This window comes from Ranitomeya imitator, chromosome 2 (assembly GCF_032444005.1).
Source record: "Ranitomeya imitator isolate aRanImi1 chromosome 2, aRanImi1.pri, whole genome shotgun sequence".
In the NCBI taxonomy this organism is placed as follows: Eukaryota; Metazoa; Chordata; class Amphibia; order Anura; family Dendrobatidae; genus Ranitomeya; species Ranitomeya imitator.
The window spans coordinates 787,583,806-787,872,163 of record NC_091283.1 but is presented as its reverse complement, the minus strand read 5'-3'; the positions used below and the strand labels follow the sequence as shown (position 1 = coordinate 787,872,163).

At 42.7% G+C, this 288,358-nt stretch overlaps 1 protein-coding gene across 1 annotated transcript; it reads right to left on the bottom strand.

The window, feature by feature from the left end:
* Positions 1 to 67,483: 67,483 nt before the first annotated feature.
* Positions 67,484 to 261,493, bottom strand: CABCOCO1 (ciliary associated calcium binding coiled-coil 1). Its single transcript, XM_069753618.1, has 7 exons — positions 261,438 to 261,493; positions 254,114 to 254,220; positions 216,162 to 216,331; positions 211,588 to 211,732; positions 192,914 to 192,986; positions 90,091 to 90,216; positions 67,484 to 69,318 (listed from the first exon to the last, which is right to left on the bottom strand). The coding sequence occupies exons 1-7, from the start codon at positions 261,471 to 261,473 to the stop codon at positions 69,244 to 69,246; spliced, it is 732 nt and encodes a 243-aa protein (XP_069609719.1). The 5' UTR covers positions 261,474 to 261,493; the 3' UTR covers positions 67,484 to 69,243.
* Between the last annotated feature and the right edge of the window lie 26,865 nt (positions 261,494 to 288,358).

The window sequence follows — 288,358 nt, the reverse complement described above, 5'->3', positions numbered from 1 at the left end:
TTTCTCTTTTCCTTTTTTTTATAGTTTATCCTTTTTTATTCCATGCATATTTCTCTCATCATTTTTTTCTCTCATCATTTTGGTTATTATTATTATTTTTTTCATAATTTTTTTCATTATTTTTATTATTTTATTACTTTCTTTTCATTTGTTCTCATTTTTTCATTTTATCATACAATTTTTTTCATTTTTTTCATTTTTTTCATTTTTTTCATTTTTTTCACTTTTTTAATTTTTTTAATTTTGTAATTTTATATTTTTTTATTTTTTTCATTTTTTTCATTTATTTATCTCTTTATTTTTTTTCTTCCTTATTTTTTTCTTATTTTTCTTATTTTTCCTTACTTTTTTCTTATTTTTCTTTCTTGTTTATATTTTTTTATTTTTCTTAATATTTTCCCAGTGTTTCCTATTGTCCCCTCTTTCCCCCTTTTTTTTCCATTTTTCCCTTTATACCCATTCTTAGAAATTATGTATTTATGTTGTATTTATATTTACCTATTCAACTCAAGGTTCCTCCTTTATGAATAATCAATTCTTGGTTTGGACTCCTACTATATATTCATCATGCCGCGTTATATTTCTTTTACTGTGTATTCCATGTACATGTTTATCTATCCAACGATCGTAGGGATATTACACTGGACTCTGTAGCAATATTTTATTATATTTGGGATACCATGACAATTTTGAGTACTCTACAACATGGCCCACAGAGTGGTTGGGACAACTCCGCACTTGTCTCCCCACACTGTGGCTCTGACGGTTCTTCTATTACTTGTTTGGCCAGCCCTGCCCGCTCCGGACCCGTACCGCGCATGCGCGTACTTTTCCTCCTAGTGCGCAGGCGTTAGGCATAGTCACCGGTGCCGGAGTTGTGCGCAGGCGCCGGCGTTTTGCTCAGCTTCCGGTCATATGACCGGATCTGACCGCATATAATGCGGCACCGCTGGGACAGGGTTTCACCGCCTCTCCTCGCCTAGACACTGTGTGTGTCGGCTCGCTCCACTGCACCACCAATGCGGACTCCATGATCCCTGACTGCGCCCCCACTGCGCCACCAATTGATGTATGACTACGGCCTGTATGATTACGGCCTGGACCATCAGATAAGTGTTTCTACCTTACTATTCTGACTCCATGCAATATAATATTCGTTGCCATAAAACCTTACCTAGTATATGTATCCTACCTTTAAGGTGTACAGCCATTGTCCGAAGGAAACGGAATCTTTTTTTCTGTCCCCATTACCCTCCCCCTGTGGGGCATATAGGATCATATAGCAGCTTAACAAGGTATTAACCCAGAGTGGGCTGTTTGCCTCATCTCATTTCTATATATCTATATTACATCTGCGTTTCAGTCTAGATTACCCACGACGGTTTCTATTTACAGTATAGCAAAACTTGCTTCCTTTGCTGATGACTCAATATCTCTCCTTGACTGTCTGTAACAGTCTACGCTGAAAGTTGAAAGTTGAAAACTAAGACACTGTATCCACTAGTTGGGTAAATACGGTTTTTTTTATATATGCCGTCATTCCACACTGTATTTGCATTTCTTTTTATGACTGCCCATTCAGTTACATTGTTATATATTTTCATATGCATTCCATACAGGTCACTTTCGGGTCATCTCCATCTGTGTATATATTTATATCCCTACCTTCATATGATGCGTCACTAACAGACATTAAGGGTATGTCTCTCCGTCCTTTTTTTCATTTATGTCATCTCCCTTCTAGGGATTATAGCCTCTGGACACCCGTCCTTCTGCTTCATGTCCGATAGCTTGTACAGGACCTTATTTACCATTTCCGTCTTTTTTTTGTGCTACATGACATGTGTTCCAATCTTGTATATAGCCTTGTACATAGTTTTCACGTTGTATCTATATTTTGTTCATACACTGTTTTGTATTTTTTATGTTACAGCACCGTTTGTGATCAAGGCCACTGTGTGGCCGAAACGTTAACTGATTGCCTTACTACTGTTTCATCTTGAATCCACATCTTCAAATAAAAACATTCACTTAAGCAGAACTTAACCGGATGAGTGCAGTGTTCTTCTTTTTTTCTGGTATACGGGGGTCTTTGGATCCCGTGCACTTGCACCACCATAACTCCATCTAGTCGAGTGCTAGCTCTTATATTTTTTCTGGTTTACGTTTTTTTGGAGCTTTAGCACCGACAAGACTCATGTCAGCCGAGACTTATGTCTATGACGATGCCACTGGTTCTACGATCCTGTCAAAAATAAGATCTAATACGGACTTTCTACACATTCCCAGCAAGGACATTAAGACGAGGGACTGGGAGAAAGAGAGAAAGAGACTCATCTCATTTGACCTACATTGTGCTACATTAGGTGAATATTACCGTCAGGGAAAGATACCTCGTGGCCTACGCTGCAACCTGAGACCCACCCTGTTTGCCGACAACGAAAAATATTGTACAACGTTTCAAAAAATCCTCAACAAATGTTCCTTCGATATCATTTTACTTACTATTGAGTACCTTCAGGAGGCCATTAAAACCACAGAAGAAAAAATCACATCTATTGAGACTCAACTAACTACAACTCTGAACAGCACAGAATTTGCAACTTTGAAGAGTAAGGTGGACTCTATACTATCTACACACCAGAGAAATCTAGAAGAGAGAAAGAGATCTAAGTTCCAACGTGATACAGAAGATTACCTCACAAACAAAGTGTATAGATGGGAGGACCCATTTCCCCGCCAGTCACGTCAACGATATCGCCAGACACAAAGAGGGAACTATCGCTCAGGGGGCTCCTCACCGGCGGAGGGGTCCTCAGCAGGATCAGGCGGCGAAATGACTTCTCCAGGCCCTCGTTTTTTAGGACCAAACGGACACCTACCAGGCGGTCGAGGAGGAAGAGCACCAGACCGACACATGACCCTGAGGTCCCAGGTAGGAGTCCAAACTCGGTAATCAATATATCTGATTATTCTCTGTCTCCCCTTGAGTTGAAGGTACTTAATATGGGTTTGTCCTTTTGTCCCACACCTAGGTGGGACTCTTTCCAACTGGAAAGAGACTTACAACGTTTCTATAGAAGCATAAGGTTGAAAGTACATTTTGATGCTAATTCTACAATCAGTGACAACACCAGAGGCACTGTATCTAGTCATAATATACCTAAAATTACTATTGACTCCTTGGGACTCAGGAACCCTAGTACATTTATGCCTCCTAAATCTTATCATGCCGTAGAAACATTCATTAGCCTATTAGACAGGGATATCAAAAGCACGGTTCATGACCAACACCTAGGGCTCCTCCCGGTCCAACACAATCTTAATCCCTCTGAAAAACAGGCCTTGGACTCACTGAGTAGGAACAAGAACATCATCATCAAGCCGGCCGATAAAGGTGGGGCCACAGTTGTCATGAATAGAAATCAATACACGGCGGAGGTTAGACGCCAACTCTCAGACCCCACCACCTACAGGAAACTACACAACGATCCTACTTACAACATACGCCAGAAAATCACCACTATTCTGAACAAACACCACCAACTTAAAACTATAGACACTAAAACTAAGACATACCTCATAAATCACCATCCCGTTACCCCAGTACTCTATATTCTGCCAAAAATACACAAAGACCTCCATAACCCCCCCGGTCGCCCGATAGTGGCATCTACTAATTCAATCCTAAATCCATTATCTATCTTTCTAGAAAAGATCCTCACTCCTCATGCTCGCTCTACTAAATCTTTCATCTTAGACACTGGTGATTTTCTAGACAAAATCCATAACCTTAGGAAGATTCCTCCTGAAAGTATTCTGTGTACGTTGGATGTCAATAGTCTCTACACGTCCATTGAACATGATAAGGGTATCGAAGCGGTTACACTTACCCTACGTGAGGCTAACATGGAGTCCAACTCTTTGGACCTATGTATTGACTTACTCAATCTCGTCCTTAGGGAAAACTTTTTCATGTTTGAAGACGATTTCTTCTTGCAGATATGCGGTACAGCTATGGGGTCCAATGTGGCCCCGGCTTACGCCAACCTGTATATGGATCATTTTGAACGGACATATGTATACCCAAACTCCACTTTCCAACAGAATGCACTAACATGGTACAGATATATCGACGACATTTTTTGCATATGGAAAGGTAACCAGACTAGTTTACTGGATTTTTTTAACACCATTAATATAGCTAGACCAGGTTTGTCATTCACACTGATACAACACCACGAAGAAATTGCATTCCTTGATACCAAAATCTTGAAGGACACATTTGGGAACTTGAGTACAGATTTATATATAAAACCTACTGACTGTAACAGTCTGCTTCTATACAACAGTTGCCATCCTAGACCTACCCGTGATAGTCTTCCTAGATCCCAGTTCAAAAGGGTAGCTAGAATCGTCTCCAATTCCGCCACCAGGTATACCAGGGTCCAAGAAATGCCCGACAAATTTAAAGCCCGAAATTATCCTACCAAACTCCTTGAATTGGAATCCTCTAAAGTCACTAACAACACTGACAACACTACCTTGACCACCATTAAGAACCCTAGACTCCCTTTTGTTCATAGCCATCACCCTACCATGCATAGAGTACACAACCTCATCCGAGGTCATTGGCCACTATTGACTAAAGCATACCCACAGATTCCCATCTTCAAAGAGCCTCCCCTCATGAGCATGAGACGACCCCAAAACGTAAGAGACAAGGTTGTACGGGCAGATCTGGGCACTTCTAGAATACCATCATATGGGACATTAACAGGCCAGAAAAGAACTGGCACATTTCCCTGCCTAAACTGTATGTGCTGTTCAAATATCATAAAAGGCAACGAAGTTCTACACCCTCGCACTGGTAAGGCTTTTCCTATCAAAGAATACCACACATGTAATTCCAACTTTGTGGTATACATTATCAAGTGCCCGTGTGGATTACTTTACGTTGGTGAGACCACCCAGGCCATCAGAAATAGGATTTCTAGCCACAAATCCACCATTAGGTGTGGTAAGACTTGGTTGCCCTTACCTCTGCATTTCAAAGAAGCACAACATACAATAGCTCAATTACGTTTTCAAATCATCGAGAAGGTTCATCGCCCTAGAAGAGGAGGTAATCATATCCAGCTGCTTAAACAGAGGGAAACCTTCTGGATCTATACGTTAGATACACTTCATCCTAAAGGTCTCAATAGAGAATTGGATTGGCTAACCTAACTGGTTTCTTTTCCCTCAGGCAAACTAACCCACTGCATATGTAGAACCCGTTATCGCACCTCTACTAGGATGGTAAGACACATACCCTATAGGAGTCCCCCAAGTTTCATTTTTCCAATTTTTTTTCCCCTTTTTCTTTTTTTTCCCCTTTTTCTTTTTTTCTTAATTTTTGTTTTTCTTTTTCTTTTTCTTTTTTTCTCTTTTCCTTTTTTTTATAGTTTATCCTTTTTTATTCCATGCATATTTCTCTCATCATTTTTTTCTCTCATCATTTTGGTTATTATTATTATTTTTTTCATAATTTTTTTCATTATTTTTATTATTTTATTACTTTCTTTTCATTTGTTCTCATTTTTTCATTTTATCATACAATTTTTTTCATTTTTTTCATTTTTTTCATTTTTTTCATTTTTTTCACTTTTTTAATTTTTTTAATTTTGTAATTTTATATTTTTTTATTTTTTTCATTTTTTTCATTTATTTATCTCTTTATTTTTTTTCTTCCTTATTTTTTTCTTATTTTTCTTATTTTTCCTTACTTTTTTCTTATTTTTCTTTCTTGTTTATATTTTTTTATTTTTCTTAATATTTTCCCAGTGTTTCCTATTGTCCCCTCTTTCCCCCTTTTTTTTCCATTTTTCCCTTTATACCCATTCTTAGAAATTATGTATTTATGTTGTATTTATATTTACCTATTCAACTCAAGGTTCCTCCTTTATGAATAATCAATTCTTGGTTTGGACTCCTACTATATATTCATCATGCCGCGTTATATTTCTTTTACTGTGTATTCCATGTACATGTTTATCTATCCAACGATCGTAGGGATATTACACTGGACTCTGTAGCAATATTTTATTATATTTGGGATACCATGACAATTTTGAGTACTCTACAACATGGCCCACAGAGTGGTTGGGACAACTCCGCACTTGTCTCCCCACACTGTGGCTCTGACGGTTCTTCTATTACTTGTTTGGCCAGCCCTGCCCGCTCCGGACCCGTACCGCGCATGCGCGTACTTTTCCTCCTAGTGCGCAGGCGTTAGGCATAGTCACCGGTGCCGGAGTTGTGCGCAGGCGCCGGCGTTTTGCTCAGCTTCCGGTCATATGACCGGATCTGACCGCATATAATGCGGCACCGCTGGGACAGGGTTTCACCGCCTCTCCTCGCCTAGACACTGTGTGTGTCGGCTCGCTCCACTGCACCACCAATGCGGACTCCATGATCCCTGACTGCGCCCCCACTGCGCCACCAATTGATGTATGACTACGGCCTGTATGATTACGGCCTGGACCATCAGATAAGTGTTTCTACCTTACTATTCTGACTCCATGCAATATAATATTCGTTGCCATAAAACCTTACCTAGTATATGTATCCTACCTTTAAGGTGTACAGCCATTGTCCGAAGGAAACGGAATCTTTTTTTCTGTCCCCATTACCCTCCCCCTGTGGGGCATATAGGATCATATAGCAGCTTAACAAGGTATTAACCCAGAGTGGGCTGTTTGCCTCATCTCATTTCTATATATCTATATTACATCTGCGTTTCAGTCTAGATTACCCACGACGGTTTCTATTTACAGTATAGCAAAACTTGCTTCCTTTGCTGATGACTCAATATCTCTCCTTGACTGTCTGTAACAGTCTACGCTGAAAGTTGAAAGTTGAAAACTAAGACACTGTATCCACTAGTTGGGTAAATACGGTTTTTTTTATATATGCCGTCATTCCACACTGTATTTGCATTTCTTTTTATGACTGCCCATTCAGTTACATTGTTATATATTTTCATATGCATTCCATACAGGTCACTTTCGGGTCATCTCCATCTGTGTATATATTTATATCCCTACCTTCATATGATGCGTCACTAACAGACATTAAGGGTATGTCTCTCCGTCCTTTTTTTCATTTATGTCATCTCCCTTCTAGGGATTATAGCCTCTGGACACCCGTCCTTCTGCTTCATGTCCGATAGCTTGTACAGGACCTTATTTACCATTTCCGTCTTTTTTTTGTGCTACATGACATGTGTTCCAATCTTGTATATAGCCTTGTACATAGTTTTCACGTTGTATCTATATTTTGTTCATACACTGTTTTGTATTTTTTATGTTACAGCACCGTTTGTGATCAAGGCCACTGTGTGGCCGAAACGTTAACTGATTGCCTTACTACTGTTTCATCTTGAATCCACATCTTCAAATAAAAACATTCACTTAAGCAGAACTTAACCGGATGAGTGCAGTGTTCTTCTTTTTTTCTGGTATACGGGGGTCTTTGGATCCCGTGCACTTGCACCACCATAACTCCATCTAGTCGAGTGCTAGCTCTTATATTTTTTCTGATCAAATGGAATAGACAGCAGATGGAAATTATAGGCAATTATCAAGACACACTCAATAAAGGAGTGGTTCTGCAGGTGGGGACCGCAGACTACATCTCAGTACCAATGCTTTCTGGCTGATGTTTTGGTCACTTTTGAATGTTGGTTGTGCTTTTACACTCGTGGTAGCAGGAGACGGACTCTAAAACCCACACAAGTGGCTCAGGTAGTGCAGCTCTTCCAGGATGGCACATCAATGCGAGCTGTGTCAAGAAGGTTTGCTGTGTCTGTCAGCATATTTTCCAGAGGTTGGAGGCCCTACCTGGAGACAGTCCAGTACACCAGGAGACGTGGAGGGGGCCGAAGGAGGGCAACAACCCAGCAGCAGGACCGCTACCTCAGCCTTTGTGCAAGGAGAAACAAGAGGAGCACTGCCAGAGCCCTGATAAATGACCTCCAGCAGGCCACAAATGTGCATGTGTCTGCACAAACGGTTAGAAATTGACTCCATTAGGATGTCTAAGTGCCCGACGTCTACAGATGGGGGTTGTACTCACAGCCCAACACCATGTAGGATACTTGGCATTTGCCACAGAACACCAGGATTGGCAAATTTGCCAGTGGCACCTTGTGCTCTTCACAGATGAAAGCAGGTTCACACTGAGCACATGTGACAGACGTGACAGAGTCTGGAGACGCCATGGAGAGCGATCTGCTGCCAACATCTTTCAGCATGACCGGATTGGCAGTGGGTCAGTAATGGTGCAGGGTGGCATTTCTTTGGAGGGCCACACAGCCCTCCATGTGCTCACCAGGGGTAGCCTGACTGCCATCAGGTACCGAGATGAGATCCTCTGATCTCTTGTGAGACCATATGCTGGTGCAGTTGGCCTTGGGTTCCTCCTAATGCAGGACAATGCCAGACCTCATGTGACTGGAGTGGGTCAGCAGTTCCTGCAAGATGAAGGCATTGAAGCTATGGACTGGTCCGCCTGTTCTCCTGACCTGAATTCAATTGAATACATCTGGGACATCATGTGTCACACCATCCACCAACGTCACGTTGCACCACAGACTGTCCAGGAGTTGGCGGATGCTTTAGTCCAGGTCTGGGAGGAGTTTTCCAGGAGACCGTCCGCCACCTCATCAGGAGCATGGCCAGGTGTTATAGGGCAGTCATACAGGCACGTGGAGGCCACACACACTCCTGAGCATCATTTCCTTGTCTTGAGGCATTTGAACTGAAGTTGGATCAGTCTGTAACTTCACTTTCCACTTTCATTTTAAGCATCATTCCAACTCCAGACCTCCATGGGATATTAGTTGTGATTTACGTTGATAATTTTTAGGTTTTATTGTTCTCAACACATTCCACTATGTAATGAATAAAGATTTACAACTGGGATATTTCATTCAGTGATATCTAGGATGTGGGATTTTAGTGTTCCCTTTATTTTTTTGAGCAGTGTATATTACATCTATCTACAAAAATCCAGCAATTCAGCAGTCATGTACTGTAAAATCACAGCAGGAGCAGACAGCATAGAATAGATGGATTACACACAGTACTGTACATACACATAGAATAGATAGATATACAGATGTCAGTGACACATACAATTAGTACAGTGTGTGCAGCTTACTGTACATGTATCTGACTATTAAAAGATTATTTTTCAGAAAAATTGGTGTGGGCTCCTGCGTAATTTTCTTAACCGGCAAAAGGGAAAGATGTGGGGACAAATATTTATAGCCTGGGAGGAGGGTAATAACCATGGATCTTCCCAGGCTATTAATAACAGCTCAAAGTTGTATACTTAGCCTTTACTGGCTCTTAAAATAGGGGGACCCCCCAAAAAAATGATGTAGGGTCCCCTTATAATTAATAACCAGCAAAGGCTATGCAGACAGCTGTGGGCTGATATTAATAGCCTAGGAAGGGGGCATGGATAAAAGATCAGCTCTCAGTCACCCCAGAAAAGGCGCATCTATAAGATGGGCCAATTCTAGCACTTAGCCTCGCTCTTCCAAATTGCCCTGCATCGGTGGCAAGTGGGGTGATACTTGGGGGGGTTGATGTCACCTTTGTATTTTCAAGTAACTTCAAGCCCAGAGGTTAGTAATGAGAGTCATCTATAAGATGCCCCATTACTAACCCGATAGTCATGTTGTATAAAAACACACACACACAGACACACACACACACGCACACACACACACACAGAAAAAAAGCCCTTTAATTGAAGGAATGACACAGACTCCTTGAATAAATTTTAATTAAACCATATTTACGACATCGTCCATTCCACCAACGCCATTGTCTACTGCAAAAGAGTTAAAATAAAAAAACAATATTCCTCACCTTTCCACAGAGATGATAATCCATTTGTCCCACAACAGGTCTAGCTCTGCTATATCTAGATGGCAGGCTGCATGGCTGCATGATGTGACCAAACAGCCTGCCATCCAGCTGAGATACTGAGCAGTGTGTGCTACCACTGCTCAGTGTCTCATGGTGAACTCGTAGGACCTGTCTGACATCAAAAGAGTCCTGGGAGTTCACAGCCAATTAACTCACTTCACCTATCTGACGTCAGCGCGACTGCCGAAATTTTAACATGGCACTCGCGCTAACATCAAATCGGTACCGGAGATGTCATCTGTCCATGTGTGTAATACGTGTGGCACATGTGGAGCTATGGATCATTGCTTATTGGTATTTATAATCCCTTTTGTATACTTTTTATGCACTTTATTTCAGGCTTTGTATTCAGTCTGTTTATCTACTTCCTGCACTTTATGATGATTATTCAGGGATTGGATATTATTATACTCTGTGGTCTGTGCTCCCAATTATGCATTTAACTTATTATCTCCCTGTACTATGGTATTTGTTATGTAATTTCTTGCCAGTTTCTCCTTGTTTTTAATATTGTAAAAAATAAAATCAAGTTTCCAAATGTTGGATGCTTTTTATATTCACTTTGTGAGTAAGTTTTGTATGCATGACTATTTGATTCCATAAAAAAAAGTTGAACTTTTTTTGTAGTTTTATATACCACCTTAATGTAACAATAACCACATTAAACTGCATGGATGAATAATTGAATACATAAACATTTTTTTAAAGTTTTTTTTTGTTTTATATACCACCGTAATGTAACAAAATCCATGTTAAACTATATAGATGAATCCATAAAACATTTTGGAACTTTTTTTGGAGTTTTATATACCACCGTAATGTAACAAGAACTGAGTTAAACTGTAGGGATGACAAACTGAATCCATAAAAACTATTTGGAATTTTTTTTGGAGTGTTATAAACCACCGAAATGTAACAGAAAGCACCTTATATTCTATTTATGACTAATTGAATCCAGACAAATTTTTCAACACTTTCTGGAGAGTTACCGTATTTTTCGGACTATAAGACGCACTGGACTATAAGACGCACCCAGGTTTTAGAGGTGGAAAAAAGGGGAAAAAATATTTGACGCAAAAAAGGTGGTAAAATATTTAATAACATAAACATACTATTATATGTGTTGTTATTATATATAATAGTATGTTATTATGTTGGAAGCTGCAGGTAGAAGATGGTAAAAAGGGAAAGTAGTGACAGATGGATGACGATGATAATACATGGTCACAGTATATATAGATAAATAAATCTAAATATAGAAATAAACATAAACAGGACCAAGTCTGCCATGGATATTTAAGAATCGACCGATTGTTGATACATATATATACAAAGGGGGGAGGAAAAGAACTTCCACTCAACAATGCAGGTCTAAAGGATGCAAAAAAGTAAATGCTTTATTAGGAACACATAGAAGTGGTGGCAGCCACGGGAAACCACCAGTACAATGAAAAAACAGGCGCTGAGACCCCACATTGGCCACATATATCATCTAGCCCAACATCCTAAATACATATAGAGGATGTCCGGACATAGTACTTATATCAAGGACAAAGGTATAACCCCTCTGCTACAACCGGCTCACAGTGGAGCTATGTACATAATTAAATAGTACTACAAAGCAAAGGAGATTGAAAAATCAAGAGGTCAAAATACATCACCGTATGATAGGCAAGTGCTGGCCAGTGGAGGTCCCAGCGTCCGCCCCAACGCGCGTTTCGGAACACCTTCGTCAGGGGGCACCAGTATTTTGACCTCTTGATTTTTCAATTTGGAGGAAAAAAAGAGCATCTTATGGTCTGAAAAATACGGTATATACCACCCTAATGTCACAGAAAGCACCTAATATTCTATGGATGACTAATTGAATCCAGACAAATTTTTCAATGCTTTTCTGGTGTTTTATATACCACCAAAATTTACCAGAAAGCTTCTAATACTTTATGGATGACTACTTGAATCCAGAAATTTTTTTTAAATGTAAATATTTTTAAAGTTTAGTTGATGTACTCGTACACTCATAAAGGCTTTGCAGAAAGTGCAAAGGCAGAAAAAAATTGACCCCTGAAAAGCAAAAACTGGTGGGCCTCATTAAAATATTTTTAAAGTGTAGGTGCTTTACTCCTACATGCATTAAGGCTTTTCAAAGTGCAAAGCCAGGAAAATAATATAAGGAGGGTCATCTACTCATCCATGTAGAAAAGGGTGACACCCCCCTATGTCATCTCCCACATAGAAGGCAAATCCCAAGGATAGTCCAATCTCTCGGGGGCAGTAGTAGCACCATCTCGAGCCGCCTTGATGAGCTCACCCAGGTCCGATCATTCCTCAAGAAGAGTTCATCCTGATCCCTTCCTTCTTGATCACACCCACGTGTTGCAGACTTCGAAGCAAGTGTTCCGTATTTACTGGCTGCTGGTTGAATGAGATGTGATGACGGGTTCCAAATTTTTCGATGGCCCCCATCTCCGCAGCAGGTTGTATGTAATGACCTCCTCTCCAGGTTGCCAACTGTTGGTACCTTGTGGCTAGAGGGCCCGCAAGCATTTCTCCAGCACTGGTCCTGGTTCACCTCTTTGCCTCTTCTGACCAAACTAGGCACCACAGTTGGCTCACCAGTTCCTAGATCCTGATTCTTCCATCTACAGTCCACAAGAACCCCAGCGGTGAAGACTGCGGCCTGAGTTCAGTCCTTGGTGGTTCTGGAAAAGTGGCCCAGAGTGTGTTCCAGACCACAGGTTCATGCCACCTCCGTAGCTGCGCCACCTTGGTCTGATCCCAATATTCCTTCGGTCACTCCTTCGAGAGTCTCATGTGATTCTGCCATCTTTGTCACCCACTAAGCATGTTACACTGTATGGATGACTTATTGAAATGTATCACAAAGCATATATTGCTGTATGGATAAGTAATTGAATCCAGAAAAATAATCAACGCTTTTTTTGAGTGTTATATGACACAAAAATGTATCACCCAGCACATATTACTCTATGGATGAGTAATTGAATCTAAAAAATATTTACAATGCGTTTTGTATTGTTATGTACCACTGAAATGTACCCACAGAACACAAAATAATGTATGGATGAGTAATTGAATCCAGAAAAAAATGTCATTGCTTTTTTGTAGTGTTATATGACATAAATGTACCACAAAGCACATAATACTGTATGGATGAGTAATTTGATTCAGAAAAAATTTTTAACACTTTTTTTGAGAGTCATACACCACAAAAATGTGCCGAAAGCGCGTAATACTCTATGGCTGAAAATATACTGTAGTTAATTTTTTCACCCCCCAAAAAAATGTTTTGAAGTGCAGCAGATATATATTTAGTAACGGACAGCAAACCCTAAGACCTGCCTAGAGACTGTATTCTGCCACTCTCCCTTCTTCTGCAACTGTCCCTCTGTAGGCTAAATGCAGAATGTATCTGATACAAACAGCAAAACACAGATTTAACCCTTACAAGGGTTGTTAGTATGGTGGTTCAGAATCAGCACCAATATCAACACAAGAGGACTCTGATTTGTTTAACTGTGCTAGACAAGCACTCTCTCTCCAATAAGAATTGTTCCTTAGCTGTTCAACAGTGTCAGTGATCCGAGCGTGACAGCGCCTGTCCTTTCATAATCCCTTATGATGTCATACGGCCAGTCAATCACAGTAATGCTACTACCAATACGGTTATGGCATTACAGTGACTCACAGGCAATCCCAGCATGCCTTTTGGTTGTGTAGCAGGAGCTAAACATGTGGGACGAGGGATTGGAGATTCAATTAAGAGCAAGCACCCAGATACTTGAGGGATATCCAAGTATCACCAAGCACATTCGCTCGTCCCTAATTGTAAGGCTTAAAAAATAATATATGATGTAGTAGGAAATTATGTTACAGATTGATGTCAGAGACTGGTACAGTTGTTATATATAACTTCTGTGGGTTGTTTCTGTCAAAGGACCACAAACAGGTATTAAAGCCACTGAAGGAAATGGCGAATGGTAGATTTTGCTTAAATGACTGCAATGTTCTTTTGTTATAAGTTTTTATATTTAGTCTTTATTTTTATATACTGTTTTAGTGAAAATCAAATATTAATTCATTCTTTCGCATCAGAGCCTGTTTTCACCTTCCTGACCAGGCCAATGCTTTCAATTCTGACCAGTGTCACTTTATGAGGTAATAACTCTGGAAAGCTTCAATGTATGCCAGTGATTCTTCATGTTAGTAATAAATTTAGGTCAATACTTGCATTTACACTCATGGGCGAAAGTGTTGGCACCCTTGAAATTGTTCTAGAAAATGAAGTATTTCTAGCAGGAAATTATTGCAATCAAACATAATTTGTCTAACATATAATTTGCTATACACTTTCCTTTGTGTTTATTGGAACAACACAAAAAAAGAGAAAAAAAAGGCAAATTGGACATAATTTCACATAAAACCTCCAAAATGGGGCCAGACAAAATTGTTCGCACCTTTCCAAAATTATAAGTAAACAAATTTGTTTCAAGCATGTGATGCTTGTTCAAACTCCCCTGTGGCAAGTAACAGGTGTGGGCAATATGAAAATCAGATAAAAAGAGAAGTTGGCTCAATCTTTGCAGTGTATTTCTGTGTGTGCCACACTAAGCATGGAGAACAGAAAGATGAGAAAATAAATGTCTGTGGACTTTAGAACCAAAATTGATGAATAATTTTCATAGAATAGTTTGTGGACTCCATATACAGAGCCGCTAAGTGCCAAAAGAGCAGAATTCCCCCTCAAGTAACCCCAGTTTAGAAATTACACCTCTCTGGGAATTTATTTGCAGATGTAGTGCTGATTATTACATCATGGAGGTTTTCCATAAACAAGCAACAATGGATGTTGCTAAGTAAAAATTGCAAGTACATTGTACTGCCTGTATATTACAGTGCCTAGTACCTTGTGCCCATCTCTTGCTTCTGGAGACAAGCATCCTGTAAATGAAGCAGGCTCTCATTGCTACAGAAATGTCAAGCATGTGGATGCTAAATGTGGTTTAGGCAAAATTTGCTGGATAATATATAATTTTTTTGGGGGGAGCCATAGCGCTTTTCTAGATCTTTTGAGTTAATAGTAACATGAAAGCCCTCCTACATTTTTATTAACAGATGATGGACCTAAGTGGGGACTTATTTTTTGTGGATTGAATTAAAGCTTTTATTGGGAACATTTAACATAAAATTTTGGATCACAATAATCCTGTACCTCTGTTCAACGGTGGCCTTCTTTTCAGAACTCCAGAGAACTGTGGTCGACTGCGATTTTATGCACACTGACACCAATAGGCCAGACAACATCCATATTGTCTCCATCTGCCTCATTATAGGGAATCTTCCACCGAAGGTTCTGTCTGAATCACGTATTTCCGAGATTTACAGGGAAACTCTGGGGTAAGCGCTCAGCGCAGAGCGCCGAGCCTTACTGTGATCTTTGGGAGGCAGAATGAACAAATCAACAGCAGGTATTGGTTTTATACTTTTTATGCCACTTCTCATGTGTAACAAATGATTAGATGACGAGTTGGTGCAAATATAGTAAAACCAGATATATACAGGTTTTTTTTATGTCTGGCTGCTATCACATGCTAGGATAGGCTTTTGATACAAAAAAAGTTTTTGCATAACCATATTATGAGAACTATAATTTTTCTATATTTCTTCCACCAAAGTCATGTAAGTGCTTGTTTTCTGCAGGATCAGTTGACTTTTTATTTTTATTTTATTTAGATTTTTGGGAGACAGAATTAACCAAAACTAGCCATTCAGGAATTGTGTATTGTTTTTTTTTCTTTCTTCAATGTGTGGTAAAAGTGAAAAGACATGTTTATTCTTCAGGTCAGTACAATTACAATGAACTTTTTTATTTCTTCGCTGATGGAGTATGGCGGCTTGTTTTTGCGGGATAAGATGACATTTTCAGCTATATCTTTTTTATTTACATTAAACTTTTTGATTGCATTTTATTCCACTTTTTGGGGGGCAGAATAATGAAACAGCATAGTTTTTTTTCACACCCCACTGAAGGGGTAATTAATGTAACAGTTTTATAGATCAGATTGTTCTGCACATGGCGATACTAAATATGTGTACTTTTTTGTTTATTTTTGCTTTTACATAAACATACCTATTGGTAAAATTTGTTTTTCATTTATTTAGTGTTTTTTTTTGTTTTATATCTTTTAAAAAAATTCTAACTTTTTTTTACTTTTTTATTTTGTCCACCTTCAGCTTTTATTTCTCTGAACACTGGTTTCTTGCATTGCAATACACATGTACTGCAATGCATAAGACTTCTCAGATTTACACTGGCAGATCGCCTGTTAGACCCTGCTGCTGGCTGTTTCTGGCTGTGTCTGATAGGCCAGGGGTCCCCAACTCCAGTCCTCAAGGCCCACCAACATGTCATGTTTTCAGGATTTCCTTAGTCTTGCCCAGGTAATAATTGCATCACCTGTGCAATGCAAAGGAAATCCTGAAAACATGACCTGTTGGTGGGCCTTGAGGACTGGAGTTGGGGACCCCTGTGATAGGCCACTGTAGCTAGCAGACCCAGAGGTCATCATTAGGGTTGAGCGAAACGGATCGTTCATTTTCAAAAGTCGCCAACTTTTGGCAAAGTCGGGTTTCATGAAACCCGACCCGATCCCTGTGTGGGGTTGGCCATGCGGTACGTGACTTTCGCGCCAAAGTCGCGTTTCGTATGATGCGCTTGGTGCCATTTTTTCAGCCAATGAAGGAGCGTGGGCAGAGTGATGACATAGGTCTTAGGGGCGTGGACGCCTATCGTCATCTTGTCGATTGTGCGCTGTAGCGATTTGCAATGTGTAACACCAGCTTTTCTGTTCAGGGACGGAGGAGAGAGAGAGAGAGAGAGAGAGGGGGAAAGGGAGAGGGAGAGAGAGAGGGGGAGGGGTAGGGGGAGGGAGGGAGAGAGAGAGAGAGAGAGAGAGAGGAACAATAAATAAATAAATAAAACAAAAATAAAAAAAAAATTAAAAATTCCCATTGACTTTGCATTGGGTTCCGTGTTTCGGTCGATCCCCGACTTTTCGCCATAATCGGCCGATTTCACTCGACTCGACTTTAGAGATAGTCGGGTTTCGTGAAACCCAACTTGACCCTAGAAAAGTAAAAGTCGCTCAACCCTAGTCATCATCTGTTCTCCATCTGCCATGACAACCCTCAGCTCCCCTGTAATCATGTTGCGGGGGTGTGAATGGGTGAGAGAAGTAGCCTACTTCCTCTAACAATCTTCTAAATGCCAAGATCACTATTGATTGCGGCATCTAGAAGATAACACAGGCTTAAAGGGAACCTGTCGCCCCCAAAATCTAAGGTGAGCTAAGCCCACCAGCATCAGGGGCTTATCTACAGCATTCTATAATGCAGTAGATAAGCCCACAATGTATCCTGAAAGATGAGAAAAAGAGGTTAGATTATACTCACCCAGGAGCGGTCCTGCTGCGGTCCGGGCTGATGGGCATCGCGGTCCGGTCACGTCCTCTTCTTGTCTTCATGCTGCGGCTCCGGCGCAGGCGTACTTTGTCTGCCCTGTTGAGGGCAAGTGCCGACGTTTACTTACCATCGATGGTCAGGAAGAGTTACATAAATTGAATGGTGGAGTTACTGCTTTTCCATGTGACTGTATCAGGGTTACCAACTATTAGAATATTCCTGGGGTGTCAGTATAAAAATATGTCTTTCTAAATCAGGAGGAGCTTGATTAGAAATTGTGATTGCAATTCTAACCATTTTTTTTTGCAGTGAATGCAATGTTATCTGTCTATCAGTTTTTTAGTCTAAAACAAACTCTATCACTTATTACTTATTTCGTTTTAGCAGTTGGTCTGCAAAGAAAATATTACCTGACAGTAATTTTTTGAAAAGTTCTCTAGAAAAAAAAAAATTAAGTTGCCAACCTTGTATTGTATGTGTGACTATTAGCAAATCTTTGAGCTAATTAGTGTTCTAACTCTTATCTTCAAATATAGTTTTGCCGCTTTATTGCTCATTATCTATGTATAACAATTACCAATAAAAAATGTTCCTACATTTTATCTAACAATTTCTGTAATGTTCTTGATTGCTAAGAGTTACAAAATATAGTATATATTACATGTAAGGCTTCAATGGCTGAAATAACCTTAAGTTCTTTCAGGATAAAAAATAATGCTTTCCCTTTTCCTTTTTTTTGATGCTTTTAAAGCCGTGTAGATATTACATTGCCTGAGGACATTTCGTGATTTAGTAAATTAATTATATCTATCATTTCATTTAATAATGATACATTTTCATCTAAAATAGATCTTAGAAAAAAATCTGGTGTAAAGCCAACAGAACAACAGATAAAACAGATCTGGACCAATAGTTTCTGATATTCAGCCAAGTCTTTGAAGTTCTCCCATAAACAGGCAGTATAGTGTTTTTCACATATTAACATTAAAAGCTGGATAAAAGAGTAATAATCTCTTAATGTGTCCATAATTATTCAGCGCGACTAATGAAAAGCCTGTGATTAATTATATGCCATTCTATTAACATTACAGTATATACATTTTTATCTTGCGTTACTTGTGCGCTTGAATTGACATCCATTAACCAACCAGTTTAATGTTAGTATGGACCTACATAAATTAAACCCTTCCAGCCCTGCTACATAATAGTGCTTTGTGGAAACTACTGTATACAGTTTCTTAGAGAAGATGTACTGTTATGATGGACTTATGATGAGGTCATTGGATTAGTGCCTGCGCCATCACTTGTGGGTGCAGCTCTTTTATACAGCCAATCCCTGCTCTAATAACTGTGAGAAAGAGAGATACCTTAGACCTCAGCCACTTAAAGGCGTTGTACAGGACTTTAACATTGATGGCCTATCCTTAGGATAGATCATCAATGTCTGATTGATGAGAGTGCGACACCCGGCCCCCAAGACACTCAACTATTACCGGTGATTGCAATGGTACAAACTGCTGCGGCTGGGTTCTGCCCATCCACCCCTTTTTTGAATAGGGGGTGGAAGAACAGTACCCAGCCAACAGCCACTATACAGTTGACCAAGCTGTGCAAGTCCGTAACTTAGCAGTTCTGGGAGCATTTGATTGGCGGGGGTGTTGTATGTCGCACTCCCACCGATCAGACATTAATGGCCTATTCTTAGGATAGGCCATGAATGTTCAATTACAGGATAGCCCCTTTAATCCTATTAGATGCTGCTGTGAATGTTGAACATGGCATGTATGTGGCTAGATAAAAGATGGATACTCCATTTGCTCCCCATTACTCCTGTGGGGGGCTAAACGGTTGCTATTGAAGCCAAGGGCTTAATAATTTCTTTTATATCTGCTATGTAAGGGAAATTATATCACCCTGCCAGAAGTAGTGTAGTCTTTATATGTGAACAATTAGGGGATCACATATTCAAAGTGCAAAAAAGGACTAAAAAAGGGTAAAAACGTATTCAGACCAGGCTTGATAAAGATAGTGGTACTGATCTGTAGTTAATGTTAAGTGAATCGATGTCACCTTTTACTTGATAAAGTTGGTGAGATTTTTTATGCACTGTATAAGGCTAAATCAGACTCGTATATTTTATTCTACGGCTGTTCTTTGCAAACATTTTGATAAAACACTGTTTAGCTTGGCAAGTGTTTAAACGTATTCTTATAGTTAAGGCATCACACTGCATCTGTATATATGCCATTCGATTTTCACAGTTTGAAAGCACTTTCTACATGGGGGTGATTGGCAAGCTGATGTTTTTATTCTGAGAAATATAAATACAAGAGTCTACAGAGTAATTTTGCATCAGTTGTTTCAGTAATTTAAGGAACCTTTTCCACTGCCATTTATAACGAGTTGTTTCTCCAAGATAAAAAAAAACGCACTGAAATAAAAAACAATACTGCTATGAAGAATAGTAGAAATAACTCATTGTTAATTTTTCTTAACATCTAATTTACATTAATTATATAACATTGCTTATAATAATATGAATGCATTGAATGCCATTGCAATTCATTTGTTCTTTTGTGAATCTATTCATTTTTTGTCCATTAACCCCTTTACCCCCAAGGGTGGTTTGCACATTATGGACCGGGTGTCACCTCCGCCGCACATACTTACCCGGCTTCTTCCATCCCTCGGCGCACTCTCGATCCTGTCCCTCGCCGCTCTGCCTCCTCCTTCGCCGGCTCACGGCGTCCGGTCTCTCTGCGCATGCGCGGTCACGTCTCCTCCGTCGCTGAGCCCTCTGGGAGGTCGCGACCCGATGGCTCCGCCCCAACATGGCGGCACCCATCGGGTATTTCTTCCCGGCGTCTTTCCAGGCAAGACGCCTTTGCTTTGTAGGTACACTGTCTGCCGTCAGTGTCCCTATGCCCTAGGCTCCCCAGTATCTGTATCTTTTCCCTGCTTAGTTCTCTCTTTGTCTCAGTGTTGTGTCCTGCCTAGTCCCGTGTTCCTGCTGTGTCCTGCCAAGTCCCGTGTTCCTGCTGTGTCCTGCCAAGTTCCGTGTTCCTGCTGTGTCCTGCCAAGTTCCGTGTTCCTGCTGTGTCCTGCCAAGTTCCGTGTTCCTGCTGTGTCCTGCCAAGTTCCGTGTTCCTGCTGTGTCCTGCCAAGTTCCGTGTTCCTGCTGTGTCCTGCCTAGTTCCGTGTACCTGCCATCTCCTGCCAAGTCCTGTGTTCCTGTCATTATCAGTTAAGTCCTGTTTTCCTATTATTCCCCGCCATTCCAATAGCTCTGTGGTCTCCTTCTTTCTCTTGGGTCGTCCCTTTGGCTCTAGCTGTTGTGTCTCCATTCCCCCGAGGTCCTGCTCCTAACACTCCCTGTATAGGGGGTGATTCCATCTGGTCCGCTCGACCCCGGGGGCTCTAGAGTCACGACCCAGAGGGTCCACTCTCGGATTTCTTTCCGAATACCTACAGTAAGCAAAGGCCATGGACCCCGCTGGGGCCTGTGCTGCGCAAAAAGAGCAACTCTTTTTGCGGGAGAATCAGTCCCGTATTATGTCCTTTATGAAGGCTATGGATTCTCGCCTTTCTACGCTCCTGCCCTCTGATCCTGGCAACGCCGCTCTACTCATTGGCTTACAGCAAGAGTTAGCTCAGCAGCGTGACACCCAGGCTCATATCCTCAGTTATATGTCTTCGATAGACGATCGGCTGCTTTCTATCCAGACAACCGCTTCTACCTCTGCTTCTGCTTCCCACCCTCCACCCCGCTTGGCTAAACCACCTCAGTACAATGGGGATCCTAAATTCTGCCGAGGATTTTTAAACCAATGCCGTCTTCACTTTGAGCTTCTGCCCCAGCATTACCCAACGGATCGGTCCAAGGTTGCTTTTTTGATTTCCCATCTGGAGGGTGACACCTTGGCATGGGTAAATCCCCTCTGGGAGCGAGATGATCCCCTAGTCTCCCGGTTGTCTGAATTTTTGGAGACCTTCCGTCTTGTTTTTGACGAACCTGGTCGTCTGGCCTCTACTACTGAGGCTCTATTGTCTCTCCATCAGGGATCTTTATCCGTGGGCCAGTATGCTATTCAGTTCCGCACCCTCTCCTCCGACCTAGGCTGGAACAACGAGGCGTTAGTGGGTGCTTTCTGGTGGGGCCTCTCTGGGCGCATAAAAGATGAGTTAGCTGGTGGGGACACCCCTACGGTTTTGGAGGATTTAATTTCCTTAGCTACCCGTATTGACCTTCGGTTCCAAGAACGCGCCCGGGAGCGGAGATCTCTTCGTCCTTCTCCTGCCACCCGTAAGCCATTCAGCCCACAGCCTAGAACTTCCTCTCTGGCGTCCGCACCTGAGCCTATGCAAGTGGACCGTCTAAAGATGTCCGAACAGCGACGTAAAGAGAGGCGTACTCAGGGTTTATGTTTTTACTGCGGGAGTGCTGCTCATCTATTGCGGTCTTGCCCTGAACGTCCGAAAAACTTCTCCGCCTAGGTCAGGTAAGAGAGGCCTCCCTAGGTGTGTGTGATTCCTCTCAACCCCTCACTTTGTCTGTCCTTTTGCATATTTCTGGCAAGGGCATTTCTTTGGATGCTTATGTGGATTCTGGCGCAGCTTGGAATTTTATCAGGTTGGAAGAGGTTTTGAAATTCTCCGTTCCAGTCAAAACCTTAGAGGCTCCTGTGATTCTTGCATCTATGGATGGTAGACCGTTACAGGAGACCATTACTCAAGTAACACTTGAGGTGGAACTTCAAGTTGGGGCTCTGCATAGGGAGAAAATTGCATTTTATGTTTTAGCGCTTTTGTCTCATCCTATGCTTTTAGGTCTTCCTTGGTTACGGAATCACGAGCCCACTTTAGATTGGCGCAATGGCAATATCTTGCGCTGGGGAGAGCTTTGTCGGGAACGTTGTCTGCTGCCGATGTGTCCTGTGGGTTCTTCCTCTTTTTCTTCTCCTTCCTCTTCTTTTCCCGCCTTACCCTGTGTCTACAGCTCTTTCTCTGATGTCTTCAACAAAAAGGAGGCTGAGGGTCTTCCGCCTCACCGTCTCTATGATTGTCCCATAGATCTCGTGCCTGGAACTACCCCGCCCAGGGGAAGAATCTACCCTCTCTTTCCTGCTGAGACACAAGCTATGTCTGAGTATATTCAAGAAAATCTAGCTAAAGGATTCATTCGCAAGTCTTCTTCTCCTGCCGGAGCAGGCTTTTTTTTCGTGAAGAAGAAAGATGGTTGACTTCGTCCCTGCATTGATTATCAAGGCCTAAACAACATCACAGTGAAGAACAAATATCCTCTGCCACTCATTCCGGAACACTTCGATCGTCTTCGAGGAGCGCAAATTTTTACCAAATTGGATTTACGTGGCGCATACAATCTGGTTCGAATTCGTGCAGGCGATGAGTGGAAGACCGCCTTCAATACTCGTGACGGTCACTATGAATACTTGGTTATGCCGTTTGGTCTCTGCAACGCTCCTGCGGTTTTCCAGGAATTTGTGAACGATGTATTTCGGGATCTTCTCTACTCCTCTGTCGTAGTTTACCTTGACAACATTCTCATCTTTTCTCCGGATCTTACCACTCATAGACGAGATGTCCGCCGTATTCTGCAACGGCTAAGGGAGAATCATCTGTTCGCTAAGATTGAGAAGTGTGTCTTTGAGCAATCCTCACTTCCCTTCCTTGGATATATTGTCTCAAGATCTCGCCTAGAGATGGATCCAGAGAAGGTTTCTGCTGTCCTGAATTGGCCTCGTCCTCTTGGAATAAAAGCAATCCAACGTTTTCTTGGCTTTTCCAACTACTATAGACAATTTATTCCTCATTTTTCTTCCATTACCAAGCCTATCTCTGCCCTAGTTCACAAGGGAGTCAACTCCAGTCTTTGGACCCCTGAGGCTGAAGAGGCCTTTCAATCCCTTAAACAAAGTTTCGCTACAGCCCCTGTGCTTCATCGTCCTGATTCTAATAGACCGTTTGTCCTTGAAGTCGATGCATCCTCTGTTGGAGCCGGAGCAGTACTTTTGCAAAGATCTTCGTCCGGACATTTGGTGACCTGTGGTTTTTTTTCTAAAGCCTTTTCTGCTCCTGAGCGAAACTACTCCATTGGGGATAAAGAACTATTGGCTATCAAGCTAGCCTTAGAAGAGTGGCGTTATCTCCTTGAGGGGTCTCTTCATCCATTCACCATTTACACAGACCACAAGAATCTGGCCTATGTTCAGTCTGCCCAAAGACTAAATCCACGACAAGCCAGATGGTCTTTATTCTTTGGACGATTTGAATTTGAACTTCATTTCCGACCCGGAAATAAGAATGTCAAAGCGGATGCTCTTTCAAGATCCTTTCAGCCTCAGGACATTGAGGACTCTCCGGCTCACATCATTGATCCTGCGAAGATCGTCACTCTTGCTCCTCTAAGAGTGATTTCAACTCCTCCTGGCAAGACTCTTGTGTCTAATCAAGACAAGGAGAGAGTTTTACGTTGGGGTCATTCCTCCAAGATTGCAGGACATGTAGGAGTCAAGAAGACACTTTCCCTTATCTCTCGGCACTACTGGTGGCCATCTCTCCGACAAGACGTCACCGAATTTATTGCTTCTTGTTCTTCTTGTGCCAAAAATAAGGTCCCTAGGCAGCTTCCATCCAGTCTCCTGCATCCTCTGCCTGTGCCTTCCGTCCCTTGGAGTCATATCGCTATGGACTTCATCACTGATCTACCTTGTTCCTCGAATTGCTCTGTCATCCTAGTTGTTGTGGATCGCTTCTCTAAGATGGCTCACTTCATCGCGTTGCCTAGTCTGCCTTCTGCTCCGGAGTTGGCAAAAATCTTTTTACACCAAGTCTTCCGTCTTCATGGTTTTCCACATCATATTGTCTCAGACCGCGGAGTACAATTTACCTCACGTTTTTGGAGAGCTCTCTGCAGTCTATTGAAAATTAACCTGGACTTCTCTTCCGCTTATCACCCTCAGTCCAACGGTCAAGTGGAGCGAGTTAATCAAGTCCTGACTACATACTTGCGACATTTTTCCAATGCACATCAAGATGACTGGGTCTCCCTTCTCCCCTGGGCTGAGTTCTCATATAACAATCTTCCCAGTGTGTCTTCCTCCAAATTTCCCTTTTTTGTAGTCTATGGTCAACATCCGAGCATTCCTCTTCCTGTTTCTCTCTCCTCGGGGGTACCGGCAGCGGATTTCTTATCCCGGGAATTCTCTAAGATTTGGAGTGAGACCAAAGAGGCTCTTGAGAGAGCTAGCCATAATATGAAAAGATTTGCTGATAAGAGGCGTTTGGATGCTCCTCCATATTCTCCGGGTGATAGAGTTTGGCTCTCCTCTCGCTATATCAAGCTTAAAATCCCCTCTTACAAACTAGGCCCTCGCTATATTGGTCCTTTTCCTATCTTGAGTCGTATTAATGATGTTTCCTACAAATTGAAACTACCTGCCTCTTTACGCATTCCCAATGCCTTCCATGTATCTCTTCTCAAACCCGCAGTGTTTAATCGTTTTCACTCCGCTACCTCTCTTTCTCCTCAGCTCTGTACCTCTGATGGTATCTTTAATGTTAAATATATTCTTGCCAAAAAGGTAGTTAGGGGTAAGACCTATTTTTTGAATGATTGGGAGGGATTTGGCCCTGAGGAGAGGTCCTGGGAGCCTCGAGAGAACATCAATGCTCCTCTTATCATGAAAAGATTTCTTTCTAGCCTTAAAAAGAGGGGGACTAAGGAGGGGGGTACTGTCACGTCCGCCGCACATACTTACCCGGCTTCTTCCATCCCTCGGCGCACTCTCGATCCTGTCCCTCGCCGCTCTGCCTCCTCCTTCGCCGGCTCACGGCGTCCGGTCTCTCTGCGCATGCGCGGTCGCGTTTCCTCCGTCGCTGAGCCCTCTGGGAGGTCACGAACCGATGGCTCCACCCCAACATGGCGGCGTCCATCGGGTATTTCTTCCCGGCGTCTTTCCAGGCAAGACGCCTTTGCTTTGTAGGTACACTGTCTGCCGTCAGTGTCCCTATGCCCTAGGCTCCCCAGTATCTGTATCTTTTCCCTGCTTAGTTCTCTCTTTGTCTCAGTGTTGTGTCCTGCCTAGTCCCGTGTTCCTGCTGTGTCCTGCCAAGTCCCGTGTTCCTGCTGTGTCCTGCCAAGTTCCGTGTTCCTGCTGTGTCCTGCCAAGTTCCGTGTTCCTGCTGTGTCCTGCCAAGTCCTGTGTTCCTGTCATTATCAGTTTAGTCCTGTTTTCCTATTATTCCCTGCCATTCCAATAGCTTTGTGGTCTCCTTCTTTCTCTTGGGTCGTCCCTTTGGCTCTAGCTGTTGTGTCTCCATTCCCCCGAGGTCCTGCTCCTAACACTCCCTGTATAGGGGGTGATTCCATCTGGTCCGCTCGACCCCGGGGGCTCTAGAGTCACGACCCAGAGGGTCCACTCTCGGATTTCTTTCCGAATCCCTACACCGGGCCAATTTTTACAATTCTGACCACTGTCCCTTTATGAGGTTATAACTCTGGAACGCTTTAAACGGATCCTGGTGATTCTGACAATGTTTTCTCGTGACATATTGTACTTCATTATAGTGGTAAAAATGCTTTGATATTACCTGCATTTATTTGTGAAAAAAATGGAAATTTGGCGAAAATTTTGAAAATTTCGCAATTTTCCATCTTTGAATTTTTATGCAATTAAATCACAGAGATATGTCACACAAAATACTTAATAAGTAACATTTCCCACATGTCTACTTTACATCAGCACAATTTTGGAACCAAAATTTTTTTTTGTTAGGGAGTTATAAGGGTTAAAATTTGACCAGCAATTTCTCATTTTTCCAACACCATATTATTTTAGGGACCACATCTCATTTGAAGTCATTTTGAGGGGTCTATATGATAGAAAATACCCAAGTGTGACCATTCTAAAACCTGCACCCCTCAAGGTGCTCAAAACCACATTCAAGAAGTTTATTAACCCTTCAGGTGTTTCACAGGAATTTTTGGAATGTTTAAATAAAAATGAACATTTAACTTTTTTTCACAAAAAATTTACTTCAGTTCCAATTTATTTTATTTTACCAAGGGTAACAGGAGAAAATGGACCCCAAACCTTGTTGTACAATTTGTCCTGAGTACGCCGATACCCCATATGTGGAGGTAAACCACTGTTTAGGTGCATGGGAGAGCTCGGAAGGGAAGGAGCGCCATTTGACTTTTCAATGCAAAATTGACTGGAATTGAGATGGGACGCCATGTTGCATTTGGAGAGCCACTGATGTGCCTAAACATTGAAATCCCCCACAAGTGACACCATTTTGGAAAGTAGACCCCATAAGGAACTTATCTAGAGGTGTGGTGAGCACTTTGACCCACCAAGTGCTTTACAGTAGTTTACAATGCAGAACCGTAAAAATAAAAAAAAAAATTTTTTCACAAAAATTATTTTTCGCCCCAATTTTTTATTTTCCCAAGGGTAAGAGAAGAAATTGGACCCCAAAAGTTGTTGTACAATTTGGCCTGAGTACGCTGATACCCTATATGTGGGGGGAACCACCGTTTGGGCGTATGGGAGGGCTCGGAAGGGAAGGAGCGCCATTTGGAATGCAGACTTAGATGGAATGGTCTGCAGGTGTCACATTGCGTTTGCAGAGCCCCTAATGTACCTAAACAGTAGAAACCCCCCACAAGTGACCCCATATTGGAAACTAGACCCCCCAAGGAACTTATCTAGATGTGTTGTGAGAACTTTGAGCCCCCAAGTGTTTCACTACAGTTTATAACGCAGAGCCGTGAAAATAAAAAAATAAAAAATTCCTCCAAAAATTACTTTTTAGCCCCCAGTTTTGTATTTTTCCGAGGGTAACAGGAGAAATTGGACCCTAAAAGTTGTTGTCCAATTTGTTGCGAGTGCCCTGATACCCCATATGTTGGGGGGAACCACCGTTTGGGCGCATGGGAGGGCTCGGAAGGGATGGAGTGCCATTTGGAATGCAGACTTAGATGGAATGGTCTGCAGGCGTCACATTGCGTTTGCAGAGCCCCTAATGTACCTAAACAGTAGAAACCCCCCACAAGTGACCCCATATTGGAAACTAGACCCCTCAAGGAACTCATCTAGATGTGTTGTGAAAACTTTGAGCCCCCAAGTGTTTCACTACAGTTTATAATGCAGAGACTTGAAAATAAAAAAAACTTTTTTTTTCCCACAAAAATTATTTTTTAGCCCCCAGTTTTGTATTTTCCCAAGGGTAACAGGAGAAATTGGACCCCAAAAGTTGGTGTCCAATTTGTCCTGAGTACGCTGATACCCAATATGTTGGGGTAAACCCCTGTTTGGGTGCATGGGAGAGCTCGGAAGGGAAGGAGCACTGTTTTACTTTTTCAACGCAGAATTGGCTGGAATTGAGATCGGACGCCATGTCGCGTTTGGAGAGCCCCTGATGTGCCTAAACAGTGGAAACCCCCCAATTATAACTGAAACCCTAATCCAAACACACCCCTAACCCTAATCCCAATGGTAACCCTAACCACACCTCTAACCCAGACACACCCCTAACCCTAATCCCAACCCTATTCCCAACCGTAAATGTAATCCAAACCCTAACTGTAACTTTAGCCCCAACCCTAACCCTAACTTTAGCCCCAACCCTAACCCTAACTTTAGCCCCAACCCTAACTGTAGCCTTAACCCTAGCCCCAACCCTAACCCTAGCCCTAACCCTAGCCATAACCATAACCCTAGCCCTAGCCCTAACCCTAGCCCTAACCCTAGCCCTAACCCTAGCTCTAACCCTAACCCTAGCCCTAACCCTAACCCTAGCCCTAACCCTAACCCTAGCCCTAGCCCTGACCCTAATGGGAAAATGGAAATAAATACATTTTTTTAATTTTTTAATTTTTCCCTAACTAAGGGGGGTTTGATTTACTTTTATAGCGGGTTTTTTAGCGGATTTTTATGATTGGCAGCCGTCACACACTGAAAGACGCTTTTTATTGCAAAAAATATTTTTTGCGTTACCACATTTTGAGAGCTATAATTTTTCCATATTTGAGTCCACAGAGTCATGTGAGGTCTTGTTTTTTGCGGGACGAGTTGATGTTTTTATTGGTAACTTTTTCGGGCACGTGACATTTTTTGATCGCTTTTTATTCCGATTTTTGTGAGGCAGAATGACCAAAAACCAGCTATTCATGAATTTCTTTTGGGGGAGGCGTTTATACCGTTCCGCGTTTGGTAAAATTGATAAAGCAGTTTTATTCTCCGGGTCAGTATGATTACAGCGATACCTCATTTATATCATTTTTTTAATGTTTTGGTGCTTTTATACGATAAAATCTATTTTATAGAAAAAATTATTATTTTTGCATCGCTTTATTCTGAGGACTATAACTTTTTTATTTTTTTGCTGATGATGCTGTATGGTGGTTCGTTTTTTGTGTGACAAGATTCATGGTTTTTTATATCTGTCTTTTTGATCGCGTGTTATTCCACTTTTTGTTCGGCGGTATGATAATAAAGCGTTGTTTTTTGCCTCGTTTTTTTTTTCTTACGATGTTTACTGAAGTGGTTAACTAGTGGGACAGTTTTATAGATTGGACGTGGTGATACTAAATATGTGTACTTTTATTGTTTGTTTTTTTTTATTTAGATAAAGAAATGTATTTATGGGAATAATATATATTTTTTTTCATTATTTAGGAATTTTTTTTTTAAATTTTTTTTTTTACACATGTGGAAATTTTTTTTTTTACTTTGCCCCAGGGGGAGACATCACAGTTCGTTGATCTGACAGTTTGCACAGCACTCTGTCAGATCACCGATCTGTCTGAGAGCTATGCAGGCTTACCAAGCACCTGCTCTGAGCAGGCACTTGGTAAGCCACCTCCCACCCTGCAGGACCCGGATGTCGGGGCCATCTTGGATCCAGAACTGCTACAGGGAGGGAGGTAAGGGGACCCTCACAGCAATGCGATCACATCGCGTTGCTGCGGGGGTCTCAGGGAAGCCCGCAGGGAGCCCCCTCCCTGCGCGACGCTTCCCTATACCGCTGGCACACCGCGATCATGTTTGATCGCGGTGTGCCGGGGTTAATGTGCTGGGGGCGCTCCGTGATCGCTCCTGGCACATAGCGCCGGATGTCAGCTGCGATAGGCAGCTGACACCCGGCCGTGATCGGCCGCGCTCCCCCCGTGAGCGTGGCCGATTGCCCTGGACGTACTATTCCGCCCATGGGAATTAAGGCCCACCCCACATGGACGGAATAATACGTCTGATGGCAGAAAGGGGTTTGTTAGGGGTCGAGTTCCCGCCTCTGCACAGGGGGAATCTCGGGCCATCTCCGCTGCGGTCTCCCATTCCTCTCCTGCCGCAGTTGTGCCTGCTCAGCGGAGACGTCAGTCCAAGCGTCTTGCTCAGTCCCACTCTGTACAAAGAGTTACTGCTGCCTTTCCTGCTTCTGCCATTTAAGTCAGTGCTGGGCAGCGGCGAGCAGACGCTTCTGCGACTAAGTCCTGCTTTTCTCATTCTGAGCATGCCCTGAGTAGGATCTCTCAGTGGAGATCTAGGGTCACATGCTCAGTTATGGCAGTCTCTCATTGGTCCTTCTAGGAAGGTCTTTTTCTTGCTGCAGCTATATAAGGCTCATGCGCTAGTATCAATGCATGACATGAGTTTTGCGCCACTGTGGTCACGCTTGTGTGTATTCAGGGACCCGGCTGAAATAAGCCACTAGAATACCGGCACCTCCGGTGAGGAGATTGTGTGTTTGCCTCCTGGACTGCGTGACCACAAGCTGCTATCTGCTCAGCAGTTACTGTGTATTCCTGTGGAGTTTAACAGGACACAGTCCTTTCCTTATAGCGACTCTGTGAAGCAACAGAGTTCGCTTCTACCGCCATATCGTGCCGCTGTTTGCCAGCAGCAGGTTCTATTCCTGCACGGTGGACCCCGGGCTGCGAACGCACCAAATAACATCTCTATATTTACTCGGTGCGTTCCGCCAGCCCTAACAGTATACTAGCGCCCGGGTCTGGCTGGTAAATGGCGGACGATCAGCGTTTACAGCGGTACATCCAGCAACTGGAGGGTAGGTTGACGGCTCTTGTGCGCACAACCTCAGCTGTGGATGTTACCGCAGTCGCTGTTCAGGCTGCAAGTGTAGCTGCAGCCAGTTTGTCCTCTGCCACCCCTGCTCCGACTTTATCCCGTCTCCCGCTTCCAGACAAGTTTGCTGGTGACAGTAAGCTATGTCCGGGATTCGTGAGTCAGTGCTCCATACATCTTGAGCTTCTGGCTAAACGTTTTCCTATGGAACGGGCGAAAGTGGGATTTGTTTTATCCCTTTTGTCGGGCAGGGCGTTGGAATGGGCAACGCCGCTATGGGAGCGCAATGATCGTGTGGCGCAGAGTGCTCCTCTCTTCCTGGACGCTCTTAAACAGGTCTTTTTGGGACCTCGTGTTACCCATGATACCGCGCTCCAATTGTTGGCAACAACACAGGGTTCGTCCATGGTCAGCCAGTTCGCCGTCCAATTCCGGACTCTGGTCTCTGAGCTGGAATGGCCGGATAAAGTCCTTATTCCGGTGTTCTGGAGAGGACTGGCAGACCATGTGAAGGACGCCTTGGCCACCAGGGAGATTCCCGCCACACTGGAGGAGCTTATTTCTATATCTACCCGCATCGACCTCCGTTTTAACGAGCGGAAGTTGGAGCGGGCCCAGTGTAGGCAGAGGTTTCGGCTGGCTCCCACCTTCGCCAGACCTCTGGAATCTTCCGTTCAGGCGTCCGACTCCCATGAGGCCATGGAGGTTTCTCGAGCGGGACCTAAGTCTCGGACCGCTCGAGTACCCGTGGTTTGCAGAAATTGCCAACAAGAAGGACATTATGCCAATAAATGTCCACAGCGGTCGAGTAAACGATCGCGTCTAGTAACCCTTGGAGGAGGTTCACTAGACACAGCGGCATTTTCCTCCAAGCTGTCCTTCAAAGGGACAATCATATTAGGCTCTTACTCGCTAACAGTCGAGCTTTCTGTGGATTCTGGAGCTGAGGGGAATTTCATCTCCTCAGCTTTTGCTCTGCGCCATGCAATACCTCTGGTGATGCTCGCCAAACCGGTGACTGTTAGAGTAGTGAATGGGTCAACACTTCCATCTCAGATAACACACCAGACTGTCCCTTTCACGTTAGCTATGTCCCCATCCCACCAGGAGATAATTTCCCTTCTTGTCCTTCCCGAGGGAATGGATGAGATTCTGCTGGGAATACCCTGGCTCCGTTTCCACTTCCCACATATTGAGTGGTCCTCTGGGAGGATATTGGGTTGGAGCGATTCATGTAAGGGCAGATGTTTGAGAGAGTGCGTTCAGGTTTCTACCACCGAGATACCTGCAGATCTTTCTTCCCTTCCCAAATGCTATTGGTCCTATGCAGACGTCTTCTCCAAAAAGGCTGCGGAGACCCTTCCACCTCACCGCCCCTATGACTGTCCTATTGATTTCTTGCCTGGAGCAGAACCTCCTCGGGGACGGGTCTATCCCCTCTCCCTCCCGGAGACAGAGGCTATGTCCCAATACATCCAGGAAAATTTGGCAAGAGGGTTCATTAGGAAGTCAGTGTCACCTGCAGGGGCAGGGTTCTTCTTCGTGCAGAAGAAGAACGGAGAATTACGTCCTTGCATAGATTACAGGGGTCTTAACGCCATCACCGTTAAGAATAAGTACCCATTGCCCCTGATTTCTGAGCTCTTTGATAGGCTACGGGGAGCAAGGGTATTTACCAAATTAGATTTGCGGGGTGCTTATAACCTGATTCGCATCTGTGAGGGGGATGAATGGAAGACGGCGTTCAATACCAGGGATGGGCACTATGAGTATCTGGTGATGCCCTTCGGGCTCTGTAATGCCCCAGCCGTCTTCCAAGACTTTGTCAATGACATCTTCCGGGATATGCTCTCCACCTCGGTCGTAGTCTATCTGGATGATATTCTCATCTTCTCTCCAGATATTGACTCCCACCGGAGAGATGTTGGCAGAGTCTTCGACCTCTTACGGTCAAATTCCCTCTATGCAAAGTTGGAGAAGTGTATGTTTGAGCAGGAGTCTTTACCTTTCCTGGGCTATATCATTTCCGCCCAGGGATTGGCTATGGATCCTGCCAAACTACAGGCTGTGATGGACTGGCAAGAACCCCATTCTCTTAAAGTGGTGCAGCGCTTTATGGGGTTCATTAATTTTTACCGCCAGTTCATTCCACACTTCTCAACTTTGGTAGCTCCCTTGGTAGCCCTCACCAAGAAGGGAGCAAATCCCAAATTGTGGTCTGAAGAGGTCTCCAAGGCCTTCTCTTCTATTAAGTCTCATTTTGCTAGCGCTCCCATCCTACATCGTCCCGATGTGGATAAGCCGTTTATAATGGAGGTGGATGCCTCATCCGTTGGTGCAGGAGCAGTCCTCTTCCAAAAGGATGCTCAAGGTCGGAAGCATCCTTGCTTCTTCTACTCCAAGACCTTCACACCAGCGGAGAGGAATTATTCCATCGGGGACAGGGAGTTGCTAGCGATGAAGTTGGCTTTCTCAGAGTGGAGACATCTCTTGGAGGGGGCTCGCTTTCCCTTTCAAGTCTTCACGGACCACAAAAATTTGTTATGTTTGTAAACAGCCCAGCGGCTAAATTCTCACCAGGCCAGATGGTCCTTGTTCTTCTCCCGGTTCCACTTCACCCTCCATTATCTCGCTGGGGAGAAGAACATTCGTGCTGACGCTCTCTCTCGCTCTGTTGTGTCATCTGAGGAGGAGGAAGGGGAGCCTCGGTTTATTGTCCCTTCTAAGAGCCTGAGAACCGTAGCTCCGGTTTTGCTAGAGTCTGTGCCTCCGGGCAAGACTTTTGTACCCATTAATTTGCAACCGGAGGTTCTCTCTTGGGCTCATTCGTCCAGGGTGGGTGGACACTTTGGGACTAAAAGGACATCTGAGCTGCTGGCGAGGTCGTTCTGGTGGCCACATATGGTTCGTGATGTCAGAGATTACATTCAGGCATGTGTCTCCTGTGCCAAAAATAAATCTCCTCGACAACGGCCAGCAGGGTTACTCTATCCCTTGCCGGTGGCAGACAGGCCCTGGGAGATGGTCGGGATGGACTTTGTGGTGGGTTTGCCCAAGTCTCGTGGCTGTACCATCATTTGGGTTGTCACCGATCATTTTTCTAAAATGGTGCATTTGGTCATGCTTCCACGGTTACCTTCTGCACGGGCCCTGGCAGCGTTGTTCATAAAACACATCTTCCGCCTACACGGTATGCCGAACAAAATTGTCAGTGACCGGGGTCCCCAGTTTGTGTCTCGGTTCTGGAGAGAGCGTTGTCGTCTTCTCAGCATTGAGTTAAATCTCTCTTCCGCATATCATCCCGAGACGAACGGGTTGGTAGAGAGGGCCAACCAGACCTTGGTCACATATCTGCGACATTGTCTCAGCCAGGCAGGATGACTGGGCATCCTTGCTATCATGGGCAGAGTTTGCGCTGAACAACGCCGTGGCCGACTCCACTGGACAAACCCCATTTCTCCTTGACTATGGTCAGCATCCGCGGGTACCTGTGCCTATGCCCGTGTCTTCCGCCGACTCCAGGGTGGCAGACTGGGCTGTGGAAGCACGGGATATTTGGGACCGCACTCAGGATGCCATTCGGGCCTCCAAGGAGAGAATGAGGTCCTCCGCCGATGCACATCGGCGCCCCGCTCCGACCTTTGCTCCTGGCGACTTGGTGTGGCTCTCCGCCCGTAACATCAGGCTGCGAGTGGAGTCCACTAAGTTTGCACCTCGCTACTTGGGTCCTTTTAAGGTCCTCGAACAGGTTAATCCTGTGGTCTATCGTTTAGCCCTTCCGCCACGCCTGGGTATCACCGACACCTCTCATGGGTCCCTCTTGAAACCCGTATACATGTCCCGGTTTTCTGAGTCATCTGCTGGGACATCGGGTTCATCTCCGGACGATTACGAGGTGAATGCTATTTTGGGGTGCAAGGTGGTACGTGGTAAAAAGTTTTATTTGGTGGACTGGAAGGGTTATGGTCCTGAGGACAGGTCCTGGGAGCCTGCTGAGCACATTCAGGCTCCGCAGCTCATTGCTGCCTTTGAGCGTAGCGAGGTCCAAGGATGAAGGGGCCCTAGGAGGGGGGGTAATGTTAGGGGTCGAGTTCCCGCCTCTGCACAGGGGGAATCTCAGGCCATCTCCGCTGCGGTCTCCCATTCCTCTCCTGCCACAGTTGTGCCTGCTCAGCGGAGACGCCAGTCCAAGCGTCTTGCTCAGTCCCACTCTGTACAAAGAGTTACTGCTGCCTTTCCTGCTTCTGCCATTGAAGTCAGTGCTGGGCAGCGGCGAGCAGACGCTTCTGCGACTAAGTCCTGCTTTTCTCATTCTGAGCATGCCCTGAGTAAGATCTCTCAGTAGAGATCGAGGGTCACATGGTAGGAAGGTCCTATTGCTGCTAGGACTAACTCCTGCTTTTCACACACTGAGCATGCCCAGGGTAAGATCTCTCAGTGGAGATCTAGGGTCACATGCTCAGTTATGGCAGTCTCTCATTGGTCCTTCTAGGAAGGTCTTTTTCTTGCTGCAGCTATATAAGGCTCGCATGGCCGCACGGCCATGCGCTAGTATCAATGCATGACATGAGTTTTGCGCCACTGTGGTCACGCTTGTGTGTATTCAGGGACCCGGCTGAAATAAGCCACTAGAATACCGGCACCTCCGGTGAGGAGATTGTGTGTTTGGTTACAGGGCCCCGGCTGAAATAAGCCACTAGAATACCGGCTCCACCGGTGAGGAGATTGTATGTTTGCCTCCTGGACTGCGTGACCACAAGCTGCTATCTGCTCAGCAGTTACTGTGTATTCCTGTGTAGTTTAACAGGACACAGTCCTTTCCTTATAGCGACTCTGTGAAGCAACAGAGTTCGCTTCTACCACCATATCGTGCCGCTGTTTGCCAGCAGCAGGTTCTATTCCTGCACGGTGGACCCCGGGCTGCGAACGCACCAAATAACATCTCTATATTTACTCGGTGCGTTCCGCCAGCCCTAACAGGGTTAAAGAATAACTAAACTTGAACAATTTTATTTTCTATTTTTCAGGTATTTGAACTGTTAACAGATCAGTGGATTCCAGGTCTTGAAACAACCAACAATGGCTCAAAATACCAATGAGAGGTACACAGCTTGTACTCCTGAGTGGAGTAGATAGTCAATAGAAAGTAATAGCCTGCACTGCCACTGCACAGACACACAAGCCACACATTTCCTAGCTGCAGAGTGTGTTTTGTAGCAATAGACTGCAGTGCTGATGAAAAATATACTCTGCTGAGTGCACATAAACATCAAAGAGCTCCCAAACAAGGGCTACATTTTGAAAGGGCTTGCAGCAAGCATTTGCTTCTTCACTGTGAAAACATCTAGCCTGTTTCTGTTCACTAAAAAAGGGATACTTTTTGGATGGGATGATATATAGCCTTTGTAATTGCTTAGTCATTTTGCAAATTGCAAACCCGTTATGGATCCCAAAAAGGAGATATTTTTTTAACTCACAGTTGAGAAGTTACTTGATCATGTTCAAGACAGAGAATCTGTTTTATCTCTCCAAATGAAGGGATCATTTTTTAACGACTTTTGAAAAAGCTCTTGATATTTATCATGCAAAGAAAATGTTTTCCATTCCCTATATGAAAAAGCCAAGGCCTATTTCATTGGCACTACATGGACATAAACACCAGTAGGACATGCATCTCCTCCCATAAAGGGATAGTTTTTGGTCATCTTATACAATTTTAGCAGCCTAGCTTGAAACTTCAGTGTATATTTAAATAGGCTTCTAGTTACCACCAATTATCATCTGTTTTCCACAAGCCAGCTAGATTGAAGTCACTTGGACATTAATAAGGCTGTGTTTCCATTACAGACTCAAAATAGGTTCAACACACCTAGGATACCTCAAAGTATTATACAGGTACTTTCCGAACAATAACGGGCTTTTTATTAATACAATAAATTGAATCACTCTTTTGGGGAGATTTCGATGAAGTCAGCAAATTCGAATGTCAAACGATCTGCTCATTTCTACATTTGAAGATTAATTTAGCTTAACTCCTTTGCCCCGAAGCCTGTTTTCACCTTCCTGACCAGGCCAATTTTTACAATTCTGACGACTTTCACTTTATGAGGTCATGGAACGCTTCAACGGATCCCAGTGATTCTGAGATATTGTACTTTGTGATAGTGGTAACATTTCTTTGATATGACTTGCGTTTATTTGTGAAAAAAACGGAAATTTGGCAAAAATTTTGCAATTTCAAACTTTTAATTTTTACGCACAAAATAGTTAATAAATAAAATTTTCCACATGTCTACTTTACAACAGCACAAGTTTGTAAACATAATTTTTTTTGTTAGGGAGTTATAAGGGTTAAAAGTTGACCAGCAATTTCTAATATTTATAACAAAATTTGCAAAACCATTTTTTCAGGGACCACCTCACATTTGAAGTGACTTTGAGGGGCCTATATGACATAAAATACCCGAAAATGACACCATTCTAAAAACAGTACCCCTCAAGGTATTCAAAATCACATTCAAGAAGTTTATTAACTTTCAGGTGCTTCATAGGAATTTTTGGAATGTGGAAGAAAAAATAAACATTTACTTTTCTTTCACAAAAATGTTCATTTAGAATTATTTTTTATTACTTTTGCAAGGGCAGCAGGAGAAAATGAATCATACATGTTGTGCAATTTCTCCTAAGCACGCTGATACAACATATGTGGGGGAAACTCTACTGTTTGGGCACATGGCAGGGCTCAGAAGGAAAGGAGCGCCATTTCACTTTTGAATGTAAAATTTGCTGGCATAATTAGCGGACACCATGTCATGTTTGGAGAGGCTCTGATGTGCCTAAACAAGGGTAACCCCCAACAAGTGACATCATTTTGGAAACTAGACCCCTTATGGAACTTATCTAGATGTGTATTGAGCACCTTGAACCCAAAGATGCTTCACAGAAGTTTATAACGTTAAGCTGTGAAAATAAAAAAATAAAAATCACATTTTTTCAAGATAAATTCTTTTTAGCTTCAAATTTTGCATTTTCATAAGGGTGACAAGAGAAATTGCTCCACACAATTTGTTGTGTCATTTCTCCTGAGTGTGCAGATACCCAATATGTGGAGGACTCTCTCTACTGTTTGGGTGCACAGCAGGGCTTGGAAGGAAAGAAGTACCATTTGACCTTTTGAATGTAAAATATGCTGGAAAATTAGCGGTTGCCATGTCGCGTTTGAAGAGCCCCTGATGTGCATAAACAGTGGAAACCCTCACAAGTGACACTATTTTGGAAACTAGACCACTTAAGGAACTTATCTAGATGTATATTGAGCACCTTGGACCCACAGGTGCTTCACAGAAGTTTATAATGCTAAGCCATGAAAATAATAAAATCACATTTTTCCCCAAAAAATCTTTCTTAGCTACAAATTTTGTATTTTCACAAGGGCAAAAGGAGAAAATGTGATCCCAAAGTTTGCTGTGCAATTTTTTCTGAGTTCACCGATACCCCATATGTGGTCGAAAATTACTTTTGAGGCACAATGCAAAGCTCAGAAGGGAAGTAGCACGAATTACAGTGCAGATTTTGCTGCACTTGTTTAAGGGTGCCATATTACATTGGCAGAGCCCCTGAGGTGCCAGACCAGCAGAAGCCCCCATAAGTGACCCCATTTTACCAATTAAACCTCTCAATGAATTCATCTAGGGGTGCAGTGATTAAATTGACACCACAGGTGTGTCACAGACTTTTATACCATTGGGCAGTGAAGAAAAAATAATTTACATTTTTACCACCAAGATTGTGTGTTAAACCCAAGTTTTACATTTTCACACTGGGAATGGGTAACAATGACACCAGAATTTGTCCCATGTGGCTGTACAGTAGTACTTTGTCATACGGAGTGACTTGGGAGAGACAAAGCGCTATTTTACTAGTTTGTGGATTCCATATAAAGAGCCCCTAAGTGCTAGAAAAGCAGAATCCCCCCTCAAGTGACCACATTTTGGAAATTATAACCCTTTGGGAACTTATCTACTGATGTAATGACAATTTTGACTCTGAGTGTTTTCCAGAATCAGGAAGCAGTGGATGTTGTTGTATGAAAATTGCAAACTGCCGTTGTAGTGACCAATACGCTATAGTGACCAGAACATTGCAGTCACCAGTACATTATGTCCATCTCATGCTTCCGGAGACACGCACCTCCAAATTAGGCGGGCTCTCATCACTACAGAAATGGCAAACATGTGGGCGCTAAATGTGATTAAGGCACACTGGGGCTCAGAAGGGAGGGGGGGATTTGGATTTGAGAGCACAGAATTTGCTGAATTTCTTTAGGTCCGTGAGGAGCCATTTAGCTTTTCCAGAGCTACTAGTGCTACCAGTAATATGCAATCCTAAAAGATGGAGATTTACATGGAAACCCCACTGTAAGCACTCAGCATAGAGCACAGGATAAATGTGTGCCAAGCCTTACTGCGATCTTTGGAAGGCAGAATGAAAAAATGAACAGTAGGTGAAGAATTGTTTTTATTTATTTTTATGCCGTTTCTCGTGCAGTATAAGTAATTAGGCGACTTTATTCTTTGGGTCGGTGAGATTACAGCGATTCCAGATTTATATCGGGTTTTTATGTTTGGCTGCTGTCAGACACTAAAAGACACTTTTCATTGCGAAAACTAGTTTTTGAATCACCACATTTTGAGAGCTATAATTTTTCCATATTTTAGCCCACATAGTCATTTGAGGGCTTGTTTTTTGCGGGACAAGCTGGTGAACTCACAGCCAGTGAACTCACTTCACCTTTCTGACGTCAATGCAAGCGCCGTAGGAAAATTTCCCTCTGCTGGTTATGAAAATTGCGAGGGAGCCAACGCCATTTTTTCAGAAAAATAATCTTTTATTAATTAAATACATGTACAGTAAGCTGCACATACACTGTACTATTTGTAATTGGCACAGACATCTGTATATCTACCTATTCTATTGGTATTTGCTGTATATAATCCATCTCTTCTATCCTGTTGGCTCCTGCAGTGATTTTACAGTACACGGCAGATGAATTGCAGGCTTTTCTTCTATCTATCTATGTAATATATATATATATATATATATATATATATATACAGTATGTGTGTGTGTGTCACTGACATCTATATCGCTATGTATTCTATGTGTACATTGCTATTCTATCTATTTTATCCTAACCTGTCAGTGTGATGTTACAGTATGCGGCACATGAATTGCCGGCTTTTCAAAGGACACCGGTGCATACAAATCGGACAGCACTCGCATGGTCTGAGTGCTGTGCGTTTCTTTTCTCACACCCATAGGCTTGTATTGGTGAGTCTCGGACAATTTATGCGTACAATCGCAGCATGATGCGATTTTATATGTGCGTCGAATACGCCTGAGAAAATAAAAGCTGATGTGAGCTGCCCCATAGATTAACACTGGTCGAGTGCTATGCGATGTTTTCTCGAATAGCACTCGCTCATGTTCTACGGTAGTGTGATGCCGGCCTAAGGATATAATACAGGTTCACTTTAGTAGTTTTATTTGTAAATGAAAATGAATAAAATGAAAATGAATAAAAGTTAGTTTTAAAGAATCGCTCATATCGCGTCTATTTACCCTTTGGGTAACATGTTGTTTTGAATTTTTCATACCAGAAGGGTTGCTCACGCTTTGGTTTATCAATAACTTAATGGTCTTTTTTGGGCCATTTTTGCTTTATGAGCTTCAAGACTTTGAACATCAAAGGTGTTGCAACCTTGAAAGGCATGTCTAGAAAGTATAAAATCTGCTAAACATTAATATTTTGCTTTACTTCTACATATTTAAAATTTACTTGAATGGAGCAATTTTAAACAATCTGTGAACAAAAGTGGCAATATTTTTGGCTACATACATACACAAGTTGCAAAATGCACAGTCACATTGGCACACATCATTGTCCAGATGTTTTTTTTTCAGACTTTTGTTTGGTGCGTCTGAGATTTCTACCTACCAGTCCATTTGTGCTCTTTCAAAATTGTGAATGTATGATATACAACAACACTAAGCAAGGGGCAAAAATCAATATCACCTAATGATACATAGTGCTTCCAAAGTCATCACACAATGACATTCTGTGAAATCAGCAGATATAAAAATGTTCGTCTTATAAATAGTGTTGAGCATTCCGATACCGCAAGTATTGGGTATCGGCCGATACTTGCGGTATCGGAATTCCGATACCGAGATCCGATACTTTTATGGTATCGGGTATCGGTATTGGATCAATAGGGATGTGTAAAATAAAGAATTAAAATAAAAAATATTGATATGCTCACCTCTCCGGCGGCCCCTGGACATCACGCTGGTAACCGGCCGGCTTCTTTGTTTAAAATGAGCGCCTTCAGGTCCTGCGAATGATGTCGCGGCTTCTGATTGGTCGCGTGCCGCCCATGTGACCGGCACGCGACCAATCAAAAGCCGCGACGTCATTCTCATTCACAAAACTCCTAATTCTAGGAATTAAGGACCTGCGAATGACGTCGCGGCTTCTGATTGGTCGCGTGCCGGTCACATGGGCGGCACGCGACCAATCAGAAGCCGTGACGTCATTCGCAGGTCCTGAAGGTGCTCATTATAAACAAAGAAGCCGGCCGGTTACCAGCGTGATGTCCAGGGGCCGCCGGAGAGGTGAGCATATCAATATTTTTTATTTTAATTCTTTATTTTACACATCCCTATGGATCCCAGGGCCTGAAGGAGAGTTTCCTCTCCTTCAGACCCTGGGAACCATGAGCATACCTTCCGATTCTTGATGTCCCATTGACTTGTATTGGTATCGGATATCGGTATCGGCGATATCCGATATTTTTCGGGTATCGGCCGATACTATCCGATACCGATACTTTCAAGTATCGGACGGTATCGCTCAACACTACTTATAAATACTGAAAGCCTATAAAATTGAAAACCGTGCTACAGTTGTGCTTGACAGTTTGTGAACCCATCTGGATTAGTTATATTACTCAATAAATTTGACCTAAAACTACATCCGATTTTCACACAAGCCCTCAAAGAAAATAGAGGGTGTTAGGGCTGGCGGAACGCACTGAGTAAATAGTGAGATGTTATTTGATGCGTTCGCAACCCGGGGTCCACCGTGCAGGAGAGAACCTGCTGCTGGCAAATAGTGGCCCTATATGGCGGTAGAAGCGAACTCTGTTACTTCACAGAGTCGCCTAAAGAAAGCACTGGTATTCTAGGGGCTTATTTCAGCCGGGTCCCTGAACACATATACCCGTAACCACACTGGCGCAAAGCACATAACTTAGATTTGATACTAGCGCATGGTCGTGCGGTCATGCTAACCTTTTATAGCTGCAGCAAGTACAGGACCTTCCCAGAAGGACCAACAGGAGACTGCCACAGAAGTTGAGCACCTTCAGGACCTTCCTGGAGGACCAATGGGATTTGCTGCAGTGTCTAAGCATGTGACCCTTGATCTCCAACGAGAGATCTTACCCTGGGCATGCTCAGAAGGGGAAAAGTAGGACTTAGTCCCAAAAACGTCTGCTCGCCGCTGCCCAGTACTGGCCACAATGGCAGAAGCTGGAAAGGCAGCATCAACCCTTTCCACAAAGTCAGACTGAGCGAGATGCTAGGCCTGACATCTCCGCTGAGCATGTTCCACTGTGGCAGGAGAAGAATGGGAGACTGCAGCAGAGATGGCCCGAGTTTCCCCCTGTTCAGAGGCGGAAACTCAACCCCTAACAGAGGGAAGCATGTAAAAGAAATGCGTCAAAAATATGAGAGTTTGTAATTTTTACATGAAGAAAATTATCCAATATCACATATCTATGAGTGGAAAAAGTAGGTATAATAGGATTAGCAGATCATCTGAAGTTGAAATTTGAGTCTGGTATCTTTAATCAATAGAATGACAATAAAGTTTACATGGGTACTCAGTTTGGTTTCCAAAACAGAGATTTTCACAACACATGTGCAGTGTATCATGACTTAAACAACAGAGATTCTGAGTACTACAAAAAAAAAGTTGATGCTCATCAGTCTGGAAAAGGTTACAAACCATCTAAAAAATACAAGCAGATTGTATACAAATGGATGAAATTCAAAACCATTAATACCCTCCACTGGATCACTCCAAGAGCAAGGCATAAAATAGTTTCCGAGGTCACAAAGGAACCTAAGGTAACCTCAAAGCAACTAAAGGCTATTCTCACATTAGGTAATGCTAATGAGTCCACCGTCACTGTAATTCAGAATTTATTGTTATATAAATGTTGGTAAGCCGTGCTGGCTAAAATGCAGCAAAACATCCCCAAACACTGATGTTACAAACGTGTTTCAAAAATGGAATGAGTAATTTATGCTGTAATAAATTGTTTTTCTTTCTACAAAAACAACATTTTTAATTTAAACCAAAAAGCAATATTTTTATTTCATCAGCACACTAAACAGAGTTACAATAGCTTTTCTGCTTGTTCGGGTGATCTTAAGCAACCTACAAATGGGTACCAATGTTCTTTTTGTAAAGCAAATCTTTCTCCTTGAAATCATGTCATGAACACTGTTGTTCTCCAAAAAGAACATTGGGGCCAATGTGCAGGTTGCTAAAGATCACCTGGACAGCACCATTTGCAGTACAAGCGTGGCACTGCTCAATGACAAAGGTAGAGTTCATAGAAGAGGGTCCAGATACAGAACTCACAAAAAAAGCTGTTTTTTATTTGGAGGGGCTGATGGAAATGTCTGGTCACATGATTCTAAATAATAATAATAATCTTTATTTTTATATAGCGCTAACATATTCCGCAGCGCTTTACAGTTTTGCACACATTATCATTACTGTCCCCGATGGGGGCTCATAGGGAATCCCTATCTTTGGAATGTGGGAGGAAACCGGAGTGCCCGGAGGAAACCCACGCAAACACGGAGAGAACATACAAACTCTTTGCAGATGTTGTCCTGGGTGGGATTAGAACCCAGGACCCCAGCGCTGCAAGGCTGCAATGCTAACCACTGCGCCACCGTGCTGGCATTTTAAGATCAGGAACTTTGTACAGTCTGTGATGAAAGATGTACAAATAAACTTTACAATGGAGGAGATCAGAGTAGACCTTTTATACTTAACAATGAAATTGAAAAACAATTACTGGAACACTTTAAAGAAATTACTGGTTCCACAACCAAATCAATGTAATGCTGATCTGTTAATGTATATGGAATGAAGACTAGATGGGTCCAACTGCAGTAAATTAAGACACCCCACACCATAAACCTGGGGGTAGAGTAGGACCAGTGTAATGTTCCCTTATGAAGGCCTATTTATGGTGTTGCCCAGGTGGCCTTTGTCTAAGACAACATAGCAATGTAGACTGTAATGGAGGGCCTCTTCAACAATGAGTCAAGATTTTTTTTGGGACACAATGGTAGCCAGAAATTCATGAACCTAACACATTTGGTAAAGTAGTGATAAGTAGTGATGAGTGAGTGTGCTAATTACTCGAGTTTTCCGAGCATGCTCGGGTGTTCTCTGAGTGTCTTGGGCGTGCCCGTAGATTATGTTTGAGTCCTTGAAGACAGCCTGAATACATGTGGGGATTCCTTAACAAACAGGCAATCCCTGCATGTGTTCAGGTTGTCTAACAGCCTTAAATCATGCAGCTGCCGGGACACAGACATAATCTACGAGCACGCCCAAGATACATGGAGAACACCCGAGCATGCTCGGAAAACTCGAGTATCGAGCACACTCGCTCATCACTAATCATAACATTATGATATTATTGCAATTTTTGTCAGGTCACTGCCTCAACAGTCATGATAAGTGATAACCATTTTTAATGATCCAGAAAGATGCATAAAGTTGTCATTTCCCTTCCCCTATTCTCCTAACAGAGTTTATCAAGTGCATTAAGCAGGTACCATAAACAGGACTGGTACAGATCATTATAAATTAGTAGTACATCTACTATGCAAATAAAATCCAGGATAACATAATGATACTTTTTATTTACTCCCTCTCCATGTAACTTTGGAATGTTTACTGGAACAATTGATGTTAATATCAATTGTAGATGTAATTGCTCTTCAAATTAGTTTCTTTGAAATTGGAAATTGTGGCAGTTTTGTTTTCTGAATGCCAAGTTCTTAATCTTGGCATTTAAACCAGAATTAATGTCTGTAAACACTTTAAATGTACTTGAAAAATATGTTTTTGTTGATCAATTACAATATAACAGCTTTGTGCTTGACAAATATAGACTTTTTGTTAAGTAGAACAATTTCATGTCTGCACATTTAGCCCCTGAGTATAGACAGCTTACAATTAGGACTGATATCTACATTTGGTATTAAAGTTGATATGATCTTTTGCTACATATGCTTCATTATGAATACGGTTTCATTTCTTTAAAGCTAGAAATCTTTATTCAGCAAAGCAATTAAATGTTTTATTCACTCTGGCAATTTAACCTTCCAACATTGCTTTGCAAAATTGAATATGTTCTCCAATTAAGGCATGCTAAAAATATATAGCTCATTACATGAAGCGTACTGAAATAGGTCACAAAATCTATGGTATTCATATATTACAAGTATAAAATGTGTATATGTAATACAGATATTGTTGTACAGCATCTATGGGTTTGGAAGAAATGCATCTACCTTATTGCATGGCTTTTAAGATATGGTGAATAGAACAGTAAAACTAAATAAATAATTTGAATAATCAATGTCTACATGTGATTCTGTGCTTGTAGTGTGGTGTGGTATCTTCTATGTTTATTTGCTTTTGTATTTCAGGCATGACAGCCCAGAATCTGCACATTTACTTCTTTTGTTTCGAAGAGCTGGCCTACACTGCTTTTTTTTATAATGGCTGTAAAACACTTTTTGAAAGATGGAGTACTGGAAGGGAAAGAAAGAACTAATGACTCCAAGTATATCTATGAGCTGAACTCAATCTCCGTGACCTGGCCTAACAAACTCCTCAGTGTATCACCTCCCTGCTGTTGCTGAAATGTCATATCATTATTATTTATTTATATAGCACCATTGATTCCATGGTGCTGTATATGAGAAGGGGTTACATACAAATTACAGATATCACAGTAAACAAACTAACAATCACAGACTGATACAGAGGTGCGAGGATCCTACCCTTGCGGTCTTATATTCTACAGGATGGTGGGGAAGGAGATAGTAGGCTGGGGGGGTTGCGGCAGCTTCGATGTTGGTGAGGCAGTAGCTCCGGTAGTGGTGAGGAGGCAGCGGGGTCATTGCAGGCTGTAAGCTTTGTTAATGAGGTGGGTTTTCAGGTTCTGTCTGAAGGATCCGAATGTGGTTGATAGACGGACTTGTTGGGGCATAGAATTCCAGAGGATTAGGGAAAATTGGGAGAAGTCTTGGAGGCGGTTGGGTGAAGAGCAAATAAGTGTGGAGGAGAGAAGGAGGTCTTAGGAGGACTGGAGATTATGCGAGGGAAGATATCGGGAGATTAGTTCAGAGATATATGGAGACAGGTTATGGATGGCTTTGTAGGTCAGTATTAGTAATTTGAACTGGATATGCTGAGGGAATGGGAGTCAGTGAAGAGAGTTGCAGAGGGGAGAAGAGGAGGAGTAGCGAGGAGAGAGATGAATTAGTCGGGCAGCAGAGTTAAGGATGGACTGGAGAGGTGGAAGGGTGTTAGCAGGGAGGCCACAGAAAAGGATGTTGCAGTAGTCGAGGTGGGAGATGATGAGGGCATGCACAAGCATTTTAGTAGACTGAGGGTTGAGGAAGGGACGGATTCTGGAGATATTTTTGAGCAGGAGGCGACAGGAGGTGGAAAGAGCTTGCATGTGTGGTTTGAAGGACAGGGCAGAGTCAAGGGTTAATCCGAGGCAGCGGACTTCCGATATGGGGAAAGCGTGATGTCGTTAATTGTGATAGATAGGTCAGGTAAGGAAGATCTGTGAGATGGAGAAAAGATGATGAGTTCAGATTTGTCCACATTGAGTCATATTGCTCTGTGTGCGATGCAGTTGTCAGTTTGGCTGGGTGGGAGGAGATTAAGTTAAGCTCATGTATGCACTTGGTGTCACGACTCTGTTGTCGGGTGTCCCAGGACAGGGGCTTCTTTCCTGTCCCTAACACTAGGGGGTGCCCTAGCTCGCCCTTTTCCTCGGGTTACTTCTGAAGGTGAAGATGCTGAGGCCACCTAACTTGTCTTAGCTCCTGAATCTGCTCTCAGCATGTACCCTTCCCCCACCCAGGGAAGAAGGGAGTAGTAGTGCATCGTAGTACACCAACAAGACTAGCAAGGTAATACAGAGGTAACGGAAAATACCAAACATACAAATATACACTCACATATACAGAGGTATGTACTGGGAAGTGGAGGATGGGGTTTAAACCAAAATAGGAGAAGAAAGTGAATTATCACACTCACAAAACCAAGCAACAGTCACAGATAAATCCACTAACCACCTATTCAAATAACCACCCACTATCCTCCAAGCCATGCAGCAAAACTAGCTCTGACAATGTGTGTTAGTCAAGACTCAGATTATATAGGGGATGGGAGTGGCTAACAGTGCACAGCAGTAGTGTAGCATCGGGTGGTTTCGTCAAACTCAGGCTGACAGGTGCCCCGCCCCTATCAAAGTGTATCAAAGTGTGTAACTCCTCCCCTCCTCCTGTCAGCCAGCTGTCCCTCCTTGTTTGATTTCCCCTTTTGATATCGTTTGATATACTTTAATTTGTTGCAGTTTGATATTATTCACGTATTTGTTTTATACGTAGCTCGAGTTTGATTCTGTTAGCTGTGTTTTATTCACAGTGTACACATTGATATACTTTAATTTGCTGCAGTTCGATATTATTCTCGTATTTTGTATTATATTAGATTTTATACGTAGCTCGAGTTTGATTCTGTAAGCTGTGTTTTATTCACAGTGTCCAGATATAGTGCAGAACTTTGTTTTATAACACAACCAGCTGTTTATTTGTGTTTCTACTGACCATTAACTAAATGTTTATTTTCACAAACAGAAGAGACAGATTTTCTGTTTGTACATGTATTGTACCTGTAGGGTTATGTAGGGTTATCTGCGGGTCAGAGGTTTATAACACCTAGGTCAATTGTTGTTGTATTCGCTTTCCCAATAAATGTTTATTTTCACAAACAGAAGAGACAGATTTTCTGTTTGTACATGTATTGTACCTGTAGGGTTATGTAGGGTTATCATTTGCCCAGGCAGTGTGTATTATTTATGTTTTTATAACGCACCATGTTTGATATTTGCTTTCTCTTTTTTGTGTCTGTAGATGTCATCTGAGAAGTTATTTGTGTTTCTACTGCGGGTCAGTGGTTTATAACACCTAGGTCATTTGTTTTTGTTCTGTAAGCTGTGTTTATTCACAGTGTACCAGATTTTCTCTTTTGTGCCTATATATATATATATAATATGTGGCCATATTACAACACACGCAAGTATATACGAATATAAAACCAAAGACACGATATTGTAAAAATGTAAAAAAAATTTATTTCTCACAATAAAACAACATCTCAAAGACATTTCAATACTATAAAAATTCTTACAGAATATAAAAAGTAAAAAATTCTTACAGAATATAAAAAGTAAAAACATTAATACATCTCAAAGACATTTCAATACTATAAAAATTCTTACAGAATATAAAAAGTAAAAACATTAAATAGTACAATGAACATACATCATTACACTTCTTCAAAATAATTAATATAGCGTTACAAGGCGAGTACAGCATTTTAGCCAGTACATTCTTTACATCGTGAGCCACATGGTTTGTAGCATCGGTAGAGACCTTTTTTTAGGTAGCAGAGTTCCACGTGTGGTACCTAATGACGGGGAATGTAAAGATTGAATTGTACGGGGAGCCGCCGCTAACTTCAGCGGTGTAGATACAGAGCGTGTCTCACTGTTGGTAATTTTTAATTAATCTAAAAGCTTCCTAGTAGCGGGGTTACCCACAACTGTAGACGGGATATTTAGCTCGGCCATAGCCTGCATAAATGAATCCCAACCCGGCGGTAAATTTCTACTGTTCAGAGCATGGCTCTGCGTTGTACTACGTACCAAATCCAGTGAGTTAGACCCTGGTATTACGGAGCCTTTGAAAATAAATTCAGCATTATTATTCCATGCTGTGACATTTTTATTCTGCAGCAGCCTGTTTAGTAAAAATTCAGCATTCTTTTTATATCTCTGGTTTATATGACCGACAATTTCAGCGATCTCATGATTTTTATCAGAGTCGGTATTTGGCAATTGTTGCTGTCCAGGATCAGGAGTGCTAATGAGATTTAAAGCCGTTACTTCTTTTGAGCTGTGTCACGTATGTACCAAGTAGCGTTGTAGCACAGAGCTATACATTTTAATTTTCACATCATCGGGAATGTCACGACGCTGTAAAATGTCGCTAATTTCACCATCAAGGCGTCGAATAACACTGTCGCGTATGTTATCTGTAGTACCGGGTCTTAGTTTGTCTAGCTCCTGTTTGGGGACTAGATACATTTTCGCTGCATGCTCCATTATCTTCCAGCGATCAGGCTTGTTATTATTGGAATTGCAAAAGCTAAAAGAGGTCCGATAAACCCGCCGGCCTGTTTTAGTAGTCGCTTCTTTTTCTTTATGGGCTGAGATCTGTCGCTCAGGGTTCTTATAGCTTTACGCCACTTCTTTAATATACCTTTTTGGCGCTCTTTCAGCGGAATCCTGCCTTTTAAGATATTTAAAGCAATCTCGCCTATGGCTGTAATTAAATCATTGCTTGCATCGCGCAAAATAGACTTTCTGACAGCGGGGGTTGCTTTCACTAGGGTTTTTAAGAGAGCCCAGTTACGCCGGAGCCTCTCAGACATCTTTACATCACAACGTACACAGCGTAGAATGTCTGATACCGGGTAAAATTCACTTTTTAGAAGTGTTTTTCTTTTGAACATAGGCAGCGGGCAACGCGGGTGGAAACAACCCAGTCCTTAAACGCAGATCCTCAGGCGTATTAGCTCTCAAATCTACAAGCAAATACCCGTAAGGCTCCCGCGTGGCATCCTCAAAAGCTTCTAGGAAAAAACGTGTTTTTCCGGGATACATCTGACGAGCTAGAGTTAAAATTTGTAATTTATCTCGGGGGTTATTAAAAAGCACCATGTACTTTGTGTTTAAATTTATCGTACGGCTTTTCTTACCCTGACAAAATATCTTTTGCACCAGGTAGAAAATGCTGAGATTTCTGTGGTGCACATACTTGGTAAAGGCTTTTTCTATCTCACAATTCTCACTAGCACTAGCGGATACAAATTCTGTGATGTGTGTACCATCGGGTATTTCACTGGTCAGCTCCCCCAGGTAATCGCCTAAAGGCGGTTGCCACTCACCATCTCTCTGTACAAAAATAACTGAATCTGTGTCGTGATAAAGACACCTCTCCTGCAGCCGGTCCAGCAGCGAATAGAGCTCTAACCGAGCATACGCTGTTGTAAAACACGCTATAAAAATGTTTGTGTTTTTGTTGAGTGTGTGGTGGCCTTTTGCATATTTCCAGTTAATGGTTGCGGTGTCATCATCAAGGAAATGTAACATCGAAATGTCATAGTAAGGCAGGAACAAATACTTAAAAAGTTCATCTGGATCCCTAACAATGCTGGTACATGATAGATTAGATCTCTGAGCAAACTTTCCCCATAAAGAATTTAAGAAAAGCTTGGAGATCTGTCGCTTAGCAGGATTGACAGCTATATTTTCAGGCCGTAATTGGACACCTTCTTTTTCAAGAAAAGAGTCAATGTACTGCCGTTTCTTGGCGTCATCAGTGCACCAGCTAGGATAACCAGAGGTTTCCTGCTTATCCCTAAGATGTAATTTAATGTAAGGCGCAAACAGATCATCAGTGGTTTTAGGAAAATGCCATATTTCATAGATGTGGGCGACTCGATATCCTTTTTCTATAGCCATCTCGAGCTCTATAGTGCACCAGGTGCCTGTCAGCGCCCGTTCTTCATCACTGTGGGCACAAATATCTGCCTGGGAATTTGCAGCGCATGTGTAGCAAAGGGGAAACATTAATTTTTTGTTGAGTTTTACCAGTAGAACTGGAAAAAATAAATCTCTCGGCGGGTAGACCTTGACTCTAGCAATGCCAAAGTATTTTTTAATGAATCCAAAATTGTCGTAGATGATGTCTGGATGGCCTACAGGGTATGTTTTAGTTTTGTTTACAAAAGGGTACAGACTGGTGAAATTGTAGTAGTGTAAAGTCTCCCCTTCTCCCAGATGGTGATAGAGCTTAATGGCGTTAGTTCGCCCGCCATAAAGTGCATCACGGGGGTCTAAAGGAACGGGGAATTCCATCTGGCGAAGAAATGTTTGAAGGTTAGAATCATTTTCAACCATTTCATTCCACTCATGTTCCCACATCAGTCTTACTGTGTACCCGCAACACTGTAAGTAACGCTTTTTAGCTAAAAAGGTGTAATATAACTGGCCGTAGGACGTACTTGTGACCTTATTCGTGTCATTTTCATTATAGCACACGGGACATCCGTGGTAAAAACAGCCCTGAAATTCAAAGGCTATGTGCTGGCCGTTAACATAGGCATAACCATCTAGAAAATACTTTCCGACCTGTTTTTCACCGCCTCTCAAAGCGTGCTGTATGTCGATGTTCTCGGAGTGGGCTACATACATGAGCCACTGTATAGCGGGTGTCGAGTAGCGCTTTTTTGCCTTGTGATAATTATCACCAGGTAAAATGGCGATTGTCTTTTTTGGAAGAAATTTAAACCGGTACATTGTCATACACACCGAGGCCAGGGTGATGAGCTGAAAAGGATCAACACATCTGCTCACTACAATCCTTTGCTTTTGACGCTTACAGTATTTTTTAACATTTTTCTGCGACATCTGCATAATACGCTCTCTATAGATCTCGCAGGCGTGTCTCAAAATTTCAACATCTTGTTTGCAATAAGATTTTAGCTCGGCCTTGAAGTCAAAAGTTGTATTTACCTGTGTCTCATACCACTCCAGGAACTCTATCTTCTCACCAGGTGACATGTACTCCACCCCATAATATTTTACATCCGGTATGGGACCTACATAATTTTGGTTTTCTCGGGTATTGAAAAAGTGTGGAAAATGTCCTTTACCGCCTGAAAAGCCCATGGCCTGTGGTAATTTACTGAGTTTCATGGGGATAAAATTTAGAGAGTCTATGAACCTTATAGACAAATCGGGTAGCGACACACACAAGAGACGGCCACCTTGGGTTATCAACTGTACTTGTAGTTTTTCAGAAATCAGTTCCTTAACAATAAAGTATGCGTCGTATCTTCCACCATTGTGGGCAATAAATGTATGATCTGAAAATTTGCCGCTTGTAAAGAACTGTACAAAGTCATGTGTACAGGTATCACCCTCAAACTCCCAGGAGGGGTGGCCATACAGCGTTGTAGCATAAATGTAATTCGGGACGTGCGTGCCTGTCTCCTGCATACATTCCAAATCATAAAAGATATAACAATCTGACTCATCCTGTGCTACATACTTCCGCATGTAACAAAGATGGGCATCAAATTTATTTACACGACTGCGACATACAGGACAGCGCAAACCATTACATTTATGCTCTGTTTCGCTATTTCTGGGGACAAAACGGTTGCATTTATCACAAAATATTTTAACCCCTTTACCCCCAAGGGTGGTTTGCACGTTAATGACCAGGCCAATTTTTACAATTCTGACCACTGTCCCTTTATGAGGTTATAACTCCGAAACGCTTCAACGGATCCTGGTGATTCTGACATTGTTTTCTCGTGACATATTGTACTTCATGATAGTGGTAAAATTTCTTTGATAGTACCTGCGTTTATTTGTGAAAAAAACGGAAATTTGGCGAAAATTTTGAAAATTTCGCAATTTTCAAACTTTGAATTTTTATGCAATTAAATCACAGAGATATGTCACACAAAATACTTAATAAGTAACATTTCCCACATGTCTCCTTTACATCAGCATAATTTTGGAACCAATTTTTTTTTTATTAGGGAGTTATAAGGGTTAAAAGTTGACCAGCAATTTCTCATTTTTACAACACCATTTTTTTTTAGGGACCACGTCTCATTTGAAGTCATTTTGAGGGGTCTATATGATAGAAAATGCCCAAGTGTGACACCATTCTAAAAACTGCACCCCTCAAGGTGCTCAAAACCACATTCAAGAAGTTTATTAACCCTTCAGGTGTTTAATAGGAATTTTTGGAATGTTTAAATAAAAATGAACATTTAACTTTTTTACACAAAAAATTTACTTCAGCTCCAATTTGTTTTATTTTACCAAGGGTAACAGGAGAAATTGGACCCAAAAAGTTGTTGTCCAATTTGTACTGAGTACGCTGATACCCCATATGTGGCAGTAAACCACTGTTTGGGCGCATGGGAGAGCTCGGAAGGGAAGGAGCGCTATTTGACTTTTCAATGCAAAATTGACAGGAATTGAGATGGGACGCCATGTTGCGTTTGGAGAGCCACTGATGTGCCTAAACATTGAAACCCCCCACAAGTGACACCATTTTGGAAAGTAGACCCCCTAAGGAACTTATCTGGATGTGTGGTGAGCACTTTGACCCACCAAGTGCTTCACAGAAGTTTATAATGCAGAACCGTAAAAATAAAAAATCATATTTTTTCACAAAAATTATATTTTTGCCCCCAATTTTTTATTTTTCCAAGGGTAAGAGAAGAAATTGGACCTCAAAAGTTCTTGTCCAATTTGTCCTGAGTACGCTGATACCCCATATGTGGCAGTAAACCACTGTTTGGGCGCATGGGAGAGCTCGGAAGGGAAGGAGCGCCGTTTGACTTTTCAATGCAAAATTGACAGAAATTGAGATGGGACGCCATGTTGCGTTTGGAGAGCCACTGATGTGCCTAAACATTGAAACCCCCCACAAGTGACACCATTTTGGAAAGTAGACCCCCTAAGGAACTTATCTAGAGGTGTGGTGAGCACTTTGACCCACCAAGTGCTTCACAGAAGTTTATAATGCAGAACCGTAAAAATAAAAAATCATATTTTTTCACAAAAATTATATTTTTGCCCCCAATTTTTTATTTTTCCAAGGGTAAGAGAAGAAATTGGACCTCAAAAGTTGTTGTCCAATTTGTCCCGAGTACGCTGATACCCCATATGTGGCAGTAAACCACTGTTTGGGCGCATGGGAGAGCTCGTAAGGGAAGGAGCGCCGTTTGACTTTTCAATGCAAAATTGACAGGAATTGAGATGGGACGCCATGTTGCGTTTGGAGAGCCACTGATGTGCCTAAACATTGAAACCCCCCACAAGTGACACCATTTTGGAAAGTAGACCCCCTAAGGAACTTATCTGGATGTGTGGTGAGCACTTTGACCCACCAAGGGCTTCACAGAAGTTTATAATGCAGAGCCATAAAAATAAAACAAAATTTTTTTCCCACAAAAATTATTTTTTAGCCCCCAGTTTTGTATTTTCCCTAGGGTAACAGGAGAAATTGGACCCCAAAAGTTGTTGTCCAATTTGTCCTGAGTACGCTGATACCCCATATGTGGGGGGGAACCATTGTTTGGGCGCATGGGAGGGTTCGGAAGGGAAGGAGCGCCATTTGGAATGCAGACTTAGATGGAATGGTCTGCAGGCGTCACATTGCGTTTGCAGAGCCCCTAATGTACCTAAACAGTAGAAACCCCCCACAAGTGACACCATTTTGGAAAGTAGACCCCCTAAGGAACTCATCTTGATGTGTTGTGAGAGCTTTGAACCCCCAAGTATTTCACTACAGTTTATAACGCAGAGCCATGCAAATAAAAAATATTTTTTTTTCCACAAAAATTATATTTTAGCCCCCAGTTTTGTATTTTTCCAAGGTTAGCAGGAGAAATTGGACCCTAAATGTTGTTGTCCAATTTGTCCTGAGTACGCTGATACCCGATATGTGGGGGGGAACCACCGTTTGGGCGCATGGGAGGGCTCGGAAGGGAAGGAGCATCATTTGGAATGCAGACTTAGATGGATTGGTCTGCAGGCGTCACATTGCGTTTGCAGAGCCCCTAATGTACCTAAACAGTAGAAACCCCCCACAAGTGACCCCATATTGGAAACTAGACCCCTCAATGAACTTATCTAGATGTGTTGTGAGAACTTTGAACCCCCAAGTGTTTCACTACAGTTTATAACGCAGAGCCGTGAAAATAAAAAATCTTTTTGTTTTCCCACAAAAATTATTTTTTAGCCCCCAGTTTTGTATTTTCCCAAGGGTAACAGGAGAAATTGGTCCACAAAAGTTGTTGTCCAATTTGTCCTGAGTACGCTGATACCCCATATGTGAGGGTAAACCCCTGTTTGGGCACACAGGAGAGCTCGGAAGGGAAGGAGCACTGTTTTACTTTTTCAACGCAGAATTGGCTGGAATTGAGATCGGACGCCATGTCGTGTTTGGAGAGCCCCTGATGTGCCAAAACAGTGGAAACCCCCCAATTATAACTGAAACCCTAATCTAAACACACCCCTAACCCTAATTCCAACGGTAACCCTAACCACACCTCTAACCCTGACACACCCCTAACCCTAATCCCAACCCTATTCCCAACTGTAAATGTAATCTAAACCCTAACCCTAACTTTAGCCCCAACCCTAACTGTAGCCCCAACCCTAATCCTAACCCTAGCCCTAACCCTAGCCCTAACCCTAACCCTAACCCTAGCCCTAACCCTAACCCTAGCCCTAACCCTAGCCCTAACCCTAGCCCTAGCCCTAACCCTAACCTTAACCCTAGCCCTAACCCTAACCCTAGCCCTAACCCTAGCCCTAGCCCTAACCCTAGCCCTAGCCCTAACCCTAGCCCTAACCCTAGCCCTAACCCTAACCCTAACCCTAATCCTAGCCCTAACCCTAGCCCTAATGGGAAAATGGAAATAAATACATTTTTTTTTATTTTTCCCTAACTAAGGGGGTGATGAAGGGGGGTTTGATTTACTTTTATAGCGCGTTTTTTAGCGGATTTTTATGATTGGCAGCCGTCACACACTGAAAGACCCTTTTTATTGCAAAAAATATTTTTTGCAATACCACATTTTGAGAGCTATAATTTTTCCATATTTTGGTCCACAGAGTCATGTGAGGTCTTGTTTTTTGCGGGACGAGTTGACGTTTTTATTGAAAACATTTTTGGGCACGTGACATTTTTTTATCGCTTTTTATTCCGATTTTTGTGAGGAAGAATGACCAAAAGCCAGCTATTCATGAATTTCTATTGGGGGAGGCGTTTATACCGTTCCGCGTTTGGTAAAATTGATAAATCAGTTTTATTCTTCGGGTCAGTACGATTACAGCGATACCTCATTTATATCATTTTTTTATGGTTTGGTGCTTTTATACGATAAAAACTATTTTACAGAAAAAATAATTATTTTTGCATCGCTTTATTCTCAGGACTATAACTTTTTTATTTTTTTGCTGATGATGCTGTATGGCGGCTCTTTTTTTGCGGGACAATATGACGCTTTCAGCGGTACCATGGTTATTTATATCTGTCCTTTTGATCGCGTGTTATTCCACTTTTTGTTCGGCGGTATGATAATAAAGCGTTTTTTGCCTCGTTTTTTTTTTTTTTTTCTTACGGTGTTTACTGAAGGGGTTAACTAGTGGGACAGTTTTATAGGTCGGGTCGTTACGGACGCGGCGATACTAAATATGTGTACTTTTATTGGTTTTTTTTTTTATTTAGATGAAGAAATGTATTTATGGGAATAATATTTTTTTTTTTTTTTCATTATTTTGGAATATTTTTTTTATTTTTTTTACACATTTGGAAAATTTTTTTTTTACTTTTTTACTTTGTCCCAGGGGGGGACATCACAGATCAGTGATCTGACAGTTTGCACAGCACTCTGTCAGATCACTGATCTGACATGCAGCGCTGCAGCCTTCACAGTGCCTGCTCTAAGCAGGCTCTGTGAAGCCACCTCCCTCCCTGCAGGACCCGGATCCGCGGCCATCTTGGATCCGGGGCTCGAGCAGGGAGGGAGGTGAGGAGACCCTCGCAGCAACGCGATCACATCGCGTTGCTGCGGGGGGCTCAGGGAAGCCCGCAGGGAGGCCCCTCCCTGCGCGGTGCTTCCCTGCACCGCCGGCACATCGCGATCATTTTTGATCGCGGTGTGCCAGGGGTTAATGTGCCGGGGGCGGTCCGTGACCGCTCCTGGCACATAGTGCCGGATGTCAGCTGTGATAAGCAGCTGACACCCGGCCGCGATCGGCCGCGCTCCCCCCGTGAGCGCGGCCGATCGGCTATGACGTACTATCCCGTCCAGGGTCAGATAAGCCCAGGGCACCTCGACGGGATAGTACGTCTAAGGTCACAGAGGGGTTAAATCTGCAGAATGCCGGGTCGCCTAATCCCAATTGTTTGTGATAATCTAAGCACACGCTCGAGCGGCAATAAACTCTGCAAACAGGACATCTGGGTTGCTGGTCGGGACTGCTTTCTTCACAATTCTCTCTCTGACAGGTTTTACAAAAATACTGGCAGGAGTGTTTGTTTTTGTGGTGAAACACTGAATTGCAGAGCTCACAAAAGTAATCAGCGCCGATAAAACCCTTCATATTTTTGATCCCGTAGTAGTGATTATCATGGAACAATATGAATACTGTTTTGCCATTAGCTGTATTACCGCTCTGAAAGTAACGCCAATCGCCCTGACTATAGTACAGTACTTTAATGGTGACCCCCAAATATTTTTCAAATGCAGGGATGTCGCTAAAACTTACTAATTGATCATCAGGGATGCCCAGTGCTGCATGTATGTTTTTAGAGCGGCTCAGTAAAACACCATCAGTGACATCCGTGTCGTCCATCAGGGCGCACACACTAGCAGCCAAACACAGATTTGTCGTGTAATTGTTAAAATCATACAGCCATTGTCTCTTTTGTTTAATGATCTGACTGCTCGCTATAGATTTCAAGCGCCTTTTTTGTTTTACACCACCGCGTCGGTTTTTAATGATGGTGACGACTAGCTTTAGCGAATTGGATGCTATGCATTCACTGTTACTTTGAAGTGCGCGGGCAACAGCATTTAAAAAAAATTCGGAATTAAAATCTTCACGGGTTTGTTTTGTAGTGAAAATAGGGTCTAAAGTATCGACGGCATCAAACCTTAACTGTACAAAGTCGCCAGGTTCAATGTCCCTGATGATTCTATCCAGTAATGCCTGAATGCCTTCATGAACAATATTCAAGCCCTGTTCAAATGATCGTACACGCTCCAAATTTACAAATCTAAAATGATCTGTATGTATATGTCCGTTGAAATTGCGGAGGGCCCTTTCATGATGATGGATGTGTTGCAAAAATACTGTATGATCGGGGCGCCGCACATTACCAGCAGCGGCAGCGTCTGAGGCTTGTGAATTTTGTGTAGATGCATGTGCGGCATCTGCAGAGCTGTCTGGGCTATGTGAGTGCTGTTCTGGCTCTTGTGACGACGGCAGGGGTGTCTGTAGAGGCCCTGCAGGACACATGCCACCACGACGCCTCCTAGAGCATAGCGCCCGTCTAGCGCTGACCAACAATTTTAGAGCCCTCTTTATAACTCTAGCCCTATTATACCTGGCTAGTGTTAGTTTAGGTGATTTATGCATGCCGTAGCCGACCATATTTAGTCATAATGGGGTCGCTGTAGTTGTTATCTCGCCATCCAGTAGCAGGCTCCGGAGTGCGTATAGTTCGGCCTTATTAGCCTGTGTTGGGCTTTGTGTTGATAATAATTTTTCAAAAGTATCACAAAAAAACATTATTTTGGGGGCCCATAGTTTGTAGCGTAAGTAGCGGACGAAGTGTTCCTGAAACACAAGCATTTCAGCGGGGCCCCAGCTGCGGGATTCATGCGGCAGATCTGTAGCTGGCGCATGAATCCTTGGCTTTTTACACACCTTAAGCTCTTTACACACCTTAACATCCGCCAGTAGCGCCCTCTTTGGCCGTTTCTTAACATTAACAGAGTTAGATACACAGACATGAGATGGGCCGCCTAAATTAGAGGCTCCTGAGGGACCGGGCCCAGAGGCATTAGTAGGTACAGTTAGACATGTCGCTTTCGGTTGCATAGTGTGGGGCATACGTATAATGAGCGGTTCTACGGATGGTTGCTTACCATCAGCGAGCTGATCAATCTCGCGATCATACTCTTCACGAGTCATCGTGGCTATGGCACCCACGGCGCAGGATGTGGTTGGTGGCTCTGTAATATGCTTTGTTTTCCGCTTATGTTTTCGGGGTGCCTCGATCACTTCTGGATATAGTAGCGCTGGGCCATTCACACGGTTGGTCGATGACTGTTCGGTACTTGAATGGAGTATTTCACGATGGTACGCCGGTACAGTGTTTCCTGCGTCCTGCACCACGCAGATCGGTGATAGCGGAGATGTTCTAACAGCGCCATTAGCCGTCTGTATTGCCGTCCACACTGGTGCAGCGCCATTATCGGTGATCTGTAGCGGCTGTAGAGGTACTGGAGGTGTTTTTCTCATGACTTTGTGTTTAGCTGCAGGAAAGATTATACATGTGTCAGATATGTGCGAGACCGCCGCAGGTCGCTGCGCGTAGCTGCAGGAAAGATTATACATGTGCCAGATATGTGTGAGACCGCCGCAGGTCGCTGCGCTTAGCTGCAGGAGAGATTATACATGTGTCAGATATGTGTGGGCCCTGGATCTCAATGGTGAAGCACATGTATCATTGACTGTACAGAGACTGTGCATGTATACCAAAATATACACTTACGGGCTAGCGGCGTGTGCTGAATGATTGCCGTGGCGTCTTCTGTAGCTTCTGCGAGGCTCTCCATTAGCTCCGGTATATTCTCTTTTGTGAAAATTCTTCTAGGCTTCAGTTTCCAAGCTATAAATAAAGATATAGGCCTTAGTAGAGGCGTGGTGGATTTTCTCAGAGCTGTTGTGCAAAAACACGTTTTCATATGATTCTTACCTTTTCCTTTCCGGCGCCCCGGTCCGAGCTGTTTTTTAGGGGCTCTAGAATCAGGGCTGTTTCTCGGTGTGGGGGTCTGGTACATCAGTTCCTCAACAGGCAGCTGATTGTGTTCCGAGATGGTTGGTTCTGGAAACATGTCGACATCTGTAAAGAATTAATATATATATATTTACACGTCTAAATACTTAAAAGCTATATACACACACACACACACACATACACGCAGACACACAACGCACCTATGATGTCCTGAGTCAAATCCCACACAGCAGCGGCACCTGCATTAGTGTTACTATACTCAGCTCCAGGTGTATCACACTCCAGAGTAGGCACGCTGAAGCTGTTTAAAAAATCATCGCTGAAGTTTCTGATAAAGTCATCTACAGCATCGGAGGTGTTCCTGCTAAATTCATCTACATTATCGGGGTTGTCCCTGATAAATTCATCTTAAACAAGAAAGAATAAACAATATAAAGATAATATAAAATAAACAGCCCTTACTTAGAATGGGACACTAACAGATACATGTATATAAATCTTGAAACATACCTATTACCAAATCCTCAGCTTGGCTGGAAAAAGCCGAAAAATTTTGGGATTCCATCTAAAATAAATTATCTGTGTAAATTTTTTGTGCAATCTATATTAACCACACGCCACCACTCGTCAAACTCATTTATATACCCCAACAAATAAAACTGCGCCCCGTGTATAAATATGCTTATACTAAGCAAATCATGGGTAATACGGCTAAGTCTTTCTATATTAATTATGCGCCACAAATATGGTTTATGCGGTAAAACTATATTATACAGCGCCACTAAATATGCCGCTACTGTATAAATATGACTATAAATATGTCTATGTTAAACAAAACACAGGTAGTAAGTAAGCGCTGCATACGCTAGTTAGGGCGTATTAACAGTTATTAACTACTGTATTACATAAATTATGTTATAATAGCTGCCCGCGGATAAGTCTTTCTATATTAATTATGTACCACAGAATATGGTTTATGCAGTAAAACTAAATATGCAGCTATCCACCAGTATAACACTAACTTATTAAACAAATAACATCCTTAATTATGGTTTTGGAGATGCATAGTTAAATATAATTAAGCATTTGTGAATAATAAGACAACTGTCTTATATACTTACATTTAGAATAGCACGGCTTTTAGTCTAGACTGGCTTCTGGTGGATGTCTGCTGTACTTAGTGGTACATCCAGCTGTATTTATCCTGAGTGTCAGAAAACAGCTCACCTGTTAACACCCAGAAACACACCCAGTTACGCCCCATCACACGCCTTCTGTTAACACACAGAGCACAACCATACATGCAATTAATGCATGCATTAACTCACGCATGATATAGCCGGATTAAAACAGGAATTTTTATACAGCTGAATTTCTGAAAGAAGCAGGCTGTTGATTAATGAGCCACAATAATTTTAATCAATCATGACGTCTAAATCGTATGATGCCATATTAGAAAAACAATATTTTACAAGCGAGGCACCCGGATCGTTCTCGGGTATTGACAAATTATTTAGAGCTGCAAGAGCGCGCGGAATAAAGAAATCTGATGTGATTGCTTGGTTGAATAAGCAAGACACCTACACGCTACACAAGCCTGCTAGAAAACGCTTTTTGACAAATAAAATTTACATCTCGGCCATTGATGCGCAGTGGCAGGCGGATCTCGTAAGTTTAATTGACTATTCAAGGGAAAATGATAATGTCAAATACATCCTGACGGTGATTGATGTTCTATCGAGATACGCATGGTGCGTGGCCTTGACAAACAAGACAGGCGCTAGTGTCGCCAGATCGTTCGAATTAATATTTCAAAATGATAAGCGCATACCGAAGAAACTGCAGACGGATCGCGGCAAAGAATTTATAAATTCAGCACTCAAGCAACTATGTAATACGCACAATATTCATCACTTTTTTACAAACAATGATGTAAAAGCCGCTATGGTCGAGCGTTTTAATCGCACATTAAAAACCCGTATGTGGCGCTATCTTACGCATCATAATACCTTTAGGTATATTGATATTTTACCGGATTTGCTACATAGCTACAACCATACGTACCACTCAACGATCCGCTGTAGTCCCGCGTCTGTGTCAGAGAGAAACGTGATGCAAATCTGGCGCAATATTTACAGTTCTACTATTACTAATAAACCGATTAAACCGTCTTTAAAGGTTGGATCTCATGTCAGAATATCGCGCTATAAGTCGCCCTTCTGTAAGGGCTATGAGAAGACGTACAGCGAAGAGATTTTTTTAATTACCGCCGTCTCCAATAAATTTCATAAACCCCTTTATAAAATCAGTGATTTAGCCGGGGAGGCTGTAGAGGGGTCATTTTATAAGGAAGAGCTGCAAAAAATACCTATGGATGAGGATCGTGTCTATAGAGTAGAAAAGATTTTGAGAAAAAAACGTGTCAGGGGTGTGAGTCACTGCTTTGTCAAATGGCTGGGCTACCCCGAAAAATTCAATAGTTGGATCCCGGCCTCGGAGTTGACAGATATATAACAATGGAAGCGGGCTCGTTTTTCGTGACATTACCCAGTAATTCGTCAATTAAAATGTACCCCGAAAACACAATATCGGAGTACAATACCAAGTTAGCGCGGGCCGTTCATCTTTCAGCAGATTATGAGGTGGCGTTAACGGAAATACAGTACCCCCATACGTGGAACACGTTTGAAGCTTTTGAAGGGAGCTTCTACACGGCTAAACACGGCGAACCGTTAGTACAGTATCACATAAAATCAGGATTTTACTCGTCCATTCCTAAGCTAGTTGGCGCGGTCAATGCCCGAATAGAAGCGCTGTATTTATCTACGCCGGCCTACAGAATACGATATGATGAGCTACGCCGCGATGTTATCCTGCCCCACCCATCCCCTATACAGTTTGCTCTGGGTACTAAGCTAAAATTTATTTTCGGACTGCAGACTGTCGATGACTCCCCCGTTGCTTTAATGCCGTGGAATCGCCGCTTTTACCCCGATTCAAAGGCTGGTTTTTATTCACTTTTTGTATACACTGATATAATTCAACATCAACTTGTAGGTGACAGTTACGTTCAACTGCTACGAACCGTAGAAGTTAGCGGCGATGATAATGATATTGTCACGGTGCGCTACTCACGGCCCGATTACATACCGCTGTGCAAGCAACACTTTGACTCCATAAACATTACAGTCATGTCGGAGCAGGGCACGCCGGTTAAATTCAGATACGGCAAGTGTATAGTGCGATTACATTTTAGACCTCGCCAGCATTGACACGATAAAATGCTGTCTCAAAGGGTGTATGGAGATCCTGCTGTTTATGCCCGCTACTATACTGCCCAGTCGGGGCACGGGCTAGAGGGGTTCCGCGGGAGCGAGTACATGTATGGCTCTGGCCTGGCAGGGCTATTTAAAGGCTTATTTCGTCGCGCCGTGCCGCTTTTCAGAAAAGGCTTAGAATTAGTAAAACCACACGTTCAGACGGCTGCCCGGAACATCGCTGCAGATGCCGTGACATCAGCATCGACTGCCCTTATGAAAAGGATAAATACACCAACCCAGCAAGACGGCTCTGGGATAATCTATGTCGCTAAAAAAGCCCAAAAAAGAAAGCGGCGCGTTTGCCCTCCTTTACCGCCGATGCTCATGAATAAAACTACATCCAAGAGACGCCCTCTTCAGAAACGAGTAAGACGCTCTGCGGACGACATCTTCTAATCAGTTATCATGGCTTTCCTGCATGACGCTTCTGTAGAGTGCGCAAAATCTGAACTGGATATTTTTGCCGTACCACCGACTCAAACAAGCATCGAGAAATCTCTATTTGTAGACGTATAGCCGGTTGCTGCTCTGTCAGACAATGGACCGTTGGAGTTTTACATATCTGGTAGCGGTGATTATTATTATGATCTGAACAACACGCTGCTGTACATAAGCTGTCGCATCGTGAAGCAGGATAATACGGCCATCGCCGATGGTGCGCGTGTGGCGCTCATAAACTACCCTCTAGCCACTCTTTTTAACCAGGTCGATATTACTCTGGGAGACCGACTTATCTCACAATCGGACAATCTCTACAGCTATAGAGCGTACATAGAGACCCTTTTAAATTACAGTTCACAGACGCTGGCATCACAATTTACAGCCGGTTTGTTCTATAAAGACACTGCGGGACATCATAATGACAGGCGCCTGGATGGCGCAAATGCAGGATTTATCAAAACAGCCAGTGCCGCTTCTCGCTCAAAACCCATCGATCTTTTGGGGCCCATTTTTGGGGATATATTTAACCAGCCAAAGTTAATATTGAACGGCCTTGACCTTAAGGTTAAGCTGTCAAGAAATAAGGATACTTTCTGCCTCATGTCCGCAGAGGCCGAGCCGCTGAAGGTACAAATCTCGCAGGCGGCTCTCTATGTGAAAAGAGTGCAGGTATCTCCGGCTGTCCGAATCGGCCACAGCCAGGCCCTCCTAGCCGCAACAGCCAAGTACGCTGTTGACCGAACATGCCTGAAAGTGTACAGCATCGCCGCAGGGACACGGATCACGAACCACGAGAACCTCTTCCTAGGACAGATACCAAAAACTGTTATATTGGGGTTTGTAGATAATGAGGGCTTCAGCGGTTCTTATACAAAAAACCCACTGGACTTTCACCACTACCACGTCAACCACGCGGCATTATATCTGGATGGTCAGCAGATACCCGCGAGGCCTTATAATCCTAATTTTAATGCTGATTTAGCCATCAGAGAATATATGGCGCTTGCCCATATATCGGGCAAGCAAAAGGCTGATTGTGCCATGGCGATAGATCGTGAAGAATTTATGGCTGGCTTCACGCTATTTGCTTTTGATTTATCGCCTGATCAAGAGCCTGGAGGCCATTTTTCGCTCATTAAAACAGGTAATCTGCGTGCTGAAGTCCGCTTTGCGATAGCGACACCCCACACGATAAATATGATTGTCTTTGCAGTCAACCACACCATTCTGGAAATTAATAACAGGCGAGAAATCTTGTACGATTTTAATTAAGCAACGATGGACAGTCTGCAGCTTACAGTTGTAGCGCGGTCTGATAATTATACAGACCGCATATTCGCTGGTGTGTTTCCGTGTGATTTGCTTCCGGAAGAAAGAGTGACTCAGAGACCCGCGGCATATATTGTGAATACAGACCCGGCGAATCAAGCTGGCCGCCACTGGATATTAATCGTACTCTGCGACGATAAGACGGGCATATTTTTTGACAGTTACGGCTTCCGTGCGGATAATATTATCTTTCCACGCGCTTTTGTGACATTCCTGAACAAGAATTGTTATTCTTATTGTTATCAGAGCGCACAAATTCAAGATTTGTATAGCCGTGTATGCGGTCATTATTGCATATATGTATTATACCATTTAGCGCGAGGCTTTCCATTTAAGAAGGTTTTACAGCATTTCACGTCTGACTTGCAGAATAATGATTGAATCGTATCAGATTTTGTGACATCAAGATTTTCAGGCTCGGCCCTTTGTTCATCGCGTTATCAGATTCCGCAAAGATGCATTTGTCAGCATCATGCTGTTAGCTAACTTAAAATTTGAGATGCTGTTTTATTGTGAGAAATAAAATTTATATTCGTATAAAACACACCGCTTCTTACTTGCTTGTGTTGTAACATTGGGGCATATTATATATATATATATATATATATATATATATTTACACTCAGTCATGCCGTCTGTTACTGTATACCGGCTGTAATCCACATATAGTCTGTAAAAGTTCGAATTACAGTGCCATGTAAATACACGCCTAAGGTATAAGCATAATTATAGATAGCACAGTCAGCTGGGAAATTAATTGAGAAACGAGTCCGGTGGTAACGCTCAGCGATCTGCAGTAATTCAATATAAAATGGCTATTTTCATCATGTGATAAAATAATGCAGAATTAAAGAAATCTGGAATAATATATGTGGATGTGGCAGCGCCACAAAATGTTAAAAATGTTAGTAATTCAATATAAAATGGCTATTTTCAGAATTTGTCATTACCACTTGCCATGACCCGCAGATAACCCTACATAACCATAGTTAATGCTCAGTAGAAACACAAATAACTTCTCAGATGCCAAGGTGTTATAAACCACTGACCCGCAGTAGAAACACAAATAACTTCTCAGATGACATCTACAGACACAAAAAAGAGAAAGCAAATATCAAACATGGTGCGTTATAAAAACATAAATAATACACACTGCCTGGGCAAATGACCCGCAGATAACCCTACATAACCCTACAGGTACAATACATGTACAAACAGAAAATCTGTCTCTTCTGTTTGTGAAAATAAACATTTATTGGGAAAGCGAATACAACAACAATTGACCTAGGTATTATAAACCTCTGACCCGCAGATAACCCTACATAACCCTACAGGTACAATACAGTTACATACAGAAAATCTGGCCCTTCTGTTTGTGAAAATAAACATTTAGTTAATGTTCAGTAGAGACACAAATAAACAGCTTGGTGTGTTATAAGTTCTGAACTATATGGATACACTGTGAATAAAACACAGCTAACAGAATCAAACTCGAGCTACGTATAAAACAAATACGTGAATAATATCAAACTGCAACAAATTAAAGTATATCAAACAATATCAAAAGGGGAAATCAAACAAGGAGGGACAGCTGGCTGACAGGAGGAGGGGAGGGGTTACACACTTTGATACACTTTGATAGGGGCGGGGCACCTGTCAGATTGAGTTTGACGAAACCACCCGATGCTACACTACTCACAGCTGAGAGCCTTAGCTAGAGGAGCTCTCAACTGGGCAATTTTACCAATGCACTGCCAAAAGGAATTTATACTGTTAATAAGCAGGTGAAATGCTTCTATTTAGCACAGGATTAGGAGAATTCAGATGCTGCGGTCTTTTGGCTTCCCTGTCACGTTAAACCAGTGACACTTGGACTTGTGACCACTTTTACTCTAATGTCGGAATCAAACTTTCCAACATGATTCCCTTGCACTGTATTTTAACTTCATTGTTGTCTAAAAACCTATCTCTAGGAACAAATATGAAATAAAGTAATATTCAATACTTTTTGATCTACAAAATGTTTAAGGAGTTTTCTGACCACTTGGATCTACACCCATCAGCAAAATGGGTCATTTTTATCCTAAGAACAGAGCAGTAGTGTGCATGCCTGATCACTGCTTTATTCATTCACTATATGGCTACCAGAAAAAGCATAGAGAGAAGCTCTAAACAACCCCACTGGGAATAAATGGCATTTGAACTGCTGCTCCATTCTAAATGGGGATAAAAATGTCCCAGTGTGCAGTCGGACCTGCACCAATCTATAAGGTATCACATATCCTGTGGATAGACGATAACTTAGATATAAGGAGGAATAAACTGACATACTAAATATTAAAATGGCACTTAGAATAGCTGAATTAGCAGTGTGAAAAGATCGGTGCACATGAATTGGCATATTTAAAGGCAGTGGCCAAGCACACAATCTAGGAATAGAAGGTCTGGAACACAGATAAGTTTGCAATGAAGGAATCTTGTACACAGGAGACCAACTACTAGTATAAGAATCAGCTGCATTTGGTTTGAAAAATAGATTCAGTGCAGACTTTTGATGTTTCTTCAAACGTACATGTTAGATGCAACTCCTGCTGTTAAAAGAAAGTACACACTCTATTTGCATAAGTTGAATAGCCTAAAGGAGAATACGGTAGGGCGATGTGTGCTGACTATATAAAGTTTATTGCCAGATTTGAGACAGGGAGTCAACACCGTTTTTATTTTTCAAGTATTTATTTGATAGTGAAAATTACATACTGTATATCACAATACTAAGAAAACATGTTTGACACACAGGTCATCACACTACTGTTATTGTGAATTTTATCACTTTAGTGTATGCACTGCTGTATCAAAAGAGACAGAGGGTATTGAGTTCAGTCATAAAAACAAGAACGCTAATCATTATAATGGGAATGTGTCACCTGAAAATGACCTATTGGTTCAATCAGGTTTTATGTCAAACTTATTTTTAAATTTAAAAAAAAAAAAATTTGATAATTTTCTTAATATTTAGAATGGTGACTAGGTCTTATACTAGACTGAAGACTGACATACACATTAGATAGCTGCAGGAAGCCATCTTGGCCCGTCTCTCGTGCTTCAGGTGGAGCGCTCCTGTGTTTTCTATGAGAAAGCTGCCTACAGACATCTCTGCCAAGGCTTATCACCGAGAGAACAAAGTGATCAGCAGTCCAAACTCAGATATGCCAGATTGACATAATGCCCAACGATCAGTTGGCTGATGCCCCCATACACATTGGAGCTGCGGCCGAACGACATTAGTCTAATATGTGTGGGAATATTCACGCTTCTAGTTCTGTACAGATGACTTTTCGGCAGCCTTATCATCACAGATATATTTACCATATATAGTACATAACACAAGTTCCACAGTTCACATTAAGGGATATCACAGCTCCCCTCCTCCCCCTCTCATCACAATTAAATTTGCCCAGATTAGAGCATGCACAGATTATACCTCTATAAAACAAATAGAGTCTACATCAATCGGAAGAAGGCACTACACAGAAACGCGCGTTGGGATGGGTGGCACTACGGTCTTTCAGGTAATTCCTCAGGCACATACAGTATGCACTTTATTTTTATGGTCATTGGTCTTGACTTCTTTTTCTATTGTGGCAGTTAGCTTCTATGGATTTTTCTTATGTTCCTAGTATGCCTTTACTTTTCGATATACTTCCTATCTACATTACTCATATTGACACACTCTGTGGCACAATGCACATGCACTTTTGAGCTGACCGATATGTTCATAAATGTTTACTTTGCCTGTGGCTTTTTGTTGCCTGTTTACAACCGTGGTCTCATCATTTTGGCTTACCATTGTCATTTCCTCGCCATCTTTCTCATGTTTATACATTATGTGTTTTTATTGTTATGTCAATAAAGTTTTTTTTACTTTTGGTACCTTGGTTCTTAGTAGTGCTTTTCTCCTGATTTTCATCAATCAATTGTTGTTTATGGCCATGTGAACAACAGGAAGAGTCTAATTTTAGGCCACGAGAACAGTGTGAACGTTGCACAATTTTTGATTTGTTTTGTTGAAAAAAACACAATAAAAATATTTAAAATGTACATTTAATATAAAAACCTAATTGAAATAATGTGTAATTTTATGATGACACATTCCCTTTATGATAATAATCACCTAAACACGACATGGTATTACAATGTGTCCATTCAATTTAAGTTTTTAACATTTAAGAGACTGTATAATTGTAGATGTGATCTTTGGTGTGGCAAACGTTGAGAAAGCCTCGTAATTACTTAATGATATGTGTGAAAATAAATGTTCCTCCAATATGATTGTATTACTAGACATGTACAAACATATCTTACCAAATAATAATGTAGATGAAAACATCGACACGTGCTTGAGAGGGGTGTGAACGTAAAACAATTAACTTTTTTTCCATTTGTGATACTGTGATTTTTGAAGTTCCAGCCAGCTTGCTGAGAATGTCACGGCTTTTGCAGGTTTTCTATTTTTGAAGTGAAGGCCTCTTCCTGAACCCTTAACTTTTCATTTATCTCAGCCTGCAGAGAGAATGAAAAAAGGATTTAGGGAAAAGCTGCCCTCTCCACTGTACTTTGTCTTTGTAGGTTTGACATATCCATCTAGCCTTTACATTGCGATTACACTTCACATGCCTTCCTGTTTTACAGACATTACAAAACACCATCCTGCTTTTAAGTGATAAGTGTTATCATATTACTGGACATAATAGGGATAACGTGTAGTTGAGGCATACGGTCTACTATATAATATCCAACAGGTAAAACTAGATTTTAAGAAAATTAATTGCCAATTATAAAAATATTGACACCCTACTACTGATTGACATCCTACTACTTTGCTTTGTAACCCATTAAATTATTTATTGACCCTGCACTGTTTAACCTCTCTATTGCCAACTGATTTTGTTATTGGTTTCATTCCTCTGGTTTTGATCCCACCTATCTTCCTGACCTCGCCCTTGTTTGCTGACTCTGTCAGTGGTTAGACTTTTCTGGTTTTGACCTGGCTTGGTAACTATCCTTCTCACAACTCGCTCCACTGATCAGCCGCTGCTACATGGATGTAACACAGAGGCCTTTGCCAGATCGCTGCCCTGACATGTAAAGCAGAAATGCTAGTGCAAAACATTAAAGCACCCCATCCAGCGTTTATTTCTTCATTTAATTTCATTGTTAGATTGGTATCAACTAATGCATGTTCCCTGCTTCTAATAATATACTTATCAGCCGCTATCTTTGTCTTTTCCCAGCCCCGCTCCGGTCAGAATTTGCCATATTGTGACTGTAGCTTCTGACTCAGAGGAAGTAGGAGGTAACAGTCACAAGTTCTCAATGTAAGTCTATATGAGCCTCATTCTGGCACTCATAAACTTACATTGGGAAGTAACCTACGGTTCGTCCAGCAAACTTTAGAGTGATCTGGCAGGTCACAAACAGCAGAAGATGGTCGGAGTGGCGCCGAGAACAAAAGAAGATTGCGGCTGGAAAACATATTACTAGAGATACGGAGCTTAAATTTGTAATACCACTCTGCGGTGAAATAAAAAAAACAAAACGCTAGAGTGGTGCTCTAAACATTTCCATGGAAAATTTAATAATGGAGGGCTCCCTTGCCCCAGTTTTACACTTTGTTTATACTGTAGAGAACACAAGGAATTCAAATCTACATATGAGAAGGATGCAGCGCTGACCCTTTATATTATTGTAATACATATATAATATTAAAATGGTTTATATTACATTTTGTAACAAATTTTGGAAACCTTTTTACATTTACATTTTATTTCATGTTATCATTAACTTCAAAATTTGACATAATCAATACATGTTGAAACAGATTCTCAACTTTTCAACTGTATTCTTTCCATAAAGGCAAGCTTATAACTTTAGCTTGCTTTCACATGACCAATGACCAACATGACCAACATGTTAGGGCATGTTAGGTTAGGCTATGGGTTGAACTAGATGGACTTATAGTCTTCCTTCAACCTTAATAACTATGTAACTATGTAATGTACAATATATAGTTCCCTAGGGGAACTAGTAAAATGTAAAAAGTATTGAAAAAAACAAAAAAACTTAAATTACCCCATATTTCCCAATACAAAAAAAGTTAATTTGTTATCGGCGTGTCTGTAAAAAGCCATCAAAATCTAAAATTAATTAACACATATCATAAGCAGTGCAAAAAAGAAAAAAAAAACAAAGTTAAAGGAATACTGTTGTTTGGTCACCACATAAGCTAAAATATACAATAAAAAGCGACCAAAACATATGTATAGGACCCAAAAAACTAATAATAATAATAACTAGAGAGTAGAGATGGGTGAACTCGAACAGTAAAGTTCGGCATCCGTACCAAACACCTACTGATCAGGCATGGACACCCAACACAGACTTCCCCAGGAAGTGAGAGCTATTGTTCGTGTTCTGTCCCCTGAACACCCGGTGTTTGTCATGCTGTCATGTGCATGACAGCATGGCAACACTGCTTCTGATGGGTGGTAAAATGATTATCACTGGTCAGACAGCCACGGTTCCCACGCTGTCAAATGACAGCATGAGCCTGCAGCTTTGATCGGAGGTAAAAAGTTTACCTCTGGTCACTGGTGTCAGCTGATGGGACTACTGCTCCCATCATCCTACGCCTGCTGCTGCCAATATCAGCGAGAGCAGGCGGTAGCTGATGGGTGTATTCATCAGCTGGCGGCTGTGCTCTAAATAAATAATTTTAAAAAAATTCATAGTGACTCACGCTGTAATCCATCTGTGCGACATGTGCTCTTCAGCATGAATGGTGGCATTATGCGACCGTTCATGCTGAGAAGCAAGAAAGAATAAGCTGCAGCGATCGCAATTCACTGTGAGAAATTTATCCTAGTGAACTGCACAGAACTCACAGCCGCACCATAAGACTTTTTCTCACTGTGCCAGCAGTGATCTTACTGAGGTCACCGCAGTTCATTGGCCTGGCAGGGAACACAGCCTCAGTGACCTGCGGTAACCTTGATGACGTCACCGCTCCTCACTGATGCTGCGCTTTCGGCAGCTCATTCCTCAATTGTTTTCAGCCTGGATGGTTACATCTTGGCACTGTCCAGGTTGAAAACTGTTTATCCCCAGACATGGATTACAGCGTGGAACAGAAAGTCAGACAGGTGAGGGGTATGGTTGTTTTTTATTTTTGTTCTTTTACAGGAGACATTGGCTTCAATGAAACTGGGCATTAGGTGGGTATTTTCGTTGTTTATTATTTTATGTTTTTTCCAGGAAACGATGACTTCAATGGAATGGGCATTAGGTGAGTATAACTGTGTATGTTGTTTTTAAATAAAAAAGTAAAAGTCTGCTTTTTATTTAAAATAAAGGACTATATACTTGCTTTATTTTTATTTAGAATACAACCACAGGATTAGTAATGGATAGGGGTCTTATAGACAGTTCTCCAATACTAAGTCGTGGGCATGATGTTACTAGACAATACCATCAACCCCACAAATATGAACCCCACTTGCCACCACCACAGCAAAGTGGGAAGACTCAAACAAAGTGCCAGAATTGACACATCTAATTGATGTGCCTTTTTGGAGAGACTGCGGGCTCCTATTTTTAGGCTGGGGGGGCAATTTCCATGGCTCCTTGCCATCCTGAGAATACCAGCCCCCAGCTGTCTGCTTTAGCATGGCTGGTTGTCAAAAATGGGGGGACCCCAAGATGTTTAAGTTATTGTTTAAATTAAAAAATACGGCATGGGGACCCCACTATTTTTGATAACCAGCCTTGCTAATGCTGACAGCTGAGGGTTGCAGCCCCCAGCTGTCAGTTTTGCCTACCTGGTTATCAAAAATACAGGGGAACACACGTGTTTTTTTAAAATTATTTATTTAGAGCACAGGCACAAGCTGATCAATACTCCCATCAGCCTCCGCCTGTTTTAGTTGTTATTAGTGGCAGAAGGCATAGGCTGATAGGAGCAGTAGTCCCATCAGCCGACGCCAGTGACCGGAGGTAAACTTTTTATCTCTGATTACAGTTGTGGGCTCACATTGTCATTTAACATAGTGGGAACCACAGCTGTCTGACCATCGGTAATCATTTTACCGCTGATCTTCAGCATTGTTTGCCGCGCTGTCATGAATATGACAGCGTAGAAAACACTGGATGTTTGGACCCCCAACCAAGTGAATGGAGTCTGGGTTCAGGTTCTGGTACTAGTCTGGTACCCAAACCCAAAGTTTTTTTCAACTGTTTAGCCTAACCCGCTGGACATCCAGGGGTCCATCCATCTCTAACAGTGAGCAACATTTTAAAAAAATAGCCTTCACAGCAAGAAAATTATGAGTCTCAGAAAATGTTAACACAAACCAACTTAAAAAAAACTATATTTTTGGTATTGCTGTAATAATACTGACCTGCTGAATCATGATGCCAGGTCAATTTTTACAGTTCACTTAATGCAGTAAAAACAAACCCCACAAAACCTAAAAAACAATGGTATAACTGTGGAGGTTTTTTTTCCTCATTTCAACCCACTTGGATTTTTTATCCTATCTCTCAGTATATTTGATAACAAAGTAGTGTCATTCAAAACTTACAATTCATCATGTAAAAAAATAAAAGCCATAGACAAAAAAAATTAAAACGGTATTAGTGTTTGAATAAAAAGGGGTGGTGAGGCGAAGGGGACCGAAAATGGCAACGGCAAAAGTCCTATAATACTATATGATGGAATTTTTTATTTCATGTTTATAATCATGTTTGTGGGTGGGAATATTTGGAGCAAGACATTTTTTCTATTTGTTCTAAAGTTACAATTACTTTTTGGCAAGCAAAGATGTCTGTTCTAAAGAAAACAGAACTAGACCCCTTACTTTTCTATATCTAGCGCAAACATTAACTAATCTATGCTTCAGCTTTCCAAAATGTCAAAGTCGACTTTGCACACTTCCTTACAATAACTGTAGCAAGCTCACTTATATATCAAAGTCAATGTTCAGACAAGCTAAGAAGTAATTCATGAGATAACTCGGCTTCCTGTAGTGTGAGTACAATACATGTGTGTGTAATGTAAAACCATTGTTTATCTTGTGATCCATTTTTATGTGACCTGCAATGTTCTTTTCATATTATATTCAGCAGAGATGAGAGGATCTTTTGAAGGATGAATTTGCCGACATTGCCGAATTTTCCCCCAAAAATTGATAAGCATAAATCAATAAAATTAGCAAATAAATTTGCGAAAACCTCAATATTGGAAAGCTTTTAACTGTGTGGAAAATAAATGTGGGGAAGAGAAGAGAGAGAAAGAATCCTGCTGACCATAAGAGATTACACTCTACAGAAGAGAGAAACTTAAGCCCCCGTCACACACAGCGAGATCGCTAGCGAGATCGCTGAGTTTTGTGACGCAACAGCGATCTCAGTAGCGATCTCGCTATGTGTGACACGTACCAGCGATCAGGCCCCTGCTGTGAGATCGCTGGTCGTGTCGGAATGGCCTGGGCCATTTTTTGATCGTTGAGGTCCCGCTGACATCGCTGAATCGGCGTGTGTGACGCCGATTCAGCGATGTCTTCGCTGGTAACCAGGGTAAACATCGGGTAACTAAGCGCAGGGCCGCGCTTAGTAACCCGATGTTTACCCTGGTTACCAGCGTAAAAAAACAAACAGTACATACTTACATTCAGCTGTCTGTCCCTTGCCGTCTGGTTCCTGCACTGACTGCTGGCCGTAAAGTGAAAGTGAAAGCACAGCACAGCGGTGAGTCACACAGCGGTGAGTCACCGCTGTGGCTGTGCTCTGCTTTCACTTTACGGCCAGCAGTCAGTGCAGGAGCAGACGGCAAGGGACAGACAGCTGAATGTAAGTATGTACTGTTTGTTTTTTTACGCTGGTAACCAGGGTAAACATCGGGTTACTAAGCGCGGCCCTGCGCTTAGTTACCCGATGTTTACCCTGGTTACCGGGGACCTCGGGATCGTTGGTCGCTGGAGAGCTGTCTGTGTGACAGCTCCCCAGCGACCAAACAGCGACGCTGCAGCGATCAACATCGTTGTCGGTATCGCTGCAGCGTCGCTAAAGTGTGACGGTACACTAACTCAGTGACTCAGGTGATAGAAAATGACTCTGCCGTACAAACTGTTTTCCAATGGGATCCACTGATTAGTGATGGCCTAGGCACTAACCACCACTGTGCAAGGTATGATAGATATCCATAAGATGTCATAAATGCAGGGCACTATGGGAAAGCCCATGCGGCAATGCAAACTGATGTTAACCTGCTTTACGATGCTTCATGTGTCCATTCATTGGACATAGTTTTTGCTGGTTGTGCTAAAAGCTGTAAGAAAATTGGTTCAGGAGGCTGCCAAGAACTCTACAGCAACATTAAGGGAGCTGCATCAATTTCTGGCAAATACAAGTTGTGTTCTTCATGTGCCAACAATCTCCCATATTCTTAATATGTATCACCTATGGGGTAGAGTGTTAAAGGGAACCTGTCACCTGAATTTGGCGGGACCGGTTTTCGGTCATATGGGCGGAGTTTTTGGGTGTTTGATTCACCCTTTCCTTACCCGCTGGCTGCATGCTGGCCGCAATATTGGATTGAAGTTCATTCTCTGTCCTCCGTAGTACACACCTGCACAACGCAATCTTGCCTTGTGCACGCGCAGTATGCTTTGCCCAACTGCGGGCAAAGCCGAAAAGCATTAGTGCGCATGCACCGGCGCACTATGTCCCGGAACTATTTTGCTGTGTTCCGGAACATAGTGCGCCGGCGCATGCGCACTAATGCTTTTCGGCTTTGCCCGCAGTTGGGCAAATCATACTGCGCTTGCTCAAGGCAAGATTGCCTTGCGCAGGTGTGTACTATGGAAGACAGAATGAACTTCAATCCAATATTGCGGCCAGCATGCAGCCAGCGGGTAAGGAAAGGGTGAATCAAACACCTGAAAACTCCGCCCATATGACCGAAAACCGGTCCCGCCAAATTCAGGTGAAAGGTTCCCTTTAAGACGGAAGCCTTTTCTTACAAATAAGAACATCCAAGCCCAGCTATGTTTTGCTAAAATCTACATCAAGTCAGCCAACAGCATGTGGGAAAAGGTGTTCAGGTCTGATGAGACCAAAGTTCTTGAACTTTTGTTGAAGTTTGTTTGAAATTCATGGACCTGCTGCCATTTAACCCACTACCTGGTGTGAGCATCCTGAACTGTTATTGAACTGTTATTGGAGTCTGTTCACATTACCTACACCTCTTTGCTTCAGACCTGGAATAGCAGAAAGGGTACAGTGATAATAAAATATAACTTTTAAACTATTTGTTAAACATACCTCATAAATGGACAACACTTAAACATAAAACACATATACATGTGGGGTGGTGCCCCAGTATCTTACAATTTGTTTAATTAGATATAGATATAGTTAGTGTACCGTTAACCACATTGAGGCCTGTAGAGCTCTGGGCCTAGCGTGAGTTATATTAAGGCGCTGGTCAGTCAGAAAACTGCTTCAAGAAAAGTAAAAAAAGGACACTAGAAAAGGAGAGTGGAGCACCTCTAGAATAGTCATGACGAAGGTACTGGAGGGTATGTACTTGTATATAGGTATTGTGCACTGTTAGTTCAATGGTGCACCAAGATAGCAAAAATAATACATAGTGCAAACAATACCAACCTAATGGTGCATCAGAAGAATATTTTAAGTTAAAGGGTGGTGTACGTCTAAGACAAACATAAGAGTTGTGCTAAAGAGTGTGCACTTATATGTATACAGTATATAGCGCACCGCTGTTCTGAGGTGCATCGAGTATCAAACAGTGCAAAAAAAAACAACCCCAATTGAAAAAGAAATGCTTAAAGATGGAACATCATCGCCGACCACAGCGGTTGATTGGATAAAAAGAAACAATTAGTGGAAGGAAAGGGAACGCTCTCACCCATTCATAGATTTACAGATTCCCTGTTACTGTCCAGGGAATGGCATCCAGTTCTGCTTCTGTTTTTCCCTACGGAGACTGCACTAACCTAGCTCCCCTTTACTCTTACCTTAACAAAGGCAGTCCACACCTAAATACTACAACAATTAGTCCTGCACTTTCCCTTTATGCCACTGTTGTCTTCACTACCCTTCAGCAGAGCTGGGTGTGGGGCCAATTATGGTAATATTTAGCTGTGCACTGCCCTTGTTAGGGCAGGAGCAAAGGGGAACAAGGTTAGTGCAGTCCCCATAGGAAAAACAGGCTAACCAGATGAGCCTAACAATTGGATGGTTATAAATAATCTAGTAATAGATCATGTATAACTGGTTGAGAATGGTTGAACTTAATGGACTGGTCTTTTTACAACCTTCTTAACTATGTAACCATAGTTATGTAGAATAGTGTGCACTCTGTGTGGAGAGTTCCAAGATGCCGGTGAAGTAGAATCCCCATGGATGAGTAGTTTATATAATCAACACACACTCTAGATGAATTTGTAGCAGCAAATAGAAGGTAGCAATATATGGTAAAGGTACAGGAAATATTTACAGGTGGCAAGCGGAAAGATAACGTTTGAACCCTGCCAGGGTCTTATTCATATAGTCGCTGCAGGAGGGTGATTAGGAGTTTGACAGGTGTGCCGTAGAAATGAGGTACATAGGGAATCTTAAGATGCGTCTGTATATCGGCACTCCCGCACCTTCACTGTGTGCTACGGCGTGACAATGACCCAAAACACACAGCCAGGGCAACTAAGGTGTGGCTCCATAAGAAGCATTTCATTACCCTGAAGAGGCCTTCCCAGTCTCCAGACCTGAACCCAATAGGAAATCTTTGGAGGGAGCTGAAACTCAATGTTGCCAGGAACAGCCCCGAAACATGAAAGATCTGGAGAAGATCTCTATGGAGGAGTGGGCGAAAATCACAGCTGAAGTGTGTGCAAACTTGGTCAAGAAACCGGAACGTCTGACCTCTGTAATTTCAAACAAAGGTTTCTGTACCAAATTTTAAATTCTGTTTTTCTATTGTATCAAACAGCTATTTCATGCAATAAAATGCAAATAAATTAATTATGTAAAAATCATACAATGTGATTTTCTGAATTTCTGAAGTGAATTGAGGCAAAACCTGAAACCCGCTATCAAAACTTCTTGCCAAATAAATAAAAAGAATAAAATTATTGAAAATGTACTGTTCTGTATGTATCAGAAATGTTACATCACAGAGAACTCTGCTATAGCTATGACTGTAATTTCGATAGAAAACTATATACAGTAACAAGTATTCGGTTATGACTTAGGTGTTCCCTTGAGGTATAGCTTTCAAATGCATTTTCCAAGGCTAGTGTGCATTTTACAACCATATAAACAGATCCAGATCTAATTTATTTTCCAGACCAAATTGATGGAAGTACTTGTATTTTTAGACTATATAACCTGCATCTGCTTTGAATTGTAAAAACATTAATACAATAATTTTTCTAAGAAATCCAAACATGGACTTTTTTTTAGGAAGGGGTAACTAAAATGCTCTATAACTTCTAGAAAAAATGTACGTTATGCTGAGTATTCAAGGAAAATAAACCTAAAATCTACTTAAAGGAAAATTCAATTTATCAGAACCAATGCAGGGTTGACTGCTGGGATCCCCACCATTTACCAGAACAAAGGTCTTGTGTCCTCCACTTTGAATAGAATCCTCGTTGTGCATGGGCGATGTGATTGGAGCCGTTATTAACTATTTTCTGAGGATAAGTGACTTAGTATAGGTCTTTAGAAGTCTTATCTCCGCATGACTTCAACTAATCACAATATTGGAAATAAATAATATTACACAAAAATGTCATCGTCCGGTGCCCAATGGTGTAGAATACCCACCAGTCTGGCATTCCACAAAAATTGTCCATACATTCACAGGAATCTAACTTAGTCTGCAGCTGGATTTATACTTTTTCCTGCTCAGAATCAGCAAGGTTGGCAGAAGCTTTAGTAGTATCAGTTTGTTAGAGTTGGTATTATTGTGTCATTGTACATTTTTACAAGGGGATTTCTGAGACTATCCTGAGGATAGTTGGGAGACTAGCTCCTATCATCCCCATGGATCAGTTGACAGAAAGGACAGTGACACTTATCCCTTTCATTATTTACCAGTCACATGTTTAATTATTTGGATGCGGCTGTGCCCTGTATTACACCTCAATTGCATTCACTTTAATAGCACAATTCCAATAACATTTAGGGAGCTGTGTAGGGTAACTAAACAGTTATGAATGCAGTTGCCCTTAAGTCAGCTGATTGTGAGGGATGCCAAGAGGGGAACTCTTACTAAGTTACAAAAAATAAAAAAGTAGGTATAAGAAAATGTGCCAAGATTTGATTTCTGTAGAACACTCAAATTTTGATGGAAAGTGTTGATTTGCAAAAAAGTTATTGGATGGGAATTGAATGTTCCTTATTATACACTAGTGTGTCTCCAGATCCCATAGCATGATAAATATAGTGTTAAAAAGAAAATGAAATTAGTACTCACATCCCCGCTCATCTGCCTCGCCATCAAAGCCAGTCGTTCCTCCTCATTTTTCTGCCTTCTCTCATTAAACTACACCCTCTTTGGCTCTCTGCACTCTGCATCAGGGCTTGCAGTGCTAAGAAAGTCTGTGTTGTCAAGTCATAACTGTGCATGTTGCGATGTCTCAACATGCGTCGCCCAATGTGTTGACTGGAACTTGGTCAATACATATCATAATTAGTGATGAGCGAGTGTACTCATTGCTCACGTTTTCCCGAGCACGCTCGAGTGATCTCCGAGTATTTGTTAGTGCTCGGAGATTTAGTTTTCCTGGCATCAGCTGCATGATTTACAGCTACTGGACAGCCTGAACACTTGTGGGAATTCCCTAACAAACAGGCATTCCTTACATGTATTCAGCCTGTCTAGCAGCCATAAATCATGCAGCTGTGGCAATGAAAATGAAATCTCTGAGCACTAACAAATACTCGGAGACCACCCGAGCGTGCTCGGGAAAACCCGAGCAATGAGTATACTCACTCATCACTAATCATAATGTCACGCTGTGAGCCATGACATGAGAAGTCTACTTAGGGCAGGAAGCACTAATGCAAAGTCAAGAAGGCTGAAGATGTCACACAAGTGAAAAATGCAGAAAAAAGTCCGCACAGCGTGAAGGACCAAGCGGCAGGCTGCCATAGCGGAGAGAATGGGAAGTGGTGAGATGAAAGAAGCAGCAAAATCATTACTTTTTCATCTTAAAAGGGGTGGTCCACTGCTAGGACAACTTGGACAACTCCTTCTGATCTGAATGTTTGCATTGTTAAAATAAAAACACTTATACTCACCTCCTGTGCCTGGCCGCTACTAATTGAATCTCTGTATTACTTGCAGATTAATACAATCACAGTGGTGCAGTTGTACAACATATCTGTCTTGATTATCTGTCCAATGTTTTTGGTCTTTCTCGTCTTACTCATCCTTTATCTAAAATATAAAGTGCTGCGAAATATGTTGGCGCTATAGAAATAAAATTACTATTGCTATTATTATTACTTTGAATGCTGAACTATCCAGAACTACCCCAAAATGGCTGATGCATTTACTGCCTCAGCTTTTATACAGACTCTGACAGTCCCTCCTTACTGGTTGCACTGTGACGTGATAGCTGCAAGGCATTATGGATAATCTGTTCCCACAGCAAGCACATCACTCTTTTAGCCCATTTTGTTTGCTCAGTGGGGAGACAATTTACTCAATGGGAACATCTTTGCGTCTTATCCCCCTTAATACTACGCGTTTGATAAGAATATGTATCTATTGGACTAACTATAGATTTTATTTATAACCAGTTGGTCTAGCATTTTATGAACTTTGCTGCAGTTATACATTCTGTGGTGATTATGCAAGAGGGTGACCGGGACAGGCATGTGCTTCTCCCTTGATTAGAACAATGGTTATAACCTGTGTATACTATAAAGTGTTTTAAATTGCATAAAACCTTATAGGCACCACGGTGCATGGTTAATGTATTGCTATAATATGTGGATGACTCAATGTGTTCTGATAAATGTATTAGACATAGGGAAAGGATAACATTAGAACATAGGACAAAGGTTAAGATTTAGCTATAAGATAGGATTGGGTGTAGTACAGTGATGAGCACAATAAGTTCTGGAAGTAAGCAGGTTTAGAATAGAAGCAGTTAATATGTTCAGGAACAGCTCCAGTATGGGAGGGGCAGGGCCAGTTAACAAGAGGAACACTTCATGGTTAGTGCAGGGAGAGTAAGAGATTAAATGAAGAGATATCAGCAGTAGTTGGTGGTCTGAGGGCATGAGGAACATGGGCTGCTCAGCAGCAAGAGAACATCAGCCATAAACTCAGAGCAGACATTCATGCAACATGCAGGGCCTATGGTCCAGCCGAGGCACTGATAAGCATGCCTCAATATCTTCCTAGGTGAGGAAGTTGGACAGGGCATCGCATAATGGAGTTGACACGTGACTCATGAATGCTGCAGAGCCAGTAGTCAGAGATTCCAGAAAGGAAAGGGATAGCTCAGGGCAAGTGAACAGCGGACATCAGAACGCACTGTGCTATGGACTCTAAAAACAGAAAAGTTTGTGCCCAATACGGCGTGTTTCAATATGATGAAAATGGACAGTTAAGCAAACGTCTTTAGTATAAAATGAATTTGATGTCATCACAGAGGCCTGTGACCAACGCTTGAGTGTTACGCATCACACGCATAGCACAGGAACATTAGGACACCATTTGTGGGGTGCCAGGGGGTGGAAACACAGCAGCTCCTCACCTGTGACTATCACCATGTTCACCTTACAACTCTTCATAACTCTTCACACCAATTTTATGTCTGTCTTTGTGTTTTCTTTTCAATAGCTGAAATTTGCATTGTTTATCAATAAAGGATATATATTTTGGTTTTGTTCCTTTTTGTTCTGCTTGTTCTTTTTGTAGTTGTACTGACTTTCGGTACATTTGGCCAAACTCATTATCCTGATATACTTGTAGGGCTTGATTGCCATTTAATAAAATAAGAAAGCACATTTACGAAACATTAAGCAATGACTAACAGAAAATATACACCGAGAATATCATCTTGTATAATGCAAGAATGACTTTTCCATGAGTAAATGCAGACCTATATTTTTACCATTTCTGTAAAGGCCAAGGCATCAAGGAATGACATATGATATTTTATGAGAATGTGTAATAAAGCTATGTTTAGATTCTGCCATCTGTTTTATGTAGAATTTAAATATTTTAAAATCGAGTTGGGGAACAGTTATTTTTATTGTAGAAGAATACAGCATCTAAATGATCCCGAGAAAAACACAGCCGAGTTAAAGAAAGGGTTATTGAAAATAACAGTCATATTTAATGTCATATTGCATTTCTACACTTGTATTTCTTTTTCAGGAAATTATTATAATAATGTATTCCATCCCCTCACCACCTCCATTGCTACAATAAACTAAGAACAGCTTGGAAGAAATAACTCTAAGTGCAATTGACTAATCCAAAAAAATTATTTTTCGTAAAGTAAAAGAAAAAAGAATTGGGAAATCTTATGATAACTCTATTGTTTCAAAGCAATTTCTTAAAATATACAAATCTTAAAATTCAAGTGCTGACATCTTTCTAATAATATATACTAAAGAACTAGCAAAACACATGATGGCAGATTTTTTTTACGTTAAATGCGCTAGAATTCTGGTCTAACTTACCCATTGGCTTACACCAAATATATTGTGTTTTTGGACAATTTTTTCTGTTTACACGACAATGAGGTTTGTCCTTAGTGGAAAAGGAAAATGGCTTGTCTGGAAAAGTGCAAATGGCCCAAATTCTTAAATTGAAACACTGTGGATTAAAATGTCACCAGATAACCCCTTAACGACCAGATGTATTTTTGTTTTTGCATAATTATTTTTTGCCCTTGTTCCCACAGAACCATGGACGAAGCAATTCATTGTGAAACGCGCGTCGGGTGTGGTGGACGCCTAGACCCCTTTCATTCGAACTGGTAATGAATGTTTAAAAAACGTTCTATCTCTAACATGCATGTTATATGGACTTGATTGACCACGTAGGACCCCTGTCGGCCTCTATACGTATTTGTATGCCTTAATTGTCTCTGCATACACAAGCTTATTGGATCAGTGTGTTCCTGCTGTATTGAATTTATTTTCCTGTATTATATACAGCATTATGCTGATTTATACTATGTCCGTATGGGAGTAGTTGACTTAAAAATCATTATCTGGCATAGTCTATTCTGTGCTTGATTGGCAATGTATTATTGTTTACAGGCGTTTCCATCTTTTTTTTCCTGTTCATTTGGTCCTCACCTGTATTTCCCATTGTTGTCTTATTACCAATTTTTTGGTCTTGTTTTTACTTGTTAAAATAAAATATTGGTTTTATTATGGTTATTCTTGTGTAGCCTTTTTCTATAGGTGTTTATATCGATTTAATGGCTCTTATCTAGGATATATATACATAGGTGTTTTTTTTTTTTCTTGTTCCCACAGAGCCATAACTTTTTTATTTTTTGGTCAAAATGGGCATGTGAGAGCTTGTTTTTTGCAGGACAAGTTGTACTTTTGAATGACACCATTGGTACTGGAAACCGGGAAAAAATTTCAAGTGCAGTGAAATTGCAAAAAAAAGTGCAATCCACAGTTGTTGTTTTTTTTTTTTTTTACCATGTTCACTAAATGCTAAAACTGACCGGCCTTTATGGTTCTCCAGGTCATTATGAGTTCATAGACAGCAAACATGTACAGGGTCTTTTTTATTTAAGTGGTGAAAAAAAATGTCAAAGTTTGTAAAAAAAAAAAAAATTGCGCTATTTTCCGATACCCATAGCTTAACCATTTTTCGTGATCTTGGGTTGGCTAAGGGCTTATTTTTTGTGTGCTGAGCTGTTGTTTTTAATTGTACCATTTTGGTGCAGATATGATCTTTTGATCACCCATTATTGCATTTTAATGCAATGTTGCGGCAACCGAAAAAACCCTAATTCTGTCATTTTTACTTTTTTTCTCGTTACACTGTTTAATGACCGGGTTAATGATTGGCAATTATGAACGCGGTGATACCAAATATGTATATATTTGATTTTGTTTTTTATTGTTTTATTTTGAATGGGGCAAAGTGGGGTGATTTGAACTTTTATTTTTTAAAATGTTTATGTATTTTTAAAAACATTTTTCTTTACTTGTATGCTTCAATAGTTTCTATGGGACACTAGAAGCTTCAGTTGTCTGATGTATGGCTGTATGGCTCTGCTACATACAGGCAATGATCAGAGCCTGTATGTAGCAGAAATGCTCACGTGCTATGTGGTCGGCACTCATAGCAATCTGGCTATGACAAACAGAGAGGTTCATGCCATATATTAACCCCTAATAGTATGCCAATCAGAAGAGGATACTAGGATGTCAGCAGAAAGAAGGAAGTTCATATTGATCTGGGATGGCTGGCATAGAGTGGCAATGAATTGTTTTGCTCAACTCAGACAGTCTAAAGATACAACAAATTCAGCATCAAGCATAAACCACTGTGATAGCATGCGTAGCAACATCATGACTTCGCTAGGCCTACACGAAAGAAGCGGCACCTAGGCTCCTAACAGGTAGTATACAGTTTACAGTGCTCTGGTCTAGCTGCCACATGGTACCGACAAATCGTTTTACTCAACTCTACTAGACAGTCTAAAAAAACAAATTCATCATCAATCTTAGACACCTGTGATAAAGTAGAAGTGTTTTAAGACTATCCCGTCTACTGCAACTTTATATTGTCTAAAAATTGGACAGTTTTAGTAAATATGACTTACTGTTGTGTAGAGTTGCAGACTTACAGTGCTCCTTCTCCTACTATGTTGTGTGTTGGTACTCACTCTATTTAAAATCCTATTTATCAACCAGGAGTATTAGGACGAACAGGAACTAAATTTTGTGAAGCTACAGCAATGGACATTGGAATCTTCTGAAAACTTCTATGAAACATATTTTTTCACCTCCCTGCTTGCATTTACACTCCCCAACATTGAAACAGCAACACCAAGAAAAAAAGTTGTGGAGTTTTGTAAATCATAGGATCAATAGAAATGTTAATAAAATGCAAATAAGCTATTTATTTAGCATTGAGTATGAATGCTACATACAGATATACAGGCCCTTCCACACCTTGTCATGTTATCTTTGATGTTCTAAATGGTTGTCTGAGAAATGTTCTGCCACGCTGAATACACTTGGACAAACCAACAAGATCCCATTGCGATTGCCGACGAATGACATTCCAGATGTGGTTGATGGGAGAGAAGTCTAGAGACATCAGAGGCCAAGGAAGCATGTTTAGGCCATGCAGTCTGCTCACAATAGCACAAGCAACATGGTGACTGGCGTTGTATTGAAAAATGGCACTTTGGAGAAATGATTATCACTGGTTTTATGATGAAATCAATGTAATGCCTAGCTGTTAGTGCACTTAGAATAAAGATTAGAGGGGTCTTTCTACTGTACTTTATGAAATAATCCCAGGAGTATGACTTGTTTGACATTAGCTTATGATGATCTTTTCATGGCGCTGCCCAAGTCGTCTCACATCAAGACAGGAGGCTACAATGGAACAATGGAGGTTGGAATGGAGGTCTATGAATTCTTTGATTTCCATACTTCAACAACTTTTGCATATTGACGCAGCTATTTCAACCTTGAGGACTATATATACACATTATTATTCATCTATTTTTTATTAAATAAGTCATATTCCTGTAAATGTATTCTATTTTTAAAATGCAGAACTAACATGTGTAATTTTCCTTTGAATTTATGAGATGTTCTCCCGGTGTTAACCTTTATTATATGAAAGTCCGTTCATGAAATATAAAGAAAAGACATCTAAATTGGGGGTAATAAAGGTCCCTAGAATAATTGCATCATTTGACACACTGGAAAATTCTATCTGCTGCACTGCTGTGCTGTAACTCTTAGAATAATTAGAATTTAATCTGTACATTATGGAAGATTTGATTCACTTTTTTCATTTCTTTTATTTAATTTAGATCAAACATATGAAATTCCCAATGATTACATTAGGTCTCAGTGATTGAAATGCACACACATAAATTAATATTTAACTTACATAAAATGTACATTTCAGCAAATTATTCTTGGATGTTTATTTCCATTATTATTATTATAATAATGGAGAACATTATTGCAATTCGTGACTCATTATAGAAAAGAAATGAGAGTAATACAGGTTACATTGCAAATCAGTGAGTAGTCAACTCAGATAACAAGTTGAAAAATTATTACATTATTGCGGTCTGGTTTAACCCCTTCCCGACATGGCCAATTTCCATTTTAGTGTTATCATTTTTTCCTACACTTCTTCCAAAAGCCATAACTTTTTTTTCTTCCTTCCACATAGACTTACAGTCATGGCCAAAAGTATTGACACCCCTGCAATTCTGTCAGATAATATTCATTTTATTCCTGAAAATGATTGCAAATACAAATTATTTGTTATTATTATCTTCATTTAATTTGTCTTAAATGAAAAAACACAAAAAGAATTGTCCTAAAGCCAAATTGGATATAATTCCACACCAAACATAAAAAAGGGGGTGGACAAAAGTATTGGCACTGTTCGAAAAATCATGTGATGCTTCTCTAATTTGTGTAATTAACAGCACCTGTAACTTACCTGTGGCACCTAACAGGTGTTGCCAATAACTAAATCACACTTGCAGCCAGCTGACATGGATTAAAGTTGACCCAACCTCTGTCCTGTGTCCTTGTGTGTACCACATTGAGCATGGAGAAAAGAAAGAAGACCGAAGAACTGTCTGAGGACTTGAGAAACCAAATTGTGAGGAAGCATGAGCAATCTCAAGGCTACAAGTCCATCTCCAAAGACCTGAATGTTCCTGTGTCTACCATACGCACTGTCATCAAGAAGTTTAAAGCTCATGGCACTGTGGCTAACCTCCCTAGATGTGGACAGAAAAGAAAAATTGACAAGAGATTTCAATGCAAGATTGTGCGGATGTTGGATAAAGAACCTCAACTAACATCCAAACAAGTTCAAGCTGCCCTGCAGTCTGAGGGTACAACAGTATCAATCCGTACTATCCGTCGGCGTCTGAATGAAAAGAGACTGTATGGTAGGAGACCCAGGAAGACCCCATTTCTTACCCCGAGACATAAAAAAGCCAGGTTGGAGTTTGCCAAAACTTACCTGAAAAAGCCTAAAACGTTTTGGAAGAATGTTCTCTGGTCAGATGAGACAAAAGTAGAGCTTTTTGGGCAAATGCATCAACATAGAGTTTACAGGAGAAAAAGGAGGCATTCAAAGAAAAGAACATGGTCCCTACAGTCAAACATGGTGGAGGTTCCCTGATGTTTTGGGGTTGCTTTGCTGCCTCTGGCACTAGACTGCTTGACCGTGTGCATGGCTTTATGAAGTCTGAAGACTACCAACAAATTTTGCAGCATAATGTAGGGCCCAGTGTGAGAAAGCTGGGTCTCCCTCAGAGGTCATGGGTCTTCCAGCAGGACAATGACCCACAACACACTTCAAAAAGCACTAGAAAATGGTTTTAGAGAAAGCACTGGATACTTCTAATGTGGCCAGCAATGAGTCCAGACCTGAATCCCATAGAACACCTGTGGAGAGATCTAAAAATGGCAGTTTGGAGAAGGCACCCTTCAAATATCAGGGACCTGGAGCAGTTTGCCAAAGAAGAATGGTCTAAAATTCCAGCAGAGCATTGTAAGAAACTCATTGATGGTTACCGGAAGCGGTTGGTTGCAGTTATTTTGGCTAAAGGTTGTGCAACCAATTATTAGGCTGAGGTGCCAATACTTTTGTCTGGCCCATTTTGGGAGTTTTGTGTGAAATGATCAATGTTTTGCTTTTTGCTTCATTCTCTTTTGTGTTTTTTCATTTAAGACAAATTAAATGAAGATAATAATACCAAAGAATTTGTGATTGCAATAATTTTCAGGAAGAAACTGAGTATTATCTGACAGAATTGCAGGGGTGTCAATACTTTTGGCCATGACTGTATAAGGGCTTGTGTTTTTGAGATACAAGTCTTACTTTTGAATGACAGCATTCATTTTACCATACATTATACTGGAAAATAGGGAAAAACTTCCAAGTGCAAATAATTGTCAAATTCACAAATTCGTAATTCTGATACAGTTTTTGAGAATTGTCTTTACGGCTTGCATTGTGTGGTAAAAATGACCTGACATCATGATTGTATACGTCGATCAGTACGATTACCAAACTTGTCCAGTATAATGTTCTGAGTATGTGGAAAGGAGCAGTGCAAATTTCCTGACCTTCTGTAATCCCTCTCCTAGTGTATCCTCACCCACCCCCTGCAGACTGTGAGCCCTCGCGGGCAGGGTCCTCCCTCCTTATGTACTCGTGTGCCTTGTTATCTGCTCATGTTTAATGTATTTGTCTATATTTGCCCCGTATTCACATGTAAAGCGCCATGGAATAAATGGCGCTATAAAAATGTATAATAATAATAATAATAATCCCAGGCTTTTATTATGAATTGCTGTGCTGGCAGACTGAGGAACCTGGAAGGTCAGGAAATTCACGCAGCTCCTGTCAATGGCCAAAGTACTGACCTGGACGGTGGACCAGGGTTGCGCAAATTGGTCGGCTTATCTCTATTGTCCAGGTATTTTTATTATTTTAGAGGTGAAAAAAATTGGAAACTTCTAATAAAAGGTTTTTTGATTGTATCACCATTTTTTGAGATCTAGATAGTTTTCATTTTTTGATAGACGGAGCCGTTTCAGGACTTATTTTCTGTAGAGTGAGTTGTCATTTTTATTGATACCATTTTGGTATAGGTATGACTTTTTGATTTCTTGATGTTTCATTTTTTCTTCAACAGACCTCCAACTGACACACAGCCCATTAGCGCTCTGTCATCATGTCCGGTGGTGGCTGATCGGCACATGGAATGACATGCTTCCATACCGGCAGGCTGTTAATGCTGCTATCAGAGACTGACAGTGTCATTTAACAGGTTATCAGTTTCGGGTGGCGCTTAGCTGGAACACACAGCCATTATCTGCCAGGTATGAGGTAGGCTCAACCTGTGAGCCCGTTTCATACATCCGCTCTCGCCCTGCGTCGTACATGTACGTCGGATGTCAGGAAGATGTGAAAACACCACCATAACATAAAAGGCAAAAATATGGTACAAATTTGTATAGCATACCTGAAAATTAGGTTCTCCTAGACCTGTGCTTTTATTTGAATCTTGGAACCTAAGGGGCCCTCAAGGTATTCGATGTAAAAGAGAAGCCTAAAAATAACACATGATAATCGGGGTTGCTGATACAGATGTGCATTGGGCTTCCTGACCTTCCAGATACACCTGTGCTTGAAAATATTAATATAGGTCTCTATATTCTTTGGAGTTAAATATAAATTCCCAAATTAATACAACACATTATGAAAATTGTCTAAGACAAAAACAATCAATCAATGACAAAACAGATTTTATAGTTTCAGAGTTCTCTAAGAAATGATATTTAAAGTAGTGGTCCCATAAACATTTAACACCTATCTACAGCATAGATGATAAATGTATGATTTCTGGAAGTTCGGCTGCTAACAGCGCCACCGATCCCAAGAATGGGGGTCTCCTGAGTCAGAAAACATGGTGAATGAGACCCAAAAAGGTGAAAATTCCAGAGGTGAAACCCTGCATTTATCTACAAGGTATTTATGACTTGTTTGGGGATAAGAAATAAATGGTAACAACGGGAAAATCCCCTCAATAAGCACATATAAAGGCCAATAGATCCTTTAGTGGCCCAGGCTGCAACAAATGAATATCCAGTAGAATACAACCCCCATAAGTGCTGGAATTTGAACAAATCACTTTCCACTATGAAAAACAATGTAAAAGAGCTGAAGTGCCCTACCCAAAGACTAGAGAGGTTGTGGCAGTGATAATTTAAAGGGTATGGCATAATTTATTGGCATGACATCCATTACTATGACGTGTAAATTTGTAAGCATTCTCCATTGATGAAGGGTGGGCTGAAAAATCCCTAGTCTGATGTTACTCCAATATTCTAAAAGCATGTGGAAAGTGATGGCAAAGCTTGAACTAGAACATGAGGATTTAAGAGAGAACTGTCCTCTATAGGTTTTATAAACATTTTGCTTGACATCTTCAAAACAGATAGAACATAAACTCCATAAATGAAACATACCTCAACTGTTGTCATATCTTCTGCAATTGGTGGTGCTAGGAATTTTCCATACACTTCATAGGGTATTCCTTCTTCAAGTGGTACTGGAAAAGGTGTTTCTGCTGGTTTTGCAACCTCCACTATTTGCTGTGGAAGAAGAGAACACATTGAACAGTCAATAATCTGCTTTAAAGGTAAGGTACCGCGTTTGTAGGTAATTAATAAATCACTGTAATGTAGCATAACATGCTGCTATTATCAAGTTTGAAATGCATGTGAAACTGATTTCATGTGTTATATGAGTTTAAAGAATGCACTGGGGGCTGACATCTTGGTTTTGCAGCAGTAGCAGGGCACTATCAGTGTCAGATTACGGCACCCCATGGACATAGGAGATAATAGACCGGCGCTGATCCTATCTCTAACATTGTAGCAGCATTAGCAGTGAGCTGGGCACGCCTCTGTGGGCTGCACAACTCACTGCTGTAGGTGTGACTAGCTGCCATTTTATTATAGCCCTATGCTATCTGCCGAGCTCCACTTACTCTCTACCGCAGGACAGAAGAAGCGCTCACTGGAGCTGGAGGATGGAGAGTGGGGAGTGCAGGTGATTTACCTCCCTGCTCCTCTGTACTCCAGGCAGGCACGTCCTGGGCAGACATCCTCTGCTCCTCACACGCTTCTCCTGCTGTGTCTCCGCCTCCCCCTCACACACAGTCCCTGTGATCTCTGGTAAGCTGCACTCACAGCCTGCAGAGAGGGAGGTGACACCTGGAGAGAGAGCAGGGCAGCTGACAGGACAGGGATTAAGGTGGGGGAAGGGGGATGGCAAGAATGTTATTCACAAAAAATGCTGCTGAGCCCACTGTGTTCTGCTCCTCTGTGAACAAGCTGTGCCTCTGATGCAGTAACTGCTGGTGATAGCAGGTCAAAGGGCAGTCACACATAAAATGGTGCTGCCCTGTGATGCTGCTCTTCATTCTGCCCCAGGGATATTAGACCACCCAAAAGGGGAGGGAAATGGTGATGTCAGCAGTTACTGCCCCAAATTTTGCTGCTAACAGTAAAGCTGCTAAATCTTACTATAGCTGCTTGAGGTCTAAAATGGGAAATGCTCCCCCTAGTGGTAAATATGTATATTTGTAGAAAAATATATAATATTTTTCACATAGAAATGTTTGCAAACAGTGCAAACATTGCATTAATACATTTTAATTACTATTTTAAGTTTAATTTCACAAAAAAACAAAATACAAGAAAACTGGTGGTCCCTTTAAGAGTGAAATATTTATTATATATTTATATTATTTTTGGTCTCCCTCTTGACTTTTAACTGCTCCAGCCTGAGAAAGCACAACTCCCGCTAGTATAATTGTCTTCTCCTTGTGTCAGTGATGGATCAGGACAAGCAATAGCGATTGATAATAGTAAGAATAAAGCAGTGAAGAGCACTATTCTTACCGTCAAACTGATGGAAACGTAAACAGAACCTGCAGGACCTCCTTATTAGTCAATAGGATCCATCAGTAACTGCTTGGATTCATTGCATCACGGATCCATCACAGTGTCATGACTTTTATAAGCAAAGCCTTTGGGTGTGTTAACGCTGCGTCTTTATTCAGTGATCAAAGAAGTTTGTTTTTCAAGAAGATGCTTCAGGAAACTCCCTTTTGCCTTGGAGTTTAGTAAATTTAAAGAGTATTTTGCTAGCATTTCCTCTGGTCACCTCCTTAGATTTTTTCCCAGGTTTTTTGCTTGTTTTTTCAGACATTTTTTTTTAACTTTATTAAGCGATAAAGAAAATGCTAGAATATTTTATTGCGGCAGAACCACTAAAAATACACAAAAAATAGGAATGGGAGTTTTCTGGGCGTTATTTTAGCGTTTCCATTGACTTGTATTGCAGGCATGGTCTTTTAAGTAAAAAACACCTGAAGAACGTATATGTTACTCCTTGGCGTCTTTTGAACGCCTGAAGCAATTAAAAGATGTGCAGTAGCCTGATCATAAAAACAAGTTATATTTTTAACCTAGAAATGCATGTTTATTCTTTTGGATGCATTTTCGAGGTGCTTTCTGCACACAAAAAAATGGGAAAAAAAGACGCAGTCTGAACTTGCCCTTTGGCATGAGGAGAGAGCAGTACAAAGGACTAATGCATATAAGGCTCTAATCTGCGTTGCGATGTCCATTAAATTGAACTGGATGGACAAATGTCTTTTTTCGGCCTTACTAACTATGTTACTATTTAGGTTCTGTAGAAGGACGTAGATCTGGGTATTTATTATGATGCAATATAGGCTGAACTGGATGGACAAATGTCTTTTTTCGGCCTTACTAACTATGTTACTATGTTACTATTTAAATTAAACACCATCAGGCAGTATCAGGTCTGTCATGTGATGGATTCTAATTGCACCTGATACACCCCATTGACTTTTAAGGGTGACTATTGGGATCTACTGAGGTGTCAAATGTTTTGACATGACATATCCTATTATATATGCACTACTGCCGGTAGGAATATGGACCACCAGGCAGTGTTAGATGGCATATAGTGTATGACATTTAGTATACAGTTGGTGTTGTCTACTGAATATAGGCTATGGATGTATAGTGCTATATACTGTATGATGTGAACTTAAATTTCTATATATAGAACCAGAAACACATGGGCTACTTTTACATGGAACAAGTCTGTAGGAACATGTTCACTCTCTGAACCCTGCTTATCCAGGTACTATACAGACGATCAGGTTTTTAAATACATCAGATAAGGATTATATACATTAGTTAAGACTGCTCTATATGGGTATACCTTGACGATTGGTGGAGCAGCTTAGTATACATTTTTTTGCAAAAAAACGTATCAACTAAATACCCTGTTTTTTTCCATCTTTTGACTAGCATTTGCTTATTACTGTGATTTTTTTTTAAAACAGAGTATTTTTGGCCTCATTGTGCTCTTTTGTGTCTTCAAGTTTCTTGGTGGTATGTGAACATGTTCCTACAGACTTGTTCACTGTGCAAGTAGCCCATGTGTTTCTGGTTCTATAATTGTTCTCTTGTTTCTACAAGACTGGGGAGTCCACCACTCCTTATGGGTCATTTGCACTAAAGCTGTTCCATCCAGCATGTCCACATGGATATTTCCTCTCTGAACCCTGCTTATACAGGTACTATACAGATGATCAGGTTTTTAAATACATCAGATAGGGATTAATACATTAGTTAGGACTGCTCTATATGGGTATACCTTGACGATTGGTGGAGCAGCTTAGTATACATTTTTTGCAAAAAAAATATCAACTAAATACCCTCTTTTTTTTCCATCTTTTGACTAGCATTTGCTTATTACTGTGATTTTTTTTAAAACAGAGTATTTTTGGCCTCATTGTGCTCTTTTGTGTCTTTATATTTCTATATATGCATTCTAGCAGTTATTTTACATAGTTACTATATTCATTATTATTATAGGGAAACTGGGATATTGTTTTTACTATTTTATTCTGACCGAATTGTTGCAGTAAGTTAAATACATTTGAGAATGGAGTGGTGGACATTGGACATACAGTGCAAATGACTGTGCGAATGAAAAATGTACAATGCATAAAGATAAGTTGATGGCACAATATTGATAAAAAAGTATTAAAGAAGGGTTTTCAGAGTATAATTAAAGAAGTTTTCCCAAAATTTATAGTAACCCCTTATCCATAGTATAGGACATTAAATAATGGTTGCTGAATTCTGTACACTGGGATCCTCAGTGATCCCAAGAATTGGGCTCTACAGACTAAAGTAGAGGGCATGCAAGAGCACCTTTTCTGCATTTCATTGTCTATGGGACTACTGGGAAATAGCAGAGCACTGTATTCGGATCTTTCTAGCAGTCTCATAGACAATAAATAGAGTAGAGGTGCACATGTTAAACATCTGCTTTATTCAGGTGGCGCTGTGCAAACTCCATTCTCTGAATCACAGGGAATCCCAATGGATAGATTTCCTGTGATAAGTTATTTATCCCCTGTCCTACGGTTAGAGGAAAACTTTCAATCTTGGGAAAACCCCTTTAAAGGGAATTTGTCACATACAAAAACGCTGTTTAATTTCCCTATACAGTGATTATGGCTGTAATAACTACCCTGCACATTGATTGACATCCTGCTCTGCACACACACACTGCAAAGCAGGCTACAATTAAAGCGTGGGGGAGTCATTACAGCCACAATCACTGTATAGCAAGCAAAGAGTGCAACCACTCCCCATCCTGGCCAGATGACTGAAAATGAACAGCTGCAGGGAGAATATACCTGTTTTTTTCCCTGTAGCTGCTGCTGCAGTGAGCTGGCTAAATAAGATAAGTGTTATTTACTTGCAACTTCCTCCTATATCTGAAGGAAAATAGTGTTTTCTGGATGTTACCAATGAGATTGCAGGATAAGCAAGAAAAAACTCAATAGTTTTTGCTCTCCTATGTTTTTAAACACAAAAATATTGATTTTCTACAATATGGATTTTCTTAAAGGTTTAGCTGTAAGGAAAAGTATTATATCTAAATCTGTTTTTTTTTCAAACACAAACAACACAAGCAACTATTTTTTAGTGAAAGGAAATTCGTTCTCAATCAGGTTAAATTGAAAGTATGATAATGCTTGCATTCACACAGGAACATAATGTACTACATCAGTTGCATTAATTGCATTTTACTGTGGAAATAATTGCTGCCTTGAGAATATGTGAACATCTTAATTTTCTTTTAGAGAAGCACTGGTATCTAAGAGAATAAAAAGAACATTTTGTCTTATAAGGCATAAAAACACACAGTATGAAGGAAACAAAGATTCAACTTGATTCTGTGATTTATTGTGCCTCTGCAGAGTTCTTTTGATCCTTGACTATGCCCTTTGTCCTCGTCTACAATACAATATGTACTTTAATAGCTACAGCATCAGTCTAAAGAAAAACACTGAAAAGCTGCTATTTCACTTACACCTCTCTCTACTAGCAGCCTGGTTACTTTGCCTTAAAGCGTAACCATCGTTTTAATCTTTATTTCATAAATCAATAGTAGACGTGAAAATAAGCAACTTTGTATTATATCTGATCAGAGAAATCTGCTTCTTTCTCTGCAAAAATCAGTCATTATCAAAATTCTCAATTCTGAGATAAATTCTGTATTCAGCGAAGACAGGCTTTCTCATTACTGAGATAGGAGATGGCAGATGCTACAAAGGGTGTAACGACTGCAGTCACAAAGGTTGCGACCGAGTCCGTGCGAATGAGCAGCCCGTCGATGCCAGCCAAAACTTCAACTGGATGTGCGTCTGAGTAGTGGATGGTGAAATATGGAGCCTGAAAGTCAACAGTTCAAAACATTGTTACCCTTTTGCTCATCACTGTACGTATATCCATTTTTCTTGTTCCTGTTTTGTCTCCTGATTTATCCTATTTTTTGACCATTTGATTGGCTTCTGATTTTGTCTCTGACATGACTTCTTGGTATAGACACCACGTGACAACCCTTCTTACCACCAGCTTATTCCACCATGCAACAACTGACTCTGTGGCCCCAGCCTAAGGTTCCTGGGGTAAGTCGAGATCCCTGTATAAGGGCTAAAGTGTGAAGGCCAGGGCAACCCGCGGGATCCGGTAAACATAGTGACTTGCATTAAGCCTTTACGTGAAATCCTTAGTAACAGCTGACAAGCTTCCATGTACAGTACAACCATGACATTGTCTCTGCATCAACTACCAGAGTGGTAATGTTGGATCCATGGGGGTTAGGATAGGTAGTATCTACTATATAATCGTCTACTTCTGTCTGTTTGTCTGTAACGGAAATCTCGCGTCGCTGATTGGTTGCCACATTTACTGAACAAGTTCTGTCAGTCACAGTGCCACGCAGTTCAGTCACGCTTACTGAACAAGTTCTGTCAGTCACAGTGCCATGTAGTTCAGTCACGTTTACTGAACAAGTTCTGTCAGTCACAGTGCCATGCAGTTCAGTCACGTTTACTGAACAAGTTCTGTCAGTCACAGTGCCATGTAGTTCAGTCACATTTAGTTAGCAAGTTCTGTCAGTCAGAGTGTGATGTAGTTCAGTCACGCTTACTGAACAAGTTCTGTCAGTCACAGTGCCATGCAGTTCAGTCACGTTTACTGAACAAGTTCTGTCAGTCACAGTGCCATGTAGTTCAGTCACATTTAGTTAGCAAGTTCTGTCAGTCACAGTGTGATGTAGTTCAGTCACGTTTACTGGACAAGTTCTGTCAGTCACAGTGCCACGTAGTTCAGTTAAGTTTACTGAACAAGTTCTGTAAGTCACAGTGCGACATAGTTCACTCACGTTTACTGAATAAGTTCTGTCAGTCACAGCGTGACATAGTCCACTCATGTTTACTGAACAAGTTCTGTCAGTCACAGTGCCACGTAGTTCAGTCACGTTTACTGAACACGTTCTGTCAGTCACAGTGCGACATACACGTTCAGTCAGTCAATGTGGTGTACAAAAATATTTTGGGTTGATATTGTTAACAAATATATTATAGTGTCGATGTACTTTTTTTGTCCTGTGATTTATTTAAATACAGATAGATATTCATCTAATGGTTTATATATTTTTATGATCTGTTTAATAATTTCGTCCCGTTGTATTAAGTTCTATGAGCAATAAAATGTAATCATAATGTATATTTTACCCGGGAAATCCTGTGTATTCATTGCATTATTCTTAAATCTTCATAAATAAACTACATATATATTCTAGAATACCCGATGTGTTAGAATCGGGCCACCATCTAGTAGTTTTATAATGATCAATGTTTTTTAGAAATCCAACAACTCCTTTAAGGCTTTATGTAATTACATTTTGCAAATTACCTTTAAAAACTCTAAAATAATTATCCTTTGCAGCCTACTGACAATTTGAAGAGTAATGAATAATTTTAAATATTGCTGATTTCATGAAGATACTTATTTCAATATAAAAAAATCTGACCTGTGTTTAGACTCTTCAGTCTACCGAGCACATCTACATGATTTATAAAAGATTACATTGTAAATAGAGACTTAGACAATGTGGAAGTTTTGTTCCTCCAGTCATTTGCTTTTCCACTGTATTATAAAACATCTGAAATGGCAATGGGAATTTCATCACTAAAATCCTCATATTTACCACATAGGCTGCAAAGGTCAAACATTAACGTTATCCATCACTTCATCTGAAGGTTTTACAATCTGAGTCTGCTATGAGACAATTGGTCTGTTTCAAGGCAGCATTTCACTCTACCTCTGTAATCCATGCATTTGTCCTTTGTCACCCCAACATAAATCTGTAGCATTAAGCCCTGTAAATGTGAAAAATCTTGAGGCAAACAAGTTTTCGCATTAACCTAAAGATAACATTATCCCCCACCCGCACATTTTTCTATTATTAAAAGTAATACAAACTATCATTAAAAATCCCCTATCCTAATACAAACACTTTATGGTGTTGGAAAAATCAGGAATATATATTTTTTATGAAATGACTGTAAAGATGAATAAAAAAATAATACAAAAAGTGTTTACGTAAAAAATAAAAAAAAATCAGAATTCAAATCTACATAGTCTCACTATGCAAAGATCAGTAGCCTTCCCATATCTGACTTTGTATTGAAGTGCTCAGACATCTCTGGCAAAAATTAAGAGACCACCACATCAAAACCCTGTCATGGGCAGCCCAATCTCCAGACCTGATCCCCATTGAAAACCTCTAGAATGTAATCAAGTGGATGATGCATAGTCACAAGCCATGAAACAAAGAAGAACTGCTTACATTTTTGTGCCAGAAGCAGTGTGATAAACTGGTGGAAAGCATGCCAAGAAGCATGAATGCTGTGGTTAAAAATCATGGTTATTCCACAAACTATTGATTTCTGAACTCTTCCTGAATTAAAACATTAGTATTGTTGTTTCTAAATGATTTTGAACTTGCTTTCTTTGCATTATTTGAGGTCTGAAAGCACTGTTTGTTTGTTTTTAAATTTTGACCATTTCTCCTTTTCAGAAAGAAAATACAAAATGTATTGCTCGGAAATTCGGAGACATGTTGTCAGAAGTTTATAGAATAAAGAAACAATTAACATTTTACTAAAAAAATATACCTACAAAAGTAATAACAATAGGAAAAGTAATACTAAACAAATATAATAAATTCCATTTATTACTTTCCCTGTTCTCCTAGGTGCTCAAATGTTAGCATTATTTCTCTTGTATTGGTAATCTTTAAGCCAACAACTATCAGCTCTGATTCAACTGGAAATAGGTATACAGTAATTATTTATGGTTATGTTTGTAAGTACAACACTCATACGTCTGTATATTATAAACTGCTCAGTTGTAGTGTCTACAGAAGGGGAATCTGCCACCATGAATTTGATATCTGATCTGACAGTACAAAGATGTAGAGGCCGAGACTCTGATTCCAACGATGTGTCATTTACTGGGGCTTTATCTGCTGTAAATCTCCTAGTTGTCTGAATGCTGAGCTCTGTATTAACCCGCCAACACCACTGATTGTCGGCTTTCTGTGTGCGCTGTGCAAATGATGCTATGGAGTTTGGGCATTGACAGGTAGAGGTGTGTACAAAGGGTACCCTTTCTGCTTTTGTGCAATGTGGTGTAGGTGATGTAGACAGGGCCCTATGTTACTCTTGCCTAAGGTGTGTAGGAGAGTCCCTTGCCTTGAATTTGAGTGACAAATCGTTGACTCTGGTGGGTAGAGTGGTTTTGTCTTACATGATCAGGGAGATTCTTTGATATTAGGATCTGGGGAGACTATTCTTGGTGGATCTGGGGGGAAGCTAGATTATTGTAGTAGGATGTTGCAGTCTGTGTGTTTTGTGTATGAGTCTGTGGAGAGATTCTCATCCACGTCTTTACAAGTGTGTCCAGGAAGGATATTTATATGATGCTGTGGTTGAAGGTGAATTTGAGTTCTGGTCTGATGTAGTTCAGGGTCAAGAATGACTGGAGTGAGTTGAGTGTGCTGTGCCAAATGCAAAAGATGTCATCAATGTATCTGCACCAGCAGACCGAATGTTGTAGAAAAAGTTTGTTGGTGTGGATATAGGACGTGTCATTCACATGAAACAGGGAAGGAGGCCGATGATTGCAACAAGACAGGTTGGGATGGATCAAGACCAGAGGTGGTCATGGGACAAGACCACGTAATCTGTGAGTGTAATAAAAGGTCTTTTTTGTGCTTTTCATAGGGGATATACAGTATGCTAGAATGTTCTATTAGAGGGCTGAAACATGCTGGTCGTACTTCATATGAAAAAATCTGGTGGCAGGTTTCCTTTAAGCATTACCTGCTCTTTACTTTTTGACTCTAGATTAACCCTCTAAACTAATGTGGCTTTGCTATGTCCATGTGGCCCTGCACCATAAATTAAGTTGTTATATGGCCCTCTGCAAAATGTAATTACTATAATTAATTACTAAAAGTATTCTTTTGTTAAAGAGTAATCATAGTTTTAGTTTTTATTGCATAAATCAATAGCAGACAGTAAATTAAGTATGTCTGTAATATATCTTATCAGAGAAATCTGCTTTTTTCTCCACCAGGGCTGATCTTTCATTCTCAAAAATTTGCAATTCACAAGTGAAATCTGTCTTCAGTGTAGACAGGTTGTTTCCATTACTGAGATGGCAGGTGCTATTGATAAGATTCTATGTAGAAGGGAGAAGGAGGCGGTGGGAAAGGCCATGCCTCTAGTTCCTCCCTCCTCCTCTTCCACCCACCTACATAGAATCCTATCAGTACCACCTGCCATCTCAGTAATAGAAACAACCTGTCTACACTGAACACAGATTTCACTTGTGAATTGCAAATTTTTGAGAATGAAAGATCAGCCCTGGTGGAGAAAGCAGATTTCTCTGATAAAAGATCTCCTAGTGCAGATCAGCTGGTGCAGTGCTCATCTGATATTGTTGTGCAGGATTCAGGTACAACTCTGAATGTAGCATTAGTTAAATCCATCGGCTGCAGCAACGCCAGTTATTCCCTGAACTGAAGAAGTCTGAAGAAACAATGATAAAGAATCTACGGATCGAATCTGCGCTGCCAAGGAGTAGGTAATCCAGGTGCGTAATAAATAACATTTATTCATATAACTACATGTTAAGGAGTTCATCAGACACCTTGATCAGGTCTATGCTCACAGGATATCGTTCATGCTTTTTTATAGAGCTCCCACAATAACATTTTGATCTCACATTTGCCACTCCCAGATGGAAGCAATTAACATACAAAACAAAATCACATGTTGAATAACAGCAAAAGATAACAAAAAACAATTAATATATAAGTACTGTAACATTCTTTCATAAATGTATCTTTTTACCCCCCAGTATATCCAAAACACTAGTTTTCTTATAGGAAAGTCAAACAAAAGGTTGCCGCAAGGCGTAAAGTACTGCAGTGTGCAGGCGCTGGGCTTATCGGCCCTTTTCCGGCACACTGCAGTACTTTGCTCTGCCCTCAACAGGGCAGATAAAGTACGCCTGCACCGGAGCCGTGACAGAAGCAAAGAAGAGGACGTCATCGTATGAAGATGGGAGGCCCCGGACCTGGACCTGCGACGCCCATCGGACCAGACCGTACCGGACCGCCCCTGGGTGAGTATAATAAAACTTGTTTTTCTTATCTTTCAGGTTACATCGGGGGATTATCTACAGCATTACAGAATGCTATAGATAAGCCCCTGATGGCAGTGGCCGAAGCTTATATGCGAAAAATGAGGTGACAGATTCCCTTTAATCCATTAGATGACAGGGTTGATAATTTATAAATCTGATAGGATTCCCTAATAATCAGCCTTTGATAGTGATTTGGGATATCCTCTGGTATATGTTCTATTAATGTTCTATTAATATTAATCTCAAATTTCTGGAGTCTTTTTGCGATCAGTTACAAAATGTTTTGATATAGTATGATTGATTAGCCTGCTGCGTATGTTACATCTATGTTTATTCATCCTATTACATACAAACTGGATGGTTCTTCAGATTGTAATTTACATTCACATTGCAATAAATAAATTACATAATTAGTGTGACAGTTTAAGAATTCCGATCTGAGGTTACTAATGTTTTTGTCTCACACAATTCTTAAACTGTAGCACTAACATGTAGTTTTATGAATACATTTTATTTATTACCCTCCTGGATTACCTACTCCTAGGCAGCGCACATTAAGTCTGTTTTTATTGTGATTTCTCTGATAAGATATATTAAAAAGATATTTATTTTCATGTGTAAAATTGATTTATGCAATAAAAATCAAAACGACGGTTAATCTTTAAGCTAGCTAACTAAATTGCTACCAATGAGGACTAAAATAACAGACTATCAGGTATAGACAGAATCCCGCACCACATGACTTCTATCAATTTATCTCTGACAGTTTCACTCAACTAATGGAGTCCAGAGGAAAAGGATTCAGCCTGACAAATGGAATGTTAAAACCACTCTACTAGTCTGAGTAACTACATATAGCATTTACCTCTTGGACCTGATTAACCCTGTGATTAGCTATTATTATTTTTTTATGGGTCCCATTTGGAATTTTGTTTCTTAAAAGTATGTGCCTCTGACATTCCCAGTAACTATTTCTCCAGACTGAATCTACAAGGATAAACCATTGAAATCGGAAATGTAAGTATGACACTAATGAAATAAAAACAGTTTATTCCGAATGATGTAAAAGTATATTGAAAGCATTACAGGAATAACGTAAAAACAGAATTAATACTCTTTAATTTTTCACTGTAGTTTTGCACCATTCCAATTCTAGATCGGAAATGTATTGTTAATACTACTACTAATTGTAATAATACAATTACAATAGCCAAGCTATACGGGGTAGTGTCACTACTAAGGATAGATTTGGATCTATAAATCTATGATTGGACTCAGAAATTGGGCAAGAAGGTGCTGCAATTCACTGCTAGTACAGCTGATTGAAAGTCACCCTTAAATATGTATTTATATTATACTAGATGGTGGCCCAATTCTAACGCATTGGGTATTCTAGAATATGCATGTCCACGTAGTATATTGCACAGCCAACGTAGTATATTGCCCAGTCACGTAGTATATTGCCCAGCCACATAGTATATTGCCCAGCCACGTAGTATATTGCCCAGCCACGTAGTATATTGCCCAGCCACGTAGTATATTGCCCAGCCACGTAGTATATTGCCCAGCCACGTAGTATATTGCCCAGCCACATAGTATATTGCACAGCCCACGTAGTATATTGCCCAGTCATGTAGTATATTGCCCAGTCACGTAGTATATTGCCCAGCCACGTAGTATATTGCCCAGCCACTAAGTATATTGCCCAGCAACATAGTATATTGCCCAGGCACGTAGTATATTGCCCAGGCATGTAGTATATTGCCCAGGCATGTAGTATATTGCCCAGTGACGTAGTATATTGCCCAGTGACGTAGTATACAGCACAGAGCCACGTAGTATATTGCACAGCGATGTAGTATACAGCACAGAGCCACATAGTATATTGGCCAGTCATGTAGTATATTGCACAGCTACGTAGTATATTGCCCAGCCATGTATGTCACAGGTTAAAATATAAACATATACTCACCTTCCGTGGGCCCCTTGTAGTTTGGTCACATGACCGTGATGTTATGGCAGGTTCTTCTCGCGCAGGCACGCAGTTCCTGTGATGACGTCGCGGTCATGTGACCATGACGTCATCACAGGCCCTGCGCGCTTGCGTGAGAAGGACCTGTGATGACGTCGAGGTCACATGACTGTGACGTCATGGCAGGTCCTTCTCATGCAGGCACGCAGGGCCTGTGATGACGTCGTGGTCACATGACCGTGACGTCATGGCAGGTCCTTCTCCCATACACGGCAGCGAAACCTTCCGCTTGCATGGAGCGGTCACTGGAGCTTCGCAAAAGGTGAGTATATAATGATTTTTTATGTTTTTAAATTATTTTTAACATTAGATGTTTTTACTATTGACGCTGCATAGGCAGCATCAATAGTAAAAACTTGGTCACACAGGGTTAATAGCAGTGGTAACGGAGTGAGTTACCCATGGCATAACACAGTCCGTTACCGCTGGCATTAACCCTGTGTGAGCGATGACTGCGGGGAGTATGGAGCGGGCCCCGGGCGCTGACTGCAGGGGAGGGACTAATCGGACTAATAACCGTAGGCACAACTATTGGTTGTGGTGCTCAAGTAGGTGCCCAAACCTTATAATTTTTAAAGATAACTTGGCTCACACGTGGTTAGATGCAGTAAAAGATTTTAATCAGTGAAGGAGAGTACATACATTAGACGTTTGAAGGGTTTGATGGACCGCGTCCATCAAACCCTTCACTTGCTCCAGATGCGTCCGGTTTCCCATTTGTCTTTCTACTAGAAGTGGGGCTTAACCCTTTGTGACCCATAAGCTTGAAATGCTTTAAGTGAGGTACATTGATGAAGGTCTAATTCTGACCGAAACGTCTAATGTATGTACTCTCCTTCACTGATTAAAATCTTTTACTGCATCTAACCACGTGTGTGCCAAGTTATCTTTAAAAAAAAAAAAGCCATGACAGGCAGCTGGCGAGACCAATCAGCGACTTGGATTCCATGACAGACAGAGGCCGCGACCGATGAATATCCGTGACAGACAGAAGGACAGACAGACAGACGGAAGTGACCCTTAGACAAATATATAGTAGATTTGATTATATTTTCAAAAAGGCCATAGTCATGGGTGGTGCTGTTTCCTAAAGAAAGCAAGCAGCCATGTTTTTCTATTTCTAGACAACACCTTTAAGGCTGCACACTATAAGAGGATGTCCAAAAGGCTTCTGTTACAGTATGCTCCAAAAATACTGTGATGCCTGTTAAAGGCTCAGCTCCCATATGTGTTCATAGTCATCGTAAATAATTCAGAAATGGCAGAGCAGAGTTTACTCTTTGTTTCTACTACTACTACTAATAATAATAATTTTATTTATATAGCGGCAACATATTCCGCAGCGCTTTACAATCTTATCATCTGTGAATTCTATTTAATTACGGAGCTCGGGTGGCATAGCAATCACTTGATGTCCTTTATGAATGACCATCATTTTTCTACATTTAGCTATGTACAAGGCAGTGGTCACATGGCTGTTTCCCCCACAAAAGTTGCACAAGTTTGCATTATATCAAAACCATTCTATCAAAAGTATGTGGAAAGAGTTGTGCAAAAAATGATAATCCTTCTAGAAACATTCAAGAAAATATTTAGGAACAAAACGATTTTAAAGGAGTTGTCCAGTCTTAGCCCACAGGTCTGCAGTTACTCTGTGACTGCAGACTTGTGAATCCTCACAGCACATGCACTGCTCACTGTGAGGATCCTCCAGTGCCTGCATCAGGCACGGCGGGCACGTGTCTGCAAGTTTGCGATATTCATGAGAAAAAAGAAAAGTTCCTCAGCTCACCGGTGTAGATGATGTTTTGAAGCAGGGTGCAGTGCAGGCTGGCTCCTGAGCTGAGACCATGGAAGAAATAGTGGAAAAATCCAGCAACCGCAAAAAAATATTATTTACATATAAAGTATCACATTTAAATGGATATGGCTAAAAACAAAGATAATATAAAATAACATGGTGGACACTGGGTCTATGCCTTTTACAGGCTCTTAGTTTAGTATGCGATATGCATACATTCAATATCATGCAAACTAGATGTGCACGGCCTCATTCAATGCAATTGTATTGAGCAAAGCCAGACATGTCTAGTTGAAATGTAGCTGAAGTATGCAAATGGCATACTTGGTGTCACATGGTTGGCTGCTCTCATCAACAGAGAAAAAGCTGTAAAGGTACCTTCACACTAAGCGAGGTCGCTAGCGAGATCACTGCTGAGTCACAAGTTTTGTGACGCAACAGCGACCTCAGTAGCGATCTCGCTATGTTTGACACATAGCAGCGACCAGGCCCCTGCTGTGAGATCGCTGGTCGTGTCGGAATGGCTTGGACCTTTTTTTGATCATTGAGGTCCCGCTGGGTAGCACACATCGCTGTGTTTGACACCTTACCAACGACCTCATTGACGACTCAGACACCGACACATAGGCGTGCATTTGCGTTGCCTTTTCCGCACCCCTCCGCTCCGATTGGTGGTCGCTACTGCATTCTGATTGGCAGTCATGCCTTCAACAGAAGGCAACATAGTAGCGCTTCCATCCTAGGTGTCAGAAGAACCGTTGAAGAATAGATAAATCGAAGAGGAGTCACAGGCCGGAGAACTCTACAACGATCTGCAAACCACCACGCGGTCAGGAACAAAGGACGGAAGGGCTATTGTGTCGCCTCATAAGGCAAGGCTGCCACCAATCAGAACGCAGTAGCGACCACCAATTGGAACTGAATGGGCGCGGAAAAGGCAATGCAAATGCACGCCTGTGTGACTACAACGTCACACAGGACGTCCCTCATCGAGGTCTGAATCGTCATAATAGCTGCCATGTGACAGGGTCACAACGACCAACGACATCGTTGTACAGGTCGCTACAGGTCGCCGCATCGCTGCTGCGTGGTTGGGAAGATCTCACTGTTTGACATCTCACTAGCGACCACATAGCGACGCAGCAACGATCCCTGACAGGTCATATAGTTGTCGGGATCGCTTTAGCGTCGCTAAGTGTGACGGGGCCTTAAGGATTGTGAGGCAGTGAAGAGGTCATTATGTGTCACCCAGGCAGTGTATAGAAATATGCTGAATCCTCTGGTGAGCGTTGTAATTACAGCCACAGCTGTGGTTACAAAGCAAAATAAATGTGAGTGTGGACTGGATCAAGCTATTTGACCAATTCAGATATAGAAAAATCTGACATGTGCATTTATTTTTGGAGAGATTTGTAGCAAGGCAGTGGGACAGATCCCTCAAGTCTCGGTCTTGGAAGTAGCCCACGTCCACGATTCCCATTTAACCCTTTTCCAACCGATGCAGTATATATACATTGTGTAAATCATGTGACCACCATGACTAAGCACATGGTGATCGCATGATTGTCCCTGCTGTTTCTCACAGCAGGGAACATGGCATCATCATAGTCCATTCCATCAAAGTCTGCATTCCAAAACTTCACTACTTCCCTTCCGAGCCCTGCCATGCACCCAAACAGTGGTTTTCCTCCACATCTTGGGTATCAGTATACTCAGGGGAAATTGCACAACAGATTTGGGGGTCCTTTTTATCCACTTACCCATGTGAAAATAAAAAAATTGGGACTAAAAGATTTTTTTTAACGAAAAAATTTATTTTTTTTATTTTCACAACTCAACATTATAATTTTCTGTGAAGCACCTGGGGGTTAAAAGTGCTCACTACACACATAGATAAATTTCCTGGGGACTTAGTTTTCAAAATGGGGTCACTTGTGGGGGATTTCCACTATTCAGGCACAACAGGGGCGCTCTAAACGTGACATGGTGTCTGCTATCAATTCCAGACAATTTTGCATTGAAAATGTCAAACGGTGCTCCTTCCCTTCCGAGCCCTGCTGTGTGCCCAAACAGTGGTTTTCCTCCACATATGGGGTATTAGCATACAACATTTGTGGTCCAATTTCTTCTGCTACCCTTGTGAAAATAAAAAATTGGGTGAAAAGATAATTTTTGGGGAAAAAAGTAGATATTAGATTTTTTATTTTCACGGCTCTAAGTTATAAACTTCTGTGAAGCACCTGGGGGAGTCCAAAGTGCTCACCACAATCTAGATAGGTTCCTTGGGAGTCTCCTTTCCAAAATGGGGTCATTTGTGGAGCATTTTCACTGTTTAGGCACATTGAAGTATCGGCATGCTCTTAAATTGCACAACAACTTTCCTATTACCCTTGTGAAAATAAAAAATTGAGGTAAAGTAAAATTTAGTGACAAAAAGTTAAATGTTAATTTTTGCTTCCACGTTCCAATAATTCCTGTGAAGCACCTGAAGGGTTAATAAACTTCTCAGATGTGACTTTGAGCACCTTGAGGGGTATAGTTATTAGAATGTTGTCACTTTTGGGTATTTTCTGTCACATAGAACCCTCAAAGTCACTTAAAATGTGATGTGGTCCCCAAAAAATGGTTCTGTAAATTTTGTTGGAAAAATGAAAAATTGCTGGTCAACTTCCCTTCTAACTTCCTAACAAAAAAAGTTGTTTCAAAAATTGTGTTGATGTAAATTAGACATGTGGGAAATATTATTTATTAACTATTTTGCGTGACATATCTCTCATATCTTTGATTTAAAGGCATAAGAATTCAAAATTTGAAAATTACAAAATGTTTCAAATTTTTGCCAAATTTCCATTATTTTCACAAATAAATGCAAGTCATATCGAATAAATTTTACCACTATCATGAAGTACAATATGTCACAAAAAACAGACTCAGAATCAGTGGGATCCATTGAAGAGTTCCAGAGTTATGACTTCATAAGGTATTAACGAACAAGACGTGCACTCTCGCTAATGATGGTGCAGACTGAACATGGAGGGATACTCCAAACTATAGTCATACAACAACAGTCGCACTCAAGGAAAAGTTTTCAGAGTTTCGGTTTTTGCTGAAAAACGTGTTTTCTCTTTATTGTAAACACCAACATAAAGGTAAAGAAATCACCGCAGTGTTTCAAGGTAGGTAACGTTTCGACCCACAGGGTCTTTCTCAAACCTTACTTATAATTGTAGGAGCCACACCACCACTGCAGTCACCACAACCTACGCTGCTATAGCCCCGAACTGGGACTCGTACACCCTTCCAGGGATCTATGCCCTCCGCTCTACTCCTACAATTATAAGTAAGGTTTGAGAAAGACCCTGTGGGTCGAAACGTTACCTACCTTGAAACACTGCGGTGATTTCTTTACCTTTATGTTGGTGTTTACAATAAAGAGAAAACACGTTTTTCAGCAAAAACCGAAACTCTGAAAACTTTTCCTTGAGTGCGACTGTTGTTGTATGACTATGACTTTATAAGGTGACAGTGGTCAGAATTGTAAAATTTGGCTTGATCATAAAGGTGAAAACAGGATCTGGGTGAAAAGGTTAAACTTTCAGGTAAGGGTTGGATGTGTCAGTGTTGGTTTGCAAGCAACAGAGCCTGAGGTTCTGTGTAAGTCTGCTTGTGTGAGAGTGAACACAGACCAGAGCCAGAGACTAAAGCAAAGCCATTGCTGCACCCACGCACTATATGGTAGTGCAGTCGCCAATGGCAATGGACTGATACGGATGCTCCTGCTGCGAAACAGATAATAAAGTTTGCATCATTGCATTATTAATCATATTGGCCTTGCATATTTAACTTAAAGGAGTTGTATTTTCTTTTTACTTAAATGTACATATTCAAGGCTAAAAATCATTTTTGCATTTGGGTTTGCACGGTTTGGCTTTTACATGGTCTTTGCTTTCCTGCAAATTCAACTGTGTGGTTTGTGGTCATTATCAGTACAGGGGAGCTCAGAAAAAGACATAGAAAAAGTTATAAATTCTTCCATCAGAACAAGGTCACTATTGAAGCCTCAGTTAAAGAAGGGCTTCACCATCAATTTGTTATCCTCTTAATATATTGCAGCCATCATTTTATATAGCACAGTGTATTTACAATTGCTCATTTTGCCCTTCTACCCGGCTAATTCTTCTGTTTTAGGTTTATTACATCATGTGATTAAAAACTGACTAGCTGAATCCTTATAAGTTCTATGTAAAAACAGGAGGTCAATTTTCCCTGTATCAGACACAGCAAAAGTTAATGGCAGGAGGAAGAGGAAGAAGAGGGAGAAGCTGCAATATACAACCTCTGGCAAAAATTATGGAACCATCGGTCATGGAGGACCATGGTCATGGAGGGTCATGGTGTTTAATTTTGTAGAAAAAAAGCAGCTCATAGACATGGCACAAAACTAAAGTAATTTCAAATGGCAAATGTCTGGCTTTAAGAAACACTAAAAGAAAGTGGTAGTCAGTAATGGGTACTTTTTTAACCAAGCATAGGAGACAAATTATAGAATCACTCAATTCTGAGGAAAAAATTATGGAATCACCCTGTAAATTCTTTCCCAAAACTAACACCTGCATCAAATTAGATCTGCTCGTTAATCTGCATCTAAAAAGGAGTGATCATACCTTAGAGAGTTGTTGCACCAATTGGACTGACATGAATCATGGCTTCAACACCCAAGATGTCAATTGAAACAAAGGGGAGGATTATCAAACTTTTAAAAGGCAGTAAATCATCATTGTTCACAGTCAGCTGTGTCTAAAAGCTGGACCAAATACAAACAACATGGAAAGGTTGTTAAAGGCAAACATACTGGTAGACCAAGGAAGACATCAAAGCGTCAAGACCGGAAACTTAAAGCAATATGTCTCCAAAACAGGAAATGCACAACAAAACAAATGAGGAACTAATGGGTGGAAACTGGAGTCAACATCCGTGACCGAATTGTAAGAAACCGCCTAAAGGAAATGGGATTTACATACAGAAAAGCTAAACGAAAGCCATCATTAACACCTAAACAGAAAAAAACAAGGTTACAATGGGCTAAGGAAAAGCAATCGTGGACTGTGGATGACTGGATGAAAGTCATATTCAGTGATGAATCGCAAATCTGCATTGGGCAAGGTGATGATGCTGGAACTTTTGCTTGGGGCCGTTCCAATGAGATTTATAAAGATGACTGCCTGAGGAGAACATGCAAATTTCCACAGTCATTGATGATATAGGCACTGGGGAGATGGCTGTCATTACATCTTCAATAAATACACAAGTTTATGTTGATATTTTGGACACTTTTCTTATCCCATCAATTGAAAGGATGTTTGGGGATGATGAAATCATTTTTCAAGATGATAATGCATCCTGCCATAGAGCAAAAACTGTGAAAACATTCCTTGAAAAAAGACACAGGTCAGTGTTATGGCCTGCAAATAGCCCGGATTTCAATCCAATTGAAAATCTTTGGTGGAAGTTGAAGAAAATGGTCCATGACAAGGCTCCAACCTGCAAAGCTGGCAACAGCAATCAGAGAAAGTTGGAGCCAGATTGATGAAGAGTGATATGAACTGGTGGTTTAGGAGCAACATGGGACGAGCTCTGAAGGAGGTGGTACCTGTACTGACCGCAGTCCCTAAGCTCAACACAACACTAGAAGTAGCCGTGGGATGCTCCTGTCACTCCCTAGGCACCTCGTCACAGCCTGAGAACTAACTACCCCTAAAGATAGAAACAGGAAAACTATCTTGCCTCAGAGAAAATCCCCAAAGGATAGATAGCCCCCCACAAGTAATGACTGTGAGTGGAGAGGGAAAAGACATACACAGAATGAAACCAGGATGTAGCACAGGAGGCCAGTCTAGCTAGATAGATAAGACAGGATAGAATACTGTGCGGTCAGTATTAAAAACTACAAAAATCCACACAGAGTTTACAAAAATCTCCACACCTGACTAAAGGTGTGGAGGGTAAATCTGCTTCCCAGAGCTTCCAGCTTAACTGAATTAATTCATACTAACAAGCTGGACAAAACATAGAATGCACAGAACGAGTAAGTCCACAACATGTGGACAGAAAAGAGCAAAGCAAGGACTTAACTTTGCAGGACTGGTCAGGATATCAGGGAAATCCAAGAGAGATGTGAATCCAACCAGGAACCATTGACAAGTGGCACTGGCTGAAGGGAAGAGCCAGGCATAAATAGCCGAGCAGAAAGACAATCAGTGGAAGCAGCTGCAGACTGCTAAATCCAAGGAGCAGCCATACCACTTAAAACCACCGGAGGGAGCCCAAGAGCAGAACTCACAAAAGTGCCATTTACAACCACCGGAGGGAGCCCAAGAGCGGAATTCACAACAGTACCCCCCCCTTGAGGAGGGGTCACCGAACCCTCACCAGAGCCCCCAGGCCGATCAGGACGAGCCAAGGGAAAAGCACGAACCAAATCGGCAGCATGGACTGTCATGACCTGGTGGTTAGAACAATAATGGACCTGGTGGTTAAGAGCACACAAAATGACCTGATAGTTACTAATAACATAGGAAGAGCTCTGAGACGTGGGAACTCTTCTGACCGCAATCCCTAATCCTATCACACACACTAGAAGCAGCCGTGGATTGCTCCTAACGCTCCCTATGCAACTCGACACAGCCTGAGAAACTAGCTAGCCCTAAAAAAAGAAATATAAAGCCTACCTTGCCTCAGAGAAATTCCCCAAATGAAAAGGCAGCCCCCCACATATAATTACTGTGAGTAAAGATGAAATCACAAACTCAGAGATGAAATAGATTTAGCAAAGTGAGGCCCGACTTACCGAACAGACTGAGGATAGGAAAGGTAACTTTGCGGTCAGCACAAAATACTACAAAAAGACCACGCCGAGGGTGCAAAAAGACCCTCCGCACTGACTCACGGTGCGGAGGCACTCCCTCAGCGTCCCAGAGCTTCCAGCAAGCAAGAAAAATCAAAATAGCAAGCTGGACAGAAAAATAGCAAACAAAAGAAACACAAGCAGAACTTAGCTTATGCAGGGAAGACAGGTCACAAGAACGATCTAGGAGAGAGCAAGACCAATACTGGAACATTGACTGGTGGCCTGGAGCAAAGATCTAAGTGGAGTTAAATAGAGCAGCACCTAACGACTTAACCTTGTCACCTGTGGAAGGAAACTCAGAAGCCGCAGCCCCACTCACATCCACCAGAGGAAGCCCATGGACAGAACCAGCCGAAGTACCATTCATGACCACAGGAGGGAGCTTGACAACAGAATTCACAACAGTACCCCCCCCTTGAGGAGGGGTCACCGAACCCTCACCAGAGCCCCCAGGCCGACCAGAACGAGCCAAATGAAAGGCACGAACCAGATCGGCAGCATGACCCTTCCACTTAACCAGGTACTGGAGTTTCCGTCTCGAAATACGAGAATCCAAAATCTTCTCCACCACATACTCCAACTCCCCCTCAACCAACACCGGGGCAGGAGGATCAACGGATGGAACCACAGGCGCCACACATCTCCGCAACAACGACCTATGGAATACATTATGGATGGAAAAAGAAGCTGGAAGGGTCAAACGAAACGACACAGGATTAAGAACCTCAGAAATCTTATACGGACCAATGAAACGAGGCTTAAACTTAGGAGAGGAAACCTTCAAAGGAATATAACGAGACGACAACCAAACCAAATCCCCAACACGAAGTCGGGGACCCACACAGCGCCGGCGGTTAGCGAAACGGTGAGCCTTCTCCTGGGACAATGTCAAATTGTCCACCACATGAGTCCAAATCTGCTGCAACCTATCCACCACAGTAGCTACACCAGGACAGTCCGAAGACTCAACCTGCCCTGAAGAGAAACGAGGATGGAAACCAGAATTGCAGAAAAACGGCGAAACCAAAGTAGCTGAGCTGGCCCGATTATTAAGGGCGAACTCAGCCAAAGGCAAAAAGGACACCCAATCATCCTGATCAGCAGAAACAAAGCATCTCAGATATGTTTCCAAAGTCTGATTGGTTCGTTCAGTTTGGCCATTTGTCTGAGGATGGAAAGCCGGGGAAAAAGACAAATCAATGCCCATCCTAGCACAAAAGGCTCGCCAAAACCTCGAAACAAACTGGGAACCTCTGTCGGAAACAATGTTCTCCGGAATGCCATGTAAACGAACCACATGCTGGAAAAACAATGGCACCAAATCAGAGGATGAAGGCAATTTAGACAAGGGTACCAAATGGACCATCTTAGAGAAGCGATCACAAACCACCCAAATGACCGACATCTTTTGAGAGAGAGGGAGATCCGAAATAAAATCCATAGAGATATGCGTCCAGGGCCTCTTCGGGACCGGCAAGGGCAAAAGCAACCCACTGGCACGAGAACAGCAGGGCTTAGCCCGAGCACAAGTCCCACAGGACTGCACAAAAGAACGCACATCCCGAGACAGAGACGGCCACCAAAAGGATCTAGCCACCAAATCTCTGGTACCAAAGATTCCAGGATGACCAGCCAACACCGAACAATGAACCTCAGAGGTAACTCTACTCGTCCATTTATCAGGGACAAACAGTTTCTCCGCTGGGCAACGGTCAGGTCTATTAGCCTGAAATTTTTGCAGCACCCGCCGCAAATCAGGGGAGATGGCAGACAAAATTACCCCCTCTTTGAGAATACCCGCCGGCTCAGGCAAACCCGGAGAGTCGGGCACAAAACTCCTAGACAGGGCATCAGCCTTCACATTCTTAGAGCCTGGAAGGTACGAAACCACAAAGTCAAAACGGGAGAAAAACAGCGACCAACGAGCCTGTCTAGGATTCAACCGTTTGGCAGACTCGAGATAAGTCAAATTCTTGTGATCAGTCAAGACCACCACGCGATGCTTAGCTCCTTCAAGCCAATGACGCCACTCCTCGAATGCCCACTTCATGGCCAGCAACTCTCAATTGCCAACATCATAATTACGCTCAGCAGGCGAAAACTTCCTGGAAAAGAAGGCACATGGTTTCATCACCGAGCCATCAGAACTTCTTTGCGACAAAACAGCCCCTGCTCCATTCTCAGAAGCATCAACCTCGACCTGAAACGGGAGCGAAACATCTGGCTGGCACAACACAGGGGCAGAAGAAAAACGACGCTTCAACTCCTGAAAAGCTTCCACAGCAGCAGAAGACCAATTGACCACATCAGCACCCTTCTTGGTTAAATCAGTCAACGGTTTAGCAACACTAGAAAAATTACTGATGAAGCGACGATAAAAATTAGCAAAGCCCAGGAACTTTTGCAGACTCTTCAGAGATGTTGGCTGAGTCCAATCATAAATGGCCTGGACTTTAACAGGGTCCATCTCGATAATAGAAGGGGAAAAAATGAAACCCAAAAATGAAACCTTATGAACTCCAAAGAGACACTTTGACCCCTTCACAAACAAAGAATTCGCACGAAGGACCTGGAACACCATTCTGACCTGCTTCACGTGAGACTCCCAATCATCCGAGAAGACCAAAATATCATCCAAGTATACAATCAGGAATTTATCCAGGTACTCTCGGAAGATGTCATGCATAAAGGACTGAAATACTGATGGAGCATTGGAAAGCCCGAATGGCATAACCAGGTACTCAAAATGGCCCTCAGGCGTATTAAATGCTGTTTTCCATTCATCGCCCTGTTTAATACGCACAAGATTATACGCACCACGAAGATCTATCTTGGTGAACCAACTAGCCCCCTTAATCCGAGCAAACAAATCAGACAGCAGCGGCAAGGGGTACTGAAATTTGACTGTGATTTTATTAAGAAGGCGGTAATCAATACAAGGTCTCAACGAACCATCCTTCTTGGCCACAAAAAAGAACCCCGCTCCCAATGGCGACGACGACGGGCGAATATGACCCTTCTCCAAGGATTCCTTTACATAACTCCGCATAGCGGCGTGCTCAGGCACAGACAAATTGAACAGTCGACCTTTAGGAAACTTACTACCAGGAATCAAATCGATAGCACAATCGCAATCCCTATGAGGAGGTAGGGCACTGGATTTGGGCTCATCAAATACATCCCGGTAATCCGACAAGAACTCTGGGACTTCAGAAGGGGTGGATGATGAAATAGACAGAAATGGAACATCACCATGTACCCCCTGACAACCTCAGCTGGACACAGACATAGATTTCCAATCCAATACTGGGTTATGGACCTGTAGCCATGGCAACCCCAAAACGACCACATCATGCAGATTATGCAACACCAAAAAGCGAATATCCTCCTGATGTGCAGGAGCCATGCACATGGTCAGTTGGGTCCAGTACTGAGGCTTATTCTTGGCCAAAGGCGTAGCATCAATTCCTCTCAATGGAATAGGATACTGCAAGGGCTCCAAGAAAAAACCACAGCGCCTAGCAAACTCCAAGTCCATCAAATTCAGGGCAGCGCCTGAATCCACAAATGCCATGACAGAATAGGATGACAAAGAGCAGATCAAAGTAACGGAGAAAAGAAATTTCGACTGTACCGTACCAATGGTGGCAGACCTAGCGAAACGCTTAGTGCGCTTAGGACAATCGGAGATAGCATGAGTGGAATCACCACAGTAAAAACACAGCCCATTCCGACGTCTGTGTTCTTGCCGTTCAGCTCTGGTCAAAGTCCTATCACATTGTATAGGCTCTGGTTTATGCTCAGATAATACCGCCAAATGGTGACCAGTTTTACGCTCACGTAAGCGTCGATCGATCTGAATGGCCAAAGACATAGACTCATTCAGACCAGCAGGCATGGGAAATCCCACCATGACATCCTTAACCCCTCTGTGACCTTAGACGTACTATCCCGTCGAGGTGCCCTGGGCTTATCTGACCCTGGACGGGATAGTACGTCATAGCCGATCGGCCTCGCTCACGGGGGGAGCGCGGCCGATCGCGGCCGGGTGTCAGCTGCTTATCGCAGCTGACATCCGGCACTATGTGCCAGGAGCGGTCACGGACCGCTCCCGGCACATTAACCCCTGGCACACCGCGATCAAAGATGATCGCGATGTGCCGGCGGTGCAGGGAAGCACCGCGCAGGGAGGGGGCTCCCTGCGGCCTTCCCTGAGACCCCCGGAGCAACGCGATGTGATCGCGTTGCTGCGAGGGTCTCACCTCCCTCCCTGCTTCCTCCAGCCCCGGATCCAAGATGGCCGCGGATCCGGGTCCTGCAGGGAGGGAGGTGGCTTCACAGAGCCTGCTCAGAGCAGGCACTGTGAAGGCTGCAGCGCTGCATGTCAGATCAGTGATCTGACAGAGTGCTGTGCAAACTGTCAGATCACTGATCTGTGATGTCCCCCCCTGGGACAAAGTAAAAAAGTAAAAAAAAATTTTTCCAAATGTGTAAAAAAAAATAAAAAAAAATATTCCAAAATAATGGAAAAAAAAAAATATTATTCCCATAAATACATTTCTTCATCTAAATAAAAAAAAAACCAATAAAAGTACACATATTTAGTATCGCCGCGTCCGTAACGACCCGACCTATAAAACTGTCCCACTAGTTAACCCCTTCAGTAAACACCGTAAGAAAAAAAAAAAAAACGAGGCAAAAAACAACGCTTTATTATCATACCGCCGAACAAAAAGTGGAATAACACGCGATCAAAAGGACAGATTTAAAAAACCATGGTACCGCTGAAAGCGTCATATTGTCCCGCAAAAAACGAGCCGCCATACAGCATCATCAGCAAAAAAATAAAAAAGTTATAGTCCTGAGAATAAAGCGATGCAAAAATAATTATTTTTTCTGTAAAATAGTTTTTATCGTATAAAAGCGCCAAACCATAAAAAAATGATATAAATGAGGTATCGCTGTAATCGTACTGACCCGAAGAATAAAACTGATTTATCAATTTTACCAAACGCGGAACGGTATAAACGCCTCCCCCAATAGAAATTCATGAATAGCTGGTTTTTGGTCATTCTTCCTCACAAAAATCGGAATAAAAAGCGATCAAAAAATGTTATGTGCCCGAAAATGTTTTCAATAAAAACGTCAACTCGTCCCACAAAAAACAAGACCTCACATGACTCTGTGGACCAAAATATGGAAAAATTATACCTCTCAAAATGTGGTATTGCAAAAAATATTTTTTGCAATAAAAAGGGTCTTTCAGTGTGTGACGGCTGCCAATCATAAAAATCCGCTAAAAAACTCGCTATAAAAGTAAATCAAACCCCCCTTCGTCACCCCCTTAGTTAGGGAAAAATAAAAAAAAATGTATTTATTTCCATTTTCCCATTAGGGCTAGGGTTAGGGCTAGGGTTAGGGTTTGGGCTAGGGCAAGGGTTAGGGTTAGGGCTAGGGTTAGGGTTAGGGCTAGGGTTAGGGTTAGGGTTAGGGCTAGGGCTAGGGTTAGGGCTAGGATTAGGGCTAGGGTTAGGGCTAGGGTTAGGGCTAGGGTTAGGGCTAGGGCTAGAGTTAGGGCTAGGATTATGGCTAGTGTTAGGGCTAGGGTTAGGGCTAGGGTTAGGGTTGGGGCTACAGTTAGGGTTGGGGCTAAAGTTAGGGTTAGGGTTTAGATTACATTTACAGTTGGGAATAGGGTTGGGATTAGGGTTAGGGGTGTGTCAGGGTTAGAGGTGTGGTTAGGGTTACCGTTGGAATTAGGGTTAGGGGTGTGTTTAGATTAGGGTTTCAGTTATAATTGGGGGGTTTCCACTGTTTCGGCACATCAGGGTCTCTCCAAACACGACATGGCGTCCGATCTCAATTCCAGCCAATTCTGCGTTGAAAAAGTAAAACAGTGCTCCTTCCCTTCCGAGCTCTCCTGTGTGCCCAAACAGGGGTTTACCCTCACATATGGGGTATCAGCGTACTCAGGACAAATTGGACAACAACTTTTGTGGACCAATTTCTCCTGTTACCCTTGGGAAAATACAAAACTGGGGGCTAAAAAATAATTTTTGTGGGAAAACAAAAAGATTTTTTATTTTCACGGCTCTGCGTTATAAACTGTAGTGAAACACTTGGGGGTTCAAAGTTCTCACAACACATCTAGATAAGTTCATTGAGGGGTCTAGTTTCCAATATGGGGTCACTTGTGGGGGGTTTCTACTGTTTAGGTACATTAGGGGCTCTGCAAACGCAATGTGACGCCTGCAGACCAATCCATCTAAGTCTGCATTCCAAATGATGCTCCTTCCCTTCCGAGCCCTCCCATGCGCCCAAACGGTGGTTCCCCCCCACATATCGGGTATCAGCGTACTCAGGACAAATTGGACAACAACATTTAGGGTCCAATTTCTCCTGCTAACCTTGGAAAAATACAAAACTGGGGGCTAAAATATAATTTTTGTGGAAAAAAAAATATTTTTTATTTGCACGGCTCTGCGTTATAAACTGTAGTGAAATACTTGGGGGCTCAAAGCTCTCACAACACATCAAGATGAGTTCCTTAGGGGGTCTACTTTCCAAAATGGTGTCACTTGTGGGGGGTTTCTACTGTTTAGGTACATTAGGGGCTCTGCAAACGCAATGTGACGCCTGCAGACCATTCCATCTAAGTCTGCATTCCAAATGGCGCTCCTTCCCTTCCGAGCCCTCCCATGCGCCCAAACGGTGGTTCCCCCCCACATATGGGGTATCAGCGTACTCAGGACAAATTGGACAACAACTTTTGGGGTCCAATTTCTCCTGTTACCCTAGGGAAAATACAAAACTGGGGGCTAAAAAATAATTTTTGTGGGAAAAAAATTTTGTTTTATTTTTATGGCTCTGCATTATAAACTTCTGTGAAGCCCTTGGTGGGTCAAAGTGCTCACCACACATCCAGATAAGTTCCTTAGGGGGTCTACTTTCCAAAATGGTGTCACTTGTGGGGGGTTTCAATGTTTAGGCACATCAGTGGCTCTCCAAACGCAACATGGCGTCCCATCTCAATTCCTGTCAATTTTGCATTGAAAAGTCAAACGGCGCTCCTTCCCTTCCGAGCTCTCCCATGCGCCCAAACAGTGGTTTACTGCCACATATGGGGTATCAGCGTACTCAGTACAAATTGGACAACAACTTTTGAGGTCCAATTTCTTCTCTTACCCTTGGAAAAATAAAAAATTGGGGGCAAAAATATAATTTTTGTGAAAAAATATGATTTTTTATTTTTACGGTTCTGCATTATAAACTTCTGTGATGCATTTGGTGGGTCAAAGTGCTCACCACACCTCTAGATAAGTTCCTTAGGGGGTCTACTTTCCAAAATGGTGTCACTTGTGGGGGGTTTCAATGTTTAGGCACATCAGTGGCTCTCCAAACGCAACATGGCGTCCCATCTCAATTTCTGTCAATTTTGCATTAAAAAGTCAAACGGCGCTCCTTCCCTTCCGAGCTCTCCCATGCGCCCAAACAGTGGTTTACTGCCACATATGGGGTATCAGCGTACTCAGGACAAATTGGACAACAACTTTTGGGGTCCACTTTCTCCTGTTACCCTTGGTAAAATAAAACAAATTGGAGCTGAAGTACATTTTTTGTGTAAAAAAGTTAAATGTTCATTTTTATTTAAACATTCCAAAAATTCCTATTAAACACCTGAAGGGTTAATAAACTTCTTGAATGTGGTTTTGAGCACCTTGAGGGGTGCAGTTTTTAGAATGGTGTCACACTTGGGAATTTTCTATCATATAGACCCCTCAAAATGACTTCAAATGAGACGTGGTCCCTAAAAAAAAATGGTGTTGTAAAAATGAGAAATTGCTGGTCAACTTTTAACCCTTATAACTCCCTAGCAAAAAAAAAATTTGGTTCCAAAATTATGCTGATGTAAAGGAGACATGTGGGAAATGTTACTTATTAAGTATTTTGTGTGACATATCTCTGTGATTTAATTGCATAAAAATTCAAAGTTTGAAAGTTGCGAAATTTTCAACATTTTCGCCAAATTTCCGTTTTTTTCACAAATAAACGCAGGTACTATCAAATAAATTTTACCACTATCATGAAGTACAATATGTCACGAGAAAACAATGTCAGAATCACCAGGATCGGTTGAAGCGTTTCGGAGTTATAACCTCATAAAGGGACAGTGGTCAGAATTGTAAAAATTGGCCTGGTCATTGACGTGCAAACCACCCTTGGGGGTAAAGGGGTTAAGGGCTTCAGAGAGACCCTTTCTGAAAATTGCTGCCAGAGCACATTCATTCCACTGAGTGAGCACAGACCACTTCCTAAACTTCTGATAATATATCTCTACCTCATCCTGACCCTGACACATAGCCAGCAAGATTTTCTCTGCCTGATCCACTGAATTTGGTTCATCATAAAGCAATCCGAGCGCCAGAAAAAATGCATCAACATCACGCAATGCAGGATCTCCTGGCGCAAGGGAAAATGCCCAGTCTTGAGGGTCACCATGCAACAAGGAAATAATGATTTTTACTTGTTGAACTGGGTCACCAGAGGAGCGGGGTTTCAAAGCTAGAAACAGTTTACAATTATTTTGGAAATTCAGAAACTTAGCTCTATCTCCAGAAAATAAATCAGGAATAAGAATTCTAGGTTCTAACATAGGATTCTGAACCACAAAGTCTTGAATGTTTTGTACTCTTGCAGTGAGATGATCCACACAAGAGGACAGACCTTTAATGTCCATCACTACACCTGTGTCCTGAACCACCCAAATGTCTAGGGGAAAAGAAAGACAAAACACAGTGCAAAGAAAAAAAATGGTCTCAGAACTTCTCTTATCCCTCTATTGAGAAGCATTAGTACTTTGGGCCACCAGTACTGTCATGACCTGGTGGTTAGAACAATAATGGACCTGGTGGTTAAGAGCACACAAAATGACCTGATAGTTACTAATAACATAGGACGAGCTCTGAGACGTGGGAACTCTGCTGACCGCAATCCCTTATCCTATCACACACACTAGAAGCAGCCGTGGATTGCTCCTAACGCTCCCTATGCAACTCGACACAGCCTGAGAAACTAGCTAGCCCTAAAGAAAGAAATATAAGGCCTACGTTGCCTCAGAGAAATTCCCCAAAGGAAAAGGCAGCCCCCCACATATAATGACTGTGAGTAAAGATGAAATCACAAACTCAGAGATGAAATAGATTTAGCAAAGTGAGGCCCGACTTACTGAACAGACTGAGGATAGGAAAGGTAACTTTGCGGTCAGCACAAAATTCTACAAAAAGACCACGCCGAGGGTGCAAAAAGACCCTCCGCACCGACTCACGGTGCAGAGGCGCTCCCTCAGCGTCCCAGAGCTTCCAGCAAGCAAGAAAAATCAAAATAGCAAGCTGGACCGAACAATAGCAAACAAAAGAAACACAAGCAGAACTTAGCTTATGCAGGGAAGACAGGTCACAAGAACGATCCAGGAGAGAGCAAGACCAATACTGGAACATTGACTGGTGGCCTGGAGCAAAGATCTAAGTGGAGTTAAATAGAGCAGCACCTAACGACTTAACCTCGTCACCTGTGGAAGGAAACTCAGAAGCCGCAGCCCCACTCACATCCACCAGAGGAAGTCCATGGACAGAACCAGCCGAAGTACCATTCATGACCACAGGAGGGAGCTTGACAACAGAATTCACAACAATGGACATCGGAGGCAACAACCCAAGAATTATCCTCCTGGCCATAACCCTTCCACTTGACAAGATACTGAAGCCTCCGTCTCGAAAAACGAGAATCCAAAATTTTCTCAACCTCATATTCCAACTCTCCCTCAACCAACACCGGGGCAGGAGGATCATCCGAGGGAACAACGGGCACCACATATCTCCGCAACAAAGATCTATGGAAAACATTATGAATGGCAAAAGAGGCTAGAAGAGCCAAACGAAAAAACACAGGATTGATAATTTCAGAAATCTTATAAGGACCAATAAACCAAGGCTTAAACTTAGGGGAAGAAACCTTCATAGGAACATGACAAGAAGACAACCAAACCAAATCCCCCACACGAAGCCGGGGACCAACACACCGACAGCGGTTAGCAAAACGTTGAGCCTTTTCCTGAGATAACGTCAAATTGTCCACCGCATGAGTCCAAATCTGCTGCAGCCTGTCCACCACAGAATCCACACCATTACAATCAGAAGGCTCAACCTGCCCCGAAGAAAAACGAGGATAAAAACCAAAATTACAAAAGAAAGGTGAAACCAAAGTAGCCGAACTAGCCCTATTATTAAGGGCAAATTTGGCCAACGGCAAGAAAGCCACCCAATCATCCTGATCAGCAGACACAAAGCATCTCAAATAGGTTTCCAAGGTCTGATTAGTTCGCTCAGTTTGGCCATTAGTCTGAGGATGAAACGCCGAAGAAAAAGACAAATCAATGCCCATCCTAGCACAAAAGGCCCGCCAAAACCTAGAGACAAACTGCGAACCTCTGTCAGACACAATATTCTCCGGAATGCCATGCAAACGAACCACATGCTGAAAAAACAATGGAACCAAATATGAGGAGGAAGGCAACTTAGGCAAAGGTACCAGATGGACCATTTTAGAGAACCGGTCACAAACAACCCAGATAACAGACATCTTCTGGGAAACAGGAAGATCCGAAATAAAATCCATGGAAATATGCATCCAGGGCCTCTCAGGGACCGGCAAAAGCAAAAGCAACCCACTAGCACGGGAACAGCAAGGCTTGGCCCGGGCGCAAGTCCCACAGGATTGCACAAAAGCACGCACATCGCGCGACAAGGAAGGCCACCAAAAGGACCTAGTAACCAAATCTCTGGTACCAAAAATGCCAGGATGGCCAGCCAACACTGAACAATGAACCTCAGAAATTACCTTACTTGTCCATCTATCAGGAACAAACAGCTTCCCCACTGGACAGCGGTCAGGCTTATCAGCCTGAAATTCCCAAAGCACCCGCCGCAAATCAGGGGAGATGGCAGAAAGAATCACCCCTTCCTTAAGAATGCCAACCGGCTCAAGGACTCCAGGAGAATCAGGCAAAAAACTCCTAGAGAGGGCATCAGCCTTAACATTCTTAGATCCCGGAAGATACGAGACCACAAAATCAAAACGGGAGAAAAACAGGGACCATCGAGCCTGTCTAGGATTCAGCCGCTTGGCTGACTCGAGGTAAATCAGATTCTTATGATCAGTCAAGACCACAACGTGGTGCTTAGCTCCCTCAAGCCAATGTCGCCACTCCTCAAACGCCCACTTCATAGCCAACAACTCCCGATTGCCGACATCATAATTGCGTTCCACAGGCGAAAACTTTCTGGAAAAAAAAGCACACGGTTTCATCAAAGAACCATCAGAATCCCTCTGAGACAAAAAGGCCCCTGTCCCAATCTCAGAAGCGTTGACCTCAACCTGAAAAGGAAGAGAAACATACGGCTGACGCAACACAGGGGCAGAAGTAAATCGGCGTTTAAGCTCCCAAAAGGCCTCAACAGCCGCAGAGGACCAATTCGCCACATCAGCGCCTTTCTTAGTCAAATCAGTAAGGGGCTTAACCACACTGGAAAAGTTGGCAATGAAACGGCGATAGAAATTAGCAAAGCCCAAAAATTTTTGAAGGCTCTCCACAGATGTGGGTTGAATCCAGTCATGAATAGCTTGGACCTTAACAGGATCCATTTCCATAGACGAGGGAGAAAAAATAAAACCCAAAAAAGAGACCTTCTGAACTCCGAATAGGCACTTAGACCCCTTCACAAATAAAGCATTATCACGAAGGATCTGGAATACCATCCTGACCTGCTTCACATGAGACTCCCAATCATCGGAAAAAATCAAAATATCATCCAAATATACAACCATGAATTTATCAAGATAATTGCGGAAAATATCATGCATAAAAGATTGGAACACAGATGGAGCATTAGAGAGCCCGAATGGCATCACGAGGTATTCAAAATGGCCTTCGGGCGTATTAAATGCAGTTTTCCATTCGTCACCCTGTTTAATACGAACAAGATTATATGCCCCTCGGAGGTCAATCTTAGTAAACCAACTAGCCCCCTTAATCTGAGCAAACAAATTAGAAAGCAAAGGCAAGGGGTATTGGAATTTGACCGTGATCTTATTAAGAAGACAATAATCTATACAGGGTCTCAAGGAGCCATCCTTCTTAGCAACAAAAAAGAAACCCGCTCCCAATGGTGACGAAGACGGCCGAATATGCCCCTTCTCCAAAGATTCCTTAACATAACTCCGCATGGCGGCATGCTTTGGCACAGACAGATTGAAAAGTCGGCCCTTAGGGAACTTACAACCTGGAATCAAGTTAGTAGCACAATCACAGTCCCTATGTGGAGGAAGGGAACTGGACTTGGGCTCATCAAATACATCCTGGATATCCGACAAAAACTCAGGGACCTCAGAAGAGGGGGAAGAGGAAATTGATATCAAAGGAACGTCACTATGTACCCCTGGACAACCCCAACTAGTAACAGACATAGATTTCCAATCCAGCACCGGATTATGTTCCTGTAACCATGGAAAACCCAGTACAACCACATCATGCAGGTTATGCAACACCAGAAAACGGCAATCTTCCTGATGTGCTGATGTACATGGTCATCTGCATCCAGTACTGAGGTTTATCCTTGGCCAATGGTGTAGCATCAATGCCCCTCAAAGGAATAGGGCTCTGCAAAGGCTGCAAGGAAAAACCACAGCGCCTGGCGAATTCTAAGTCCATTAAGTTCAGGGCAGCGCCTGAATCCACAAATGCCATGACAGAAAAGGACAACAATGAGCAAATCAGGGTCACAGATAAAATAAATTTAGGCTGTACAGTACTGATGGTAACAGACCTAGCGACCCTCCTAGTACGCTTAGGGCAATCAGAAATAACAAGAGCAGAATCACCACAGTAAAAACACAGCCTATTCTGACGTCTGAATGCCTGCCGTTCTGTTCTAGTCAAAATCCTATCACATTGCGTAGGCTCAGGACTCTGCCCAGAGGACACTGCCATATGGTGCACATCTTTGCGCTCGCGCAGACGCCGATCAATCTGAATGGCTAGAGACATAGATTCGCTCAAACCAGCAGGTGTAGGGAAGCCCACCATAACATCTTTAAGGGCTTCAGAAAGACCTTTTCTGAAAATAGCAGCCAGAGCATCCTCATTCCATTTAGTGAGCACAGACCATTTCCTAAATTTCTGGCAGTATAATTCTACCGCTTCCTGACCTTGACACAGGGCCAACAGGGTTTTTTCTGCAAGATCCACAGAATTAGGTTCGTCATACAATAATCCGAGCGCTTGAAAAAATGCGTCTACATTCAGCAATGCCGGATCCCCTGATTCAAGGGAGAATGCCCAGTCCTGAGGGTCACCACGCAGCAAGGATATGATGATTTTAACTTGCTGAATGGGATCACCAGAAGAACGGGGTTTCAAAGCAAAAAACAATTTGCAGTTATTTTTAAAGTTCAAAAACTTGGATCTGTCCCCAAAAAACAAATCAGGAGTAGGAATTTTAGGCTCCAAAGCCGGAGTCTGGACAACATAATCTTGGATACTCTGTACTCTTGCAGCAAGTTGATCCACACGAGAAAATAAACCCTGAACATCCATGCCAGAGCATAAATCCTGAACCACCCAGAAATCAAGAGGAAAAAAAAGACAAAACAGAGCACAGAAAAAAAAATGGCTCAGAATTTTTTTTCCCTTCTTTTGAGATGCATTTAATTCATTTTTGGCCACTTGTACTGTTATGAACTGGTGGTTTAGGAGCAACATGGGACGAGCTCTGAAGGAGGTGGTACCTGTACTGACCGCAGTCCCTAAGCTCAACACAACACTAGAAGTAGCCGTGGGATGCTCCTGTCACTCCCTAGGCACCTCTTTTTCAAAAACCTGACCTGCACATCCAAACTTAGACTGAGTGTGAACAGGTGCTGAACCCAGAGTCGCCAACTCGTATATAGTTAAGTAAAAAGGGCAGCACACTGCAGCGCCAAAACATGCAAACTTGAAAACACGAAATTTGAACTGCATTACTGCACTAGAAATATGAAAAATGAGAGCTTTTAGCGCATAAAAATGGCCATATTTATGTGTACCTCGTAGCCACTTTACGGCATCTCTCTTATACGAGGTCCTACGCTTGACCTACCTCACTGAGAATAAACGTCTCCATCTGAATGGGTACATGTGAAACCTCTTCTTGGACTCAAATTCTCTCTTTCTGTGGAGGGGTATTGGACCTACTATAATTAAAACACCTGTGGCTAGGAGGCGGGGAGTGCACGATCAGAAGGCTAAAGAATACATTTCAAAAACCTGACCTGCACATCCAAACATAGACTGAGTGTGAACAGGTGCTGAACCCAGAGTCGCCAACTCGTATATAGTTAAGTAAAAAGGGCAGCACACTGCAGCGCCAAAACATGCAAACTTGAAAACACGAAATTTGAACTGCATTACTGCACTAGAAATATGAAAAATGAGAGCTTTTAGCGCATAAAAATGGCCATATTTATGTGTACCTCGTAGCCACTTTACGGCATCTCTCTTATACGAGGTCCTATGCTTGACCTACCTCACTGAGAATAAACGTCTCCATCTGAATGGGTACATGTGAAACCTCTTCTTGGACTCTTGGACTCTGAGGCGGGGAGTGCACGATCAGAAGGCTAAAGAATACATTTCAAAAACCTGACCTGCACATCCAAACATAGACTGAGTGTGAACAGGTGCTGAACCCAGAGTCGCCAACTCGTATATAGTTAAGTAAAAAGGGCAGCACACTGCAGCGCCAAAACATGCAAACTTGAAAACACGAAATTTGAACTGCATTACTGCACTAGAAATATGAAAAATGAGAGCTTTTAGCGCATAAAAATGGCCATATTTATGTGTACCTCGTAGCCACTTTACGGCATCTCTCTTATACGAGGTCCTATGCTTGACCTACCTCACTGAGAATAAACGTCTCCATCTGAATGGGTACATGTGAAACCTCTTCTTGGACTCTTGGACTCTGAGTCCAAGAAGAGGTTTCACATGTACCCATTCAGATGGAGACGTTTATTCTCAGTGAGGTAGGTCAAGCGTAGGACCTCGTATAAGAGAGATGCCGTAAAGTGGCTATGAGGTACACATAAATATGGCCATTTTTATGCGCTAAAAGCTCTCATTTTTCATATTTCTAGTGCAGTAATGCAGTTCAAATTTCGTGTTTTCAAGTTTGCATGTTTTGGCGCTGCAGTGTGCTGCCCTTTTTACTTAACTATATACGAGTTGGCGACTCTGGGTTCAGCACCTGTTCACACTCAGTCTATGTTTGGATGTGCAGGTCAGGTTTTTGAAATGTATTCTTTAGCCTTCTGATCGTGCACTCCCCGCCTCCTAGCCACAGGTGTTTTAATTATAGTAGGTCCAATACCCCTCCACAGAAAGAGAGAATTTGAGTCCAAGAAGAGGTTTCACATGTACCCATTCAGATGGAGACGTTTATTCTCAGTGAGGTAGGTCAGGCGTAGGACCTCGTATAAGAGAGATGCCGTAAAGTGGCTACGAGGTACACATAAATATGGCCATTTTTATGCGCTAAAAGCTCTCATTTTTCATATTTCTAGTGCAGTAATGCAGTTCAAATTTCGTGTTTTCAAGTTTGCATGTTTTGGCGCTGCAGTGTGCTGCCCTTTTTACTTAACTATATACGAGTTGGCGACTCTGGGTTCAGCACCTGTTCACACTCAGTCTATGTTTGGATGTGCAGGTCAGGTTTTTGAAATGTATTCTTTAGCCTTCTGATCGTGCACTCCCCGCATCCTAGCCACAGGTGTTTTAATTATAGTAGGTCCAATACCCCTCCACAGAAAGAGAGAATTTGAGTCCAAGAAGAGGTTTCACATGCACCCATTCAGATGGAGACGTTTATTCTCAGTGAGGTAGGTCAAGCGTAGGACCTCGTATAAGAGAGATGCCGTAAAGTGGCTACGAGGTACACATAAATATGGCCATTTTTATGCGCTAAAAGCTCTCATTTTTCATATTTCTAGTGCAGTAATGCAGTTCAAATTTCGTGTTTTCAAGTTTGCATGTTTTGGCGCTGCAGTGTGCTGCCCTTTTTACTTAACTATATACGAGTTGGCGACTCTGGGTTCAGCACCTGTTCACACTCAGTCTATGTTTGGATGTGCAGGTCAGGTTTTTGAAATGTATTCTTTAGCCTTCTGATCGTGCACTCCCCGCCTCCTAGCCACAGGTGTTTTAATTATAAATTATAGTAGGTCCAATACCCCTCCACAGAAAGAGAGAATTTGAGTCCAAGAAGAGGTTTCACATGTACCCATTCAGATGGAGACGTTTATTCTCAGTGAGGTAGGTCAAGCGTAGGACCTCGTATAAGAGAGATGCCGTAAAGTGGCTACGAGGTACACATAAATATGGCCATTTTTATGCGCTAAAAGCTCTCATTTTTCATATTTCTAGTGCAGTAATGCAGTTCAAATTTCGTGTTTTCAAGTTTGCATGTTTTGGCGCTGCAGTGTGCTGCCCTTTTTACTTAACTATATACGAGTTGGCGACTCTGGGTTCAGCACCTGTTCACACTCAGTCTATGTTTGGATGTGCAGGTCAGGTTTTTGAAATGTATTCTTTAGCCTTCTGATCGTGCACTCCCCGCCTCCTAGCCACAGGTGTTTTAATTATAGTAGGTCCAATACCCCTCCACAGAAAGAGAGAATTTGAGTCCAAGAAGAGGTTTCACATGTACCCATTCAGATGGAGACGTTTATTCTCAGTGAGGTAGGTCAAGCGTAGGACCTCGTATAAGAGAGATGCCGTAAAGTGGCTACGAGGTACACATAAATATGGCCATTTATATGCGCTAAAAGCTCTCATTTTTCATATTTCTAGTGCAGTAACGCAGTTCAAATTTCGTGTTTTCAAGTTTGCATGTTTTGGCGCTGCAGTGTGCTGCCCTTTTTACTTAACTATATACGAGTTGGCGACTCTGGGTTCAGCACCTGTTCACACTCAGTCTATGTTTGGATGTGCAGGTCAGGTTTTTGAAATGTATTCTTTAGCCTTCTGATCGTGCACTCCCCGCCTCCTAGCCACAGGTGTTTTAATTATAGTAGGTCCAATACCCCTCCACAGAAAGAGAGAATTTGAGTCCAAGAAGAGGTTTCACATGTACCCATTCAGATGGAGACGTTTATTCTCAGTGAGGTAGGTCAGGCGTAGGACCTCGTATAAGAGAGATGCCGTAAAGTGGCTACGAGGTACACATAAATATGGCCATTTTTATGCGCTAAAAGCTCTCATTTTTCATATTTCTAGTGCAGTAATGCAGTTCAAATTTCGTGTTTTCAAGTTTGCATGTTTTGGCGCTGCAGTGTGCTGCCCTTTTTACTTAACTATATACGAGTTGGCGACTCTGGGTTCAGCACCTGTTCACACTCAGTCTATGTTTGGATGTGCAGGTCAGGTTTTTGAAATGTATTCTTTAGCCTTCTGATCGTGCACTCCCCGCATCCTAGCCACAGGTGTTTTAATTATAGTAGGTCCAATACCCCTCCACAGAAAGAGAGAATTTGAGTCCAAGAAGAGGTTTCACATGTACCCATTCAGATGGAGACGTTTATTCTCAGTGAGGTAGGTCAAGCGTAGGACCTCGTATAAGAGAGATGCCGTAAAGTGGCTACGAGGTACACATAAATATGGCCATTTTTATGCGCTAAAAGCTCTCATTTTTCATATTTCTAGTGCAGTAATGCAGTTCAAATTTCGTGTTTTCAAGTTTGCATGTTTTGGCGCTGCAGTGTGCTGCCCTTTTTACTTAACTATATACGAGTTGGCGACTCTGGGTTCAGCACCTGTTCACACTCAGTCTATGTTTGGATGTGCAGGTCAGGTTTTTGAAATGTATTCTTTAGCCTTCTGATCGTGCACTCCCCGCCTCCTAGCCACAGGTGTTTTAATTATAAATTATAGTAGGTCCAATACCCCTCCACAGAAAGAGAGAATTTGAGTCCAAGAAGAGGTTTCACATGTACCCATTCAGATGGAGACGTTTATTCTCAGTGAGGTAGGTCAAGCGTAGGACCTCGTATAAGAGAGATGCCGTAAAGTGGCTACGAGGTACACATAAATATGGCCATTTTTATGCGCTAAAAGCTCTCATTTTTCATATTTCTAGTGCAGTAATGCAGTTCAAATTTCGTGTTTTCAAGTTTGCATGTTTTGGCGCTGCAGTGTGCTGCCCTTTTTACTTAACTATATACGAGTTGGCGACTCTGGGTTCAGCACCTGTTCACACTCAGTCTATGTTTGGATGTGCAGGTCAGGTTTTTGAAATGTATTCTTTAGCCTTGTGATCGTGCACTCCCCGCCTCCTAGCCACAGGTGTTTTAATTATAGTAGGTCCAATACCCCCCACAGAAAGAGAGAATTTGAGTCCAAGAAGAGGTTTCACATGTACCCATTCAGATGGAGACGTTTATTCTCAGTGAGGTAGGTCAAGCGTAGGACCTCGTATAAGAGAGATGCCGTAAAGTGGCTACGAGGTACACATAAATATGGCCATTTTTATGCGCTAAAAGCTCTCATTTTTCATATTTCTAGTGCAGTAACGCAGTTCAAATTTCGTGTTTTCAAGTTTGCATGTTTTGGCGCTGCAGTGTGCTGCCCTTTTTACTTAACTATATACGAGTTGGCGACTCTGGGTTCAGCACCTGTTCACACTCAGTCTATGTTTGGATGTGCAGGTCAGGTTTTTGAAATGTATTCTTTAGCCTTCTGATCGTGCACTCCCCGCATCCTAGCCACAGGTGTTTTAATTATAGTAGGTCCAATACCCCTCCACAGAAAGAGAGAATTTGAGTCCAAGAAGAGGTTTCACATGTACCCATTCAGATGGAGACGTTTATTCTCAGTGAGGTAGGTCAAGCGTAGGACCTCGTATAAGAGAGATGCCGTAAAGTGGCTACGAGGTACACATAAATATGGCCATTTTTATGCGCTAAAAGCTCTCATTTTTCATATTTCTAGTGCAGTAATGCAGTTCAAATTTCGTGTTTTCAAGTTTGCATGTTTTGGCGCTGCAGTGTGCTGCCCTTTTTACTTAACTATATACGAGTTGGCGACTCTGGGTTCAGCACCTGTTCACACTCAGTCTATGTTTGGATGTGCAGGTCAGGTTTTTGAAATGTATTCTTTAGCCTTCTGATCGTGCACTCCCCGCCTCCTAGCCACAGGTGTTTTAATTATAAATTATAGTAGGTCCAATACCCCTCCACAGAAAGAGAGAATTTGAGTCCAAGAAGAGGTTTCACATGTACCCATTCAGATGGAGACGTTTATTCTCAGTGAGGTAGGTCAAGCGTAGGACCTCGTATAAGAGAGATGCCGTAAAGTGGCTACGAGGTACACATAAATATGGCCATTTTTATGCGCTATAAGCTCTCATTTTTCATATTTCTAGTGCAGTAATGCAGTTCAAATTTCGTGTTTTCAAGTTTGCATGTTTTGGCGCTGCAGTGTGCTGCCCTTTTTACTTAACTATATACGAGTTGGCGACTCTGGGTTCAGCACCTGTTCACACTCAGTCTATGTTTGGATGTGCAGGTCAGGTTTTTGAAATGTATTCTTTAGCCTTCTGATCGTGCACTCCCCGCCTCCTAGCCACAGGTGTTTTAATTATAGTAGGTCCAATACCCCTCCACAGAAAGAGAGAATTTGAGTCCAAGAAGAGGTTTCACATGTACCCATTCAGATGGAGACGTTTATTCTCAGTGAGGTAGGTCAAGCGTAGGACCTCGTATAAGAGAGATGCCGTAAAGTGGCTACGAGGTACACATAAATATGGCCATTTTTATGCGCTAAAAGCTCTCATTTTTCATATTTCTAGTGCAGTAATGCAGTTCAAATTTCGTGTTTTCAAGTTTGCATGTTTTGGCGCTGCAGTGTGCTGCCCTTTTTACTTAACTATATACGAGTTGGCGACTCTGGGTTCAGCACCTGTTCACACTCAGTCTATGTTTGGATGTGCAGGTCAGGTTTTTGAAACGTATTCTTTAGCCTTCTGATCGTGCACTCCCCGCATCCTAGCCACAGGTGTTTTAATTATAGTAGGTCCAATACCCCTCCACAGAAAGAGAGAATTTGAGTCCAAGAAGAGGTTTCACATGTACCCATTCAGATGGAGTCGTTTATTCTCAGTGAGGTAGGTCAAGCGTAGGACCTCGTATAAGAGAGATGCCGTAAAGTGGCTACGAGGTACACATAAATATGGCCATTTTTATGCGCTAAAAGCTCTCATTTTTCATATTTCTAGTGCAGTAATGCAGTTCAAATTTCGTGTTTTCAAGTTTGCATGTTTTGGCGCTGCAGTGTGCTGCCCTTTTTACTTAACTATATACGAGTTGGCGACTCTGGGTTCAGCACCTGTTCACACTCAGTCTATGTTTGGATGTGCAGGTCAGGTTTTTGAAATGTATTCTTTAGCCTTCTGATCGTGCACTCCCCGCCTCCTAGCCACAGGTGTTTTAATTCTAAATTATAGTAGGTCCAATACCCCTCCACAGAAAGAGAGAATTTGAGTCCAAGAAGAGGTTTCACATGTACCCATTCAGATGGAGACGTTTATTCTCAGTGAGGTAGGTCAAGCGTAGGACCTCGTATAAGAGAGATGCCGTAAAGTGGCTACGAGGTACACATAAATATGGCCATTTTTATGCGCTAAAAGCTCTCATTTTTCATATTTCTAGTGCAGTAATGCAGTTCAAATTTCGTGTTTTCAAGTTTGCATGTTTTGGCGCTGCAGTGTGCTGCCCTTTTTACTTAACTATATACGAGTTGGCGACTCTGGGTTCAGCACCTGTTCACACTCAGTCTATGTTTGGATGTGCAGGTCAGGTTTTTGAAATGTATTCTTTAGCCTTCTGATCGTGCACTCCCCGCCTCCTAGCCACAGGTGTTTTAATTATAGTAGGTCCAATACCCCTCCACAGAAAGAGAGAATTTTAGTCCAAGAAGAGGTTTCACATGTACCCATTCAGATGGAGATGTTTATTCTCAGTGAGGTAGGTCAAGCGTAGGACCTCGTATAAGAGAGATGCCGTAAAGTGGCTACGAGGTACACATAAATATGGCCATTTTTATGCGCTAAAAGCTCTCATTTTTCATATTTCTAGTGCAGTAATGCATTTCCCTAGGCACCTCGTCATAGCCTGAGAACTAACTACCCCTAAAGATAGAAACAGGAAAACTATCTTGCCTCAGAGAAAATCCCCAAAGGATAGATGGCCCCCCACAAGTAATGACTGTGAGTGGAGAGGGAAAAGACATACACAGAATGAAACCAGGATGTAGCTCAGGAGGCCAGTCTAGCTAGATAGATAAGACAGGATAGAGTAATGTAATAATAGTATTAAAAACTACAAAAATCCACACAGAGTTTACAAAAATCTCCACACCTGACTAAAGGTGTGGAGGGTAAATCTGCTTCCCAGAGCTTCCAGCTTAACTGAATTAATCCATACTAACAAGCTGGACAAAACATAGAATGCACAGAACGAATAAGTCCACAACATGTGGACAGAAAAGAGCAAAGCAAGGACTTAACTTTGCAGGACTGGTCAGGATATCAGGGAAATCCAAGAGAGATGTGAATCCAACCAGGAACCATTGACAAGTGGCACTGGCTGAAGGGAAGAGCCAGGCATAAATAGCCGAGCAGAAAGACAATCAGTGGAAGCAGCTGCAGACTGCTAAATCCAAGGAGCAGCCATACCACTTAAAACCACCGGAGAGAGCCCAAGAGCAGAACTCACAAAAGTGCCACTTACAACCACCAGAGGGAGCCCAAGAGCAGAATTCACAACAGAAGAGTACTGTCTGACACTCATCAAGTCCATGCCTCAGAGACTGCAAGCTGTTATAAAAGCCAGAGGTGGTGCAACAAAATACTAGTGATATGTTGGAGTGTTTTTTTGTTTGTTTGTTTTTCTTGATTCCATAATTTTTTCCTCAGAATTGAGTGATTCCATAATTTTTCCCCTATGCTTGGTTAAAAAAAGTAACCATTCCTGACTACCACATTTTTTGTTCTTGATTTTTTTTAGTGTTTCTTAAAGCCAGAAAGTTGCCATTTGAAATGACTTTAGTTTTGTGCCATGTCTGTGATCTGCTTTTTTTTCTATAAAATTAAACAACTGAATGAACATCATCCAAGGCCAGTGATTCCATAATTTTTGCCAGGGGTTGTATTAGGATAAAACCTTTGATGGGAAGAGTGCTTCTTTAATTCATTCTGCTGCCACCAATAGACAGTGCAACATAAAGGCTATAGAAGGCAAACGATGCAAAACTTTTAATGAAACCCACTTGCAAATAAAGATTTTTAGCCCAAAGACATGCATTTAATAAGACAAAAATGTCCCCAAAGGTGGACAATTCATTAAATTTAAATAAATGTCATCATACTAATAAACTCTCATATGTTATGAAGATTAATAATATTTCCAGAAATCCAAAATATTAAATGTACGTGTGTCATTAAAAGCATATAATACATATCCAGTATTTTGTGTTTCGGTATTTTGCTGTTTGCACTGCTGCAAATAATTATTCTGCCTTATGACCAAACCACATAATAAATAATGTAAGAGTGAGATGAATTATTTCAGAAGATCAGAACAGGAAAATGTGCTGATTGATGACTGCATAATGAATGAAATCCACAGATGTGATTGCTTTAGGAAGAATTGACTTTGCATAAGCTACTCATATACTGTAAAGATTTTCTTTTCCCCTGGCACAGTCTTATCAGAAATTAGCTTTGTGTAAATTGCCAGCACTGTTCATTATATGTACATAGTGGAAAATTACTGTTATTTAAAGCATCATAAAATTAATTCTGGATTATGCTTCCTCCAGCAAGTACTAATGCAGGATTTAACATAATTTGTTCAGCAGAAAGAGTGGATTTGATGTTTCTTATAGAATTAAAATTTTGATTATTATTAATTAATGATGAAAAAACTGCTATGAATTATTTTCAAAGGAAATGGAAGAATGTTGTATTGAAAAAAAAAAATATACATTGAATATCATAGTATTACCTATAATTAACTGTGGAATATATTTACAAAGTTTCTCCAATCTCAACCTAAATTTATGTTTATAAAAATAAAATTAATAGGTTAGACTGAGATGGGGAATGATATCTTGTGCCTCGTGCCATCCACATTTATACTTTCCCTGCTCCCAGCGTGGTACCACTCGAGTTCTGAGATGGACATCTGAATAATGTCCCACTGTCTAGTCACTATGAATCGCCTAACATCACAGTCTTATTAGTGGTGTTGTCATCTACCAATTTAATTCAAAGAGCTTGTCACATTACTCAAGTCTTTGGCTCAAGGCGGAATTACCACTTAAGCAAAAGCTGAAAAGGGTCAAGGAGTATTGGTAGGAACTGTAAAGCGCTGTGAAATATGTTGACGCTATATAAAGATTATTATTATGTTTATAGAAGTAAATTAACATGGATTACCTCAACTAGAAAAACCAAATACACAAGACCCAAGAGAGCACTCCGAGTTCACAGAGGGTTCCTTAATTTTGGATACCCATTCTGTTCACCAGAGTGACTACAAAAAGTGTCAGCAAACAAATACAGAACATCACATTGACAGCACCCTGATTTCAGTAGGTATTATGAGATGCTGGGTGCCATAGAAAATGTTAAAAATCCTTGAGGTCCCTCATATTCCCACTCCCTTTTTTCTATCATCTACCATTTGTCCTGAGGAGACAGGAGATCGCACTCAAACCTGTCTTTATGTAATATGCAGTGCACAGAGATAGGAAAATATTTAGAATTGAGAGTCAGATAGGAAGCAGATTAATGTCCAGGTGACTGAAGAGGATGCGTATTGTCCACAGAGAGACAGGACAAGTCTTATTAGGATTTGGATGGATCAAAGGAAGATCTGACACCCTTTACAAATTGCCATGGTCACTGCAGTTACAATAAATCAGCAGATAGTACATCTCCGGGAGAAAATATAGAATATTGGCATTTCTATATATTCAATATTAATGAGACATACATTTTCAACCCTGGGATAACTAGGCAAAAATACACATATTTTCTCAGAATTATAACCCACACCAAAAGGCCCCAAATCCAAAAGGGCCATATAATCGCTAACAACTAGGCTATGTTTGGCATAGACAAAATCCCGATACAAAAAATGACATCAGTCTTAGGCTATGTGAACACATTGCGGATTGCTATGCGGATTTTCCCATACCATTTTTGAAAATGGTGCATTTTACCTGCGGATTACCCACGGATTTACCACGGATTTCATGTGTTTATTGTGCGGATTTTACCTGCGGTTTTACACCTGCGGATTCCTATTGAGGAGCAGGTGTAAAACGGTGTGGAATCCGCAAAAAGAATTGACATGCTGCGGAAAATACAAAGCAACTATAAACATAAGGATGAATGACCTCAGGGAGATCAAAACATCCAACACCGCGGAGACACCATCACGTGTTTCTCAACGCAGTGATCCAGAACACTGCCCCTATCCCTTATGGGAAATATGCAAATGCATGTAGAAAAGCCACAGAGACACCATCATGTGTTTCTCAATGTAAGCAATAAATAGCCAGGTCTTTCACCGGGAAGGAACAACCACGGGAAGGGCAGCATCCAAAAAGGAAAACCACTTATGCCAAAACATGGTATCCATCCACAGACAGCTGTTTCGGGTTATTTGCCCCTCATCAGTGTGCAGTCTCCATGGTATTGGATGTTTTGATCTCCCCAAGGTCATTCATCCTTATGTTTATAGTCCTTTTACTAGGCACTGCTCCTAATAGCCAGTTTCCTACTCCACTCCTTCCCAGTGGAAGACCTGGCTATTTATTGCTTACGTTGAGAAACACGTGATGGTGTCTCCGTGGCTTTTCTACATGCATTTGCATATTTCCTATAAGGGATGGGGCAGTGTTCTGGATCACTGCATTGAAAAATACGTGATGGTGTCTCCGCGGTGTTGGATGTTTTGATCTCCCCGAGGTCATTCATCCTTATGTTTATAGTCCTTTTACTAGGCACTGCTCCTAATAGCCAGTTTCCTACTCCACATTGATGAGGGGTAAATACCCCGAAACAGCTGTCTGTGGATGGATACCACTTTCATTTTTTTTTAAGTTTGAGTTGAATTTTCCTCAAACCGATTTGCTTGTCTTTAATATTTAATATTGTCTTTAATATTACCACTATATTCATATACATACTTATATTGATAGATATCATATTAATAATATAAAAATAAAATATAAAAAGGTCATATTTTATTATTATTATTTATTATTTTTAGAATGTGTTAAACAACTGTTCCATGGTATCATTGACAGGTAGCACTATCAACTATCATAAGTTTTCTGACCATATATGAATAATTGTGATTTTTAGGCAACTTCATCTCCCATATGAAAGTTACTCATTTGCGGTACTTGTGTGATAAGGATATGATTTTCCAGTAATTAGGTAACACTTTGTTGCTTTGGCCTTATGGTGTCCACACACGAGATAGCCATCGCCTGTGTAAAGACACTTTTATTGATAGCTACTCTTCTGCTATTCCCTAAGAACAAAAGGATTGGGTGTTTACATTTAAATTGCTTGATTCTTCTCTCCCCCAATATGCGTTGGTATACAGCACTCAAGAGCACTTTAGATTGTTGTCCTATCCCTCTTAAATCAATAGATTTAGACAACTTTAATCCTATATATGGAGGATTAAGTCGTTGGTGTCTTACATCCTGTAGCTAACAATAATTGAGGTATCTATTATTATATTGCTTCCTACTATTTTCAATCTTTAATACATAAACAAGCATAGAAAAACATATGAACTAATCAAGATATGTTGGCAAATGCCACTTTATAATGCAGGTATACTGCAGTGGTGGATACAAAATACACAATTTAATTACATTCTTTGTTATTTTAATTCAGCTTCAAATCAGACACTTAAGCCAAAAGAGAGTCAGTATGAGGCCATGTATGAGGCTCCAAACTTGTATTAATTCATATTCATTAATATTAGTTTAGAATTGAATGCTTTTCTATTTGTTCTCACAATCTGTCTGGAGTACAGTTCATGTGCCAGCATGATTAAAACAGTATTTCACTGCAGGAAGTCTTATTTAAATAAAGAAAGTGCAGACAGGATCAGCATCATTTAAATTCGTGTTGTTTGCTGCCAATGTACTGGGGTTTGGGAATAGCTCAGAAAGCCAAATTAAATCAACCTTTTGCATTGCTTTTCCAGAAATTTGGGGTCACAGCTTTCAATTACTTTATTTAACGCAAAAAATCCATTAACAATGTAAACTGTATACTGAAATATGTTAAGTACATTAAAAATATTTAGTATGTTGAGGATTTAAAGTAAACAACAAATGTCGCCAGGACAGATCTTATTTAAATAAATTCTTGCTAATGCTCCAACGAAGCAGAACCTCATTTATCATGCCGAAATCCTGATATGGGGTCTGTAAGGAATAATGGGAAAAAGTGAAATGGGTACGTGAAATCTGCTCTTCTCTAAAGTAAAAAGAAAAGTTACGGCTTCCAAGCAATGCAGCTGCATTCAAGGGCTATGGTGCTGACAAAGACAGCTGAACTCTACTTGGACCCATGAAGACTAAATGATGCAGCTACCAACACTTCATTCAAAAAGGGGATGCAGGACCACCATTTAAGCAAATTGTTCTCATTGGTCAAATCACCACTGATCTAATAGTTATGACCTCTCCAGTAATACACCAGAATTGGCCACTGTATCAACCAACCTCATATAGTCATGGCCAAGAGTGTTGGCAACCTTGAAATTGTTCCAGAAATGAAAAATTTCTCCCAGTAAATTATAACCCAAAAAATGGGCCAGACAAAATTGTTGGCAACCTCAACGGGTAATATTTGGTTGTACACCTTTGGAATAAATAATTGCAATCAATCGTTTCCGAGAACCATCAACGAACAATTTTTGACAACTACTCTTTTGCAAACTGCTCCAGGTGTCTTTGAAGGTTGTCTTTTCCCAACATCAATTTTAAGACTTCTCCACGGGTATTCAATGGGATTTAGATACGGACTAATTACTGGCCACTTCATAACTAACTGACCAGCACGCGTTTCTATCCATTTCTGGGTGCTTCTTGAAGAATGTTTTGGGTAATAGTCCTGCTGAAAGACCAATGACCCAAACCAGGTTTCTGACACTGGGCACTACATTGTGACCTAAAGTCTGTTGGTAATCTTCAGATTTCATGCTGCCTTGCACACAGTCAAGGAACCCAAGTGCCAAAGGAAGCAATACAACCCCAAAACATCTTTGAACCTCCACCATATTTGACTGTAGGCACTGTGCTCTTTTCTTTTTAGGCCTCATTCTGTTTTCAGTAAATAATAGAACAATGTGCTTTAACAAAAAGCTCTATCTTGGTCTCATATGTCCACAAGACACATTCTCAGAAGGATTTTGGCTTACTGGCATACATTTTGGCAAACAGTAGTCTAGATTTTTATGTTGTTGTGTCAGCAGTGAGATCTTTCTGGGTCTCCTGCCATAGCATTTCATTTCATTTAAATGTTGACGGACAGTATGCGCTGACACTAATGCACTCTGAGCCCACAGGACAGCTTGAATTTCTTTGGAACTTCATTGAGGCTGCTTATTCACCATACTGACTGCAGTTCAACCTTTCAACAATTTTTTTCTGCTGTCCACCCCCAGGTACAATAGTTACAGTACCATGGGATGTAAACTACTTGATTATATTGTGCACCATGGACAAAAGAACATCAAGATCTTAGGAAATGGAATTGTAACTTAGAGATTACTGATATTTTTCAACAATGTAGGTTCTCATGTCCTCAGACAGTTTTCTTCTCTTCTTTCTGTTCTCTGTGGTTAGTCTGGCACACACTGACACACATTTACAAGATTTGGTAAACTTCTTCCCTTTTTATATGGTTTCAGGTGTGATTTTCATATTGCCCACACCTGTTACTTGCCACAGGTGAGTCTGAATGAGCATCACATGCTTGATACAAAGCTGTTCACCATAATTTTGGAAAGAAGTCAACAATTTTGTCTGGACCATTTTGGGGTTTTTGTGTGAAATGATGTCCAATTTGCCTTTTTTTTTCTATTTTTTGTATTATTCCAATACACAAAAGGAAATAAACAGGTGTATAAGATAATGTGGATTTGCAATAATAATAATAATAATAATAATAATAATAATTGTCTGAGAGAAATATTTTGGTTTATGGAACAATTTCAAGGATGCCAACACTTTCCGCAACAACTGTATGATATAGTTACGATGTAGTGTGCAATGGAGTCCATAGGAAGGCTATATCTGTTTGATACTCTATAGCAGTCACAATTGAGCCCTAGACCAAAGGCCCTTCTACAACATAAGAAGAGAGTATTGAAAATAACACACAGTAGGTGGGTGAGTTAAAGGGAAGTCATCATCAGTAAATGGCCAATTGATTAAATTAGGTTTTTGAGTTAAATGAATTTAACATTTTTGATCATTTTTTTTAATTTTCTTTGCATATCAAAGTCTACATCTAATATAATATGAAAATTGCCTCTTCTGAGAAAAAGAGGACTTAAACTCTATAGCGCCACCTGTTAGAAGTAGCGATCCTACAAGTCACAATCAAATCTTTAATGAGTCGTGCAATATGACTTAGGATAAAAGCCAAATCAGTATCTCAATTCGCAGACACGGTGTTTCGGGCTGTTGGCCCTCGTCAGTGCGAAGCATGAGAACTAATTTGGCTAGGTGAGAGGCTCTGGACTGGGGTCTAAGGGGTATCGTTTCTCCTTATGGAGAGTGACATACCATCTCTGGCTTGTCAAGGTAAGGAGGCTTATTCACCGTGCAATGCTCCTCTGGGAAATATAATATGCAAATTGCCTCTTCTGAGAAAAAGAGGACTTAAACTCTATAGCGCCACCTGTCTAATATATAAAGCTGAATTTGTGTGTGTATGTGTGTTTATGTGTGTATGTCCGGGATTGGCATCTGCACCGTCGCAGCTACAGCCACAAAATTTTGCAGTCACACGTCTGGACCCCTAGAGCGTCATAGGCTATGTTGTGAGGCGAAAGTTTAACCCCGCGCATTCCAATTCACCAAACAATTTTGCCCCTATCTACATAATGGGGAAAAAGTGAAAGGAAAAGTGTTGGAGGCAAATTGACAGCTGCCAGATGTGAACAAGGGGAACTTAAAGAGTGAGAGTGATGGTGCCAAAGAGTATGTACCATACAGTTGCTAAGGTGGGGCCCCGACATGGGATACTCATCACACACGGGGATATGAACACACACACAAAATGTGCCACACACTACAACGTGCTTGAACACATACAGTATACCACGCTCAGCACACATTTGACCACACATACACCAACCTTGCCACATAAAAGTCGAAACACAAAAGTCGCCGCTAAAAACTTGCCACGCGCAAAACTTGCCACATGCAAAACTAGGCTCACCCAAAACTCGCCACACGTGCAAAACTCACCTCATGGAAAACTCGCCACATGCAAAACTTGCACACGTGGAAAAATGCCACATGCACAAAAATTGCAACACATGCAAAAGTTGCCTCACACAAAACTTGCACATACTCAAAATGCACCACACATAAAAAACGCCACGAGCAAAACTAGCCATGTGCAAAACTTGCTGCACACAACTTGCTATACTAACTTGTCACATGCAACTCGACACACAAAAAGTTGCTACACGCATGTCGCCACACAAAACTCATCTCACAAATGTACCATATAGGTAATACGGCAGCTGTCAGTCACATGACCTGTCTATTATGTGTATGTGTGAGCTAACATATACTGCCAGGGGGGAGGGCTTCCTGTTGGCTGGGGATTTATCAGGCTGCCAATTTAGCTTACAAATACTGAGGTAAAAATACTGAGCAAATAACGTGTGAACAAGGTCTAATACAGGAGGAGATGACACACAGATATATACTATATACAGGGGAGATGACACACAGGTATATACTATACACAGGGGAGATGACACACAGGTATATACTATATACAGGAGGAGATGACACATAGGTTGTTATGATCCGGTGACCTAGGAGCTGCATGAGAACTTTCACTGGAGAAGGTGTCCACTATACTGACCACAATCCTGAACTTAATACCGCAACTAGAAGTAGCCGTGGAGTGTACCTAACACACCTAGACACCTCGTCACAGCCGGAGGACTAAATACCCCTAAAGATGGAAATTGAAATAGTATCTTGCCTCAGAGAAAATCCCCAAAGGACAGACAGCCCCCCACAAATATTGGCGATGAGTCAGAGAGGAAAAAACATACACAGGCAGAAAAACAGGATTTAGCACAGGAGGCCACTCTAGCTAGATAGGACAGGATAGGACAGAGTTCTGTGCTGTCAGTATTAAAACCCTTCAAAACATACACAGCAGAATATACAAAAAACTTCCTACATCTACTAAAAGATGTAGGAGCGTAAATCTGCAACTCCAGTGAATCCTACAATCAGAGCAGGAATAAAACTGAAACAAGCACACAGCAGTGTGCCACAGATACAAAAACCAAACACTTATCTTTGCTGAATTTGGCAGCCAACAGGAGAAGAAAGAAAGTGATCCAACACTTCACAAGGAACATTGACTACTGGCAAGGGCTAAAGGATCCTGCACACCTAAATACCCCAGTCAGAATTGTAATCATCCAATACACCTGGCCCGGACTGTGAGTCAGAGACAACTGCATTCCCACCTACAACCACTGGAGGGAACCCAAGAGCAGAATTCACAACAGTACCCCCCCCCCTTGAGGAGGGGTCACCGAACCCTCACCAGGGCCCCAGGACGATCAGGACGAGCCAGATGAAAGGCACGGACCAAACCAGCAGCATGGACATCAGAGGCAAAAACCCAAGAATTATCCTCCTGGCCATGACCCTTCCATTTGACCAGGTACTGAAACTTCCGCCTCGAAAAACAGGAATCCAAAATCTTCTCAACAACATATTCCAACTCCCCATCAACCAACACAGGGGCCGGAGGTTCAACAGAGGGAACAACGGGCTCCACATATTTCCGCAACAAAGATCTATGGAAGACATTATGGATAGCAAAAGAGGCCAGAAGCGCCAGTCGAAAAGACACCGGATTAATAATCTCAGAAATCCTATAAGGACCAATAAACCGAGGCTTAAACTTAGGAGAAGAAACCTTCATAGGGACATGACGGGAAGACAACCAGACCAGATCCCCAACCCGAAGCCGGGAACCAACACACCGACGACGATTAACAAAACGTTGAGCCTCCTCTTGAGACAACACCAACTTGTCCACCAGATGAGCCCAAATCTGCTGCACCCTGTCCACCACAGAATCCACACCAGGACAGTCAGAAGGCTCAACCTGCCCAGAAGAAAAACGAGGATGAAAATCAAAATTACAAAAGAAAGGCGAAACCAAGGTAGCAGAACTAGCCCGATTATTTAGGGCAAACTCGGCCAATGGCAAAAAGGCAAACCCAATCATCCTGATCAGCAGACACAAAGCATCTCAAATAAGTCTCCAAGGTCTGATTAGTTCGCTCGGTCTGGCCATTTGTCTGAGGATGAAATGCAGAAGAAAAAGACAAATCAATGCCCAGCCTAGCACAAAAGGCCCTCCAAAACCTAGAAACAAATTGCGAACCTCTGTCAGACACAATATTCTCCGGAATACCATGCAAACGAACCACATGCTGAAAGAACAACGGAACCAAATCAGAAGAGGAAGGCAATTTAGGTAAGGGCACCAATTGAACCATCTTAGAGAACCGGTCACAAACAACCCAGATAACAGACATCTTCTGGGAGACCGGATGATCAGAAATAAAATCCATCGAAATATGCATCCAGGGCCTCTCAGGGACTGGCAATGGCAAAAGCAACCCACAAGCACGGGAACAACAAGGCTTGGCCCGCGCACAAGTCCCACAGGACTGCACGAAAGAACGCCCATCACGTGACAATGAAGGTCACCAAAAGGACCTACCAACCAAATCCCTGGTACCAAAAATGCCAGGATGACCGGCCAACACGGAACAGTGAACCTCAGAAATCACTCTACTAGTCCATCTGTCAGGAACAAACAATTTCCCCACAGGACAGCGGTCAGGTTTGTCAGCCTGAAATTCCTGAAGAACCCATAGTAAATTAGGGGAAATGGCAGAAAGGAACAACCCCTCTTTCAGAATACCGACTGGCTCTAAGACCTCAGGAGAATCAGGCAAAAAACTCCTAGAGAGGGCATCAGCCTTAATATTCTTAGAACCCGGAAGGTACGAGACCACGAAATCAAAACAGGAAAAAAACAAGGACCATCGAGCCTGTCTAGGATTCAGCTGTTTAGCAGACTCGAGGTAAATCAAATTCTTATGATCGGTCAAGACCACAATACGGTGCTTAGCTCCCTCAAGCCAATGTAGCCACTCCTCAAACGCCCACTTCATAGCCAACAACTCCCGATTGCCGACATCATAATTGCGTTCAGCAGGCGAAAACTTACGGGAAAAGAAGGCACACGGTTTCATTAAGGAACCAACAGGATCCCTCTGAGACAAAACGGCCTCTGCCCCAATCTCAGAAGCGTCAACCTCAACCTGAAACGGAAGAGAAACATCTGGTTGGCGCAACACTGGAGCAGAAGTAAATCGATGTTTAAGCTCCTGAAAGGCAGAGACAGCCGCAGAGGACCAATTCGCCACATCAGCGCCTTTCTTCGTCAAATCGGTCAAGGGTTTAACCACGCTGGAAAAATTACCAATGAAACGGCGATAAAAATTTGCAAAACCCCAAAATTTCTGAAGGCTCTTCACGGATGTGGGCTGAATCCAATCATGAATGGCCTGAACCTTAACCAGATCCATCTCTATAGACGAAGGAGAAAAAATGAAGCCCAAAAAAGAGACTTTCTGCACCCCAAAGAGACACTTAGACCCTTTCACAAACAGGGCATTGTCACGAAGGATCTGAAATACCATCCTGACCTGTTGCACATGAGACTCCCAATCATCGGACAAAATCAAAATATCGTCCAAATATACAATCAAGAATTTATCAAGATAAGTCCGGAAGATATTATGCATGAAGGACTGAAAAACAGATGGAGCATTAGAGAGTCCGAATGGCATCACAAGGTATTCAAAATGGCCTTCGGGCGTGTTAAACGCAGGTTTCCATTCATCACCCTGCTTAATACGAACAAGATTATATGCCCCTCGAAGGTCAATCTTGGTAAACCAACTAGCTCCCTTAATCCTAGCAAACAAATCGGAAAGCAAAGGTAAAGGGTATTGAAACTTGACTGTGATTTTATTCAAGAGGCGATAATCTATTCAGGGTCTCAAGGAACCATCTTTTTAGCAACAAAAAAGAATCCCGCTCCCAACGGTGAAGAAGATGGCCGAATATGCCCTTTCTCCAAAGACTCCTTAATATAGCTCTGCATGGTGGTATGTTCAGGCACAGATAGATTAAAAAGTCGACCCTTAGGAAACTTACAGCCTGGAACCAAGTCAATAGCACAATCGCAGTCCCTGTGCGGTGGAAGGAAACTGGACTTGGGCTCATCAAATACATCCTGAAAATCAGACAAAAACTCTGGAATTTCAGAAGGTGAAGAAGAGGAGATTGACATCAAAGGAACATCATTATGAACCCCCTGACAACCCCAACTAGTCACAGACATGGACTTCCAGTCCAACACAGGATTATGTACCTGCAACCATGGAAAACCCAGCACGATAACATCATGCAAGTTATGCAACACCAGAAACTGACAATCTTCCTGATGAGCTGGTGCCATGCGCATGGTCACCTGTGTCCAAAACACCGCAGCAGGGCGCGGGAGCGCCGCTTTACATTGCCATACCCTCAGGTTCTATCTAGCGGCTGCTAGCTCACAATTTTAAACCTACATCTACTCTAGCATTACTGTACAGTATATTAGTCCATCTCGGCTGGGATATTCTTAGTACTCTTGGCTACATACCATCTATAGCGTTTTATGATTAAGAACCCGGTTGGGGTTCGAAACGTCATCTGTATGCACGCTTTTCTACTGCGCTTATATACTGGCATTTGTGTATTCAATGTGTATGTACACCATTAAATTGTTTGATCCACTTGCAAAATATTCCATCCGTGAGTGCGGTGTATTTTTCCTATTTATATTTAGGACTTAGTTGTCCATTACACCAGCACCCTCTTTTGATATAGCAAGAGTGCAGACTAAATTCTCTCTTTTATAGCGGTATGTTCAGGCACAGATAGATTAAAAAGTCGACCCTTAGGAAACTTACAGCCTGGAACCAAGTCAATAGCACAATCGCAGTCCCTGTGCGGTGGAAGGAAACTGGACTTGGGCTCATCAAATACATCCTGAAAATCAGACAAAAACTCTGGAATTTCAGAAGATGAAGAAGAGGAGATTGACATCAAAGGAACATCATTATGAACCCCCTGACAACCCCAACTAGTCACAGACATGGACTTCCAGTCCAACACAGGATTATGTACCTGCAACCATGGAAAACCCAGCACGATAACATCATGCAAGTTATGCAACACCAGAAACTGACAATCTTCCTGATGAGCTGGCGCCATGCGCATGGTCACCTGTGTCCAAAACTGGGGCTTATTTTTAGCCAAGGGTGTAGCATCAATGCCCCTTAAAGGAATAGGGTTCTGCAAAGGCTGCAAGGGAAAACCACAACGCTTGGCAAACTCAAAATCCATTAAATTCAAGGCGGCGCCTGAATCCACAAACACCATGACAGAAAATGACAATGGGCAGATCAAGGACACCGATAACAGAAATTTAGGTTGTACAGTACTGATGGTAATTGAACTGAGGGCAGACAGAAATGACATGAGAAGCGTCGCCACAATAATAACACAACCTATTTTGACGTCTGAAACCTTGTCGTTCCGTTCTAGACAGAATTCTATCACATTGCATAGGCTCAGAAATTTGCTCTGAGGATAATGCCACAGCGCGCACAATTCTGCGCTCCCACAGGCGTCAGTCAATCTGAATGGCCAGAGACATAGAATAACTCAGACCGGAAGGCTTGGGAAACCCCACCATAACATCTTTAACGGATTCAGAAAGCCCCCTTCTGAAAATTGCCGCCAAAGCATCATTATTCCATTTAGTCAACACAGACCATTTTCTGAATTTCTGACAATACAATTCTGCCGCCTCTTGACCCTGAGACAGGGCCAACAAGGTCTTCTCAGCTTGATCCACAGAATTAGGTTCACCATATAATAGTCCTAAAGCCTGAAAAAAGGAATCAATATTAAGCAAAGCCGGATTCCTAGATTCCAGGGAAAACGCCCAATCCTGCGGGTCGCCACGCAGCAGGGAGATTACGATCTTTACCTGCTGAATGGAATCACCAGAGGATCGAGGTCTCAGGTCAAAAAACAGTTTACAGTTGTTTTTAAAACTCAAAAATTTAGACCTGTCACCAGAAAACAAATCAGGAGTAGGAATCTTCGGTTCTAAAGCAGGAGTCTGAACAATATAATTAGAAATACCTTGCACCCTAGCAGCAAGCTGGTCTACACAAGAAGCTAATTCTTGAACATTCATGCTTGCACCAGGCTCCTTAGCCAACCAGATATTAAGAGGGAAGACAACACAAAACAGACTGGAGAAAAAAAAAATGGCTCAAGAGCTTCCTTCCCTTCTTCTGAAATGCATTTAACTCATTGTTGGTCCAGTAGTACTGTTATGATCCGGTGACCTAGGAGCTGCATGAGAACTTTCACTGGAGAAGGTGTCCACTATACTGACCACAATCCTGAACTTAACACCGCAACTAGAAGTAGCCGTGGAGTGTACCTAACACACCTAGACACCTCGTCACAGCCGGAGGACTAAATACCCCTAAAGATGGAAATTGGAATACTATCTTGCCTCAGAGAAAATCCCCAAAGGACAGACAGCCCCCCACAAATATTGGCGATGAGTCAGAGAGGAAAAAACATACACAGGCAGAAAAACAGGATTTAGCACAGGAGGCCACTCTAGCTAGATATGACAGGATAGGACAGAGTTCTGTGCGGTCAGTATTAAAACCCTTCAAAACATACACAGCAGAATATACAAAAAACTTCCTAGATCTACTAAAAGATGTAGGAGCTTAAATCTGCAACTCCAGTGAATCCTACAATCAGAGCAGGAATAAAACTGAAACAAGCAGACAGCAGTGTGCCACAGATACAAAAACCAAACACTTATCTTTGCTGAATTTGGCAGCCAGCAGGAGAAGCCAGAAAGTGATCCAACACTTCACAAGGAACATTGACTACTGGCAAGGGCTAAAGGATCCTGCACACCTAAATATCCCAGTCAGAATTGTAATCATCCGATACACCTGGCCAGGACTGCGAGTCAGAGACAACTGCATTCCCACCTACAACCACTGGAGGGAACCCAAGAGCAGAATTCACAACAATAGGTATATACTATATACAGGGGAGATGACACACACAGAGGTAAGCTATAGGCTGGACCACGGTGAGTCATTGGACGTGGTATATCTCGATTTTTCCAAAGCGTTTGATACCGTGCCGCACAAGAGGTTGGTACACAAAATGAGAATGCTTGGTCTGGGGGAAAATGTGTGTAAATGGGTTAGTAACTGGCTTAGTGATAGAAAGCAGAGGGTGGTTATAAATGGTATAGTCTCAAACTGGGTCGCTGTGACCAGTGGGGTACCGCAGGGGTCGGTATTGGGACCTGTTCTCTTCAACATATTCATTAATGATCTGGTAGAAGGTTTACACAGTAAAATATCGATATTTGCAGATGATACAAAACTATGTAAAGCAGTTAATACAAGAGAAGATAGTATTCTGCTACAGATGGATCTGGATAAGTTGGAAACTTGGGATGAAAGGTGGCAGATGAGGTTTAACAATGATAAATGTAAGGTTATACACATGGGAAGAAGGAATCAATATCACCATTACACACTGAACGGGAAACCACTGGGTAAATCGGACAGGGAGAAGGACTTGGGGATCCTAGCTAATGATAAACTTACCTGGAGCAGCCAGTGCCAGGCAGCAGCTGCCAAGGCAAACAGGATCATGGGGTGCATTAAAAGAGGTCTGGATACACATGATGAGAGCATTATACTGCCTCTGTACAAATCCCTAGTTAGACCGCACATGGAGTACTGTGTCCAGTTTTGGGCACCGGTGCTCAGGAAGGATATAATGGAACTAGAGAGAGTACAAAGGAGGGCAACAAAATTAATAAAGGGGATGGGAGAACTACAATACCCAGATAGATTAGCGAAATTAGGATTATTTAGTCTAGAAAAAAGACGACTGAGAGGCGATCTAATAACCATGTATAAGTATATAAGGGGACAATACAAATGTCTCGCTGAGGATCTGTTTATACCAAGGAAGGTGACGGGTACAAGGGGGCATTCTTTGCGTCTGGAGGAGAGAAGGTTTTTCCACCAACATAGAAGAGGATTCTTTACTGTTAGGGCAGTGAGAATCTGGAATTGCTTGCCTGAGGAGGTGGTGATGGCGAACTCAGTCGAGGGGTTCAAGAGAGGCCTGGATGTCTTCCTGGAGCAGAACAATATTGTATCATACAATTATTAGGTTCTGTAGAAGGACGTAGATCTGGGGATTTATTATGATGGAATATAGGCTGAACTGGATGGACAAATGTCTTTTTTCGGCCTTACTAACTATGTTACTATGTTACTATATATACTATATGCAGGGAAGATGACACACAGGTATATACTATATACAGGGGAGCTGACACACAGGTATATATTATATACAGGAGGAGATGACACACAGGTATATACTATATACAGGGGAGATGACACACATATATACTATATGCAGGGGAGATGACACACAGGTATATACTATATACAGGGGAGATGACACACAGGTATATACTATATACAGGAGGAGATGAAACACACAGGTATATACTATATACAGGAGGAGATGACACACAGGTATATAATATATACAGGAGGAGATGACATACAGGTATATACTATATACATAAGGAGATGACACACAAACATATATACTATATACAGGGGAGATGACACACAGGTATATACTATATACAGGAGGAGATGACATACAGGTTTATACTATATACAGGAGGAGATGACACACAGGTATCTATATATATAATTGCCTAAGGGATTTTCCGTTTGTCTGTCTGTCTGTCTGTCTTTCTGTCTGTCTGTCCTGGAAATCCCGCGTCTCTGATTGGACGAGGCCGCCAGGCCTCGACCAATCAGAGACGGGCACAGTATCGACGTAGAAATCCCACGACTCTGATTGGTCGAGGCCGCCAGGCCTCGACCAATCAGCGACGAGCACAGCGACGATGATGTCATGAAGGACGTAGACTTCACGCGTCCTGGCGGCCTCGACCAATCAGCAACGGGCACAGCGACGATGATGTCATAATGGTTGCCATGGCGACAATGATGTCAAAGGTTGCCTCGACCAATCAGCGACGGGCACAGCGACGATGATGTCATAAAGGACGTAGACATCCCGTGTCTCTGACCAATCAGCAATGGGCACAGCGACGATGATGTCATAATGGTTGCCATGGCGACGATGATGTCATAAAGGTTGCCTCGACCAATCAGCGACGGGCACAGTCTGTCGCGAATTCTGGAATCATCATTGTCCATATACTACGGGGACATGCATATTCTAGAATACCCGATGCGTTAGAACCACAATGGTCAGACCCCGACCATATTTTTTGTATTGAAATATCTAATGAGCCTGTGCAAAGGTCAATGTAAATGGAAGGGAGCAAGGTCAGCTATGACATCACCTATTATGATTGGTGGATTCTGTGTTATCAGCTGTGTATATGTAATAGTGCCACTGTTCATGGACACCTGGCAGCTCTAAAGATAGCTACCACTGATAGGCTTGGAGTCAGCTATTCCGATTTCCAGGTCCAAAAGGTTGCCCTGGCCTTCACCCTTTAACCCCTATACTTTACAAGTATCTGGATTTACCAGGGACCTCTTACACTGGGGCCACAGAGTTAGTTGCTGTTTGGTAGGGCAAGTTAATAAGAAGAATGGTCAGGTAGCTGGGTCAAAACCAGGAAGTCAGGTAATGGACAAAGTTGTAAGGTAGGAGAGTAATCAAAAAACAAGCCAAAGTTAAACTAGGATACTAAGATGTTCACTAGAGCTAATCAAGCTATAACTGGAAGTGGACAATATGCTTTCAGGAGCTTACATAGATCGCAGCCCCGAGCAGGCCAAACAGGAGGAAGCAAACACTGTCAAAAGTTGACACTTGATCTCCTGATAGTGATTGAACTATAAGTCCCAGGGTACCCAGAATAGAGTTGTGGCCTCACACCATCTTGAGACAGAAGCAGTCACTGGAAGGGCAGATTCCAATGTCACATTATAGTGAGATATTCCTGTCATAGTAATCCTGCCTCTGATGATAATGAGACTACTGAAAACTCTTCCTGAAAGGACATTAAGTATGATTCTGGGGCTCAGGTGGCTGGGGAAAGCAGTACAGCTAGCTCTTTTCCTAGGTGCCAGGTGCTAACTACAACTATCATCATCCTAGCCTGGTTTCCCCGTGATCTGCAAGACCGGGTAATGCTGTATATAGTTGTAGTCAGCACATTAAATAAATAATTTAAAAAATGGTGTAGGGTCCCCCCTATATTGTAAAACCAGTGCAGATAAAGCAGACAGCTGCTACAGCCTTCTATTATCAGACTGGAATGGTCCATGGTTACTGGCACGTCACAGGGCAAAAAATGAAAGCCTTCAGCCACCCCAGAATTGGCACATTATATTAGATATGCTGATTCTGGAACTTTACCCTGCTCATCCCGATGCCCTTGTGCGTTGGCAATTAGGGTAATATATGGGCTTGATGACAGCTGTGATTTGTCAAAAATCACAGGTGCCATCAAGCCCTGGGGTTATAAAGGAGAGGTGTCGACCAGACATCCCCATTACAAACTCCATTATCAAAAGTAATAAACACACACTCAGAGAAAAGTCATTTAATTGCAAAAATCACTCTCCAAGAATTACCCTCATTTACCCATTTATTACCATAATAATAAAAGTAATCCACAAGGGTCCACTGTTAATCCATAATAACACAGAGTAGCGTGAGAACCAAGCTACAAGTGTGTTTATTACTTTTGACTATGGGGTTAGTAATGGGGTGTCTGAAAGATGCCTCTCCATTACTACCCCCTAGGATTGATGTCAGTGGACTTTACACAATTAAAATCAACCCCAAAACCATTACCCCAATTGCCAACACATCAGGGCAATCGGGAAAAATCGATGGATGGATACGCCATTTCTGGGGTGGCTAAGGGCTGGTGTTATTAGTCTGGGAGGGGGCCAATATCCGTGGCTTCTTTCAGCCTATTAATCAGTCTGCAGCTGTCTGTTTAGCCTTTGCTGGTTATTAAAAATTGGGGGACCCCACATCATTTATTTGTGTCCCCACTTTTTAATAACCTGTAAAGACTATGCAGACAGCATTGAGCTGATATTAATATCATAGAATCTCCATGGATACTCGCCCCTACCCAGAATATAACACCAGCCCCCAGCTGTCTGCTTTCCCTCAGCTGGTTTTTAAAAATAAGAGGGACCCCATGCATTGTTTTCATTTATTTATTTAACTATTACACAAATACAAGTACAGAAAAGTACTTATGCACTGCATTGATTATATGTATACTAGATTGTGGCCCGATTCTAACGCATCGGGTATTCTAGAATATGCATGTCCCCGTAGTATATGGACAATGATGATTCCAGAATTCGCGGCAGACTGTGCCCGTCGCTGATTGGTCGAGGCAACCTTTATGACATCATCATCACCATGGCAACCATTATGACATCTATGTCGATACTGTGCCTGTCGCTGATTGGTCGAGGCAACCTTTATGACATCATCGTTGCCATGCTGTGCCCGTCGCTGATTGGTCAAGGCCTGGTGGCCCGATTCTAACGCATCGGGTATTCTAGAATATGCATGTCCCTGTAGTATATGGACAATGACGATTCCAGAATTCGCGGCAGACTGTGCCCGTCGCTGATTGGTCGAGGCAACCTTTATGACATCATCGTCGCCATGGCAACCATTATGACATCATCATCGCTGTGCCCGTCGCTGATTGGTCAAGGCCTGGCGGCCTCGACCAATCAGAGACACGGGATGTCTACGTCCTTTATGAGATCATCGTCGCTGTGCCCGTCACTGATTGGTCGAGGCCTGGCGGCCTCGACCAATCAGAGACGCGGGATTTCCAGGACAGACAGACAGACAGACAGACAGATTGGTCGAGGCAACCTTTATGACATCATTGTTGCCATGGCAACCATTATGACATCATCGTCGCTGTGCCCATTGCTGATTGGTCGAGGCCGCCAGAACGCCAGGACGCGGGAAGTTTACGTCCTTTATGACATCATCGTCGCTGTGCTCGTCGCTGATTGGTCGAGGCCTGGTGGCCTCGACCAATCAGAGACGCGGGATTTCCAGGACAGACAGACAGACAGAAAGACAGACAGACAGACGGAAAATCCCTTAGGCAATTATATATATAGATATATCACTGACATATTTCTATCTATCTACCTACCTATATCTTTGCACATCTAACACCTAAACATCTTTCATTTGTATTCTTCATTCTATTGCAGTACTTGTCACACTGATGGTGCACACGGACGGACGGCACACGGATGGTACACACAGACGGCACACGGACAAGGACCACTGACCTCATCGGTACTCTTCATTCCAGTACCAGAATCATCAGGACGTGTGAAGGGGGCCTTAAACAATATGTCATTTTCTGATGATAGATTCCCTTTAAAATGTACGTATTGGGCCTAAATACTTCATGTTATGCTTCTGCTTATAGGTGTCAGAATAAGGTGTTTAAATTTTATGTTGACCAACATCCTTCATCAAATAGCATTTTGCCTGAATATGTAAGAAGTATCTTTTACCCTCTCTATGTCCATCCTTGATTGCCCTAATCTTCCTTATTATTAAAATACTAGATAGTGGCCTGATTCTAACGCATCGGGTATTCTAGAATATGCATGTCCCCGTAGTATATGGACAATGATGATTCCAGAATTCGCGGCAGACTGTGCCCGTCGCTGATTGGTCGAGGCAACCTTTATGACATCATCATCGCCATGGCAACCATTATGACATCTACGTCGATACTGTGCCCGTCGCTGAATCAGAAACGTGAGATGTCTACGTCCTTTATGACATCATCGTCGCTGTGCCCATTGCTGATTGGTCAAGGCCTGGCGGCCTCGACCAATCAGCATCGTCGCTGTGCCCGTTGCTGATTGGTCAAGGCCTGGCGGCCTCGACCAATCAGACGCGGGATTTCTACGTCCTTTATGACATCATCGTTGCTGTGCCCGTTGCTGATTGGTCGAGGCCTGGCGGCCTCGACCAATCAGATTCGCGGGATTTCTACGTCGATGCTGTGCCGGTCTCTGATTGGTCGAGGCCTAGCGGCCTCGACCAATCAGAGAGCCGGGATTTCCAGGACAGACAGACAGACAGACAGAAAGACAGACAGACAGACGGAAAAACCCATAGGCAATTATATATATAGATACATTTGTATCCATCCCTCAGAGCTGTGTAGGGCACATGCCTCGTTCTGTGTCACACCCGAAAACATTTCATCCATCTTTGCAGCAATCAGAGTAAAAGTTTGAAACAGTATAAAGTCTGCTAATCTAATTTAATTCACGCTCAATAAGCAATAAAACAGCAGGTGTTGTTTTCCACTATCCAGATTACTTTTGTGACATTTTATACACACTACTGCTTGATTTACATTTTTATATAACCCACTCAGGAAATGTTCCTTTTAGAGGCATTTATTCCTGTCTAACGACAATGACTGGTACAGTAAACAACATTGTCTAAGTCGCTTCATTGCCTTATGGGCTTGCGAGCACATGTTTTTTTGCTGCTTTGATCAAAGAGGGATAAGAAGTATTTCTCAAGTTTCAGACCAAAGGACCAACATAATTCACAAGTCTATATTTCCATAAAGATAAATGCTTCTCACAAAATAAGCTGATAATGAATAGATCATATGATTCATAAGTGTATTGAATATCTCCAATGCATTACATTCCTGAAATGTGCCAGCAGGTTCTTGTATAGAATCAGGATACTTCTAGTTAAAGGAACTTATTTGCTTATTATAGTGTAAACAGTATATACCATGGGTGGACAATTAACTACCCCAAGGGGCAACATGACAGACAGTAACTTTTGTGGAGGGCTGAACTAATAGACTGAAATGAAATAAAATCAAGGTCACCTTGACGGCGTGGGATGGCTTTTAGATTTTTTTTTCAAAATTATGTTAACCAAGTACCCTATATTATTTCCATGAACCATTGCTATTTATTTATTTGCTGGTATTTGCTACTTATTTAGGGTATATTCTTATGCTGTTTTTATCTTAGGGTTTGTATATTTAGTGGCCAGTGTGAACATGCGCCTAAACGCTGCATGCACATCAACTTATATTCCAGTTCATCTCTTTAAGTTTTTGTTTCAGTTTTCCTGATCTTTGTGCACATCAGGGTGTGAACTCCCTTTTCTTTGAGCTGGACATTACATTCATATAGTTCCCCATGGCTGGGTATCCATTAGCCAGGTCTCAATCCTTCTCAGCCCTTATTCATGTCTACGTCACTTGACATGAGGTGAGGTTTTAAGGTATTTCATTTCAGCCTCTGCTACATCTGGTTGGTTTGTTGAGTGGTGGCATGATGCCAGGAGCGCCAGTGTTTAGCGCTGACGTGAGAAAGGTTCATCGTGCCACCGCTCAACAAACCAGCCGGATGTAGCAGAGCTGGGACAAGTGGATTGTCATTAGACAGGTAAGGAATATGGTGGTTTATTATTTTTTTATTTTACAGTAATAAATGGGAAAAAGAGAGACGAGAAGCGTTTATTTAAAATAAAGGAGTCTGTGTTTTTCTTTCAATTGAAGGACTTTATTCTTGTTATGTATTTTTTCCAATATGACTATGGGGTTAGTAATGGGAGCATCTTATAAACACCTCTTTATTACTAATCCAAGGGCTTGATGTCAGCTGACATCAACCCCAACCCTATGACCCCACTTGCCAATGTACCAGGGCAAGTGGGAAGAGCGAGGCCAAGCGCCTGATTTGGTGCATCTTGTGGATGTGCCAATTCTAGGGCGGCTGAGAGCTGATGTTCTTAGGCTGGGAGGGGGCCAATGTCCATGGCCACTTCCTAGGTTATTAATATCAGGTCACAGCTGTCTGCCTAACCTTTGCTGGCTATTAATTATATGGGGGACCCACGCCATTTTTTGGGGGGTTCCCCATTTTAATAACCAGTAAAGGCTAAGTAGACAGCTGTGACCTGATATTAATAGCCTGTGAAGCTCCATGTTTATTACGTCCTTCCCAGGCTATGAACATCAGCCCCCAGCTGTCAGCTTTCCCTCAGTTGGTTAAGAAAAAGTAAGGGGACCCATATTTTCATTAATTTATTGCATTATTAGCTAAGTACATGAACATTAAATTACACATACACTGCACTAATTATATATGTCACTGACATCTTTCTATCTATCCTACTGTATGTATATATTTATTACATCTATTCTGATGGGTTCCTGCTGTCAATTTACTGTACTTGGTTGATGAAATGTCGGGTTTTCTAGGAGATGGGTGGGTTAAAATCAGAAGCATGGTATGTGCCGTGCATTTTCTCATCCAATATATGTGGCCCTTTGCAGCATGCTGCAATTTTTTTCTCAGTCCGATCCGAGCTACGAAAAAATTGTCAGATGAGCACAGAATCATTGACTAACATTAGTCAGAGTGCATTCTGACTTATCGGATTGCACTTGTCCATTTTTAATGCAGATGAATATGAGGCCTAAGATTGAGATCTTGGGAGTTCCCTGGCCATGGACACAAAATATCAATGTGTTGTTCACTTTTGCCTTTTGGCTTGGCTCCACCATGCTGTTAAAACCATTGTTCCTCACAAAATTGCTCTTAGATCGTATTTAGATACCATTCACTATATATGGCAATTCCCATCACATTGAATGAAATACAGAATGTTTTTCATATGTGAGAAAAAATATTAATGTGAGAAATCATCCTAAGGATGACAGTCATATTTCTGATGATGTAATGTTGATCCACATAGGGATTAGCTCCATGGACATTCAATATTCCTGATATGTGAACTAAACTAAAAGGTGTGTTCACTAGTGTTGAGCATTCCGATACCGCAAGTATCGGGTATCGGCCGATATTTGCGGTATCGGAATTCCGATACCGAGTTCCGATATTTTTGTGATATCGGGAATCGGTATCGGGATTTAGATTAATGTGTAAAATAAAGAATAAAAATAAAAAATAAGTATATCAATATTTTTTATTTTTATTCTTTATTTTACACATTAATATGGATCCCAGGGCCTGAAGGAGAGTTTCCTCTCCTTCAGACCCTGGGAACCATTACGGATACCTTCCGATATTTGTGTCCCATTGACTTGTATTGGTATCGGATATCGGTATCGGCGATATCCGATATTTTTCGGATATCGGCCGATACCATCCGATACTTTCAAATATCGGACGGTATCGCTCAACACTAGTGTTCACATGTCAGATTAAAATCCGATGAGTATGTTTGGGATAGAAATTTGAGACTGCATCTTTGAATTTAATGCCAGGTATTTCCTGCAGGTTTTCAGCACATTCTCGGTAAATTCACACGATGATCAGCACAACAGTCATTCAATTGGGCTAATTCTCAGCATTTCCGATGAAATAAATGGAATGCCAATTACCTTTGGAATAGATTTTTTCTTCTGTGCATTTGAAAATGAAAGGGGTTGTCTGGTCCAAATCGATAAGTCTGCGGTCACTCTGAAGGCGCACTCTGTGTGATTGCAGACTTATAAATACCCCATTGCACACAGTGTGCGCTACAGGGATTTGCTGGTTTCTGACCCGGGACTCAACCCACTAGTGGGCGTGGCTGCGATCTCCATATACTTGTATGGAGCAAAGCCATGCCTTGTAATTGGCCACACCCACTTCACGGCTGCATCACTAGACAGATTGTGGCCTCTCTCAATACAAGTGTATGGAGCAAGGCTACGCCCACTAGCCTGGAGTATGTATAACTCATACATACCCTCCCGGCTCAGAAACCGATGAATCTCCATAGCGCACAGTGCATGCTCTGGGGAGTGACTGCAGAATTATTGATTGGAACTGGACAACCCCCTTTAAGCAAGAAATGTTTTCCATGCATATGAATGAGGAGCGGAAGCCCCATTCAGATGTCAAAAATGCTGAATTGAAGCAAATAAAAACCAGAATCCACACTGAAATCCATCTGAAGTCTGACATATCTGAATATATCCTACAAGCTATTGAACCCGTTCTACGCCTGGGTGGCGAGCATTTATATTGGTATATGGTCTCCATCCTGGTATGTGCTGCTCCAATCTGCGTCCCCATCCTGTCATGTGCTGCAACCATCCTGCGTCCCCATCCTGTCATGTGCTGCACCCATCCTGCGCCCCCATCCTGTCATGTGCTGCATCCATCCTGCGTCCCCATCCTGTCATGTGCTGCACCCATCCTGCGTCCCCATCCTGTCATGTGCTGCACCCATCCTGCGCCTCCATCCTTTCATGTGCTGCACCTATCCTGCGTCCCCATCCTGGTATGTGCTGCACCCATCCTACGTCCCCATCCTGCGTCCCCATCCTGTCATGTGCTGCACCCATCCTGCGTCCCCATCCTGTCATGTGCTGCTCCATCCTGCGTCCCCATCCTGTCATGTGCTGCACCCATCCTGCGCCCCCATCCTGTCATGTGCTGCACCCATCCTGCGTCCCCATCCTGTCATGTGCTGCACCCATCCTGCGTCCCCATCCTGTCATGTGCTGCACCCATCCTGCGCCCCCATCCTGTCTTGTGCTGCACCCATCCTGCGCCCCCATCCTGTCATGTGCTGCACCCATCCTGCGTCCCCATCCTGTCGTGTGCTGCACCCATCCTGCGCCCCCATCCTGTCATGTGCTGCACCCATCCTGCGTCCCCATCCTGGTATGTGCTGCACCCATCCTGCGTCCCCATCCTGTCATGTGCTGCACCCATCCTGCGTCCCCATCCTGTCATGTGCTGCACCCATCCTGCGCCCCATCCAGTCATGTGCTGCACCCATCCTGCGTCCCCATCCTGTCATGTGCTGCACCCATCCTGCGTCCCCATCCTGCGTCCCCATCCTGTCATGTGCTGCACCTATCCTGCGTCCCCATCCTGGTATGTGCTGCACCCATCCTGCGTCCCCATCCTGTCATGTGCTGCACCCATCCTGCGTCCCCATCCTGGTATGTGCTGCACCCATCCTGCGTCCCCATCCTGTCATGTGCTGCACCCATCCTGCGTCCCCATCCTGTCATGTGCTGCACCCATCCTGCGTCCCCATCCTGGTATGTGCTGCACCCATCCTGCGTCCCCATCCTGCGTCCCCATCCTGGTATGTGCTGCAACCATCCTGCGTCCCCATCCTGTGTCCCCATCCTGGTATGTGCTGCAACCATCCTGCGTCCCCATCCTGGTATGTGCTGCAACCATCCTGCGTCCCCATCCTGCGTCCCCATCCTGGTATGTGCTGCAATCATCCTGCATCCCCATCCTGCATCCCCATCCTGCATCCCCATCCTGGTATGTGCTGCAACCATCCTGCGTCCCCATCCTGGTATGTGCTGCAACCATCCTGCGTCCCCATCCTGGTATGTGCTGCAACCATCCTGCGTCTCCATCCAGCGTCCCCATCCTGGTATGTGCTGCAACCATCCTGCGTCCCCATCCTGGTATGTGCTGCAACCATCCTGCGTCTCCATCCAGCGTCCCCATCCTGGTATGTGCTGCAACCATCCTGCGTCCCCATCTTGGTATGTGCTGCAACCATCCTGCGTCCCCATCCTGGTATGTGCTCCAACCATCCTGCGTCTCCATCCAGCGTCCCCATCCTGGTATGTGCTGCAACCATCCTGCGTCCCCATCCTGGTATGTGCTGCAACCATCCTGCGTCTCCATCCAGTGTCCCCATCCTGGTATGTGCTGCAACCATCCTGCGTCCCCATCTTGGTATGTGCTGCAACCATCCTGCGTCCCCATCCTGGTATGTGCTGCAACCATCCTGCGTCCCCATCCTGGTATGTGCTGCAACCATCCTGCGTCCCCATCCTGCGTCCCCATCCTGGTATGTGCTGCAACCATCCTGCGTCCCCATCCTGCGTCCCCATCCAGGTATGTGCTGGAGCCATCCTGCGTCCCCATCCTGTCATGTGCTGCACCCATCCGGGGGCCTGAGCAGGCGGGGACACCGGCGCGCTGTGGGGGTCAGGTGCCGGTATCGCCGCCAGCTCAGGCCCCCCAGCACTTCCTATACTCACCTGTCTGTCCCGTTCCAGCGCTGTGCGCCGCCATCTTCCAGGTCTCCTGGCTGTGACTGTTCAGTCAGAGGGCGGCGCCGGCGCGCATTAAGCGCGTCATCGCGCCCTCTGAACTGAAGGTCACAGGCTGAAGACCGGGAAGATGGCGGCGCTCAGCGGTGGAACGCAGGACAGGTGAATATGGCCGATACTCACCCTCCTGGCGGTCCCTGCTTCTCTGTTGGAGATCGCGGTGTGCGTTCAGTGTGAACGCATACCGCGATCTCCCGGGAGCGTCACTCTGTGAGGCCTAGACTGCGCCGGCGCTTGCGCCTGCGCAGTCTATAAAGGCTTCGGACAGAGTGACGCTCCCAGCGATATATTATAGATGGCCAGGATTCATCGAAGCAATTTCTCTACAATTCTGGTGTCACTAGTTTTTAAAAGTCGCAAAATTTCGATGTGAGCCAGAGTTGTGCAAACATTTGGCTGTTCTTATCGATTTTACACCACTATCTCTCAGCTTTACTAAAATGGGAGGCCCTAAGGTGTGACAAGGTTGCGGCGGGGGGAAATGACACCGCAGCTTGTCTAATTCACGACGAGCTGTGGCATTCCTTACGCCAGATAACATACTCTATTCATGGACTGGGGTGAGATTTCCGGCCTGGCGCATGGAGGTGCGCACTACTCGTCAGACGCACCAGACTCATTAAGAGGCCTCGTAATGAATCAGGAACGTCTGGTTTCATGACACCCCCTCATCAAGACCAGAAAGAAAATGAATGAATCAAGGCTTTTGTGTTTTCCCAATAAGCCAAATGTTATCATAACATTAAACCATGAAGGAGTTCATACATTTTAGTCTATTATTTGTGTTAAGTAGAAAATCTATACTTGTATCCTTGTTCCCACAATATTTGGGAAAGTGTCTTCTAACACCACAGGGCAAAATATCAATACTTTCCTTTTCTATATCTATAGAACTTCACAGAAACGTCTTGGCCTAGACAATTCTGTCCTTTCCTTACACAGATTCCTTTGGAGATCTTTTTGAGGTCTTTTATCCTTTCTCACAATTGGCAGCAAGGAATATATTTTTCACTGCTTGATCCTTTGGTCTCTGTTATTGATCCATCTGACAAAAAGCTTCTACAATTGTAATGCTGAGTCAGTTCTTCTACTGTATCAGTGCTAAATTTAAAGGGAACCTGCCGGTTGAATCGTAACTACCTTAGGCAGCATGAAACAGGGAAAGATTTAATTCTAAAGCACCAGTCCAGCAATTTTTTTTATTTCAGTGCTGGAGTGGTGTTACTAGTCTAAGTTCCCTGAGCCTAGTCTTATACTTACAAGGCTCCTTCTTCAGCTCTTCGTGGCGCCACTCTGGTCCTTCTGGCTGACTGGAAATCAAAGGTAGCGGTCACAAGCTCTGAGTGTAAGTCTATAAGATCTTCCTTCTGGCCTCATTCTGGCTCTTACAGACGAACATTGAGCTGTGACTTAAAGATCGCCAGCAAACACTGGAGCGATCCGGCAGGTCACAACCTGCTGGAGATAGACAGGAGTGGCGCTGATAAAAGAGGAAGATGGAGTATAATACTAGAGACAAGGAACTTAGATTAGTGGCACTACTTCAGCGCTGCAATAAAAAAAAAACACTGGAGCCGTGCTTTAAAATGTTGCAGTGTTGTAGAGATAATATAGTTAAAGGGAATCTGACAGCAGGTTTCTCATATGTAATCCGACAGCAGCACAAGGTAAGGACAGGGACCCTGCTTCCAGTGATATATCACTTAGTATACTGGGTGCAGCAGTTATAATGTCACAGTTTTATCTGCTGCAGAAAGAAAGAGAAAGAAAATAGAAAGAAAAAAAAAAGAAAAATAAAAAGAAAGAAATAAAACAAAGAAAGAGAGAAAAAGAAAAATAGAGAGAAAGAAAGAAAAATGGAAAGCAAAAAAGAAAGAGAAAAATAGAAAGAGAGAAAGAAAGAAAAATAGAAAGAGAAAAAAAGAAAAATAGAAAGAAAGAAAAATAAAAAGAAAGAAATAAAAACAGAAAGAAAGAGAGAAAGAAAGAAAAATAGAGAGAAAGAAAGAAAAATGGAATGCGAAAAAGAAAGAGAAAAATAGAAAGAAAGAAAGAGAGAAAGAAAGAAAGACAAATAGAAAGAAAGAAAGAAAAATGGAAAGCGAAAAAAAGAGAAAAATAGAAAGAAAGAGAAAGAAAGAAAAATAGAAAGAGAAAAAAGAAAAATAGAAATAAAAATAAAAAGAAAGAAAGAAAAACAGAAAGAAAGAGAGAAAGAAAGAAAAATAGAAAGAAAAATGGAAAGCGAAAAAGAAAGAGAGAAAAATAGAAAGAAAGAAACAGAGAAAGAAAGAAAAATAGAAAGAGAGAAAGAAAGAAAAATGGGGAGAGAGAAAGAAAGCAAGATATGTGTACTGTATATATAATATATTTACTGAATTCCGAGTTACTCTATCTATATCGCATTTATTTGATTAGTTTGCAGTCTTAGCGCAGGAAACAAACAGAAGAAATGTTATTATGATCATGATAATCTTACTCTATTGCAGTTAGAATATTGCATAAACCATGTATCATCGGTTTCATTCTTCTTGAAGCCAGTTTTGCCCAGAATAAAGTGGTTTAGTGGTTTGAACTCCCATTAGTCATTCTGACCTCATTGCTGGCAGTAGTTTAACATGGCAAAGCCAAAGATCAAATTAAAATACAGGATATTCTACTGTTATCTTGGCTGGGAAAGAAAGGATAAATAATGTCTATTCTGCATATAAAAGTTTTCAAATATGTTCCACTTTAGGGATGTTTTATTCTTGAACATATCTAGATAAAATAATCTGCTGAATTGTGATAGTTGTTGCTGGAATCTTTCTGCGGTAACTTGATGCCAGCATGAGACTTCAGAACTATTCCACTCTTGTAAAAAGCATATAATACAGAAAACATAGTAAATATTATCGCGATAGAAACACAGAGAAAAACAATCAATCCGAAACGTTCACACGGCTAAGCACTACTACAATCACAGCTGCTCCGTTTGCTGCGGTTATGTGTTCACTTACACAACAATGCGGAATTGTGAAAATGTGCTCAGAAAATGGAGATGTTATCTACAGACAAAGAAGTAGGAGCCTCTGCAATTGCGCCTCCTGCTGGTTCACAGAGTAACTGGTCTCAATTAGGCAATTTATACAGTACTGTGTTCCAACAAGTTACAATATTGTTTTTTTTCTGAGACAACCTTTGAAACTTAAAAAACATAGTAGCTTAAAAACAGGGAAAAAAATAAGATTAAAGGAAAGATCAGAGCCAAGACAGATAAGGAACTGCTGGAAACTGGTGAATCAAGGTAGAAAGCAGTACAGTACATGTATTACTGGAAGATAGCCATAAAGGTAGAGAAAAGTACAGTACATGTAATACTGGAGGATAACTGTATAGGTAGAGTAAAGTACAGTACATGTAATACTGGAGGATAGCCATACAGGTAGAGTAAAGAACAGTACATTTAATACTGGGGGATAGCCATACAGGTAGCGAAAAGAACAGTACATGTAATACTGGGGGATAGCCGTACAGGTAAAGTAAAGAACAGTACATGTAATACTGGGAGATAGCCATAAAGGTAGCGTAAAAACAGTACATGTAATACTGGGGGATAGCCGTACAGGTAGAGTAAAGTACAGTACATGTAATACTGGAGGATAACCGTACAGGTAAAGTAAAGAACAGTACATGTAATACTGGGAGATAGCCATACAGGTAGAGTAAAGAACAGTATATGTAATACTGGGGGATAGCTGTACAGGTAGGGAAAAGAACAGTACATGTAATAGTGGGGGATAGCCGTACAGGTAGAGTAAAGTACAGTACATGTAATACTGGAGGATAACCGTACAGGTAACAGGTAGAGTAAAGTACAGTACATGTAATACTGGAGGATAACCGTACAGGTAAAGTAAAGAACAGTACATGTAATACTGGGAGATAGCCATACAGGTAGAGTAAAGAACAGTATATGTAATACTGGGAGATAGCCATACAGGTAGAGAAAAGAACAGTACATGTAATATTGGGGGATAACTGTACAGATAGAGTAAAGTAAAGTGCATGTAATAGTGGGGGATAGCCGTACAGGTAGAGGAAAGTGCAGTACTTGTAATACTGGGGGATAACCGTACAGTTACATTAAAGTACAGTACATGTAATACTGAAGGATAGCCGTACAGGTACAGTAAAGCACAGCACATTTAATACTGGAGGATAGCCGTACAGGTACAATAAAATAGCCAATAGTATATTCCTGCTAAAGGACACATCAAGTCATGTAGTACAAAGAAAAAAATCACAAATTTGACTACAAAAATCAGACTGTGTCCAAATCAAAAGGATAAAACATTGTTCTACGCAAAATATAGGTGAAACTTATAAAGACAACACGTATTTATGAACAAATAGCAAACTTTATTAGATCGTATAAAAACAGATAATAAAAATAGCCAACAGTGCTACAAGTGAGCCAAGAAAGAGACAAACAGGCATCACCACTGGATAGGCAAATGAATTGCTAAGATAACGAACTGCAGGTCAATTCCTCAGTATATAGATCATAGGTATAAAGTCATGCTATACATAGAAAATAATAGTATATTAATACCAAAACCTAAACCTCAGATCCCTTAGTTCCCAGTACGCAGGTATATCCATGGGTTAACAACACAAAATGATAGTAAATAGTAAGTTTACATATATGCACTAGTGCCAAAGATATGGTCATAAGGGGCCCATAATACTGAAGCCCCTAGATCATAAGTGTATACCCAAGCGATATGGCAGAAGCCAGCAGAGTTACAAAGTTACATCAAATGACGCTTACCAATATCCAGGTGGTGATGCCACAACCCCAATGCGCATTTCGGCTACGTGCCTTCGTGCTGGTATTAATATACTATTATTTTCTATGTATAGCATGACTTTATACCTATGATCTATATACTGAGGAATTGACCTGCAGTTCGTTATCTTAGCAATTCATTTGCCTATCCAGTGGTGATGCCTGTTTGTCTCTTTCTTGGCTCACTTGTAGCACTGTTGGCTATTTTTATTATCTGTTTTTATACGATCTAATAAAGTTTGCTATTTGTTCATAAATACGTGTTGTCTTTATAAGTTTCATTTACAGGTACAATAAAGTACAGTACATTTAATACTGGATGATAGCCGTACAGTTACATTAAAGTACAATACATGTAATACTGAGGCATAGCCATACATTTACATTAAAGTTCAGTACATGTAATACTGGACGATAGTGGTACAGGTACATTAAAGTACAGTACATTTAATACTGGAGGATAGCCGTACAGTTACATTAAAGTACAGTGCATGTAATACTGGAGGATAGCCGAAAACACTTTGATTAAAGTACAGTACTTGTAATACTGGGAGATAGCTGTATAGATAGATTAAAGTACAGTACATGTAAGACTGGAGGATAGCCGTACAGGTACATTAAAGCACAGTACATGTAATATTGGGAGCTAGCCGTACAGTACATATAGTACAAGTAGAAAACAGTATGTACAGTACATATAGTACTGGGATAGGTAGATAGCAGTACAGTACAAAGGACCATATTTACAGTTTAAAATGCACTATGCCCAGGAATGAATGTGTCCCAGCTTAGCCTGTTAAAACAATGTATCAATATAATGACAGTTTTAGCTGCATTCTTTTCATTTCCACAAGAGGTAATAGCAAAAAATGAACTGTACTAGTTGTTACATAATTTCTCTCGTAGGGCTCGGAGGGAACGCTATTTGATTTTTGACGCACAAATTTGTCCAGAATAGATTTTGGATGTCATGTTGCATTTTCACAGTCCCTCAGGTGCCAAAACAGCATAAACCTCTTAGACATGACCCCATATTAGAACTGGATCATTCAGGGAATTCATTTAAGGGAAACCTGTGGCCAAAAAAAAATGCAATTAACCTGCAGATATGAGGTTAATGTGCAGGTTAATAGCGTTATAATGTGCCTGCACATAGCGAAATGCTGCGGGGAGAAACCATACTTTATCTTCCCCAGCAGGGTTCCGGTTTCAGTTACGGGGCAGCGCCAAAACTGGTACAGGCGATTGTAACTGCACCCCCGACCCTGACTGACAGCTGAACCCCAATGCAGAGCGAGTGTCAGTCAGGGCCAGGGGTGCGGTTACAGCCGCCACTCTGTATACTTAGAGGGGTGGCTGAACCTGTGCCGGCACCGCCCCCGTGAATGAGACCATGACTGACAGCGTCAGTCCCGGCATCAGTCAGGACCGGGGAGCACAGTTTCAGTCACAAGGTCAATACCAGAGCTAAATCACTGCTCTAAGAATACAGAGCGGTGCCTCTAAAAGCGACCCCGGCCCTGACTGACACTCCCTGACTGAAACGGGAGTGCTGGCGGGGAGAATAAAGTTTGTTTTCTCCCCATGGCGTTCGGCTAAGTGCAGGCACCGGGCAGGTTAATAGCGCTTTTTCCGGTGACAGGTTCTCTTTAATGGTGTGGTGAGCATTTTGAACCCTCGAGTGTTTGACATTTTATTTTTATTTTTTTTCAATAGAATGTTACTTTAGCCCCAGGTATTTCATTTTCACAAGGCGTAATAACAGAAAATAGACTAATAATTTGGTATAAAAGTTACACTGGATGAGACAATAGCCTACGTGTGGTCATTATAGTTTGGGCACGCGGCAGGGCTTGGAAAGGAAGGAACGCTGTTTGACTTTTGATTGTGGGTGACGTTTGCAGAGCCCCTGAGATGGCAAATCATTATGGAAAATACATCCCTCAATAACATCGTTTAGGGGTGTAGTGAGCATTTTGACAACACTGTTATCTCACAGGATTTTATACTATTGGACCATAAAAATAAAAAATATGTTTTACCTAAAAATATTTCACATTCACAAAGGGTAATAGTAGGGTATAGGCTCCAAAATTGGTTATTCAATTTCTCTCAAACACGGTCAATACCCCCATTTGTGGTTGCAAACTACAGTTCTGGCAAAAGGATCAGAAGGGAAGGTGTATTATTTGACTTTTGGAAGGCATTTTTAGCTAGACTAGTTTACAGGTGCCATCTGTAGAGCTCCGTAGGTGCTAGAGCAGTACAAACTCACGAATGTAACCCCATATTGAAAATTACATCATTCAAAGAATTAATCTAAGAGTGCACTGACTTTTTGACCACACAAGTTTTATCCATAAAGAAGCTGAAGCGAAACGCGCGTTGGAGTGGTGTGTGGAGGCAGAAGTGTGTCACACTGGTTGGTATCTGTGTTTTTTCACTATGGAAATCCTTTTTTGTTTTTATATGATGTCTATTTTTTTGATCATGAGGTCTCCTTCTGAATGAGCACTTTGATTTTTATGAATTGATTTATATTTGATGAATTACATCACAAACTTCATTTCCTCATGTTCAAATAGTTATTTATATTTTTATATGTCATATGAATGCATTTCCATCATATTGATCATGAGGTTTCTTTTTGAACGAGCTCTTTTTTTTCTGTTTTTTTATGAATTGATTTGTATTATTCATTCACATAACTAATTTTATTTCCTCATGTCCAAATAATCACATACATTTGTATATATTATGAAATTACATTTTGGGATTTAACAGAGATTTATAATCATTTACTTATTTATTTTGACTTTATCAGCACATTCTTAGCATAGTCAATCACAAATCAATTTAAAAAACTTTTTGACTTTGGGAATGTGGATTTTAATAGATAGGTTTTTTTAGTCTCATGCAAATTTTCCAGAGTCTTTGAGTAGAGATGAACGAACCCAAACTATAAAGTTCGGGGTTCGTATTCGGGGACGATCATGGTCCTTACTAGGACCATGATCGACCATGTTCCTGCACGGTCAGACACGGCCATCACACAGTACACAGCAGGGGCACATTTATAAGATTATCTCAGCACAGGAACATCTTTTTTAAACACATTCACATTGTGGAAATTATTATTATTCCAAGATCTATTGATTAAATTGATCGTTTGTTCATGGGAAAACCTCTATAAGTACTTTTCTTTTTTTGTTTTCTATTCCACGTTTAGTTTGGCAGTATATTTTTTAGATTTTTTTATGGTAATCATTTACGGATTAAATAAAGTACAATTTTTATAGCTTAGGTCATTTCAGATGTGGTGATTCCAATTATGTGTACATTTTAAAATTTCTGTTTTACATAAAAGCTGCATTTTTAACGGCAAAACAGCATGATTGATCCCAGTAAAATATCACAGCTAACGTTTTTGGCACTCGACCTCCCAGTGCTCTCATTACATTGTTATGTCATGTGATCCCAGTGCCCATTCAGCACTGGCTTCATTCTCTCCTCCTTCGAACAAATCAGGCATCAAAAGGAAGTCAGAGCTGTGGCTAGCTGCACACTTCCTCTTGATGTTTGATTCATCTAAAGGCAGGGAGAATGAAGCCAACGCTGATTGAGCACAGGGATTGTATGACATAACAATGGCGAGTGCCAACAACGTTGGTAGTGTAATTTTACTGAGGCTTGGTTGAGACAGGGTTGTCTGAGTAGTTGACAACCCCTGTAATAAAACTGATTTGCTAGAAAACAGAACATAACCATACAAGATCTTGTGACATGAAAATGTGTTATGTGAGGCCCGGGATAGCCAGTGCCAACATTGCTGGAATGTTGTTGTCACCTGAGGTGAGTATAAGTGTTATTTTACTGGAGGGAAGCATAGGGATTGAAAAGGTGTTATCCGAGTACTGGACAACCCCTTTAAAATGTGAACATAATAGACAGATTTATAAAGGTACCTTCACACTGAACGATATCGCTAGCGATCCGTGACGTTGCAGCGTCCTGGCTAGCGATATCGTTCAGTTTGACAGGCAGCAGCGATCTGGATCCTGCTGTGCCATCGTTAGTCGCTGCAGAAAGTCCAGAACTTTATTTCGTTGCTGGACTCCCTGCAGACATCGCTGAATCGGCGTGTGTGACGCCGATTCAGCGATGTCTTCGCTGGTAACCAGGGTAAACATCGGGTTACTAAGCGCAGGGCCGCGCTTAGTAACCCGATGTTTACCCTGGTTACCAGCGTAAAAGTAAAAAAAAAAAAACACTACATACTTACCTTCCGCTGTCTGTCCCTCGCTGTGCTTCTCTGAAGTGTGAGCGCCGGCCAGCCGGAAAGCAGAGCACAGCGGTGCTTTCCGGCCGGCGCTCACAGTCAGTGCAGGAAAGCACAGCGCCGGGGGACAGACAGCAGAAGCTAAGTATGTACTGTTTGTTTTTTTTTACTTTTACGCTGGTAACCAGGGTAAACATCGGGTTACTAAGCGCGGCCCTTCGCTTAGTAACCCGATGTTTACCCTGGTTACCGGCATCGTTGGTCGCTGGAGAGCTGTCTGTGTCACAGCTCTCCAGCGACCAAACAGCGACGCTGCAGCGATCCGGATCGTTGTCTGAATCGCTGCAGCGTCGTTTAGTGTGAAGGTACCTTAAGTATATAGGTTTGTGGGACTTACAAAAGTAAAAATAATGCTTAATAGAGTAATATAAAGAAGTTACAACACAAAGGAAATGCTTTCCATGTGTCATGCCTGTGACTTGGACTAGCACTAAGCACCACCCTACTCACTGCGGTCATCGCTCTGCTCTCCTGAGAAATGGGATGTCTCGCTGAGCAGTGTCTTTTGCAGCATTTCCAACACTGCTGCATCCTCCTACTGTTGGTATGTCTCCAACTGGCTTTAGGGAGGCATGGCCACTTCCTGCAAGAATTCAACTGCATCAGGTCCTGCAGAGGTGAAATTCTTTTGCCTATTCCCAAGCAGCAGGGGTATATTAGGCAGCTACTCTTATCACTCATTGTCTTATCTTAAGGTACCTTCACACTGAACAACTTAACAACGATACTGATAGCGATCCGTGACGTTGCAGCGTCCTGGATAGCGATATCGTTGTGTTTGACACGCAGCAGCGATCAGGATCCTGCTGTGACATCACTGGTCGGAGCTAGAAGGCCAGAACTTTATTTCGTCACTGGATCACCCGCTGACATCGCTGAATCGGCGTGTGTGACGCCGATTCAGCGATGTCTTTACTGGTAACCAGGGTAAACATCGGGTTACTAAGCGCAGGGCCGCGCTTAGTAACCCGATATTTACCCTGGTTACCATTGTAAATGTAAAAAAAACAAACAAAACTACATACTTACATTCCGGTGTCTGTCGCGTCCCTCGCCATCAGCTTCCCGCACTGACTGTGAGCACTGGCCGTAAAACACAGCGGTGACGTCACCGATGTGCTCTGCTTTACGGCCGGCCCTCACAGTCAGTGCGGGAAGCTGATGGCGAGGGACGCGACAGACACCGGAATCTAAGTATGTAGTGTTTTTTTTTTTTTAGGTAACCAGGGTAAATATCGGGCTACTAAGCGCGGCCCTGCGCTTAATAACCCGATGTTTACCCTGGTTACCCGGGGACCACGGCATCGTTGGTCGCTGGAGAGCTGTCTGTGTGACAGCTCTCCAGCGACCACACAGCGACGCTGCAGCGATCGGCATCGTTGTCTATATCGCTGCAGCGTCGCTTAATGTGACGGTACCATAAGTTTCTAGTTGAGTCTCTGTCTAGATTTCTGTAAGGTACACTCTTGCATTGTCTCTCCTGTTTTGTGACCCGGCTTGCCTACCCATTTCTCTTGACTTCTCCGCACCTGACCTCAGTTGCATACATTGAACCTGTGCTGCCTGCCCTGTCCCCGGGTTGTCTCACCACGTCTTTGCTTATGTCCACCTGTACCTCATAGCTAGTCAATGGGACGTATGTGTCACAGAGATGGCTTGTCTCTGTGATGTAACCCGGAGTAATTTCTCTAGTGCATGAAAGCACTAAGAGGTTTGTTGGTCCCGCTTGCGGGTAGGTATGAGAGATGGGCGGATCTGGCTACCCACATACCACATCTATGGGTTTGGTCACAGCCTATATAATGGAGGCAGTTGTTTGGCACATGGTCTGTGTGTTGGGAGAAGGCCTCCTGTGTTTGTGGCTCCAGACCAAGCTGGAGTACTGGAAATTACTCCAGCCTGTGTGCCCACAGGCCTGGCAGAGCAGAGCCTTGCTATGGACATTTGTACTTTGTTTTGCCTGATCTAAAGGCTGTTTACGTTCTGTTTTTGCTTCTGGGTTTATGAAGCAATAAACCCACATGAACTCTTAAAGGAACAAGCCTCCTGTTTTCCTCCCGTCGCACCCAAGTGAGTACAACTGCTACATGGGTTATTGCTGGACTTGTCTTTGGAAGAGACACGTGTGTATATAAATAGTTTGGGGGTCAAAATTAGATTGACAGGTTCCCTTTAAAGGGAAAAGAGAGATAAGAGTTACAAACTCTGTCATCAGAACAATCTGTATGATGAATTCATACACATTTTGCATACACATAAAGGCTACAGAAGCCAAACAGTCCAATATTTTGAATGAAACCTTATTGCAAAAATGATCCTTACTTAAAAATGCATGTATTGAAGAAAAGAAAAATTGATCCTGAAGGTGATGATATCCTTTAGCTTTCAGTTAAACTCTATATGCTATATAATCCACAGAGATGGATATCTTTAGAAGACGATCATTCTACTTTTCTCTAGAAAAGAATTTTTACAGAAGACACTACTATACCCGTTCATATTATACTTACGGTAAATTTTTTAAGACATACAAACTTACAAAAGACTGAATTCATTTCCATAAAATGATTATGTTCTTATCATTTCTAAGGAATATACTTTCCTATCTGTGTTGTATCAGAGTCAGTTTTATGTCTCATGTGCAGCAATATTAAATGTGCTCTCTCCCCTGATTTCCATTATTCTCATTTCTAATATTGTGTTTTCATTATCATTACTGCGGATCGTCATCTATTTTTATAGTATCCTGTTGTTTGTAAATTAAATAATCCTATTATTTTCATTGTAAAATCCTAGTGTGAGTCTAAAGAATATTTTTTCCTCGCTGGAACAGAACGTCAATAAATCCTCCTTTCTAAGTGGAGAGGTGCCGAATGTATTTCACAGCTTGCCTAAATGTTTCCAAAGTACGGAGCCAAGGTAATAAAATGAAAGTGGCCAGCTATTGCAGACCAGATTTGTTTCAATGCTTGCAAATAGAAAACTGTCACAGGTAACGATGCGCTTTCTATGTAATGACAAATAATGCATTAAAAATTACTAAATGTGCAGAAAAAAAGGACTAAAAAAACTAACTGCTCTACAATTAAGCCAATGATATTATGAAAGTAAAATAAAACAAGGCTTAGAGAAAGAAAAGGTCATTGCGGAATGTGCACCTAACATAAAAGTCATTTAATGACAAAAGCTGCAGAGATAGAGTTAGGACATAAAAGGAGCACATTATTGAATGCTTAATAAAGATAGATGTGTCCAAATTATTCAGGCTGTATATAACTCCCCCGAGAGCGCTCAAGTAATTGACTGAATTCATTTCTAAACCAATAAAGAAGTAATCTCTAGAACAAGACAGATATCAAAAGATTAAAGAAGGCCAAATATTGTGCCTGCTGTAAATTAAAAAGAGAGGTACTTTTACCAATTAAATGCTGCTGCTATTAGAATTCCTGTCATGTTTTAGAAAGAGTTAGATGCCAAGGTAATGATATGTTTCAAATATTTCTTCTGAGGAGCGATTGAATTAGAGAAAAAAAAGACTAACGTGTGTATATATACTTAACCCCTGCTACCTGATAAACACAGATCTACAGCCTCTGACATCATACCTGACGTCCAGATATGACCAGGAATGACACTGGAGTGCTATAAATCCCAGGGCAATATTTGCACCTAGGTCTCTACACTAGTTAGATGATTGGATGCCATAGTAATTCTGCCCTATTTGTGCATCCATTACTAATGGCCTGTTTGTGTTTCCATGTATTAATAATGCCCCCTCATGGACAGTGTTGAGCCACCCCCCTAGTGTTCGAGTTTGGTTCGGTTCGTCGAATTTGGAAACACATAGAAAACACATAGAAAACACCTTAAAAGGAGTCCAAAAGCTGACAAACTGCTCAGAAGACACAACAAACACTTGGAAAAGTCACAAGTACATATAGTCATGCGTAAAAGAAAAGAGGTGGAGGAGTAAAAGGAGGAGGAGACACAGATAGAGGCATGTCATGCCCTTCTAAAATCAAGAAAGGCTGGAGCAAAAATCTAAACTCAGCCTACCAACACCCAGACGTCGTGACAAAAAAAATTTAAAAAAGAACTATCTTTAGGTAGAATGGCGGGTCCATTCAGAACACTTTCCTTAGAAGACATAGTGGTATCCCCGTTGGGAGTCGTGCCAAAAAAGGAACCCAATACATTCAGACTAATCCACCATTTGTCTATCCAAGGGGCAGGTCAGTAAACGACAACATCGACGTGGAAGCAAGTACAGTACTATATATTGTACCTCCTTTGATGAGGCAATCAGGCGGGTCAAGAAGTTGGGAAGGGGCGCCCTTATAGCCAAAACAGACATTGAGGGGTGTTCCGGTTACTACCTGTGCCTCTGAATAGTGTCCGCCTATTGGGCTGTTTCTGTGAAGAAGCATACTACATACAGTTAGGGCCAGAAATATTTGGACAGTGACACAAGTTTTGTTATTTTAGCTGTTTACAAAAACATGTTCAGAAATACAATTATATATATAATATGGGCTGAAAGTGCACACTACCAGCTGCAATATGATAGTTTCCACATCCAAATCGGAGAAAGGGTTTAGGAATCATAGCTCTGTAATGCATAGCGTCCTCTTTTTCAAGGGACCAAAAGTAATTGGACAATGGACTCTAAGGGCTGCAATTAACTCTGAAGGCGTCTCCCTCGTTAACCTGTAATCAATGAAGTAGTTAAAAGGTCAGGGGTGGATTCCAGGTGTGTGGTTTTGCATTTGGAAGCTGTTGCTGTGAGCAGACAACATGCGGTCAAAGGAACTCTCAATTGAGGTGAAGCAGAACATCCTGAGGCTGAAAAAAAAGAAAAAATCCATCAGAGAGATAGCAGACATGCTTGGAGTAGCAAAATCAACAGTTGGGTACATTCTGAGAAAAAAGGAATTGACTGGTGAGCTTGGGAACTCAAAAAGGCCTGGGCGTCCACGGATGACAACAGTGGTGGATGATCGCCGCATACTTAATTTGGTGAAGAAGAACCCGTTCACAACATCAACTGAAGTCCAGAACACTCTCAGTGAAGTAGGTGTATCTGTCTCTAAGTCAACAGTAAAGAGAAGACTCCATGACAGTAAATACAAAGGGTTCACATCTAGATGCAAACCATTCATCAATACCAAAAATAGACAGGCCAGAGTTAAATTTGCAGAAAAACACCTCAAGAAGCCAGCTCAGTTCTGGAAAAGTATTCTATGGACAGATGAGACAAAGATCAACCTGTACCAGAATGATGGGAAGAAAAAAGTTTGGAGAAGAAAGGGAACGGCACATGATCCAAGGCACACCACATCCTCTGTAAAACATGGTGGAGGCAACGTGATGGCATGGGCATGCATGGCTTTCAATGGCACTGGGTCACTTGTGTTTATTGATGACATAAGAGCAGACAAGAGTAGCCAGATGAATTCTGAAGTGTACCGGGATATACTTTCAGCCCAGATTCAGCCAAATGCTGCAAAGTTGATTGGACGGCGCTTCATAGTACAGATGGACAATGACCCCAAGCATACATACAGCCAAAGCTACCCAGGAGTTCATGAGTGCCAAAAAGTGGAACATTCTGCAATGGCCAAGTCAATCTCCAGATCTAAACCCAATTGAGCATGCATGCTCAAATCCAGACTTAAGACGGAAAGACCCACAAACAAGCAAGACCTGAAGGCTGCGGCTGTAAAGGCCTGGCAAAGCATTAAGGAGGAAACCCAGCGTTTGGTGATGTCCATGGGTTCCAGACTTAAGGCAGTGATTGCCTCCAAAGGATTTGCAACAAAATATTGAAAATAAAAATATTTTGTTTGGGTTATGTTTATTTGTCCAATTACTTTTGACCTCCTAAAATGTGGAGTGTTTGTAAAGAAATGTGTACAATTCCTACATTTTCTATCAGATATTTTTGTTCAACCCTTCAAATTAAACGTTACAATCTGCACTTGAATTCTGTTGTAGAGGTTTCATTTCAAATCCAATGTGGTGGCATGCAGAGCCCAACTCGCGAAAATTGTGTCACTGTCCAAATATTTCTGGCCCTAACTGTAGATCGCTGTTTGCCCATGGGGTGCTACATATCCTGCTCACTATTTGAGGCGTTTAGTTGCTTCCTCGAATGTGTCGTCATGGACGTTTGTAAGGCGGCACATATTATCCATTACCTCGACGACTTCTTATGCCTGGGCCCAAAAGATTCGCCACAGTGTGAATACACGCGGTAGTCCACCTGTGAGAAGGAGAGAGCTGGAGGGAGAGCGGACACCCCAGAGCCAAGGGGTTAAATTGAGAAAGGAAGAAGGCGGTGTAGCTGGCTTCATGGTGGGGTACTCTGCTGAGTAGCAGAAACTACTACTAGGCCCAAAAGGATTTCCTGGGCTAGATGCAGTTAAAAATTAGTAATTAGATAAACAGACGGTGTAGCTTGCTTCATGGGTGGGCTACTCTGTTGAGTAGAAGAAACTGCTACTAGGCCCAAAGTATTGCCTGGGCTAGATGCAGTTAAAAATTAGTACTTAGATAAACAGGCGGTGTAGCTTGCTTCATGGGTGGGGTACTCTGCTGAGTAGCAGAAACTGCTACTAGGCCCAAAAGGATTTCCTGGGCTAGATGCAGTTAAACATTAGTAATTAGATAAACAGGCGGCGTAGCTTGCTTTATGGGTGGGCTACTATGCTGAGTAGCAGAAACTGCTACTAGGCCCAAAGTATTGCCTGGGCTAGAGGCAGTTAAAAATTAGTAACTAGATAAACAAGCGGTGTAGCTTGCTTCATGGGTGGGCTACTCTGCTGACTAGCAGACACTGCTACTAGGCCCAAAGTATTGCCTGGGCTAGATGCAGTTAAAAATTAGTAATTAGATAAACAGGCAGTGTAGCTTGCTTCATGGGTGGGCTACTCTGCTGACTAGCAGACACTGCTACTAGGCCCAAAGTATTGCCTGGGCTAGATGCAGTTAAAAATGAGTAATTAGATAAACAGGCAGTGTAGCTTGCTTGATGGATGGGCTACTCTGCTGACTAGCAGACACTGAAGCTTTGGAGCAGACCTCTGAATCCCAGGCCATGGTATGAGTAAACAGCTATCTGTGTTACCCCAAGCCATAGTGTATGTAGTTTCTAAAGGTTAAAAGGGTGGGGGGCGAGTGACCTCACCCACATGGAATTGATGATGCCAACGTCATGTAAAACACAGCAAGGGGACTCCAAAAAGAGTCTCCATTTTTCCAAAAATTGGGCCACAGACACCACTTAAGTGGCATCAATTTCACCAGAGTTTCTTAAAATGGTTGGTGAGGTGATTTTCAAAAATCATCAAGCTTTTAGTCTCCCCAGGATGACACAGGATCCTTGTGGATCCAGGATTTGTTCATCTTGATTAGTCTGTCTACATTGTCACTGGACAGCCACGTGCGCTTATCTGTCAGCACACCACCAGCAGCGCTGAACACACGTTCAGAGAGAACGCTGGCTGCGGGGCACAACAAGATCTCCAAGGCGTGAGTGGCGAGCTCAGGGCATTTTTACAGATTGGAAGCCCAAAATGAGCAAGGGCCACAGTCATGGCATCGATGTTAACTTGGAGATACTCCTGTACCATCCTCCCTAGGTGTTGGCTATGCGTCAGACTTCTTGTCTCCTGTGGCCTTGCAAAGATGGTCTAAAAAATTCTTCAAACGATTGGAAAAAATTGCTGTTACCACCAGATACGATGTTACTGTTACGGTTTGAGTGGTGACTCGACAGTCCCACGTTTGGCAAGTTAGAACTCAGAGATTCACTACGTGCATCATTGGTGATTTGTGGAAAAGCAGATGTAAGACTCTGTAACAGTCTCTGCTGATACTCCTGCATGCGTGAAACCCTTTCTATGGCAGGAATTATTTCGCCAAATTTACTTTTGTATCGGGGATCTAAGAGTGTGGCAACCCAGTAGTTGGCATTATGTCGGATTCTGACAATCCGAGGGTCATGTTGCAGGTAGTGCAGCAAGAAGGCACTCATGTGTCTTGCGCATCCAGGAGGACAAAGTCCTTGTTGTCTTGGTGGTGGCGAGGTAAGAATCATGCTTCCTTCTGCCCTGTCCCCACAACCTCGCACAACAGAAATTTGATCAAGGTCTCCCTCATTGATGAGTCTTCCATGCCCAGCGCCAGTTTGTCCATCACTTCTTCCTCGGCTCCTGCACCTTCCTCAACAGTTTGGCTGCTACCATGCACCCTCGGTAATCCCTCTCCTCTACCCTCCAATGCCAGCTGCCTTGGTGTTGCCGACCTTCTGGACCTTGGAGATATTATCCCTTCCGCATATGACTCCTCCTGTTCCTCCTCCACCTCCTCTTGTCCCACCACCTGACTCCAAACACTGTTTAAGGTGTGCTCCAGCATGTAAATTATTAGGAATAGTCATGCTGATAATGGCAGCACTAAACATCTTCGTCGCTATTTCAAAACTGTGCAGAAGGGTGCATAGGTCCCTGGTCATAGACCACTTCTGCAGTGTGATTTGCCCCATCTCTGGATCTCGTTGACCCAGGCTATATGTCATAACGTACTGCACCAGGGCTTGTCGGTGCTGCCACAGTCGCTGCAACATGTGCAGGGTTGAATTCCACCGTGTGGGCACATCGCATTTCAGCCGGTGAACTGGCAGGCCCAACGTCTTCTGTAGACATGTAAGTCGTTGAGCTGTGGGATGCGAACAGCGTAAGTGAGCACACAGTGAGTGTGCCCTCTGCAGAAGCCCATCTCATCCGGGATAGTGGGATAAAAATTGCTGGACAACCAGGTTCAAAACATGAGCCATACAAGGCATGTGTGTGACATTGCCCCGGCGAAGGGCCGCACCCAGGTTTGCAGCATTGTTGCACACGGCCTTCCCTGGCTGCAGGTTCTGTGGAGACAACCATTGATGGAACTCGGTCTCCAGAGCTGACCACAACTCCTCAGCGGTGTGACTCACATTTCCCAGACATTTCAAGGTAAACACCGCCTGATGCCGTTAAGCCCTGGTGACAGCATAGTAAAAAGGTGTGCAGGATTCCTTTTGCGCAGTTAGAACGCGGGTGGCATTACCAGACAGACTTTGGGTGCAGGTGGAGGACCGAAAGGAGGTTGAGGAGGCAGAAGCAGTGGAGGAACTTCTAGATACAGAGGATCGACGAGCAACTTGTGGCGACGGTAAGACTTGGACAGCAGCCCCTTCTCCTGATGTCACCATAGTTACCCAGTGCCCAGTCACCGACATGTAACGCCCCTGTCCATGTCTACTCGTCCAAGTGTCTGTGGTGAAATGCACCCTGTCACACACAGAGTTTCTCAAGGAAGCGGCAATGTTGTGTGCGACATGCTGGTGTAGCGCAGGCACAGCTTTCTTTGAGAAGTAGTGCTGACTGGGCATCTGGTACTGGGGCACTGCGACAGACATAAGGTCTCGAAAATTCTCTGTGTCCAACAGGCTGAAAGGAAGCATTTCTGTAGCCAACAGCTTGCAGATGGTGAAATTCAACATCTTAGCTTTGTCATGGCTAGGAGGAAGTGGACTTTTATTTGTCCACATCTGAGGGACCGAGGGCTGGCTGCCGTGCTTAGATGGGGTTGAGTAGGATGTCCCTGCAAACTGCTGGTCTGTGAGGAAGGTGCAGGCGGAGATATTATGATGCCTTGATCAAAATGTGGTGGTCTCGATATCGGAAAGCACTCAACACCAGCAGGTGTTTCCACTTGCAAATTTACTGATGACTTGCCAATCACACTGGCTGTTGCGGGTAAAGAGGTGGAAGGTCTGCGTCCAAAACCATGTGCCACTGCTGTCCCCACAGTCACAGAGGATGAAGAGGCTGAGGATGCACTTGATGGGGCAGACGGTGGTTGGCCTTGCCCACTAGGCCCCATTGTAGCACAGAGAGCTTCCCACTGCAACTTATGCCTCATATCCATGTGATGGTTCATGCTTGAAGTACTCAAACTATTAATTTTTTGGCCTCTACTGAGATTTTGGTGACAAATCTTACAGACAACATGTGTTGGGTCATCCTTTGCAATCTCAAAAAATGCCCAGGCTATGCAAGGCTTAAAGCCCATGCGACCTGAAGAGCCACCACGACTTGTGCTCAGAGGCACAGTTGTGGTTGAGGATGCAGTTGTTGACGTGCTTCCAGTACTCCGTCTCTGTCCAGGAAGGCGCAACCTAATCTCGTCATCAGACTCGTCACTAGCATCCTCCTCCACCTCCTCTGCTGACCTTATTGACTGGCGGACTGTGGGTTGACAGTAAGTGGAGTCTCCAACCTCGTCATCATCACCCTGTGTGTTCTCACACCTGTTGTCCTCAGAGCCAACCTCTTCCTGCCCTGACCGAAAAGTCAAGTTTTCGTTCCAATCAAGAATCTCAGTCTCATCATTATCTTCCTTATTGTCTCCACCAACAGGAGTTACAGTTTGGGAATGAGGGTCTACATTATGCTCAGAACCTTCATCATCTCAGCCTGGATCCAACTCACAAAGAATCTGGGCATCAGTGCAGATCATTTCCTCATCTGGATTCACAGAAGCTCTGGAGCAGGTTCCCAGGCTATAGTATGAGTAAACAGTTCTGCAGACTCAACCATCTGTTTTACCCCATACTCAGACGGGCGGCTGGAGACTTGGGAGCTGTGAGGAAGCAAGTGCGATTGGGCTGACACCTCTGAGGACTGGAGTATTTGTGATGTTGAAGTTGAGGTGGAGGAGAGCCCACTTGAACAAGCACTTGATATCCGTTCAAGCACCTGCTGTTCTTGTGCCTCATCTGGAATTTGCAGCGATGCACGTAAGAAAGGGATCATATCAGATTGTCCACGAAAAGAAGTAGACATCTTACTTTGGCTGGAAGATGGTCTTTCTTCTGCAGATGTTACTGTTGCTTTACCACCTACCCCATGGACACAACCTTTTTTTCCCTTTCCAACATGCCTATTTCCCTTTCCACCAGCAGCAGGCCTTTTGCCACTCTTTTTGGTGCTTTACTAATTGGCAACTCTGTAGCTGTTGGCACAAAAAACGATGGATGGAAACTGAGCAGAGTTGAGTGGCTAAACTGTGGTACTAGGCCCGAAATGATTTACTGGGTTAGATGGCGTAAAAATTTAGATACACAGGCGGTGTAGCTAGCTTCACAGGCGGGCTACTCCGCTGGCGTGCAGACACTGCTCCTAGGCCCAAAACGATTTACTGGGCTAGATGCAGTAAAAATTTAGATACACAGGTGGTGTAGCTTCACAGGCGGGCTACTCCACTGATGTGCAGATACTGCTCCTAGGCCCAAAACAATTTACTAGGTTAGATGCAGAAAAAATTTATATACACAGGCGGTGTAGCTAGCTTCACAGGCGGGCTACTCCGCTGACGTGCAGACACTGCTCCTAGGCCCAAAACAATTTACTAGGTTAGATGCAGTAAAAATTTAGATACACAGGTGGTGTAGCTTCACAGGCGGGCTACTCCGCTGACGTGCAGACACTGCTCCTAGGCCCAAAACGATTTACTGGGTTAGATGCAGTAAATATTTAGATACACAGGCAGTGTAGTTAGCTTCACAGGCGGGCTACTCAGATGACTACAAGACAATGCTACTAGACCAAAAGGATTGGCTGAGCTAGATTACACCAAATGCTGTGACAAACACTTGCACAGCCCTGGCACAGACCTGCCTGGCAAAAAGTGCTATGAACTACTGTAACTTACCCTGAAAAGGGTTGATATTACAACTAGTCCCGACTTCCATCTCCCTAAACCTATCTCTCTATCTAACAGAAAATTTGCTTGCAAAAAACAGTCTTAGACTATATAGCGCCCACAGCAGCAGCGGTGCTGTCTAACACTAAGCTGCAGCAGTGAGGAAATGGTGGCGACGGGGAAAATGGCTTGCTCTTATAGGGCAAGGACATGTGACATACACAGCCAATGGCACGTGCCCTTGCTTGTGTGCATCACATTCACATTGCTGTGTGTGTGTGCACTGCTGATAGGCTGAGAGACTGCACCGACCCCACTGTAAATGCGGGAAAGAAAAAAAAATGGAGATCGGCATTATTTCAGCACAGCTCTATCCCCCGCCTCCCCCCTTCCCCCGCACACTATACACTGAAACAGTCCATTAACATTGATAAACAGTTTTAATGTGAAAATCAAGTTAGGCTTTTGGGGAACGAACAGTTATGAAGCAGAAACTCAAACAGCCGAATTTTAAGCAAATTATTCGAGTTCGTCGAACGACTCGAACACCGCCCAAAACAGCTCGAATTTGAAATTGGCGAACAGTTCGACTCAAACACCTCTCATCTCTACTCATGAACCTCCAAATATTAGTAATGCCTCTTTCTGTGTAACCTTTTATCAATAATGCCCCCTTCTGTTCATCCATATATTAGTAATGCCCCCTTTGATGACTCCATATATTGATAATGCCTTCTTTGATGCCTCCTTCTGTGCCTCCATATATTGTGGCCCCTCCTGTGCCATATATTAAGAATAATGCCCCCTCTGTGCCTCCATATATTGACAATGTCCCCATCTATGCCTCCATGTATTAATAATGCCCCTCCTGTGCCTCCATATGTTAATAATGCCCCCCTCCTGTGCCTCCATATGTTATTAATGCCCCCCCTGAGCCTCCATCTATCTATATATATAATTGTCTAAGGGTTTTTCCGTCTGTCTGTCTTTGTCTGTCTGTCTGTCTGTCTGTCTGTCCTGGAAATCCCGCCTCTCTGATTGGTCGAGGCCGCCAGGTCTCGACCAATCAGCAACGGGCACAGCATCGACGTAGAAATCCCGTGTCTCTGATTGGTCGAGGCCGCCAGGCACAGTCTGCCGCGAATTCTGGAATCATCATTGCCCATATACTACGGGGACATGCATATTCTAGAATACCCGATGCGTTAGAATCGGGCCACAATCTAGTATGTTAATAATGCCCCTCCTGTGCCTCCATATACTAATAGTGCCCCTTCTATGCATCCATATATTAATAACGCCTCCTTCTGTGCCTCCATATATTAATAATGCCCCTTCTGCACCTCTATATATCAATAATGCACTCTTTGTGCCTTTATATTTTAATAATACCCCCTTGTGTGGCTTCATACATTTTGTAATGCACATTTCTGTGCCTCCATATATTAATAATGCCCCCTTTCTGTGCTTCCATATATTAATAATGGCCCCTTATGTGCCTCCATTACTAATAATGCACCCTTCTGTGCCTTCATACATTAATAATACCCCCTTCTGTGGCTCTATACATTAATAAATCTCAAATTTTGTAAATCCAAACAAATAATCTCCAATATGTGCCTGGCCCCATTTGAGCCCTTATATAATAGTAGAGTCCCCGTTTTCATGCCCTATTTGTGCCCATTAACAAAACAATAACACTCAAATAACCCCTCTCCCACAATAAGCAACGGGGATCTCATCTTTCTTCCTGCAGTTTTCCACCTGGCCCAGGACTGACTGATGTCTTCCACACACACCTGACCTTGCTGGGTCACAGTCCTAATGCCACTTGTGACTTACCAAAGTGGCAAGGCAGGGTGTCAATGGATCTCGGCTTAGCCACAAGTTTCAACTGTATGCGCAGCCCAAGTAAACATGTATAGTTGACAGCCTGGGAATACAGAAGTGCCGCCTTCTACATCAGGCGCGGGCACACGCTATGCCACAATTACACCACAGGATATGACATTTTATTAACAGATTTAACAAAAATGCAGACACTCAAATCCTTCCACCTTTATAAGAGCACGATTCTCGATTTAGAGCTGAAATTGTTACTTTCCTTATTCTTATAGCTTAGTGGTCGGCTGCTTCCAAGTGCATTTCTAGATTACACCAATGTTTTCATGGTATTTTTCATGTGATCGCGGTACTATTTACTCAGCGGTGCCTGTGAAGCTATCTTTATATTTCGTTAGTTAGACTAATTGGAAACTTGGCTTTAGAATGAGGAATATTCCAGTTACAGATGATGGTAACAATAAATACTGGACGGGGCAATTTATGCCAAAAAGCAGAGCGGGTGTTAGGGGTGTCACCCTATGCAAAAGCACAAAAAAGGGTCCTAAAGATAAATTTGGAACTGAGATTTTGGACGGATCTGTGCTTTCCAAGAACAGGAGACGATTTATTAACACGGGGGTTGTGTATGGCAGTGTTAATGAAGGGGCTCACTGCAGTACGATGAGTCTAATTAGGAATTAATTAAAGGTATGTCACAAATGGCGTGCGCCTCCTCCAAAAATGTACTCCCGTCAATGCCTGGATGACATTTCTGGAATAAGTTATGTCATTAATGTGGTACTACTTTTCGTGAATTTGAGGCCACGCCATGTTCCATGTAGCTGGCTGAGACTGGCAAGTAACATTTTTATGTATTTTCCCAATATTGCGACTCATTAAGGTTTTTTATGCCGGGTGTAAATATCTTGATGAATCGTACTGAGGGTGCAGTCAGACGGCCGCATAAATCGGAATGAGATCGGAACATAGGGCGCAGACTGACCAGCGGCTGTCCTGACCGAGCGTGACAGCTGCATACAAATACATGCCCCAGTCATGCTTGGGTCATTAGAGCTGCCGGCCCGTCTGCGCACTGCGTTCCAATCTTGTTCCAACTTATACAGCCGTCTGAAGGAGCCCTTATAGTTCTGACTTTCTGACATTCTGCCCAGGGATACACTTCAATTAAGAAAATTAAAACATATAATGGCCCTTAAACATATCAATGTCTTACTTTGAAAACTAATTTCAATTTCCAGAAATGATCTCATCAGCATATCTGCTAAAGTCAATGTGGTTTTAATGAACTATAAATCTGTTGGGAGATACACACTCAATTAACTGGGGGTTCCAATTTTGATGCATTGATAAATAACCTCAAGGTGACCCAGTGAAGGTCGCAGGCAAATAGGAGTAAGGATGTGTCTAAAGGAGAGCCATGTATTTGCCACAGAGCTGCTCCCTTTTTAATTTTTAGCTTTTTTTTACAGTTACAAATCTAATTAATGCTTGTGGTCTGAGGGCACAGAGTAGATATTATCTAAGTGTTCACATCATTATAGCTGTAAAATCTGTTCAATTAGCAACATCATAGCCTAAGTCAAGCATATATGCTATTTCCACATATAAAGGCATTTAGTTAAAGGGGTTGTCTGGTCAAAACCGAGAAGTCTGCAGTCACTCTGTGTGACTGCAAACTTATGAAACTCCCCGGAGAACGCACTGTGTGCTGCAGGGATTCGCCGGTTTTAGACCCAGGACCACAGTGTATGTATGAGTTATACATGCTCCCGGCCAGTGGGTGTTGCCTCGCTCTCCATACACTTGTATGGAGAAAGGCTGCGCCCTCTAGTTGGATACACCCACTGGCGTCACTAGATGGGGCGTGGCCACAGCTCCGTACAAGTGTATGGGACAAGACCACACCCACTGGCTGGGCCTATGTATAACTCATACATGCCCTCCCGTCCCAGGTCTAAAACCGGAGAATCCCCACAGCGCACAGTGCTTGCACTGGGTGATTAATAAGTCTGCAGTCACACAGAGTGACTGCAGACTTATCAGTTTTGAATGGACAACCCCTTGAAATAACCTATAACTGCAAATATCTATAAAAAAGAAAAGTATGTTGAAAATTAAAGGGTTGTCCAGTGATGACAAGTTATCAACTATCTATCTAATATATAATTGCCTAGAATACTACTTCCTGCAATTTGTGCCAACTTCCGTGGCTTTGTCCGGAGCTAATGTCCGGAGCTAATGTCCGGAGCTAATGTGCGGAGATAATGTCCGGAGCTAATGTCCGGAGCTAATGTCCGGAGCTAACGTCCGGAGATAAGTGACGTCAACAGTGTCCAGTGTCTGATTGGTTGCCGCCTGCTGCGAGCGACCAATCAGAAACGTGCCGTACTGTGACACACTCCGCCCGCCATTTTGGTGTGATTTTTGAATTTTTACCTCACAGCAAGTTTCTACTGCGTGGAGGCGGGCCCAGTGACGTTGCTCTTCAAGCTCCTGCCGAATTTCGTCAAAAAAATGATAATACCATTTACCAAAACTATATATATTTAGTTGTGAAGTGGTTCAGTGACATTTTCACACCAATTTTGAACTTTTGTTTGGTGTTTTCTCCATATACTGCCTATTATTTTTGTTCTTTCTTACTATTATTTATTAATTGTATTATTCTTACATTTGAATAAATAAAGTATATATGGATTCTAGACTCCCGATTCTTTAGAATCGGGCTGCCATCTAGTTAATATATAATTGCCTAGAATACTACTTCCTGCAATTTGTGCCAACTTCCGTGGCTTTGTCCGGAGCTAATGTCCGGAGCTAATGTCCGGAGCTAATGTCCGGAGATTAATTGCCTAGAATACTACTTCCTGCAATTTGTGCCAACTTCCGTGGCTTTGTCCGGAGCTAATGTCCGGAGCTAATGTCCGGAGCTAATGTGCGGAGATAATGTCCGGAGCTAACTTTCTGATAGGCAGACTGGGGAATGCTTAAAATGGAGTGACCGTGTGCATGCTTAACTGCTTCTCCATTCATTCCCTATGGGGCTCCCGAGCACTACGATTTTCTTTCTTACAGCCTCAAAAAAACAAAAACAAATGGGGAGGAGGTCAAGCGTCTGACGTAATGCGCAATTATAAAGCGGGAATAAAAGGTACATGTCAAGGATAAATATTCCCAGATATACTGATGCTACACTCATCCAATGTTCCCCTACTTCATATCATGTACATGAGGCCTAAGAAAAACTAAATAAGGCTATGTGCACACGTTCAGGAATGTCTGCAGAATTTTCCTGAACAAAACCGGACATTTTCTGTAGGAAATCCGCTCGTGTTTTTATCGCCTTTTTTTGGCGTTTTTTGCACTTTTGTTTTTTGCAGATTTTTCATGTTTTTTTCTGGAGCTTCCCAATGCAATAATATAGCTGCAAAACACAAAAAATCTGCAAAATTAATGAACATGCTGCATTTTTTACTGCGGTGCGTTTTTTTCGCCGAAAAAAACGCAGCATGTGAACAAAAATTGCAGAATGCATTGAAATGATGGGATGCTTAATGTAAGCTTTTTTTTAGTGTTTTTTCCTGTGGAAAACAGCCAAAAAACGCAAAAAATCCTGAACGTGTTTCCATAGCCTAATAATACAAGCTGTTGCAGAACATGGCGGCCTTTAGATTGGTTTAAAGGGAATGAGCCAATGTTTCAAGCCCAGTTTCTATGTTAAAGGGAACCTGTCACCCCGTTTTTTGAGATTGAGCTATAAATACTGTTAAATAGGGCCTGCGCTGTGCGTTACTATAGTGTATGTAGTGTACCCCGATTCCCCATGTATGCTGAGAAATACATTACCAAAGTCGCCGTTTTCGCCTGTCAATCAGGCTGGTCTGGTCAGGTGGGCGTGTTCACAGCGCTCTTTTCTTCCCCAGCTTTCCGTTGGTGGCGTAGTGGTGTGCGCATGTCCAGAGTTCCGACTTCCCTGCGCCCACGTGAAGACACAGCGCGCGATCTGCGCTGTAATCCCTTGCATCGGTGGGGGCGGCCATCTTCCTGGGGCCGCGCGTGCGCAGATGGAGTACTCTGCTGCACGGGGCTTCAGGAAAATGGCCGCGGGCAGCCGCGCGTGCGCATTAGAGATCGCGGCGGCCATTTTCCCAAAGCCGAGTTTGCATCTCGGCTTTGGGAAAATGGCCGCCACGATCTCTAATGCGCACGCGCGGCTGCCCGCGGCCATTTTCCTGAAGCCCCGTGCAGCAGAGCACTCCATCTGCGCACGCGCGGCCCCAGGAAGATGGCCGCCCCCACCGATGCAAGGGATTACAGCGCAGATCGCGCGCTGTGTCTTCACGTGGGCGCAGGGAAGTCGGAACTCTGGACATGCGCACACCACTACGCCACCAACGGAATGCTGGGGAAGAAAAGAGCGCTGTGAACACGCCCACCTGACCAGACCAGCCTGATTGACAGGCGAAAACGGCGACTTTGGTAATGTATTTCTCAGCATACATGGGGAATCGGGGTACACTACATACACTATAGTAACGCACAGCGCAGGCCCTATTTAACAGTATTTATAGCTCAATCTCAAAAAACGGGGTGACAGGTTCCCTTTAACATTTTTGTTGATTTTTTTAAAATGATTTATATCACAATCAATATAAGAAAAAAAAATCTTGCAATTTTCAAACTTGCTACTAAGTATAATACTAGACTCATACTTCTGTACAGGAAGTAGTTGTGTACATATGAGCACTGATGATAATAGTCTGGCTCTGACTCAATGACTTTTACAAGGAGTTACTCGACTTGCTCTGATCTTTGAAAAGGTCATTGTGAAGACAGAGGGAGGAGTTGAGCCATCACCTATTGTGTTTGGAGGATTCTGTGTTATCTTCAGTGTAATCATGTCTGTGATGATAACGAGACTGCTGAAATCATTTCTATAAATAGCAGGAAACATAAGTCTAGTATTATCCCAATTTGAAAATTGCAATATTTCAGATTTTTAAGCAATATCGATAGTGAAAACTGAAAATAAACATGATTAAAGAAGTAATATTTTACTGACGTCTATGAGCAAAAAAGTTCCATCAGCTAACTCAAACAAGTAATATTGTCCTACTCCACACTGTGATCACTATATTTAAAGCTTTTGGTAGATTATTACAGCACAGTGTTAACTCTGCTTCCATAATCATAAAAAGGGCTATATACTACAATGGATTCTCATGATGACTTCATTGAGGAGCATGACCCCCTGACAAATGGTGTAATGCCTTCACACTCACTCAAATGCTGCAATGACAACTTCTTACCTATATCACGTCATTTAGCACTGAATTTACTCTTTAAATGTAATTAGCCAGCATAGAAGAATATATGTAAAATATAAAATATACAGTACAAATGCCATTAAGCTGAGATAGATAAACCATGACGCAGTTTGATGGCACTTATATAAGGATGCTTCTTACTTTTATAATGTTTATACCCAATTAAATAGAAAAATAATCCCATCATTTTGTTTTTAATGCTGTATGACATTTATAACCCGTGTTTACAAGCTTGGGAGATCATTTATATATGTTGCCTTCATTACTGAGAATGAAGTTAAAGTCTCTCTGGGCCTATAGAAAAGAGCTCTCCGTCCATTATGGATTACGACATCATTGTAATTGCTCATGCACCCTGGGGCCAAGCCTGAACCTCCTTTGGCATAGAGCCTCATGGTACAACACTGCAGGCTACAATGTGTTAGGTGTCGAGTTCCTGCCTCTGCACAGGGGGAATCTCGAACCATCTCCGCTGCAGTCTCACATTCTTCTCCAGCCGCAGTGGAGCCTGCTCAGCGGAGACGTTTGTCCCAGCGTCTGGCTCAGGCTGATACTGTGTGACTGGTTACTGCTGCCTTTCCAGGCTCTGCCTTTGTAGCCAGCACTGATCAGCAGCGAGCGGGTCTTTCTGGGACTAAGTCCTGCTTTCTGCTTTTCCCATACTGAGCATGCCCACGGGACGACCTCCCATTGGAGGTCAGGGGTCACATGCTCAGGTCCTGTTGCGGCTCCTATTGGACCATTTGGAAGGTCTTGTAGCACTGCTGCTATAAAAGGTTTGCATGGCCGCTCGGCCATGCGCTAGTGTATACTTGAAAACATGTGTGTGTTGATGTGTGAAAGTCACTCATTAATCATCCCCTCCCTTGTGTATGACTGCTGTCTAACGCCCGACAGAGCCATCAATACTTAACACACGATACAGCGTGTATTGCTGTGACCGCCAGTGCGGCGCCGTGTGCTATTAGAGCACTTTCCTGACCCAAGTCTGTGTGGTTAGTGGCGTCCGCCAGAGCGGCACAGCACGCACTCTTGTGCATAAAAATTATTATTTAAGTTATACTCTAAGGGTATGTGCACACGATGCAGATTTAGTGCAGAACTGCAGCAGATTTTTCTGCAGCAGAAACGCTGCAGAACTGCACTGTGATTACAGTACAATGTAAATCAATGTGAAAAAAAAAGCTGTGCACATGGTGCAGAAAAATCTGTGCAGAAAAGCTGCAGATTTCAAAGAAGTGCATGTCACTTCTTTTGTGCAGTTCTGCAGCGTTTCTGCACCCCTCCATAATAAAAATCCGCAGGTGCATTTTTTATGCGTTTTTTGTGCGTTTTTTATGCGTTTTTTATGCTTTTTTTATGCGTTTTTTGTGCAGATTTGTGCACAAAAAACGCGTAAAGAACGCATCAAAAACGCACAAAAAACGCATAAAAAACGCACCTGCGGATTCTGCCAGGAGATGCAGATTTAGTGCAGAACTGCAGCAGATTTTTCTGCACCAAATCTGCATCGTGTGCACACAGCCTAACACCCACTAGCGGTGTCGAGCGCAAGTGGTCTAGACGAACTCTAATCCTGAGTATTGGGATTGAGTTCTGTGACTACTTGCTTGCGCTCTTTGTGCGGTACCCTGTGACGCAACAGGGTTCGCTTCTTTCATACAGGGTGAAGCTAACCAATGTGTGTATCCTCATTGTACCGCAATATAGTCCGTCATTACTCAGCAGCAGGTTCCATCTCTGCACGGTGGACACCGGGCTGCGAACACACCTTGTACCATCTCTCTAATTTTTTGGTGTGTTCCGCTAGCCCTAACACAATGTTTGTCCGATTTGCATCCAATCCATCAGAAAATTCCTGTCCAATTTGTACCAAATCCATCAAAGAAAACCTCCATTTGCGTAAAACTACAGACAAAGGTTCAGTAGATGGCAGCCATACCTTAATGGCCGCCCTGCTATGACTATCTCTATGGCAAGCCAAGCCTACTATATTTACCCCTATGACAGCCCTATAGCATTTACCGTGAAGAAAATGGGAAAATCCAGCAACTGCAAAAGTCATAAAACTTCACATTTATTAGTAGATTTAAAACATGAAAAGGAGAAAAAAAAAAAACAACATAATGGACGACGCGTTTCGAGCTAGCTCTTAATTATGACAACATACAAAGGGTTAATAATTACCGTATATACTCGAGTATAAGCCGACCCCCCTAATTTTGCCACAAAAAACTGGGAAAACTTAATGACTCGAGTATAAGCCTAGGGTGGAAAATGCAGCAGCTACTGGTAAATGTCAAAAATAAAAATAGATTCCAATAAAAGTAAAATTAATTGAGATATCAGTAGGTTAAGTGTTTTTGAATATCCATATTGAATCAGGAGCCCCATATAATGCTCCATAAAGTTCATGATGAGTCCCATAAGATGCTCCATTTTAAAATATGTCCCATATAATGCTCTACAAATGTGGATTATGGCCCCATAAGATGCTCCATACAGATAATTGCCCCATATAATACTGCACATGGCCACATAAGATGCTCCATACAGACATTTGCCCCCATATAATGCTGCACATGGCCACATAAGATGCTCCATACAGATATTTGCCCCACATAATGCTCCACAAATGTTGATTATGACCCCATAAGGTGCTCCATACAGATATTTGCCCCCATATAATGCTGCACATGGCCACATAAGATGCCCCATACAGATATTTGTCCCCATATCATGCTGCACATGGCCACATAAGATGCCCCATAAAGATATTTGCCCCCATATAATGCTGCACATGGCCACATAAGATGCTCCATACAAATATTTGCCCCATATGCTGTTGCTGCGATTAAAAAAATAAAAAAATTACATACTCACCTCTCCGGCCCCTGCTCCCCGTTCCACCGCTGAGTCTTCCCATCCTCTGCACCGACGTTCAGGAAGAGGGCGGCGCGCACTAATCACGTCACCACGCCCTCTGACCTGAGCGTCACTGCAGAAGACACAGCGGCGCCAACGGTGGAACGAGGAGCAGGTGAGTATCGCGCACTGCCCCCATCATACTTGCCTGCTCCTGGTGCCGTCGCTGCACGTCTGTTCCCCAGCGCCGCATTTTCTTCCTGTAGTGAGCAATCACCGTTACCGCTCATTACAGTAATGAATATGTGGCTCCACCTCGCATATTCATTACTGTAATGAGCGGTACCATGTGACCACTCACTACAGGAAGAAGCTGCAGCGCTGGAAGAAGCAGGGACGTGCAGGGACAGCGCCAGGAGTAGGTGAGTATAATTAGACAGCCCCCTCCCCCTCCCCTGCTGACCCCTGGGTATGACTCGAGTATAAGCCGAGAGGGGGACTTTCAGCCCAAAAAAGTGGGCTGAAAATCTCAGCTTATACTCGAGTATATACAGTAAGCACATTTGTGATTGTCTATTCCACACCTGTTTTCCATGCTATATATTTTCATAGTTCTTGTATGTTAGTTGTCATGATTAAGAGCTAGTGTAGCTCGAAATGCATCAACCGTTTTTTACATTTTTCCTTTTCATGTTTTAAATCAACTAATAAATGTGATGTTTTATGACTTTTGCGGTTGCTGGATTCTCCCATTTTCATCACGGTTAATTTACTCAGGAAACCAGCCTGAAGTCTCCAGGCACCGCACCCGTATTCCAGGAATTTTTCAACCCGGTGAGCTGACGGTGTCAAGGTGAAAACATATTTTCTTTATACTCTTTTGTACTTTTATATTCTTATGCTGTGAAACAATAAGTTTTTCCCTTCATGCTTGCCAATGCAAATTTAACTGTATTTAAGATGGCTGCCAGTATTCACCTTTGTCCCAGATTCACTCTGCTGAAGAAGCAAGTTACACATTCCAGAAGGACAAGTATCATTTCTCTTGAAATGATACTTAAAGCGACGTGGAGAAAGGAAGATTCATCAGATGATGTCAGAGCCAACCAGAAAGACTGAATACTAGATACATTGCTTAAACCCTGCCTATCCCCGCCCTCTGCACACCTTCCCCCAATAGATCATATAATGTTGTGTATTAGAAAATAAAGTCAGTTGCTGTGACGTTGCTACACTATGTAGACACACGAGCATGCAATGAGTTTGAACCAGCATTTTGTCTGACTCATTCTTCATTCCGGTACCAATGCTTTTAATCTGATTTGGAATGACTGGTGAAGGAAGGGTATTGTCGTGACGACCCCGACAATTGTTGCTCCATTGTGTTTTTCTATAACATTTACCCCTATGGCAAACCTATTACTATTTAAAAATGAAGTTATATAAAAACCGTGTACATGACCCCCTAAATAATGTAATTTTTTCTCAATAAGTAAATATAATACACGACAAATAATAGAGATTTATTGGCTCTAGCATTTATTTGGGATCACAAGCTTATTTGCTTTTGTTTGCAAATCAAAAACATATAGTATGATGAAAAGTGTCTTTTTTTAATGCTGTTACTTACCTCTGCTCCTACAACCATTTGATCCCTCGGGACAGTGAACATGCATTCATAAAGCTTATAATGCTGAAATAAACTAAAAAGAGAAAAAAAGTACATCACTATGCAAACAGAGAAGCAACAATGGAACTCTACTGGACAAGTAAAGCTTAAAATTTCCTGCATACATACTAGTTATTTCTCTCTCTATATACAATATTTATATTGGAAATTCTAAGAAATACTAAGTACACCTTCATTGAATTCTATGGTTTTACATATCAGTAAAACATTTTAAAAAATGTGGTTCTTAAAAACGTCTTGAAATCAGGTAAAGACTATCTCAGGTGAACCACAGCACATGGCAAATCACAACTGTCAATATCTTTTTAAAATAAAAACTAGGAAAAAAGGCAGAAGCATCGTGAAATTAGACCTCATTCACATGTCCGGAATGTTTACCGTATGTAAAAACATGGACTGTTGTTCATTCATTAGTGTTTGTGATCAGTTATTCATCAGTGTTTGATATTCTTCAGTGGTTGATACCTTTTAATGGCTAGCTAAAAAGATGGTATAATTTGAGGACTCTCAAATTTTAATATTTGTCTACTGGCTAACACGGTACATAGATATAAATTTTCCCGGTATCATCAGTGTTTGGTCAGATTTTACTATCAGTGCGTCATCAGCTGAAAGCAATAATTGAGGAGAAAGTGTCAGATGACGCTCCCTCTCCCATCATTCCCCTCTGCCTCTGACACAATGGGGGCGCGATCACATCACTTCATTGTGTACCCACTGTGTGCCGGGCAGATGGCAGTGCAGCTGTTGAGACTGGAGCAGAGCCTGGAACAGCAGGGGAACGAGGAGGAGAGGTGAGTATTGTGTTTTTTTTTATATATATCAGTTAGTCAGTACTGGTGGCCATTATACTGTAGGAATGTGGGGCTGGATTATATTCTATAGGGGGGGCTACATTATATTGTATGGGGGGGCTGTATTATATTCTATGAGGGCGTCTGCATTATATTCTATGAGGGGGCTGAATTATACTTTATGAGGGAGCTATATTATAGCTTATGGGGGCAGCAATATTCTATATGGGGGGCTGCATTATACTCTATGAGGGAGCTACATTACACCGTGCTCCAAATTATTATGCAAATTGGATTAAGTGTCATAAAGATTTAATTGTTTTCTTTTTAAAATAAACTCATGGATGGTATTGTGTCTCAGGGCTCAATGGATCACTGAGATCAATCTTAAACACATGTGATAATTCGTTTTCCAGGTGACTCTAATTAAAGGAAAACTACTTAAAAATTATGTTTCACGTTATTAAGCAGGCCACAGTTTTCAAGTAACATGGGAAAGAAAAAGGATCTCTCTGTGGCCGAAAAGCATCAAGTAGTGCAATGCCTTGGTCAAGGGATGAAAACATTACTGTTGTGAATTCTGTGGCTGAATTCACTCCTGTGGTAACAAGTGGTATTGCAGCCTCTGGGCTTCCTCCCTCAGGTGTTTTGGTGAGCTCGTTGGCTGCCTTGCTATTTAACTCCACCTGAGTCTGTCTTCCTTGCTCCTTGTCAATGTTCCAGTGTTGGATCTGAGCTACTGCATCTTTCCTGTGGCCTGCTGCTCTGCTAGATAAGTGTTACTTTGTTTTTGTTTCCGTTTTTTCTGTCCAGCTGTGCTATTCTCTTTTGCTGGAAGCTCTGAGACGCAAAGGGTGCACCGCCGTGCCGTTAGTTCGGCACGGTGGGTCTTTTTGCCCCCCTTTGCGTGGTTCTGCTTTAGGGTTTTTTGTAGACTGCATAGTTCTCTTTGCTATCCTCGCTCTGTCTAGAATATCGGGCCTCACTTTGCTGAATCTATTTCATTCCTACGTTTTGTCTTTTCATCTTGCTAACAGTCATTATATGTGGGGGGCTGCCTATTCCTTTGGGGTATTTCTCTGAGGCAAGTCAGGCTTGTATTTCTATCTTCAGGCTAGTCAGCTCCTCAGGCAGTGCCGAGTTGCATAGGTAGTGTTAGGCGCAATCCACTGCTGCTTTTAGTTGTGTTTAGGATAGGTTCAGGTATTGCAGTCTGCAGAGATTCCACGTCTCAGAGCTTGTTCTATTGTTTTTGGGTTATTGCCATATCACTGTATGTGCGCTGATTACTGCACACTGTGTTGCCTGATAGCACAGCATAACAGTACAAGGAGCCCAAACCAATGATTCTCAATAGAGGGAAAAAAGAAGTCCTGACATCATTTTTTTTTCCTCAGCTCTGTCTTCAGTGTTTTTTTTTTGTTTTTGTTTTTTTCCCCCTAGACATTAGAGTGCTTCAGGACACAGCTGTGGACATGGATATTCAGGCTCTGTGCTCCTCAATGGATAATCTCGTTATAAATGTACAAAAGATTCAAGATACAATTGATCAGAAATCTATGCTAGAACCAAGAATTCCTATTCCTGATTTGTTTTTTGGTGACAGAACTAAGTTCCTGAGCTTCAAAAATAATTGTAAGCTATTTCTGGCCTTGAAACCTCATTCTTCTGGTAATCCTATTCAACAGGTTTTGATTATTATTTCTTTTTTGCACGGCGACCCACAGGACTGGGCGTTTTCTCTTGCGCCAGGAGACCCTGCATTGAGTAATGTTGATGCGTTTTTCCAGGCGCTTGGATTGCTTTACGATGAGCCTAATTCAGTGGATCAGGCTGAGAAAAATTTGCTGGCTTTATGCCAGGGTCAGGATGATGTAGAAGTATATTGTCAGAAATTTAGGAAGTGGTCAGTACTCACTCTGTGGAATGAATCTGCACTGGCGGCTTGGTTCAGAAAGGGTCTCTCTGAAGCTCTTAAGGATGTCATGGTGGGATTTCCTATGCCTGCTGGTTTGAATGAGTCTATGTCCTTGGCCATTCAGATCGGTCGTCGCTTGCGCGAGCGTAAATCTGTGCACCATCTGGCGGTATTGTCTGAGAGTAAACCTGAGCCTATGCAGTGCGACAGGACTATGACTAAAGTTGAACGGCAAGAACACAGACGTCTGAACAGGCTGTGTTTCTACTGTGGTGATTCCACTCATGCTATTTCTAATTGTCCTAAGCGCACTAGGCGGTTCGATAGCTCTGCCGTCATTGGTACTGTACAGTCCAAATTCCTTCTGTCCATTACCTTGATATGCTCTTTGTCATCGTATTCTGTCATGGCGTTTGTGGATTCAGGCGCTGCCCTGAATCTGATGGATTTGGATTATGCTAAACGTTGTGGATTTTTCTTGGAGCCTTTGCGGTGTCCTATTCCGTTGAGAGGAATTGATGCTACACCTTTGGCCAAGAATAAGCCTCAGTACTGGGCCCAGCTGACCATGTGCATGGCTCCTGCACATCAGGAAGTTATTCGCTTTCTGGTACTGCATAATCTGCATGATGTGGTCGTGTTGGGGTTGCCATGGCTACAAACCCATAATCCAGTATTAGATTGGAACTCTATGTCGGTAACCAGCTGGGGTTGTCAGGGAGTACATGGTGATGTTCCATTTTTGTCTATTTCGTCATCCATTCCTTCTGACATCCCAGAGTTCTTGTCTGACTTTCAGGATGTATTTGAAGAGCCCAAGTCTGATGCCCTACCTCCGCATAGGAATTGTGATTGTGCTATCAATTTGATTCCTGGTAGTAAATTCCCTAAGGGTCGTTCATTTAATTTGTCCGTGCCTGAACACACCGCTATGCGCAGTTATGTGAAAGAATCCCTGGAGAAGGGACATATTCGCCCATCGTCATCACCATTGGGAGCAGGGTTCTTTTTTGTAGTCAAAAAGGATGGTTCGCTAAGACCGTGTATTGATTACCGCCTTCTTAATAAGATCACTGTTAAGTTTCAGTATCCCTTGCCATTGATATCTGACTTGTTTGCTCGGATTAAGGGGGCTAGTTGGTTTACTAAGATTGATCTTCGTGGTGCGTATAATCTGGTGAGAATCAGGCAGGGAGATGAATGGAAAACGGCATTTAATACGCCCGAGGGTCATTTTGAGTATCTGGTGATGCCGTTCGGACTTGCCAATGCTCCATCTGTTTTTCAGTCTTTTATGCATGACATTTTCCGTGAGTATCTGGATAAATTCCTGATTGTTTACTTGGATGACATTTTGATCTTCTCTGATGATTGGGAGTCTCATGTGAAGCAAGTCAGAATGGTTTTCCAGGTACTGCGTGCTAATTCCTTGTTCGTGAAGGGATCAAAGTGTCTCTTCGGTGTGCAGAAAGTTTCATTTTTGGGGTTCATCTTTTCCCCTTCTACTATCGGGATGGATCCGGTTAAGGTCCAGGCCATCCAGGATTGGACTCAGCCGACATCTCTGAAAAGTCTGCAGAAATTCCTGGGCTTTGCTAATTTTTATCGTCGCTTCATCTGTAATTTTTCTAGCATTGCCAGACCATTGACCGATTTGACCAAGAAGGGTGCTGATTTGGTTAATTGGTCTTCTGCTGCCGTGGAAGCTTTTCAGGAGTTGAAGCGTCGTTTTTGCTGTGCCCCTGTGTTGTGTCAACCAGATGTTTCTCTTCCGTTCCAGGTCGAGGTTGATGCTTCTGAGATTGGAGCAGGGGCGGTTTTGTCACAGAGAGGTTCTGGTTGCTCAGTGTTGAAACCATGTGCTTTCTTTTCCAGGAAATTTTCTGCTGCTGAGCGTAATTATGATGTGGGCAACCGAGAGTTGCTGGCCATGAAGTGGGCATTCGAGGAGTGGCGTCATTGGCTTGAGGGAGCTAAGCATCGCGTGGTGGTATTGACTGATCATAAGAATCTTACTTATCTCGAGTCTGCCAAGCGCTTGAATCCTAGACAGGCCCGTTGGTCGTTATTTTTTGCTCGTTTTGATTTTGTGATTTCGTACCTTCCGGGCTCTAAAAATGTGAAGGCGGATGCTCTGTCTAGGAGTTTTGTGCCCGACTCTCCGGGGTTATCTGAGCCGGCGAGTATCCTCAAGGAAGGAGTCATTGTGTCTGCCATCTCTCCTGATTTGCGGAGAGTGTTGCAGAAATTTCAGGCTAATAAACCTGATCGTTGTCCGGCCGAGAAACTGTTCGTCCCTGATAGGTGGACTAGTAAAGTTATCTCTGAACTTCATTGTTCGGTGCTGGCTGGTCATCCAGGAATCTTTGGTACCAGAGAGTTAGTGGCTAGATCCTTCTGGTGGCCATCTCTGTCACGGGATGTGCGTGCTTTTGTGCAGTCCTGTGGGATTTGTGCTAGGGCTAAGCCCTGCTGTTCACGTGCCAGTGGGTTGCTTTTGCCCTTGCCGGTCCCGAAGAGGCCTTGGACACATATTTCGATGGATTTCATTTCTGACCTTCCCGTTTCTCAAAAGATGTCGGTCATTTGGGTGGTCTGTGATCGCTTTTCTAAAATGGTCCATCTGGTGCCCTTGGTTAAATTGCCTTCCTCCTCTGATTTGGTGCCTTTGTTCTTCCAGCATGTGGTTCGTTTGCATGGCATTCCTGAGAATATTGTTTCTGACAGAGGTTCCCAGTTTGTCTCGAGGTTCTGGCGAGCCTTTTGTGGTAGGATGGGCATTGACCTATCTTTTTCCTCGGCCTTCCATCCTCAGACTAATGGCCAGACCGAACGAACCAATCAGACCTTGGAAACATATCTGAGATGTTTTGTTTCTGCTGACCAGGATGATTGGGTGTCATTTTTGCCGTTGGCTGAGTTCGCCCTTAATAATCGGGCCAGCTCGGCTACCTTGGTCTCTCCATTTTTTTGCAATTCTGGGTTCCATCCTCGTTTCTCTTCAGGACAGGTTGAGTCTTCGGACTGTCCTGGTGTGGATTCTGTGGTGGACAGGTTGCAGCAGATCTGGACTCAGGTAGTGGACAATTTGACCTTGTCCCAGGAGAAGGCTCAGCTTTTCGCTAATCGTAGACGCCGTGTGGGTCCCCGACTTCGTGTTGGGGATCTGGTTTGGTTATCTTCTCGTCATATTCCTATGAAGGTTTCCTCTCCTAAATTTAAACCTCGTTTTATTGGTCCATATAGGATTTCTGAGATTCTCAATCCGGTGTCTTTTCGTCTGACCCTCCCAGACTCCTTTTCCATACATAATGTATTCCATAGGTCGTTGTTGGGAAGATACGTGACACCTATGGTTCCATCTGTGGAGCCTCCTGTCCCTGTTTTGGTGGAGGGGGAATTGGAGTATATTGTGGAGAAAATTTTGGATTCTCGTGTCTCTAGACGGAAACTCCAGTATCTGGTCAAATGGAAGGGTTATGCTCAGGAGGATAATTCCTGGGTTTTTGCCTCTGATGTCCATGCCCCAGATCTTGTTCGTGCCTTTCATGTGGCTCATCCTGGTCGGCCTGGGGGTTCTGGTGAGGGTTCAGTGACCCCTCCTCAAGGGGGGGTACTGTTGTGAATTCTGTGGCTGAATTCACTCCTGTGGTCACAAGTGGTATTGCAGCCTCTGGGCTTCCTCCCTCAGGTGTTTTGGTGAGCTCGTTGGCTGCCTTGCAATTTAACTCCACCTGAGTCTGTCTTCCTTGCTCCTTGTCAATGTTCCAGTGTTGGATCTGAGCTACTGCATCTTTCCTGTGGCCTGCTGCTCTGATAGATAAGTGTTACTTTGTTTTTGTTTCCGTTTTTTCTGTCCAGCTGTGCTATTCTCTTTTGCTGGAAGCTCTGAGACGCAAAGGGTGCACCGCCGTGCCGTTAGTTCAGCACGGTGGGTCTTTTTGCCCCCCTTTGCGTGGTTCTGCTTTAGGGTTTTTTGTAGACTGCATAGTTCTCTTTGCTATCCTCGCTCTGTCTAGAATATCGGGCCTCACTTTGCTGAATCTATTTCATTCCTACGTTTTGTCTTTTCATCTTGCTAACAGTCATTATATGTGGGGGGCTGCCTATTCCTTTGGGGTATTTCTCTGAGGCAAGTCAGGCTTGTATTTCTATCTTCAGGCTAGTCAGCTCCTCAGGCAGTGCCGAGTTGCATAGGTAGTGTTAGGCGCAATCCACTGCTGCTTTTAGTTGTGTGAGGATAGGTTCAGGTATTGCAGTCTGCAGAGATTCCACGTCTCAGAGCTTGTTCTATTGTTTTTGGGTTATTGCCATATCACTGTATGTGCGCTGATTACTGCACACTGTGTTGCCTGATAGCACAGCATAACACATTACAAAACTTAAGAGTGATCATCATACTATGAAGAGATTTGTGACTGAAACAGAGCACAGACAGAGTTAATGCAGATAAAGGCATAATGAGGAAGGTTTCTGCCAGACAAATTCATTGGATTAAGAGAGCAGCTGCCAAAATACCATTACAAAGCAACAAACAGATATTTGAAGCTTCTGGTGCCTCTGGAGTCCCTCAAACCTCAAGGTGTAGGATCCTTCAAAGGCTTGCTGTGGTGCATAAACCTACTATTTGGCCACCTCTAAACAGTGTTCAAAAGCAGAAACGGTTGCAGTGGGCCCAGACATACATAAAGACTAATTTTCAAACAGTCTTGTTTACTGATGAGTAGTGTTGAGCATTCCGATACTGCAAATATCGGGTATCAGCCGATATTTGCTGCATCGGAATTCCGATACCGAGTTCCGATATTTTTGCGATATCAGAAATCGGAATCGGAAGTGTTCCCAGTCATCTTTGGCGTGTGCAGTGCGTATGGTTCCCAGGGTCTGAAGGAGAGGAAACTCTCCTTCAGGCCCTGGGATCCATATTCATGTAAAAAATAAAGAATAAAAATAAAAAAATATGGATATACTCAGCCCTCCGAAGGACCCTGGCTCTCACCGCTGCAAGCGTCTGCCTCCCTTCCTAAGAATGTAGAGAGTGAAGGAACTTCGATGACGTCGCGGTCACATGAGCGGTCAGGTGATATATATCACCTGACTGTGACGTCATCGAAGGTCCTTCACTCTCTGCATTCTTAGGAATGGAGGCAGACGCTTGCAGCGCTGACAGCCAAGGTTCGTCGGAGGGGTGAGTATATCCATATTTTTTATTTTTATTCTTTATTTTTTACATGAATATGGATCCCAGGGCCTGAAGGAGAGTTTCCTCTCCTTCAGACCCTGGAAACCATCCAGGATAGCTTCCGATACTTGTGTCCCATTGACTTGCATTGGTATCGGGTATCGGTATCGGCGATATCCGATATTTTTTGGATATTGACCGATCCCATCCGATACCGATGCCTTTGAGTATCGGAAGGTATTGCTCAACACTACTGATGAGTGTCGAATAACCCTGGATGATCCAGATGGATGGAGTAGTAGATGGTTGGTGGATGGCCACCATGTCCCAACAAGGCTGCAACGTCAGCAAGGAGGTGGAGGAGTAATGTTTTGGGCCGGAATCATGGGGAAACCGCTGGTAGGGCCCTTTAAGGTTCATGTACAGTTAGGGCCAGAAATATTTGGACAGTGACACAATTTTCGCGAGTTGGGCTCTGCATGCCACCACATTGGATTTGAAATGAAACCTCTACAACAGAATTCAAGTGCAGATTGTAACGTTTAATTTGAAGGGTTGAACAAAAATATCTGATAGAAAATGTAGGAATTGTACACATTTCTTTACAAACACTCCACATTTTAGGAGGTCAAAAGTAATTGGACAAATAAACATAACCCAAACAAAATATTTTTATTTTCAATATTTTGTTGCAAATCCTTTGGAGGCAATCACTGCCTTAAGTCTGGAAACCATGGACATCACCAAACGCTGGGTTTCCTCCTTCTTAATGCTTTGCCAGGCCTTTACAGCCGCAGCCTTCAGGTCTTGCTTGTTTGTGGGTCTTTCCATCTTAAGTCTGGATTTGAGCAAGTGAAATGCATGCTCAATTGGGTTTAGATCTGGAGATTGACTTGGCCATTGCAGAATGTTCCACTTTTTGGCACTCATGAACTCCTGGGTAGCTTTGGATGTATGCTTGGGGTCATTGTCCATCTGTACTATGAAGCGCCGTCCAATCAACTTTGCAGCATTTGGCTGAATCTGGGCTGAAAGTATATCCCGGTACACTTCAGAATTCATCCGGCTACTCTTGTCTGCTCTTATGTCATCAATAAACACAAGTGACCCAGTGCCATTGAAAGCCATGCATGCCCATGCCATCACGTTGCCTCCACCATGTTTTACAGAGGATGTGGTGTGCCTTGGATCATGTGCCGTTCCCTTTCTTCTCCAAACTTTTTTCTTCCCATCATTCTGGTACAGGTTGATCTTTGTCTCATCTGTCCATAGAATACTTTTCCAGAACTGAGCTGGCTTCTTGAGGTGTTTTTCTGCAAATTTAACTCTGGCCTGTCTATTTTTGGTATTGATGAATGGTTTGCATCTAGATGTGAACCCTTTGTATTTACTGTCATGGAGTCTTCTCTTTACTGTTGACTTAGAGACAGATACACCTACTTCACTGAGAGTGTTCTGGACTTCAGTTGATGTTGTGAACGGGTTCTTCTTCACCAAATTAAGTATGCGGCGATCATCCACCACTGTTGTCATCCGTGGACGCCCAGGCCTTTTTGAGTTCCCAAGCTCACCAGTCAATTCCTTTTTTCTCAGAATGTACCCAACTGTTGATTTTGCTACTCAAAGCATGTCTGCTATCTCTCTGATGGATTTTTTCTTTTTTTTCAGCCTCAGGATGTTCTGCTTCACCTCAATTGAGAGTTCCTTTGACCGCATGATGTCTGCTCACAGCAACAGCTTCCAAATGCAAAACCACACACCTGGAATCCACCCCTTACCTTTTAACTACTTCATTGATTACAGGTTAACGAGGGAGACGCCTTCAGAGTTAATTGCAGCCCTTAGAGTCCATTGTCCAATTACTTTTGGTCCCTTGAAAAAGAGGACGCTATGCATTACAGAGCTATGATTCCTAAACCCTTTCTCCGATTTGCATGTGGAAACTATCATATTGCAGCTGGGAGTGTGCACTTTCAGCCCATATTATATATATAATTGTATTTCTGAACATGTTTTTGTAAACAGCTAAAATAACAAAATTTGTGTCACTGTCCAAATATTTCTGGCCCTTACTGTAGGTGTGAAAATGACCTCTGCAAAGTATATAGAGTTCCTGACTGACAACTTTCTTCCATGGTATAAAAAGCAGAAACATGCCTTCAGAAGCAAAATCATCTTCATGCATGACAATGCACCATCTCCTGCTGAAAAGAATACCTCTGAGCTATTGGCTGCTATGGGCATAAAAGGAGATAAACTCATGGTGTGGCCACCATCTTCCCTTGACCTCAACCCTATAGAGAACCTTTGGAGTATCATCAAGCAAAAGATCTATGAGGGTGGGAGGCAGTTCACATCAAAACAGCAGCTCTGGGAGGCTATTCTGACTTCATGCAAAGAAATACAAGCAGACACTCTCCAAAAACTCACAAGTTCAATGGATGCAAGAATTGTGAAGGTGATATCAAAGAACGGTTCCTATGTTAACATGTAAAACTTGGCCTGTTAGGAGGTTTTGGAATTAAATAGCTTTTTTGTTCAGTGAATGTGACCTCCTAATGCTGCAAATTCCACAAATTAGCATTTTCAGTTCTTTAAAACAGATCAAATGTTTAGAAATGTTACTGTGTCTAATAATTTGAAACAGTGCATTTTGAGTTTTTATTCATTTTGGAGATTATAAAGTTATCATTGGGAGGTTTCTTCAATAAAATTTGATGTATAATCTAACGGGCGATGTCTTTTATTATACTGACTGTCATTTGCACCAACCATTTAGGAAAATCCGAGAAAAATATCATTTGCATAATAATTTGGAACATGGTGTATATTCTATTGGGGGTTGCATTATACTATATGAGGGGGCTGCATTATACTCTGAGGGGGCTACATTATGTTCTATGGGGGCTGCATTATACCCTATGAGGGGGCTACATTATATTCTATAAGGGGGCAGTATTATTCTCTATGAGGGGGCTACATTATATTTTATGGGGGGGCTAAATTATACTCTATGAGGGGGGCTACATTATATTCTGTGGGAGTGACTGCATTATACCATATGAGGGGGACTGCATTACACTCTATGAGGGGGCTACATTATATTCTATGGGGGGCTGCATCATACTATTTGAAGGGGCTACATTACATTCTATGGGGGGCTACATTATATTCTATGGGGGCTGCATTATACACTATGAGGGGGCTACATTATATTCTGTGTGGTGGTTGTATTATACTCTATGGGGTGGCTGCATTATATTCTATGGGGAGGCTGCATTATGCTCTATGGGTGGCTGCATTATACTATATGAGGGGGCTGCATTATATTCTATGGGGGACTGCATTATAATATATAAAGCATACATTATATTCTATGGGGGGCTGCATTATACTCTATGAGAGGGCTACATTATATACTGTGGGGTGGCTGCATTATATTCTTTGGGGACTGTATTATACTCTATAAGGGGGCTACATTATATTCTATTAGGGGCTACATTATATACTGTGGGGTGGCTGCATTATGCTCTATGGTGTGGCTACATTATGCTCTATGGGGTGGCTGTATTATGTTCTACGGGGTGGCTGTATTATGTTCTATGTGGTAGCTGCATTATACTCTGAGGGGGGCTGCATTATACTGTGTGGGGATGGCATTATACTCTATCGGACTATGGGCAGTTCATTATAGTAAATGTACTATTTGGGACCTGTATTATACTGTATTGAGGACTAAGTGGAATGCATTATACTATATGAAGAACTATGGGGTGAATTATACTATGGTAAGCGCATTGTACTACATGGAGGACTATGGGGACATTATACTATATGGAGGACTATGAGGAGTGCATTATACTATATGGAGGACTGAGGAGTGTATTTTAGTATATGGAGGACTGTAAGGAGTGTATTATACTATTTGAAGGACTATGGGCAGTGTATCATACTATATGGAGGACCATGGGGAGTGTGTTATACTATATGGAGGACTATGGGGCATGTATTATACTACATGGAGGACTATGAGGAGTGCATTATATTACATGGAGGACTATGGTCACATTATATTATATGGAGGGCTATGGGGTGCATTATACTATGTGGAGGACAATGGGGTTTATTATACCCAAACAAGCAAAATGCTGCCTAATCATTGGGTGATTAGATTGTTTACACTGGAACAAAAATCATTGTTCTCAGCAGCATATCACCCGATGAAAACTGCAGATGTGCTGCTGACACCATGATACTGTATTGGGGTCGGATTGATCACCGCAGCCAGTGTAACAGGCCTGGGAACAAGCATCAAATGACTTCAATATTGTCGATCATGCTCATTTAACCCCTTGATGACCGCCGATAAGCCTTTAAGCCGAGACCCCAGAGAACATGATTTGGGTTGGTTTTTACCATCCCCAGTCTTGTGATTGCTGTTATAACGGTGACCACAAAAAAGGCCGATTTCCCATTCATTTCTCTCTCCTCTGATACGATCTAGAGCGAGATGGGGTCCTCTGAGCCCACCCGGTACCTTCGCCATCCCCGGACCCTCCGGCTCTTTCCCCCAGCCCTCCGCATCTCCTTCCTGGAGACGGCCATTGAATTCAGAGACGGCCATTGTTTTGAAACCTACATTGTGAATGTTGTAAAATCGACACACAATTGTGCTGTAATGTGGAGACTGCCAGTGTCATCAATGCAATTTGTTAGAACATTTTATATGAAAAATATCTCTATTAACAATGCAGCTAATTTATTACTGTTAGATCCTGACTCAAAGAAAGTCATATTTTTTCTCACACACTGCAGCAAAATAGATTTTATAAAAAGAGAGCTGTAAAAAAATATAGAGGAGATTTATGTAAAAGGCCATTTTTCTGTCCCACTTTAAACATTTGACGATGACGCTGATGATATCATATGAACTTTTAGCGAGGTGTTTATCTAGTAAGAATCGGCAGGTTCCTATAAATCACTCCACTTGGTCTGTATTTTATCACTGCTGCCACAACCAGTTCAGTAAACCAATGAAATAAAATATTCTTGCTCATTATCACGTAGGATGTTCATTGGAGTGAAAATCTTCAGATTTTTCATGTACTTTGGACAAGACAATAAAGGACTAAAGTCATAAAAAATATAAAACTTTTTAAACTTTTTTTTTTAAAACTTTACTGCACATTTCTAGAACCCTACCCATAAATCTAACAGCATAATGTTTTTTGATTGCAGTCTGGAACACACTGACTAATATGCACCCTGTCTATCTGAATGCTGAGAAGCTGCTGTGACAATAAGTGGTATAGAAATAATATTTCTATGGCAGTAATGCAGTTTCAATGTTACAGAGTAATCATTTTTAGTAATTCATGGTGCATCCTTATAGTTTTTCAAGTCATATGTTTTTTGGTTGGCACCTGCGCACACTAGCTTAGATGTGCTGGCCCTTTTTCTCTATTAATAAGTGATATAGGTTATGTCCAGGTTATAGCAGTGACGCTTTCCCCTGCATATGCTCACAAGCAGATTTACTAATAATATTCTAGGACAGGTTTCCTCCACAGGCAGTGGCCATTATGATGCACTATGGTTCATAGGGACTCCAGACAAAACATATGATTTACTATTTAAAAATCATTTGGATTTTTTTATAATGACATTTCTAATATTAACCTATTTTTGTTTTTTCTTTCTTAAGGAAACCCTCTAACACATTCTTCAATGTAGCTCTTAGGTAGAGACTGACTGTATAGCAGTACTAAGCTAATTACTTTTTCATTTTACCAATGTGAGAACATCTGATGCTCACACTTTGTGTCAAAATATTTGCTAAAGAATATGGACTCCTTCCGTGCCTTTTGTTTTTGCTGAAAATCATTTATGTAATAGGAATTGTTAAACATTTCAACCCAGTTAGCTTCTACAGCCTTTGTGTATCACTGTACATAACCAACTGCAGAATGAGTCAACTGTGAATCTGTCAATGAGCTTGTTCTGTCAGATACCTTTTTTATCTTTCCCTGCAGTCAAAGAAGTTCATTGTTGGATTCACAGTTAAAGGGGTTGTCCGGACTTCTTATAAAAGTCTGCAGTCGTGCTGCGTGACTGCTGACTTCTGAATGCTCACAGCGTCCACACCGAGCACTGTCAGGATTCTCAGGTGTTGTCGGAATAGAACAGGTGGTCACATGACTGTAAATATGCAATTTGCATACTTACGGCCACATTCTAACTAGACAAGCTTGACCGAACACGTCTAGTAGGCACGTGACCGCATGTATGTAGATCGCATATTTGTATTCACATTACTGCCCGCTCTAGCTGGCAATACTGGAGAATCCAGACAGCACACAGTGAACACACGGTAAGGATTCAGAAGTCTGCCGTCACATGGAGTGACTGCATACTTGTATCAGAAGACCGGACAACCCCTTTAACTCATTCTGCAGTCTAATATGTTTATTGATATAGATATTCTGATATAGAGACTGTAGAAGCCAAACGGTTCAACGATTTTAAAGAAACACTATTGCAAAAATAATTTTTAGCCCAAAGTCCATGTATTTAACAAAAAGACAAATGTTCCGGGAGGCGTCCATATCTCTTATAATATGCATTTCCCATGAGTTCTTTTCAACAAGAAGTCAGACTACGTTATTCATCAGTCCCAGGGGACTGCGCTGTGTCGGGCATTTGACATGACTTCAAGGTATATACCAAGAGTATTGATCCCATCTGAGCACCATTTGTTGTTTTTTTTTAACTCTGTTTCTTCTCACCAGATTTTTGCATTGCACTATGGCACTTTAAATAACCTTTTCTCCCTACTGGTAGGACGTTCTTGTACACGCTGCACTCACGTGAGTAAATATCTTATTTAATTTCTTCACATACAGGTCCTTCTCAAAAAATTAGCATATAGTGTTAAATTTCATTATTTACCATAATGTAATGATTACAATTAAACTTTCATATATTATAGATTCATTATCCACCAACTGAAATTTGTCAGGTCTTTTATTGTTTTAATACTGATGATTTTGGCATACAACTCCTGATAACCCAAAAAACCTGTCTCAATAAATTAGCATATTTCACCCATCCAATCAAATAAAAGTGTTTTTTAATAACAAACAAAAAAACCATCAAATAATAATGTTCAGTTATGCACTCAATACTTGGTCGGGAATCCTTTGGCAGAAATGACTGCTTCAATGCGGCGTGGCATGGAGGCAATCAGCCTGTGACACTGCTGAGATGTTATGGAGGCCCAGGATGCTTCAATAGCGGCCTTAAGCTCATCCAGAGTGTTGGGTCTTGCGTCTCTCAACTTTCTCTTCACAATATCCCACAGATTCTCTATGGGGTTCAGGTCAGGAGAGTTGGCAGGCCAATTGAGCACAGTAATACCATGGTCAGTAAACCATTTACCAGTGGTTTTGGCACTGTGAGCAGGTGCCAGGTCGTGCTGAAAAATGAAATCTTCATCTCCATAAAGCATTTCAGCCGATGGAAGCATGAAGTGCTCCAAAATCTCCTGATAGCTAGCTGCATTGACCCTGCCCTTGATGAAACACAGGGGACCAACACCAGCAGCTGACATGGCACCCCACACCATCACTGACTGTGGGTACTTGACACTGGACTTCAGGCATTTTGGCATTTCCTTCTCCCCAGTCTTCCTCCAGACTCTGGCACCTTGATTTCCGAATGACATGCAAAATTTGCTTTCATCAGAAAAAAGTACTTGGGACCACTTAGCAACAGTCCAGTGCTGCTTCTCTGTAGCCCAGGTCAGGCGCCTCTGCCGCTGTTTATGGTTCAAAAGTGGCTTTACCTGGGGAATGCGGCACCTGTAGCCCATTTCCTGCACACGCCTGTGCACGGTGGCTCTGGATGTTTCTACACCAGACTCAGTCCACTGCTTCCTCAGGTTCCCCAAGGTCTGGAATCGGTCCTTCTCCACAATCTTCCTCAGGGTCCGGTCTCCTCTTCTCGTTGTACAGCGTTTTCTGCCACATTGTTTCCTTCCAACAGACTTACCATTGAGGTGCCTTGATACAGCACTCTGGGAACAGCCTATTTGTTGAGAAATTTCTTTCTGGGTCTTACCCTCTTGCTTGAGGGTGTCAATGATGGCCTTCTTGACATCTGTCAGGTTGCTAGTCTTACCCATGATGGGGGTTTTGAGTAATGAACCAGGCAGGGAGTTTATAAAAGCCTCAGGTATCTTTTGTATGTGTTTAGAGTTAATTAGTTGATTCAGAAGATTAGGGTAATAGGTTGTTTAGAGAACCTTTTCTTGATATGCTAATTTATTGAGACAGGTTTTTTGGGTTATCAGGAGTTGTATGCCAAAATCATCAGTATTAAAACAATAAAAGACCTGACAAATTTCAGTTGGTGGATAATGAATCTATAATATATGAAAGTTTAATTGTAATCATTACATTATGGTAAATATTGAAATTTAACACTATATGCTAATTTTTTGAGAAGGAACTGTATATGGCTATAACTCTTTAACAACTTTTTTTTTACATATTTCACATGCATATGGATTTTTGTTGGGATCTTCTACCAGAATCATTAATGTGAGTGGTTGATTTATTATTTTTATATCTTCAGGTCTGTCATATTCATACACTTACATAATATATTTATTATATTAATTTTCTGTTTTAATTATTTACCCGTGCACAGGCACTTACTTTTTTATATAACACTACTATTTGCCACATGTACAAATAAAGGCATTTTTTATTTGAATTTTATTGTGGTCCGTTATTTTATATCTTTTAGCCCTGTTTTTGGGATACTTTCTTTTAGTAGTCAACAGTTCCATCAGACTTGAAGGGAAAAATAGTGCAACATGCAAAATTATGTAAAATCAAGTGTGAACAGGACTCTAATTAAAGGAAAACTACTTAAAAATGATGTTTCACATTATTAAGCCGGCCACAGTTTTCAAGTAACATGGGAAAGAAAAAGGATCTCTCTGCGGCCGAAAAGCATCAAGTAGTGCAATGCCTTGGTCAAGGGATGAAAACATTAGATATTTCACGAAAACTTAAGCGTGATCATCGTACTGTGAAGAGATTTGTGACTGAAACAGAGCACAGACAGAGTTAATGCAGATAAAGGCATAATGAGGAAGGTTTCTGCCAGACAAATTCATTGGATTAAGAGAGCAGCTGCCAAAATACCATTGCAAAGCAACAAACAGATATTTGAAGCTGCTGGTGCCTCTGGAGTCCCTCGAACCTCAAGGTGTAGGATCCTTCAAAGGCTTGCTGTGGTGCATAAACAGGACCTAGAGTGGTTTGTCCAGTAATGAATGACTATAAAGCTCCCATCTTGCGGTTTATTCTGGCACCACATTAACACTGCTGAGGGATAAACCACTTATGTCAACTTCAAGTATTTTTGAACAGCAGCATTTTACATACAGTATATAAGAAAGTGTGAGCATTAATTCTTTTGCTCCCATTGAGAAATAGCACTTAGAACTTGTAACATGAATAGTGACACATATTACATCAATTATACTGTACACTGACGTATAATTAAGTGCAGATCACAATGAAATGAGAAGCGTGTTATCACTAAAATGTACCCTTAAATAGGATTATATAATATCTGGGTGAAGTAGGGGAATTAATGTTTATTCCCTATAGTTTTGACAATTTACAGACATCAGGAGAAAAGCTACTCAACAGCTTTTCCATTGAGGTGGCCTATCCTGTACAAAAAGATACAAATGACACTAATGAATAACTCTTGGTAACGCAGACCTGACCACTGATTTCATTTACTTACATGGATGGAGAACTTAAGGTACCGTCACATTAAGCGACTCTGCAGCGATATAGACAATGATGTTGATCGCTGCAGCGTCGCTGTTTCATCGTTGTGTGGTCGCTGGAGAGCTGTCACACAGACAGCTCTCCAGCGACCAACGATGCCGAAGTCCCCTGGTAACCAGGGTAAACATCAGGTTACTAAGCACAGGGCCGCGCTTAGTAACCCGATGTTTACCCTGGTTACCATTGTAAATGTAAAAAAAAAAAACACTACATACTTACATTCCGGTGTCTGTCGCGTTCCCCGCCTTCAGCTTCCCTGCACTGTGTAAGCGCCGGCCGTAAAGTACAGCGGTGATGTCACCACTGTGCTCTGCTTTACGGTCGGCCGGCGCTGACACAGTGCAGGGAAGCTGACGCTGGGGGACGCGACAGACACCGGAATGTAAGTATATGGTGTTTTGTTTTGTTTTTTACAGTTACAATGGTAACCAGGGTAAATATTGGGTTACTAAGCGCGGCCCTGCGCTTAGTAACCCGATGTTTACTCTGGTTACCAGTGAAAACATCGCTGAATCGGCATCACACACGCCGATTCAGCGATGTCAGCGGGTGATCCAGCGACGAAATAAAATTCTGGCCTTCTAGCTCCGACCAGCAATCTCACAGCAGGATCCTGATCGCTGCTGCGTGTCAAACACAACGATATCGCTATCCAGGACGCTGCAACGTCACGGATCGCTATCGTTATCGTTCTAAAGTCGCTCAGTGTGAAGGTACCTTTACACAAGGGCTCTCCAGATGTCGTAAAGCTGCTGCTTACCAGCGTCAATCCACTCAAAAGCCTAAAAAGATGGTAAAGGCCACAATTTCTAGTTCCAGTTTAATAATTGGGGAGCACAAAAACATACCTGATTTTTAAGTAGTTGATAATATCTTTGGCTTGGTCGACATTAAAAAATGTTAATTTTCCTTTATCCTTCTGAAGGCTATGTCCTATGCCTGTCAAGGCTCTCGCTAGCTCTAAGATGTTCTCTGCAAGTGACATCCTTTTGTCTGAAACAAAAAAAGAGGAAAGCTTAGATTATGGAAGGGTGTTCTGCCCTTGCGGACTTATAGTCTACCGGATTCATCAGTACTTGAGTGTAGGAACCTCTTTGAACTATTAACGCATTGACCGTACATTTAAAATGACCCCTGGATTGTCCTGTATATATAATATTGGTAAAAACATAATAGAAATAGTATAGTGCCCCTGTAAACTGTGCTTCTGTCCGATAACTGTGCTTGATCTGTACTCAGTCCGGCATCCATTTAGTTTTCCTTGGCAGCTGGACGCTGACATTCCGGACTTGCAATTACTAGACCTATAAATTTTATTGTTTTCATGTGCATCCGCACACCAGACCCTGCTTCATCTGTGCTACCTGCTCAGCAAGTTTGTCTGCCATCCTGCATACCCTGCTGTCCTCATCCTTGCTGATCCACATTTTGTCCGACAAGACCTGCACTATTGCACCATCCAGACCTATGTTTTACAGATTCCATCTCACCAGGTGAGCCCATAACACTGGTATTCGGGTACCAAGTAAGTTTGCACTTCCAAGGTTCTGAAGTGCATGCAGAACCAGGGTATTATGATTCTTTTTGAATCTTTCTAGTCTCAATATAGATGTCTGTGTAGGTTTCTGGCCAAAAAATGGAAGAATGATTAGGCAAGGTTCTTTTACATCCATCGGTCTTTGTTTTTTAAGATGAAGGGGTGTACTTCCCGTTATGGAAACTATGTATCAAAAATACAGTAATTTCATGATTTACACTATATAAATTGCATACGTAATAGACAAAATGTTACATTTAAAGGGATAGTTCACTCAAGGTGATCTGTTAGATTGTTTTGGATATGACTTTCTGTCAGGAAGTAGAACACAATTCTTCTATCGGCTACAAAACCACGCCCGAGAGGAGACAGATGGAGCACAGAAAGCAAATGCGACCTGCCATTTATTTTTAGTCTATGGCACTCAATATAGACTGTATGTAGCAAAACATGTATGCCTTACAGCAGCAATGAAAGTGCATCAATGACAAATTTACAATTCTTGAGAAAAACTAAAATTCTTTCCATTCCCAAAACCAGGAAACAGAAATGTGAGGATCATATAATATAAAGACCACCAAAATAGTACTAACATGGGCAAAACTTACAGTCTCGGCATAAATGAGTACACCCCCTTTGAAAAATAAGATTGTAATCAATATCTCAGTGAACACAACAATTTCCAAAACTTTAACAAGACTGAGCTTTATAGAACATTTATTTAACTCATAACATGAAAGTAAGGTTAATAATATAATTTTCATTACAAATTTTCAGGTTTATTCAAATTAGTTGATGCAAAATATTTATACACCCCACATGAAAAATTACTACATCTACTATTTTGTGTGACCTCCAGGATTTTTAAGGACAGTACCAAGTCTTCTAGACATAGAATGAACACGTTGTCGACATATTGTAACATCTAAATTTTTATATTCTTCAAGAACGACCGCTTTTACAGCCTGGATGAGGGATAGAGGGTGATGATAAAGTTGTTTCAGAATTCCCTACAAGTGTGATTGCTTTCAGATCAGGGAATACTTGGCCTGAATCACTTTCACCCTGTTCTTCCCAAATGCACAATGGCTTTAGCTGTGTGTTTTGGATCACCGTATGCCAAAGGCATGAGGTGATGGTAGCATCTTCTATTTCAAAATAGTGTAGTATATCCGTGAATTCATGATAACAATTAAATATAGCTCCCCGAACACCAGGAGCACTCATGCAGCCCCACATATGGACACTGACTCCACCATATTTCACTGTTGGCACCATGCATTTTTCTTTGTACTCCTCCCTGTGACACGCGTGCCGGAATTCCCACATGGTTCCTCTTCCCCCTCCATGCATAGACGCCTGGCATATTCACCACCGTGGAAGCATGGTGTGGTCCCCAGTGTGCTCCCTGCTTCCATGTGTTGTGCGCGCCACACTTACTGTCGGTGTATAAGAGGTATAAGAGGCACCCTCCTGAGGTGCCAAAGCAATGAGTGTCATTAGTGTGTTAGTGGTACTAGTGAGTTCTTAGGTCCCCTGGTCCTGGTGTGGCCAGTGTCCTGAACTTGAAGTTTTTGGTCTTTGCGTGGAAAGTCTTGAATCCATAGTCCCTGGTCCTTGAGAAGCCAGCCATGTACCAGTGGTCCATGGTTCTTGTGTGGCCAGTCCTGAACCCATAGTCCCTGGTCTTTGTGAACCCTGAATCTTATCCTGATGTACTTGAATCTGTGTCCGAGACCCGTGTGTCTGAATGTGTGCTTATGCGAGTATTCTGTAACTGTTCAACTCGTGGATCCTAGGCCTAGTAGTCAGAGCAGAGCCCGAGTCCTATCCGTGTCTGCGTACCTCAGCAGCTGCAATATCAGGGACTGTGTTATGGACCTGGTGGTTAGGAGCACACGGAATGACCTGATGGTTAAACTAACACAGGACAAGCTCTGGGAAGTGGGAGCTCTGCTGACCGCAACCCCTAATCCTATCACACACACTAGAAATAGCCGTGGAGCGTACCTAACTCTGCATAGACGCCTCTTCACAGCCTAAGAGCTAACTACCCCTAGAGAAAGGAAATAAAGCCTACCTTGCCTCAGAGAAATTCCCCAAAGGAAAAGGCAGCCCCCCACAAATATTGACTGTGAGTTAAGATGAAAGTCACAAACACAGGAATGAAACAAGTTTCAGCAAAGGGAGGCCAGACTTACTAAACAGACTGAGGATAGAAAAAGTATCTTTGTGGTCAGCACAAAAAACTACAAAAAGACCACGCAGAGTGTGCAAAAAGACCCCCGCACCGACTCACGATGCGGAGGTGCCACTCTGCATCCCAGAGCTTCCAGCTAGCAAGGCAAAATCATGATAGCAAGCTGGACAAGAAAACAATGAACAACAAATAAACTAGCAGGGACTTAGCTTCTGCTGGAGTAGACAGGTCACCAGAAAGATCCAAGAGCGAACTGAACCAGTACTAGAACATTGACAGCTGGCATGGAGTAACGATCTGAGTGGAGTTAAATAGAGCAGCCAGCCAAAGAATAAACTAGGTCACCTGTGGAAGGAACCTCAGAACCAGCAGCTCCACTCACAGCCACCAGAGGGAGTCCATGGACAGAACTCGCCGAAGTACCATTCATGACCACAGGAGGGAGTTCGATAACAGAATTCACAACAGGACTGCCTAGGAGTGGACCTGGTGTATACCTGCAGCTCAAGCCTGACTCCACTATCAGGAGCTCCAGTGAACACCAGATAGCCGCTTAGCTATGCCCCTCCTAGGCAAGCTCGGCCCTGTGGCACAGTGGGTTCATGAACCACATGCGCCACCAGCATGCATAACACTCCCCTTTGTGATGCCATACAGCTTTGAAGCTATCAGTTCCAAAAAAAATTGTTTTGGCCTCATCATTACAGAGTACAGAGACCCAGTAGTTGTCATATTTTTCAGCATAGACCCTGGCAAGCTGCAGGGGGGGGGCTTTTTCTGCATGGGGTTTAGGAAAACCTTCATTTGTGGACAGCACCCATTCCTCTGCATCATATTGTGTTACGGAAAACACTCACTATGCTTAGGCTTTCTGCTTATTTAACCTAACTGCACTGAAATTTGCATGTCGATTTTCTTCAATCCCCTCTCATCAGAAGACGCTCCTGTTTAGCTGTTCACTTCTGTGGTCGGCTGGAAGTCTCTGTGAGATGGTGCAGTTTCATCTTTGTTAAATTTTTGTATCACTTTTGCTACAGTATTCTGACTGATAAGTAAAGCTTTGCTGACCTTCTCGTTGCCTTCATCTTTTTTGCGTAAATAAATTATTTTCTCTCACAGATCTTGAGACATTTCTCTTCCATGTGGTGCCATTGGTAACAGCTTAAAATGAGAAGGTGATTTTTTGTTTTGGACACCCTTCTATAGTCAGCTGGACACTGGTTTAATGAATATTTAGACCCACTTATGGTTCACTTCTTGGTAATTCGAATTTTGTAGTCTAAACTTTAACCTTGTTCTTCAGACTTTCATTGGAGTGTACTAATTTTTGCAACATGGTCTTGAATCAATTTGCAAGGACAATACCATTTTTGGGTGGGCAAAATAAGAAATCTTGTTTGCAATCAATGGCCCGTATTTGTGGAAGTATTTTGTAGTAAGGTATCCCATTGACAATGTTGATTCTGAGATGAAACTAAAGGTTTTCTGACAAACCTGTTGAGGTGTACTAATTTATGGTGACCACTATATATATTCCCTGTGTGCATAAATTTTAAGTGTACATATACTATCATAGTGGCATAACACCAACTTAGTCTAAAGTTATAAAAAATATGTCATTTTTTAAAATATATTCTTTGACAGAATTGTCCACAGTATATACACTACACATATTACGCACGTACCTTGAACATTTTCCATTAGTAAATGTAATAGACCCATTAAACCGCCCAACTGCTGTAAGTTAAAGTTCTTGTCTTTTCCCCAGCAGAATCCAGACACATAATAATCTACCAAGACGGCTTCTTTCAAATTTGTCTCAGGGTCTTGAACATCAAGAAATCCTTCCATTAGCCTGAAAAAAAAAATAAAGAACAAGCTATAAAACGTGAAAACAACAAATTAAAAAAATAAAAATAATGAAAGAAATTGCTTACAGAAAATAAGGCATAATCATGTGTTATTATGCCGTAAGCTCCAACATCTTAAAAATAAAAACTGATTAAACTATCCCTGAAAACAACCTATTATCTTCTGTAAATGGATATTTCCTAACACTTAGCTGGTTATTCCCAGAAACTTATTATTATTATTATTTTTATTCCTAAAGTCCTCTCTCAGGGTAACCCATGGCGTAATGCTTACTCCATGATGGCACAGTAGAATAATATATAGACTACTAGATGGTGGCCCAATTCTAACGCATCGGGTATTCTAGAATATGCATGTCCACGTAGTATATTGCACAGTCCACGTAGTATATTGCCCAGCCACGTAGTATATTGACCAGCCACGTAGTATATTGCCCAGCCACGTAGTATTTTGCACAGTCACGTAGTATATTGCAGTCACGTAGTATATTGCCAAGTGACGAAGTATATTGCCCAACCACATAGTATATTGCCCAGCCACGTAGTATATTGCCCAGTGACGTAGTATATTGCCCAGCAACGTAGTATATTGCCCAACTACATAGTATATTACCCAGCCACGTAGTATATTGCAGTCACATAGTATATTGCCCAGTCACGTAGTATACTGCCCAGCCACGTAGTATATTGCCCAACCACATAGTATATTGCCCAGCCACATAGTATATTGCCCAACCACGTAGTATACTGCCCAGTGACATAGTATATTGCCTAGTGAGGTGGTATATTGCGCAGCCACGTAGTATATTGCCCAGTAACGTAGTATATTGCCCAGTGAAGTAGTATACAGCACAGAGCCATGTAGAATATTGCCCAGTGACGTAGTATATTGCCTAGTGATCTAGTATATTGCCCAGCCACGTAGTATATTGCCCAGTGACGTAGTATATTGCACAGCGACGTAGTATACAGCACAGAGCCACGTAGTATATTGGCCAGTCATGTAGTATAATGCCCAGTTATGTAGTATATTGCCCAGTGACGTAGTATATTGGCCAGTCATGTAGTATATTGCACAGCAAAGTAGTATATTGCCCAGCTACGCAGTATATTGCCCAGCCAGGTTTGTCACAGGTTAAAAAATAAAAAATAAACATATACTCACCTTTCCGAGGGCCCCTTGTAGTGCACGGCTGCTTTCGGTCCCAAGGTTGGTATGAGCACAGGACCTGTGATGACGTCGCTGTCACATGACCGTGACGTCATGGCAGGTCCTTCTCCCATACCATCTTTGCCACCGGAACCTGCAACGGAAGATGGTGGCCAGCGCGAGCGACTACGGAGGGTGAGTATAGCAGGTTTTTTTTTATTATTATTTTTAACATTACATTTTTTACTATTGATGCCGCATAGGCAGCGTCAATAGTAAAAAGTTGGGGACACACAGGGTTAATAGCGGCGGTAATGGAGTGCATTACCCGCGGCATAACGTGGTCCATTACCGCCGGCATTAACCCTGTGTTAGCGGTGACCGGAGGGAAGTATGCGGGCGACAGCCACTGACTGCGGGGAGTAAGGAGCGGCCATTTTCTTCCAGACTGTGCCCATCGCTGATTGGTCGCGGCAGCCATGACAGACAGCTGGCGAGACCAATCAGTGAATGAATAACCGTGACAGAAGGACAGACAGACAGACGGAAGTGACCCTTAGACAATTATATAGTAGACTAGATGGTGGCCCGATTCTAACGCATTGGGTATTCTAGAATATGCATGTCCATGTAGTATATTGCACAGCCCATGTAGTATATTGCCCAGCCACGTAGTATATTGCCCAGCCAAGTAGTATATTGCAGCCATGTAGTATATTGCCCAGTGACATAGTATATTGCCCAGGCACATAGTATATTGCCCAGTTACGTAGTATATTGCCCAGTGATGTAGTATATTGCCCAGTCATGTAGTATATTGCCCAGTGACGTAGTATATTGCCCAGTGATGTAGTATACAGCACAGAGCCACGTAGTATATTGCACAGCAACGTAGTATACAGCACAGAGCCACGTGGTATATTGGTCAGTCATGTAGTATGTTGCCCAGCTACGTAGTATATTGCCCAGCCACGTATGTCAAAGGTTAAAAAATAAAAAATAAACATATACTCACCTTCCGAGGGCCTCTTGTAGTTCGATCACATGACCGTGACGTCATCGCAGGTCATTCTCACGCAGGCGCGCAGGGCCTGTGATGATGTCATGGTCACATGACCGTGACGTTATGGCAGGTCCTTCTCGCACAGGTGCGCAGGACCTGTGATGATGTCGCTGTCACATGACTGCGACGTCATCACAGCCCCTGCGCGAGAAGGACCTGCCATGACATCACGGTCATGTGACCGCGACGTCATCACAGGCCCTGCGCGCCTGTGCGAGAAGGACCTGTGATGACGTCACGGTCACATGATCGTGATGTCATGGCAGGTCCTTCTCGCGCAGGGCCTGTGATGACGTCGCGGTCACATGACCATGACGTCATGGCAGGTCCTTCTCCATACATGGCACCGGAACCTGCCGCTTGCATGGAGCGGTCACCGGAGCGTCGCGAAAGGTGAGTATATAATGAATTTTTATTTTTTTTAATTATTTTTAACATTAGATGATTTTACTATGGACGCTGCTCAGGCAGCATCAATAGTAAAAACTTGGTGACACAGGGTTAATAGCGGTGGTAACGGAGTGAGTTACCTGCGGCATAACGCGGTCCGTTACCGCTGGCATTAACCCTGTGTGAGCGGTGACTGCGGGGAGTATGGAGCGGATGCCGGGCGCTGACTCCAGGGGAGGAACTAATCGGACTGTGGCCGACAGAAAGATGGAAGTGACCCTTAGACAATTATATAGTAGATGCGTCTTATTGCTTACAGGGATGGTGGCTCGTTGAAACGAGGTTCCAGGGTCACTGCTGGAGGAAGCAAGAGTGGAGCGTTGCTGCAGGCCGCAGGCTGAGATGAGGGAGTGTTCAGAGGTGTGGTGCTGCGGGTGGTGTCCGGTGCTGCTGCCTCCGATGCTGCTGAGGGGGCTCTGCTGACATTTTTTGAAACCCAAGAGCCCCTACAGTTCCATGGTTTCCTATGCAGTGGACTCTTGGAAAATGGCTGCTGGGGGGCGGCTCATGCGCAGATGGAGATCTCAACATATGGTGATGCAAAAATTATTTTTTTGCAATAAAAAGAATCTTATAGTGTGTGACAGCAGCCAAACATAAAAATCCAATATATATCTTGTATCGCTGTAATCGCACCGACCCAAAGAATAAAGTCGCCTAATCACTTATACCACATGAAGAATGGCATAAAAATACATAAAACCACCTGCTGTTGATTTTTTCATTCTGCCTCCCAAAGAGCACAGTAAGGCTCGGCACACATTTATCCTGCACTCTGCGCTGAGCGCTTAAACTGGGGTTTCAGTGTAAATTTCTGAAATACGTGATTTAGACGGAACCTCTAGCAGAAGATTCCTTATAATGGGGCAGATGGAGGCACTGTGGATGCCATCTGACCTGTGATTCGGCAGTATCCGTCTTTTTAGGATTGTATAACAGTGCCGTAGGCCACAGTTTTGTGCACTTTTGAAAAGAAGGACACCGCTGAACAATGCCCAGACGGAGTCCAGAGTAACTCTGCCGCCTCATTCTAGTGAATGAATCCCTCAGGGGTTTCATCTGAATCATGTCACTCAGAGATTTAGATGGAAACTCCAAAGTAGGTGGTCAGGGTAGAGCGCCGGATAAATGTGATCTAAAACATTATGTAAAATGTTCCCAATAAAAGCTTCAACTCAATCCACAAAAAAGCAAGTCCTCACTCAGGTCTGTCACCTGTTAACAGAAATATAGGGGGTTTCCACGTTACTGCGCTCTCAAATCCAAATGCCCCTTCCCTTTTGAGCCCCACAATGTTCCTAAACCACAAATAGCGTTTACATGTTTGGCATTTCTGAAGCGATGAGAGCCTGCCTAACTTATGGGTGCGTGTCTCCAGAAGCACGGGCTGGGCATAACGTACTGGTGACTGCAACACACTGATCACTACAGCGTATTGGTCACTACAGCGTACTGGTCACTGCAATGGCAGTTTGCAATTTTCACTTGGCAACATTCATTGCTGCTTGTTTCTGGAAAATACCAATGAAGTCAAAATCATCATTAGATCTGTTGACAAATTCCAAAATGGGTATAACTTCTAAAATGGGGTCACTTGAGGGGTGATTCTGATCTTCTAGCAATTAGGGGCTCTGTATATGGAGTCCTCAAACTGTTCTAGGAAAATCTGCGCTCCTAAAGGCAAATAGCACTCTGTTCCTCCCGAGTCTCTCCATATGGCTAAATAGTACTGTACAGCCACATAATGGGTATTGGCAGGTTTAGTAACAATTGTGCGACAAATGGTGCCATTTTTACCCACTCCTTGTGTGAAAATGTAAAATCTGGGGCTAAAACAAAATTTTGGTGGTAAAAATGTAGTTATGTTTTCTTCACTGCCCAATGGTACACATTTCTGTTACACACCCTTGGTGTCAATAAAATCCCTGCACCCCTAGATGAATTCACTGAGAGGTGTAGTTTGTAAATTGGGGCCACTTATGGGGGGTTCTGCTGTCCTGGCAAGGGCTCTCCCAGTGGGTCATGGCACCTGCAAACAATAGCAGTAAAATCTGACGCTCCCTGCCTTCTGAGCTTTGCACTGTGCCTGAAATATATTTCCCGATTACATGTAGGGTATTGGTGCACTCAGGAAAAATGGACCTCAGTTTGTTGTAAAAAAAATTCCTATTAGCCCTTAGAAAAATTAAAAACTTGGGGCTAAAAGAACATTTTAGTGGTAAAAATGTAATTTATTCTTTCTTCACTGCTCAGTGGTATAAAATTCTGCGAGGCACATGTTGTGTCAATATGATCACTGATGAATTCATTAGGGAGTGTAGTTTGTAAAATGAGTTCACATATAGGGGGATTCTGTTGTTCTGGCACCTCAGGGGCTCTGCCAATGTGACATGGCACACTCAAACCATTCCAGCAAAATCTGAACTCCAATATGGCGCCTCTTCCCTTCTGAGCTTTGCACTGTGCCTCAAAAGTAGTATTGCCCCACATATGGGGCATCGACGTACTCAGGAGAAATTGCCCAACAATATGTATGGTTCAATTTCTCCTGTTAGCCTTATGAAAATGCAAAATTTGGGGCTAAACCTACATTTTTGTGGGGAAAATGTGATTTTATTATGTTCACGGCTCTACATTCTAAACTTCTGTGAAACACCTAGAGGTTCAAGGTGCTCACCACACATTCCTTGAGGGGTCTAGTTTCCAACCTGGGGTCACCTGTGTGGGGTTTCCACTGTTTAGGCACATCAGGGGCTCTCCAAATGGGAAATGACGTCTGCTAATGATTCCAGGAAATTTTACATTCAAAAAGTCAAATAGCAGTCATTCACTTCCGAGCCCTCCCGTGAGCCCAAACAGTTGTTTTCTCCCTCATATGGGGTATCGGCAAGCTCTGGAGAAATTAATCAATAAATTTTGAGTTCCATCCTGTTACCCTTGTCAAAATAAAAAAAATGTATCTGAAGTAAATATTTTGTGAAAAAAAGTTTTTTTTCCACATTCCCAAAATTTCTGAAGCACTAGAAGGGTTAATAAACTTGTTGAATGTGGTTTTGAGCACCTTGAGGGGTGTCTATTTTGAGTATCTTCTATCATATAGACCCATCAAAGTGACTTGAAATGAGATGTGGTCCCTAAAAAAATGGTTTTGCTAATTTTATTGGAAAAATGAGAAATCACTGGTCAACTTTTAACCCTTATAACTTCATAACAAAAAAAATCCAAAATTGTGCTGATGTAAAGTAGACATGTGGGATGTTACCTATTAAATATTTTGTGTGACATATCTCTGTGATTTAAGGGCATGAAAATTCAAAGAAATACCAAAGAAATTTTACCACTATCATGAGGTACAATATGTCACGAAAAAACAATCTCACCGGGATCTGTTGAAGCGTTCCAGAATTATTACCTCGTAAAGGGACAGTGGTCAGAATAGTTAAAATTGGCCTGGTCATTAACGTGCAAACCACATTAGGGGTATAGGGGTTAAATGAGTAGATTTCAATTTCTAATGAAGAAGACCCTCCTTAGTTTTTGCTGCCGCATTGTATTTTGCTGTTGCTTTGTTTTATTGTTTTTTTTTTTTTTTAATCTTCTGATAGCAGTTCTGATAGGGCACTCTGTTATAAATGCCATAAATATGATCATTCATATGTTGACTTTTGACATTCACATGAATATATGGCTTCTGCTAGTTCAGTCTAGTTGGAGCACTACTTATCCACTTTATGAACATGACAAGAATATGACATTTATTAAACTACTGAGCGCATTGTTTGTGAAGATGGCATTTCAATGAAATGTAAATTGCAACCTAAATAAATTCAATATCTAATCGTTTGGCTGCTTTAATAAATTATGAGTTAAAGATTAATAAAGGCTGGTGAAGTCCCCTGTCAACATGATTCATTAAATGAAATCATTATACTTCTGTGCACATAATTATTAGTATAGAGACTAGAAATTCAAATAAATAAAGGTCATTAGCCATGGCTCCAGCGATTGACACATTTACCCGGATGGTGACAACAGACATTGAAGATATGAGATCCAAATGTAAAAGGGGTACTAGAGATAACTTGACACGCCAGGAAAGAATGGCTTTGAAAGAACTCAGTGAATGGGATGACGTTGTTTTCAAAAATGCCGATAAAGGGGGCAATATAGTCATCTGGCCCAATCATATGTACGAGATGCAAGCAGAAAAACTGCTACATAACATTCATGAGTACAAACAACTTACATATAATCCTATGATTAGATCAAGGAAGAATTAATTGACATACTCACAGTAGCCTATGAAAACAACGTCATCCCCAAAAAGTTGCTGGATACATATATCAAGCTAAATCCTAGACTGGCGACTCTCTATTTGGTACCAAAGGTCCATAAGAACTCTGCCGACCCACCTGGGAGACCCATAGTGGCTGCAAATGAGAGGCTGTGTGAAATTATATGCGATATAGTAGAGTATTACCTCAAGCCCTTGGTGGCTCAACTCCCCTCATATATTAAGGACACCACTGCCGCCTTGGGACATTTAGAGAACATTCAGCTGACAGACGATATGGTCCTCGTAACGGCTGATGTAGAGGCACTCTACACATGCATCAGGCACTCCGACGGCCTCCAGGCGGTGAAAAAATATCTTACATATAGTAATATGGAAAAGGATATGTCAGAATTCATCCTTACCCTACTCAAATTTATACTTACCCATAATGTCTTTATTTTTGCCGGGAAAATCTTTTTGCAATTACAGGGTACGGCAATGGGGGCCTCGTGTGCCCCCTCATACGCCAACCTATTTATGGGAGCCTGGGAGTGGTCAATATTTCAGGAAGAGGAGATTCAGGGCACAGAGCGAATCCATAATTGGATTCGCTTTATTGATGATGTCATGTTCATTTGGGAAGGACCAGTGGAGGAACTCCACACTCTCATGAATAGGTTAAATCAAAATGACAAAAATATTAAATTGACGTATAAATTTGGACGAGAGATTGACTTCTTGGATTTGTATATCACCACATCATCAGATGGTCATCTATCCACAACTGTACATCGAAAACCAACAGCAACTAACTCGCTGTTACATGCATCTTCCCTGCACCCTAGATCCACTACTAACAGTATACCCATTGGGCAATTCCTACGTGTCAAGAGGATATGTTCCGAAGAAGCACAATTTGAAGAACAATCGAGGGAATTAAGAGAACGATTCCAGGATAGAGGATACAATCGACGGGTCATACAAAAGGGATACTGGAGAGCAAAAAATACTCCCAGACAACAATTATTACATAAAAATGAACCTACCCCTAAAAAAAGAGATCAAGACAACCAGGTAAGATTCATTACTAATTTTAGTAATGAATGGCGTGATTTGTGTAATATCATCCATAAACACTGGAAGATTTTGTTTACAGACCCCACCCTCAAAAAAATTCTCCCGGAACGTCCCTCTATGGTTGCCAAAAGAGCACCTAGCTTACGAGACATCCTCGTGCATAGCACATATGATCCCAGGACTATGGCCAAGGTTAAAAGGACAGCATCCAGGAGGGGATTCTTTCCTTGTGGCACATGCAAGGGCTGCGCCAACATGAAAAAAAGTGCCATCTTCAAAAATCATGATGGCACTAGAACATATGACATTCGACCATATATTACATGTTCCTCAAAGGGCGTAATTTATTATGTTGAGTGCCCGTGCGACAAAATTTATATAGGCATGACTAGCCGCGAATTAAAAATCAGAGTACGCGAACATTGCTTAGACATAGAAAAAGCAAAGACAGCTCTTGACGGTGCCACATTGAAAACTCTACCTAGGCACTTTCAGAGATACCATCAGTGCAACTCTAGACTACTGTCTGTTAAGGGTATTGATCTGTTGGATTTGGGCACCAGGGGGGAGATATTGGTCAAAGGTTGGCTAAAAAAGAATGCCAGTGGATCTACAGATTGGGTACGGTTGTACCACAAGGCCTAAATGAGAGCTTTGGCTTTGGTGCATTTTTGTAACATTATTTTTGAATATGTAGGTAGTAGTGTGGTAGGGGGTTATATACTTGGATAGGTTATCCACCTAACTCTCTTTTTAGGTTGTGTTGTATGTTGGCATTTTATTTACGTGTTTTTATTATGTATATGTTCCAGTTATTGTATCCATCATCTGGGAGGATCATCGGGGCATTCTTATTCTTGGCAGTAGGGAGCGTGACTGTACTATATCATCAAGTAAAGAATCATCTCAACGAAGCGGTAGCCATATGAGAAAATTCAGATATCCAAGCAACGCATAGCAATGTTATACGTCCACATGATATAGCAGGAGAAGATGCCATTTAGTTTCTATTGAACTCTTTTCCATTATGATGTTTTTGCCTTGGGATTGTCCTGTGCTGCTGGTGAGGGAGGGGGGACTTTGTGACTACTCTTGTATTGTCTCACTGTTTTTAGTGCCTTTATGAATTAAGCCGGAGTTTGTATACAAGTGTGGACATACACTAAATACTATATAGTTGTCAAAATTTTATCACATTCCAATGTTATGCACTGGTATCTTATTCATTGTATTTTATATGAGTAGTGTAGCCTGATGGGCTTTTTATGTCACTTATCTAACTTAGTAATATGGATATCTGTGCATATTAGCACAGTATCACACCACACTTATTCGATAGGGGTTTATTAGTCTCCATAGTGGAGATAGTCATTTGTTCTCCCTGATCACATATCTGGTGAGTTTTATATTCAAGAGTATCTGTACAATATTTATTATTTGATACTCTTCACATTTTATACACCTATTCACATTTCACACACATCTCCAATACAGTCATTTGGTTTACTACACACTTCTTACATTTGCACCCGGCACTTTAATATCTTATATACCTTCTATTTCCCCATCTTCTCCAGTGTGGTGAGCGGTGCGCTTGCGCTGATCACGGACGTGCGGGGAGCGGCGATCGGTTACCAGGGGAACGAGGACGCAGAGTCGTTTCCACCAATGACCTGCCGCCTCCGACCCCATGACCGGGACCTGATTCCCCATTGGCTGCATGGTCCGATAGATCTGTGCAAGCGCCCATATGCTCTCCATACCAGGGGTCATCAGGGACATCCGGTAGACTGTGGCGCAGCACTTCCTGTTTTCGTACAGCGGCGCATGTGGATACACGCTCTTGACTCACATAGCGGTCACAATATCACAGCTGATTTTAGCCCCAGGATCCAATCACGTCTTCTGCCACTATACTTAAGCCGGCAAACCCCCTGCCCTGACACGCCTCCTGAAAGCGGTGTGAAACGCGCGTCGGGGCAGAGGGACGCCGAGGTTTACCCCACTTATGGTCAACTAACAGGTACATTCTCATCCACTTTTGGCTGCCTGTATCTATGTTGAGGGTGCACGGCTCATCTAGGAAACCAGGTTTACTAGCGTTTAGCTTTCTAATTCCACTAACCACTACAGTTAGGTGGGCATGTGCACCATATAATATATACAGGCATGTCATCCTTGTGAGATACCATTTCTATCTATATGACAGTACATATTATTTTCGCGGGTTACCTATGGCAGATTTAGTCCCTTGTTTCTGTGGTTCCAGTACCCTTGTTTGTTATTGATACATGTTGATTTTAATTATTTCAATAAATGTGATTTTATATTGTACCATGGTGAGATCCATTCATTTGGTAGTGACCACACCTCTAGTGATATAGTTTATGTGTATGGTACAGTGTCCCCCTGTTATGAGGGACTTTCAATAATATTATAGAGCGAATTTTGTGAATACATAATTATTAGTGTAGAGACTAGAAATTCAAATAAATAAAGGTTTTAAAATGTCCTGAAAGTATCGTTTCATGTTTCAACATTAGTTTTATAGTCTCATTTCAACTTTTTAATTATAAGCATTAATACAGAAGTCTAAATGCATTGCTAGAAGAGTCCTGTGCCGGTATTTCAGCCTCGTACACAAAACACCAACCTTAACCCTTGTGCATACAGTTTATTTGAGGAGGTCAAAAAGAGTTTTCTAGTTGGAAACCGTTTTAGGAAAGGCTCCTTCTTTTGGGAGCTTTTTTTTTTCAAAAACATTAATTGAAGCTGTTTTGAAGATTTTCCCTCAAGTGTTTTTGAAGAGTTTATTTTCTAAAGCATTTTGCAGCTTTCTGGCTATGTCTACACAGTAACCTCAATCCGACAGTGGAGTCTCAGAGTTTTCTTTCACAAAACCTTTTCAGAAAAAAGATGGAGAATTTTCTCCTGAAGCGGTCTTTTTCACGGTGGCTCCGTTGTCAGCGTCTTTTCCTGTATTTTCTACTGAGAGAGCTCGGAATCTGGCTCGAAGAATGAACATGTTTTTTCTTTTACCACCTCCGGGGTTTGAGAATCCTGAAGCAGATAACAGAAGGAACAAAAGACTGAATATGTGCACAGCAATATCGCTTAGACATTACTGTGAATTATGTTCACTTTTTAGGTGTTTTTTTGCTACTATCGGTGCCATGCAAATGAGTAATTTTCCCCTAGAATTAAAGGGGTTGTCCACTACTAGAACAACCCCTTCTTGATTAAAATATTTGGCCCCCATAAAATAATAAAGCCTATACTCGCCTCCCATTCGGATGCAGTTCCCACGGTGTCGGCACTCGCTCACCCGCGGTCTCATGCGGTTGTTGTGACACGTTACACCAGTGCTCAATCAGCACTGGTGTCACTGTCCCCACTTTTGGACAAATCGAACATGAAGAGGAAGTCTGGTCACAACAACCACACGAGAGCACCGGGTAAGCGAGTGCCAACACCGCAGGAACAGCGACAGTACGGGAGGAGAGCATAAGCTTTATTATTTTATGGTGGCTTAGCGAGGGGTATTAGAAGAAGTTGTCTCCCGATCTGACCCCCTTAGACTTTTATCTTTGGGGTCTTCTGAAGGCAATTGTCTATGCTGTGAAGATACGAGATGTGCAGCATCTGAAACAATGGATACTGGAAGCCTGTGGTAGCATTTCTTCTGCGGTGTTGCTATCACTGTGCCAAGAGTGGGAGAAGAGGGTTGCACTGACAATCAAAGACAATGGGCTGCACTTTGAACACATTATAAAAGTGGTCATAAACTTGTAAATAACTCATGAAAGATTAAAGTTACGTTAAAACCATCTACACCATTGTTTTGTTTTTCTTGTGAAATTATCAATAAGTTTGATGTGTCACATGACCCTCTTCCCATTGGAAAAAATAAAGTTGGATCCAAAATGGCTGACTTCAAATTGGCCGCCATGGTCACCATCCATCTTGAAAAGTTTTCCCCCTCCCATATACTAATGTGCCACAAACAGGATGTTGATATCACCAACCATTCCCATTTTATTTAGGTGTATCCATATAAATGTCCCACCCTGTAGAGGTCTATCTATACATATATATAACAACTGTATACAAAATGATCCTATGTATATGAGCTCCAAAAACTGTACATTCACAGTCCTAGGTCAATCAAACTATGGTAACTTCCCTCCTCAAATACACACATTATTGACACCACTGCCTAGAGAATAGAAATTTCAGATAAGGCAAGTTTCACACTTCTGTTTAGAAATCCATTTTTCAGATGTGTTTAGAAACTGAAAAATTCAACTCATACAGCAAATTATACTGTCACATGGTCAATAAAAACATTGCCGGATGTACCCCATTGACTAAAAAAGGGTCAGTTCTGTTGAAAATGATCATTGGATCTCAGGTCAATGTGTGGTGATGAGTAATAGCAGAGGTGGGGGTTCCGGTTACTGAATTTTATATAGGAATTATATTAGATTTTATTTCACATTTTCAGACAGTTTAGCCTGGAAATGTATAATAGACCCTCTAAATTGTATTTAAAAAAAATAAAGTGTCAGTGAGCCATCAATTTATCTGTCTCATCATGCCTTGAAGCTGCCACTGTGAGCTGAAGACAGGATGATTATTGTGTTCCTCAAGAGGGAGGTCTGGTAAGTGACCTTCCGCTTTCCTACTCCAAACTTAAACTGGCCATATACAGTATATTAGATGACTGACGGCCGAATGATGCTTTGCTAGATTGTTCAGCCAACAGCCTTCTCAGCCGACTCTCAAAATACAAAAGAGCATGCTTGCTCAGCCGAGTGCTTCTGCATTCTCTATGGAGAAGCTGCCAGCAGGGTCAACATCTATCCCGACCATCAGTTGGCCGGTGCCCATACACATTAGACTGTTGGCCAAAACCGCTGATATCTTTTGATTACGGTATCTAAGACCACATCTTCATTGCAGTGTGATACTCAGGTGGTCTTGTGTTATGTAGGCAATCCAGTGACACAGTGTGCCAGCAATCAGAGCACATACAGTGATCTGACAATAACCCAAAAAACAATAGAACGAGCTCTGAGACGTGGAATCTCTGTAGACTGCAATACCTGAATCTATCCTAAACACAACTAAAGGCAGCTGTGGATTGCGCCTGACACTACCTATGCAACTCGGCACAGCCTGAGGAGCTGACTAGCCTGAAGATAGAAAAACAAGCCTGACTTGCCTCAGAGAAATACCCCAAAGGAAAAGGCAGCCCCCCACATATAATGACTGTTAGCAAGATGAAAAGACAAACGTAGGGATGAAATAGATTCAGCAAAGTGAGGCCCGATATTCTAGATAGAGCGAGGATAGCAAAGAGAACTTTGCAGTCTACAAAAAACCCTAAAGCAAAAAACCACGCAAAGGGGGCAAAAAGACCCACCGTGCCGAACTAACGGCACGGCGGTACACCCTTTGCGTCTCAGAGCTTCCAGCAAAACGAATTAACAAGCTGGACAGAAAAAGTAGCAACAAAAGCAAAGAAGCACTTATCTAAGCAGAGCAGCAGGCCACAGGAAAGATCCAGAAGCTCAGATCCAACACTGGAACATTGACAAGGAGCAAGGAAGACAGAATCAGGTGGAGTTAAATAACAAAGCAGCCAACGAGCTCACCAGAACACCTGAGGGAGGAAGCTAAGAAGCTGCAGTACCACTTGTGACCACAGGAGTGAATTCAGCCACAGAATTCACAACAGTACCCCCCCCTTGAGGAGGGGTCACCGAACCCTCACCAGAGCCCCCAGGCCGACCAGGATGAGCCACATGAAAGGCACGAACAAGATCTGGAGCATGGACATCAGAGGCAAAAACCCAGGAATTATCTTCCTGAGCATAACCCTTCCATTTGACCAGATACTGGAGTTTCCGTCTAGAAACACGAGAATCCAAAATTTTCTCCACAATATACTCCAATTCCCCCTCCACCAAAACCGGGGCAGGAGGCTCAACAGATGGAACCATAGGTGCCACGTATCTCCGCAACAACGACCTATGGAATACATTATGTATGGAAAAGGAGTCTGGGAGGGTCAGACGAAAAGACACAGGATTGAGAATCTCAGAAATCCTATACGGACCAATAAAACGAGGTTTAAATTTAGGAGAGGAAACCTTCATAGGAATATGACGAGAAGATAACCAAACCAGATCCCCAACACGAAGTCGGGGAGCCACACGGCGTCTGCGATTAGCGAAAAGTTGAGCCTTCTCCTGGGACAAGGTCAAATTGTCCACTACCTGAGTCCAGATCTGCTGCAACCTGTCCACCACAGAATCCACACCAGGACAGTCCGAAGACTCAACCTGTCCTGAAGAGAAACGAGGATGGAACCCAGAATTGCAGAAAAATGGAGAGACCAAGGTAGCCGAGCTGGCCCGATTATTAAGGGCGAACTCAGCCAACGGCAAAAAGGACACCCAATCATCCTGGTCTGCAGAAACAAAACATCTCAGATATGTTTCCAAGGTCTGATTGGTTCGTTCGGTCTGGCCATTAGTCTGAGGATGGAAAGCCGAGGAAAAAGATAGGTCAATGCCCATCCTACCACAAAAGGCTCGCCAAAACCTTGAAACAAACTGGGAACCTCTGTCAGAAACAATATTCTCAGGAATGCCATGCAAACGAACCACATGCTGGAAGAACAAAGGCACCAAATCAGAGGAGGAAGGCAATTTAACCAAGGGCACCAGATGGACCATTTTAGAAAAGCGATCACAGACCACCCAAATGACTGACATCTTTTGAGAAACGGGAAGGTCAGAAATGAAATCCATCGAAATATGTGTCCAAGGCCTCTTTGGGACCGGCAAGGGCAAAAGCAACCCACTGGCACGTGAACACCAGGGCTTAGCCCTAGCACAAATCCCACAGGACTGCACAAAAGTACGTACATCCCGTGACAGAGATGGCCACCAGAAGGATCTAGCCACTAACTCTCTGGTACCAAAGATTCCAGGATGACCAGCCAACACCGAACAATGAAGTTCAGAGATAACTTTACTAGTCCACCTATCAGGGACGAACAGTTTCTCCGCCGGACAACGATCAGGTTTATTCGCCTGAAATTTTTGCAACACTCGCCGCAGATCAGGGGAGATGGCAGACACAATGACTCCTTCCTTGAGGATACTCGCCGGCTCAGATGAACCCGGAGAGTCGGGCACAAAACTCCTAGACAGAGCATCCGCCTTCACATTTTTAGAGCCCGGAAGGTACGAAATCACAAAAACGAAGCGGGCAAAAAATAACGACCAACGGGCCTGTCTAGGATTCAAGCGCTTGGCAGACTCGAGATAAGTAAGGTTCTTATGATCAGTCAATACCACCACGCGATGCTTAGCTCCTTCAAGCCAATGACGCCATTCCTCGAATGCCCACTTCATGGCCAGCAACTCTCGGTTGCCCACATCATAATTACGCTCAGCAGCCGAAAACTTCCTGGAAAAGAAAGCACATGGTTTCAACACTGAGCAACCAGAACCTCTCTGTGACAAAACCGCCCCTGCTCCAATCTCAGAAACATCAACCTCGACCTGGAACGGAAGAGAAACATCTGGTTGACACAACACAGGGGCAGAACAAAAACGACGCTTCAACTCCTGAAAAGCTTCCACAGCAGCAGAAGACCAATTAACCAAATCAGCACCCTTCTTGGTCAAATCGGTCAATGGTTTGGCAATGCTAGAAAAATTACAGATGAAGCGACGATAAAAATTAGCAAAGCCCAGGAACTTTTGCAGACTTTTCAGAGATGTCGGCTGAGTCCAATCCTGGATGGCTTGGACCTTAACCGGATCCATCTCGATAGTAGAAGAGGAAAAGATGAACCCCAAAAATGAAACTTTCTGCACACCGAAGAGACACTTTGATCCCTTCACAAACAAAGAATTAGCACGCAGGACCTGGAAAACCATTCTGACCTGCTTCACATGAGAGTCCCAATCATCTGAGAAGATCAAAATGTCATCCAAGTAAACAATCAGGAATTTATCCAGATACTCACGGAAGATGTCATGCATAAAAGACTGAAACACAGATGGAGCATTGGCAAGTCCGAACGGCATCACTAGATACTCAAAATGACCCTCGGGCGTATTAAATGCAGTTTTCCATTCATCTCCTTGCCTGATTCTCACCAGATTATACGCACCACGAAGATCTATCTTAGTGAACCAACTAGCCCCCTTAATCCGAGCAAACAAGTCAGATAACAATGGCAAGGGATACTGAAATTTAACAGTGATGTTATTAAGAAGGCGGTAATCAATACACGGTCTCAGCGAACCATCCTTCTTGGCTACAAAAAAGAACCCTGCTCCCAGTGGTGATGACGATGGGCAAATATGTCCCTTCTCCAGGGATTCCTTCACATAACTGCGCATAGCGGCGTGTTCAGGCACGGATAAATTAAATAATCGACCTTTTGGGATTTTACTACCAGGAATCAAATTGATAGCACAATCACAATCCCTATGCGGAGGTAGGGCATCGGACTTGGGCTCTTCAAATACATCCTGATAATCAGACAAGAACTCTGGGACCTCAGAAGGAGTGGATGACGAAATAGACAAAAATGGAACATCACCATGTACCCCCTGACAACCCCAGCTGGATACCGACATAGAGTTCCAATCCAATACTGGATTATGGGTTTGCAGCCATGGCAACCCCAACACGACCACATCATGCACATTATGTAGCACCAGAAAGCGAATAACTTCCTGATGTGCAGGAGCCATGCACATGGTCAGCTGGGTCCAGTACTGAGGTTTATACTTGGCCAAAGGTGTAGCATCAATTCCTCTCAACGGAATAGGACACCGCAAAGGCTCCAAGAAAAACCCACAACGTTTAGCATAATCCAAATCCATCAGATTCAGGGCAGCGCCTGAATCCACAAATGCCATGACAGAATACGATGACAAAGAGCATATCAAGGTAATGGACAGAAGGAATTTGGATTGTACAGTACCAATGACGGCAGACCTATCGAACCGCTTAGTGTGTTTAGGACAATCAGAAATAGCATGAGTGGAATCACCACAGTAGAAACACAGACCATTCAGACGTCTGTGTTCTTGCCGTTCAACTCTGGTCATAGTCCTATCGCACTGCATAGGCTCAGGTTTAATCTTAGACAATACCGCCAAATGGTGCACAGATTTACGCTCGCGCAAGCGTCGACCGATCTGAATGGCCAAAGACATAGACTCATTCAAACCAGTAGGCGTAGGAAAACCCACCATGACATCCTTAAGAGCCTCAGAGAGACCCTTTATGAACAAAGCTGCCAGCGCAGATTCATTCCACAGAGTGAGTACTGACCACTTCCTAAATTTCTGACAATATACTTCTATATCATCCTGGCCCTGGCACAAAGCCAGCAAATTTTTCTCAGCCTGATCCACTGAATTAGGCTCATCGTAAAGTAATCCGAGCGCCAGGAAAAACGCATTGACATTACTCAATGCAGGGTCTCCTGGCGCAAGAGAAAATGCCCAGTCCTGAGGGTCGCCGCGCAAAAAAGAAATAATAATCAAAACCTGTTGAATAGGATTACCAGAAGAATGAGGTTTCAAGGCCAGAAATAGCTTACAATTATTTTTGAAATTAAGAAACTTAGTTCTATCACCAAAAAACAAATCAGGAATAGGAATTCTTGGTTCTAACATAGATTTCTGATCAATAGTATCTTGAATCCTTTGTACATTTGTAACGAGATTATCCATTGAAGAGCACAGACCCTGAATATCCATGTCCACACCTGTGTCCTGAAACACCCAAATGTCTAGGGGAAAAAAAAGACTGAACACAGAGCTGAGAAAAAAAAATGATGTCAGAACTTCTTTTTTCCCTCTATTGAGAATCATTAGGTTGGCTCCTTGTACTGTTATGTAGGCAATCCAGTGACACAGTGTGCCAGCAATCAGAGCACATACAGTGATCTGACAATAACCCAAAAAACAACAGAACGAGCGCTGAGACGTGGAATCTCTGTAGACCGCAATACCTGAACCTATCCTAAACACAACTAAAGGCAGCTGTGGATTGCGCCTGACACTACCTATGCAACTCGGCACAGCCTGAGGAGCTGACTAGCCTGAAGATAGAAAAACAAGCCTGACTTGCCTCAGAGAAATACCCCAAAGGAAAAGGCAGCCCCCCACATATAATGACTGTTAGCAAGATGAAAAGACAAACATAGGGATGAAATAGATTCAGGAAAGTGAGGCCCGATATTCTAGATAGAGCGAGGATAGCAAAGAGAACTTTGCAGTCTACAAAAAACCCTAAAGCAAAAAACCACGCAAAGGGGGCAAAAAGACCCACACCCTTTGCGTCTCAGAGCTTCCAGCAAAACAAATTAACAAGCTGGACAGAAAAAGTAGCAACAAAAGCAAAGAAGCACTTATCTAAGCAGAGCAGCAGGCCACAGGAAAGATCCAGAAGCTCAGATCCAACACTGGAACATTGACAAGGAGCAAGGAAGACAGAATCAGGTGGAGTTAAATAACAAAGCAGCCAACGAGCTCACCAGAACACCTGAGGGAGGAAGCTCAGAAGCTGCAGTACCACTTGTGACCACAGGAGTGAATTCAGCCACAGAATTCACAACAGTCTTGCATGTGATCTCATGCTGCCTTACACCAAATTTAAAGGAGTTGTCCCACAAACAAAGTACATTTCAATTAATGGATCTTGGAATAAAAATAAGTTCCACAATTGGATGTACTAAAATAAATGTCAGAACTGTGAAAAAAAAGACATTGACTGCACATCCCAATATTTCCACTTTGATCTAACACCGCTAGGCAAAAATTTACAAACATGAGGTTCTTAGTTTAACATTATGGTCAGACTGTATGAAGCCCACTGACATGTCATGGTTAACCTCTCAGAGGGCCCCTAGGACATTGTACGCAAACACCATCACAGCGACAATCCACCAGCAGGACAGGCAATCTACAGCCTCACAGCACCCATGCTGCAAGAAGGTGGAAGGTGTGCAAGGTGCGGTTTGTTCATATATTCACATGTTTGTTGCTGTGTAGCAGCCATTGTTGGTGCAGTGTTGTGTCAGTGGGGCATTGTGTCTCGGTGGGGACTTGCAGCATGGGTGCTGAGGTTCCAGGCTGACTTCCCTGCTGGTGCATTGTTGCTGTCATGGTATTTTACAGATGGTGCTGGACCTTTCAGGCTAGGGACCCACTGAGAGGTTCACCGTGACGTGGCAGTGGGCTTTATACAGTCTGATCAGAATGTTAAACTACGAACCTCATGTTCAGTTTGTAAATATTTGCCTAGCAGCATTAGATAAAAGTAGGAATAGTGGTTTGTGCGATCCATGTCTTTTTCTACGGTTCTGGCGTTAAAATAAATGTTCCTGTGCTGAGATAATCTTATAAATGTGCCCCTGCTGTGCACTGTGTAATGGCTGTGTCTTAACATACAGGGACATGGTATGATCATACTACACCTCCTGGCCAAGAGAGAAAGCAAAAGAGAATATATAGACATAACAACATGAGATCACAGCTGATTCTTTCTGTGAGGCAAAACATTTTATTGCCCGTTTTTAAGCAATGTTTTTAGTGATGAGCGAGTGATGATCACCGAGTATTTGTAAGTGATTTATGGCTGCTAGATAGGCTGAACATATGTGGGAATTCCCTAGCAACCAGGCAACCCCCACATGAACTCATTAAACCAGAAAGAAGGGCGTATGTATAAGCTCCGTCATGAGGAGTATAAGGTAACCAAAAGAAAATGACGTTACAATCTTTATTCCCAAACAGGTAATTTCCATATAAAAACAATGAATTTCACATAAATAAATATAATGACACAACACTTAAAATGGAGGACGACACACAAGTACCACGTACATGCCAAGGAAGGACCAATAAAATTAGTACATAAGCCAGCTAGTACTGACTATGATATACATAGATAGATAGATAGAATTATCTGGTATACATACAACTATAAACCAGTAAAAAAAAACACACATCAAGAATACCATAAGTAATCACAGAATTGTCAGATGTGCGTATTCACCACTATGGTAAGTGGGATCTATAATATAACGCTGGGAGTGTCACTCTGTCCGAAGCCTTAATAGACTGTGCAGGAGCGAGGCTCCTAGCGTTGCATTATAGAAAAAATGCCGCCGAGAGCAGGGGGTCGAGAGCACGGGGACGCCGTCTACATATTTGCGCCCTGATTATGCAAATAATCCGCCGCCATAGTAAGTTTTTACTTACGCTATTCATTTCGGGCGCCATTGTCTTGCTCCTGGTGCCGGAATCGGCACTGCTGTGTGTCTTCAAGAAAATGGCGCCGGAAAGTGCGGACTGCGCAGGCGCCGATTCCGGCACCAGGAGCAAGACAATGGCGCCCGAAACTAATAGCGTAAGTAAAAACTTGCTGTGCCATGAGGCTGTGGCACTTCATACCACAGCTATTTGTTACTTACGCCACCTGATGGGGGTCATAAACCTTTATGGAGCAGCGTATGGGGCATATGGATGGGAGCAGCACATGACAGAACGGGGGCGCAGGATGGGAGCAGTACATCACAGAATAGGGCAGCACATGACAGAACGGGGGTGCAGGATGGCAGCAGCACATGACAGAACGGGGGCGCAGGATGGGAGCAGCACATGACAGAATAGGGCAGCACATGACAGAACGGGGGTGCAGGATGGCAGCAGCACATGACAGAACGGGGGCGCAGGATGGGAGCAGCACATTACAGAATAGGGCAGCACATGACAGAACGGGGGTGCAGGATGGCAGCAGCACATGACAGAACGGGGGCGCAGGATGGGAGCAGCACATGACAGAACGGGGGCACAGGATGGGAGCAGCACATGACAGAACAGGGCGCAGGATGGAAGCAGCACATGACAGAACGGGGGCGCAGGATGGGAGCAGCACATGACAGAACGGGGGCACAGGATGGCAGCAGCACATGATAGAACGGGGGTGCAGGATGGCAGCAGCACATGACAGAACGGGGGTGCAGGATGGAAGCAGCACATGACAGAACGGGGGCGCAGGATGGGAGCAGCACATGACAGAACGGGGGTGCAGGATCGAAGCAGCACATGACAGAACGGTTGCGCAGGATGGGAGCAGCACATGACAGGATGGGGACGCAGGATGGGAGCAGCCAGTGACAGAATGGAGGCGCAGGATGGGTGCAGCACATGTCAGAATGGAGGCGCAGGATGGGTGCAGCACATGTCAGAATGGGGGCGCAGGATGGGAGCAGCACATGTCAGAATGGGGGCGCAGGATGGGAGCAGCACATGACAGAATGGGGGCGCAGGATGGGTGCAGCACATGACAGGATGGGGATGCAGGATGGAGCAGCACATGACAGGATGGGGCGCAGGATGGAGCAGCTCATGACAGGATGGGGACGCAGGATGGAGCAGCACATAACAGGATGGGGACGCAGGATGGAGCAGCACATACCAGGATGGAGACCATATACCAATATAAATGCTCGCCACCCGGGCGTAGAACGGGTTCAATAGCTAGTGTATATATATATATAAGTAAAATTAACTGAATACACCACAAGATGAACAAATTACATCAAGATATATAGGCAAAAGTAAAAATAAAAGTAATAAAGTGCAAGATGCATCTATAACTCAATACCAATATGCAGATAAATACTTTAGGCAAGTGCCATAAAAAGTTGTTACTATTAATTAGGCTGACATATAGAGAAGCACTTAAAATGCATTAGCCAAACAGCATATATACCTTCATTGTGTAGTACCTATAATTATATGTGAGTCCTGAAGAAGCGTAGAGCGAAATGTGCGTTGGGGTCCTCCTTGCCCACGTCTGCCTAAGGTTGTTCCTCTCAATCTTCCACTATGGTTCATTTTTTACAATTTGTATACACTTTATTTCATTCAGGATGGGACTCACATATATTTACACAGGTCTGCGACTAAAAAGCTGTTTGATTATTTTCATCTAATTTCCATGTATTTTGGTGTGCTGAAAACGAAAAAAATATTGAAAAAAATCATGGACGTCAGGATTTGCCACAAACTGCAAAATTCTCTTCAAATTTAGTATATTTTTCTCAATTTTTGGTATTTTTTTTAAAAATTGGGATTGATGAAGCAATTTGTAAAATCACTTCCAAAAGATGGAGAATGCTTCAAATACTTGGTCACCCAGTTTCAAGGCCTCTCGGGAGGCAAAATTGAAGGAAGGTGTGTTCGTCGGACCAGACATTAGAAGGCTTATAGCTGATCAAGAGTTTATCAATACCATGACGCATCCTTAAAAAGAAGGGTGGTTTGCATTTAAACAAGTCGTAGAGAATTTTTTAGGCAATAACAAAGACCCTGACTACAAAAAAATCGTCGGACGAATGCTGAAAGCATTTCAAGCTTTAGGTTGCCTGATGGAGTTTGAAAGTGCATTTCCTCCATTCCCACCTTAACAACTTTCCTAAACATTTAGGAGCTGTGAGTAAAGATCAAGGTGAACGATTCCACCAGGACATTAAAGAGATGGAAAGAAGATACCAGGGAAAATGGAGCATTACAATGATGGCAGACTACTGCTGGACGCTTCAGAGAGACATTCCAGATGCTACTCACAAGCGTAAATGCACCAAGAGAAGCCTCACAGGGAAGAAGAATCGATTTTAGTGTGTGTTAGTGAGCTCATTGCAGTTAAAAATGATTTTCATGAAACATTTGTAATAAAAAGGTATTGTCTTATTTAACATAGTTACTTAAATTGTCAGAAAACGTGATGTCCTATGACAAAACGGAGGTCATTTTCGGATTCAGCGCACTTAAAAACATAAAGATTACATGGAATAACCAAAACAGCTCTTGAAATTTTTTTTTTGCTGACCTGTCTTATAGGTACTGACAATTCTGTGATTACTTATGGTATTCTTGATGCGTGTTTTTTACTGGTTTATAGTTGTGTGTATACCAGATAATAATATATATATATATCATAGTCAGTACTAGCTGGCTTATGTACTAATTTTATTGGTCCTTCCTTGGCATGTACATGGTACTTGTGTGTCGTCCTCCATTTTAAGTGTTGTGTCATTATATTTATTTATATGAAATTCATTGTTTTTATATGGAAATTACCTGTTTGGGAATAGAAATTGTAATCTTTAAGTCAGCTGTTACGTCATTTTCTTTTGGTTACCCCACATGAACTCAGCCTGGCTAGTAGCCATAAATCATTCAGCTGAGGTGACAAAAACTAAATCTCCGAACACTTACAAATACTCGGAGATCACCCGTGAGTGCTTGGGAAAACCCGAGCAACAAGTATATTCGCTCATCACTAAATGTTTTACCTCAAAGAAAGAATGAGCTCATCCAATTGTGGAACTTTTCGTTATTCAAAGATGAATTGATTAAAATGTTGATTAAAATTAACTTTGTTTTTGGGAAAACCTCTTTAAGCTGGCTATATACATTAGATAACTGTCAAGCTGAATGATGCTTTGGTTGAATGTTCAACCAACAGCCATCTCACCTGACTCTCTCTTTGCTGCATTGCACAATGGGTGCAGCGGATGATTTTTCCGGCGCATCCGCTGCCCCACTGTAAGGTGCGGGGAGGTGGGGGCGGAGTTCCGGCCGCACATGCGCGGTCGGAAAAAGCGGTCCGTCAGGAGAAAAAACGTTACATGTAGCGTTTTTTTCTCCCGACGGTCCGCCAAAGCACGACGCATCCATCGCAAGACGGATGCGAAGTGTGGCAATCCGTCACAAATGCGTCGTCAATAGAAGTCTATGGGGAAAAAACGCATTCTGAAAGCACTTTTGCAGGATGCGTTTTTTCTGCAAAACGACGCATTGTGACGGATTTAAAAAAACGCTAGTGTGAAAGTACCCTAAGAACTCCTGTTGTCACGACTTTGTTGTTGGGTTTCCTGGGAACAGGGGATCCTTCCCTGTTCTTTGGACTACTTCTGATGGTGAAGATGCCGGGGCCATGTACCTTGCCTTAGCTCCTGAACCTGCTCTCAGTCTGTACTCTTCCCCCAACCAGGGAAGAGGGGAGTAGTAGTGTACCGTAATAGATCAGATTAACAAGGTAATAAGAACAGCTATAACAAAAAATACCAAACATACAAATACACTCAAATAAACAACAGAGGAATGCACCAGAGAGTGGAGGATGGGGTTAAACAAAAGTAGGAGAAGAAGGGGAATTACCACACATTCAAAACATTGCAATGGTCACAGATAAAGCCACCAAACACCTTCTCAAATAACAACCACCCACAACCTCCAGCCATGCAGGAAAAGCTACTGTGACAATAAGTGCTAGCCGGGCCCAGATTATATAAGAGATGGGTGTGGCCAACAGTGAACAGCTGAGCATTAATGCAGGAAAGCTTCCAGGAGCTCTCAACTGTGAAAATTAACCCCTGCACTGCTAAAAGAAACCTGCACTGTTGAATGAAAAAATGAAGGTGAAGTGCTTTAAATTAGTGCAGGAGTAGAGAAGTCAGACGCTGTGGTCTACTGGCTCCTCTCTGTCACGGAAAACTTGTGACACCTCTGTTCTCTATGAGAAAGCTGCTGGCAGTCCAAAATCAGAAGTGCGAGGTCAACATCCCTCCAGACCATTAGTCGGCTGATGTCCCTACACACATTAAAAATGTCAGCAGAACACGTCAATATTTTTTGATAAGCCTGAGTGACACTATATCTTCATTGCAATGTGATGCAAGTACAGATAATCAAATGAAGACCCTCGGATGCTGGCAGCTAGGAGGCTGTTCTGGGGGCTCCTACACGAGAGCCATAGATTACTGATGTGGCCCCTGGAACAGGTCCTGCTCGTCGATTTACACCATCTATACTACAGGAGGATATTGCCTTGGACCTCACAGTAGGGCACTTTTGGGAATGGAGAGGACAGGCTAGTTTTGGAAGGTAATAATTTTTGCAAATATAAATGATGTTAGAAAACAGAAGTGAATGAATCTTAAATGTTATCTTGGGAATAGCCTTTTAATGATAGCAGTAGCCCGTCATTAAGATTCACTTTTAATAGTTTTTTACTTTTTTGTTACTTTAAAACTTAGTTTGTGCTACAAATCTTTTTCTTAATGTGTGAATTTTTCACGTCACAGCACAGACAACAGATTTTAGATCTATTTATCCTATTCATTGCTTATGCTTGGTAAGACTCAGGTCAAATTTTGCATTTTGATGCAGTTTGCAGTTGCAGGGTTATTTTTTTGCATTTTTTTAAAGCCAAAAAGCAGAGTGAAATCTAATGAGAAATGAAATATTTATAAGTCTCTTAGTAAAAAAAATACCTGCATGTGCAATCTGCATCAAAATTCAAAGTGTGATCCGGGCTATATGAACCTTCTGCGACCTGCCGAGAAGAGACCTGGAAGGGAAGCAGCAAATTTTCAGAGGAAAATCTGTCAGGTGAGTTGCGGTTAGTTTTTAGGTCAAATAAACCATTAATAGCTTTAGGTTTTATATATTTGTAAGTAATAAGACAGTTACTGAAATTAATAAACAACTTTGTATCATAAACCTTGTTTCTATTTTGCAGCTTTCCAGTTTTTAAATGGCTTGGCAAGTTTATCTCTGTTTTTATTTTGATAAATGTGTTGGCGACGATTGTGTGGCACTTACAAATATTAGTATTACGCTACATTTACACATCCACTTTCATTTTTACATCACTTAAAATCAGACTGTATTCATAGTAACATAGTTATTAAGGTTGAAGGAAGACTTTAAGTCCATCTAGTTCAACCCATAGCCTAACCTAACATGCCCTAACATGTTGGTCCAGAGGAAGGCAAAAAAAAACCATGTGGCAAAGAGTAAACTCCACATTGGGGAAAAAAATTCCTTCCCGACTCCACATACGGCAATCAGATTCTTCTGTGAATCATTCGTTTTGCCTCCATTTTTTTTTCTTCCAATTCTAAAAGCTGAATAGACAGTCTACAGTGTCTCTTAGCAATGGATCAGTGAAAAATTGATAAAACAATGAGTTAACAATGAAGTAAAGAGTGTGTCTTCCATTTTTCAGCTGCTTTTAACAAATCCTTATAAATTTAAAGCACCACTCCAGCGTTTTTTTAAAAATTATTTTACTGCTGGAGTGGTGCCAATAATATAAGTTATCTACCACTATTCGATCCAGAAGTCACTACTCAATTTAAGTCTATGAGAGCCAGAATGAGGCCAGAACGAGGCTCGAACGGGGGTCTCATCGACTTACATTAAGAGCTTGAGAAGGTGGCTGGTGAGTATAATACTAAGGGAAGGGAACTTAAATTAGTGGTACCACTCCAGTGCAGAAATAAAAAAAATGCTATCATCGAAACCTTCAAAAAGAACCTGAAGACCTACCTCTTCCAACAAGCCTATAACCTGCAGTAACCACCGATCGACCAAACCGCTGCATGACCAGCTCTACCCTCACCCACTGTATCCTCACCCATCCCTTGTAGATTGTGAGCCCTCGCGGGCAGGGTCCTCTCTCCTCCTGTACCAGTTATGACTTGTATTGTTTAAGATTATTGTACTTGTTTTTATTATGTATACCCCTCCTTACATGTAAAGCGCCATGGAATAAATGGCGCTATAACAATAAATAATAATAATAAAATGCTGGAGTGGTGCTTTAAACGCCCAACTCTGATCTGCAAAACATGAGAATAGGAAATGCTCTGAGGCTCCCGGATCAGATCCAAGTTTAAGCAGATGTGTGTCGCTCAATGAAACTCTATGGGTCAGTGTGCTGTCTGTTTACAACGGATGTATGAATGTAGCCTTACAGATTCTCCTCCCGCAGACTGCTCAGCTTCCCTATTTTCAATGGCTGCTGGTGGAGAAGGATGTGACCAAACCTGTCCATCAGCCTCCTCCAATTGGTAGACAGCTTTTTAATGGAAAGTGTTTTGCAACTGAAGAAGGCTGATGACAGGTCTGGTCAGATGCTCCTCCTCCATCAGCAGCTATACTGAGGTTGGGAGAGCTGTGCAGTCTGAAAGGACGGATGAACTAACAAGTGCAGGAGGAGAATCTGTAAAACTTGCAAATTAATATATATTGCAGCCAACACATCTGTTAAAATTAAGATAAAGTGGCCCATTCCTTTAACCCCCTCAATGCCCAATGACGGATTCATGGAGTAGGGTCGAGGTTTGTGGAGCCGGTTAAGGAGACGAGTCAGCTCCATACGTGGCACTGCCGATGTCTATCAGTGGCATTTAAACGGAATGCATGCTGGTCCTTGCACGTACCGATCTCCATTGGCTCCTTTCAACACACAGAACCATAGCAGCCTGGGATCTGCTAAACGCTGAGCTTCAAAGGAGACCGAGACTACATATTGAAATACTGCGGCACTGCAGTATATAATATGAGTAATCAAACAATCCCAGGTTCAGGTGCCCTAAGGGGACTAAAAAACTAGAGTTTAAAAAGTTTTAAAAGTATAAAAATTCTAATTACTTCCTTTTACCTTCCATTAAAATAAAGAAATATAAAATATAATAAAATATATATTTTTCGTACTGCCACATATGTAAAAGTCCAGGTTATCAAAACATAATACTAACTAACCTATGCAGTAAATACCATAACGAAGCTAACTATTGAAATGCAAAAATTCCAGTTTCTCAGGCAACAAATTTCCCCCGAAAAGAAAAAAACAAGAAGTAACCAAAGTGTCATATCTAACCCAGCGTGTGGTCAATAAATCATCAGCTCACCACTGAAAAAATTAGACCTCACACAGGAAAAATAAAAACGTTGTTGATCAGAAAATGGCGACAGAAACCAATTTTTTTTTTGCAAATGTATTACTGTAATTGTTTTCTCCATTTACATAGTAAACAAACATTTGCAAGCTTGGTATTGTCGTAATATTACTGACCTGGTGAATCACGTGATTAGGCAATTTTTACCGCTCAATGAACACTGTCAAATCAAACCCAGAAAACTATGGCAGAAATGCATTGTTTTTTCACCATTTCATCCTACTTGAATTTTTTTCCTATTATGTGGTACAACAAATAGTGTCATTCAAATCTACAACTCAATCCACAAAAAAAATAAGGTCTCAATACTTCTATGTCAACATAAAAAAAGGTACGGCTTTTTGAAGGAAGGAAAAAACTAAAGTACTAAAATGAAAATTCGCCTGGGTAACATTCTGGTTGCAACTGTATTTTCCATACATATGAGCACATCCACACTTTGTGTTATAGTTCCTAATTTTTTTAATATTTTTTATGACAAAAGAAATTATACCTGCCGGTTGAAAAACATTCAGAATTTACGTTCAGAGAACAGAAAAACTGAGTAAAATAGACATTTAGGTTACAGATTTTTATTACAGTTATTTAATTTTTCTTTAAAAAAAAAGAAAACTCAATTTTTTTATTAAAACAATAACAAATGTATCCTGTTTTCCTGTTTGGAGTTTCTTTGCCTGTACATATTATTTTTCTTAAAATCTGACATAAAGTGTTGGCTGGGGTTGGGAACAGCGACGGTTTCTGCTTCGAAAACGATTTCTTACTTCATAAAATTTAATGGGGTATTTCCATCTTTATATACAGTGCAGACCAAAAGTTTGGACACACCTTCTCATTTAAAGATTTTTGACTATGAAAATTGTACATTCACACGGAAGGCATCAAAACCATGAATTAACACATGTGGAATTATATACTTAACAAAAAAGTGTGAAACAACTAAAATTATGTCTTATATATATAATGTACAATTTTCATAGTCATGAAAATACAGAAAAATCTTGAATTGAGAAGGTGTATCCAAACTTTTGGTCTGTACTGTATGTTGAAAAGATATGCCATAAACGTCTTGGACCACTGCAGATGTTAACAACAAAGAGGCCCAAGGTACATTCTGTTATTTTCTTGCATGACAACACTCTTGTGTATGTCTGCCGTAGGCAATGGTAATATCTCCTCTTCCCTAAACTGAAGTGCTCTGTTTGCCAATCACATCCACCTTGTTGGTACTTTCTGAAAGATCATAGCAGAAAGCAAACAAGAATTCTGTTGCAGTGATGGAAGAGCGTTCACGCTTTCCTTAAAGGGGTCTATGGGATCGATAGCATACATGCATGGCCGCAATACACAATGGATGGAGCAGTGCTCATGCAGGTTCACTACCAATCCAATCACGCAGTGGACATGGGACCCCCACTGTTCATGCATTTATCACATAACCAATTATATTTCTCAAACATAGTCACCCTACCTGGTGACCTGTGCTTGCTTCCCCATCACCTTCTGTTTCCAACATTTACACCAAAGTAGTATGTGGAGTGCAGTGGGTAGGTCAAAACCACATCTCCTCTGCATTCCCTAGTTTACAGCACAAGATAGTCAATGGAGGTATGGTTTAGATTTACTTCCACAATTCCAATGACGCTGTGGCAACCATCATAACAGCAGGAAGAACGAATTGCCAATCTGAGCAGAGAAGGCATCAGAAGATAAATGAGAGCAGCAGGTAGGGTGACTGTATAAGAGAAATATATGGTCACTTGTCAGGTCTGGGGGGAAGGATCGCTTTACTCTACTCTCCATACAAATAGGAATAAGGGAAGAGTCAGATGGCCATATAACTCGGACGGGGATCGCAATGCAATGCTCGGACTGGCTGGTGGCTCTCCAGACCCAACATGATAGCTGCATAGAAATACATGCTGTCATGCTCGGGTCGAGAGAGCCACCTGCCAATCTGAGAAGTGCGTTGTGATCCCCGAGTTATATATTGGTCTGACTCTTCCCAAAGATTGCCTTGTTAGTGGAGCAAGCCACGGAGAGACAACATTAGACAACAGAGTCAATGAGAAAATATTATTTTCTTCCATTCCTTTTTTAGTTACAAGGGAGTTTAACATCATTGATTACTTTTCTAAAGACATTAAAGTGGGTTTATGGCAGAAGGAACCAGTAAATATTGTACTGCTGTTGACCCAATGTGACCTTTGACAAATGCAGAAGATCTACAGGCGGAAACAGACAGAAGATGTCCCCTGCGCAAAAAACTGTGTATGTGTCTGTGGCAGAAGCTGGTTACTGCAGAGGACGTCGAAGTGGCCCCTTTACCTCTTGGGCTCTTGGCCGGCTGAACAGGTTGGACCAATGGTATGTCTACCCCTGAATAGATCCATCTTTGTATCAGGTGGTTTTTACATCAGCTGGTGCCCCAGCAGTTTCTGTGTAACCCATTAATCTTAAGAGTGATTGCCTTGTTCTATTTAATGTAAAATACCAACTAGCATAAGTAATCTGTATATAAAAAATCTAAAGCAGAGATATTATAATGGAGTGAACTCTAAGTAGTCATTAGGATGGTATTTCATTAACCTCAGGGCTTGTAATACTTTGCATAATATGAAGATTCGTTCAAGAGAAAATCTCTTAAAATACGAGAGTTGTACTCAACTTCTCATTAGAAGAGAATACACTTTGTGAAACAGCTGAGGCACAATCGTGTTTGGATGAACTCGAGGACAAATAAGTTCTGTCCATCCAGTGCTATAATCTATGTACTTTCATTGAATGATGGAGATAAACAATCTGTATGAAAGGATAAATTAAATTATTTATCAATACCCAATATGATAACTTACTGATCATTGGGGGTCTGATTGCTGGGACCCTCAATGTTGTCTGGGCATATCATTTTGATGATGTATTTTTAGAACTGACACCAGCACCTCAACTAATCAGCAGTTCTTAGCTCTTGCTGAACAGCACTCTTATCCGTGCAATGCGTAGCAGCCACAGCTGAAAAATTGCACATCCTTCAGCTTTTATTTAAGAGACTAGTTACGACGCATTATTGTTATTCAGTATTTAAAGTAGTTTTCCAATATGCAAACAAAAATTAAATTCCATATATACTCGAGTATAAGCCGACCCGAGTATAAGCCGAGACCCATAATTTTGCCACAAAAAATAGGAAAACTTAATGACTCGAGTATAAGCCTAGGGTGTGAAATGCAGCAGCTACCGGTAAATGTCAAAAATAAAAATACCTATAAAAGTAAAATTAATTTAGACATCAGTAGGTTAAGTGTTTTTGAATATCCATATTTAATCAGGAGCCCTACATAATGCTCCATACAGTTCATGATGAGCCCCATGAGATGCTCCATACAAAATACGCCCCATATAATGCTCCATACAGTTCATGATGGCCCCATAAGATGCTCCAAATTAAAATATGACCCATATAATGCTGCACAAATGTTGATTATGGCCTCATAATATGCTCCATACAGACATTTGCCCCATATAATGCTGCACAAATGCTGATTATGGCCCCATAAGATGCTCCATACAGACATTTGCCCCATACAATGCTGCACAAATGCTGATTATGGCCCCATAAGATGCTCCATACAGACATTTGCCCCATATAATGCTGCACAAATACTGATTATTGCCCCATAAGATGCTCCATAGACACATTTGCCCTGCATAATGCTCCACAAAGGTTGATTATGGCCCCATAAGATGCTCCATAGACTATTATGCCCCATATGCTGTTGCTGCGATTTAAAAATAAAAGACATACTCACCTCTCATTGCTCAGGCCCCCGGCATTTGCTATAGTCACCTTTCCCCGTTCCACTGCCGGGTGCCGCTGTGTCTTCCCCATCCTCCGCACTGACGCTCAGGCAGAGGGCGCACACTAGCCACGTCATCGCGGCATCTGACCTGAGCGCCACAGGCAAATGACGCGGAAGATGGCGACCAGTGGGGGAACGAGGAGAGGTGAATATCTCCGTGCTTCTCCTCCCCATTATACTCACCGATCCCTAGCAGTTTCTCTGATGGACTCTCCGGGCATGACAGCTCTTCCAGCATTGAGCGGTCACCGGTACCGCTCATTACAGTAATGAATATGCGGCTCCAGCCCTATGGGAGTGGAGTCTCGTCCATATTCATTACTGTTATGAGCGGTACCATGTGACCGCTCAAAGCTGGAAGAGATGTTGGCACCTGGAGATCATCGGAGATGCAAGGACCTCACCAGGAGCAGGTGAGTATGTCACAGCCACTGCTCCCCCTCCCCTGCCGACCCCCCAGGGACAATGACTGGAGTATAAGCCAAGAAGGGCACTTTCAGCCAAAAAAAGCGGGCTTAAAATCTCGGCTTATACTTGAGTATAAGTCAAATATAGAGTCACTGCACACAGTTGAAGAGTATGCTTAAGGTAAATTTGCTTTATTGACGGTGATAGGTGAAGCGACAATTTAGAAGACGTTTCGGCCGGACAATGGCCTTTATCATATAGTCGCCTTTTGGATAAGGAATCACCGGGTAAGTATTGTCACTGCTATGTAGTGTTTCACAAAGGTGCAATGTGTCCAGTCTGGCAGGTGGTCCAATATAGGATTGAGGTAGTCAGGAAAGCAATGTCCTGACAGTTTTGCCTGGGGATCATTGGTGGCGCAGTGTCATATGCGAGCACACACTGCTCCAGCACGGTGGTGCTCGCATATGACACTGTGCCACCAATGATCCCCAGGCAAAACTGTCAGGACATTGCTTTCCTGACTACCTGAATCCTATATTGGACCACTTGCCAGACTGGACACATTGCGCCTTTGTGAAACACTACATAGCAGTGACAATACTTAACAGGTGATTCCTTAGCCAAAAGGCGACTATATGATAAAGGCCGTTGTCCGGCCGAAACGTCTTCTAAATTGTCGCTTCACCTATCACTGTCAATAAAGCAAATTCACCTTAAGCATACTCTTCAACTGTGTGCAGTGACTCTATATTTGACTTGGATTTATGGAACACTGGGTTCCCTTTCACTAGCACCTTTTACCCTACTCAGTCGAGTACTAGCCATCCGTATAATTATACTTGAGTATATACGGTAAATCCTACTCATGTTACCGATCTGCTGCAATTCCTCTTCCATCACTGCCCGCAGGCCATATGACTGTTGCAGCCAAACACTAGCTTCAACAGTGACGTGTTGAAAACCACTACAGCGTAGCGATTGTCTGCAGTGGTTACATGGCCATCCTGTAAGAAGAAATATGGCGAGAGTCAGGGGACCTTGGCAGCTGGAAGAGGAGCAGCAGTGGTTGGGAAAGGTAGTATGATTTTCATATTTGAGCCTTCTCTATATTTTTTCCCATTTGGAAACGTAAAAAGCTTTAATGTAATTATACAAGATTCTGGACGGTTTTATTACATTTCAAGGGGTAAATGTTCCACAATTATCAGGTTTTCCCCAGTACCCTTCTAAGTAGTTTGCTCAGTGCTTCCAACATCAAAATAGTCTTCATCATTCTGTAGAATGTAAGCCCGCAAGGGCAGGGTCCTCGCCCCTCTGTATCAGTCCGTCATTGTTAGTTTGTTTACTGTATGTAATATTTGTAACTTGTATGTAACCCCTTCTCATGTACAGCACCATGGAATCAATGGTGCTATATAAATAAATAATAATAATAATATTAATGAACTGTGAAAGACCAGGACCCAGACCTGACTGTTTTGCACCTGCCTGTATAAAGCTATATTGTCAAGATGACCAGGCCAAAAAGGGGGAGCCACACCCCTGTATGTACAAAGTACAAAAAAATAAAGCAAAAGCAAAGAAATGAGCTGGAACACATGCTGATATAAGTGCAATGCATGAATGCAAATTCACACTATGGCCATACAAAACGTAAGGTAAAAACAAAAGGCGCAAATGCCGGGTAGTAAGTAAATGGAAATAGTACATGTAAATAACATGACAAAGACCAGAAGAAAGGAAGCAGCATAAAGTCCAGATAAATATGTAGAACAAACTTTATTAATGATAATTCCAGGTTTAAAAACGAAAGGGGGAAATAATCCCCGTGCTGTACTCAGCACGCACCTACATGAACAGGGGACAGGTGCCTACAGTATAAATATAATTAATAATAATTAATGCAGGTGTTTGAACTTTATTAACTTGCACAGTCACTTTGATTTTTCTGTGATACCTGTCTCGGTTACAATGTGGATATATTTATACTGTAGGCACCTGTCCCCTATTCATGTAGGTGCGTGCTGAGTACAGCACGGGGATTATTTCCCCCTGTCGTTTTTAAACCTGGAATTATCATTAATAAAGTTTGTTCTACATATTTATCTGGACTTTATGCTGCTTCCTTTCTATTGGTCTTTGTCGATTTGAGTGCAGTGGTCCAATATGGTCCTTTTTTTGGTCCCATTTTTTCTGGATTAAATATACCCTATTTGGGTTCTATTACGATGCTGGTGACCTTACACTGTTCCACCTTAGTGCTCTATGTAAATAACATGGTATACTCAGTTGATATTAATATGATCAAAAGAGCGTAAAAGCTATCTCATTTTGACAAGATGTACCCAATCAGGATGGACCATAACTCTTGTAGTTTACTTCAAAATATACGGGTGGCAGAGGAGGACCCAGACCCAATGAAATGTAAATAAAGAGTAAAGATGGGATATTTTGGGGGTCTATACTCAAGATTTGTTCATTAAGTAAACTTAATTGCATTTGCATATAGTAATTGTTGATCTAAAACACTGTGAGCCACCAATGTGATCTTGAGAACACCCCCTTTAAAGCTAAACTAAATAAATCTGAATATGTAGCATGCTGGATCCAACAAATGCAACCATGTTGCATCAAGTACAAAGATTACATAAAGCATGAGATGAGTCGAGATGTAACAGCTTCCAGCACAATAAAGTTCCCTAAGCTTTAGGTTTTCAAAGCCTTCCTAGCTGTGTTATAGCTGCTCTCAAAACTATATAAATTATGGATTATGTACTATACGATCATAAACCTCCAGCAGTCACTGCTCAGTATCTGTCAGACTTCATGAATATAATCCAGATCCTTTCTTATAGATGTCACTGATATCTGGTAGTCATAGTCTGCAGCCTCATATCCCTGGTATGTTTCAGGATGCATTAAAGTGGTTGTGTTCTTTTGGATAGTAGAATCCAAATAATAAAAATACTATAGAAACTGTGCCCCAAGTCAAGATCTTGGGAAAATTGTTTGTACAGAGAAGGCTTTGCTTAGGTTACCTGGACTTTTTTCATTCAGAGACTTTAAAAGCAATGTATCACCTATAGTATTTTTAATAATATTTTTTTTCTGGTTGTAATTTTTTTAATCTCTTTATGTTCAATTTTCCTATACAAATAAACATTCCATATTACAGAAAGAAATCAAAATAAAAGAGAACATGACAAAAAATACCCTCAAAACCTACCACCCCCTCCCAATCTTCATGGATGTACCAACATCACTGTGTATCATTCACCTTAAAGAGGTTGTTCACAATAAAAGGGGAGGTGTTGCATTGTATGTTAGTAAAACATATATCTCCACAGAGATCCAAGCTTCAGAGACTGGTAGCTCTGTAGAAACTGTTTGGGTAAGAATACAAAGAGAGAAGAACAAAATGGAGACTATTATAAGTGTTTACTATAAGCCACCTGGACAGACTGAAGGTATGGTTGAATTATTTTTACATCAGATGTCTCTGTTCACAACACATATGACACAGTGATCACGGGAGAGTTTAACTATCCATATATTTGATGGGAATCTCTCTCATGCAAAAGTAACAGGTCCAAAAAATTCTTATCTTCTTTTGCAGAAGAGAGACAAGAGGATCTGCAATCTTGGACCTAATTATTACCAACAGGGAGGAAATGGTTGAGGACGTAAAGGTGGCTGGGAATTTAGGAGGCAGCGATCATGCTATCCCCGAATTTTGGATTACAAGAGGAAGAAGACCAGTGAGGACTCAGACTTTAAGATATGGACTTCGGAAAGGCAGATTTTAATGAACTCAGAAAGAGGGTAGGAAAGGTCGAATGGCTGGATGTTCTAAAGGACAGAAATGTCCAAGAAGGATGAAAGATTTTGCTAAATGAAATTCTCACTGCACAAACGGTGCACAAAGTGAGGCTGCACACACAGAGTAGCACCACAGAGCAGCAGCACAGGCACCACCAAGTGGCGAGAGAGTGGTCAGACAAGCCGAGTCAAAAAACAGTCAGAAGCAGAAGTACCAGAGGTCGCAGCAGTACACGTGGTCAGGAACAAGCCAGGGGGCTCAGCAATGGTCGGAAGCGGATAAGACAAAGACAGAAGGCAGAAGAGAGTCCGAATACAAGCCAAGTCAAAACCAAGGAAACAAAAAAAACTTACAGGGAACCACTGGGAAAGGGCAGACTGAGGGAGTCAACAGACATGGGGCAAGTCAGGGATCACAGCAGGACAAATCAAGATCTACCAGAGTCAGGTTCACACACCGAAGGCAGAACTATAGCTGACACCACCAGCAGGATGCATCGGAGCTAAATAGCAAACCTGAACCGAGAATGAGGCAGAGCAAAGTTAACCCTTGACATGATCAGCTGGGAAAAAGGCAGACAAGACTAAACCCCAGAACGGATCATGACAACTACAGTTTTCTCTTGAGTGCAAATATGTCTTTGTTAGTACTCTATTTATTTGACTTACTTTAGGGGGGAATATACACTATTGATCCCCCCACATATTGAATATGTGTTTTTTGAACATTTTGATACTAGAATCTTAATTTGCAGACACGGTGAGATTCTTGCATTGCGGGCCAGAGCTTCATTCTACCCCTCTGGATAGAAGAGAGTTTAATAATAATTGACTGAATTCTGCAAGTCTCATGATCCTGAGCTATATAAATTCAATTTTATGCTGGGGTCTTTGATTCTCTCCTGCAAGAGAATTGGGCCAGTTATGCTAATGACACTCGGATCACACTCTGTCATAGTTTGATCAGAGTGTCACCTTAGTGCGATCTGATTCTATAGCATGCAAGAATCGTATCACTGATGCAGAGAAGATGGAGAACTTAATTTTTCCATTTTTTTGTGTCCACGGTAATTGGACTGCACTCGGATGACACCTGACTGCAGTCCAATGTTTCACATGCATCTGTAGACTTGTATGGGTGCACATGATCATCAGATGCACTCGCAGAATGATGCGATTGTTTCTCATGCCGAATCGAATCCTGTGCTGTCCAGAAGTAATTCAGACTTACTGCGTTCCCCACACTTCCATGGAAGCCATGTTGGATGCATGAAGATCCGAATTAGTCTTAGCAGAGGAGGCAAATGATGGGAAACTGGCAGGGTTATTATTTATGACAAAATTAAACTCACTTTTTGGTGCAAGGGTGGACGTACGCTTTAAAGGGACACTGTCACCTGAATTTGGAGGGAACAATCTTCAGCCATGGAGGCGGGGTTTGGGGGTTTTTGGTTCACCCTTTCCTTACCCGCTGGCTGCATGCTGGCCGCAATATTGGATTGAAGTTCATTCTCTGTCCTACGTAGTACATGCCTGCACAAGGCAATCTTGCCTTGCATTGTTTCCACTGCCTTCTGTTAGCAGAGTATGGCCCACATCCTGATATCAAGGGGAATAGCCTGAACTATGGATGCAGCAGGCGGCCATCTGTACAAATGCAGTGATTAACATTAGTCCTGGATTCAGGATCTTCAACATTGCGGATAGCAAGGACAAAAAATACACAAGTGTCAACAAGGGATGTCCAATAGCATATTTATCAGATATGTAATAAGTGTAGTTTATATTTATACCTTTGTGTTTCATCCACATCTTGTACCTCCAATAGAGCATTTATTTGTGAAGGAGAGAGGAAAGATTGTAATGAGAGATCCTCCGATGTACATCCAGGGACATCATCCTGTCCAGGAAGAGAAAACAAGTGAGAGACTATTTTACAGTGAAAAAGAGTGCACGTCCTCCAATCCACCTGCTGTACGGCCTCCAAAAGCTGTGCCTGAGTCAGGTGATATGTACAGGTGCTTCTCACAAAATCAGAATATCTCCAAAAAGTTCATTTAATTCAGTTCTTCAATACAAAAAGTGAAACTCGTATATTATATAGAGTCATTACAAACAGAGTGATGTATTCCAAGTGTTTATTTCTGTTAATGTTGATGATTATGGCTTACAGTCAATGAAAACCCAAAGTCATTATCTCAGTAAATTAGAATACTTTATAACACCGGCTTGAAAAATGATTTTAAAATCCGGAATGTTGGCCTACTGAAATGTATGTTCAGTAAATGCAGTGAATACTTGGTCGGGGCTCCTTTTGCATCAATTACTGTATCAATGCGGCGTGGCATAGAGGCGATCAGTCTGTGGCACTGCTGAGGTGTTATGGAAGCCCAGGTTGGCCTACAGCACAGACCAAAAGTTTGGACACACCTTCTCGTTTAAAGATTTTTCTGTATTTTCATGACTATGAAAATTGTATATTCACACTGAAGGCATCAAAACTATGAATTGATACATGTGGAATTATATACTTAACAAAAAAGTGTGAAACAACTGAAATTATGTCTTATATTCTAGGTTCTTCAAAGTAGCCACCTTTTGCTTTGATGACTGCTTTGCACACTCTTGGTATTCTCTTGATGAGAATCAAGAGGTAGTCACCTGGAATGGTTTTCCAACAATCTTGAAGGAGTTCCCAGAGATGCTTAGCACTTGTTGGACCTTTTGCCTTCACTCTGCGGTCCTGCTCACCCCAAACCATCTCGATTGGGTTCAGGTCTGGTGACTGTGGAGGCCAGGTCATCTGGCGTAGCACCCCATCACTTGGAGGAGGTGTAATGATGTGGGGGTGCCTTGCTGGTGACACTGTTGGGGATTTATTCAAAATTGAAGGCATACTGAACCAGCATGACAACCACAGCATCTTGCATGATATTCCATCTGGTTTACGTTCAGTTGGACCATCATTTATTTTTCAACAGGACAATGACCCCAAACACACCTCCAGGCTGTGTAAGGGATATTTGACCAAGAAGGAGAGTAACTCAGGACTATAACTTTTTTATTTTTTTGCTTATTATGCTTTGTGGTGGCTCATTTTTTGCGGGACAAGATGACGTTTTCAGCGGTATCATGGTTATTTATATCCGTCTTTTTGATCGCGTGTTATTCCACTTTTTGTTCGGTGGTATGATAATAAAGCGTTGTTTTTTGGCTCGTTTTTTTTTACGGTGTTCACTGAAGGGGTTAACTAGTGGGACAGTTTTATAGGTCGGGTAGTTACGGACGCGGCGATACTAAATATGTGTACATTTATTGTTTTTTTTTTGTTTGTTTTTTAGATAAAGAAATGTATTTATGGGAATAATATTTTTTTATTTATTTATTTATTTAGTAGTTTGTTTGTTTTTACACATGTGGAAATTTTTTTTTTTACTTTTTTACTTTGTCCCAGGGGGGGACATCACAGATCGCCAATCTTACAGTTTGCACAGCACTCTGTAAGATCGGCAATCTCACTGACATCGCTGCAGGCTTACCAGCACCTGCAGGCGACCCGGAAGTACTCCCTGCAGGACCCGGATGCAGCCCCGCGGCCATTTTGGATCCGGGGACTGCAGGGAGAAGACGCTCGGTACACGGTGAGTACATCACCGTGTACCGATCGTCTTAGGGAAGCACGCAGGGAGCCCCCTCCCTGCGCGATGCTTCCCTGTACCGCCGGCACATCGCGATCATGTTTGATCGCGGTGTGTAGGGGGTTAATGTGCCGGGAGCGGTCCGTGACCGCTCCTGGCACATAGTGCCGGATGTCAGCTGCGATAGTCAGCTGACACCCGGCCGCGATCGGCCGCGCTCCCCCCGTGAGCGCGGCCGATCGCATATGACGTACTATCCCGTCACTGGGAATTAAGTCCCAGGTCACCTGGACGGGATAGTACGTCATATGGGATTAAGGGGTTAAATGAGAAGGTGTGTCCAAACTTTTGGTCTGTACTGTACATAAAAATAAGAAAATCAGTTAAACTCACTCTCACCAGGTCCAGCGATGCCTCTAGGACGCTGCTTTGTTGATAGGCTGCAGCCATGACTGGGTTCAGTGGGTTTTGTCCTTCAAGACCAAAATATAAATGAGCATGAAAGAAGGAAACCTAGAATGCTCTCAAATGGATATGAAGAATTAGGCACTTCATAGTTAGATTGAGGTGATATTTATTAGCAATCCAATTTGCATGTTAATTCAGAGGCGGGCATATCATTGGAGGGGCTCAAGAGGTAAAGGAGACCATTACCACCTCCAAGATAGGTGGAATTGTACATTATGATGAGCTATTAGACTGCAAAGGTCCCACATATTGTTTTTGCACAGGGGCCCTTTTTGTCCATGTCGTGATTTGTACATACAGGGTCTCGGTCAATAGCACAGAGCAGTGTTCCCCATCTCCAGTAGTCGGGAGCCACCAACAGGTTTTCAGCATTTCTTCAGTCTTGCCCAGGTGATAACTGCATCACCTGCACAGGCAATAATTCCATCACCTGAGCAACACTATGGATATCCTAAAAACATAATGTGTTGGTGGCTCTTGAGAGCTGGAGTTGGGAGACACTACATAGTAACATAGTAACATAGTTATTAAGGTTGAAGGAAGACTTTAAGTCCATCTAATTCAACCCATAGCCTAACCTAACATGCCCTAACATGTTGATCCAGAAGAAGGCAAAAAAAGCCCCATGTGGCAAAGAGTAAGCTCCACATTGGAGCTGAGATCTTCCTCATATTCACTGCATTTAGTAGGGGCGAATATGGTAAAGCAACGCTCATTGTAAGGGTACCGTCACACAGTGGCATTTTGATCGCTACGACGGCACGATCCGTGACGCTCCAGCATCGTAACAATATCGCTCCAGCGTCGTAGACTGCTGTCACACTTTGCAATGTACGACGCTGGAGCGATAATTTCATGACGTATGTGCGATGTAGAAGCCGTTGGTTACTATGCGCACATTGTATGCAATATCGTGCACACCTTTGTTACACCGTGTGATCATGCCGCCACAGCGGGACACTAGACGACGAAAGAAAGTTTCAAACGATCTGCTACGATGTACGATTCTCAGCGGGGTCCCTAATCGCAGGAGCGTGTCAGACACAGCGATATCGCTGGAACGTCACGGATATATCGCTGGAACGTCACAAATCGTGCCGTCGTAGCGATCAAAATGCCACTGTGTGACGGTACCCTAAGGCCTCTTTCACACATCAGTCTGTCCAGTATGTGTGTTGACAGTTTTCCCACGTACTGGAGACACTTACACTCATAGACCCATTTACGTGAATGGGTCTGTGCACATGTCAGTGTTTCCATGGACTGTGTGTCCATGAGCAAAATACACTGACCTGTCCAATTTTTAACAGCAGCACAGCAGCAAAACATCCTGCACACGTGCACACTGATGACACACGGATGACATCTGTGTGTTATCAGTGTAACACATACTGCCGTTTGGGTAGCAGCAGTACTGTTAGCGCAGTTCCCTGGTGTTGGGTTCTGAAAACGGCTCTCATCTTTCTCCCCTGCTCTGCAGAAGATCAGCACAAGCAAGGGAGAATTTTGAGAGTTATATTCAAGCGATAATAGTGAGAGCAGGCAGTGGCTGATGGGCGTATTAATCACCCGCTGACTGCGCTATAGACAAATAAATGAAAAGTCCAGTGTGGGTTTTCCTTTATTTTTGACTAGATGGCAGCCCGATTCTAAAGAATCGGGAGTCTAGAATCCATATATACTTTATTTATTCAAATGTAAGAATAATACAATTAATAAATAATAGTAAGAAAGAACAAAAATAATAGGCAGTATATGGAGAAAACACCAAACAAAAGTTCAAAATTGGTGTGAAAATGTCACTGAACCACTTCACAACTAAATATATATAGTTTTGGTAAATGGTATTATCATTTTTTTGACGAAATTCGGCAGGAGCTTGAAGAGCAACGTCACTGGGCCCGCCTCCACGCAGTAGAAACTTGCTGTGAGGTAAAAATTCAAAAATCACACCAAAATGGCGGGCGGAGTGTGTCACAGTACGGCACGTTTCTGATTGGTCGCTCGCAGCAGGCGGCAACCAATCAGACACTGGACACTGTTGACGTCACTTATCTCCGGACATTAGCTCCGGACATTAGCTCCGGACATTAGCTCCGGACATTAGCTCCGGACATTAGCTCCGGACAAAGCCACGGAAGTTGGCACAAATTGCAGGAAGTAGTATTCTAGGCAATTATATATTAGATAACCAGCCAGGCAAAACTGACTGCTGCAGGCCGCAACCCTCAGCTGTCAACTTTAGCAAGGCTGTTTATCTAATATATAATTGCCTAGAATACTACTTCCTGCAATTTGTGCCAACTTCCTGTCCGGAGCTAATGTCCGGAGCTAATGTCCGGAGATAATGTCCGGAGATAAGTGACGTCAACAGTGTCCAGTGTCTGATTGGTTGCCGCCTGCTGCGAGCGACCAATCAGAAACGTGCCGTACTGTGACACACTCCGCCCGCCATTTTGGTGTGATTTTTGAATTTTTACCTCACAGCAAGTTTCTACTGCGTGGAGGCGGGCCCAGTGACGTTGCTCTTCAAGCTCCTGCCGAATTTCGTCAAAAAAATGATAATACCATTTACCAAAACTATATATATTTAGTTGTGAAGTGGTTCAGTGACATTTTCACACCAATTTTGAACTTTTGTTTGGTGTTTTCTCCATATACTGCCTATTATTTTTGTTCTTTCTTACTATTATTTATTAATTGTATTATTCTTACATTTGAATAAATAAAGTATATATGGATTCTAGACTCCCGATTCTTTAGAATCGGGCTGCCATCTAGTCTACTATATAATTGTCTAAGGGTCACTTCCATCTTTCTGTCTGTCACGGATATTCATTGGTCGCGGCCTCTTTCTGTCATGGAATCCAAGTCGCTGATTGGTCGTGGCAAAACGCCCATGACCATTGCCACAACCAATCAGCGACGGCCACAGTCCGGCGACAATATGGCCGCTCCTTCCTCGCCGCAGTCAGAGCCCGCTCCATACTCCCCTCCAGTCATCCAGTCAGCCCTCACACAGGGTTAATGCCAGCGTTACCGGAGCGCAGTGTAACGCACTCCATTAATGCAGCTATTAACCCTGTGTGACCAACTTTTTACTATTGATGCTGCACATGTAGCATCAATAGTAAAAAGATCTAATGTTACAAATAATAATAATACAAAAAAAAACATTATTCTCACTCTCTGACGTCACGCCCTGTCCTCGGCAGTGCAAGCGGCATTTTCGGGTGCTAAGGATGCTATGCGAGAAGGACCTGCCATGACGTCACGGTCATGTGACCGCGACGTCATCACAGGTCCTGCGCTCATAGCAACCCTGGGACCGGAAGCTGCCGCATGCACCGCACACAGGCGACAGGACTACAAGGAGCCCTCGGAAGGTGAGTATATGTTTCTTTTTTATTTTTTAACCTGTTACATATGTGGCTGGGCAATATACTATGTGGCTGGGCAATATACTACGTAGCTGGGCAATATACTACGTGGCTGGGAATTAAAATACTACGTGGCTGGGCAATATACTACGTCGCTGGGCAATATACTACGTGGGCTGTGCAATATACTACGTGGACATGCATATTCTAGAATACCCGATGCGTTAGAATCGGGCCACCATCTAGTTAAGAATAAAGGGGTCCCCATGCACTTTTTAAAAATTATTTGAATAAATAATTCCGAAAACAGTGTGCGTTCCCCTCTATTTTTGATAACCAGCCTTGCTAAAGCTGACAGCTGAAGTTTGCAGTCTGCAGCTGTCAGTTTTGCCTAGCTGGTTAGCAAAAATAAAGGAAATCCCATGCCGAATTTTTCATTTATTTATAGTGCAGATGGCGGCTGATGAATACTCCCATCAAATGCCGCCTGCTCTCACTGTTATTTGCGGCAGCAGGTGTAGGATGATGGGAGTAACAGTTCTATCAGCCATTGCCTGCTCTCGCTGTTATCACTTGAATATAACTCAGGGGAGAATGAGAGCGGTCTTCAGCACCCAGAGGCGGGGTGGCTCAAAGAATTGATCAATTGTGTGCTAAATATCTCATTTTGATATACAGTCAGAAATTAATATGTGCATTTGCACTTTTCAAATTGCGTTCTGACCACAAGCAGCACTGGCTTCTCCCCTTTTGTGTTGTACAATTAAAATGCACATTGTATTGGTAAACCTCAATCTAAGTACAGCGTGCCTAGTTCTTCAGACCTACTGTAAGTGCTCCATCTACCCAGAGTGCTGTGATCTACATGCAACTGTATGGTCTGACTTATGGGCATTAGTGTCCCAAAACCCCACCACAGATGTCACTAAAGGGGAAAATGTCTGTTCACCTCCTTCAACGTGATGAATCCACACTAGTGAACTGCCCAGGGAGCTGAATTACTTGCCTCTGTGCCAACCCATAACTTGATCTCCTTAGTTATCACTCAATCCGTTATCAGACGGATCCCAGTGGTAGTGACGGACCCCAATAACATATTCCAGGGTCCGGCAGCTGGCAATAACGGATGCTGCATTATTCTCTGTAGGATGAGGATGGATGGACATTTTATTAGTCCTGGATTTCTGACGACAGTGTCGGACGTTGCTGACCTATAACAAGGGCCGGGGGCTCCATCATGTGATCTGTCATTTTACCAAAATATACAACATCTGCAGCCGTCTCTCTGACACAGAGGAGAAAGCGGATTTATTTTTTGCGCAGGACATAAAAAAATTACAACGAAAAAAGTGACAAGGAACTAAACTGCCTTATAACGGGCTAACTTTATATTATTATTTTATATTTAATTTCTGTTGGTTTATGTAGATCGCCCGAGGAATGTTTCCATGGCTCCACCGTACAACGCAAAACAGACGATGAACTACAAGTCTCAGCAATTCCACTTAGCATAATATAAGGGTTGCACGGGAGAGTATAAGCAAACATCGGCACCAGGTTCAGCAACACACGGTGTGCCTGCTTTATAACGTGTGGACACTTGGCAATAGTAGTAGTAATCGGGTTATTACCGGCTGCTCGGTCCCGCTGTTCTCCTGAGTCGCCATCTTCCTTCCCTGGTTAGCGTCCTGTTGCCACGGTGACCAGGGAGTGCCGCCCACGTGCCGCCTCGCCGCCCTGCAGTCCCGTCCTGCTCTGTCTGTTGTGATGAGTCCTCCCGGGTCTGTGCGGTACCGCACCGTTACTATAAAGCTGGGGACAGTGATCGCTGCAGTGCTGACAATTGAGCGCCCTCTCTTCTCTTTGCTGCTTATGGCAGATTGCTTCTGTTAAAAGTTGAGCCCCCCACCCAAAAAAAGGAAATTAGTGCCATAGTGGTGACCTGGTTAACCAGCACTGCAGTGTCAGGGTTATCTCCCACTTTTAGTTCATATTCTGCAGGTCCGTGCCTGTTGCTTTGGTGGTCACTCAGGGGGTGGTCACTCGGGGTGGTCACTCAGGGGGTGGTCACTCAGGGGGTGGTCACTCGGGGTGGTCACTCAGGGGGTGGTCACTCGGGGTGGTCACTCAGGGGGTGGTCACTCGGGGTGGTCACTCGGGGTGGTAAAGGGGGTGACTGGGCCTTTTTTTTTTTTAAATCATCCATATGGTTCCTGAGTAGTGATGAGCGAGCATGCTGGGGTAAGGTGTTATTGCGCATGCTCGGGTGCTAACCGCCTGTCTTCAGTGTGATCGGAAAAAAAACGCTCGAGTCCCCACACCTGCATGTCTCACGTCTGTCCGACAGGTGCAACACGTGCACAAATTTCCTGTTAGACAATTCCCCTCGTGTGTTGTGGCTGTCCACCTGTCGCAAAACATGCAGCCGCGGCGACTCAACCATTTTTTCAAACATGCCGAAAATACTCAATTAGGACACGAGCGTGCTCGGATAGCGCCTTCTCTGAGCACGCTCGCTCATCGCTATTCCTGAGTTATAGACCTTTTTATTTAGGGCTAATTTTTATAGTCTTTACCATACCGTACCGCATTACCCTATAAGGGCTCATACCCATTTGTGAGTAAAAAAACAGTCCGTAATCTGGACTGAAAAAATTGGATGCAAACTATGCGCTTGTCATGCGAGTTCAATGCGATTTTTAATCGCACCATCGGTTTTACATCCGTATGACATCCGTATGCAATGCGTTTTTTTCTCTACAACTATTTTTTTACAATCATTTACAGGACCATTTAGGCTATGTGCACACGTAGAATGATCCTCTACGGATTTTTCCACAGCGGATTTGATAAATCCACAGGGTAAAAAATGTGCGTTTTTCCTGCAGATTTACCATGGTTTTTGTGCGGATTCCACTGCGGTTTTACACCTGCGGTTTTCTATTATGGAGCAGGTGTAAAACCGCTGCAAATTCCGCACAAAGAATTGACATGCTGCGGAATGTAAATCGCTGCGTTTCGGCGCATTTTTTTCCACAGCATGTGCACTGCGGATTGCGTTTCCCATAGGTTTACATTGTACTGTAAATGCATGGGAAACTGCGGCGGACCTGCAGCTGCGGAAATGCTGCGGATCCACAGCAAAATCCGCAGCGTGTGTACATAGCCTCACAGTGTTCTATGCCACAGAATGGTAAGGTATCTGTAAAAAATAAATGGTCCTTATTCCGTGCGTTTTTTTATTGCACCCATTGACTTGCATTAGCGAGACTCGCAGCAAATCGCAGCATGCTGCGATTTTTTTCTCAGTCCGATTTCGGCTGAGAAAAAAAATCGCAAATGAGATGTCACCTATTGAATAACATTGGCCCGAGTGCAATCCGATTTTTTATCGGATTGCACTCGTCCATTTTGCTCGCAAGTGAGTATGAGCCCTAACTCACATGGTAATGTTGTTAAGCAGCCTAAAAGCCGCCCCCTAGAGGATCCCGTGAGTCACACCCCTTGATAAAGACGAGAAAAATGATCACTAAATTAAATGCCAGGCCTCATCCCTGCTACAGCCTGCCCAGCCCACACACAGGGCTTCACAGTCACTTTTTATGGATCCCTTGGACTCGTTAATGCCCCTCGGTCCTACCAGCCTTCTCCCCCTACTGAGCTTAGATGCATTGGCATCTCAAAAGCCCTTAGGTTGCCGGTTTTTCACTATTCACTGGTCTCTCTAAAACTGAGGGCCGGTGTTTCCATGACCTAGCAATGGCTCCCAAAGTCCCACACTCAGGCCTACTGGGGCAGCTCCGCTCAGTACACACAATCCAAGCCTTCCTCTATTGTGTGTTGTTACGTGCAGCGGCCCACCAAGCTTTTACAGCACAAGGTTATAAATGCGGACACGCAAGAGGAGGATATTATCAATGTGTTTAGCATGTCATCTATGATTTTAAAGTGAAGACACATATTTAGCATAAGGGCGGTGTTTGTTGTGGGATGGGCTTCCACCCTTTTAGGCTGTGTGCCCCATGGTGAATTTTTGATGCTGCAGATTAAAGTGGATGAGATTTACAGAATTCTCGTGCCCTCGGTTCTTCTTTACGCACCAGCGGTTTGGGTTTCAAATCAGCAACATTTCAATTTCTCTTGCAGGTATTTTTCCCATAGACTTGCATTGCATTAGATGCAGAAAATCAGCAGCTAAAACGCGCACAGCCATTTTTAGTATGTTTCCGTGACAGAGATGCTTCAAAAACGCATCCACACGTAACTCTATCTGGAAAGTTGTCAAAGCCAAATACCAGGAAGTGTCAAAAACAGCTTTAGCTTTATTTAAAACATGACACTCCAACAAGAGACAAAAACCGCTGCGTCAAAAATACATGTAAGAAAAAACGCACTCAAAAACATACTGAAAAACCGCAATTAACCTAATTTACTTAATAGGTGCAGAGATGGTGCAAAAAAATCTGTAACTTTAAAAACTCACCAAAAGCTCATCATGGGAACGCAGCCTTAAGCCCATGCAGTTGGAATGGGTCCATTGGAGAGATGAGATTTAATTCTCCTTGCTTCTATCTCTTTTACAATTGGTTAATTAAGATGATTGGGACACGGAAACAATATGGAACACCAGGCTGTTTTGTCCTGTTTTTTCTTTGATGAGGGCCGCTTTCTCTGTGTGCTCCACTGGTTTCAGCAGTAGGCAAATTGTTATGTAGAAAAGGTGGTCTTCTCAACGGAGGATTAAGATTTAATTATATGCACACCTTTGGGTCATTTTTTATTTTGAACCTATTTGCATGTATTTTGGGATGTAAAAAAGGTTTGCAGTTGAATTTCATTAAAAAATATAAACTGATTTCCTTCTATAGCCACTTTATTGCTGGCTGCAGAATGAGTTACCATATATACACGAGTATAAGCCGAGAATTTCAGCCCTTTTTTAAGGCTGAAATTGCCCCTCTCGGCTTATACTTGAGTCATTCCCAGGGGTCGGCGGGGGAGGGGGAGCAGTAGCTGTCTAATAATACTCACCTACTCTTGGCGCGGTCCCTACACATCCCTGGTTCTCCGGCGCCGGCAGCTTCTTCCTGTAGTGAGCGGTCACATGGTACCTCTCATTACAGTAATGAATATGGACCCGTCTCCACTCCCATAGGGGTGGAGCCGCATATTCATTACTGTAATGAGCGGTACCATGCGACCGCTCAGTACAGGAAGAAGCTGATGGCGCCGGAGAACCAGGGACTGCACCGTGCCAGGAGCAGTTGAGTATAACGCAGTGCGCGATATTCATCTGTTCCCTGTTCCACCGACATCCGCCACTGCGTCTTCCCCGTCCTCTGCAGTGACACTCAGGTCAGAGGGCGCGGTGACGCGATTAGTTAGCCATGCAGCAAATGCTAGCTCTGAGAAGGATTTGTAACAGATCCCAGATTATAAAGGGGAAGGGAGTGGCTAACCGAGCTCAGCTGTTATCACAGGGATTTCCAACTTGGCCGATTAACCCCTGTTCTGCCAGAAGATATAAACACATTTTAAAAGAAGGAGTAGTGCTTCTTCTCAGCGCCGGAGTAGGAGCATTCAGACGCTGCGGTCTTCTGGCTCCACACCGTCGCGGATATCCCATGAAAATGTACTGTAGATAAATGACACATTTTAACTGATTCATTGATTCTGTATTGAGGGTCATTCTCATCTCCAAGATCCTATCCCAATATGTAGTGGATGTAATAATAATAATATTAACAAAGACCTCCAATTAGAAATGTAGTATAGATTTTCTGATTTGCTATGTCTCTTTCCTCATGTGCAAGCATTACAGGACCTTAGGTATCCATGGTTACGGCCACTAGCAACTAGCTATCACTATAAGGCTGGGATCACACATGCGAGAAATACGGCCAAGTCTCGCATGTGAATACCTCAGTAGCGGAGCATGCAGCTGCATAGCAATACATGGAGCCGCTCGCTCCGCTCCTGAGTGCCATCGGCAGTGCCGGGTATTAACATGCGAGACTCAGCTGTATTTCTCGCATGTGTGATCCTGGCCTAACAGTGGTTGCAACTAGGGTTGAGCGACTTTTAGTTTTTCAGGGTCGAGTCGGGTTTCACGAAACCCGACTTTCTCAAAAGTCGGGTCGAGTGAAATCGGCCAATCCTATTAAAAAGCCGGGGTCGGAGATCGGCCGAAACTCGAAACCCAATGTAAGTCTATGGGGGTTTTTCTTTTTTTTTACATTTCCTTCAGGGCGATATAGCATTTCATTTCTCCTGCCAAAACCCGACATGATATGAGACATGGTTTACATACAGTAAACCATGTCATATCTCCATTTTTTTGCATATTCCACACTACTAATGTTAGTAGTGTGTATATGCAAAATTTCGGCGCTCTAGCTCTTAAATTTAAGGGTTAAATCGTGGAAAAAATTGGCGTGGGCTCCCGCGCAATTTTCTCCGCCAGAGTAGTAAAGCCAGTGACTGAGGGCAGATATTAATAGCCTGGAGAGGGTCCACGGTTTTTGCCCCCCCCCCCCCCCCGGCTAAAAACATCTGCCCCCAGCCACCCCAGAAAAGGCACATCTGGAAGATGCGCCTATTATGGCACTTGGCCACTCTCTTCCCATTCCCGTGTAGCGGTGGGATATGGGGTAATGAAGGGTTAATGCCACCTTGCTAATGTAAGGTGACATTAAGCCAGATTAATAGTGGAGAGGCGTCAATTCTGACACCTATCCATTATTAATCCAATTGTATGAAAGAGTTAAAAATAAACACACACACAATATTAAAAAGTATTTTAATGAAATAAACACACCGTTTGTTTTAATATTTTATTGTACGCTCAATCCACTCACTGAAGACCCTCGCTCTGTAACAAATAAAAAATAATAAACCAACAATATACATACCTTCCGTAGATCTGTAACGTCCCACGTTGTAAATCCATCTGAAGGGGTTAAAATATTTTACAGCCAGGAGCTCTGCTAATGCAATGCTGCTTGTGGCTGTAAACCCCAACGAATGAAGGTAATGTAGGTCAATGACCTGTAGTTACCTTCATTCGCGGTGATGCGTGTTGTGAATTCCGCTCTTGGGCTCCCTCCGGTGGTTGTAAGTGGCACTTTTGTGAGTTCTGCTCTTGGGCTCCCTCTTGTGGTTTCAAGTGGTATGGCTGCTCCTTGGAGTTAGCTGTCTTCAGCTGCCTCCACTTATCGTCTCTTCTGCTCAGCTATTTAGGCCTGGCTCTTTCCTTCAGCCAGTGCCACTTGTAAATGGTTCCTGGTTGGATTCACATCTCTTTGGATTTCCCTGTTATCCTGACCAGTTCAGCAAAGCTAAGTTTTTGCTTGCTCTTTTCTGTCCATAGATTGTGGACTTATCCGTTCTGTGCTTTCTATGTTTGTCCAGCTTATCAGTATGAATTAATTCTGTCTTGCTGGAAGCTCTGGGAAGCAGATTTACCCTCCACACCTTTAGTCAGGTGTGGAGATTTTTTGTAAACTCTGCGTGGATTTTTTGTAGTGTTTTATACTGACCGCACAGTATTCCATCCTGTCCTATCTATTTAGCTAGACTGGCCTCCTGTGCTCATCCTGGTTTCATTCTGTGTATGTCTTTTCCCTCTCCACTCACAGTCATTATTTGTGGGGGGCTAATCTATCCTTTGGGGATTTTCTCTGAGGCAAGATAGCTTTCCTGCTTCTATCTTTAGGGGTAGTTAGCTCTTAGGCTGTGACGAGGTGCATAGGGAGAGTTAGGAGCATCCCACGGCTACTTCTAGTGTTGTGTTGAGCTTAGGGACTGCGGTCAGTACAGTTACCACTTCCTTCAGAGCTCGTTCCATGTTGCTCCTAGACCACCGTATCATAACAGTACAAATGTAAATGCATCTCAAAAGAAGGAAAAGAAAGTTCTGAACCATTTTTTTTTCTGTGCTCTGGTTTGTCTTTTTTTTCCTCTTGATATCTGGGTGGTTCAGGATATATGCTTTGGCATGGATGTTCAGGGTTTGTTTTCTCGTGTGGATCAACTTGCTGCAAGAGTACAGAGTATCCAGGACTATGTTGTCCAGACTCCGGCTTTAGAGCCTAGAATTCCTACTCCTGATTTGTTTTTTGGGGACAGATCCAAGTTTTTGAACTTTAAAAATAACTGCAAATAGTTTTTTGCTTTGAAACCCCGTTCTTCTGGTTATCCCATTCAGCAGGTAAAAATCATCCTATCCTTGCTGCGTGGTGACCCTCAAGACTGGGCTTTTTCTCTTGAAACAGGGGATCCGGCATTATTGAATGTAGATGCATTTTTTCAAGCGCTCGGATTATTGTATGACGAACCTAATTCTGTGGATCATGCAGAAAAAACCCTGTTGGCCTTGTGTCAAGGTCAGGAAGCGGCAGAGTTATACTGCCAGAAATTTAGAAAATGGTCTGGGCTCACTAAATGGAATGAAGAGGCTCTGGCTGCTATTTTCAGAAATGGTCTTTCTGAAGCCCTTAAAGATGTTATGGTGGGCTTTCCTACGCCTGCCGGTTTGAGCGAATCTATGTCTCTAGCCATTCAGATTGATCGGCGTCTGCGCGAGCGCAAAGCTGTGCACCATATGGCAGTATCCTATGAGCAGAGTCCTGAACCTATGCAATGTGATAGGATTTTGACTAGATCAGAACGGCAGGAATTCAGACGTCAGAATAGGCTGTGTTTTTACTGTGGTGATTCTGTTCATGTTATCTCTGATTGCCCTAAGCGTACTAAGAGAGTCGCTAGGTCTGTTACCATTAGTACGATACAGCCTAAATTTCTCTTATCTGTGACCCTGATTTGCTCTATGTCGTCCTTTTCTGTCATGGCATTTGTGGATTCAGGCGCTGGCCTGAACTTAATGGACTTAGAATTCGCCAGGTGCTGTGGTTTTTCCTTGCAGCCTTTGCAGAGCCCTATTCCTTTGAGGGGTATTGATGCTACACCCTTGGCCAAGGATAAACCTCAGTACTGGACACAGATGACTATGTACATGGCTCCAGCACATCAGGAAGATTGCCGTTTTCTGGTGTTGCATAACCTGCATGATGTTGTTGTACTGGGTTTTCCATGGTTACAGGAACATAATCCGGTGCTGGATTGGAAAACTATGTCGGTGACTAGTTGGGGTTGTCAAGGGGTACATAGTGACGTTCCTTTGATGTCAATTTCCTCTTCCCCCGCTTCTGAGGTCCCTGAGTTTTTGTCGGATTTCCAGGATTTATTTGATGAGCCCAAGTCCAGTTCCCTTCCTATGCACAGGGACTGTGATTGTGCTATTAACTTGATTCCTGGTTGCAAGTTCCCTAAGGGCCGACTTTTCAATCTGTCTGTGCCAGAGCATGCCGCCATGCGGAGTTATGTTAAGGAGTCTTTGGAGAAGGGGCATATTCGGCCCTCTTCGTCAATATTGGGAGCGGGTTTCTTTTTTGTTGCTAAGAAGGATGGCTCCTTGAGACCCTGTATTGATTATCGTCTTCTTAATAAGATCACGGTCAAATTCCAATACCCCTTGCCTTTGCTTACTGATTTGTTTGCTCAGATTAAGGGGGCTAGTTGGTTTACTAAGATTGACCTCCGAGGGGCATATAATCTTGTTCGTATAAAACAGGGTGACGAATGGAAAACTGCATTTAATACGCCCGAAGGCCATTTTGAATACCTTGTGATGCCATTTGGGCTCTCTAATGCTCCATCTGTGTTCCAGTCTTTCATGCATGATATTTTCCACAATTATCTTGATAAATTCATGGTCATATATTTGGATGATATTTTGATTTTTTCCGATGATTGGGAGTCTCATGTGAAGCAGGTCAGGATGGTGTTCCAGGTCCTTCGTGATAATGCTTTGTTTGTGAAGGGGTCTAAGTGCCTCTTCGGAGTTCAGAAGGTCTCTTTTTTGGGTTTTATTTTTTCTCCCTCGTCTATAGAGATGGATCCTGTTAAGGTCCAGGCTATTCATGACTGGATCCAACCCACATCTGTGAAGGGCCTTCAGAAATTTTTGGGCTTTGCTAATTTCTATCGCCTTTTCATTGCCAACTTTTCCAGTGTGGTTAGCCCCTTACTGATTTGACGAAGAAAGGCGCTGATGTGACGAATTGGTCCTCTGAGACTGTTGAGGCCTTTCAGGAGCTTAAACGCCGATTTACTTCTGCCCCTGTGTTTCGACAGCCGAATGTTTCTCTTCCTTTTCAGGTTAAGGTCGACGCTTCTGAGATTGGGGCAGGGGCCGTTTTGTCTCAGAGGGAGTCTGATGGTTCTCTGATGAAACCGTTTGCTTTTTTTTCCAGAAAATGTTCGCCTGCGGAACGCAATTATGATGTCGGCAATCGGGAGTTGTTGGCTACGAAGTGGGCGTTTGAGGAGTGGCGACATTGGCTTGAGGGAGCTAAGCACCACATTGTGGTCCTGACCGATCATAAGAATCTGATTTACCTCGAGTCGGCCAAGCGGCTGAATCCTAGACAGGCTCGATGGTCCCTGTTTTTCTCCCGTTTTGATTTTGTGGTCTCGTATCTTCCGGGATCTAAGAATGTTAAGGCTGATGCCCTCTCTAGGAGTTTTTCGCCTGATTCTCCTGGAGTCCTTGAGCCGGTTGGCATTCTTAAGGAGGGGGTGATTCTTTCTGCTATCTCCCCCGATTTGCGGCGGGTGCTTCAGGAATTTCAGGCTGATAGGCCTGACCGCTGTCCAGTGGGGAAGCTGTTTGTTCCTGATAGATGGACAAGTAAGGTAATTTCTGAGGTTCATTGTTCAGTGTTGGCTGGTCATCCTGGGATTTTTGGTACCAGAGATTTGGTTGCTAGGTCCTTTTGGTGGCCTTCGTTGTCGCGCGATGTGCGTGCTTTTGTGCAGTCCTGTGGGACTTGCGCCCGGGCCAAGCCTTGCTGTTCCCGCGCTAGTGGGTTGCTTTTGCCTTTGCCGGTCCCTGAGAGGCCCTGGACGCATATTTCCATGGATTTTATTTCAGATCTTCCTGTTTCCCAGAAGATGTCTGTTATCTGGGTTGTTTGTGATCGGTTCTCTAAAATGGTCCGTCTGGTACCTTTGCCTAAGTTGCCTTCCTCCTCAGATCTGGTTCCATTATTTTTTCAGCATGTGGTTCGTTTGCATGACATTCCGGAGAATATTGTGTCTGACAGAGGTTCTCAGTTTGTCTCTAGATTCTGGCGGGCCTTTTGTGCTAGGATGGGCATTGATTTGTCTTTTTCTTCGGCGTTTCATCCTCAGACTAATGGCCAAACTGAGCGAACTAATCAGACCTTGGAGACCTATTTGAGATGCTTTGTGTCTGCTGATCAGGATGATTGGGTGTCTTTCTTGCCGTTGGCCGAGTTTGCCCTTAATAATCGGGCTAGTTCGGCTACTTTGGTTTCACCTTTCTTTTGTAATTTTGGTTTTCATCCTCGTTTTTCTTCTGGGCAGGTTGAGCCTTCTGATTGTCCTGGTGTTGATTCTGTGGTGGACAGGCTGCAGCAGATTTGGACTCATGTGGTGGACAACTTGACGTGGTCTCAGGAAAGGGCTCAACGTTTTGCTAACCGCCGTTGGTGTGTTGGTCCCCGGCTTCGTGTGGGGGATTTGGTTTGGTTGTCTTCTCGTCATGTTCCTATAAAGGTTTCTTCCCCTAAGTTTAAGCCTCGGTTTATTGGTCCTTATAAAATTTCTGAAATTATTAATCCGGTGTCTTTTCGTTTGGCTCTTCCAGCCTCTTTTGCCATTCATAATGTTTTCCATAGATCTTTGTTGCGGAGATATGTGGTGCCCGTTGTTTCCTCGGTTGACCCTCCTGCCCCGGTGTTGGTTGAGGGAGAGTTGGAATATGAGGTTGAGAAGATTTTGGATTCCCGTTTTTCGAGGCGGAGGCTTCAGTATCTTGTCAAGTGGAAGGGTTATGGCCAGGAGGATAATTCTTGGGTTGTTGCCTCCGATGTCCATGCCACCGATTTGGTTCGTGCTTTTCATTTGGCTCGTCCTGATCGGCCTGGGGGCTCTGGTGAGGGTTCGGTGACCCCTCCTCAAGGAGGGGGTACTGTTGTGAATTCTGCTCTTGGGCTCCCTCCGGTGGTTGTAAGTGGCACTTTTGTGAGTTCTGCTCTTGGGCTCCCTCTTGTGGTTTCAAGTGGTATGGCTGCTCCTTGGAGTTAGCTGTCTTCATCTGCCTCCACTTATCGTCTCTTCTGCTCGGCTATTTAGGCCTGGCTCTTTCCTTCAGCCAGTGCCACTTGTAAATGGTTCCTGGTTGGATTCACATCTCTTTGGATTTCCCTGTTATCCTGACCAGTTCAGCAAAGCTAAGTTTTTGCTTGCTCTTTTCTGTCCATAGATTGTGGACTTATCCGTTCTGTGCTTTCTATGTTTGTCCAGCTTATCAGTATGAATTAATTCTGTCTTGCTGGAAGCTCTGGGAAGCAGATTTACCCTCCACACCTTTAGTCAGGTGTGGAGATTTTTTGTAAACTCTGCGTGGATTTTTTGTAGTGTTTTATACTGACCGCACAGTATTCCACCCTGTCCTATCTATTTAGCTAGACTGGCCTCCTGTGCTCATCCTGGTTTCATTCTGTGTATGTCTTTTCCCTCTCCACTCACAGTCATTATTTGTGGGGGGCTAATCTATCCTTTGGGGATTTTCTCTGAGGCAAGATAGCTTTCCTGCTTCTATCTTTAGGGGTAGTTAGCTCTTAGGCTGTGACGAGGTGCATAAGGAGAGTTAGGAGCATTCCACGGCTACTTCTAGTGTTGTGTTGAGCTTAGGGACTGCGGTCAGTACAGTTACCACTTCCTTCAGAGCTCGCTCCATGTTGCTCCTAGACCACCGTATCATAACAGATGCGCCCCCTGCTGGATGTCCCTGGAGCGTGGGAAAAGTTCCCAGGCTCGAGGTCATATGAGGACATCCAGCAGGGGGCGCATCACCGCGAATGAAGGTAACTATAGGTCATTGACCTACATTACCTTCATTCGCTGGGGTTTACAGCCACAAGCACAGCTGCATTAGCAGAGCTTGTGGCTGTAAAATATTTTAACCCCTTCAGATGGATTTACAACGTGGGACGTTACAGATCTACGGAAGGTATGGATATTGTTGGTTTATTATTTTTTATTTGTTACAGAGCGAGGGTCTTCAGCGAGTGGATTGAGCGTACAATAAAATATTAAAACAACCTGTGTTTTCATTTCATTAAAATACTTTTTAATAATGTGTGTGTTTTTTTAATCATTTAATGCAAACGGATTAATAATGGATAGGTGTCAGAATTGACGCCTCTCCATTATTAATCTGGCTTAATGTCACCTTACAATAGCAAGGTGACATTAACCCTTCATTACCCCATATCTCACCGCTACACGGGAATGGGAAGAGAGTGGCCAAAAACCGTGGACCATCTCTAGGCTATTAATATCTGCCCTCAGTCACTGGCTTTACTACTCTGGCGGAGAAACTTGCGTGGGAGCCCCTACCAATTTTTTCAGCGATTTAACCCTTAAATTGCCTTTAACCCTTAAATGTAATAGCTTTCAGCAATTTAAGGGTTAAATCGCTGAAAAAATTGGCGTGGGCTCCCGCTCCCGCGCAATTTTCTCCGCCAGAGTAGTAAAGCCAGTGACTGAGGGCAGATATTAATAGCCTACAGAGGGTCCACGGTTTTTGGCCCCCCCTGGCTAAAAACATCTGTCCCCAGCCACCCCAGAAAAGGCACATCTGAAAGATGCACCTATTCTGGCACTTGGCCACTCTCTTCCCATTCCCGTGTAGCGGTGGGATATGGGGTAATGAAGGGTTAGTGTCACCTTGCTATTGTAAGGTGACATTAAGCCAGATTAATAATGGAGAGGCGTCAATTCTGACACCTATCCATTATTAATCCGTTTGCATTAAATGATTAAAAAAACACACACATTATTAAAAAGTATTTTAATGAAATGAAAACACAGGTTGTTTTAATATTTTATTGTACGCTCAATCCACTCGCTGAAGACCCTCGCTCTGTAACAAATAAAAAATAATAAACCAACAATATCCATACCTTCCGTAGATCTGTAACGTCCCACGTTGTAAATCCATCTGAAGGGGTTAAAATATTTTACAGCCACAAGCTCTGTTAATGCAGCTGTGCTTGTGGCTGTAAACCCCAGCGAATGAAGGTAATGTAGGTCAATGACCTATAGTTACCTTCATTCGCGGTGATGCGCCCCCTGCTGGATGTCCTCATATGACCTCGAGCCTGGGAACTTTTCCCACGCTCCAGGGACATCCAGCAGGGGGCGCATCACCGCGAATGAAGGTAACTACAGGTCATTGACCTACATTACCTTCATTCGCTGGGGTTTACAGCCACGAGCAGCGCTGTATTAGCAGAGCTCCTGGCTGTAAAATATTTTAACCCCTTCAGATGGATTTACAACATGGGAAGTTACAGATCCTAGGAAGGTATGTATATTGTTGGTTTATTATTTTTTATTTGTTACAGAGCGAGGGTCTTCAGCGAGTGGATTGAACGTACAATAAATTATTACAACAAACGGTGTGTTTATTTCATTAAAATACTTTTTAATATTGTGTGTGTGTTTTTTTTAACTCTTTCATACAATTGGATTAATAATGGATAGGTGACAGAATTGACGCCTCTCCATTATTAATCTGGCTTAATGTCACCTTACAATAGCAAGGTGGCATTAACCCTTCATTACCCCATATCCCACCGCTACACGGGAATGGGAAGAGAGTGGCCAAGTGCCAGAATAGGCGCATCTTACAGATGTGCCTTTTCTGGGGTGGCTGGGGGCAGGTGTTTTTAGCCAGGGGGGGCCAATAACCGTGGACCCTCTCCAGGCTATTAATATCTGCCCTCAGTCACTGGCTTTACTACTCTGGCGGAGAAAATTGCGCGGGAGCCCCCGCCAATTTTTTCCACGATTTAACCCTTAAATTTAAGAGCTAGAACGCTGAAATTTTGCACATACACACTACTAACATTAGTAGTGTGGAATATGCAAAAAAAGGGGGATATGACATGGTTTACTGTATGTAAACCATGTCTCAAATCATGTCGGGTTTTGGCAGAAGAAATGAAAAGCCGGTAATTGAATTACCAGCTTTCCTGCTATATCGTGCTGAAGTTAATATAAAAATATATATATATATATATATATATATGTGTCTGAATGACATATATATATATATATATATATATATATATATATATATATATATATATATATATATATATATATATAACGAAACCCGACTTTTTAATTAGAGATCGCCGACCCGATCCCAGAGTGGGATCGGGTCGGGTTTCACGAAACCCGACTTTGCTAAAAGTCGGTGACTTTTGAAAAGTGCCGATCTGTTTCGCTCAACCCTAGTTGCAACCTTTGATACCTAAGGTCCTACAATGCCTGCACATGAGGAAAGAGACATAGGGCATCATAAAAACTATACTACATCACTAATTGGAGGTATTTGTTAATATTATTATTATTGCACCTACTACGTATTGGATAGGATCTTGAAGATGGTAATAGTCCTTTAAAGGGAACCTGTCACCTGAATTTGGCGGGTCCTTTTTTGGGTCATATGGGCGGTGTTTTCGGGTCTTTTATTAACCCCTTTTTTCCCACTGGCCGCATGCTGGTCGTGAAATTGACTTGCCGTTGATTCGCTTTCCTCCCTAGTTAACGCGTGCACAAAGCAATCTTGCCTTGTGCATGCGCAGTATGCTTTGCCCAACTGCGGGCAAAGCCGAAAACCATTAGTGCGCATGCGCCGGCGCACTATGTCCCCGAACACAGCAAAATACTTCTGGGACATAGTGCGCTGGCGGTGTTGGAGCTCAGGTTAAATGCTAGAAACAGAGTGGAGAAATTGGCGCACACACAGCAGGGGAGCTGCTGGCGTTACTGAACCCCAATAACAGAGGAGCAACTGTTGACTGTGCAGACGGCACTTCCGAGCAGCAACTGGCGGTGTTGGAGCCCAGGGTCAATGCTAGAAGCAGAGTGTAGGCCAAGGCCTAATTGGAGCAAGTTTAATATCTGTTGTAGTCTTAGTGTGAAGGGAGCAGGAGAAATTGCCGGATACACAGCAGGGGATCAGCTGACATTACTGAACCCCAATAACATGGCAGCAAGTGTTGACTGTGCAGACGGCACTTCCAAGCAGCAACTGGCGGTGTTGGAGCCCAGGGTCAATGCTAGAAAGAGAGTGGAGACATTGCTGCACACACAGCAGGGGAGCAGCTGGCGTTACTGAACCCCAATAACAGAGGAGCAACTGTTGACTGTGCAGATGGCACTTCCGAGCAGCAACTGGCGGTGTTGGAACCCAGGTTCAATGCTAGAAGCAGAGTATAGGCCGAGGCCTAATTGGAGCAAGTTTAATATCTGTTGTAGTCTTAGTGTGAAGGGAGCAGGAGAAATTGCCGGATACACAGCAGGGGATCAGCTGACATTACTGAACCCCAATAACATGGCAGCAAGTGTTGACTGTGCAGACGGCACTTCCGAGCAGCACTTCCAAGCAGCAACTGGCAGTGTTGGAGCCCAGGTTCAATGCTAGAAACAGAGTGGAGAAATTGCCGCACAGACAGCAGGGGAGCAGCTGGCGTTACTGAACCCCAATAACAGTGAAGCAACTGTTGACTGTGCAGACGGCACATCCTTGCAGCAACTGGCGGTTTTGGAGCCCAGGGATTACAGGAGAAGCAGAGTGCAGGCTGAGGCCTAATTGGGGGAAGTTTAATATCTGTTGTAGTGTAAGTGTGGACGGAGCAGGAGAAATTGCCAGATACACAGCTGGAGATCAGCTGATGTTACTGAAACCCAATAACACTGGGTCATGTGTTGACTGTGCAGATGGCACTTCTGAGCAGCAACTGGTGGTGTTGGAGCCCATGGATTACAGTTCAGGTAGTAGAAACATGACCACAACAGGAGACCTGGATACTGTTGCCAACCAATTATTTAATCTGGAAGATGAGTGGCAAGCTCTGGCCGTGTATCCAGCTTAGAGACCCAAAACTTGAAGCAGGAAGAGCCATCTGGGAGTACACTGAGAGGGCAAGACATGTAGTCTGTCACCATCTGACGGAAACGCTGCTGACTGGAGCCATCTGTGATGGTGTAGACATTTGTGGTGGGCGCACAAAACTTTGCCACATTTGGACCAAACTGGTCTTGCCTTGTGCTGAGGCACTGCTTCTGCTCCCTCTTTGTGCAGAGCTTCCTCCACTGCCTCGACCCACTGAGCTGCTTTGTAAAGCACTAGCAGCACTGCCCTCGGTTGTAATGGAGAACATGATGGAATGCACCAGTGTGTTTTGGCACGCCTGCATTTTACGCTCCCGGGTCAACGGTGTTATGAGGCTTTGTAAGTTGTCCTGGTAGCGAAGATCTAGGAGGGAGTGCACCCAATAATCAGCCGTTTTGAGAATGTGGGCAATGCAGCGATCGTTTCTCAGGCACTGCAGCATGAAATCAACCATGTGCTGCAGACTGCCAACTGGCCAAGAAACGCTGTCCCCTGCTTGAGGTATCATCTCTGTCTGCTCTGCATCACCCCACCCTCGCTCTACATACTGACTACTAGAGCATTGTGTAACTCCCTCCTCTGGACAGATGTCTTCCTCCTCCATTGACTCCTCCTCATCCTCCTCACAAAATGTCCCCTGCCTAGGCCTTTGTGAGGGACCACGTTGCGCAGACTGTCCAGAAGCAGATGGCGTTTGTGACCCCTCATCCTCCACCTCTTCCACAACCTCCTCCCTTAGGAGGCAGATAAGGGGGATAGTCATGCTGACTAGTGCATCATCTGCACTCGCCATCCGCATGGAGTCATCAAAGGCACGCAAAACATAGCAGATGTCCTTCATAGAGCCCCACTCAGTGGTGGTGAAGTGTGAACGGCACACAGTGCGACTTGTTTGCGCCTGATGCAGCTGGTACTCCTTTACTGCTGCCTGCTGCTCACACAACCGCTCCAACATATGTAACGTTGAATTCCACCTGGTTGGTAGGTCATATATGATGTGATGTTCCGGAAGGCGGAATCGGCACTGCAGAGCTGCAATACGCGATCTTGCCATTCTGGAACGCAGCAAGTGAGCGCACTCTAGGCGGACCTTGTGCAGCAGTGCATCAAGATCCAGATAGTCCCTCAAAAAACTCTACACAACCAAGTTGAGCACATGTGCCAGACATGGGATGTGAGTGAGGTTGCCTAGGCCCGGAGCTGCCACCAGATTTCGGCCATTGTCACACACTACCATGCCAGGCTGGAGATTCGCTGGCACAAACCATACGTCGCTCTCCTGCTTGATGGCATTCCAGAGCTCCTGCGCTGTGTGGCTTCGATTCCCCAAAGAAATTAATTTCAATACGGCCTGTTGACGTTTAGCCACGGCTGTGCTCATAACTGTCGTAACAGGTAAGCGTTCACGGGTCCATGTGGAGGTAGACTGTGACGGCTCCTGCAGCGGTGATTCAGAGGAACTGGAGTATGAGGAGGAGTCAATGTGTACAGACTGGATTCCTGCAATCCTTGGCGTTGGCAGAACACATACAGCGCCACTCTCAAGATCTGTCCCCGGCTCCACAACATTTACCCAATGGGCAGTGAGGGAAAGGTATCGTCCCTGTTCATGGTGACTGGTCCACGCATCGGTGGTCAGGTGGACCTTGCTACATATGGCGTTTAGTAGCGCATGTTTAATTTTTCCCTCCACATGCTTTTGCAGGGCAGGAACGGCTTTCCTGCTGAAATAAAAGCGGCTGGGCACGTTGCATTGTGGGACTGCCAATGCCATGAAGTTACGGAAGGTGTCATTCTCCACCAGCCTGAATGATAGCATTTCAAGGGACAGTAGTTTTGCAATGCCAGCATTCAGAGCCTGTGCTCGGGGGTGGTTTGCCGAGTATGGGTGCCTTCTCTCCCATGCCTGTGCTACCGTTGGCTGTAGACTGGCCTGGGAGTGTGAGGATGACAGGGTACATGGTGCTGTGGGTGGAATTACACTGTGTCTCTGTCCAACAGTGCCAGAGGTTCTTCCATGGCGATCCTGTGAGGAAGCCGAACCAGCTGTGTGTGAGCTGGAGGAAGAGGCTACAACACGAGCGGAAGAGGTGGCAGGTGCCGCTGTAGGTTGGCCTAGGTCTTCAGTGTGTTTTTGTAACTCCACCACGTGCTTGGTCCGCACATGTTTCCACATATTTGTGGTATTGAGGTTGCTGACACTTTTCCCTCTTTTGACTTTCTGATTACACAGCTTGCATTTGACAAAGCAAATGTCATCTGCAACTGTGTCAAAAACGGAGCAGGCACTGCAAGTCTTTGGAGTGCCCGTTTTCGCTTTTGGAAGAGGCATGTTCCTAATGGATGCCGAAGTGGAGGCTACAGGCAACGCAGTCTTCCCCCTCCCTCTTCCTCCTTTTTGGGCTGTTCGGGAATCTCTTCCTCAGAGCTGCTCCCACCACCTTCCTGTACCTCATGCCATGATGGGTCAAGGACCTCATCATCTACACTACCCTCTTCCAACAACTGCTTCTCCTGGGTAGTCTCGGCAGCACAGTACGCACCAGAAAGTGGCACCTGAGTCTCATCATCAGATGCGTTCTGAGGTGTGCTGACCGTAGGCAATGGCCCACCCGCCTCTTCGGATTCAGAGAGACAAAGCAGTTGCACATCACTGCATACTGCCTCTTATTCAGTTTCTCGAATGCTGCTTGGCTGGTCCCCTCTTTCCAAGCCAAGAGATTCAGAGAACAGAAGTAGAGATGGCTCCTGTCCTGGGCTCTCTGACTGCCTGGGCAATTTGGCAGGCGGTGAAGAGACAGATGGGTGCTCTTCAGTGCTCTGTGCCTGAGAGGATGTGGCACTAATTGAAATTGATGCGTTAGCTGCCATCCATCTGACAACGGCTTCAATTTGTTCGTCCCGCAGCAGTGGGGTACGGAGAGCTCCTACAAAGCTGCGCATGAAGGACTGTTCCCTGCTAAAACTGGGGGATGATGAGTCACCGGTGCCCGCAGCAGGCACAGAATCCCCATGTCCTCTCCCTGCAGAAACTCTACGCCCACGACCACGTGCCTTACTCCCTGCCTTCTTCATCTTGGTAGACTGATAAAGATAGGCAGAAAAGTACTAAGGGCTTAGTGTGCTTATTCCTGAACAGCTGCTAACAGGTATAAGAAGTACTAATTTTATAAAGTGTGGACTAGACTTTAATATGATCTAATGTGGCCTGCACAATTGTAAAGTGGAGTGTTTGGTGAACTTTATTAACTTTTTGTTTGTTTTTTTCATAAAAAGACACTGAATGTGCCCAAAGATGTAAAACCGATAGTATCACAAACTTTTTGTAGCGAATACAATGCAGGAAGGTAACCTACAATGCAATAGATGAGGCTCCAAAAAATAGGCTAATACTAATCTGGCTGGGGCTGCAGAAAGGCTCCTCTATGTACTCCTATATAGTGTTTTTCCGCAATCTAGCAGGATACAGATGGAAACCCACTAATAGGATAAATCAGAAAAATGCCCTAATTGAAAAATGGACAATGGAACAGTATGAGGCAGTGATGCACGCTGAGCTGACTACAACCAGCTGTGGCTGCAGAACAGGCTACAGCGTGAGCTGCACTCACACACAGACCTTGCAGACAGCCGTGAACAGCGCTGCAAGGCCAAATAACTATGTACTCCTATATAGTGTTTTTCCACAATCTAGCAGGATACGGATGGAAACCCACTAATAAGATAAATCAGAAAAAAATGTGCAGCAGGCAGCACTAATTGAAAAAAGGACAATAGAACAGTATGAGGCAGTGACGCACGCTGAGTTGACTACAACCAGCTGTGGCTGCAGGACAGGCTACAGCGTGAGCTGCACTCACACAGAGACCTTGCAGACAGCTGTGAACAGTGCTGCAAGGCCAAAAAAAGCTTCTCTATGTACTCCTATATAGTGTTTTTCCACAATCTAGCTGGATACGGATGGAAACTGTTGTGAATTCTGTGGCAGAGCTCCCTCCTGTGGTCACAAGTGGTACTTCGGCTGGTTCTCTCTGTGAGCTTCCGTTGGTGGAGGAAAGTGGTACTGCGGCTTCTGAGTTTCCTTCCTCAGGTGATGTGGTGAAGTCGTTAGGTGCTGCTCTATTTAACTCCACCTAGTGCTTTGATCCTGGCCTCCAGTCAATGTTCTAGTATTGGACCTGTTTCCTCCTGGATCGTTCCTGTGGCCTGCTGCTCTGCATAGCTAAGTTCCTCTTTGCTATTTGTTTGCTGTTTTTTTCTGTCCAGCTTGTCAATTTGTTTTTTTCTGCTTGCTGGAAGCTCTGGGACGCAGAGGGTGTACCTCCGTGCCGTTAGTTCGGTACGGAGGGTCTTTTTGCCCCCTTTGTGTGGTTTTTGTAGGGTTTTGTGTTGACCGCAAAGTTACCTTTCCTATCCTCGCTCTGTTCAGAAAGTTGGGCCTCACTTTGCTAAATCTATTTCATCTCTACGTTTGTCTTTTCATCTTAACTCACAGTCATTATATGTGGGGGCTGCCTTTTCCTTTGGGGTATTTCTCTGAGGCAAGGTAGGCTTATTTTCTATCTTCAGGCTAGCTAGTTTCTCAGGCCGTGCCGAGTTGCATAGGGAGCGTCAGGCGCAATCCACGGCTGCCTTTAGTGTGGTTTGAGAGGATTAGGGATTGCGGTCAACAGAGTTCCCACGTCTCAGAGCTCGTTCTTGTTTTTTTGGGTTATTGCCAGGTCACTGTATGTGCGCTGACCTCTATGTCCATTGTGGTACTGAATTACCTTTCATAACAGTACTGGAGGCCAGAAGTACTAATGATTCTCAATAGAGGGAAAAAGAAGTTCTGAGACCATTTTTTTTTCTTTGCACTGTGTTTTGCCTTTTTTTTCCCCTAGACATTTGGGTGGTTCAGGACACAGGTGTAGCAATGGACATTAAAGGTCTGTTTTCATGTGTGGATCAGCTCACGGCAAGAGTACAAAGTATTCAAGACTTTGTGGTTCAGAATTCTATGTTAGAACCGAGAATTCCTATTCCTGATTTGTTTTTTAGAGATAGAACTAAATTTCTGAGTTTCAAAAATAATTGTAAACTATTTCTGGCTTTGAAACCTCGCTCCTCTGGTGACCCAGTTCAACAAGTTAGGATCGTTATTTCTTATTTGCGTGGCGACCCTCAGGACTGGGCATTTTCTCTTGCGTCAGGAGATCCTGCATTAAGTAATATCGATGCATTTTTCCTGGCGCTCGGATTGCTGTACGATGAGCCTAATTCTGTGGATCAGGCAGAGAAGAATTTGCTGGCTCTGTGTCAGGGTCAGGATGAAATAGAGGTATATTGTCAGAAATTTAGAAAGTGGTCCGTACTCACTCAGTGGAATGAAGGTGCGCTCGCAGCTATTTTCAGAAAAGGTCTCTCTGAAGCCCTTAAGGATGTCATGGTGGGATTTCCTATGCCTGCTGGTCTGAATGAGTCTATGTCTTTGGCCATTCAGATCGGTCGACGCTTGCGCGAGCGTAAATCTGTGCACCATTTGGCGGTATTACCTGAGCTTAAACCTGAGCCTATGCAGTGCGATAGGACTTTGACCAGAGTTGAACGGCAAGAACACAGACGTCTGAATGGGCTGTGTTTCTACTGTGGTGATTCCACTCATGCTATCTCTGATTGTCCTAAGCGCACTAAGCGGTTCACTAGGTCTGCCACCATTGGTATGGTACAGTCAAAATTTCTTCTGTCTGTTACCTTGATCTGCTCTTTGTCATCGTATTCTGTCATGGCATTTGTGGACTCAGGCGCTGCTCTGAATTTGATGGACTTGGAGTATGCTAGGCGTTGTGGGTTTTTCTTGGAGCCCTTGCAGTGTCCTATTCCATTGAGAGGAATTGATGCTACGCCTTTGGCCAAGAATAAGCCTCAGTACTGGACCCAGCTGACCATGTGCATGGCTCCTGCACATCAGGAGGTTATTCGCTTTCTGGTGTTGCATAATCTGCATGATGTGGTCGTGTTGGGGTTGCCATGGCTACAAGTCCATAATCCAGTATTAGATTGGAAATCCATGTCTGTGTCCAGCTGGGGTTGTCAGGGGGTACATGGTGATGTCCCATTTCTGACTATTTCGTCATCCACCCCTTCTGAGGTTCCTGAGTTCTTGTCTGATTACCGGGATTTATTTGATGAGCCCAAGTCCGATACCCTACCTCCGCATAGGGATTGTGATTGTGCTATCGATTTGATTCCTGGTAGTAAATTCCCAAAAGGTCGACTGTTTAATTTATCTGTGCCTGAGCACGCCGCTATGCAGAGTTATGTGAAGGAGTCTTTGGAGAAGGGGCATATTCGCCCGTCATCGTCGCCATTAGGAGCAGGGTTCTTTTTTGTAGCCAAGAAGGATGGTTCGCTGAGACCTTGTATAGATCACCGCCTTCTAAATAAGATCACGGTTAAATTTCAGTACCCCTTGCCATTGTTATCTGATTTGTTTGCTCGGATTAAGGGGGCTAGTTGGTTCACCAAGATAGATCTTCGTGGTGCGTATAATCTTGTGCGTATTAAGCGAGGCGATGAGTGGAAAACTGCATTTAATACGCCCGAGGGCCATTTTGAGTATCTAGTAATGCCATTCGGACTTGCCAATGCTCCATCAGTGTTTCAGTCCTTTATGCATGACATCTTCCGAGAGTACCTGGATAAATTCCTGATTGTGTACTTAGATGACATTTTGATCTTCTCGGATGATTGGGAGTCTCATGTGAAGCAGGTCAGAACGGTGTTTCAGGTTCTGCGTGCTAATTCTTTGTTTGTGAAGGGATCAAAGTGTCTCTTTGGTGTTCAGAAGGTTTCATTTTTGGGGTTCATCTTTTCCCCTTCTACTATCGAGTTGGACCCTGTTAAGGTCCAAGCCATCCATAATTGGACTCAGCCGACATCTCTGAAAAGTCTGCAAAAGTTCCTGGGCTTTGCTAATTTTTATCGTCGCTTCATCTGCAATTTTTCTAGTATTGCTAAACCATTGACCGATTTGACCAAGAAAGGTGCTGATTTGGTCAATTGGTCTTCTGCTGCGGTGGAAGCTTTTCAAGAGTTGAAGCGTCGTTTTTCTTCTGCCCCTGTGTTGTGTCAACCAGATGTTTCGCTTCCGTTCCAGGTCGAGGTTGATGCTTCTGAGATTGGAGCAGGGGCTGTTTTGTCGCAGAGAAGTTCTGATTGCTCGGTGATGAAACCATGCGCCTTCTTTTCCAGGAAGTTTTCGCCTGCTGAGCGAAATTATGATGTGGGCAATCGAGAGTTGCTGGCCATGAAGTGGGCATTCGAGGAGTGGCGTCATTGGCTTGAAGGAGCTAAGCATCGCGTGGTGGTCTTGACTGATCATAAGAACTTGACTTATCTCGAGTCCGCCAAGCGGTTGAATCCTAGACAAGCTCGTTGGTCGTTGTTTTTTGCCCGTTTTGACTTTGTGATTTCATACCTTCCGGGCTCTAAAAATGTGAAGGCGGATGCTCTGTCTAGGAGTTTTGTGCCCGACTCTCCGGGTGTATCTGAGCCGGCGGGTATCCTCAAAGAGGGAGTAATTGTGTCTGCCATCTCCCCTGATTTGCGGCGGGTGCTGCAAAAATTTCAGGCTAATAAACCTGATCGTTGCCCAGCGGAGAAACTGTTTGTCCCTGATAGGTGGACGAATAAAGTTGTCTCTGAGGTTCATTGTTCGGTGTTGGCTGGTCATCCTGGAATCTTTGGTACCAGAGAGTTAGTGGCTAGATCCTTTTGGTGGCCATCTCTGTCGCGGGATGTACGTATTTTTGTGCAGTCCTGTGGGATTTGTGCTCGGGCTAAGCCCTGCTGTTCTCGTGCCAGTGGGTTGCTTTTGCCCTTGCCGGTCCCAAAGAGGCCTTGGACACATATCTCTAAGGATTTCATTTCAGATCTTCCCGTCTCTCAAAAGATGTCAGTCATTTGGGTGGTCTGTGATCGCTTCTCTAAGATGGTCCATTTGGTACCCTTGCCTAAATTTCCTTCCTCCTCTGATTTGGTGCCATTGTTTTTCCAGCATGTGGTTCGTTTACATGGCATTCCAGAGAATATCGTTTCTGACAGAGGTTCCCAGTTTGTTTCGAGGTTTTGGCGAGCCTTTTGTGGTAGGATGGGCATTGACCTATCCTTTTCCTCGGCTTTCCATCCTCAGACTAATGGCCAGACCGAACGAACCAATCAGACCTTGGAAACATATCTGAGATGCTATGTTTCTGCTGATCAGGATGACTGGGTGTCCTTTTTGCCTTTGGCTGAGTTCGCCCTTAATAATCGGGCCAGCTCGGCTACCTTGGTTTCACCGTTTTTCTGCAACTCTGGGTTCCATCCTCGTTTCTCTTCAGGACAGGTTGAGACTTCAGACTGTCCTGGTGTGGATACTGTGGTGGACAGGTTGCAGCAGATTTGGACTCATGTAGTGGACAATTTGACTTTGTCCCAGGAGAAGGCTCAACGTTTCACTAATCGCAGACGCTGTGTGGGTCCCCGACTTCGGGTTGGGGACTTGGTTTGGTTATCTTCTCGTCATATTCCTATGAAGGTTTCCTCTCCTAAGTTTAAACCTCGTTTTATTGGTCCGTATAGGATTTCTGAGGTTCTTAATCCTGTGTCTTTTCGTCTGACCCTTCCAGATTCTTTTTCCATACATAACGTATTCCATAGGTCATTGTTGCAGAGATACGTGGCACCTATGGTTCCATCTGTTGATCCTCCTGCCCCGGTTTTGGTGGAGGGGGAGTTGGAGTATATTGTGGAGAAGATTTTGGATTCTCGTGTTTCAAGGCGGAAACTCCAGTATCTGGTTAAGTGGAAGGGTTATGCTCAGGAAGATAATTCCTGGGTCTTTGCCTCTGATGTCCATGCTCCCGATCTTGTTCGTGCCTTTCATATGGCTCATCCTGGTCATCCTGGGAGCTCTGGTGAGGGTTCGGTGACCCCTCCTCAAGGGGGGGTACTGTTGTGAATTCTGTGGCAGAGCTCCCTCCTGTGGTCACAAGTGGTACTTCGGCTGGTTCTCTCTGTGAGCTTCCGTTGGTGGAGGAAAGTGGTACTGCGGCTTCTGAGTTTCCTTCCTCAGGTGATGTGGTGAAGTCGTTAAGTGCTGCTCTATTTAACTCCACCTACTGCTTTGATCCTGGCCTCCAGTCAATGTTCTAGTATTGGACCTGTTTCCTCCTGGATCGTTCCTGTGGCCTGCTGCTCTGCATAGCTAAGTTCCTCTTTGCTATTTGTTTGCTGTTTTTTTCTGTCCAGCTTGTCAATTTGTTTTTTTCTGCTTGCTGGAAGCTCTGGGACGCAGAGGGTGTACCTCTGTGCCGTTAGTTCGGTACGGAGGGTCTTTTTGCCCCCTTTGCGTGGTTTTTGTAGGGTTTTGTGTTGACCGCAAAGTTACCTTTCCTATCCTCGCTCTGTTCAGAAAGTTGGGCCTCACTTTGCTAAATCTATTTCATCTCTACGTTTGTCTTTTCATCTTAACTCACAGTCATTATATGTGGGAGCTGCCTTTTCCTTTGGGGTATTTCTCTGAGGCAAGGTAGGCTTATTTTCTATCTTCAGGCTAGATAGTTTCTCAGGCCGTGCCGAGTTGCATAGGGAGCGTCAGGCGCAATCCACGGCTGCCTTTAGTGTGGTTTGAGAGGATTAGGGATTGCGGTCAACAGAGTTCCCACATCTCAGAGCTCGTTCTTGTTTTTTGGGTTATTGCCAGGTCACTGTATGTGCGCTGACCTCTATGTCCATTGTGGTACTGAATTACCTTTCATAACAGTACTGGAGGCCAGAAGTACTAATGATTCTCAATAGAGGGAAAAAAAGAAGTTCTGAGACCATTTTTTTTTCTTTGCACTGTGTTTTGCCTTTTTTTTCCCCTAGACATTTGGGTGGTTCAGGACACAGGTGTAGCAATGGACATTAAAGGTCTGTTTTCATGTGTGGATCAGCTCACGGCAAGAGTACAAAGTATTCAAGACTTTGTGGTTCAGAATTCTATGTTAGAACCGAGAATTCCTATTCCTGATTTGTTTTTTGGAGATAGAACTAAGAAAAAAGGTGCAGCAGGCAGCACTAATTGAAAAAAGGACAATGTAACAGTATGAGGCAGTGACGCACGCTGAGCTGACTACAACCAGCTGTGGCTGGAGAACAGGCTACAGCGTGAGCTGCACTCACACACACAGACCTTGCAGACAGCCATGAGCAGCACTGCAAGGCAAAAACAAGGTTCTCACACAGCAGTTGCTAAATTATCCTTGGTAAAGCACTATGAAGCAAATCGCTATCTCAAACTATCCCTCAGTCAGAACAGCAGCGTCCTGTCCCTAACTAAATTCACAACAGAGTGAACCCAAAATGGCGGCAGCGGCTTTTATAATGCATCATGACATCATTTCAGCAGCCAATCACAGCCATGCCCTTACTTACATGCCTAACATGCATAACAGGATGTGCCCTGTTATGATCTGGTGGCCTAGGAGCAGCATGAGACGTACTCTGGAGCAGGTGGTACCTGTACTGACCGCAGACCCTGAACTTAGCACCGCAACTAGAAGTAGCCGTGGGATGTACCTAACACTCCCTAGACACCTCGACACAGCCTAAGGACTAACTTGCCCTAAATATAGAAACGGGAAAACTATTTTGCCTCAGAGAAAATCCCCAAAGGATAGACAGCCCCCCACAAATATTGACTGTGAGAGGAGAGGGAAATGACATACGCAGACTGAAATCAGGATTTAGCAAAGGAGGCCTTTCTAGCTAAAAAGAAAGAATAGGACAGAGTACTATGCGGTCAGTATTAAAACACTAGAAAATATCCACCACAGAAAATACAAATCTCCACATCTGACTAAAGACATGGAGGGTATATCTGCATCTCCAGAGATACAGCTTGGCTGCAAAAAATCCTTACACAGACAAGCTGGACAAGACAAAACATGAAAATGCACAGAACTATAAGGCCCACAGCATGTGGACAGCAAAAACAAAGCCAGGACTTATCTTTGTTGAAAAGCACAGCAAAACAGGAGAGACCAGGTAGGGATGTGAAACCTCCAAAAACAATGGACAACTGGCACTGACTAAAGGATCAATCAAGACTAAATAGTCCAGTCCAAATTGCAATAAGTGGACACATGATAAATGCTGCGATCCAAAGACAGCAGCACTACCACTCATAACCACCGGAGGGAGCCCAAGAGCAGAATTCACAACAGTGCCCACAATTCTTAGGATTCCTCATTGGCTGAATTAAATCAAACTGGCTCATTGCACTATGGGAACTTTCGATTGCAGTATTCGATATACTGAAAGTATTTTAACTCAGTATCAGAATTCCGATACTGCGAATATCGGCCGATACCCGATATTTGCAGTATCGGAATGCTCAACACTACTCTTCAGTCATGATGCTGCTTCTGCATACATTTACATTGTGAGAGTATGTGCTGCTGGGATTGTGACAGACATCACCCATAT

What these genes read in the sequence shown, in the direction of transcription:
- CABCOCO1 (XM_069753618.1), bottom strand. Translation starts at nt 261,473, where the DNA reads ATGGCGACTCAGGAGAACAGCGGGACCGAGCAGCCG. An exon ending in ACTAATGGAAAATGTTCAAG is followed by an intron (nt 211,733 to 216,161) that starts GTACGTGCGTAA and finishes TTTTTGTTTCAG; the next exon opens with ACAAAAGGATGTCACTTGCA. An exon ending in ATCAACTACTTAAAAATCAG is followed by an intron (nt 192,987 to 211,587) that starts GTATGTTTTTGT and finishes TTCTCTTTTTAG; the next exon opens with TTTATTTCAGCATTATAAGC.